General features: G+C 42.6%; 6 protein-coding genes across 20 annotated transcripts; 2 read left to right on the top strand and 4 right to left on the bottom strand.

Moving 5' to 3' along the window:
• Positions 1 to 65773: 65773 nt before the first annotated feature.
• On the top strand, positions 65774 to 99022 carry DELE1 (DAP3 binding cell death enhancer 1). Of its 2 annotated transcripts, XM_061585881.1 has the most exons (12): positions 65786 to 65940; positions 66043 to 66172; positions 83824 to 83908; positions 84086 to 84221; positions 84449 to 84580; positions 85958 to 86019; positions 91827 to 91917; positions 94256 to 94398; positions 95767 to 95925; positions 96771 to 96857; positions 97533 to 97668; positions 97793 to 99022. In XM_061585881.1, exons 1-12 carry the CDS (start codon positions 65904 to 65906, stop codon positions 98044 to 98046), a joined length of 1452 nt encoding a protein of 483 aa, XP_061441865.1. In that variant the 5' UTR covers positions 65786 to 65903; the 3' UTR covers positions 98047 to 99022. The 2 variants fall into 2 exon arrangements, with proteins under 2 accessions (XP_061441874.1, XP_061441865.1); XM_061585890.1 differs by lacking the exons at positions 96771 to 96857; positions 97533 to 97668; positions 97793 to 99022 and adding an exon at positions 96321 to 96745 and having other exon boundaries at positions 65774 to 65940.
• On the bottom strand, positions 98972 to 108933 carry PCDH12 (protocadherin 12). Of its 3 annotated transcripts, XM_061585753.1 has the most exons (4): positions 105964 to 108928; positions 104234 to 104331; positions 100382 to 100494; positions 98972 to 99808 (listed from the first exon to the last, which is right to left on the bottom strand). In XM_061585753.1, exons 1-4 carry the CDS (start codon positions 108679 to 108681, stop codon positions 99390 to 99392), a joined length of 3348 nt encoding a protein of 1115 aa, XP_061441737.1. In that variant the 5' UTR covers positions 108682 to 108928; the 3' UTR covers positions 98972 to 99389. The 3 variants fall into 3 exon arrangements, with proteins under 3 accessions (XP_061441737.1, XP_061441747.1, XP_061441756.1); XM_061585763.1 differs by lacking the exons at positions 98972 to 99808; positions 100382 to 100494 and adding an exon at positions 101068 to 101197 and having other exon boundaries at positions 105964 to 108933; XM_061585772.1 differs by lacking the exons at positions 98972 to 99808; positions 100382 to 100494 and adding an exon at positions 101650 to 101677 and having other exon boundaries at positions 105964 to 108930.
• Positions 108934 to 109803: 870 nt separating this feature from the next.
• On the bottom strand, positions 109804 to 145955 carry POLR3F (RNA polymerase III subunit F). 2 transcript variants are annotated; one of them, XM_061585903.1, is made up of 10 exons: positions 145881 to 145897; positions 145527 to 145793; positions 142765 to 142882; positions 134251 to 134318; positions 133925 to 133992; positions 131948 to 132060; positions 131337 to 131480; positions 124473 to 124580; positions 119082 to 119273; positions 109804 to 115838 (listed from the first exon to the last, which is right to left on the bottom strand). In XM_061585903.1, the coding sequence occupies exons 2-10, from the start codon at positions 145568 to 145570 to the stop codon at positions 115761 to 115763; spliced, it is 933 nt and encodes a 310-aa protein (XP_061441887.1). In that variant the 5' UTR covers positions 145571 to 145793; positions 145881 to 145897; the 3' UTR covers positions 109804 to 115760. The 2 variants fall into 2 exon arrangements, with proteins under 2 accessions (XP_061441887.1, XP_061441897.1); XM_061585913.1 differs by having other exon boundaries at positions 115748 to 115838; positions 119032 to 119273; positions 145881 to 145955.
• Positions 145559 to 218234, top strand: DZANK1 (double zinc ribbon and ankyrin repeat domains 1). Of its 9 annotated transcripts, none has more exons than XR_009758041.1 (20): positions 145559 to 145814; positions 148588 to 148710; positions 149670 to 149823; positions 152498 to 152606; positions 154816 to 154912; positions 159405 to 159529; positions 164035 to 164117; positions 164896 to 165013; positions 174121 to 174234; positions 178405 to 178497; positions 190961 to 191180; positions 193471 to 193574; positions 203339 to 203413; positions 205983 to 206079; positions 207807 to 207901; positions 209158 to 209238; positions 210644 to 210771; positions 211875 to 211949; positions 214321 to 214433; positions 215065 to 215121. XR_009758041.1 is itself a non-coding variant. In XM_061585821.1 (20 exons), the coding sequence occupies exons 3-20, from the start codon at positions 148602 to 148604 to the stop codon at positions 215204 to 215206; spliced, it is 2019 nt and encodes a 672-aa protein (XP_061441805.1). In that variant the 5' UTR covers positions 145559 to 145814; positions 145894 to 145985; positions 148588 to 148601; the 3' UTR covers positions 215207 to 218234. The 9 variants fall into 9 exon arrangements, 7 of the variants coding, with proteins under 7 accessions (XP_061441805.1, XP_061441795.1, XP_061441817.1 ...); XM_061585821.1 differs by lacking the exon at positions 214321 to 214433 and adding an exon at positions 145894 to 145985 and having other exon boundaries at positions 215065 to 218234; XM_061585811.1 differs by lacking the exon at positions 214321 to 214433 and having other exon boundaries at positions 215065 to 218234.
• An 811-nt stretch (positions 218235 to 219045) lies between these two features.
• Positions 219046 to 271473, bottom strand: KAT14 (lysine acetyltransferase 14). 2 transcript variants are annotated; one of them, XM_061585787.1, is made up of 10 exons: positions 271205 to 271473; positions 267767 to 267885; positions 266464 to 266585; positions 265704 to 265885; positions 264249 to 264668; positions 249498 to 250057; positions 248223 to 248359; positions 242018 to 242193; positions 223650 to 223840; positions 219046 to 219738 (listed from the first exon to the last, which is right to left on the bottom strand). In XM_061585787.1, exons 1-10 carry the CDS (start codon positions 271458 to 271460, stop codon positions 219565 to 219567), a joined length of 2337 nt encoding a protein of 778 aa, XP_061441771.1. In that variant the 5' UTR covers positions 271461 to 271473; the 3' UTR covers positions 219046 to 219564. The 2 variants fall into 2 exon arrangements, with proteins under 2 accessions (XP_061441771.1, XP_061441782.1); XM_061585798.1 differs by having other exon boundaries at positions 264249 to 264665.
• Positions 271474 to 271581: 108 nt separating this feature from the next.
• LOC133364908 (protein PET117 homolog, mitochondrial) lies at positions 271582 to 278916 on the bottom strand. Of its 2 annotated transcripts, XM_061585928.1 has the most exons (3): positions 278303 to 278916; positions 275639 to 275761; positions 271582 to 271737 (listed from the first exon to the last, which is right to left on the bottom strand). In XM_061585928.1, exons 1-3 carry the CDS (start codon positions 278396 to 278398, stop codon positions 271591 to 271593), a joined length of 366 nt encoding a protein of 121 aa, XP_061441912.1. In that variant the 5' UTR covers positions 278399 to 278916; the 3' UTR covers positions 271582 to 271590. The 2 variants fall into 2 exon arrangements, with proteins under 2 accessions (XP_061441912.1, XP_061441921.1); XM_061585937.1 differs by lacking the exon at positions 275639 to 275761 and having other exon boundaries at positions 278303 to 278525.
• Between the last annotated feature and the right edge of the window lie 9442 nt (positions 278917 to 288358).

Raw genomic sequence — 288358 nt, 5'->3', positions numbered from 1 at the left:
CTTCCTTCTACCCAGGTCCAGTGCCAGCAGGCGGCCAGCTTGGGCTCTGGCCAAGGGCCCTGTGGCCCAGAAGAGCCCCCGAAGGGTCCCTCTTTAGGCCACACGCACATACCTCACATCACCCAAGATGGCAGTGCGGGTGTCCCTAAGGGGTTGACACTCTCGCTGCCATCTTGGGTGATGGCAAGCATGTTGGCACAGCACACAGGGTGTACACGTTGACGGAGGAGGTAGGTGAGGCGGGTGGGCCTATTTAAACCCTGTGCTGCCTGCATTGGGAGGGGTGTTGGCTAGTATGACGCTGCAGGCCCAGTCATGTCTGGTGCCAGCCTGGCTTCTGCCCTTGGCCTAAATTCTGGCCAGCACTACCACAATTGCCAGTTCATCACTTCATCGATTGCCAGTTCATCGCTTCTGTATTACTCGAGGGGGGGAGGCATCTGGAATAGGGGTGTTTCCCTCACTGTTATGGGGGGCACTCTTGGACCCTGTGTTGATCATGGCAGGAATGCCACCCTACTCAGCCCCTTCACATTTGTCCCTGTTCACCAGCCATTCAGGGACCAGCTGTAACAGCATCTTAATACACAATGGAATCTCTTCAGGCAGATGGCTTTTGTTATGATGCATTCTTGGCTATGCAAGACATTCACAGTAGGCAACACCCCAGAGGCACAAAAATAGCTTGGAATGTTCCCCTCATCTCAGCTCTAACCTGTTCTTGAGTTGTGCAACCCCAGTGCCAGTTCATCATAGCCCTGTTTCTTTGTTGTTGTTGTTATGTGCCTCCAAGTAGATTACGACTTATGGCGACCCTATGAATCAGTGACCACCAAGAGCATCTGTCATGAACTACCCTGTTCAGATCTTGTAAGTTCAGGTCTGTGGCTTCCTTTATGGAATCAATCCATCTCTTGTTTGGCCTTCCTCTTTTTCTACTCCCTGCTGTTTTCCCCAGCATTATTGTCTTTTCTAATGAATCATGTCTTCTCATTATGTGTCCAAAGTACGACAACCTCAGTTTCATAATTTTAGCTGATAGTTCTGGTTTCATTTGTTCTAACACCCAATTATTTGTCTTTTTTGCAGTCCATGGTATCCGCAAAGCTCTTCTCCAACACCACATTTCAAACGAGTTGATTTTTCTCTTATCCGCTTTTTTCACTGTCCAACTTTCACATCCATACATAGAGATTGGCAATACCATGGTCTGAATGATCCTGACTTTAGTGTTCAGTGATACATCTTTGCATTTGAGGACCTTTTCTAGTTCTCTCATAGCTGCCCTTCCCATTCCTAGCCTTCTTCTGATTTCTTGACTATTGTCTCCATTTTGGTTAATGACTGTGCCGAGGTATTGATAATCCTTTACAAGTTCAATGTCCTCATTGTCAACTTTAAAGTTGCATAAATCTTCTGTTGTCATTGCTTTAGTCTTTTTGATGTTCAGCTGTAGTCCTGCTTTTGTGCTTTCCTCTTGAACTTTCATCAGCCTTTGTTTCAAATCATTACTGGTTTCTGCTATTTCTAGGCTACTTCAAAACACCCCTTTCCACTTTTACAACTCTCTCATGGGGCTGCAGAGGTGGAGAGGCGAGGCTCCTTCTGCTTTTCTTTCACTGGGATTCTGAACGTCTAAAGACCTTCAGTGAAAAGAGACTTTTAATTTTTTGTTAAACAGTTTTGTCACTGTGGCAATGTGCTGGCACTCCCATCACTCTGGGGCCATCTCACCCCACAATACCTCACTGTTCTGTTGGTTCCAGTGAGTCTCCACCTCTCTCTTCTGAAAACTGGGGCACACAATGGTAGTCAAACCCCACCAATTCTGCCGTAAAACCTGGTGGGAGCAGCTTGAGTGGATTTTTTAAAATTCAGCTTCGGCAGATCAACCTGTTCCCCCTCCAGGTGTGGCTAATGGAAATGCTTTGCCCTGGCCATGAGTGTGTTTACAGCCTATGTGTTGTCAGATAGTCTCCTTCCTCACTGCAAAATGGCCTAAGAGAGCAGTAGGAACACTGCCACCATTTTGCCAGTGGCAAAATCTGTTTCACAAGAAGAAGAAGCCTCTGCATTTTACATTTCATCAAAGTGCTGCTCCCCAAAAGTCTTTACAACATTGGAAGTCCTGGAAGTCCCCCTTTTTTGCTTCCCTTCATATCCTGCAAAAGTGCTGTAAAAGCTCCCAGTTTTGTCTCCCCTAAGCCCATCTTTCCTTTAATAACATTTTACTGGTATCCCAGCACAAAGTTTGTGGATGAAGATATATGAGAGTTTGTGTAGGAATAGCAGGGTTTATTAGGTTTGAGCTGAAAGCTCTAAAGAGCTGAGTTCACAATTAAGCTCCCAAAGGCATCACATAAAGCATTTTGACACGGGGGATCTGGGCCTGATTATGAGCATTCTTCATCATTAAATATTAATGTTGAGGTTGCTTAGAAGCTGGCAAAAGAATTATAGAATTTAATATCTATCCAGCTTTGTCAATAGACTGGGAGAAATAGACCTCCCCCAAACACACACTGTTTGTATTGCTTCTGTGTAAACTGGAAGAATGGCAACATTAACAAGCAAGACTCTTGTGGAGGAGCCGCTGGGAACTGCAGAGGAGGAAACACCAGGGATCAGAGGTGTTTAATATGCTGGTGAATTAGCTCATTAAACTGTGGTGGGGAATCTGTACAGCGAAATTAAAATGCAACAGAGAAATCCATCTGAAGCAAGGGGGCTGAACTGCAGCCACTGCTGTTTGTTGCATATCCATGCATTTTGTGGTTCTTTGCATCAGGCTAGTTGGCCTACCTGTGGACTGCTCAACATTCCTAAATCCTGAATACTGTATCAGCGTCTGTGACTTAAAACCCAATGTATGCTAGATGATTAAGGGGGAAGTAATCCACAGACCATCCATTAAGCACAGTTACAATTCAGAGATCTCCTTCTTAACTCATTTAATGCTGCACTTTGCAGCATGAAAACTCTATGAGCACTACAGATTTACAGTGGTTTAATGGTTATTTCCTTCTCCTAGGAATGCTAGGAACTGTAATTCTGTATAGTTATAGGAATTATAGTTCTGTATCATGGGATCTCTAACACAAAATCCTTAACACTCTCACCAGATTCCTGTTCCCAGGATTATCTGGGAAAGCATGTTAATAAACTGATATAAAATCAATATAGGTTTATGGTGGGCTTCTCCAACACGGTGCCCATAGGTGTCACTAGAGGACTATAGGAGTGTCCCTTGAGTAGAAAATGAAAATGCAATGATGTGTTTCAAAGATTCTGTAGCTGAATTTTGCCATAAGGCTGGTTCACAGGGAAGAGTGATTGCTTCATAATGAATGAAAAACTGAAACAAGTAGGGCCCAATTGTTTCCTTTGACACTAGCAAAGAAACAAATTCCAGAGTAACAAATGAATTCTGAATGTTCAATCAGTTCAGTTCTCAAGGCTGGTGTGAGCATCTGATGCTCTTGGGCAGTTGCCAGTACCCCAGCAGAGCCCACTACTGCTGCTTACCTTGGCACCCCATGCAATTTTTTTTCTGACCTGCCTTTCCAAACTGTACTATGCAACTTAGTGCAGCCCCAATTTTAATTTCCCACATTGTCTCTGATGTAGTGCCACTATGAAGAATTGTGGGAAACTAAAATGGCAGCTAGATCCAACTCCCTGGCACTGCTTGGAATACTGCTGCCCACTGCCATTGTCTGGTAGGCTCAGTGGGGCCTATGGACAGGAGGAGGGGACCCACTAAATGGCACTTTGCTCAGGGTCCACTCATACACCTGGAGCCAGTGTAACTCTTTAAGATTTTACTATGCTTTTATATGTCAACATTCTTTAATCAGGGTCTCTGGAGGGACTCACAGCAAAGGACTTACGCAGAGGTAAATAACATAAAACTCTCAACATCAAATTATAACAGAATTCTATCCTAATTATATATGTATGTAACTATATAAAGATATTACATAAATGAAACAATGTACATAAATGACATAAAAGAATAAACAGAACACCGTCCTCCCAATCTCCTGTTTTTCAGGCTGGCACCAGGGAACCTCTCCACTTGGTCACTATATACACACGTTGCTCTTCCTGAAGTTTGGTCTTGCTGCAGGCCACAGACAGAAAATAGTTTCTGTTCATTGGCCTCAGCTCCATTGGCCTCCATTTCTCAAAATAGCTGCCAGTGCCAATAGCTCAGGAAAATAAATTTGCAGGCCCTATATAACATAAAATAACATAAACAGTCAAGTAACTTGTAGTTTGGGGGAATTTCATGACACATTATAAATTTTTAAAGGAAACCTCATTACTACTTGTTCTTAAGGGTCAGGGCCTTACAGAGAGGAGATAGCTAGGCATCGTCCTAACTTCACTGAGATAAGTAATCTCCCTTTCTTCTAATAGGCTAACTGCCTATAATGGTATCTTCTCTCTCCTTCAGCTTTCTTACAAAGTAGGTACACAAATATCCCCTGCTCCAGAAGTCTTAAAGGAAGATACACCAGTGGGTTACACCAGCACTGTCAGTCAGTCCTTATCTGAAATACATTCATTTCCCTCTAGTAGCCAGACTAAGTCACACAGAGATAACAGGGGTAGGGGCAGAGAGCAAGGAAAGAGAGTGACAGTCCTTGGCCAAGCTCAGCAATAGGCTATAAGATCCAAGGCACCTGTGGGTTCAGATCTGTCACAGGTAGTCAAGGACCCAGAGAGCCAGAGGTACATAAGATGATGTGGTCAAATATGGGCCAGGGGCCAGGTTCTGGAGCAGAAAGACAAGGCAGTAAGGTGTGCAGCTTCTCTCAGGGATGTTGGTCACACTGAGGAACCAAGACTGGGGCAATAGTTACAGCGGGTCACCCAGCTGTAATTGGTTCCACAGGTAAACAAGTCTGGATAGGCTGAAGAGCAACTATACCATTGCAGCACAGCAGATCATACTAAGAGCTCCCTTTGCCTGGGTACTTCAGGGAGCAAAGTACATAGGCCTTGCTGCTAAAATCCTGACTCAAGATTCCTGGCATCTTAGAGGGAGAGTGACACTGTAAACTGTAAGCTCTTCAACTCAAAAATATTCTGTTCAATATTCTGACAGGTCTTTTTTTACCTTACAACTACAATAGCAAGGGAAGACACTTGTGGAAGTCTTATAAAAGAGGGAGACAATTATTGTTTTGTCTATGTGGGTTCTTTCTCCTTGGAGACTGAATGTTTGCTGGTTCCTGTTAGTCTTTTCTTCATTTTTATGCACAAACTATTCCTATTTTACAGTTTCCTTGAGCATTTTCAGTTTGATCCACACACAAGGTTTTCCTGCCATTAACATTTCCTTATTAATTTTTAATTGTTTTGTGGCACATTGTTTAGAGAGATATGTTAGATAATAACCTCAGCTCTGTGAGTTGGATCCAGGCATAGTCCTGCTAGAGTAAACCTGTTGAAATCAATGAGACTTAAGTTAGTCATGACTAACTTCAGTCCCATTGATTTGCTAGGAGTTGGCAGACAGCTAGGGATCTCTTTCAATATAATGGGCAACCCCTTTGGAATTGTCACTTTGGGGTGGAATAAGGGTGAGGGCACCACCCCTTTTATCTCCTCCACTAGCTTCTAGTGACAGTTCTGGTTTAATGTGTTCTAACACCCAGATATTTGTCTTTTTCGCAGTACATGGTATGCGCAAAGCTCTCCTCCAACACCACATTTCTTAAATGCGTTGATTCTTCTCTTATCCGCTTTTTTCACTGTCCAACTTTCACATCCATACATAGAGATCAGGAATGCCATGGTCTGAATGATCCTGACTTTAGTGTTCAGTGATATATCTTTGCATTTGAGGACCTTTCCTAGTTCTCTCATACCTGCCCTCCCCGTCCTAGCATTCTTCTCATTTTTTGACTGTTGTCTCCATTTTAGTTAAGGACTGTGCCGAGGTATTGATAATCCTTGACAAGTTCAATGTCCTCGCTGTCAACTTTAAAATTACATAAATTTTCTGTTGTCATTACTTTAGTCCTCTTGATGTTCAGCTCTAGTGCTTTTGTGCTTTCCTCTTTAACTTTCAACAGCATTCGTTTCTTCTAGTAGTATGGTATTGTCAGCATATCTTAAATTATTGATATTTCTCCCTCCAACTTTCACACCTCCTTCATCTTGGTCCAATCGTGCTTTCCATATGATATATTCTGCGTATAGATTAAATACGTAGGGTGATAAAATACACCCCTGTCTCACACCCTTTCCGATTGGGAACCAATCGGTTTCTCCTTATTCTGTCCTTACAGTAGCCTCTTGTCCAGAATATAGGTTGTGCATCAGGACCATTATTTATTTATTTTATTTATTTATTTTGTTCAATTTACAGCATAGGATAAAATACAATAACATCACAAGAACAATAGAACATAAATATAAACAATAAATAACCTCATATACATTAAAAGCTTAAAAGGTAGATTAAAATGCCTGGGAGAATAAAAAGGTTTTCACCTGGCGCCGAAAAGATAGAAGTGTAGGCGCCAGGCGGACCTCATCAGGGAGACTGTTCCATAATTCGGGGGCAGCCACTGAAAAGGCCCTAGATCTTGTTACGACCCTCCGAGCCTCTCTGTGATTCGGAACTCAGAGGAGGGCCTTAGATGTTGAACGTAGTGAGCGGGTAGGTTCGTATCGGGAGAGGCGTTCCGCCAGGTACTGTGGTCCCACACCGTGTAAGGCTTTATAAGTCAAAACTAGCACTTTGAATCTAGCCCGGAAACAAATAGGCAGCCAGTGCAAATGCGCCAGAACAGGTGTAATATGCGCGGACCGCCTGGTCTTCGTCAGCAGTCTGGCTGCAGCGTTTTGCACTAACTGAAGTTTCCGGACTGTCTTCAAAGGCAGCCCCACGTAGAGCACATTGCAGTAATCCAGTCTAGAGGTTACCAGAGCATGCATAACTGAGGCGAGGTCGTCGCTTTCCAGATAGGGACGTAGCTGGGCTACCAACCGAAGGTGGTAGAACGCATTCCGTGCCACCGAGGCCACCTGCGCCTCGAGAGACAGGAATGGATCGAAAAGAACCCCCAAGCTACGAACCTGTTCCTGTAGGGGGAGTGTAACCCCATCTAGAACAGGTTGAACATCCACCATCTGGTCAGAGAAGGCACTCACCAACAGTGTCTCGGTCTTGTCAGGATTGAGCCTCAGTTTATTAGCTCTCATCCAGTCCATTATCACAGCCAGGCAGCGGTTCAGCACATCAACAGCCTCACCTGAAGAAGATGAAAAGGAGAAATAGAGTTGCGTGTCATCAGCATACTGGTGACAACGCACTCCAAAACTCCTGATGACCGCACCCAGTGGCTTCATGTAGATGTTAAAAAGCATAGGGGACAAGACCGATCCCTGTGGGACTCCACAATGGAGAGTCCAGGGTATCGATGCATGCTCCCCAAGCCCTACCCTCTGGAGACGATCCACCAAGTATGAGCGGAGCTACCGCCAAGCAGTACCTCCAACTCCCAACTCTGTGAGCCTCTCCAGAAGGATACCATGGTCAATGGTATCAAAAGCAGCTGAGAGATCAAAGAGAATCAACAGCGTAACACTCCCTCTGTCCCTCTCCCGACATAGGTCATCATACAGGGCGACCAAGGCTGTTTCAGTGCCAAAACCGGGCCTAAAACCGGATTGAAACGGATCTAGATAATCAGTGTCATCCAAGAGCACCTGGAGCTGGCTGGCAACCACCCGTTCTAAGACCTTGCCCAGGAATGGAACATTCGCTACCGGTCTATAGTTGTTCAAATTATCTGGGTCCAGGGAAGGTTTCTTCAGGAGTGGTCTCACTACTGCCTCTTTTAAGCAACTAGGGACCACTCCGTCTCTCAAGGAGGCATTTATCACTTCCCTGGCCCAGCCGGCTGTTCCATCCCTGCCAGCTTTCACTAGCCAAGAGGGGCAAGGATCCAGTACAGAGGTGGTTGCACGCACCAGTCCAAGCACCTTGTCAACGTCCTCAAGCTGTACCAACTGAAACTCATCCAATAAATGAGGACAATACCGTGTTCCGGATACCTCATTAGATTCAACTGCCATAATACTGGAGTCTAAGTCCCGGCGGATGGAAGAGATTTTATCTTGGAAGTGCCCAGCGAACTCGTTACAGTGGGATTCAGAAGGTACTATAATATCCTGAGGGCTAGAATGTAAAAGCCCTTGGACAATTTTAAAGAGCTCCGCTGGGCGGTTGAGAGCTGATTTAATAGTGGCAGCGAAATGTCGCTTTTTCGCTGCCCTCACCGCTTCTGTATAGAGTTTGGTGGAGGCACTCACCAAGGCGTAATTGCATCCGTCGGGAGTACGCCTCCATCTGCACTCAAGCCTTCTTCTCTCTTGCTTCATCGCTCTCAGCTCTGGGGTATACCACGGGGCTGCATGAGCTCTGCATGGGATAGGGCGCGCAGGAGCGATCGTGTCCACGGCCCGGGTCATTTCCGTATTCCACAGTTCGACCAGGGCTTCAACAGGAGCACCTGTCTTATCAGCCGGAAAATCCCCCAGAGCCCTTTGGAAACCCAAAGGATCCATTAGTCTCCGAGGTCGGACCAACTTAATGGGTCCTCCACCCTTGCGGAGGGAAAGGGTGGCTGTAAGCCTAAACTTCAACAAGCGGTGATCTGTCCATGACAATGGGGTCGATAAAAAACTCCCCACCTCCAGATCACCATCTCAATGTCCAGTGGCAAAGATCAAATCAAGAGTGTGCCCCGACACATGTGTAGGACCAGTGGCAAATTGAGACAGCCCCATGGTTGCCATGGAGGCCATGAAGTCCTGAGCTGCCCCAGATAAAGCAGCCTCGGCATGGATGTTGAAGTCTCCCAGTACTAATAGTCTGGGGGACCTCAACAGTACCTCCGAGACTACCTCTGACAGCTCAGTTAGGGAAGCTGTTGGGCAGCAGGGTGGACGGTACACCAACAAAATTCCCAGTCTGTCTCTTTGACCCAGCACAAGGTGGAGACATTCCAGGCCAGTCGTCACCTGGACAGGGTGCCTGATGAGCGAGAGAGAACTCCTATAGGCCACAGCCACCCCACCTCCCCGACCCTCGGATCTGCCACAGTGCTGAACCGTATGCTGTGGCACCCCCATTTCTTTTAAAGCATTCCATAGTTTTTCATGATCTACACAGTCAAAGGCTTAAAGCACAGGGTGACTTCCTTCTGAAATTCCTTGGTCTGTTCCATTATCCAACATATGTTTGTGATATGATCTCTGGTACATCTTCCCTTTCTAAATCCAGCTTGGACATCTGGTACTTCTCACTCCATATGTGGTAAGAGCCTTTGTTGTAGAATCTTGAGCATTATTTTACTTGCACTGGATATTAAGGCAATAGTTCGATAATTACTGCATTCCCTGGGATCCCCTTTCTTTGGAATTGGGATATATATGGAACACTTCCAGTCTGTGCACCATTGTTTTCTTTTCCATATTTGTTGACAAATTTTCATCAAAATTTGGATAGATCCAGGCTCAGTAGCTTGTAGCAACTCTATTGGTATGCCATCTGTTCCTAGTGATTTGTTTCTTCCAAGTATTTTAAGAGCAGCTTTCACCTCACATTCTAAAATTTCTGGTTCATCATCATACGGTTCCTCCATGAATGAATCTGTCATCCTGGCATCTCTTTTATAGAGTTCTTCAGTGTATTGCTTCCATCTTCCTTTTATTTTATCTCAGTCAATCAGTGTGCTCCCTGTTGATTATTATTCAACATCCCTACTCTTGGTTTGAATTTCCCTTTAATTTCTCTAATCTTTTAGAATAGGGCTCTTGTTCTATCCTTTTTGTTGTCCTCTTCTATTTCTATACAATAACTATTGTAATAGTTATTTTTGTCCCTACGTCCTAGTCGCTGTGTAGTTGTATTTAGGGTTCTAACCGTGTTTCTCTCTCCTTTTGCTTTTGCTTCCCTTCTCTCTTTAACCATTTTAAGGGTTTCTTCAGTCATCCACTGAGGTCTTTCTCTCTTTTTAACTAGAGGTATTGCCTTTTTGCATTCTTCCCTGATAATGTCTCTGACTTCACTCCATAGTTCTTTTGGTTCTCTGTCCACTAAGTTTAAAGCCTCAAATGTGTTCCTTATTTGATCTTTATATTCTTCTGGGATAGGGTTGCCAGGTCGGAACCATCCAAAAACCTGAGAAAATGGGGGCGGGCCCTGGTGATGTCACGGGGGTGGGCCCTGGTGATGTCACGGGGTGGGCCCTAGTGACATCACAGGGTGGGCCCTAGTGACATCACAGGGCGGGCCCTAGTGACATCATTAAACATGATACATTGTATCAACCACAGTTGCTTGGAGCATACCATTCAAAAAAAAATTCTCTGGAGATTAAAATAGAAATCTTACCTAAAATAGGGTGTTCCTAGGTCCATCTGAAGTGACAAGGTCATTCTTTCTCACAAGCTTAGGGTGATGCAAAATGGAAATGGACTGCCTTCAAGTTGATCCCAGATAGGGTCTTCATGGTAAGCAGTATTCAGACAGAGGTGGTTTACTATTGCCTTCCTCTGAGTCTGAGAGGCAGTGACTGGCCCAAGGTCACCCAGTGAGCTTCATGGCTGTGTGGGGATTCGAACCCTGGTCTGCCAGGTCACAGTTCAACGCCTTTAGGGAACATTTAATCTAGCTTACTTGCTTCTGGCAAGAAGGGTTTACATACCCTCAGGCCAGGCCATTATTGGAAGAAAGGAGCTTAGTGTTGCAGAGATGTTAGATGGGAGCACAGATGGATGCCCCTGAAGGCAGCAACTGTAAGCATGTTTATTAAGGAACTAAGACCCATAGAACTCAATAGGAGTTACTTCTGAGTAGATATGGTTGCAGCCATGTTAAGGACAAGGGAGGGCATTCTAGGCAAAACAGACGAATAATTGGGTGTCAGAACAAATTAAACCAGAACTATCACTAGAAGCTAAAATGATGAAACTGGGGTTATCATACTTTGGACACATCATGAGAAGACATGATTCACTAGAAAAGACAATAATGCTGGGAAAAACTAAGAGATGGATTGATTCCATAAAGGAAGCCACAGACCTGAACTTAGAAGATCTGAATAGGGTAGTTCATGACAGATGCTGTTGGTCACTAATTCATAGGGTCGCCGTAAGTCATAATTGACTTGAAGGCACATAACAATTTCTTTTAATATAAAACTACCTATGCCTGTGACTGGACCCTGTTGGTCATTTTAATGACAGCAGCATACTCTCATGGGTGGTGGTGGTTGGTATTTATGTGGAATCAATCAGTCAGCTTTATAACTGTTATTCCGACGCTACTGAACAGTGTGCAACTCATTCCTGATGAAGTAAAACCTACTGTAGCAAATTGGGCCTGAGGAATAAGGAAGTAAGGACTACTTCCAAAGTAAGACAGAAAAGGGGTGAAGAGGGGGATGAACAAGGTAGCATAGTGACTAAGTGTGAGGAGTAAAGTTCCTGGCTAAAATATCACCTCAGTGTTTCTGCATTCACTCTTTCCAGTATGAGAACAAATCTATCTTAACAGTCTGTTGTAAGGACACCCTAGAATTTGCCAGCTTAATACTGGTGTGGGCATACAAGTTTGATGCACACCAGTTGAAGCTGATAAGACTATCTGCCCTTCCCCCTCTCCAAATCCAACCTAGAACATGTTAGATGCTCTTGGAGACATCTGCCCATCCACCTCCCTCTTCACATATCCCTCTGCTGCTTGTAGTGCAGCAGGTAGCAAATGAAGAAAGCTTTTTGTGCAGTGGTGGTTCCCTGCCTTTGGAAAGTCCACTTTAGGAAGGCCTGCCTTCTGCCACCTTTTAGGTGAAACATCCCCCCAAATTTTAAAAACTAATTTTGATCCTTTAGTTTTATTTGGATTTCTTTTTCTGCTTTGTACATTTAAAACATTTGAATAGTGCATCCAAACAGCTTAGAGAACTGGGGGCTCATTGTCCAATGGAAACTAAGCCACATCCAAGAGTACATTGGCGTTTCAGCACCAGGAAAAACCACACCTCTTTGCTCAGGCTTTTATGAGTATGTGACGTTTACTGCTGTTTTGTCTGTTCTCATTGCTGGATATGTTTTAATTGGTCTTAATGGATTTTAAGATTTGGTTGCTGCTTAGAGGTCTGTGATGAGTGGGATACAATACACATAAATAAAATAAATTGTATTTTCAAGTTTAATGCAGCAAAAATACTTCAGCCTGCAACTCTACACCCACTTACTGGGAATAAGCACCACTGTACAAAGTTGGCCTTGTTCTCTTTACATGACTATGCAGTTTGACTTCTTAAAAAAGGTGACCCAACTAGATGAGCAGATTAAGAGATTTAATGCAAGTACCTAAAAACTGAAGATGACAAGTGCAGTCTTTAGAGACATTCCCCTTTTCTTACCATGAACTATTATTTACTTAATTTATACCCTGCCCTTCCTTCCGCAGGAGCCCAGGGAGACAATTAAGGGACTGGCTGCCTACTCCAACACATATGCTTCCCCTAAAAAGGAGTCTTCTTGCTTCAGAAAGTTTTTTACCCATATGCAAAATCTGATGGGGTGGTGAGTAGGGCTGTAAGCTCAGCAAGAGCACGTTTTAAATGCAGAAGGGCCCAGGTTCAGTTTCCAGTATCTCTCAGTACAGCTAAGAACCTATTTGAAACACTGGAAAACTACCATCAACTACTTGTTGGGTCTGAAGCCTTGAGTCTGCAGATGTTGTTGGACTACAAGTCCCATCATCCATACCCATTAGCAAGTTGGCTGGGGATGATGAGAGTTGTAGTCCTACAACATCTGGCGGGCTCCTGCTTGGAGGAAGGGGGGGATATAAATCAAATAATAAATAAACAAACATCTGAGGACCCAAGGTTGAAGAACACTGCTGTAGACAGGAGTTAGATGGACAAATGGCAGCTTCCTAGGAACTATGATTAAATTAAGATTTCCAATATGTTTGCAGCCCTACCTATAAAGAAACTTGTACACTTTCAAAAGGCACTGGTAAAAAACAAATAAACCACCTTATTGGAGATCAGTGTTAAAATATTTTTGCACATTTAAAACTATACCCCTTCACACAAACCCTTCCCAAGCCTCATTCAGGAATCCATACTATAGATTAATGACTCCACTGTTAGGTATGAGAGGTCAACTAAAATGTTTTGAGGGGTAATTAAACACAACATGAGATTTCTGGTGTCTTTTCAAAGTATGATTATGGCTGGGAGTGAAAATTCTAGTTTGTGTCAGACCATTTGGTTTTGGTAGGCGAATAACAGGTATAAAGGGCTTTTTATTTAACAGTAAATGCAGAATACAGAAAATAGTATATAAAGCTACCTTTATTTAGACTTTTACAGAACAGGCCAATGAATACACTTAAAGGAAGTTTAAAAACAGCAAGTCACCTTTTTACACCAACTATATTGCCATCAACTTGCTTTAGATGTTACAGAAATGCCAAGTTTTGGGATCAGCTTCCCCATTCAACAGGTATTCAACACAAAATCTTAATCCCAAATTATTATATTATACTGCGTTTTTATTGGCATTTGAAGGTTTAGTCTGTGGCCAACAATAATCTAGTTTAGAAGTTACCTATAGCCTTCCTCCAATACACTGCAAAGCACAGAAATGAATGGAAATGCAGGTTTAAAAAAATATTCTAAGCATTACTCTAGAACTAGGAGAGAGGAAAGGCTTATGGCAATACTTACAGGACGTCTCTAAACAGATTTTAGATGGCCAAGTCATTAGAACTAGCCTGATGTACCTACTTTACTCCCATCTATGGACAGTTAGTCTCTCTTTCTCTCCAGCCTCTCTCTTTCTCTCTCTCTCTCCAGCCTGCCACCCATAGCTGCAGTGGATGCCGGACGGGGCCAGCTCCTTCTTAGCCCCGAGGATGCCTGGCCACTTCACCCCTCCTGCTGTGGGCGCCGCTGGGTGGCCGTGGCCGCGATGGGTCCCCCCAGCCAGAGGGAGGAGGGGTGAAGCCTCCGGCCATCCTTTCCAGAGCAGGAGCTCCGGGGCTAAGAAGGAGCCGGCCCGGCCTGCCCTCCATGGCTCCTGCTGAGGCTGCCCGGCCACGTGGGCCCTGTCTCGGCAGCGGTTGCTAGGAGACGGGGCCCACGTGGCCGGGCAGCCTCAGCAGGAGTGGAGGCCGGCCAGGGCCGGCTCCTTCTTAGCCCCGGAGCCGGTTCCTCTGCTCAGGAAAGGACGGCCGGTGGCTTCACCCCTCCTGCTGTGGGTGCCACTGGGTGGCAGCGGCCGCGATGGGTCCCCCCCCAGCCAGAGACTGCTGAGCCCCAGGGGAACTGGCTCCGGACCGGGGCTAAGAAGGAGCCGGCCCAGCCTGGCCTCCACTGCCACCGCTCGCCTCCACCCATCACCCTCACCTGTACTTCTGTGGGTGGCGGAAGTGGGCAGGGACTGCTGCTGGAGGGGTCCCTGCAGGGGCGGCGGCTGCTCAGTCCTCGTCTCTAGTCCCTGCCTGCGGCTGCCTGACTGAGAAAGGGCGGGAAAGTGGCCAGCCACAGCCCAACGTATGCATGTGTCAATCACGCATGCGTGGCTGAGGGGGCCAATGAAAAGCCGGAGATTCTCCAGTTTAAAGAAAGTATTGCCGGAGGCCGGAGACGGCCCCCTTTTGCCGGAGACTCCGGCAGAAAACCGGAGACCTGGCAACCCTATTCTGGGATGTTATTTAAATTGTATTTTGGCATTATGATTGCTTTGTTCTTCTTCTTTAGCTTTACTCTGATTTTTGATATTACTTGTTCATGATCTGTACTGCATTCTGCTCCTGGTCTTGTTTTTGCAGAAAGTATGGAACTTCTCTATCTTCTGCTACCAGTTATATAATCAATTTGATTCCTATATTGACCATTTGGTGATGTCCACGTGTACATTTATTTTTGGTTGCTCAAAAAATGTGTTTGTAAGAAACAAATTATTGACTTCATAGAATTCAATAAATCTTTCTCTTGCTTCATTTCTATCTCCTAAGTCCCATTTTCCCACAATTCCTAGTTCTTCTTTGTTCCCTGCTTTTGCATTCCAGTCCCCCATGATTATCAGCAAATCTTGTTTTGGTGTGTGACCAATTTCTTCCTGTACTTCTGCGTAAAATGTTTCCAGTTCCTCTTTTTCTGCGTTTGCTGTTGGAGCATAGATTTGGATGATGGTTATGTTAATAGGTTTCCCGCTAAATCTCATTGATATAACTTGCTCAGACCTTGCATTACAGCTCCTAATTGCTCTTGCTACATCACTTCTCACTATTAAAGCAACCCCGTTTCTTCTTGATTTCTCATTTCCTGCATAAAATATTTTGTAGTTGCCTGATTAAAAATGTGCCATTCCCATCCATTTTAATTCACTCATGCCAAGTATTGTAATGTTGATACATTCCATTTCTTGCTTGACAATTTCTAACTTTCCCTGGTTCATGCTTCTCACATTCCATGTTTCTGTTGTGTGCGTCGTACAACTCCGGACTCTCCTTTCGCATCTGTGAGTATCAGCCTCTGGGCTTCCTTTCGGCTTTGACCCAACTGCATCATTAGTCACAGCTCTTCTCGTACTTGTCTGTTCTTCCCCAGTAGCTCGGTGAGTGCCTTCTGACCTGGGGGTCTCATCTTCCAGCACTATCTTGTGTTGCATTTTGGATACTTTGTTCATAGGGTTTTCGTGGTAAGAGCTATTCCATGGTGGTTTACCATTGCCTTCCTCTGAGTCTGGACACATCTTAGTTTGGTGTCTCAGCTTTGACCATTCTGCCTTGGGTGCCCCTGCTAGGAGATTAGCCTTTTGGTCTAGACTCCTGACGGCATTGCTCTCAGCTTCTTCGATGCTCTCAAACACACTCACTGCATTAAGGTGTGCATTCTAGAGGGGGTAACTGTCAATACATATCTTCATTTATTGATATCCCCCTACAGTATATACTAACCTGTATATAAACTGTTTAATTTCTTTAGTCTGACAAAATCAGGATCAAAAAGATCCCAACTTTAACCAATTATTTTTACAGCATTCCTTCAGGTAATTCCAATCTCAGAGCAGTACTTCTATTTAGAAAACAAGGCCGATGCTGTTTAATTCGCTTCTGAGACAATTTAAAAGCTTACACTGCAGCTGTGTGACTAATATGAACATGTGATAGACTGATCCTGCTGTAGAGATGGGCAAGAATTTCAAGTCAGTTCAGATTTCAAGTCGAATCTCTCATATCTGCACTTTCTGAAACAATATGAGAACTGAAACACAGCCATCCTTTGAAATTCACACTTATTCGAATATGGTGATGCAGTTCACCAACCAAACAATGTTTACAAAAATGCATATATTAGGGGAAAGTGTGCATAAAAATGAATATATGAGTGAAAATAACATGCAAAAATGATGAGAAATGCCTTGCAAAAATGTGCAAAACTGCCTATAAAAATGTGTTTATTAGGAGAAATCTACACTACAATGCTGGAGAATTTTCATGAGGATAAAAATCGCAAATTGCTGCAGAAATGTGGATAAGTGATTTTAAGACTGGAAGAATGAGAACCTGAGAAAACTGAAACTGACAGATCTTTTTATCCCTACCCTGCTGCCCCTTACCGAGTAGCAACCCCAATGTAAAGGTTATAGTAGCAATGTAACATTAGTTGCCCCCCTTATATTGCATATATGCCCCTGTCACAATATTTCTGATATGACTCATCTCGTAAACAATATTCTGTTGACTTATAACCAGAGAAATCTAGGTCTTCCTTAAGTCTGTTAGATGCCAGACTTTTCAAAGAAATTATCCAGAACAATTCCCTTTTGTTTAACAACCTTTTATCACCACTAACCTTTTCAATGGCCAAAAATAGTATATCATTCTGTCTGCGTTGTTTATTCACAAAATGCTTTACCAATGCCCCCCCGATGCCTTAAGTTGCAAAGGGGTTCACCAACTCTTATTTTTAGAGATCTGAATGTCTTCCCTACATAGATCTTGTTGCAGGGAGATGTGATCATATAAATAACTCCTACACATGTAAAAAAAATCAGAAATCTGGATTTGATTGCCACTGCTAGGATGCTCAAGAAATTTCATCCTTCTGGTGAACTTAAAATATGTGCAGTGGCTACATGGGTGACGTCCTTGTGGCCTAGGTATATGAAACACTATAGACCGAAAGCCTGTGTTCTTATGCCTTATGTATTCTGTATGTATCAGCCAATCTTTCAGATTTTTAGGTCTTTTAAATTAGGTCCTTTACCAGCCAGAAGACAAGACATCATACATGCACATTACATATGATCCTACATCTGAAATCTGCTCACAGATCAATAATGTTTTGGAAGAAGGCCACACCATGGGGTGGATTAGTTTATCACTAATTTTTTGCTTAAGAAAAATCCTAGGTTCCCTTTATTTTTTATTTTATCAAAGATCCATAAGGGTATTATCCCCCCAGCCTAGGCCGTCCCATAGTTTCAGGGAATGATTCTATTTGAGAACCATTACATACTTTGGACACATAATGAGAAGACTTGATTCACTAGAAAAGACAATAATGCTGGGAAAAACAGAAGGGAGTAGAAAAAGATTAAGACCAAACAAGAGATGGATTGATTCCATAAAAGAAGCCACAGACCTGAACTTACAAGATCTGAACAGCATAGTTTATAACAGATGCTATTGGAGGTTGCTGATTCATAAGGTCACCATAAGTTGTAAGCGACTTCAAGGGACATAACATATACACACACTGCAATTTGTTTATTGGTTCTTCAACCCTTTTATTCCATCCATGCAATCATATGTCCAAGATTCTATGAATTTTTTTACAAATAATAGATTCCATTAAGATACAGCCAGAAGATGTTTTGGTCACCATGGATGTTAAATCATTATGTGCTAGTATACCACAAGATCAAGCATTGGAAATCATTTTTGATACTTCATAAAAACACTAAGAAACGAAAGCTGACAACCCATTTTTTTACTTCCCTGGCAGATATAGATTTACAGAATAATTATTTTTCATTCAGTAAAACCTTTTTTTGGCAGTTTAAGGGGATAGCCATGGGATGTCCATGGCTCCAGAAATTGCCAACCTACGCATGCCAGTTCTTGAGGAGCAGTTCATTTTTCCCAATAATCTATTTGGCTGCAAATTGATTATAAGGTTAAGGTATATAGTTTGTCTTTTTGATTTGGAGAAGTCCACAATACTGCCTGGAGGAATTTGTTAAATGAGAACATTAGAGATCCCAATGTCAGTTTTGAGACAGCTTGTAATATCAAATTGGAAATTCTGGTTAAGAAATGTGCACATAACCTGATAACTAGAATATTTTAAAAAACTACCAATAATTTTTCTCTCAAATATAATAGTTACCATCTGCTACATCATAAAAATAATTTACCTATTGTATATTCTTGTAGATTAAACACAATTGTTCCAAAATCAATATTATATTCAAGAATCCCAGGCTCTAGCACAACATTTTAATAATAGAGGTTATCTAATAAGGATTATAAAATCACCTATGAATAGGGCCAATATCTGCAGACATGACACTTTTATGTCTTCGAAAAATAATAGTAAAAAGGATATCATGTACTCTTCCATTGAACCTGGTCACCAAAAGATTACCCTCACCCACCTGAGCCAGCCATACCTCCATTCACTATCTTCCCTTGCCAGGCCCCCAGATGCTTTTCAAATAGTGGATGGCAGTGCTGCTTTTGAATGGGAGCTCAACTCAGCTCTCATATGCACTGGCCTCCTGCCATCTTAGGTTTTTCCAAAATGCACTACACTGCCCCATAGATCTGTTCCTAGATCTGTGGGCCAGGACATCGCATTTGGCATAACTTAAGATGGCAGGTGGTCACCATGGATGGGAGCCAAACTTAGCTTCCATTCAAAAGTGGCCATTGGCTGTCCAACACTGAAGTGTGTCCAGGAGCCTTGTGCACCACCACTATAACAGCAGCAGCAGCAGATAAAGTGTATGGTGGCAGCTGTTGCCACAAGCATGGCAATTTCCTGCCCTAGTGGGGTGGGGGTTGGCAGCCTACTGTCAGCCCCTGCCTAGGGTCCCCCAAAGTCTCATGCTAGCACTAGATGATTTGCAAGAGTAATGCTAGCAGCTCCCCTCCCTCCCACCACCCTGAGGCTGTTGCTAATGGGAGCCAATTGATTTCCACATGCATCAGAGGAAAGGTGGTATTGGATGGCTAGCCCTTCAGCATGATTGAGTCCATTGAGTTCAGGCACCTAATGGACCTCTTGGCTTTCTATTACTGTTACATGCTGCCACTCTCTGCCATCTTTAGCAGAAGGGTTTGCACCACTTTAAGCAGTCAGGGAGAAAGTGCTGGTGGAGCTGCAGAGCGGAGAGTCATAGATGGTACACTTTACCTCTGACATCTAGAGCACCCAGGCCACACACTCATGTGGATACTTGTGGGAACCTGTGAGGACAAGAGCAGCCAACACTGGTGGGGCATGGAAAGCAAGGTATAAGTAACCCCTTGTTCATTCAGAGGTGATGGATGTGCTGCATGTGGCAGCAGATATCAAACAGCCCATGATCTACATGGTGGCTGGCTGGGCACCAGCTGAGTCAACATGCTTAAGGCACACCTCTCCCCTCAGTGTGCAAATATAAAGCAGAAATGCTGAGAGGGAGGCATGGGCTTGATCAGGAATTGGAAAGAAAAGATGAGAGAAGCAAGAGAATGGAACGAAGGAGCGAAACTGTCGGAATGCATTCCATCCTGCTTACAGAGGGAGAAGTGTAGGGGAGGAGAGATAAGAGAGCGATGCCCTGTAAAGCAGTGACCAAAGAAAGGTGAAAGGGGACTGGAGGGGGGCGTCCTCACAATTAAAGACAATAATAAAGGAACAACCAATAGAGACTTGGGAGTCAGGGTCTGGAACAGAGAGTTCCAGTGGCAAGTCTATTACAGTAGGGCCCCGCTTTAGGGTGCTTCGCTTTAGGGCGCTTCGCTAATGCAGCGGTCTCAATTAGACACAATTAGACTAAAGCCCCACTCATACGGCGCTTGTTCAGCTTTTACGGCGGTGTTCAGGCGTCGCGTGCCATTATTCAATGAGTTCCGCTTTTCAGTGGTTTTTGCTTTTCAGCGGGGGTCTGGAATGTAACCCGCTGTATGAGTGGGGCCCTACTGCATAGGAATTGGGTGGAACATGAGGAAAGCAGGGGTGGGAAGCTGGATAAAGGACAAGCCCAGGGGAGACGTACCGAGTACCTGAACTCTTGTAGCACCAGCCTCACCAGGTATACTCTGAAGTAAGAATATATTGACGCTTTGGGGATTGGGATTGGGAGGTAGTGGATAGACACCGAGTGACAATAACAGGGGAAAAAATGAAAAATGGAGGTGGGAGAACGTTTGACACCTAACAGTTTACAGCATGCTTGATGCATGACTGGCCAGCTGACTGGAACTCAGGACATGACCATCCCTGAACAAGGGATGAGGATATAAACCAACATTTTGTTGCAGGCCTATTTGTATGTTTTTAAGTATAAACTTTAATTCTGACTACCGGCATCTTATACAGCTTATTTTAAGTTGCCTCGTGCAGATTTGTCAATATTTGGCCAAACGTAAATTTAAAAGTTTTCAAACATTGCAATATCAGACTTGCAGATTTGTCCTGATGAATTCTAAAGAGTTTGTGAATTCATTTCAGAGTTAATCTGTTCCTAAGGCCAATCCTATGCATATTTACTCACTTCCTCCTTTCTCTTGATTACTTGTTCCACCCCATGATAAAGAGCCCTGATGGCCATCTGACCCCGGTCTTGTGTCCCCCCTCTGACCCTTCATCTATCAGTCTCCTGACCTCCCCCCAAACAGCCTTGTCACTACTAACATATGCCATTCAATTTAACCCAAATAGGGTTGCCAGGTGTCCAGTTTTCACCTGGAGACTCTGGATTTTGAGGTCCTCTCTGGGTCTCTGGGTAAGTCAGTTTAATCTCTGGACTCTCAGCTTTCATTTAAAAAAATAAATAAATTCTAGGTGGTTTGGTTCACGAGATATACACCAAAACGTCAGCCCCCCCCCCACAACTTCTGTGAAATGATCTCTTAGCTGGCTATTCTAACCCCACACTTTCAGGTTTGTAGCCAATAAGTGAAGTCAGGGTTGTGATTGACAAGGGATTTCTGGGCCTTCAGGCAGTACCTAAAACCCATTGCAAAGGTAGAAACTTGTTTTTTCCTGTTTATCTGAAAATCTCATAAATTGAGTAAGTATATAGCTTTCAGCAGCACCAAAAGTCTTTTTTTCCTCGTGTGCAGGAGTCAAACAAGTTTAAATTTTCCTGGGCTGTTGAAGAGGGCAATGTTTTGAGAACCTTCCCAATATGAAGCTTTAATCCAATACTTGGTTTTTTGGGAGTAAAGCTGCAATGCTAAGCCCACATACCCAGAGTAAACCCCACTGAATTCAGTAGGACTTACTTTTGAGGAGACATGGTTAGGATTGTGCTGTAAATTAATGGGACTTTTGAGTGAACATAGCAAATGATTGTGCTTGTGTTATAAATCTTTCTCTCCCCTTCCAATCCTATTTTTAAAGCAATTAGACAGGGCTTACATAGGTATCACTGCTTTTATTATGTAGGAAACTCGTACTGATTTTATTTGTTTTAAAAATGTTCTGCAATGACCAACTGATTTTGACAATAAACTATTATATGGGGTCTATGTATTTTTACATCTCCAGTGTGTGTGCGTGTATGGAGTCTTCCCAACAACCCTGTGATTGCCAAATGGAAACCAAGGCAGCACACAAGAAGAAATAAATCCCTTTAAAATCCCAAACCATAAAAAGTATAAACAGTTGCAAAACAGCTTAAAGTGGCATGATTCTGAATTTTGGGTTGGGTGCGTGAAGTTCCTTATCACTTGAGGCTGCAGTTCTGTGCATCCTTCCCTGTTTGAGTAAGTCTCATTGAATACACTGGGACTTGCTTCTGAGTAAACAATCATAGGATTGCACTACAAATATATTTACAGATGGGTAAATAATAAACATCTCTGACAGTCATGCTTATACAAATATTTCTTCATACTGTGTCCCAATAATTATTTGATTTCACACTATGATTGTACATTATTACTTCTTCTACAGTTTAAGTGTGCCCTTCTTCCTTGGTATAGTCATGGTTCCCCTCTTATGTTTTCATCTTGAGGGGCAGATTCCTCCCTGCTGGGAGGAAGGGTGGGATATAAATCAAATAATAAATAAACAAAATAAATAAATTAGGCTGAGAGATGGTGAGAAGCCCATGGTCACCCAGTAAACTTTATAGCTCATTTCCATTTAAAAAAATTAAAATGATGTACATGCAAGCAAAGTTTATTAAGTAGATCCACACAATACATTTAAAGCACATCCAACTTGCATTTAAAGTGCATGACTTCCCCTAAAGAATCCTGGGAAGTATAGTTTCCCCCTCACAGTTATTGTTCCCTTAACAAACTACAATTCCCATGATTCTGTAGTGGGATTCATGTGCTTCAAATGTGTGTTTAATGTGCTTTAAATGAGTGGTGTGGATCTGCCCTAGGTATGCTGTGCATTCATTAGTGAATTGAAAAGAACAATTTTAAAAGATACTTATTTAAACAGTGAAAGGGCTGTAGCTCAGTGGCAGGGCACATGCTTTGCATGCAAAAGTCCAAAATTCAGTTTCTAGAAAAGTCTATTGCCTGGAATCCTGGACAGCCAATGCTAGTCCATGTGATCGCTACTGAGCTAGATGGCCCTGAGTTGGTATAAGATAGATTCCTTTGTTCTTAAAAGTGGAAAGAGACCCAAGGGCCACAGTGACTCCAAAATGTATTTATATATTTTATTTACAACTGCTTTATTGTAAAAAATCTCAAAGCAGTTTACAGGAGGAATTAAAACAACAAAATTATTGGCAAAACAGTTAAAGACAGGTATTTGAAAACATTCAAAATAATAAAACTAGCAATGAGTTAAAAATAGGTAAAAAAACACAATAGCTTCTACCTGCCTGGGTAGGCTTGCCTAAACAAAAATGTTTTTAGCAGGTGCTGAAAAGAGTACAATAAAAGTAAGCAGGGAGTTCCAAAGCGTGGATACTACATAAAAGGATTGATTTCTTACAAGAGCAGAACAAGTACTCTGTGACAACCTTAACATGGAAAGTACACCTTGAACTTGGCCTGGTAGCAAATCAGCAACCAGAGCAGATTTCAGAGCAGAGGTATTCTGTACCGATAGAGTCTCACTCAGGTCAGCAATTGTGCCACAGCATTCTGCACTAACTGCAGCCCCCAAGTCAGGTTGTGCTGCATGGGGATATCTGTGACCTTGACTGACTGGCTGCCAGGATTTTCTTAGTTTTGGTTAGGAATCCTGACTGGTTGTGGGATGCTGAGTTTTCTGCCTTTCTCATAGGAATTTTGTTGTGGTTGGCATGGTACTGCATTTTGGAAATCACCACTGTCTTTTGTTTTTGTTTTTCTGTTTGCATTTCATTTTCCTTTAACCTAATTCCCTTATATCCATGCAAGAAACAACAGTGATTCCATGCACTCAGCTCAACCCCCTTAAACCCACTGATGATGCACCTTGTTGGTTGCATGACGGTTTGTTTCTTGTCCAATAGTGGTAAAAGAGAATTCACATACCGGGAACTGTGGCTGCAATTGTTGTTGTTCCCAAGCTGCTGTCTGTGAAGGCAGATCAAACCATGTGTGTTTTCTCTCTGTCAGTTATTACTCAATAGAATTGGGTTGGCTGTCAAAGTGAGTTTATAGCAGCCCACAAGGTAGACAGAAAAGGGTAGAGAATTTTCTTAACTCTTACTCATTTCTCAGACTTCTTTCTGAAGTGAAGGGTCAAATCTGTAGAGGTTTGAAGCAGCCATGTTAAAAGGTACAGTCAGGGTATTCCAGGCAGAGGGGTTGCCAACCCCGCTTGGATATGGATATCTTTGCAGAGAATCTCTAGTCAAGCTTTACAATGAGCACAATCCAAACCATATCTACTCAGAAGTAAGTCCCATTGAGTTCTATGGAGCTTAGTAAGTGTGTTTAGAATTGCAGCCTTCAGGGCCATCCATCTTTACTCCTGAGTGCTCCTAGCAAACATCTCCACAACGCTAGGCTCCTTTCTTCCTACAATGGCCTTCTGGTGACTGGGCTGGCCTGTCACATTAAATGAAGCAAGTAGGCTAGATTAAATGTTCTCTACCCAGGCTCTGTCTTTTAGCTAAGATTTCTGTCTTAATTTCCAATCAGAGACTGTTTTTTGTTTGAATTATATGCTCCAAGCAACTGTGGTTGATGCTTAATGTATAATGCTTAATGACATCACTTGGGCCCACCCCTGTGACATCACTAGAGCCCATTCCCGTGACACCACTAGGGCCCGCCCCTGAAATCTCAGGGTTTGGGATGCTTCTGACCTGGCGACCCTAAACCCAAATGAAAGAAAGCCTGCAGAGGAAGTAAAGGATCTGTGTGCAGTTGGGTAGCCACTGCGCTCATCATATCTCAGCTTCAGTGTTCTTCCAGTTCATAAAGAAAGATGATCAGGGCTGAAAGACCTAAAGTGTGAGCAAAGACAGGCAGTTGTAAGTTAGCACAGTATGTGAGGCATTAAAACATGTTTACTTCTTATATAGTATAGAAGTTAAGGCTGGGTGTCTTAACTTGCAGTTTCTATGGTTTTTGGCATCTTAACTTTTTTCTTAAATATGAAAAAACCAAATACTGACAGTATCAGACAGCTGTCTCACAATAGCATTTCATGAATTTTACACTACTGATTTGATTCAGTTATTTAGCCCGTCAGCAAAAACTCCTCTAAATGCATAAAACAGCCAAATTTCAAACTCTTGATTCAAATGTTAAGTGTTAAGTCAATATTCAACAATGAAATCCCAATTGTAAAATATGAACATTTATCAAATTTTCAGTTCTTCTCCCCAAACTCTTTGCCTTTTATTCCCCTTCCACAAAATTTCTGAGGACAGAATCACATGCATCTCACATTCTATGTCTCCTGACAAGAAAAAAGTTCGTAAGTATTTTGTTGGATTGGCAGAATACGGTGTAATCTAATCCTACTAGCGACAGCTCAGAGCACTGATGGAATCCATATGGATGGGGGGAAATTTGATTCAGTTCGCATTTAAAAGTGAACATACCTAATTCATTTTTTCTGAAAAAATACATGAACCAAAAAACAGCCACCCTTCAAATTTTCCACTTCTTCAAATTTTGCCGTGTATTTCTCCAGCCAAATAATGTGTTCAAAATGTATATATTAGGGTAAAGCATGCATAAAAATGCATATATTAGTGAAAATAACATTAATATGCATTATATTAGGAAAAATGGCTTCGCAAAAATGTGTATATTAGGTAAAATTGCATACAAACGGGCCTAGTAGGAGAAATTTGCATTCAGATACTGCTGTATTTTTATGAGGATTTTTTTTTAAAAGCAAACTGATGTGGAAATGTGGCTAACTGAACTTAAGACTGGAAAAATGAGAAACTGAGAGAAACAGTAATTGACAGCTTCGCTCATCCCTAGCTGGCACTACAATTACAATGTCCGTTGGACAAAAGCATGGCAATATTTTACTTGCTTCATTCACTCTTAAATCTCCACTAGTCTGGTTTATGAATGGCATATTTACATTGACGGTCCTTGGAAAACAGCAGGCAAGCCTAGTAAGAAATCTCCCAACGCTTGCTTTCCAGGTGTGTTGAACAGTTGCCATGGCTACTAGCACTTTCCACTTTCCTAAGAATTTGCGGTTTGGTCTAGGTGTCACAGCAATAAGCTGTTAGTATATCCTCTCTAGGGTGTTGTCTGGTTTTGCTTTGAATTACTTGTCTGATATAGCCTGTCCTCCTACCCTTGAGAAGAGATAATTGTAGAACCTGATACATGAACCAGCAGAGATCTACCCCCTGATACACATCTTCTGTCTCTCAAATTTATTTCAGTAGCTCATACCTTATCTTATTGTATGGATTATCTTCATTCTTAGCTCTTTATTGTTAGCTGCCCCTAAGAGCACACCAGCTCAGGGAGCTTTGTACAGCCTCAGTTTTGCCAAACCAAAACATGGCAGAAGATCCAAAAAGCTGGAATTATGGGGTATATGATCATACCTTCTAACATTTCACAAATCAAAGGAGGCAGGTTTTTAACATGCCTATTACTCTTTACATCCCTATTACTAAGGATCAGTGCCTGATTCCCACCTCCATCTCCATTTACATGTTGCTGATTTCTCTATAGCTGCTATGTGCTATATTCATTTCCTTTGCAACAGCTTGAACTGCCCTGTAGTAAAAACCCAAGACAACATTTGTCCTTATGGTTAATCTTCTTTGAGAAAAATATAGTTCTCCCACAATCCGTTATCATCAGTTCAAAACTAACCTCACCAGGATGTGAAATGGCAAGTTGTGTACTGCATAATGCCTTATTGCTATGTGTGTGCATTTACAACAGAGATTTTTGGCCCACTAGGTATTATTCAGCAGCAGGGCTGCAAAACATTGTGCAAATGGGCTCACAGAGGCAACCATATTTCCCCTGAGGAATGCCCCTGGGAACATCATCATATAGTGTTATTCCTAGGAGTATTCTACTCCTCATTTGCAAATTATTACACATCCAGCTTTATATTGATATTAATTTCTATGGTGCATTACAGCCAAAGGTCTCCAAAGCAATGTACAAATAATTTAAATACACAACTGACTTCAGCATAATTAAAATTAAAATCAAGCATGTCAAGAAAAGTAAGAAAACAGCAACAATATCATAAGTGTGTTAGGTCCAAACCCAACACGCAAGTCGCCCTGTCAACCCCAACTCACTTATTACACCCGGGAAGAGTGCGGAGTTGAGTGCAAATGAACCCACTATCAGAGATCAAGTAACACGAGACAAAAACCTTTGCAAAGGGGACCCAATACTTACAAGCCGAAGCAGGCCAGCATGGGAACCTCGTTTATTGGTGTCCAAGGGTTTATATAGGCTTACCCCGAAGTTTACAATATCGGGTTCACGTCATAAAATACAAAAGAAGCAATTTCTAACTGTTATAGCTTTGGGGCATATGTAAGGAGGTAAGGGGGTACAGGGGGAAGGACAAAAGAGGAAACATCAAGACTATCTCTCAGACTCTATGTCTGCATACTTCGCATGTCCTTGAGATAAGCACTATGCAAGAACAGACAAAGGCAACTATTGAGGGGAGGCCCAGCTGCAACCGGGCGCCCCTTAAACTGGAGACAGACATGATATTACTTTGCTTACATATCAAAGGAGTTTTACAGTCAAGGTTTGTGGGACATTGGAACAGCGTTTGACATATCTATGCAAGGAACATTTGTAACAATAAGCAAGGCCATAAGCATAAATGTGATACAGAAATGCATAGTAGGGAAGTTTCCAGCTTAAACCGGCTTTTATTATGTGAGCCACTGGAATGTAGGTAAGGGTCAGGTCACCAGGAAATAAACCGACATTTTATATCAAAAGTCAAATAAAGGCCACTTTGGTTCTATTTCCCGTGAAGCCCAAGCTGGTTTAGGTAGGACAAGTGAACTATAGTTTTACAAGCACTGGGGGTTTCAATTTATCCCTAACAAGTGCACAGAGAAACGGAAAGAAAACAAGCAGAAAGAAATGGGAAGAAACACCAAAGGCCCAATGGAAAACAATGGCTGAAAGCAGAAGAGGAAGCCATAGTCACTTTCTAAAGGAGTTCCACACTCTAGATGCTGCTGTTCAGAAGTCCCAGTCCTGCATTTGCACTAATCTGAACTTAGACAAGGAGTGGGGAAGTGAATCCAACCAGCAGGCCAGATCCTTATGTCTCCCACCACCCACATGCCAAGTTTCATAGATGGGCAGAGCTGCCTGCCCCTGCCAATCACCTAATGTTACAATGACCTCAGGTGACCCACTTTCACTCACAGGGTTTGAAATTAAACCATGCTAGCACAAGCCCCAACAATTAACTGATTGTTGGGGCTTGCAAACCCACTTTGACAGTGCTTTTCAAGCCCGATGATCAGTTGCCAGGGCTTGCAAAGGGCTATGCACAGGGCTTTGCAGGTGCCACTGATCAGTTGATCAGCAATATCTGCAAAGCCAGACCCAGCTGCATCTTTACCTGCAGGCAGGAGGGCATGGCTTGGCAAAATGGCTTGCAGGCCAAATGGGGAGGCCTGGTTGGGCCAGAGATTCCCCACTGCTATTGTAGACAATGACTGAATGTGGATTATAGGTCCTTGTTATGATCTTAACAGGCTGGAAAAATTATGCAAGGACAAGTGGTCCTTCAGATACATTAGACCCAAACCATATAAAGCTTTAACTTAGAATTGGGCTTGTAAATGACTGAGAGCCAATGAAGATCATCAGAGTAATATACTATGGATAACTACACTCTTGATACCACCCTGAAAGCAGCATTTTGTACCAGTGGAGGAGGATGGAGGTCAACAGGTCCAAGGGCAAAGTGTCTATTCATCCAAAGTATACAACTAAAAATAAATAAATGGGAGGCTAGTCTTGCCACTTGTTTTTCAGGTAATACACCTGAAGCCTTCCTTTGTGGAGCTCTTGGAAAAAATCTCAGAAGAGTCTTATGTTTCTGATTTCCTCCTTCACCAATATTTGGTGGATGAATCTGCTTAGTATATGCTTACTGTTTTAGGCTATGGGCAGAGAGCCAATGAGACACTATAAGGGTGTCACTCTGGCTGGCTTTGATGCCCTTGCTAAGCCTCAGAGCAACCGAGTATCTGTCTTTTCATCTATCAGTGTGAAAATATGCTGAGCCATTTCAAGCTGAAGAGAAAGCACTACACAATTAAGATTATTTTAAACACTGTCAGTATATTACATATTTGATGCCCACTAGCAACAGCTCTGAAATAAAGAGTCAAGACATGAATTAATGCATAAACTAGGGCCATAACTTTATTGAAAATGAGAAAAACAAGATGTGCACCAAACAACGAACTTCTGCAGGGCACTACTCAATTGCAGGACCTCCTGGCACCTACCAAGAGTTTCAGAGAGCCTGATCCAGCTCTGGGTTGGGGTTACTATGATCTATCACTTCCCATGGCTGCACCCCTAGGGGTGCTGAGGAAAGCCTTCCTGAGTCACTCCTTCCCATTCCCTACAACTCTGAGAGGGTGAGGCAGGTTGACCTCAATTAGAGATCCCTACCCTGCTCCATGGGTCCCATAGCCCTGCATGTCTGGTTTCAGAAATTCACCTTAAAGAGTACCTGTCAGTATACTTAATTTTATTTTTTTAAACTAGTTGTGGTTACTTCCTTCCCCCCTGCCCATTTTGACCAGCCTAACCTGTCTGAACAACAACTAAACCACCCAAAGCTTATCTGTAGGTAACTAGCTAAACCCACACTGTGCTTAAAGGGAGGGTGGGTGATTGCTGTGTGGCAGTGCTAAGAGGGCTTACGGAGTCTGGCATGGCTTTTATGGGCCACCAAGCCCCACTCCCAGCAGTACTGATGCAGTGTGTGGAATGGATGCACGCAAATGTGCCCTGCCTCCATCCAGGGCTGCTGCAAACACTGCCCCCACCTGTATCTTGCTGAGTCAAATGGGAAAGCAGATTTTTCACTCTCATCTAGTTTGTGCCCAGGAGTGATGCCTTTATTACACCATCCTCCTAATTAAACTACTTGATTCTTGGATGCAATTTTCCTTTTGCTGTTATTTGTTATTGTAGGAAGGGGGCAGCTTTGTGCTGGAGGGAACTAGCTTAAAACAACTGCTTTTGGGTTCCATATTTATTTTTTATATATACAAAACCAGCACCTTCATTATTCATCCCCCTTCAGGGGAACCATCTCATAATAATAAAAATGTCAAAAGGAATACATAGATACATATATTCACCAATAGAGAAGGCTCTGCAAATACGCCTGGGGAGACTGTGATTTATGACCTATGAGAAACGGAGGTGGGATGAGGATCCTGCTGCTGTGCCAGCTTCCTTGAGGTGGTGGAATATAACTCCTTCTTGACTAACTGCGTTGGTTGCTGGAAGCAGTCATCTCACAGTTAGGGCAGTGCTCACAACACCTATATAAGAATGTTAGGTATTTAGAAATGTGATACACAAAGCCAGATGTGCAGTGTGAATACACACTTGTAGCTCATGGCTATGCCAGTCTCTCTGCATTAATCAAAACCCCTCTCCTATCTAGCAATGGGAGGATTTCATTCACACCAGTATTTGGAGTGAAATTCCCTGGTTTGCTAACTATTGGATAAGAACATACACATGTGGATTAGACTGCATTTTTATGAACCTTTCCAGAGCACAGTTCACTGACTACTTGCTTTTTACAAAGTGGTACAAGGGCTGCTTTAAGATTTTTCTCCTTTTGCAACAGCTTCTTGGAGCAGCTAAAAAATGCAGTGCCTGCCCACGCTAATTGGAAATGACCCTAAAGATGCCCTGGAAGCTGTAGTGACATCCCATCACTTAAGGGCAATTGTTCAGATAAAAAAGATGGCTGCCCCATATATCTAAGGGTGGCAGCCATATTTTTTCCATGCAATGTGTCTTTGAGCTACTAGGGGCAATGTATAGAGGGGGAAATGGTTGCTTCCCCCTTCCATCTTTTTTTCCATACTGTTACCCAGGAAGGAACAGCCTAACATCACCACCTCCATTTTTAAACAAGTTTAAGTATTTACAAGGTGGTCCAAAGGCTGCCCTTTTTCTTTTCTTCTTTAAAAAAATGGTTTCTAGCCACGTATGGTATCTAGGAAGTGTGCTGTTAGCTGCACTAACTGAAAATGCATCTAAAATGAAAATTTCAGTTAATTCCATAGATTTTCTCTATATCAAGCTCCATCACGTCATTCCAGTCCAGAAGATTATCCAAGCCATTGATAACTTTATCTCTAATATCTTCATTAATTTCTTCAGAGATAACGTTAAATTCCAAACAGTAGATTTTATTTCTAATATCCATAAACTCCAGATCTTTTTCCAATTCCACATTTGTTCCAATCTCCAGGGCTTGTATCTTCCCTTTATTTTTTCTTTTCTCATCTCTGATCTCATTCTCCTCTCTCACAGGATCCCCTATTTCTTTAAGCTCCTGCGTCATTTTGCTCAGTTCAATTTTCAGCTCCTTACTGCCCTGTCGCAGGGTTTGTTTCGTTATCTCAATCTCATCCATTATTTTCTGAAACATAATTACTTCCAGATTCTCAGCCACTTTCTTGATTGCCATTTTTAAAACCACGAAAACAAAACAAAACAAAAATAAAGAACCACTTCTTATTTCAGCAACAATTGAGTTAATATTCCAGGCTTGATGACATCACAGTATAAACAGAGCAGCCTGCCTTATCTCTCTATGTTCAAGAATACAAAACAAATTTAGTTCCCAGCATCAAAACAGTTAGTGGCGTCGTGAAGAAGCAGATTCGTCAAAATAAAATAGACCAAAAAGAGAATAGTCCCAGACAATATAATGTTCCTCAGAATAGAAATCCCTCTTCTGTTTATATCTTTAGAATGCACTTCCAGGACAGCTTTTTGCAATAGAAACAGAGATAAGCTGTTAATTTCGTGAATAACAGAGAAGAGTTATAGCTCACCCAGAAGTTCTTTAAAGCTGATTCATTTGACAAATCTCTTTTTGCTGCAACAATTTAAACCAAGTAAAAAAAATAATAGAAAGAAGGGTGCTTGCCTGTTAGTCCGTTTTCTCTTTGAAGAAAAGATAAACGTATCGCATTAATCAGATAGAGCTTGTTCGGAAGTCCGTCCGGCATTGCTGGCTGGACCTTTTCTCATAAATTAATGAAATCCAGTCCTCCCAACAAAAACAGGCTTTTGAGGTTGATCTCTACGTTTCTCCCTGCCCGGGAGAAATTTCATCAGTCAAAAAAAAAAATGTTCTGACTGATTTATATCTGAATAAGCTTCTTTTGAGGCGGGAGCCCGTCTCAAAAGCAGGCACAAGTGAAGTCACCCTTCCCGGAAGTCCTTTTTGTGGAAAGAATAAAGTAATGTTTATGAGATTTGATGATTAATTAAGATAACTACTGGAGGAAAGTGATCTTATAATATAATTTAAGAGACAGGATTGTTATATATTGTAGACCTATAACTGATTTGATCTGCGACAAATGGGAAGTCAACATTTTATTTTTTTGTTTAATCATTTTTGTTTTGTTTTGTTTTTTGTCTTTGAATGTTTTATGATTTTGTTTTGTATGTTTTATGAAAATTTGAATAAAAATTATTGTAAAAAAAAAATAAAATGAAAATTTGATTAAAAGCATGTATGGTTTTTTCAGGAAATGAGACAGGAGAGACTTTCCAGTCAACACATTCAAAAGAAACACATAGTGGAGGCCAGACCTGGCAACCAAGAGGTCTTCTGTATCTTTAAAAGTTGTGTAGGAGGAAGGGAGAATTCCACCTTGTGGTTTTTCCCATTACAGTGGTGCAAGAACACCTGCACTTGGCTGACTTTCTCATCTCCTAAAGATACAGTATCAGTCTCAGGCCCTGAACCTGGCAACCCTGTTCTGAAGTGAAGGGTCAAGTCTGTAAAGAAGTTTGGAGCAGCAATGTTAAAAGGCAGGGACCAGGCATTCCAGGCAGGGGATTGCCAAGGATCCCTCATCAAGCTTTAGCAACAGCACAATCCAAACAACATCTACTCCGAAGTAAGTCCTATTGAGTTCTTTGGGCTCTAAGGGACTTAGTAAGTGTGTTTAGAATGTCAGATCTTAGTGCTGTTATTCTTCCTAAGCTTCTGTTTAGTATCTGGCTCTTGAAAATTCCCCTTTTCTATTTCCCATACCACTTCTCTCCCTTGAATCTTTGAGTAACACTCCTTCATCCTGGGCATCTCTGCTTTTGACATTAATCCCATTATCTCTCTAGCCTCCATCTTTTTTATTACCTCTCTTGTTTATAACCATATCCTGGCTGCCAATGAAATCATAAATCTCTTTTATGCCTCTTGTGAGTGAGGCTGGGGAAATCCTCAGAAAGAAAACTCATGTCACTATAATATGGCTTGCTCTGTGAAGCTCAAGGGCCCTGGTGTCTGATTACTCTGTTTGTGTATGCATATTTAAGTGAAAGAACTTATAAAACTGTGCCCCTGTTTTATGGGGATATAACCTCACAGTGAGTGGCTCAGGGGTTACGTGCCCTGCCACCTGTGCAGCCCTGGTCAGGCTGCATAGTCCCAAGAAGCCCAGTTGCCCCCCAGCTGGCAGTTGCGGACAAGAAAGGGGCTGGCTTGTGTAGCTGTGGCAGGCCCTAGCCAGCTGGGGAGGACTAGCCTCAGAGGGAGGCAATGGTAAATCCCCTCTGAATACCGCTTACCATTAAATCCCTATTCATAGGGTCACCATAAGTCGGGATCGACTTGAAGGCAGTCCATTTCCATTTTCCAACCTGACCTCCAGCCAGGGCTGGCCCTACGATGGGGCAGAGTGAGGCAGCTGCCTCAAGCAGCAGATCTGAGTGTTGTGAAAGAGCAGCAAATTATTACTTATTATTGTTGTTATTTTTACTGTGGGGGAGGGGTAGTTCTTGTGAGATTTTCTGCTCTGCATGACAAAATAACTTGACCATGCACCTTGACTTGGGGTAGGAAATGCCATTTGCTGTTCCACCTCAGACAGGAAAATATCTTGGGCCAACCCCATCTCTAGCAAGACCAGAAGTAGTGATGGAGGGGGTCAATTAAGTCCCTGTTTAAAACTGTGTCTCTTTTTGTCTCAAAAAAACACTCAGCTTTACTTAATTATTATCAGCCTGAGGATGTTAACCCCGTTGCTCATTTTGCTATATATACCTAAGACGAGTTTAGTATCACATAAGCTCATCTCCAGCATTTTGACCACTAGCTGCTTCAGTGAAGCATTTCATTCTTTAGGGCCATTGTGGCTACCAAGAGCATATATGAACTGCAAAATACTATTGGTTAACTGTCAGGAAGTCCCCCCCCCAAAAAAATCTGTATTGCTAAAGATACTGACATGAAGCCCCTACACCTCCCTTACAGAATTCCACAAGGTCCTTTGGGAGATAGAATGACTATTAAGCCAGTTTAGAAAACCAGCTGGGATGGGGGAGTGATGTGTAATGGCTGCATAAGATAAGTGCTCCACATTGTTCCAGGAAGAAAATGGCAAATGATGACCAGAGAAAGAGCCCAAACTGCATCAAAATGGGGGGAATGAATGGTAACATCTTGTTTTAAAGTGGTTCCAGATGTAAAGCCAGAAAGCCCCAATAGATAAAAACAAAATGCCATCTAGCTCCATTGAGATACAGGGGAAATGGCAGGTGCAATGAGCATCATCCTCTCAGATGAAGCAACTCCAACAGCAAGACTTGGCAGAAGGGTGAGCTAGGGTCCTAAAACCCCTAGAGACACAATTTGCATCTTTGACACATGGGTGTCAGGCACGAGAAAAGGATCCAGTCTATTATATCAGCTAACAAGGAATCCAGCTAAAGGCGGTGGACCTGGAGGGCTATGGCAGCAGAAGGCATATTAGGGTTTGGGGGGGTTCCAGAATTCTCAGAGGGGGGTGATATTGTGGGCTTCATAATCAAATGGTGGAAAAGAGTGTTCCCTGTCCTAGCTGTACAGACATTGGATATTGAAAGAGCCCATAGAGCTCTGACATCTAAACCCCCATCTGAAACTCATCTGCAAGACATAATATGCTTTGAGCATTACCAGGTAAAAGAACTCATGAAAGAAGAGCCCCACAGAACCTGACTTAGAACGAAAAACAAGTGTTTTTCCTCCAGGATTTGAATAGAGATATAATGTGCAGACATGAACACTTGAGACTGTCTACGTTGAAACTGCAGGTCGAGGCTTCCTTTTTGCTTCATCATGTTGAGGGCATAAACCATTGTTGGCAGGCTGGCCATGAGCCTATTAAACCTGAGAGACACTCTATCCTAACATGGCCCAAATGATTTTTAAAATGGCTTTAGTTTGCAAACAAACTGCTAGAGACCTGATGGGAAAAGTAGCTGAAAGAGTTAAGGTGGTCATCGCAACCAAGAAGATGTTACCAGTCATATACATACATGGTCGTTGGCAATCCAAAAATCCCAAAAGCAATTGTAAAAGCTTGGCCCTCAAGAGAGGAGCCCATCTTTCAAATCTGTATCTTATCAAGCTAGCTAAAAAGTGAATACCACTACCATGACCATACTACTCATAAATAGGTATGGAAATTAAGGAAGAACACCTGCCTGATCCAATCAATTCTGCATTCTCCTTTGAGGCTTTTGTCCAGAAAGGTATAAAAACTGGACTCCAAGAGTCATTTTCTGTTCTAGGTTCTGGGCCCTGGTTGCCCAGTTCCACTATGAAATCACCTGCTGGATCACTATTCTGGGTCCTGGTTACCTAGTTCTACTCTGCCAAATATCACTCTGCCTGAAATCACTTGCTGAATCACTTAGGCAGCCAGAACCAAGAGATCTGACTCCCCTGCTTTTCCTTCACTATCTCTGGACCCCTGCCTGCTGAAACAGAGGTTCCTGCTTGCTGAAATGGCTTCAAAGGCCCTGTTCAGGGCTCCACTATTTTTCCTGCTTCCCCTGGACCAGAGATCCAAGAAGCCATTTCAGCACCTGCCTGCATTTGCTGTTTCCCTGGCTGACCCAGGAGTTTCAACAAGCTCCGGTTCTACTTGCAGATTGCCCACGAGGTCTGAGAAAGGTGTACAGTAGGGCCCCACTTCCCGGCGCTCCGCTTCCCGGCGTTCCGCTAATGCGGTGGCCAGGGCCGGTTCCAAAGGGAGGCCAGGTTGGGCACTGGCCCGAGGGCCCCGCAGCTCTAGGAGCCCCTGGGGGGGCCCTGAGGGGCCCTGCGCTCCCCTTCCATGAACCCGCGGATCGCAAGATGAGATTCCGAGCCGCCCGCCATCCCCCATGCTTCGCTACCTTTCTCTGCTGTTCACACAGGGTTGCCATCAATAAAGATGGCGGCTGAGGTTTCTGTAAGGGACTGAAGCCTCTGCCGCCATCTTGGTTGATGGCAGCAATGCGCGCGCTGCATGCCATCAACCAAGATGGTGGCAAAGGCTTCAGTCCCTTACGGAAACCTTGGCCGCCATCTTTATTGATGGCAACCCTGAGCGAACAGCAGAGAAAGGTAGGTGAAGCACTGGGGATGGCGGGGGGTTCGGAAGCTCGTCTTGCGATCCACAGGATCGCGGAAGGGAAGCAGAGGAGCCCGGGGCAGGTTAATGCCCAAGGGCCCCCGCATTCCTGGAGCCAGCCCTGGCGGTGGCTTTCCTCCCCTCTTTCAAAGCTGCTTTTGCTGCTTTTGCGGCATTTTGCAGCATTTTTGTGTCATTTTTGCACAACATGCCCCATTAAAGTCAATGGGGTTTTGCTTTATGGCGATTTCTGCTTTACGGCGGGGGTCCGGAATGGAACCCACTGTATAAGCGGGGCCCTACTGTATCCTGCTCTCTATCCTGTCTTCTGGAGGTCCTTTCCCTACAAATTGTAGCCTCCACATCTGCTCCCTCTGTCTATCTTTGACTGTTTGTGACTGTATCTCAGAAGCCACACTATGGTCCTCCCTGTCCGGCTGCACATGACTGAGGCCTAGTCTGCAAAGTGACCCCAGAGAGAGAGAGAGAGAGAAAGGGCAGGTTGGTGTGCCTTCCTCAGTTGTGCTGAACTCAACCCCCCGATTTTCTTATGCCTTTTGTGTTTGCTCCTTCATGTGTTTGTATGTTAAGTGTATGTATTAATTTAGTTATGATAAGTTTATTTAGCTAATTCCCTCATGCATATCGTTACTGAGCTATCCCCATCGATGTCAATAGATATGCATTGTTACGGAACTATTCCTCGTTGAAGTGTTAAATGTTTATCCTTTCATTCTGTGTGTATATGCTCAATAAATATTCCCATGTTTAAGACCTGTGTAAATGTAAGTTACTGGATAAATCTGCCAAGACACACTATTGCCAATGTCTAAAGATCCTAATTCACAAAACTCATATAACGTGTGAATGTGAAACATGTCTACAGAGGAGTCTTGCTAATACCGTTCAGCTACCATATGCAAAGAAACCTCACACCTACTTTATTTAATCTGAAACAACCCTGGTCTCTTGAAGAACCAGAGGACGCTGTATGTAAGGTACTGGCAGAGTGGTACATCAGGTAGGGCCATGTTCCAGCAAAGAACAGACCCTGAGAGCCTAAATCTACCACCATCCCAGGATCTCAAGATTTTTGTGATTCCTCTTTGCTTTATAATTGTTTCATTAGCAAGTCTATGGGCAACACAATGAAGGAGGCTTGAGAAGGAGATTTATGCGTCACCATAGATCATGTGCTTTGGGAGAAAGTATGAACTAGGCTGTCTCTCAAAACCACTTCAGCAAGGAGCCTAAGGATGTTAACCCCATTGCTTATTTTGTTATATATACCTAATAGATATTGCCGCCTTGGGTTCCCCTTGTAAGGAAGGGCAGGATATAAATTTAAATAATAAATATTTCAGTGGCCTGGAATGCCTGCCAGGCATCAGCAGAGCTCTTTTCCCCCACTGCTGGTGGTGTCCTTTAAATATTTATGGTGGGACTCTGGCCCTATTCAAATTTTTGGAAGTTACTGTATTGAAAACAGTATTAAAAAGTAAGTCAACATTTGTTTCCTGACCTGGTATTGGCATTTTTGTCACTGGAGAGCAATTGTAATCCCAAGGTGATTCACAGGGACTTAGTGGCCTTCCTGTTACCTGCTGCGTGGAGATTTCTCTACAGTGGAAAACGGAGTGGCCTCACTCTTATGAACTGACTGGAGAGGGTATGGGAAATCGCTCTGTCAGAATACCGAACAACACAGCCATGTGATTAGGGATCAGTCTAAGGCCACATTCACACCATATATGTATTCCACTATTATTCCATTTTAAGCAGCCATGTCTTCCCCCAAGGAATCCTGGGAAGGGTCATTTGTTAAGGATACTGAGATTTGTTAGGAGACAACAGCAGCAAAGAGAAGTGAAGGTGGAAGAGCAACTGCATGTGGTAGCAGAAGAGGAGACTGCTTTGGAGAGGAACAACGAAGTGGAGGAAATTCCTTGGGAAAGGGTGACAGGAGCAGAAGAGCTGGAAGACACCCTTCACCAGTGGAACTATGGAACCACTTTCAACCACTCGAGGATGAGACTGGAGGACAGCCTGTGGTGGAAGAATTACAGGAGACCCCGTGCAACAATGAGCAAGAGGCTGAAGCTCAATCAAGCAGGGGCAATGAAACCACGCCCCACAACAAGAAGAGTACTAGTAGTAGGAGACTCTCTACTGCGTGGGATCGAAGCCCAAGTATGCCAAGCAGATCCACAGACTCGCCAGATATGCTGTCTACCATGAGGATGGATTAGAGATGTGCCGGAAGGGTTGCCATCACTTATCAAGCCCACCAACAGGTATCCCTTTCTCCTCATCCATGTGGGAACAAATGATACTGCCAAACGGAGCTATGAAGAAATCACATCAGACTTTGAAGCTCTGGGAAGGAAACTCAAGGATTTTGGGGCCCAGATAGTTTTTCATCCATCCTTCCAGTACTTAGGAGTAGAAAGGGAAAGAAAAATACTCTGTAGTATACTCTGTAGTAGGTGGTGCCAACGTGAAAGATTTGGATTCTGGGATCACGGACTATGGTTCCTGGAAGATGGACTCCTGGTAAGTGATGGGTTGCATTTCACAAGGACTGGGAAGAATGTGTTTGGCCACAGCATGGAGAAGTTCATCAGGAGAGCTTTAAATTGAATCCTAAGGGGGAGGGAGACGTAAACTTGGTGGTAACGACTAACAAAGGCTCGTGCACAGTAACGGGAACAGAGATATCGGCTCTAATAGGGCCCAGTAACAGTCCTCAGAAAAATGTAGTAAGGAAGCCAAGCCACAAATCACATGTCTGTATACTAATGCGCAGAGCATGGGAAACAAGCTGGACAAACTTGAACTCTTAATACAGGAGGATAATTATGACAATGAGACCTCTATTCCCCTCACAGAGCTAAAATTCTCAGACTGGTTTAACAATCAATCTCTCTTCCCAAGGAACTCTAGGAATTGCATCTCTGTGAGGAGAATAGAGGTTTTGACAGGAAGTAGGTCTGTCTTACTACTTATGCAGGCTCAGAGAAGGCAATGGTCCTCTGGGTTATGGCAAATCCTGCCCATTCCCTTTCCCCTGAGTAAACCTGACTGTATCTCTGATTATAGCTTCCAGTATTTTCCATTGGAACAGCTGGAGCTTGGGGTTCGGCACTCATCTACCCACAATCTTTTTTTTTTCATTCATATCCTGAATTTCTTCCAAAGAGCTCAGGAAAATATACATGGTTGTCCCTCCCCCCACTTATCCTCACGCAATCAGATATAGGTTAGACCAAGAGACTATGTTTGGCCCAAGGTTTCATGACTCGGTAGATACTTGAACCTGGGTTTCACCAGTCCTATTCTGATACTGTATCCTCTGTAGTACAGATGAGGGGAATCTGATGGGGAGTATACCTCAACACCTCCCTAAAATTTTAGCTGCCTTTTTATTAGCAAATGTTTAAACACACGAAGATGTAAAAACCTGAAATATTTTTCCATTCTCTGCTTATCGTTTTAGTTACAAGTGTTTTGTATGCTCACAGGTACATCTGATCACATGTATCATCCCATATGCTCACAGACATGGTGTGTTGCCATAGCAACTCTTTTGCCAAGAACCCAACTTGGAGTTGATTGCAGTGTCACTTTAATAATATCTATCTGAAGTGTTGATGATTGCCAGTCAGTGATTGATTTAAATTGTATGTTACCAGGAGAAATGGTTTTCTCACATCTCACCCAACTATTCTCTCTTAGTGACTTACCTGTGTTTGTTGACACTGTAAGTAAATCAGCTACAAGTCTGCAACAGTTTATTTCCTTGGTTAACCCCCAGTGAATTGAGATAACTGTGGAAACCAAACAGTAACAGCTCTATTTTGTTTCATATATGCAATTTGTATTTCACATATCCATATTCCAACACTAGGATCCTGCTGGCAGGAAGGGTGGGATACAAATTAAATAATAAATAAATAAATAAATTATAACTGCTCTGTTGGCTTGCATACGTCAATAAGCCATCACAATACACTGTGCCCTCAAGCGTTTATGTAAAGTTTGTTCAGGGGACCTTCCTGATGAATTTTGTCTTTATATTTCTCTCCTGTACAATCCGCAACCCCCCTGGTGAGTTAGAGCAACATTTTCTCTCTCTTCTGCCCTTGATTGATGAGATATATGGTCAAAAGGGGCCCTTTTATATAACTTGAAATATCACAATGGTCAGAAGTATGGAAGAAAGTGGCCTCTAATATACAGGGCTCTTGTGTTCACATATGTTATGCACCAAAGTGAGTGGCATGTGTGCATAGCAGTGGATGTAGAAATAGTACTATACAAAGACACAGCCACAAATTCACAGATCTCCATTTGTTTTCAAATATTTAAGAAATCTAAATAGTATGTCATCCATGAAGTTGTGTATATGGACTTTTCCTTACACTGATTTATAGAGCTGAAACAAATAAAACATTTTCAGTTCTTTAATAACATTCATAATGTTGTAAGATTGGGGGTTTGTACAGAAGAGGGTTAAGGAACCAGAGGTATTGCCAGAGATCCATTTTAATGGCCCTGACCAAGTATCTCTTTTGTTATGGTGACAACTAAGTGGACTAGGGAAATCTTGAAGGGGGATCCCCTTCTAATTCCCAGTTGAGGTAAACTAGGTTTCTCTGTGTGAAAAGAATACACTTCAGATTGGGATGAAAAGGAAGAGATAGACTTGCCATATTGCCTGGCTAGCCAGGTTTTCCCCAGATTCTCTCCATGCCACCAGATGTCCATTTAGACCAGTAGCTCACTCGGATTCCTAATTTTCCTTTAAATTTTCAAAAAGCAAGCTTCTATCCCTTGTGGAAGCAGCGATAACAGCCAAAATATCCAAGGATTATTCTTTCCATTAATTTCATGAGAAAGGAGTCTATTCCCACCTTTCAGTATTTTTAGCCAATGACTGAAGCAAAAACCATAATTGACATTTAGGGTCACACATTCTTCCTGTTGGAAGTCAGCAAAGTTACACTACAGTTGCAACGAGTCAGTTTGTTAAGACCATTGGGAAAGGAGAGAAAGAAAGTTAAATGTTTGTTTATTTCTAGCATATCTAGCCATCTCTTTTAGTGGGAGATCAGGATGTCTCATCCTTCTACATGGAGAGAGAACAAAGGAGAGATGCCGTCTGAGAAGGAGGAAGAGAGGCTAAACAAACAGATAAACAGTTATAAGAGTAAAGACACTCAGTGAGAGGAACACCAGAACCATCCCCCCACAATGATTCAGGTAACTGACTACAAACATTGTTGCTTCATTCCAATACACCTTCTCAACCACACTTGATCATGTCCACCAGGCTCTTCCTCTCTTGTAGAAGCTGAAACTGGTCTCTAGAAAGAGGCTTAGTGACAATGCCTGTGATCATGTCTTTCATTGAGCAGTACTGCATCTCAGTAAGTCCTTCTTCATACATGTCTCTTATTATGTGATGTTTTGAACAGAGCTTGGAAAAGTTACTTTTTTGAACTACATCTCCCATCAGCCCAATCCAGTGGCCATGCTGGCTGGGGCTGATGGGAGTTGTAGTTTTAAAAAAGTAACTTTTCCAAGCTCTGGTGAATCAGTGTACTTGGTGCGTGCACTGATTTTCTTCATTTGAGCAATCTTAATGCAGATTTAGTTATCTTTCAGGATCCACATTGGCTTTGGTTCATCTATTCTAAAGTCCTTTAATAACTCAGATAGCCATTTCATTTCTTGGCATGGTGGGGCAGCTGAAATGTACTCTGCTTCCATTGATCAGGCCACCACTGTTGGTTGCTTTTTGCTAATCCAGCCAATTGCTGCATCTCCATAGAAAAACAGGTTTCCACTAGTAGATTTGCAACTTAAAATGTTCCCAGCCCAGTCTGCATCTGTGTAAGCAACTAGTGGGACTGTTGGTGTCCTGCAACCTTAGTTTCAGATGTGCAGCCCTCTTTAGATATCTGGCTACTCTTTTCACAGCACTCCAGTCTCTCTTTGTAGGTGAATTGATGCTTCTACACAGTATTCCTAGTGCTTGCTCTCTTTTCTGGTGTCATCTTATGACATGCAGTGACAGCCATTTATTACAAAGGGGGAAAATAAGTAAATGTAATAAGCAGATTGAAAGAGTTGCAGAGCAGCCCAGAGTCAGCAGTCAGCAGCACTATTGTTCTCTATGTGACAGTAATAGCCAGTATCTAATTAAACAGCTATAGATAGTTTTGAGAGGCAGTGGTTGTATTTACATTACATTCTTGTGGAGAAAAACACTAGTTTTATATTGGAAATGGCCCTGCCAACTGTATACAAGGCAGTGTTGAAAACTCTTTTTATTCAGCAGCAGCTGGGTTGTAGATTGGGACATCCCATTGACACCATATAACACCTCTGAGGGAGCTGCACTGGCTGCTTATATGTTACCTGGCATAGTTCAAAGTTTTGCTTTTAGCATTTAAAGCCCTAAACAACTTGGGATCAGGTTACTTAAGGGACCCAATATATTCCTGCGTGGCAACTGCACTCCTTAGAGGGGGTACTGCTAAGTATACTGCATGCCTCAGAAGTGCACTTAGAATGCACTAGAAATTGGGCTTTTAGTGTTGCAGGTCCAGCCCTCTGGAATCAGTTAACGAAATTACTTAGCCAATCAGTAAAATAATTGTATCTGTCTGGCTGGCAAGCAGGCTTAGCTCTCTAGTATAACTGAGAATTCCTGGCCCTGCTAGTATTTTGCTTCTGGTAATGTAACAGAGGCCTCAAAGACCCAATGGGTAAGAGACTCAAATGCAGCAGTGATAGAAAGGGTGGGGTATAGAGCTTCCTCCCCAACACCTGCTGTTTGTAATCCTCCAGGAATGAACTGTGAAAAAGAGAGCAATCCAACAAAGGCATGCAGATAGAAACGAAACACATAAAGGCAGATGGAAAGCAAATTTGGTGGATGAAAAAGAAAGAGTAACTACTTCAAGAGATACGTTTGGGCAGGCCATTTAGAATACAAATTGTCAACTGGAGGCCCACAGACCACAGCATACTTCAGAGGTAACTTTTGTGGTCCCTAGCTCTACAAAATTTTAATGTCTTCAGTCTCCAGTGATGATTACCATCTGTGAATTGGGCGTAACAGATCAAACAACACATACAGAACTTTCATATTGCCTTAAATACAGTTTATAGTTAATTCAATTGACAGTCATTAAAGGGGTAGTTCACTTATCTATGATAAATGTTTGGTGACTGCACTATTTAGTGAGAATGGGTATGAGAGAATGGGCCGTCAAGTTCTTATAAAACTTTCATGTGATCTCAGTTAAAATGCTTTTAAGTGGGGTTTTTCACACATTCATTAACCACACAGTTTTCAAGTTACTGTTGTAAATAGTTGTGAAGACAGCATCCAAAAACTCTACAAAGTGGGCTGCTTGCCACTTTTTTCTTAACCAATGCCACCACCTTCTGTTCACTCTGGCTTTGGGGTAGAAGGGAACCCCAAAGGCAGTGTGAACTTGTATGGATAAGAAATATCTCTTGGCAAACTGTCTTCATTGCTATGAGACAGAGCCCAATTTTTTGATCCCATACCGCCTTTTAGCTCAAAACCTGCAGCCTCCCTTGACCAAGATATTTAGCAAGCGGGAGAATACTCCTTGAGTGTTCAAAGTAGGCAGTCAGACTTTAGATCCCACTTAAGAAACTTCATTAAGATTAAAGAGAAGGGAGAAAACACATGGGTAGTGCTGAAAAGAAGTTATTATTCTCTAAATACCCCTAGACTAGACAAACCTAGAGAGATTTGGCAGACTTACTTGGCAAGGGTCCCTGCCAGATGTTTAATGGGAGACAACCTGAACAGGAAAACCAATCCATTTTTATCTCCCTTTGTCCATAACAGTGATTAGTGCTATTTCACTATTTTAAAAAGCAAAGAAAAAATAATTAGAGGAATTAAGTAGCCAAACACCTCCACCACCTCTGATAAACAAAATGATGTGGAGCAATTTAGAGAGGCTTTTCAAGTGGAAATTTCCTTCTGACAAGCTAGTATCAACAACAAGAATAAAATCTATCTGCAAAAAGGAAGTGTTTAATTTAAATCACAGGAACCTTGGTCAGGATGGTCATGCAGAAAACACTAGAAGTCAATGAAGAACTGACATGTCTTAAATAAAATAAACAGATATGTCAATTGATCATCAGTCATACAAGTTCATAAAATAACAGTTGCTCTGGTTACTCTCAGTATGTTTTTTACAGGGCACTCATGAACATGTAGGGGTTCTAAACAGTTTTACAACTTTGAAACTTAGCTTTGTGATTTCTCTGTGATATTGGCTGCATATATACAACATTTTATTGTAGAATCAATGGAGACTACTTTTTTTTCCTGTGTAGTCCACACTCTATCTAGATCTATTGCAAATTTGCCCTTCAAATGCACTTCTTCAGAAACTGGTTTCATTCTGAAAAGAAAAGCTCATTGCCGTTTGATTCTACATTATTATTCTAATAATAATAAAAATAATAATTTATTTGTTAGTCGCCTATCTGTCTGAATTAACGGACACTCTAGGCGACGTACAGCAGCATAATAAAATACAATTCACAAGTCAAACACATTTCATCAATTAAACTAACATCAAAAACATCAATTAATACATCAAAAACTAATCCACCTCGAAGTTCCTGTAGGCCTGCCTGAACAGCCAGGTCTTTAAAGCTCAGCGAAAACTCATCAGGGAGGAGGCATGTCGGAGATCGTAGGGGAGAGAATTCCAGAGGGTGGGAGCCACAACCGAGAATGCCCTCTCTCTGGTCCGCACCAGCCAAGCTGTTTTGACTGGTGGGACCGAGAGGAGGTCCTGCGTGGCTGATCTTGTAAGGCGGCCTAATTGGTGATACTGGAGGCGGTCCTTTAGATAAACCGGGCCGAAACCGTATATAACCATATGAAAACAGATGTAGGTGGTCATGGCAATGGGGGGTGTATCCACACCTGCCCGATGACATTGATTGTGGGTGGGTGTATACTAAGAGCAATCACCCCTTCCATGGATTACCTAATCAAGGAGAGATTTCAAATGTATATCGAGTAATATACAAGAAAGACAGACCCAAGCAGAAGTAGCAGGAGTAAGCAACGGACCACATGGCATGCTCTGCTAAAGCACACGCAAACATGTTGAAAGGATGGCTGGTTTACATTCACTTCTGGAAAAAAACATTTTTACCTTTAACACCACCGTCACCCTATGTAAGAAACACATACAACTAGGCAGCAGGAACAAGCATGGGAATTCTATAAGGTGCTCTGCTCAAAGGATGGCTGGTTTGAATCTACACGGGGGTGTTTCTTACATGATTTATTGACGCAGGCACAATACACTGGTAAGCAAGACGCAGGTCCCCACGTTGCCAGGGGATCTGCTCTGTGTCCTGTGTGGGTGTGGGAGCAGGGCCCCAGTTGAGCCTGGCATGGATGGGGGGTCACAAAGGTAACATCACCCAATTATGTGGTGGTCTGGGCAGGCCTCGCACCCTGGGAGTCAGTAGGATGCACCAGCTGGCTCCTTGGGCAGAGCACCTCTGTAGCCATCTTGCCTTGTTAGGTGCAGCAGCCACATTTCTAGGTGGGGCATTTAAAGGAGAGAGGCTCATTGTGCCAGCCAATCCTCCCCAATTGGTGGAGAGGACATGAGGGCCAGGCCAGGGAAAGGCAGTGACCTTCCCCTTACTCCTCCTCTGTCCAGAGAGTGTGCTTAAGTTACATGAATAAAGTTTAATCTGTTGAATTGTCTCGCCCATTTTTTGAGAGATTCCCAGGAATATCAAACTCAGAAAGCTTGGCTTTGCATCTAGCTACAGCCCTCTTCCACCTAAGGTCTGTCCCTGTGATCTGATTCTTCATGAACTGAACTTCCTTGGTAATTACAGTGAGCTCCTGAGCTTGGCTTTGATACTGCATTAGCTATCTCAGTTTACAATCCCACCTGAAAAACAAACTTCCCTACAAGTTTAGGGAAGGGCAGAGAGAAAACAAATACTTTAGCGTGTGTTTGTTCACTCCTCCTTGAGAGTCCCTTCTTCTAGTCTTGTTCCTGACTTTTACATTTTCCTTCCTGTTGGACAATCAAGGAAAACTTTTTAACTGGCTGCCACATAAAGGGCTAACTAAGCAACTGGAAATCAATTGTGGAACTCCTACTCGCTTTGCTTGACAACACCATCTACACCCCCTCCTACAGCACCCTCAAGGCCTCCTCCCACACCCTCTGCAGGGCACCCCGTAGCCATCTCTCCATCCCCTCTGCTGTGTCCCCTCCTACCACTCCCCCACCACCTCTGTCAGGTGCCCCTAGCCATCCTCCCACAGCCTCACCAATCCCACCACACATGGGTAGCCAGAGCTCCCCTGTGTGCACTGGTTGCCGAAGCTCTCCTCCTGCTCCTCCAAGGGTCCCCACGCCCCACAGGTCTCCAAAATTACCCCACCCCATGGGTCTCCAAAATTACCCCACTCCCTCCACAAATCTCCAAACCTCCCCCCCTCTTTCCAAGGGTCTCCAAACCTCTCCCTTTCCCTCCAAGGGTCTCCAAACCTACCCTGTCTACAAATGTCCAACTTCTCCCCTCCCCTCCAAGGGTCTCCAAGACTCCCCTGCCTCCCCACAGGTCTCCAAACCTCTCCCACCCGGGGTCTCCAAACCTATCCAATATACGAGTCTCCAAACCTCTCTCCTCTATGGGTCTCCAAACCTTCCCTTCCTCTCCAAGTGTCTCCAAACCTCCCCCTGCCCCCCATGGGTCTCCAAAACTTTCCCCACCCCCTCCACAGGTCTCCAAACCTCTCCCCTCCCTCTCCATGGGTCTCCAAACTTCCCCCTGCCCTCCCATGGGTCACCAAACCTCTCCTGACCCCCATGGGTATTCAAACCTCCCCTGACCCCCACAGGTCTCCAAACGTTCCCTCACCCCTACAAGTCTCCAAACCTCCCCCCACCCCTCATGAGTCTTCAAACCTTCCCCCACCACTCCCCCTTACCTCATGGCCTTGCTGCTGCTGCTGCTTACTCGCTAGCTCACTCATCCGCTAGGCCCCAGCTGAGCTAGCTAGGCCCCCTCTGCTAGACCCCCCCTGCTGCCCCTCTCATCATCATTGCTGTCTTCTCCTTGTCATGCCATCATAGCCAAGGTTTGCCTCTCCTTGCCCACATCACGCTACCTGTGGACACTTCAGCTTACAAAAATATAGTAAGATAGAATAATAAAATAGTAGCATTGGAAGGGGCCTATAAGGCCATCGAGTCCAACCCTCTGCTCAATGCAGGAATCCAACTTATAGCATACCCAACAGGGGGTGTCCAGCTGCCTCTTGAATGCCTCCAGTGTTGGAGAGCCCACCACCTCCCTAGGTAATTGGTTCCATTGTTGTACCACTCCAACATGAAGTTTTTTCTAATATTCAGCTGAAATCTGGTTTCTTGTAACTTGAGCTCATTATTTCATGTCCTGCAATTTGGGATGATCAAGAAGAGATCTTGGCACACTTCAGTGTGGCAACCTTTCAAGTACCTCAAGAGTGCTTTCATATTTCCCCTCAGCCTTCTCTTCTCAAGATGAAACATGCCCAGTTCTTTCAATCTCTCCTCACAGGTTTTTGCTTCCAGTCCTCTGATCACATATCAAGGACTAACTAAGCAACTGGAAACTAATTGTGGCAAGTGATTAGAATTTTATTTACTGGTTGCTGGGTTGATTTTTCTGTACAGAAACCTGAAAAGGCTGCACGCTGAGCTACACATATTGGGAAAATCAGAAATTAGGTCTGAGTTACAGCCTAGGTGGCCAGCCAACTAGCTAGCTAACTGTAGTGCATACAGCAATATTTCTATTCCTCTAGGTTGTTTCCATCCTTTGCCATAAAGTACTCAAGAAAAAGAAGAAAAAAATAGCCATTATGATTGTGAGTACAGGGAGCGCTTTAAAAGAGTAAAGGATAATTTAGGGTAGCCATTTTTTCAGATCACTGTAAGTTATCTCTTTATTTCACCCTTTAGGAATAAGCATCCAATCCTGTTCTACTCATTATAATAACTGCAGAATAAACAAACTCTAACTTCTTACTGTAGTCAAATTAATATGCTTCTTTACTGCTGGCTGGACAGAGAACACAACTGAAACTGAAACTGCAAAACAGAGCAAAGGATACTCTTCAAGGGTCATACAGGATTTTTTTTCAGGATCACTTTATCACTGTGATCATGAAAAATCCACCCTTAGTCAGGGAAAGTCTTCAGTAACCAGACTTTTGGGGACCCTTCCAGCTGTTGTGCCTTCACCCTGCCTTATTCACTATATTTTTCAGAAGGTCCTCATCTTAAATTACTCCTGTTCTTAAAACAAGCTATCGTTCTTTAAATGGAGGTTGTCATTGCCTGTCATTTCACAGATTAAAAACACAACCCCCCCCCCAAAATGGGAGGGAAGCACAGCTCTGGGGGGCGTGTGCCCCCATTTGCCTGGAGTAGAGCCTAGACTCCTAGAGAGTGGACTAGAGGGAAGGCCTTTCCCCTCTTGTCCACTTCTGGACCATAAATAAAGTCACTTATTTTCCCACTCATCTATCCTTGTATTAAGTTCTACTATATTTTGCATTGCTGAGGATGGAGGTCAGCCGCTCATTGATGAAGCATGTATGAATGAGCTCACAGATTCATTACCACAAAATTTCCCTATTGCTGTTATTTTAGCTATATGCTACTTGTAGGATTTGAGGCAGCCTGCTTTTGCATGCCTGTTGCTAGGGAACAACAGTGAAAGAAGGCTATGCTTGTGGGCTTCCCAGAGGCCACTCTGAGAAACAGGATGCTGGCCACAGTAGATAGGCCTTTGATCTAACCCAATAAGACTCTTCCTACATTTTTAAGTTTATACCTGCCCACCCCTACCTTCTGCATGTTCAGCTGAACCGCTGGACAGAGCTTACAATGTGTATTTGTATAGGCCCTTCATACAGTGTTTGGAGTACAGCTGCAGATCACAAAGAGCCTATACATGTACACGTAGGCTCTGTTCAGAGATTTGACTAAATGTACCGGATTCATCTTGGAACAGGGCCTGCATGTGTAATACAGATTCATCATGCGAATAGGGCTCAAGTGTAGAGCAACAACTATAGACGAATCAAGTCATATGCATGTTTGTGTGAAACAATTCCTGTATTTAAGGATGTCTTAATGATTTTTTTCAGTTTTGCTGTGCTGATATTTAAGGAGATCCTCTGGATGGACAATGGCTTTTAGGCCAAGGCTCAGTTAAGCAGAATCCCCATATGACTGAGGGTTGATTACCCTTTCAGCAGGATGAGTCTTTTGAGATTAAATGTGTTCTATCATGTAATAAAACTAACAGAAGATTGGACAAAGATGTAGAGAAATTTATTTTTTTAAGGATTTGGGGCAATGGAAGTGCAGTAAGTTAAGTTCAAGCTTTCAAATCAGCTTAGACTGCTTTAATTGCTGCACTGTAAACCTTTTGAACATTTAAAGACTAAGGTGATCTTTGGAACAGTTTAAAACTCTCATAGGACTTAACATTAAACTCGTGTTAACTAAACTAGCTCTAGGGGCTTAAAGCAGAAGAAGAAACAAGGTCTCATAAATTTAATTCCCACAGGGTGTAAGAAGCAGTGTGCTCCAAAGGTACAGTTCCATCTTGATAGGGTTGTCTACAGGAATATTTGTGTCAGTGGAATTCATAGAGTGGAGGAAGTACTATTCAAATGTTCTGAGAGTACCAGGAAATGATTTTACAATATGTTTAACAAGATGCAGCTACAGCCATTTCAATGGCATTTTTTGTGTGTGCCCACAATAGGAATAGAATGATCTGTCAATTTCAGTTCTCTGTTTCTCATTTTTCTAATCTTCAGTTCTCCACATTTCTGCAGCAATTTGCAATTTTTTATTTTAAAAATCCTCATGAAAATTCTTCAGCATTTTAGTGTGAATTTCACCTAATAAATACATTTTTGTACACAGTTTTGACTGACATACACATATTTACAAGCAGTTTGTTCTAATGTGATACATTTTTGTATGTTATTTGCACCAGTATATTCATTTTGGGCAAACTTTCCCCTAATATATGCATGTTTGTAAACGTTGCTTGTTTAGAGAACTGCATTGCAGAATTTGGATAACTGAGAATTTTGGATGGCTGTGTTTTGGTTCTCATATTGTTTCAAAAAGTGCAAATCTGATAAATTCAACTTGAAATGTGAGCTAAATCAAATTTCTCCCCCATCCCTAGTCCACAATGTGAAGTAGGGACAGATAAGGCCAGAAATGGGGGCAACTTCACTCAACCTTTTTTTATTTTTTTGTTGCTGGACTACAACTCCCATCAGCCCCAGTCAGCATGGCCAATGGTCAGGAATTATGGGAACTGTAGTCCAGCAACAAAAAAATAAAAAAAGGTTGAGAAACACTGTCATAGAACTTACAGTACTTGCTTTATAGGACATAGTCGGTCCTGAGTGACCTATGAAGTCAAAGGACAATATCCAGGTTGGTAGTGATTCCTAGTTTGTGTTCTTCAACTACAGTACTCTGTCGACCAGATTTGCAGGGAAGTCAGAATGTAGTTGGAATCCTCATATTTGAGAAATGAGGCTATGGCAGAATACAAGCGAAAGTGGGGAAGGTAATTGCCCTGAGCACATACCCAGGATGGCCCTAATCCCCCAGAAGCCCCACAGCATGAAGTAATCATTTCAGCAGTCAGGCGAGTTAAGCATTTGTGTGACTACAGCAACAGGGAAAGGTCAAGGTCATCAACCCTCCCCCATGAGCTTTCATAACTCATCTTTCCAAATAAAGAAGCTCAACAATACCAGTTATAAAGGTAGAAAGTCAGCAGTATATTACACAGTGTCACATGTCTGGCAATTTGCCTGCACAGCAGAAGCAATGTGTGTGCTTGGTGCAATGGCCTCCTGTCCCTCAAGGAAATAAGTTTGTTCACGTTAAAAGTAGGAATGTGCTAGAATTCTGCGCAATTCAGATTTGGTACCAAATTTTCCATTAATTCACTTATTGCTCTTGTTGTGGATCTGATTTTTATGTAGTTATTTTCTGTAGCTGGTTTTTTTTAAAAAATCCATGTTTAAAATACTGATATTCATATCAAGATTTTTATTATTTCCTTTACTTTATCAATATTTCCTTCAATTTATTGAAATTTCCTTTAAAAATATCAATATTTCCTTTAAAAATATCAATATTTCCTTTAAAAATATCAATATTACTATCAATATTTTTCCCGGGGGGGGGGGAACGGATCAGTAAAAGAATGACTTGCGGACAAAGAATAAACTCAAATCAATACCTGCCTTTAGGTTGACAGAATGTTTTCAAACCAGCACCGGCCAACAGATCCTATCCCTAGTTTAGACCAAGGCAGTTCTCTTGGAAAAGTTGAGAGTAGCAGAGAGATTGTGGATAATGCCTTCAGAAACATAATAGAGGTATCCCAGGGTGAGAACTCCTCACCAGAAATACAACAGGATGGGTTTTTTTAAAAAAGCAAAGGTATTGATCCATTAGGAAAAATTCCAGAATCAACAGTTGGGCAATACATTTATTAGGACGACCAAAAAGTCACAAATTGAGACAAGCCTTTGAGTTCTCCAGAAGTCTTAACTAAGGGGATGTAGTTCGCTGTTCTGTGCCTGTTTGTATTTCATTCAGGTTATTGTTACTCAGACCCGGTCCATTGCCATTCTTATTGCATGAGCTCGGCCCAGTATAGTGATCTAAGAAAATGTTATTGTTTTTTATTCTCCTGACAGTGGTGAGGTGTTTACTGTGAGTGAGTGTGTATGGGAATGCCTGAAAGGATGAAGCTGTGGGGAGGGAGATAAAACTCTGCTTCTTAGATGTTAGGGAATTAATTACTTGCACAGTGGCCAGGAATGTCTGCAGTTTTTTGCCACAACCATCTCAATCACCTTCCCCAGAGAGGAAGTATTCGTGACCAGACAATAGTTATTACAATCCAGTGGGTCCAGGGTCAGCTTTTTCAGTGAGGCCTGAAGTGGGAAAGGGAGGAGGCTTAGTGAGGTCTACACAGGGGAAAGGGGAAGGTCTAGACACACACTCAACACACACTAAAAACACAAACCTCTCATAGCCGCCAGAAAGGTGGGGGAGGCTCTCCTGAAGAGTTTCAATGACAAAAGGGTCTTCCTGGCCCATTCACCGGTTGCTGGGCATCTGATAGGCCCATTCACAACCTGGCCACTTTATTAGCTTAAGAAAAGAAACTCATCTGAACAGCAGAGCCAGCCCCTCACCCCAAAGCACAGGATTCCAAATCAAAGGCTGGAAGGGGACTCACAAGGATCATCCATTCCAACCCCCAAACTCACAACAATAGTATGTTTGAGATTCTTTGCCCTACGTTTCAAAATGTAAATGATTAGACATGATTTTAAAAGGTCTGCCACATTTTGAGATTCTACACTCCTTTATTAGCATTACTTTAGATGTAAAAAAATTACATTTATCAGAACATGTTCCCCATTCTCAGCCCTGGCTAAGCACCAGCATCTGGTGCAGCTGTCATTTTCTCTTTAAGACAAATGTTGAAATCAGCACACTTTTAGGCTCCCAATTGTGCACTGGCAGCTGTGTTTCCACCTGCCCCTCACCTGAGGTCACACATGACATCAGGTTTGGGGTAGGTGGGCATGATTTAGGGAAAGCAGCCTTACAGGCCAAACTGGGACCTGAGCCAGGCTGAATTAGGCTTCCTTTTTGTACTGATGGTTCTTCTACCTCCCATGTTAAAAAACACATTAATACTTGCTTCTTTATAAGAGTTATGCTCTTTTAATCAGTTGCCTTTCCACCTGCTCTCTCTCAACCACTCTGTACTGGATCAAGTGAAACTCCCCCCCCCAAAAAAATCCTCCCCCCTCCAAATAACCTACAAAGCTTTCAGTAAACATTTGGAGAACATGCCTTTCACTGAAATCAGTAAGATATTATTATTATGCTGGATTCAGTTGGAAATGGGGTAGTGTGACCACTAACAAAAAACACAAATTATACAGTACTACTAGAGGATTCTTCAGAAACTCCGAAACTGGTCTCTTTTGTGTTTAATCCAGGAATTGTAGTGGGACTGTTCTCTGTGACAGTGTAGCAAGGACCTCTTCTGAGTCATTTTGTCTATTTATTTAGTTCAAGAAAGAGGAGGGTCAGTGTGTTCTTTCGAGAGCAGCTCCTCTTCCATTCCATTCCTCTTCTTTCCTCCTCCCTTTTTCAGTTTCAGAATGCTGTTGGCAGCAGAAGTGATATGGGTCCATCAACCTAAAAGGCAGAGCAATGGGAAGCTGCCACATAAATCACAGATCTGCTGTTGGAATTATGAGAGCGCCACAGGTTCTTACTGTCAGTCACCAGCTTCAGTTTGCTGCTTCCATAAGCTTCCAGCCAGCAGAATCTCCCTCACCAGCCCCTACCAATTAAAGCCCCAGCACTTCCAACTAATGCCAATTAAGCTCACAGCTTCATTATTATAGTTAAACAAAACAAGCTGACCCCTCCCTTTCCCCCAACATTGGATCATGTTTTTCACACACATTGGCTGCTACAACATAGCAAAGCAGCTTAGATTCATGGTACCTTAAGGAAGAAGTGAAGTCTATTAGCATAATTCTGGATTTCTTTCTCTTTGCTCTCAGAGCACGAGAACAGGAGAAGGATGCTCTTGAATTTTTGCTGACAGGCCAATGCAGCTGTTCAAAATGTTTTTTGAATAGCCAGTTATTTTAATGATTGTGTTGGATTGCTTTTAAATGTTTTTATGCTGTTGTACACTGCCCTGATGTTTTGCGAGAGGACGGTATTTAAATACTTTTATAAATAAATGTATATCATACTATTTTTAGAAGGGATATTCCCCAAACCATGATCAAATCACAGAGACATATCTGCCCAGAGATCGTACTACAGAAAGCAGAAATTTCGTGCTTCTCAGTGTCATCATCGTGCAAAAAATATGAATTCAAGGTATGGATCCTCATGATTCTTAAGCATGATTTTCAAACATTTTTAAACACCAGAGCCACTGTCAAAGTACACAGATGAAACCATTAAAATCAGGAATATTATTTTATGGCATTGTGTATGCGATGTGCCTTCAAGTTGATTACAACTTATGGCAACCCTAGGAATCAGTGACCTCCAAGAGCATCTGTCATGAACCACCCTGTTCAGATCTTGTAAGTTCAGGTCTGTGGCTTCCTTTATGGAATCAATCCATCACTTGTTTGGCCTTCTTCTTTTTCTACTCCCTTCTGTTTTTCCCAGCATTATTGTCTTTTCTAGTGAATCAGGTCTTCTCATTATGCACCTGAAGTATGATAACCTGAGTTTCATCATTTTAGCTTCTAGTGATAGTTCTGGTTTAATTGGTTCTAACACCCAATTATTTGTCTCTTTCATGGTCCATGGTGTCCACAAAATTCTCCTCCAGTACCACATTTCAAATGAGTTTATTTTTCTCTTGTCCACATTTTTCATTGTCCAACTTTCACATCCATACATAGAGATTGGGAATACCATGGTCTGAATGATCCTGACTTTGGTGTTCAGTGATACATCTTTGCATTTGAGGATCTTTTCTTGTTCTCTCATAGCTGCCCTCCCCAGTCCTAGCCTTCTTCTGATTTTTTGACTATTGTCTCTATTTTGGTTAATGACTGTGCCAAGGTATTGATAATCCTTGACAAGTTCAATGTCCTCGTTGTCAACTTTAAAGTTACATAAATCTTCTGTTGTCATTACTTTAGTCTTCTTGACATTCAGCTGTAGTTGTGCTTTTGTGCTTTCCTCTAACTTTCATCAGCATTCGTTTCAGATCATTACTGGTTTCTGCTAGTAGTATGGTATCATCTGCATATCTTAAATTATTGATATTTCTCCCTCCAATATTCACACTTCCTTCAACTTGGTCCAATCCCGCTTTCCATATGATATGTTCTGCGTATAGATTAAACAAATTGGGTGATAAAATACACCACTATCTCACACCTGGTCTGATGGGGAACCAGTTGGTTTCTCCATATTCTGTCCTTACAGTAGACTCTTGTCCAGAGTATAGGTTGCACATCAGAACAATCAGATGCTGTGGCACCCCCATTTCTTTTAAAGCATTCCATAGGTTTTTTTTGTGATCTACACAATCAAAGGCTTTCCTGTAATCTATAAACACAGGGTGATTTTCTTCTGAAATTCTTTGGTCCGTTCCCTTATCCAACGTATGTTTGTGATATGATCTCTGGTGCCTCTTCCCTTTCTAAATCCAGCTTGGACATCTGACATTTCTCACCGCATATGTGGTAAGAACCTTTGTTGTAGAATCTTGAGCATTACATTACTTGCATGGGATATTAAGGCAATAGTTCAATTATTACTGCATTCCCTGTGATCCCCCTTCTTTGGAATTGGGATTATATTGAATGCTTTCAGTCTGAGGGTCATTGTTTTATTTTTCATATTTGTTGACAAATCTTTGTCAAAATTTGGACAGATTCAGTCTTCGTACCTTGTAGCAACTCAATTAGTATGCCATCTATTCCTGGTGATTTGTTTCTTCCAAGTATTTTAAGTGAAGCTCTCACCTCACATTCTAAAATTTCTGGTTCTTTCTCATACGGTTCCTCCGTGAATGAATCTGTCATCCTTGCATCTCTTTTATATAATTCTTCAGTGTATTGCTTCCATCTTTCTTTTATTTTATCTCGGTCAGTCAGTGTGTTTCCCTGTTGATTATTCAACATCCCCACTCTTGGTTTGAATTTCCCTTTGATTTCTCTAATCTTTTGAAATAGGGCTCTTGTTCTACCTTTTTTATTACCCTCTTCTATTTCCGTACAATAATTACTGTAGTAGTTTTCTTTGTCCCTACATACAAGTTGTTGCATTATTGCATTTAGGGTTCTAACTGTGTTTCTCTCTCCTTTTGCTTTTTGCTATCCTTCTCTTTAACCATTTTAAGAGTTTCATCAGTCATCCATTGAGGTCTTTCTCTCTTTTCAATTAGAGGTATTGTCTTTTTGCATTCTTCCCTGATAATGTTACTGACTTCACTCAATAGTTCTTCTGGTTCTCTATCAGCTAGGTTTAACGCCTCAAATCTGTTCCTTATTTGATCTTTAAATTCTTCTGGGATGTTATTAAAATTGTATTTTGGCATTATGATTGCTTTGTTGTTCTTTTTTAGCTTTACTCCGATTTTCAATATTACCAGTTCATGATCTGTACCGCAGTCTGCTCCTGGTCTTTTTTCACAGAAAGTATGTAACTTCTCCATCTTCTGCTACCAGTTATATGATCAATTTGATTCCTATATTGACCATTTGGTAATGTCCATGTGTACATTCATCTTTTCGGTTGCATTGTGTTTGCAAGAAATAAATTATTGGCTTCACTTCATTCAATAAGTCTTTCTCCTGCTTCATTTCTATTTCCTAAGCCCCATTTCCCCATAATTTCTAGTTCTTCTTTGTTCCCTACTTCTGCATTCCTGTCCCCCATGATTATCAGAGCATCCAGTTTTGGTGTGTGATCAATTTCTTCCTGTACTTCCACATAAAATCTCTCCATTTCCTCTTTTTTGTGTTTGCTGTTGGAGCATAGACTTGGATGGTGGTTATGTTGATAGGCATTACCAGGGCACACACAAAAAAGCATCTGACCCATGAATTTGCATGATTTGTAACAGAAACAGAGAGTCAGGATTGATTGCTGCTCCTTATCAAGTAGTGCATTAACGTTTTCTTGCCCTACAAAAGGAGCTTCCATTTTTCTCCCTTACCTTATCATTGTGGAGTGACCAAGGATGGTGTAGGTCCCTGGCTCTCTCTGTTTCCTGATCTGAATGACCTACCCCCACCACATGGAAGGAGTTACCTCATTACATCTTTTCCCTGATGGTGTCAATCCCTACTGGTGATGGTGATAAGAGTAAGCGACAGCAGAATGGCTCCTTGCCTGACCACTTCTAAGCCCAAAAGGAGATCAATGATAGCATAAGGCTGTAGGGACGAGGTCTGTGGGTTGCTTCACAGGCTGCTATACCCACCACACTATTTGGCTCCAGGGGACCCTTCTGCTTGTTGGGCTCCTCTGCTGCTGCCACCTTAAGATGAAATAAGTCAGCTAAGGAGAAAGTGAGGTTTGTTCCATTTTTTTGTTCCACTGGTTGAATGATTCCAGATTAAAACGTAACTAGTATGTTTATAAGATTTATAAGTGATCACTAAAATACAAAAAAACACCCCATAATATAAAAGAAGAAAACTGAATCATTCTAGCTCAGTTTCACTTGGAACTGGGCCAGCCCTGCAGCATCAGCATGCCAGGAAAAGCTTCAAATGCCCACAGATTGCTCTTAAAAGGCACAGGGGGACGGCTAGTATAAAACTTGGTAACTATAGTAGACACTCAGGGAATGGTACAAGACAAAGGTAAATAAAGCAGCATTTCCTCCAAATAGAGGCTTCACCTCCTCTTAAAACTGTTTACAAAGCCTGTTGTGCCACTTAGGGATGAAACTGTCTGAAAATCTCACTGTGAAGCTTATCCACACAGATTTTTTTTCCTAATTCATGTCTCTTTCCTTGATCTCAATGCGAACTTTTTTTACCCACTCCACTAAAAATACATACAATTCTTACATATTAAATGCATTATTATACATGTAATATACACATATGCACTCCAGGTTGATGTGGGCAAAACTCGAATGGGTCAGTATTACCAAATTCTGTGTATAAATCCATTTAAAACAGATTCTTCCTCCATCCCTAGTGTCAGTGTTGTCATTGGCCCTGTACAGAAAGACACCTGGCCGTGTCCCAGTTTCAATTTCTGGCATCTCCATGTAGGATCAGAAATGTCTCATCTGAAATCCTGGAGAGCTGCTGCCAGTTAGTGTGGATGATGGTTTGACTCTGTATAAGGCAGCTTCCTATGCTCTGATGGGCATGAATGCAATGACCAGGGTGAATGGAAACACCTGGATCCAGACATGAATTGTGTGTGTTCTCCAACTCAGGGTGAGTAGAGTACAGCAAGAAGAAGCTTGCTACTGCTTTGCATTGCTCAGCACAAAAGACCCTTTTACTAAGGTGCACATCCTCGCGGTCATCCTGAGCATGCCTCTTATCAGGCTAGCACTAGAGACTGAGCACTGGCGAAGAGCATCAGGGCTCAGAAAAGCCCCTCACTGGTCTGACTCTGCTGCCCACTCACTCACCACCTCCACTGCTGAGCCTCCAACCAGATGCATTTTATTGGTGGGGTGTGCAGCCACCATTTTTGAATGACAGCCAAGCTCCACAGCAGCTCTGTTCACCTCCATCTCCCTACCTCACCTTGGTCAGGTTCTGAGAGGAGTCCTTCTTCAGAGCCAGGCATTCTGGGCAAGGTGGCCAGGGGAATGTTAACTACAGCAGCTAGAAAGGTTTTATAAACTTAGAATTTTTAAAGCTTTTTTTTAAGTTAGGGGAAGAGGATGGCCTTGTTGCTGCCACACAGAGGAGGATAGGGCAGGGCAGAGGGAAGAGGAGGATGGGGTCAGCAATGGCTGCAGCAACAAGCAGGGCAGGGGGCCTCTCCTGATTTGAGGGGCTCCATCAGCAGCATGTGTAGAAAATGGGTGGCAGGGGATTCATTAGTGGCACCAATCCAAGGGACCCCTGAAGTCTGGTTTTAACAAGCTTGACAAATGAAAAACACCATGATGTTTTTCATCTACCTTTCCTAAGAGAAGTTAGACTTGCTCTCATTACCATGAGATGCAAGGACACTGGATAGATGCAAATGAATTACTTTGCCCCTGGTTCTTTTGCACACTGCCAACATAGCCCTGATAAGAACAAATGCATCTTTCCAACAAGCAGTCTCTGCCAGTAAATTAATCAAGTTATTTGTATCTCTTACATGGACCCCTTTTTGCACCCAGTACTTTTGCGATAGGCACTCAATGACAAGTACATCAAAATTTGCACATGGAATTCACCTTTACCCCGCAAACTAGCCACTAAGTGCCCCAGGGTGGGAAATTTAAAGCACCTTGACTTCTTTCGTGTATGCACCATTTTGTCTGGAAAGCCTCTCCTTCTTTCAGCCAAATCCTAACTCTTTTAAGGTCTTGTCTCCAAGGGACTATGTTGTTCCTTCTGCCCTGACTTCATGGGATCATGCAGGACAGGTTGCTTCTACCCTAGGTAGTTTCCCCTTCCTGCATCCTCTCCCTTTTTTTCTCTGTTGCATAATGTCTTCAGACTCTAAAGGGAACATGAAATCTTATGTTTTCCCTTAAGCCATTGTTCTACTTTCTGAATACCAGTCATAGAATCATAGAGTTAGAAGGCCATTGCATCCCACCCGCTGCTCAATGCAGGAATCCAAATTAAAGCATACCCAGCAGGTGGCTGTCCAGCTACCTCTTGAATGCCTCCACCTCCCTAGGAAATTGGTTCCACCCTAACAGTTAGGAAGTTTTTCCTGATGTTCAGTTGAAATCTGGCCTCCTGCAACTTGAGCCCATTATTCTGGGGTGATCGAGAAGAGATCCTGGTCCTCCTCTGTGTGACAACCTTTCAAGTACTTGAACAGTGCTATCAAATCTCCCCTCAGTCTTCTCTTCTGCAGGCTAAACATGCCCAGTTCTTTCAGTCTCTCATAGGGCTTTGTTTCCAGTCCCCTGATCATCCTTGTTGCCTTTCTCTGAACTTGTTCTGGTTTGTCTGCATTCTTCTTAAAGTGTGATGTCCAGAACTGGACACAGTACTCAAGATGAGGCCTAACCAGTGTTGAATAGAGGGGAACGGTGGAACAATGGTGGAAGAAAGCTATTGCTTTCATGCCCTGCTTGAAAGCTTCTTACAAACATGTGAGGAATAGGATGCTCGACTCTCACACATATGTTTGGTGGCAAACTCAGTTTGCTGTCTGTAAGATACCTTTTATTAATTTAGTTTCTGTGACTAGAGACAGACAGTTCTTTGGAGAGTTGAAGATGGTAGTCAATGTATTCTAGTGTAGCTAAGCAGCCAGGATGTGAATCAGGAAGCTCATGATAAAAATGAACTCACTAGATGGACCTAGAGAAGGAACTATTTCTCATCCTCTGTCTTCCCATTTGCAGTATGGAGATCATTATAATGACCAATCTTACAAAGATATTGATCAGATTAGCAAAATAATGAAGTGTTTTGAACAGTCTAAAGCACAACGTAAATGCTAAGTATTGGGATAGAGACCCTTGGTGTGCACATTCTTCCCACTAATTTTAAAAATGAATAAACTATCTTTCATCTGGAGATGCCAGGAACTGAAGCTGGGAACTTTATATATGCTGACATGTGTCCTTCCTCTGAGACAGAGCTCACAATCCCTGCTTGCTCTCCTGAGAAGCAGGCAGGCAGTGTGCTTTCAGTTCACCGGAGCCTCTTGGAAAACTTCCTAAAAGGAGGTAATGCAGTTACAACTGCTGCTGCCAGTAGTCTGGCATCAGCCCCTTGCAGAAATAGCAGGTGGAAGAGGAGCCATTGTGCAGCAGCTCTGACACTATTACATTTTCCCAATGAGTTATTACTGGGTTAAAGGGCTGTGATCGTGCCAATATCCAAAGCTGGCTTATTGTGTTATTTATGCACTATTGTCACTGGATATTAGCACTATGATCAATCCCAGTGATGGGAGCTGCTTAGCCTGTCACACTTTGTTTTATCTTCCATCCTTAGGATTCTACTAACTCAGAAATTTCTAATCCAATCTCTCTATAACCAACTTAAGGGAGAGCCAGCCCCACTGTTTCAGAGTTGTTTGGAGGCAGGTTCTTGGTCTCCAGCATAGCACAGAAGAGGAAGTCTTCAGTCTCTTGATGTGAGCTGCTGCTGTTGAGCCATCTGTTGTCTGTCTGCCCATCTATTAGCAAAATTCCCATAATTATGATTGATGGTATGTGTGTAGAGAAAGTGTTTTTTGCCTGTATATCCTTGTTAGGGACATTCCTGTATAAGGACAGAGAGCACAACTAATATCTACATGGGGTGAAAAATGACAAACATTCACTTAAATAGGAGAAAACAAAAAGATGCCTTTAGACAAATAATTGGAGCAGCAGCTAAACCTGCTTGCTACCCAGCCAGTGAGAATCAATGCATTAGAATCTGTTTCAGAAAAAAGAATCCTTCATTTCCTCCCATTCCTACTGGGAAATCAAAAAAATGCTATACATTTTTTTTCCTTTTGACAGAAGTGGATGAAATCTGCAGGCATGAAATTCACTCCAGCATGGATAAATCCTGCCATGTTCAGGCGGGTTGTACGAGCCACCTGTGAATTTTAATTTATTTATTTTTGAAGGAAACATCTAACTTTTAATTTCTTGCACTGGATGAAGCTTGCAGGCATGTTTGCTGCTTCCAAGAGGATGAATCATGCCAAATAGTAGAAGGTAGCTGTGGTGGTTTACAAAGACAGCTTTGGGATGGGTAAAAAAAGGATTCACTCAATCTCTCCTGGTGTTTTGTGGACAATTGTTCTGAAACTAATAGACAGGACAGAGGTGCTCCTAAGCAAGAAACCTGCAAGATTACAGACAAAAAGGTCCAGGAGGTTTTATGCTACACCCTCTCCTAATCTGTTGGGAGTAAAGTACTCTTGTAACAAGTCACCTGAACCAATGGAGGGAGGGGAGATAGACAGAAAGGCAACCTATTATTCTCTCACCGATTCCTTACTTAGTAACCACTTATTGATTGTTTTTCTCAGGCTTTTTTAGTTCCTTCATTTTTGTTAGTGTTAGGGTTAATCTCATGACTCCATAATGGTCACATGTATGTCGGTACTCAGAATGGCTTTATTTCACAAGATTAATAAACCTCAAATTTCCTTATTCTTCCAACTACTAATCTCACCAGACTATTCATTTCTGCACTCCACCAAACTCCAATATAATCTCTTCTTAATTACCATACACTGTTCATTTCCATAACAAAAATCTTCATTCCCAGAGAGCTAAGCTAACTTAAATTCTCCTTTCAAATTTCTGTTCACTGGAATTTGGTGGGTCCAGTAGTTGAGCCATACCTCATGTTCTTCAAAGACTGACTCCCTAATCTAATTGTCTGCAGCAGTTGCAGCAGCAGCAGAGGAAGCCTAGCCAGGGCTATAATATTTAGGGCAGGTGTAGGGATCCTTTGGCCCTCCAAAAGTTACTGAACTACAGCTCCCATTGTCCCTAGCCAGTAGCAATGCTTGCTGGGCTGATGGGTGTTATAGTTCAGCAACATCTGGAGGTCCAAGGGCTCCCTACACTTGATTTAGGGCAACCTAGTGAGGGAGCCAGTCAAAGATAAATAAAAAATCACTTGTGCACAAAGTGATTCTTACTACACAGTTAGTGCTTATGGTAAGCACTAATGTACATAGGGCAAACAGGCGCACAAAGACAGTAAGCTGTTATTATATGTATGCTTTTTATGTAGGTATGGTTGGATTCCTACATTGAGCCGCGGGTTGGACTTGATGACCTTATAGGCCCCTTCCAACTCTACTATTCTATGATTCTATGTTGATTAATAATAATTATCACTTAGCACACATACAAAACAAGAATAATAAAAGGCTGAGTGATACATAAAAGAAAATCATTTAGACTCATTAAAAAAGACTGCATATAGTCACAAAGAAGCAAAGTCTTCAAACATTGAGCTATGTGAGGAAAGAGGATAAAATTACACTCTATTAAACAAAATAAGCATACCTGAAGCAGCAGTAATTAAAAACAAAATGGAATGAAAGGACTGTTAATGACTGGAAATAATTTTTTTAAATGGTTGGTCAAAATGGAATGAAAGGACTGAAGATGTAAGCTGGATTATTGAAAAGTGGAGGGTAATGGAAGGACAGCTCCAAAGCCCACCAGAACTCTTATCTATTTATTAGAATAGAACTTCCAAAAGAGCAAGAGACAGTAGAGATAAAGCATGTATTACTTCAGTATGCTGTCAGCATTCCTCCTCCAAAGGACTGGGATTGGAGTACACTGGTAAAATAATTCCTTCTGATTGCAAGCCAGGTCTGTCAATCATGAAGAAGTTCCCCACTCTGCAACCCTAGCATTTTCTTTAAGATGGAGACATAAATATTGATTTTGAACCCCCCCCCCCCTTTGCCTTATTTGTTAAGCTTAGAGGAACAGTTTTGCTTTTTGTAGACACATGCCTCATCCTTTTTATATCAGTTGCCAAGGTGCCATGAGGCACTTCAGGGGGATGTCCGCTTCAACTTGGGACACCTTTTAGAGGTCCTGTTTTCCCTCAGAGAAGCCAAGAATCTCTTAGCGCACGCTTTTAGCAGCAAATAGTGTAAAAACATTCCTATATTCAACATTCCTACATTTTATGTTGTCATGCAAATAAACTAAAAAGTATAATATGTATGGCATTACTTAATGTTTGTTTTAAAAAATTCAGTTACCATTCCAATGATAGTTTGCACATTAAATTTGATTGTGGTTGTTATTTTTTAAAAACTTGAGTTCTTTGCATGGTTTAGAATGTAGAATGTGAAAAATCCCCGCTGGGTATACAGCCACTCTCGTGGCTGTATAATCAAAATGTGTTTGAGTTGAAAGGGGTGCTGTGGTGTTTTTTGCAGCACAACACCGGCATGCCTTCAAGTGCCGCAGTAGAAAACCTGTTCAGTACTGGTGGCAACATAATGACTGTAAGAAGACATTCCTTGTCTGACGTGCTCTTTGAGCAAAGATGAGACATAACAGAAGTATATTGTAAAAGCAGCATTTCAAGTGTAAAATTTGATACTGAGGGGAAAAGTATATGAATGTTGGGGTATCACCACCGCTGGGGTGGGGGGGTGGATGTGAGATTCTGTTATGCCGTTCTGTTAAGCTTATGGATAAAAACATTTATTCTACTACCCTCTGTGTGTGTTTATTTTTAATGTTTTAGGCTACTTAGATGTGCAGCAGCCAAGGCCAGCACCTTATAGGCACTCCATCTTTTTTTAAAAAGTAACAAGTGTAATTGTAGTGATTACTTTTGAGTAATGGTAAAGCAATCAGTTACTTTCAGAGCAATTGTAAAGGTAATTTATTACTTTTTGGGGCCATGTAACAGTAATTGTAATTTATTACTTTTTTAAAGTAATCTTCCAAGCTCTGGAGAAGAGGTGTGAGAGGGGAAGGACTCCTCAGAGGAAAAATAATTTCATTGGCTACATATGACATTTGACCTACCTACTGTAAACATCAACGAGTGTACTTACTGATGTTTACAATGTTTTTAATGAAATAAAAATGTTTAATCTTTAAAAAAGGAGTTATTTGAAAATGTCATTCAGGGCAGAAGTGAAGCCCATAGGAATCAATGGAAAAAAACAAAATTTTATCGTAGTTACTGAATGGACGCCACTTGTGTAACAAATGGGATCAGTAAAGAAGAAATCAAGTGCTCAGTTGCAGGCAAAAGCCTCGTGCTCCATGAAGCAAGCTCAAGATTTGCATGAAAATAGGTAGGATAAACTAAAAAAAAAGTTTCACACAAAGTATGATCTGAATTAAGCAAGGGTATAGACATTTCTCTTTGCTGGTGTCTTGCGAATTTTCTTCCGGGAGGGGGGTCTGCAACATAAAAATCCAGGGCTTCTCCATTGCCCCATGGGTAGTTCTCACTTCCGCTTCGGGGAGAAAAATAATATAAAGTTGAAAAAAGGACATGCTGAGTGGCTGAGTCTATACTTTAACAAGTCTATGGCTGTTCCTTTAATTAAGAGTATTTCCTCTCCCCCCCCTTTCCCTTAGCTATTTTGGAGGTACACAAGCTACTGAAGCGGGACTCTGATATTGTTGTGGGCGTTGGGTTCCCTAACGTCTTCGTTGGTAGCTGAGTACCACAGAGATACGAATAATAGACTCAAACGAGGATGGAACTTCCTGCTTCCCTCTGTTACCATTTCTCCACACACACGAGCGCGGCCTTTTATGGGAAATCCGGGGTTTTCGTGCAGCGACTGAGCACTTGGGAACAAAAACGAACAAGCGCTCGCAGTCTTTCCAATTCAGTTATTTGTTGCTGTTTTTAAATTGGCATGCCAATGCCAATGCCAATCCATTAAACCCAGATTACGGGTGGAAACTCGCTGGCAGAGTGGCTTATGACACTCCTGCAATGAGGTCCACATTGTAACTGTAATTTGGAACGTTTATAAGCAAACAGATAAAATCCACACAAAATAAGTCATGCGCTAGAACGAACATGAACTCCCGCCTTTGTCGCTTACTTCTACTGAAGAGCAGAGTCACCCCTAACACTTTCGACTTCTCTGTACTTTCCCTCATTTCCGGCCGGAAGTCAGTCGCTTGCGTAAGCCTATCAGAGCTGAGTGGACGCATTTGGTCGCTTTGCCGGACAAGCGTGGTGTCTCACTCTATGGTGCCGAGGTCCTGGCCGCCGGAGGAAGATGTTATGGCGTTTGCTGTGGAGCCTCAGCCGGGGAGGTTCGTTCACTTTGGGGCGGAAGGTGGCATTTTTCTGCAGGTGTTTCTCACTCTTCACGCCCCCCAACTCAGCCTGATATGTGTCTCTTTTTCCGTATTCAGTGAGACCTCCCGCTGGCGGAGGGGGAGCCGCTGGCGGAGGCCTTTCCCGTCACCGTCCTGTGCACCCGGTCCGACCCTGTGAGGGGGAGCCCGTGCCTCTCGGCCAGGAGTCCACGCAGACCGATGGAAGGTGAGGCGCGGCAGGAGAGCAGTTCTCCATTCCGCTCGCTCGTTCGCACACACACACAATCCCGTGTCATCTGCTATAGCTTGAACTTCGGGTATTACATATGGACAAGTGCAGCTTCCAGGTTCACAATGTCGGTGGAGTAAAACACAGCAGGTCTGCATGAGAATAAATAAAGCACATTACATGTCCATCTAATTAGACTCCGTCCCTGTGTGGATAAATTTTGAAAAAGCAATGGGAGTAGACATTTGACTAGATTTGTCTTTGCTTGCAATCTGAGGCATGTTTTATGTTGGATCTTTTGTGGGGCATCTAAAGCAGCCATGTACAGAAAGTGACTGGGAGAGTGGTGGTGCGACTTCCACAAGTAGCAGTTTGAAACCTACTTAACTCCATTTGGTACAAAAGGGTTGGCTGCATTAATTATCTTGATTACAAATTCTTTCATAATTTTATTCCTCCTGCCAGGAGGAAGGGCAGGATATAAATCAAGTAATAAATAAATAATTTTAGCAGCGAGAGGACTCTGGGTTTTTTTTAAGAGAAACATTCAAATTAGATGTCAGTATGGTGTCAGGCAATACACTGATACTATCATCATGTTGTTAGGCAATATAGTTGCAGCAACAGTAGTCAACATGATCAGTACTTGTTTTGCTATTCTTTTGAACTTTGGAATAAATTCAGTTGAAGCATTGCTATGAGAATGGTGACCTGTGATGTATTTCGCCAATAAAGATCAAGAAGATGGTTCTTACAGCTCAAAAAAACTCAGAGATAGCAAGTTGCAATCTCAACCCCATTCTAAAATGCAATTGTGATTTTGGTGATTGTGCCTCCCCCTTTCATCTGCAACATGGGGACAAAAACATTATACTGAAGGGCTGTAATAAGCCACGTGACATGGAGATAACTGTGGACTTTGTACTGGCAAGGCATTTAAAGAAATTTTTAAAAATTCAAATCTTCATGTAAGAGTTGAAATGAGCATGAACAGCTGTCTGTTGACGGGGACATGCACACAGCTGACCAATCACAGTTACATAAGAGCCATAGGCTGCAATCCAATACATGTCTAGTGAGACGTAAGCTCCATTGGATTCAATGGGACTTACTCCTAAGTAGGTGTATATTGGATTGCAGCTTTAGATTGCTCCATTGTTTCCTGCGAGCAGCTATTACCTTAATGCTGCTGACAAGGGGGGGGGAGGTGTCAAAAGTGACCAGAAAGTTCTATCCAGCCAGTGAAAGTGTAAACCTAGAGCTGTTAACTCTGTGGGACAGTTAGCAATAGAAAATGAGAGTTTACTCACAGTCTGAGTTCCCAATACAAATTGAAACCTATCATGACTCATAGTCATAAACAAGTTCTACACTGACAATTCTTTTGTCTGGTGATGGGACTTTTAGGATCTTTTTGACACTTCAGTAATAATTAGAGGAGAGAAGAAGCCCAGGTCTCTTACTGTACGATCTGACAGCGTGACTGTCTCTTCCCCCACCCCTGAAAGCATAGAAACAAAGACTGGAGCTTACGTTCTTTGAGACTCAGGTGTTGTGTAATTTCTATAAGCTTTACATATTGCACTGTAAAAGCAAATTCAGTCCAAAGAGTCCATCCACATATTATAGGAAGTCGTCACAGCCTCCCTCTATCATAGTCTTTACATGTCAGATGGGGGCTTGAGGTTAATAATTTATTTCAACGTTTTTAAATAAATTTCATGAAGAAAAACATTGTTTTTTATTGGTGAAATATCACATTACAGATACAGGTCTCCGCTTCAGTATTGCACATGTGCTATCAAAATGCTGAATTCATGTAGAACAATTTAAAAATATACAGCAATTTCAAGTGGATTAATTTCTCCAACAGTGTCCAAGTCATCCAATATCACTATATATTTGTATTGAAAACAGTACAGCAAAAGAGTTTCCACAGCACATATCCCTGAGGTTAAACTGTGACCTCTAGTGCTCCCTCAAAGACCTTCATCCCATAGCCAGAGAGCACTCAACTGAATACAGATGCATAGTGCTTGTTCTACTCTAACAATATAAAATGATGGTCCCAAATAAAAAGGATTGCAAGGGCTATGTTTTAATCTAATATTTTTCTGTTCCTATTGGCTGTGATTGTCTATGGGCACAAGAGTGGCATGGGTTTATTTTTGTCAAGAAACCCCCACATATACTTTAAATGGCACATAATAAGACTTCATCCATGATTTGATTGTGGATGAGGGTGCCAGTTGGGCATGTATTACTGAGACCTGGATGGGTGAGCTGGGAGAAGTCTATCTGACCAAGCTGTGCCTGCCCAGATATTTGATGCAGCATCAGCACATGCTGTAGGGGTCAGGGACGGACGGATGACTGGCTGTGGTCCATGGGCTTCAGTCCCTATCACCAGGGAACCTCTCCGTCTTGGAGCTGGCTGTGAGGGCCTGCACCTGGTATCAAGGAGGCCAAGGAGACCATAGATGAGGGTTGCTGTTGATGTACATCCACCCTACTGCCTAGCAGCTTCTCTCACTGAGCTGGTAGAGGCAATCTTGGGTATGGTGTTGGAGGAACTCAGAAAATATGCTGAGGCTGCCTCTACTGGGCCTGGGAGGAAGAGTAGGTTATACGTAGAGCATACCCCTAATTTGGTCTTTGCACCAGATAGAGGAAAGGGTGGTCTGGAAATAAGGGGGGGATGGATAGCATCTCATTGTCATGGGTGGACCACTTCCTGGTGAAATTTGGATTTGCAGCTCCACTCTCCTCCTGCAGGAGTGGTGTACTGATTTGGATGGTCCCCTCCCAGAGACTAATGGGCCAACAAAATGAATTTGAATCCTGGCAAGATGGAACTGCTGTGGGTGAGCGGTTCTTAAGTCTGGATAATTGGTCAATTGCATGCTTTGGATGGGGTTGTATTCTGCTTGAAGGAGCAGATTTATAGTCTGGGGGTGCTGCTGGATCTTGGCTGCTAACAGCCCAGGTGATCTCAGTGGCTAGGAGTGCCTTTTACCAATGGTTAGGAGTTTCTTTTGGTAAGACAGCTATGGCCATTTCTGAACCTAGATAGCCTGATCACTGTTGTCCATATGCTGGTAACCTCCAGACTGGATTACTGCAATGCACTCTATGTGGAGTTGCCTTTGAGGCTAGTGCAAAACATGGCAGTTTGAGTGCTCACTGGGGCAGAATGTAACCCATCATATTACACCACTGCTGAAAGAATTGTACTGGCTGCCAATTAGCTACCGGGCTAAGTGCAAGGTGCTGATACTGCAACCAAGATACCTAAAAGACACATCCTCCATATATCCAATCAGTCACTGTGTTCTCTTCAGGGGAGGGCATTGTGCACAAGCCTTTTTATCAGGAGGTCTATTCTACACGATGTCGTTATTGGACCTTTAGTGTGGCAGTATCTACTCTTTGGAAATCCCTTCCATTATATATCAGACAAGCACCATCTCTTTCCTCTTCCAACTAGCCTTGTAAGTGGAGGTTGTTATTCCAGTTAGTACATTGTTTTTTAATAGTTTTTTATGTAATTGATTTTTGTTTCACCTTGTTTTTATATATGCAATAGCTTTAACTTTTTATATATGTAATATGTAATTGTTTTATATGTTTTTACTGTAAATCACTTTGAGATGCCTCAAAGGAATAAATTCTTAAATGAAATTATTATTATTATTTACAACAACAACAATAATACAATGTTACTCTGCCCATGAAGGGCAGGTGACCCACAGGAAAAGTCAGGTAGGGCCAGAACTGGTGAGCCTATGTAGAGTGGGGAGAGCCGAAGCAGCTAGCGTTTTTAACATTGTATTACTCCAACTGAGTAAAAGCGTGGGGCCATGGTTGTCTGTGTCTTGACTAACATGCAAAAGCAGAGCTTTGACTAACTATATTGCAAGTTTTAAGAACAACCTTGAGAATTTTAAGTGTGTGGTTTTGTGTAGGCAAAATGCAAGTGCATTTTGTTCACTTGTGGGATGGGTAGAAAAAAGCCCCGAAGAGCTTCTTTTTTGTGTAAGTGATTCCTTAAATGTAGGAATGGTTCATAATATCCTGGAAATGTGGGGCAGGAAAGAAGCAGAGGAAACTGGTACAATTAAATAATTTTGGATGGAGAGATGCTGAGTTGCAGTGGAGGGGATCTAATACTAAGATTAAAAATGTAAATAATCTTTTTAGAAATAAAATACTAATGTGAAAAGTAAAACTAACAATTCTGGTTTTTTTCACCCAACACCATTCCAATATAGTTAACTCCTGTTGCAGCAAACATCCAAAATGAAACCTTTTGTATTAACCAGAACCAATTTCCTATATAGTCAGAAACTGTCAGTGAGGCAAAATTCTAAGGAGGAAGAAACTTTCCCCAAGTGTACTGCTCAAGGCTAATCAAATGAAATGAAAAGAGGACTTTTTAACCTAAAGTTTCCTGAAGTGATACAGCTTACAGAAAAGCAATAGATAGTACAAAAATATGTAGCAAAATACAAGCAATTGAAAGAAATCATTCTTCCATGTGCATTCACAGTAGAGGGAGGAAATCCAATATGGTGTAGTGGCTAGAGCAGCCTTTCCCAACCAGTGTGCCTCCAGATGTTGTTGGACCACAACTCCCATCAGCCTCAGCTAGCATTGCCAATGGTCAGAAAGATGGGAGTTGTAGTCCAACAACATCTGGAGGCACACTGGTTGGGAAAGGCTGGGCTAGGGTGTTGCATCTGAGAGAGAAGAACAGTTGTTAATATTCTAAATGCAAACAAAGTGGTGGAAATCCATATTTTTGCAATGTTTCTTTATCAATAGAACCTCAGCTGTGGCCTTAATCAAAATTTGACTAGAAACCATAGCATGAAAGTATTGTTATTTGCACTAAATGTAAATCTACTGCCTTCAAGTCGATTCCTACTTATGGCGACCCTATGAATAGGGTTTTCATGAGACTGAAAGGCAGTGACTGGCCCAAGGTCACCCAGTGCGCTTCATGGCTATGTGGGGATTAACCTTAACCACTACATCACACTGGCTGGCTGTTGTTTGCACTAGTGAAACCAAAATTATGAGGAGAGAGCTTAACCACAAGCCTAGGTTTGGACAACTTGCTAAGCCAACTGTTGGCTTACCTCAGTGTGGTAGTACAAAGGATCAGGAAGGAGTTGCGTAGCTGCAAGCTCCTCCCTGGGAACCCACACATTTGCATGGCCCAGTAAGTTTCGCTTGCCATTTTATACACAGGAGGCCACTGTCATCATCTTAGCAGAAGCATTTAAAAAAATGGACAAATCCAGAGTACTAAATATAGTAAGGACTGTGTAGCTGCATGTTCTAGCCAGAAACAAAGGATAGCAGCAAGGACAGGAATTCCCATAAAAGAGAAATGGCTAGAGGCTTAAGAAAAGCAAGCTGGGAATCCAAGGCAGCTACTGGCCTAAGCATACATATCATGGCAAATCTGGAATCTGGGCAAAACCAGGCCATAGGGCAAAGATGGGAAATCACAGGTATGGGGGCCAAAAATGGCCCTGTAGGCCTCTATATCTGGTCCTTGGGACTTTCCCCAGGCCAAGCTCCCTCCCTAACCATGCTCCTTTCCAGGCCAAACCCTTCACTTGCCTCACTTTGCACTCTCCTTGAGGGTGTTTGCCTGGCTCGAATGCGTCTTGCTTGCCAGGATGGAGGATAGACTGGGATTCCGGTGTATGTGTCAAAGCAAGCCTCCTATACAATGGTAAAGTCAACATTTGTTGTTCCACCTAATTTTGCTTCTGGCCCCACCCACCATTGGCATTTGGCCCCCAGAACGCTGCCTAGGAAGGAATTCATTCTTCAGGCTGAAAATGGTTCCCCACCCCTGCCATAGGGCAACCCTGTCCTGGGGTCTGTCTATTCAGCATTAGTTCTGTCCTGAGATAGTCATGATGGGGGGCAGCTCAAGCAGCTGTCCAGAAGCAGATTTCTTGTTTGCCTAAGGCTATATTCGAGTGTTTGCTTAAAAGCATATAAGTGCATTTTATATTCTCAGCATGTGATTGTAATGATCAAAGCCAATTTTCCTCTGGAACAAGGCTTTCAAGCTAAAGTTCATTTCTCAAAGGTTGTTTACTTCTGTTGCAAAACTGTTCAAATAAAAGGCATTAGAAACAGTGCAAGGTTTTTTGACTCTGCATCTGAAAACAAGAGGGAAATCCCAACTATTTCAGATGGAGGGCTTTTCAGATGAGGACTCTTCCTCAGAACATTTGCTGCCTTTGTCTTAGTGCTAGCCAAAGTATATTAACTGTAAATTTATCAGGAAATATGACCCGCTGCAGACACATAGATGATCAATATAGCTGGAGCAATGAGAGCCAGTGGGGCGTAGCGGTTAGAGTGTTGGACTATGACCTGGGAGACCAGGGTTCAAATCACCACATAGCCATGAAGCTCACTGGGTGACCTTGGGCCAGTCACTGCCTCTCAGCCTCAGAGGAAGGCAATGGTAAACCCCCTCTGAATACAGCTTACCATGAAAACCCTGTTCATAGGGTCACCATAAGGCGGAATCGACTTGAAGACAGTCCATTTCCATTTCATAGCTGTAGCAAAGAATGTAGCAAAGCGTCAAGGCCCCAGCTGACAAAGCGTCAAGGCCCCAGCTGACAAAGCGTCAAGGCGAGTTAAGCAGCAGAGCGAGGAGGCCAGGGCCCCCCACTCTGCCCGTCTGTTCCCTGACCTCAACTAAATCACAGTTTCCAACCCATTAACGTAATAAACCTTAAAACTATGCAGGTAAGAAGCCAGCAGGGGTGTGGGGGGCTTTCCAGTGTTTTGCACCGCCTGCAGCATGTACGACTGTCTGCCTGTGGGACAGAAGTCGTGGGTGTGCTCTCGGTGCAATGAGCTCCTGGCTCTCCGGGAATGACTTCATTTCCTTGAGGCCAAGGTGGCTGACCTGGAAAAGCTGAGAGAGGGAGAGAGGTGTGTGGAGGAGGCCTTCAGGGACGTTATAGCTGTGTCCCACTCCAAGGATGATAGCTCTTCTGCTATCATGGAGAACAATGGTGTCAGGGAAGGAGAGCATCCAGCTGAGGGAGAAGAAAACGATCCCTTAGAAGGGACCCATTCCTTGGGGGATGAGCAGCTATCCTCTCGTGCTGAGGATATATCTCCGGGGGGTGGAAGGATCCTAGTAGTGGGTGATTCGATCATTAGGAACATAGACAGTGGGGTGTGTGATGGGTGTGCAGACCGCAAGGTGATTTGCCTGCCTGGTGCGAAGGTTGCGGATATCGCCCGTCGTTTAGATAGTTTGATAGACAGTGCTGGGGAGGAGTCAGTGATCATGGTGCACGTTGGCACCAATGACATGGGGAAATGCAGCCGTGAGGTGCTGGATGCAAAATTTAGGTTGCTAGGTAGGATGCTGAAAGTGGCTTTCTCTGAAATGCTACTGGTTCCACGCGCAGGACCAGCCAGACAGGCACAGCTTTGCAGTCTCAATGCGTGGATGAGGCGATGGTGTCGGGTGGAAGGGTTTGGATTTGTTAGGCACTGGGGAACATTTTGGGACAAGCCGGGCCTGTACAAAAGGGACGGGCTCCACTTGAACCAGAATGGAACCAGACTGCTGGCACTTAAAATTAAAAAGGTGGCAGAGCAGCTTTTAAACTGACTGAGGGGGAAACCCGACAGGAGCTGAGGAAGGTCCGGTTCGGAATAAACCTCCCCCCTGGGATAAAGACCAAAGAAATGATGAAATTTTAAAAGGGGTAGGCCTAGAAGTAGGCATTGTGAGAGCAGGGGCACAGGATATAAATTCAGAAGGGCAAAATTACCACAGGCCAAACCACAAGTGCCAAAGACACTTGAAGAGAGACACTGCTTACAAGTGCCTGTACGCTAATGCTAGGAGCCTCCGAACCAAGATGGGAGAACTGGAGTGCTTGGTCTTAGAGAAGAGCATTGATATAGTGAGCATAACCGAGACCTGGTGGAATGGAGAAAACCAGTGGGATACGGTTATCCCTGGATATAAACTATATCGGAAGGACAGGGAAGGACGTATTGGTGGCGGAGTCGCTCTATATGTGAAAGAAGGCATTGAATCCAGCAAGCTCGAAACCCCAAAAGAGGCAGACTCCTCCACAGAATCGTTGTGGGTGGTGATACCGTGCCCCAGGAGGGACTTAATACTGGGAACGATCTATCGTCCCCCTGATCAAAATGCTCAGGGAGACCTTGAGATGAGATATGAAATTGAGGAAGCATCCAAACTAGGAAATGTGGTAGTAATGGGTGACTTCAACTACCCGGACATAGACTGGCCGCATATGTGTTCCAGTCATGACAAAGAAGCAAAGTTTCTAGATATTCTAAATGACTATTCCCTAGACCAGTTGGTCATGGAACCGACCAGAGGGACGGCAACACTGGACTTAGTCCTCAGTGGGGACCGGGACCTGGTGCGAGATGTAAGTGTTGTTGAACCGATTGGGAGCAGTGACCATAGTGCTATTAAATTCAACATACATGTAACTGGCCAATTGCCAAGAAAATCCAACACAGTCACATTTGACTTCAAAAGAGGAAACTTCACAAAAATGAGGGGATTGGTAAAAAGAAAGCTGAAAAACAAAGTCCAGAGGGTCACATCACTCGAAAATGCTTGGAAGTTGTTTAAAAACACTATATTAGAAGCTCAACTGGAGTGCATACCGCAGATCAGAAAAGGTACCGCCAGGGCCAAGAAGATGCCAGCATGGTTAACGGGCAAAGTCAAGGAAGCTCTTAGAGGCAAAAAGTCTTCCTTCAGAAAATGGAAGTCTTGTCCAAATGAAGAAAATAAAAAAGAACACAAACTCTGGCAAAAGAAATGCAAGAAGACAATAAGGGATGCTAAAAAAGAATTTGAGGAGCACATTGCTAAGAACATAAAAACCAACAACAAAAAATTCTATAAATACATTCAAAGCAGGAGACCATCTAGGGAGGCGATTGGACCCTTGGATGATAAGGGAGTTAAAGCTGTACTAAAGAACAATAAGGAGATTGCAGAGAAGCTAAATGAATTCCTTGCATCTGTCTTCACAGTGGAAGATACAGGGCAGATCCCTGAACCTGAACTAACATTTGCAGGAAGGGATTCTGAGGAACTGAGACAAATAGTGGTAACGAGAGAGGAAGTTCTAGGCTTAATGGACAATATAAAAACTGACAAATCACCGGGCCCGGATGGCATCCACCCAAGAGTTCTCAAAGAACTGAAATGTGAAATTGCTGATCTGCTAACTAAAATATGTAACTTGTCCCTCGGGTCCTCCTCCGTGCCTGAGGACTGGAAAGTGGCAAATGTAACACCAATCTTCAAAAAGGGATCCAGAGGGGATCCCGGAAATTACAGGCCAGTTAGCTTAACTTCTGTCCCTAGAAAACTGGTAGAAAGTATTATTAAAGCTAGATTAACTAAGCACATAGAAGAACAAGCCTTGCTGAAGCAGAGCCAGCATGGCTTCTGCAAGGGAAAGTCCTGTCTCAGTAACCTATTAGAATTCTTTGAGAGTGTCAACAAGCATATAGATAGAGGTGATCCAGTGGACATAGTGTACTTCGACTTTCAAAAAGCGTTTGACAAGGTACCTCACCAAAGGCTTCTGAGGAAGCTTAGCAGTCATGGAATAAGAGGAGAGGTCCTCTTGTGGATAAGGAATTGGTTAAGAAGCAGAGAGTAGAAATAAACGGACAGTTCTCCCAATGGAGGGCTGTAGAAAGTGGAGTCCCTCAAGGATCGGTATTGGGACCTGTACTTTTCAACTTGTTCATTAATGACCTAGAATTAGGAGTGAGCAGTGAAGTGGCCAAGTTTGCTGATGACACTAAATTGTTCAGGGTTGTTAAAACAAAAAGGGATTGCGAAGAGCTCCAAAAAGACCTCTCCAAACTGAGTGAATGGGCGGAAAAATGGCAAATGCCATTCAATATAAACAAGTGTAAAATTATGCATATTGGAGCAAAAAATCTGAATTTCACATATACGCTCATGGGGTCTGAACTGGCGGTGACCGACCAGGAGAGAGGCCTCGGGGTTGTAGTGGACAGCACGATGAAAATGTCGACCCAGTGTGCGGCAGCTGTGAAAAAGGCAAATTCCATGCTAGGGATAATTAGGAAAGGTATTGAAAATAAAACAGCCGATATCATAATGCCATTGTATAAATCTATGGTGCGGCCGCATTTGGAATACTGTGTACAGTTCTGGTCGCCTCATCTCAAAAAGGATATTCTAGAGTTGGAAAAGGTTCAGAAGAGGGCAACCAGAATGATCAAGGGGATGGAGCGACTCCCTTACGAGGAAAGGTTGCAGCATTTGGGGCTTTTTAGTTTAGAGAAAAGGCGGGTGAGAGGAGACATGATAGAAGTGTATAAAATTATGCATGGCATTGAGAAAGTGGATAGAGAAAAGTTCTTCTCCCTCTCTCATAATACTAGAACTCGTGGACATTCAAAGAAGCTGAATGTTGGAAGATTCAGGACAGACAAAAAGAAGTACTTCTTTACTCAACACATAGTTAAACTATGGAATTTGCTCCCACAAGATGCAGTAATGGCCACCAGCTTGGACGGCTTTAAAAGAAGATAAGACAAATTCATGGAGGACAGGGCTATCAATGGCTACTAGCCGTGATGGCTGTGCTCTGCCACCCTAGTCAGAGGCAGCATGCTTCTGAAAACCAGTTGCCGGAAGCCTCAGGAGGAGGGAGTGTTCTTGCACTCGGGTCCTGCTTGCGGGCTTCCCCCAGGCACCTGGTTGGCCACTGTGAGAACAGGATGCTGGACTAGATGGGCCACTGGCCTGATCCAGCAGGCTCTTCTTATGTTCTTAATATCTTTGGGAGGCTTATGAAAATAAACGTTTTTACCTTATTGGGTTTCTTGTCAGCCCTGCTTTTATGCCTTCTGCGCAGCTCCACATTTCAAGCATTTCAGAGATGAGTTTGAACATGGCTCAGAGTGGATTGTGGGAGCAAATGTTCTTAGGAAGAGGGCCAAGGTCTCTTCATCATCTTACTTCAAGCCTCTACCTTGCTGTGTTGTGTCAGTTTTAAGCTGATAGAATTGTGCCTGTCAGCCTTTCTCAGAAAACAGTGCCCACTGCTGCCAATCCACTCTTTTCCTTATTTTCCATCAGTGGCTGAGGAGCTTGTCGTGTCATTGTAGAGAACAACAACCAAATCTCTTTGAAATCTTGGTTCTTTTTCCAATCTTGGTCCTTTTCCTATGGGCTGATGTGTCCACTTAACAAGGAACTACAGCTATACCTGTTGGCTACATCTACTTTAAGGCACCTGTTTGTCACATTCATGCTTTACTTTTTTAGATATAGTTTCCCTCTTTTTTAAGGAAAGTGGCCATGACAGTGATGGGAAAGGGGGTCATGCCAGTATTTTGCCCTACAGTCTAAAACATAAGATTATACAGCTACGAGAGTGGCTGTATACTGTAGCCAGCATGGATTTTTCGCATTCTGCCATGTTAAATTGAAAATACTCCCATGCCATTCTGCTGCTTCCCGTAAGCTTATTTCAGAGCAAAATCTTACAAAATTTATAGTCCTGAACGCAGAAACACTTGCTTAATAACCTTCTAGTTTTCATGGTGATACACAAAACAGAAAGGAGAGTTCAAAGTGTAAAATGAGAAAAAAATCCAGACCCCTGTTGGACTTTTTTCTGTAAGTGGTCTCATAATTTGTTTCAATCAGCCATGTTTGCAGAGTACTTGTAACCCTATTACTGACCTTGCCCCATATTCTGATATGAAGATATGATCATCTTCAGCAGTTTAAAAGTCCAAACAAAGCCTGTCTGATTTTTAGTTAATTTAAGAAAATTAACACTGGAGTCTATGATAGCGCAGGCACGCTCAATAAGAACTGTCAATGTTCTAAAAGCCAGACCAACAGTTGCTTGGCTTGACTAATTGGGGCCACACCCATGCCAGACATTTATTCTACTTTAAACAGTCATTGTTTCGGCCAAAGAATCCTGGGAAGTGTATTTTGTGAAGGGTGCTAAGAGTTGATAGGCAACTTCTGTTCCCCTAACAGAGCTCCAGTGGCCAGAGTGGTTTAACAGTCAGCCCCTCTTCTGGTGATTGCAGCTCTGTGAAGGGAATAGGATGTCTTCTAACAACTTTCAGCATCCTTCACAAACTATACTTCCCAGGATTCTTTGGAGGAAGCCATGATTGTTGAAAGTGGAATAAATGTCTGGTGTGGATGTGGCCAGAGATCGCTTTGATTTAAATTTGGGTAGAAGACCACACATGTCAGCTGTAGAATAAAAAGGTGGGGGGAAATAAAAAAAAATGATACTGTTAACCAGGGCTGTGGAGTCGGTATGTCAGACCTTCGGCTCCGACTCCTCTATTTTTCTACTGTCCGACTCCGACTCCTCTATTTTTCTACTGTCTGACTCCAACTCTGACTCCTTCATAAATGGCAAATGTATATTAATGTATTAATATTAATACATTAATATTATTAAAATATTAATTTTATTTTGAAGTTGGAGTCAGTACATTTCTACCTACTCCGACTCCAACACCACCCAAAATTGCTTCCAACTCCACCCAAAATTGCTTCCGACTCCACAGCCCTGCTGTTAACAATGTTTTCCTTTTGGAAAGGAAAGGGGCTTCCCTCTGCCCAGTGCCCACCCACCCAATCTCCTCCCCTCTACCTTCTTCCTCCCCTCCCCTTTCCCCTCCCCTCCTGCAGGTCAGTTTCACCTATCCTGAGCATGATTGTACAGGAGTAAATCCTACTGAACTCAATAAGCATGCAAATGATCAAATCTCCCCTCCCCTCCTCCTCCTTCCTATTCCCTCCCTCCTGCCCCTCCCCCTTCCTTCCCCCCTGCCACCCCCTCCACTTCCAATCCCCTCTTCTCCCTTCCTTCCTTCCTCCTCCTTTCCTCCCCCTTCCTCCTCCCCTGTGGTCTGTTTCACCTATCCTAAGCATGATTGCATGGGAGTATATCCCACTGAACTCAATAAGCATGCCAGTGATCAGACCTGTCTTTTCCGTCCCTCTCCCCCCTCTCCTTCTTCCTCTCTCTTTCACCTCCTCCCCCTTTCCTGTCCCTTTGTCCTCCATTCTTCCTCTCCTACCCCTTTTCCTTCTTCCTCCTCCCCTGCCTATTCCAGCCCTCCCTCCCTCTCTCCCCTGTGGTCAGTTTCACCTATCCTAAGCATGATTACAGGGGAGTAAATCCCATTGAACTCCATGAAATGATCAATCCATTCTCAGCAAACTTGCACAGGATCCCATTTCTTACTTCCTGGATTAAAAAGCAGAGAAATTCATTAATAGGCAAAAAATCCTTGCAGTTTAAGAACGTACCTATAGCCCACAGATATTTCTACCAAACTTTAAAAAGCAGGGAAATTGGGCAGCTATAGTGAATGCCCCAGGGGAGCAGGAGACCTGACCTCCTTCTGAGATATTGTACTGCCTTACAAATTTGTCAAAATGCAAACACAATTTGGGTTGGTCTTTCACAGTCCAATCCACTTGCTGTGCAGTTTGGAAGAATTTGGTAACGTGTCTTTGAGCATGTGGTGAGTCGTGGCAACACCTACAATAAGGACTGCATCTCCAAAGATGGAGAATTACATTTTTTGTATATTTGTTGGTGTTCTTCTTATTTTGTTTCTTTGTGTTCCTACATTTTCTACAGAGAATCTAAGCTAGGAAATTGTGGGTCCGCTCGCTATTCATGCTAGAAATCTGTGCCAAATTTATTTTCATTAATGTTAAATTCTTTATATTGGTCAATGGCATACGATGATGAAGACAGCCTTTTGTGTTTCAAACTGGAGGTTATATTCTATTTCTGTTTCAGGTGCATTAACATTTGAATCTGAAACTGTAGCTTTGAGGTAACATTAGACTGATTACAATATGTTGCTACTTAAACAATGAATCCAGCTGTTGGAGGATCGCTCCGTCTGTGCTGCCTCTGAGACGGGCTCCCGTCTTGGATGAAACTTTTTCAGTATTAAAACCAGTCAGAAGGGCTTTTTGACTGGGGATAATTTCTTCCGGATAAGGAAGAAACGTAGAGATTTCCCACACAGCTTTGTTGTGTTTGTTGGAGACTGGAATTCATTAGAATTGTCTGTGAAAGAAGGTCTTCCAGCAGCTCGGACGGAGCTAGGATTTCTAGCTAGCTCAGCTGATTAAGTGAGCCGTTTTTTTTTTTCTTCAAAGAAAAACGGATTAACAGGCAAGCATTCTCCTGTCTATGCTCATTATTTTGTTATCTATACAGCTAAAGAGATTTGTCAAAGAACCAGCAATTAAGAAACCCTGGGTGAGTCATAACCTTCTCTTTTATTCACGGAACTAAGGGGAAGAAAATAAAAATAGCCTATCTTTTTTTTTTATTGCAAAAAGCTGGCATGGAAATCAGCATTATAAAGATTACAAACAGATGAGGGGTTTCTAATTGGAAGAGAAATTTTTTTTTTGATTTATAAGACTTTTGAGTAATATATGTCTGGGACTATTTTTTCCAGTCTACTTTTTTCTTTCTTTTTTTTTTTTTTGACGAATCTGCTCATTCTTTCTGCTACTAGTTATTCGGATGCTGTGAACTAAAGCTGTTTTTGCACTTCTGGACATATAAGAGATAAGGAAGTCCGTGCTGTCTAGAGTGTGACGTCAGTTGGTTTGAAAGATTAACTCCTTTGTAACTGGATAAAGAAATAAATTGCTCTTTGCTTGGGACATTGAAAATTGAAGGAGTTTTGTTCCTTTGGTTTTAAGAATGACAATTAAGAAGATGGTTGAGACCATGGATGTACAAGAAGGGACTTTATCTTTAGATATGTTTCAGAAAATAATGAATGGGATTAAGCTAACAAAACAAGAACTGAGAAATAACAGACAAGCGTTGAAAATTGAATTTGGCGAAATGAGACAGGAGCTGAAAGAAATTCAGGATTCTATGAGAAAGGAGAATAAAGATAGATCTGGAAAACCAAAAAAGGAGGAAAGAAAAATAAAAGGCAAGGTTCAAACTATGGAGATTGGATTGAATATGGACTTGGAAAAAGATTTGGATTTCCTGGCTGTGATGGATCCTGGAGACAAATATTACGGTTTGGAACTCAGCGCTGTCCCTGAAGGAATTGATGAAGAGATTGGAGATAAAGATATTATCGGTTCGAAAAAATTCTTGGACTGGAAGGATTTGATGGAACTTGAAATGGAGAAAGTTTACAGAATTAATCCCTGTTTTGTGTCAATGGAAAAACCTTCAAGAGACGTGCTAGTGTATTCTGTAAAAAAGAGGAACAGAGATGCGGCTTTGCAACAATACTTCAGTGATACGTTCGGAATTAATGGCAAGGAAATATCTGTGATAAAGGAAATTCCTATCAGACTCTTATTATATGACTATGACAGCAAGATTATTGGGTGCGTAAAGATGGAAGATGGAAGATGGAACCAACACGGATAATGGAAGAAGAGCGATTTGAAATTACTGGACTTAGTAGACTTGATGAGTTGGATTAATTGACATGTCTATCTAGAAAAAAATTGATGGACATGTATCTCAAGGATTGGAAACTTCTCTTTGACTTTTTGTGGAAGAATAAAATGATATGATGTTAATGAGATTTGATACCAACTAAGATAACCGCTGGAGGAAGGTAATTTTATAATCTATTAAGAGACAGGCTTGTTATATATTATAGACTTATAGCTGAACTACGACAAATCGGAAGTCAATAGTTTTTTTTCTTTTTTTATTGTATTAGTTATTAATTTGTGTTTTTTCTTTTTGTATTGTTTTGGTTTTGAAAATTTGAATAAAAATTAATTGAAAAAAAAAAACAATGAATCCAGCTGTTGGAAAAAACAAACTTGGCCTGCCCAAGATGCATGTGTTCAGTGTGCTATGCTTAAACCACTCCACTTAAAGAAAGGTGGGTATGGACAGTTAAAAACACAGAGCACACCTAGAAATTTATTAGAATATGTTTCACTTCCCACTGTTTTATCTTGTGCAAACTAAGACACTCCTCATGTCCAGTGGAGACTATTCTGCAGAATAGTCCGTGCCATTATTCCCCAATTGTTTTTGGAGTTTTTTTAGTGTAAATTATGCAAAGTGTTGCTCTACTTCATATATTCACAAAAATAGAAGCAAAAGAAAATAATTTACTATAGGAAATGTCACTAAAATTGCAAAGTAAATCAAACATATTTAAAGTGACTATCTGAACTATGCTTCCTCCCTTGTAAAACAAGATGAGCACAGCACATGTCTTGTTTCTGTTATTTGGGCTGATTGCAGGTGTTGCCACCATATAAGAGGCACATTTTACCAAAATGTTCAAAGCTACACAGGAAGTGGATTGGACAACCCAAATGATGTTTACATTTTGACAAATTTGTAGGGCAGGACAACATCTCAGAGAGGAGGTCTGGTCTCCTGCTCCCCTAGTGCATTCACTATAGCTGCCCAATTTCCCTGCTTTTTAAAGTTTGATAGAAATACCTGTTGGCTATAGGTACATTCTTAAACCACAAGGGTTTGTTGCTATTGAATTATTATTCAGATGAGGATGGTGATGCTTGTTCTCAGATTGGCTTTCCATGCTCAAAACACAGCCTAAGTCACATCTCCCTGAATCCCTGAGGCACTTGTGACAGCCATAACTGATACAGATTTAATAACACACCAGTCACTGGTTGTTAAACAGAGAAGTCTGTGGCAGTAGGAATTAGGTTTCAAGGCTTTAATTATACAACCTACAATTATAAAATAATGATCAAAATAATAGAACACTGTCAGATGTAGACAATAAGATAAGCTATAATACTAAGATTTCTCAGTTAAACAGAACCTTCCCCTTATCCCTTGAGAGTTACAGTGGAACTTTGTGCATGCAGGGACAACTTGTTCAGGCCTTCTCATGAGAGTCCGACCCGTAGTGGCAACCTGATTGTGTGCTGATTTGCATCATGAAGATGGCTAGTGGGAATTTTTTGTTTTGTTTTTCTCTCCATTGGGTTTTTTATTATTTATTTAAAGTGTACCTCATGTTATGCTGGTGTACGGGGGCTTCTCAGCGAGCAGATTGTGAGTATAGAGTTGCACTCTAAAATCCTGAAGATTTTTCCTCATCCTCTACATATATACGTGTTTCCATATCCAAATACATACATGGCAGAGAGGCAGAACACAACTAGTAACAGGATTAAACAGGTTCACAGATGGACCCATGTCCTGGATTCACCAAACACTGTACACACTAGACACTTGCCCAGAGCTTCCAGTGCTATTGTTCAAGTTTTCCCTAACACTAAACTTAAGCCAAATGTATTTGGGGTGAACAGAGGTAAAAGGAAAGCAGTTCAATTAACCTTTCTAATCCTCATTACATACAGTAGAAACATTGGTGAATATTAATATGACAACTGAGTGGCAGGTAACCATGGCCACAAGAAAAGGTGGTGTCTGAGTGCACATTTGGAGCAGGCCACATGTAGCCTTGTTTTCCAGGCTTTGGTGCAGGCTGGATTGGATGCACATTTATTATCTAATTTTCATGATGTTTTTTTCTTGTCCTTCCTGCAGCTGGCATGGCAGACATCAGCAGCACAAAGGCTGTGGATGCAGGAACCTGTTGCACCATTACATGCCCTTGGATGCCTTCACCTTGGTAAGCTTGCACATGATGATTCCATGGAGAGGAGAGGAGATGATTCCATGGAGAGGAGAGTAGTCATTTTGGTGGCAGATATAAGGGTGTATGGATGCTTTATAATGGGAATAAAGCTGTGTAAAGGCTCCATCAGTACTGCTTTGATAGTCTCCAATCCTTGTTCTCTTTTGTTAGAGTGCATTGGCTGTTCTTGCTCTGGAGTTAGTGAAGCAAGTACGGTGGCTGAGTTCTCTGCAAGCAGGTGGAAGAGATGTTGGATTTTGCCAGCTGGAGGGTCATCGTGCTGTTTTGCCACAACATCAGCACTCAGGTAGGCGTGTTAGGAGCTGGCATAACTTGGCCCAGAGCATCATGCACTGGAAAGAATGTACTGCACAACCCACTCCAGCTGTATGTACTGTACATGCAACACCAGCCATAAAATTGAATCAGAAGTGTGAGGAGTCCCAGATGTATGAAGATCTTCACTGTTAAATGGAGATCCTAAAACTCCTGTGTACTGTTAATATGCTTGCCCTCCTTCAATCCCTCCCACAGCCCCTTCTGCTTGCTCCAGTGGGGAAGAGAAACAACATTTTTTCGTGGGAGAAGACTCTGGCTATGCACTAAAGGGTACATCTCCTAGCAAAACCTTACAGCCAAAACAATATCAATTCCTTTCAGATACAGGTACAAGTCTTATTTATTTTATTTATTTTTTCAATTTATGTGCTGCTATCCCTCCCAAAGGAGCACAGGGTGGCAAATACGTCAATAACAAAACTGTCTTGATCTTGGAAAGCAGAGACTCAATGCATCAGAAGCTATGGAGTAATGGCCAGATGCAAAAGAAGACAGGACTCCTGCACCTTTAATAGCTGCATAAAAAGAGGGAAATCAACAGGTTTAGCTAGTCATGCAAGGAGAGAAAAAATCCCAGAGAGAATATACCTTGGCTTGCTGTGTGGGGCAAGGCTATCTGAGCTGTCTCTGGTAAAGCTGGAGATTCCAATCAAGCACCTTCTATTTCAAAGGCACTTAATTTCATCAAGTTGTTAAGTAAAATAATTAACAAGATGTTTCAATGACCTTGTCGCTCTTATTTTCATAATTTGAAGAGGTCCTAAATGAAAGGAGAAAGTGGGACTTACTATATGTAACAAATGAGATGAGGTTGAAAACTTTGTTGCAGAAAATTGATGAGGAATATAGTGATCAACAAACTATTATTAACTCAATGGCTGCAATTTAAGAAGAAGAAAATTGTTTACCTTAACTGGCCATAAGTGAATGGAAATATTAACATATATTTGGGGGTCTTGTAATCTTAGTAACAGGTATTTCGGCCATTACAAAATCTGTACAGCCAGCTATTGGAAGTGGGTTTAGCCGTACATTATCTTTGTGGCAAGCACAATAGAAGTCCTGTCTATATGGACCTTTGAAGTAGCCATGTTGATTCAACCATTGGCTTCTTTAGCCCAGTACTCCCTCTTCAGCTAAGCAGCAGCTTTCCAATGTTTTTGCAAAGGTCCTTCCGTGCTCCAGAGATTGAACCTGGGACTGCTACATGCAAAGTACATGCTGTTACACTACAATGATGCCCTCACCGTAAAATAGCATATGAGTGTGCCCATCTAATCCACACCTGTTAATAAGCAAACCCCTGTGACTTGGCATAGGCTTCTCTCTAGTCTGATGAGCTTTTATAAAGGCAGGCATTATAGGCCTGATTGTGCTGTGCCTGACTGGGCATGTCACAAATTCTTGCTTCTTATCCCATTTTTGTAATCTGTGCCCCAGGTTGCTAACCATGCGGTACAGTGAGCTACTCTGGCCAAATTAGTTATTTGACTGTATTCTCAATGATTAGGATGACTGATGAGTGTAGGACATGAAGCGTGGAAAAAGAAGAGTAAAAAATGAGACTTGCCCGCTGTAAGGAATATCACAAAATATTGCTAATTTAATAGAAGAGGAGTAGGAGGAAAAGCTACAGCAAATGCTATGGCAAAGAGGGCAACTCTATTGAGACCCAGTCCCTCACTGCCTTACTTTTTATTGCAGGGGACGTCCTCTTCCCGCTTAGCACAGGCGCTGAACCAGACTCATGTCTATTGCACTTGCAGGTACTGTCTCTGAACTTTTTGTGGGACTTGGGCTGTAGCATGAATTAGTCTCAAAGTTTCTGATGTATGGGGCAATGAGCTAGGGAGGAGTCTTTAATTTTTGGAAAGCATGCTGCATATATTCTGCACAAGCTTGATACCTCTAGTCACATTACTGTAGTGTGGGATCTTTATGTCATTCATGCAGATAGGCACACTTCAGGGGCATTCTCCATGGCTTTGGGACCAATTAAATACAGGGTAGTAGCAGAGGTGCATATCCAAATATTTGCTTTGGACCTCCGATCTTGAATTGATGGCTTAAGAAGATCAAGAAATGGATATACCTACATATAGATTGAACTATGAGGCTCCACTAGAGAGTACTGTCTTGGGCCACGATCACTAGAACTATCCCAGTTGAGGTATTGTGGTTTGGTTTCCTGAAGCAGGTATTGTTCATGTTTCCTTCTGTTACCCAGAATCTGAAAGTATAGTCTCTTGAAATCTGCCAACAGAGGTTCCAGCAACAGAGTTCACTTAAGCAGCTGATGTGCTCTCACAAAATATTTCTGCATGTTCCAACTGTTCAGGGAACAAAGTATTAGTAACAGAATGTCCTTACTCCAATCTATGTGAGGGAAGGAAAGGTTACCAAGTTTGATTGGGATTAAAATTCCTAAGACTGCCTTCCCCAACCTGGTGACCTCCAGATGGTATGGATTACAACATCTATCAAGTCAGCATGGACAATGATACAGGTTTTATTCTAAAACCTCTGAAGGCATCAGATTGGGGAAGGTTGCCTGGGAACAGTGGATAGTTCAGTGGGAAGAAGTTCAAAATGGAAGCCAAGCAGCAGACGCTCAGAAGGGGGCAGAGTAGTTAGTGCAATAAATATAGGAACCCAAAGAAAGGAGAGGTAGAGGAGACAGAAGCGTGAAGAAAAGCAGGCCAGAGTTGAGTAAAAAAGTACTGTCTAATAATAAGGGGAGTGGGCTGGGGGAGAAGCTCACAAAGGTCTAAGAATAGGAAAGGCTATATGCACTTAGCAGAAGGAGGTTTTGGCCAAGCATGGAGGAGAGCTAACAGAGAGTGATGATGGTTCAACTAAGTGGTGTCAAGTAGATATGAGCTGAAAAACAGACTTAAGGGAATGATGGAAGTCTGGACTGATGAACGAAGAGGCAAAGAGAGGTGGGCGGGGGTGGGGATGTGAGAGCTCATAGGGTGCTGTTGGTATGTATTTTAATTCTGGTAATTGTTTCATTTATAAACTGCTTTCTACAACATTTCGCACTCAAAATGCCTTACAAAAGTAGACAAATAAGACGTTTGCGGTTGGAAAGTTCCTAGGTCCAAGCCCAGGAGAGCATCTTTCATGCCAGAGAGCCACATCCACATATTTGTAGTTTCACTGCTCTCAAGCAGGGCTTTATAGCTGCTGATACAAAAGCACTTTTAGGTTTGTGTGAGGAGGGACTGACCCATTTGGCTTTCCGGTAACAGTCCTATGAGTAGGCAATTTTTTGCTTAGGTATATTATTAAATAAACCTCAAATCTTGACAGATGAAAAGTAACCTGTAATATATACTTCTACCACTGGATGGCAGCAAACCATTCCAGTACTGACATTGCTGATTCCTTTGATTTGCTAAAGTTTCACTGAAAAATAAAATACTTTAAATTATCTGGCTTCAGTAAAATTAGCATGTGATATTTCTTAGAACTTTCTGAAATTTTCTTTAAAAGTGTTGACTTTCCTGTCAAGAAATAAGGGATCTATTGAATTAAAGAGGGCAAAAAAACCCTCAAAACGTGTCAGGAAGAGAAATTTGTCTCAGTTGGTTATGTTGTGTCTCAGGATGTGCACTGCTGGCTGGGAGAAAACACCAGATTGAGACAAGATGAACCCTTTGTCTGATCTAGCAGAGCTATTCTTACGTTATCTTGTTGTGGCTATATGTAAACTCATTAGTTCCAGTAAGTCATGATTGCCACAACTGTCAGACTGAAGGTGAAGGGAACATGGCTGCAGGTGAACCATTCCTGGACCTTTGCCCCATGAACTACCCATCTGATTTGCCAGGGCTTGGGTGGAGGTTCCCCCACTCATATTTCTGTGACATTTGCCAAGTCTCCACTTGGTAGATCCAGGGCATGCCGTGGACATAGTATAATCAGTGGCTTTTCATACACATGGAGAAAAGTGACAAGTAGGGTGCCACAGAGTGTTCAAACACCTTTTTAAAGGATTTGAACTAGAGTGGAGGGAACTCTCATTTGCAGATGACACCAGAAATGATGTTGATGCACTGGGGAATCATTATGTAGCAAAGAGTTCTGAATATTCTGGTGCCCCTCTTCCCAATGCTGTTCCACTTGAAAAAGTGTTCTCTTCATTTGAGGGTGCACAACTCAAACTACACTAAGGACCACTTTCACTAAGTTAAGAAAGCTAATCACTCTGTTAGCCACAGAGCACCCTTTCTTTCTGTTCTAACTTAAGTGCTTCCTTTTTAACCCAATTCTGTCAACCCCCTTTTCTTTTATGCACTCTTTTCCCCTGCCAAATCCCTCTCTCAACCCTCTCTCCTTGTCTCTTTCCACTCTATCTTGCATGCTCTGTTCTCAGTCCCTGTACTCCATCCCTCAGTTACCCACCACTCTTCAGGCCCATCACTATACCATCCTTTCTTCCTGAACCACAGAGCCCTGTCTCTTCTCTTTCTGTACCATCACAGACCTCTCTGCACCCCTATGCCTGTTACTCTTCTTTGCCTCTTTCTATGCGCCATATGTCTCTCAGCTACCTTCCTCGCTTCATTGTTTCCTTTGTTTCTGACCCATTCTCTCTAGTCCTTGTTGAGTTCAGCATTCAGCAGAGGCAACACAAGAGTTTCATTCTTTCAGTAGTTCACATGCCGTGTCAAGTGTGCTGTCTGACATGATTGGCTGGCTGCAGCAGGCTGGAAAAGCTGGTGCCTCTGAATTCAAGAGGAGGAGAAATGGTGATGCAGGAGACCTTCCAGCCCCACTTGTAGTGCACCTTGCATTAGGGATGGGCAGGCTCCGCTAATTCAAATGGGACAGGCTGGGAAACAAGTCAAACCACTTCCCTCCAAAGGTGGGGAATAGCTCGACTTATTTCCACATCAATCTGAATTTAGATTTGAATCCACACACCCCTTCTCTCCCATCCCATATACTGGGCTGGCACTACAAAATGGACAAAGGAAAGGAACTGAGCAGGCGCCTTCTGTTTTAACTTTTAAGCGTCTGCTGAAAACCTTTCTCTTCTGCCAGGCCTATCAGACAATTAAGAAGATGCTTTTTTTGCAACAGTTGACCTTCATTTTTATTGTATTTTGAATGTTTTTTATTCTGCGGTGGTTGTTTTTAATGTGTTGTAGGCCACTTTGATGTTTAACGAAATAGAGGTATACAAATATTTTTATAAATTAATAAACTCTCCTCCCCCTTCCTGCTGTTTCGTACCTAGCATGCTACTGCACAGTGTGCCAAGCCACAAGTAGCTCCCGGGAAATGTAATTGTCCCAAGGTACCAGAAAGGCCTCCCTCCATTTTTCTTCTAGCTAGCAGAATACAGGGCTGAACAGTGGGGTGAGAGAGAAGGGGAGAGGGACCTTGAGGATAAAAGGGATGAAGGGGGGCTGGAGGGGGAGTTGAGAGTGCAGCTCTGAATAAATTTGAATAAATCTTAACACGGGTACCAGGGTAAAGAAGCGATCTATTCTGAAGAGAGGCAGAAGCAATTGATTCCAGTATCTCAGTATGGTTTAACATGTATCCTTCTCGGCTTTTGCAAGTAGTCTTCAAAACTGTGGCCATAAAGTCAAAGTAGTAGCCTTTAATAGCTGGGTGGATGGTCTGCCATGAGATATACCTGAATGCATCTAAATTTCCAGTTAAAGGAAAGTATAATGGCAGCTTCAGTTATTTTGAGCTGGACATCTGTATTATTCTATTTTTTGTTGCCTGTTCTGAGTTTCCTCTTTCCAGCTGGGGCCTATTCAGATGGAGATGGTATATTAGATGGTTTGCAAAGGATAACATTGACAGCCAGGATAGCATATTTCACATCAACAAGGTCTCTAGCCAGACAGAAGCACAGTGAAAATGCCAAGACAGCCACTCGTGCCATTCGTCAACTCACACCTCTGAACAGAAGGGTCACTGCTGTGGCAATGTTCTAATCAGCAGTTTTCCAAACCTAGTAACAAGGCTGCATTTCAGGAAATGACTCCATCTGTCCATTCCTGTTAGAGGATGCAATTCTCAATGTATTAATCTTAATATTTTCAGCAGCTTCAGGAGATCAGTACGTTTGGTGTTGAGTACAAGCAGAAGAGTGCAGTACTTTTTATTTCACCATTCACAAATTATCACAGATTCTAATCTTTTCTTGATCCTTAGATTGTGAACCTTTAGGAAAGAAAAATGTTTTCATTCTCTCCCTAAGTCTCCAGCGATTTTGCACTACCACACAGTATGATCCATAGTTCCTTCTGTTGGAAGGGTCAAAACATGCACTGCATGGTAAGGGCATCAGACTATGAGCAAGCTTCGGAAATACTGTTTTTTGAAAGCTCAGTTGCCTTGGAGCTGATTGTGCATTCATTCCTTTTGGACTACCTAGTTTGTGTAGGAACATAGAAACCTGGGAAGCTGCCTTACATTGAGCCAGACCATTGGTTGATACAGCTCAGTACTGTCTACACGGACTGGCCGTAGCTCTCCAGGGTTTCAGGCAGCCGACCAGGAGATGCTGAGGATTGACCTGGGACCTTCTGCATGCAAAGCGGACGTTTTACCACTAAGCTACAGCCCTTCCCCCTTAGCATATAACTGTCTCGGCCACTAGATTGTGAAGGAAGTGGGCAGTGGTTGTTATTTATTCATGTAAGCACTTCCCAATTAAAAGATAGTCCCTTCTGAGGCTAATAGTCTAAGGATCAACAAAGGAAGAGGGGAAAACAGAGGTGAACTGAAACAAATATTAAAATATGCAGATTTGTTACATTCAGTTCTGTAACTTCCCCCCTGTAGAGAGTCCAATACCTGAAAATAAGAGATGAGAAAGTTAGGATAATCAAGTTTGCTTGCAGCATTGCAGAACCGAGGGCTCTTTATGTTACTTCAGTTGCCTGCTGTTTTTTTGTCTGTGTGCCATAATGCTGAAGGTTGTGGGTCTATCTTCAACGTGCTGTCTTAATCTGGGAATATTTTTCCCCAGAGTAAAGTTGTGACTGGCTAGCTACAGTAGACTCTCCTATATTACAAGGCGGCACAATGGGTCAACACCAGCTGCATGGTTTCCTGTCATTATAGTTTGACAAAGGAAGATGTGGCAGTATTATCTTTATCTCATGGTAAATAGTAAGTGTCAGAGGAATGTAGGAGTGCTGATTGTTTGGATTGTGTCTCGCCTTCCACAGCCCGGTGCCCTCCAGATGATTTGGACTACAGTTCCCATCCGTCCCAGCCAGCAGGTTTGGGAAGGCTAGTGTAGCCTCAAGAGCTGGCTAGTCTGTTTGGAACTAGTGTGGATTCCACAATTCTCTTTGGGGCAGAGTAGCTGGCCTCTTGATTTCTTGGGATGGAACTGTGCACACCTTTAGAAATTCTAAAGAGGCAACTGCTTCTGAGCAAGAATTGCTAGAAAAAAGGATGGTTTCTCTGTGGGGAGAAGGGGCCGAAAGATTCCTAAACTGCCTTTGCTATAATGTGAAAGCTAGTACAAAGGGTGTATTGTCCACAGATGCATGGTGTTATAACCTACATGATGTCTGCCTCTTTTGTGCAGGGCAATCCGGAAGAGGAGTCAGTCAGTGAAGCTGCTTCTCAAGTGCAACGGGTGTTCCAAGCCAGCATTTCCATGGCATCCAACATCCTTGGTAATAGTTTCTAGAATTGGTTATCCTCTTTTAATCAGATAGAGGCTTGGATGTGCCTCCTATAACGTCATAGGACCTGGTAGAGATGCCAAAGGTTTAGGCCACTCACTTACAGAATCGTGGAAGTGTTAATACTAATTAAAAGGACATTAAAAGCTTGCTGTAAGTCAGGCCCAGGGAAATCACAGACATTCCTCTAGCATAATGTTCTGCAGTTCCCTGTCTTTACAGTTTTATTTAATTTACTCAGTCTCCTTCCAAGTATGCTGCCCTGACTTCTCTGTAAGCTGCCTGTATATATCCCCTAACTAAGAGAGCAGACCTGTCTGTTCTGGAATGCAGCATTGACTAGCTCTTTGCTGCCTTTCTATATAGCTAAACCCTTTCTTGCTCTTCCAATCAAATCGCCTTAGTTTGACCCCAGTCTGAAATTGCATAAACCCGAGTAGCTGGCATATTTGGAACAACTTCTGCTGTATTATTTGCTGCCATGATTATGTTTGGATATTTTAGTTATAAAGAGGGGAGGAGTATCTCAAGGATCATCCATGAGCCTTTGCCACACAGTCGTGATGGAAGAAAGAAGTTCGGCTTAGCTTCACCCATCGCTACCTCTGAGTGCTGTAGGAAGGGGGATGCCTCTGTGGCACAGATGCTTAACCTGTAGACTGTGGATCACACCCAGCCCCCCAACAGTTTTTCTGTGTCTCCCGAAGGCATCCCCTGCCCATGTTTTAGCAAATGTTTTGGATTTATATATTTATTAAACTGTTCCAAAGCAAAGTGTTCCTGAACTATCCACTTTGCTGTATTCATTGCGTCCCCCCAAATCATATTTTTTCCCCATGTTGCTTCTGCAGTCCTCCACATAGTAGCCCATGCTGTATCCTGAGCATTTGTGCAATGCTTGGGAGCCTTTGTTAACTTTCAGAAACCCACTTCCTGCTGATGGCTGCTAAAAAGAGACTTTCATGAGGGTTCTCGAGAATACTAGAAGTGCCTGTTGCCCTGGATCATCTCTCTTTGGCAGCCATCAGTGACAGCTGATTGTGGCACATTGGAGTCAGCAAACGGAGCATCACAGCAGCAAAAAGCAACTTTAAAAAGTGGTGAGCCTTAAAATACTGTAAAAAAAATAAAACGCAGTTAATACACTGTGCAGGAGGGGGATGGATGAATTAATACTGTGATTTTTAATTTTTACAGTTTACACACTCCATTGTGTGGGGAAGAGCTGGGGGGAGAGGAGAGGGGTGATTTAGTAACGTGATTTGTGCTGTCTTGAGGGGGGAAATGAATTAATTGGATGAAATGATTTAATTGCATTGTCTTGAGGGGTGTATTAATTTATGAGAGTGGATGGATGAATTATTAGTCATTCATACCCTGTCTTGAGGGTGAAAATGATTTATGCACTTAGGGTTCAGTCATGGCCAGTTTTGTCTGCAGTTCCCAGAGGGTTAGCCATTGCTCAGTGTGGCCCTCATCCCAAAAAAGTTTAGCCATCGTTGCTGTGTGTCTTGTGAAGTGGTGAAGCACATGTGTTACACACACAGGAGGTCTCAGGCGCAGTTCCCAGCAATCTCCATTTAAAAGGATCTCAAGACGCCTAGGAGAAAAACATTCTCTGAAGATCTTAGAAAGCTGCTGCTATTCAGAGTAGATGCTGAACTACATGGACCAATGGTGTGACTCCATAAAAAGCATCTTCATATGAGGCAGTAACTTTGTATTTGAAGTTATTTCCATGTGTGCTTGGTTACATGAAGAATGACACATGAAATATTTTCCGTTTAAGTAAGAAACAGACAACTTACCTGAGGGAAAGACTGGTCCTGTGATGAAAGTAGGTGCGAGTGTGATGCATGTGAACATTTCACTGGAGTGCTTTTTTGCAACATCATCCTCTTTCACCATATTCATGTCCTGCCCAATTAAATGCTCCTACATACGTTGAAAGGAAGACTTGGCAAGAGTTACATGCCCGTGTTTGCTGCATATCTGCAACTGAATAACCGTGTCCAAATTGTTACTCTGTGCCCTCTTATCTATATGTTTTTATTTGTAAAACTGATACAGTAGGTCTTCATATATTCCTGGTAGCGTAGTGGGAGCTTGCTTCAATTAATTTGAAAGTGCAACCAGAATGAGTACACTTTATATTTAATTGCCACCTTCTCCATCTTCACTGCAAGAGAGCCTCTGCATTAATGGTCTGAATGTCTTCCTGAGGGCGTTTCCCCTCTGCTAACCAAAGAGGGTGGTTGCACCTTTTTCACAGAATGGATTTGTACCAGTGCCCCCTTGAAACTTCTGTTGTTGTATTTTGTTTTCCCAGGGCTTGAGAAAATGCGTAATGGGCAGTGCAAAACAGCCTTTTCCTGCTTCAAACTGGCTGCAGATCAGAACTACAGCAAAGCCCAGTTCAATGTGGGATTGTGCTATGAACACGGAAGAGGCACCAAGAGGAATGTGGCCAAGGTCCTCCAGTCTCATTTGTTGCTTGGCCTGTGTGTTGCTACTATATGCAGAATACTTGGGAAAAAGAGTATTGGGCAGCTACAGTGTGCATCATATGGTTTAGGAGACATGGGCATGCCAAAGAATTCCAAGCCATGTGTATTTCCCTCACCTTCTCCACTGAAGCACACCTGCTTTTCCTGGCAAGTGCCCTTAACAGTCTGCAAAACAGAAATATAGGCATTGACATAGGTGTGTGCACATGCAACATAGCAGATTATGCAGGGAGAGAGGAAGAACTCTGTGATGTAAGCTAGCCTTTTACTCATGCCCACAGAAACTCTGTCTGTACTAGTATGTGCTCACACATAATGTTCCTCTTGCTGAGCCACAGGTTTGAACCCAGAAACTGACAGTGGGATATTTGCTACAGTTGGCTACACACACTGGATTTGTTTGCAAAAGTTCCCAGGTTCAATCCCTGGTATTTTCAGATAGGGTTGGGAATGTCCTCTGTCTGAAACCTGGAGAGGTGCTCTCAGCGAGTGTAGGCAATATTGAGGTGGATGGACTAATGGTCTGACAGGTATAAGGCAGCATCCTATGTTCCTTTTTCAGATTATCCCAGCCACCCTTCACCCACAGATCTTGAGACAACATAGCTATCCCTGTAATACTCACTGTTGGGAAAAACCAGCAACAAAACAGGATATACAACAGCAGGCTAGAGAAGAGCATTTGCCATAACCATTGAGGTAGGGGGTGGCTATTACAATTTCTATGGTGACTCAGTTCATCTCTCTTGGCTGGCTAAGCTGCTCCTTCCTTGGGTCTTGATCAAAGGGAGTTGGGCTTGCCTTAAGTGCTCTCGGCAGGAAAGATTTGACCTTCAATGTATTCATCAGATAACACCTTTTCCTAGTGCTTCAGTACACAAGAAATCCTGTTTTTTCAGCTGGGAAGAATCCTCATACTGAAGCAGAAAAAGAAAAAAACGCAATCAGAAGTACTGAATGCCCACATAGAAAAACTTGTCTGAGGATCCCCAAATTACATCATGTGTGTCTTTGCAGCTTAGTCAAAAGCTATTCTGCAATGGGCAGCATTTTTCTTTGAAAGAATGGCAAACATTCAGAGAGATACATGTCAAGGTTGTCTGCAAGAGACTCTGACTACCACTGCCCCTCCCCTTGGGAGTTTTTTCCCCCAGTTTGTGGTAGTCTTTTTTTCTTTATGAGGGTGGGGCAAGAATCCTGGCCGCTTTCATCTGAATTGTGTCTGGGACTGAAGCTGGGAAGTTATTTGTTGTCTGGCGGGAGCAGAGTTTGTTTGTTATTTATTTATTTCTATCATGTGCAGCACACCTCTGATGCTGTTCTCTGTTCCTAGGCAGTCCTCTACTACCAGCGGGCAGCTCACCAGGGACACACCATGGCCCAATATCGCTATGCTAAGTGTCTTCTCCACCACTGTCCCAGAGCAGACAGTGATTATATGCAGGAAGCAGTGGGCTTGTTGGACCAAGCAGCAACTGCAGGGCTGGCACAGGTGAGCAGTCAGCTGGGAGAGTTGTGATATACTGTTGAAAAGTAGAAGCAGGCCTCAGTAGGTGACATGAGAATTCCTTCCTTTCCTCTTCAGAGTTTAGCTTTGGGTGTGCCATCATTGGATGAAGAGGTGTGGTGGTGCTGATTCTAGCGTAGGCTGTGCAACTATCTCTTCTCTTGCTTTCTATTTGACCACAAACACTGTTGTGCCTGTTTTTCCTAGGCTTTATTCTTTCCCTGCAATGTATACTTCAGATCACTAAAGCAAATAATAGACTTGCATCTCCCATGTTCTAGGAACTTTTAAAATGAAAGTAAGCCCTACTAGGTAGTTTTTTCATTTTTATTGTGCATAGTCATAGATCTGGCTTCCAAGTACTTGCTCTTTTTTACTAGGCCATTCTTGCGGACACAATTCAGGAGGAGGGACGACAGCATTTACAGCTACATCTGCTGTGGATGGGATGGTTATCTCTTTGGGGCCAGCAGGCCATGTTCTCGCTGCATCTCACAGCTGTTAGGAGTTCTTTGTCTTTTATAGTTTCCTGCTTCACTGCAACGAGTAGTCATCATAGACTTCTACATCTCTCCATGCGTCAATGGAGGATTTTTAAAAGTATGTGCTTCACTCTTCAATTAAAATAATGGAGCTTAATTCTGAGAACACAGGCCTGAAATCACAGCAGGTCCTATTGAGTTTAGTGGATGAATGTGCTTAGGATTGCATCCTAATTTTTTTTTATCTTTGACTGGATCATAACCCTTTTCCTCCACATAAATGCCTGGTGTGAACAGCTAACCAAAAGCTATCAAACACTTTTCTTTATGTCTGCTGCTCTGATGCAGGCCAAAGCCAATCTCAGGCTTCTCTATCTGAAGGGTGTGGTCCCTGGGAAGAAGAATGTGCAGAAGCATATGGCAGCCAGGAGTGCGGTAAGGCTTTTTCTAGAATAAGCCTGTTTTCCAGTTTGGGTAGGAACGTGCAACATAAATTCAGCAGTTAGCCCACTGTCAGGGCTCACTCAGCCGAGTGTTGCTTGAAATGATTCACTTATGATACTCTCAAACATGGACAGTTATTTTTCCTTTTGAGAATGATCAGTGCCTGTGCAGAATCACAGAAGCTCACCTGTAGATGAATTTTAATGTATGTGGCTTGTTTCTACTGATAATGAGAGAAGACCCTGTTTATACTTAATTGCCAACTAGAAAATATTGTCTGAATTCTCTGTCCATTATCAAATTCTAGATATTCATGGTGTAGTCAAATACCTGTTGCCTTAGACATCAGTCTTCACTGGCAACTTTTGCTCCTGTCAGGTCAGGGATTCAGGCACATTATTCACATTCTAGCAACATGGAAACCCAAGCAGTGCAGCTTCTTCACATGCTTACAGGAGACCACATGGAGGAGCCTGTGCTTTCGCTCTTTCAAATACCAGAACCATCATCCCAAAACTAGATTAGTCAAGCAGATGCCAGTTTGTGTGCACACTGCTAGACACTACAATTCTAGCGTTGGCAATACATTATACTGCATCATACGTCCATATAATCACTGATTAATACTCTTTATACCTAGGCTCTTAAACATGTATTTGTATGTAGGGTTCTTCAAGCCGCTTTCATTTGGTTGGTTGCTGTGAAAAGGGCTTTGGAGTGTCTCAGAACTTACTGACAACTAGAATGCATTACCAGCAAGCAGCGGCTGCTGCCTTCAGGCCCACACAGGAGGAGATACCAGGTACTGAGTTGGGGAGATCTGGCATTGGTGAAAAAGAAGTGTGTGTGTGTGTAAATGGCACTTCCTAGAGCATAAATTAAATGTTGGTTATTGCTGTTACAATGATTATGTGATATTCTCTCAGATATGCAGATCTGGCACCAATCACCATTGGCAGCAAGAGCCTTTTCGTCCAGCCCCTGTCTTCAAAGCCTGGATCCGCCACCGGCTTCTCACTTGGGTCAGCCAGCTCTTGGCCTGCTTCATTCCTGGAGCACAGGAAGTCTCAGGGATGTGGCAAATAGCTCTGAAAACTGCATGCCTAGTACCTCTTTCCCAAAAGACTTGTCCCTAACACTACAGTCTTTAGCCTGGCCTCATGGAATAGCAATTGGCTAACAGAGCCTACTGAGAAACTTCTTGCTCTAGCTCCTAGTAGACGATGGCACAGTCACCCTTTTAAGAATCAAGATCACATGGATATGAGGCATATGTTTCCATCTCTTCCTAAATGTATACCTTATTTTACAGTTCTCCAAACAAAAAAAGCTAGGGATATATAAATAGATGCTATAGCCAAATAAAGCAGCTCATCTTTTTACCTCACCTAGTTCATGTACCATCCACTACCCTGTGAAAAGCAAAAATGTTAAGATGCCTTATTGCAGGATCTGCTACCAAACTCTGGCTTTTACACCCTTAGCAACATAAAGACAAATACACTGGAATAGATCCATCTAAGCAACATCTGATCATGAAGAGAATCCGGCCACTGGGCTCCTTAGTCAGCAGTAATCACATCATGGAAGCAAATACTGCATCTATAATATGAATGTGTGGGGCTTGTAGAAACGTAATTAAGTCAGATTCCCTCACTAGACCAATCTAAGTGTTTGATACCACTGTGATTCTGAGGGCCAAGTCTTAAAACACTCGGTGCTGAAGTTAAGCAAAAGTGGACTTGCAAATTCCATGCAAGAGGGATACCACTATAACAAATAAATAATTCTGACCATGAGGCCGCTGTAGACTTACACTACAGTCAGGAATGTGTTGCAGAAATTAAGAAATGAGTCTGCTCTAGTTTTCTTTCTCTGACTAGAACTATTGAATTTGCTCTTGGAGAAGGTTTCTACAATTTTGTAAAAACTGGTTCTCCCCTCTATTCCTGAAAGGAAAGCCATCTCTAGTAGTTGTCCAAGTCATGAGCCCGAAGGTGTAGATTTCTAGCCACTGGCTTCAAAACCTTCTTTCTAACAGGAAGGAAATGTTAATGTAATAGAATAAAAATGAAGTGGAGTAGACCGAAGAATACAAAACAGAATTTTGGTTCCTGAGAGTTTTATCTTAATTTTAAATAAATAAAATAACTCAAGCAACAGCTTCTACGTTTCATTGTTGTATACAAGTTGGATAATAAATGAGCAGCACCTGCTTAAGAATCAGTGTTCGACCAAGAAGCAGTGTTTCCTTACCTTGGGGTACAGCTCTTGCTTCTGCTCCCACTCATATCTTAATCCATGCAAAATAATTCAACAATGAGAAAAAAGTGCCTTACTCCCCAGCTTGCCATTCATTGTCCCATAGAAGAGGTATGCTGATTTCCTGCAGCAGTGAGGGGAAGATCGTTGGTAAGGACAAAGGGACTGGCTGCTGAGAGCCAGTAAGGAAGAGGTGAGGGGTGCCTAAGACGTTCTTAAGAGGGAGCTGTTGGGAGTATCATTTCCAAACATGCAGTACCTTTACACATGCTTGCTACTGCAATTGCTAGTTCTACTGCCCAAAGCACTGTCAGTTTCAGCTCCTACAGGACCTGCAAGCAGATCTAGGGGGTTGCCACATACTGAGAGTTGCTGCAAGAGCCCCAACGATGAGTCTGTCTGGGGGCTGACTTTCTGAGCCAAGATCATCTCAAAGAGCGTGTTCATCTCGGAGAGGAAAGTGCTGGCCAGTTTGGGCTCTACAATGTTTGGTTTGTACCCAGATGCTTTGCCAAAAGTTGCAAAAGTGTGAGGTTCATCTCTGCCTGTGGTTTCCTGGCTCACTGGGAACTGTAGAGCACCTGATGATACAATATTGTCCTTGTAGTCAGTTGAGAGGGGCAAGGATAGCCTGGCCATCCATGCTGGATCTTCCACAGTCAGCTGATCAAGATCCATCCCTACAGGGTGGGGAAGAATAAATTAAGATTTCTTGATAAGCTCAGGGCTGCATGTGATTCCATGCAAGTATTGATTGCAGAATTCAGCATCGTGATAATCTCAATACTCACTTTTAAAGTAAAATAAAAGCAAATTTCTATCCCTTACAGCCTGGTGATATCTCCAAAGCTGGGGTACAGTGAGGAAGATACCAAACTAAGATTTTTGTTGGGGGAAGAAGAGGCATCACTGGCTGACCTAACTCCTGCCCCCTCTGTTTCTAGCAGAAGCAGGGTAAATTATATACTCAGGATTTTACTGTCTACCTTAGTCACTAAGCAAAGTTCCCAGTAATGCACCTTTTCCTAGGTATGGGCATATGGGTACATCATGATTAGAGACAGAAACATGGATACAGCCAGTAGAGAAAAGTGCCTAAGAAGCCTGGCTGGCTCATATATTTGTATGTGTCTCTCTCCTCCTCCCCCCCCCCAAATATTCCACGGGCACAAGAAAAGACCAGCCCAGCCAGGACACAGCTTCAGAAACACCACACCACTGAAATGGAAGAGACATGAATGACCACATCTCACCAGATGGGCAGTCTAAAAGGTTCCCTAGCTCCTTTCCCAGGTGCTCCCAGTCATGGTGTTCACTGCCACTGCCCTCCTTCATGATGAGATCCTCAACATTTGGATTGGGGTTCCTGTGAAGAAGGAGGAGCATCATACAGTGGAGTTGACTGGGCCTTCACCACCCAACAAGAAACTAGACATGCACACGCACCCCACAACCAAATTATCCTGCTTAGTCTCCCCTTTGCAGAGGTCCCATGGTGACAACCCTAAAAGTATATATGCTCAACAGCAGCTATAGATTCCCTTAAAGGAGAACAAGCATTATCAAACACGAATACATCCCTATGCCTTATGAAACCTACATTAGCCCAGGCTTTTCTCTTGTTTGGACTGAGGTGTTCTACTGCCTGTGTATCACATGACGACTCCCAAACAAATGTAGGAACTGACTGCATCTCTGTCAGCAGGCATCAGCAGCATAGCTGGAACCTGCTCAGGATTTTGTACAAGCAAGATGCAGGTGGGCACTGCCAACTATAAGCACCAGTGGGGAGAATGCTGCTGCCCATTGCCATCTCAGTTATATGCATATATGTATAAGGAACTTCACAAGACCAGTGAATAAGGAATGGAGAGTGGCAGCAGCATTTTTTTAAAAAAAATGGAAAGGTTCATTTCTAAGCCAGCCCAGCTCTACAGGAGTAGCAGGAGTCAGCTCACTCACCCTCTCCAGCCATGGAGAGAAAGGGAAGAGCCCCTGCTCGCTTCTGTGGGAGGAACAGCATCCACCACTTGTTCAGCCTCTTCAGCAGGGGGAGTGGCCCACCCCCTCTAGTTTTGGGGGGAGGAATAGCATTAGCTGCTGTTGCTAATAATAGAAGGGGGTTCAACAAAACCTGGAACTAGTCTTGTGTTTAGGCGAACAGGTGAAATTAAAGTTACAGTGCCTTGCAAAAGTAATCAGACCCCTGACCAGAGTTATTATATTACTGAATTACAAATGGTACATTGCAATTTCGTTCTGTATGATATTTTATTTTGAAACACAAACTCAAAATCAATTATTGTAACATGACAATGGTTTTATGCTGGGAAATGTTCGTAAGAAACATAAAAAACTGAAACATGTTGCTTGCATAAGTATTCAAGCTGTGTGCTGTGGAAGTTCCCAGTTTACACAGATGAAAGAAACTGCCCTATGGAGGACACAATTACCTTATCATTGGCCTCCACCTGTGAACCATTAAAGCTGCTGTCACATTGTCAGGATAAAACCCCCACTGTTGAAGGATCATTGGTCAGGCTGTGGATCTGAAGGAAAATGAAGAGCAAAGAGCGTTCTACAGAAGTGAGGGATAATGTAATAGAAATGCATAGATTAGGAAAAGGGTACAAAATATCGAAGTGTTTGGATATCCCAGTGAGCACAGCTGGATCATTAATCAGGAAGTGGAAGCTGCATCACACCACCCAGGCACTGCCAAGAAAAGGCTGTCCCTCAAAACTCAGCACTCGAACAAGGAGAGACTTGTGAGAGAACAATCCCTTTGAAGGAGCTACAGAGTTCAGTGGCTGGGAGTGGAGTTATGGTGCACCAGTCAACCACATGAAGAGCTCTGCTTAACACCGGCCTGTATGGGAGGGTGGCAAGAAAGAAGCTGTTACTCAAAAAGTACCATCTGAAAGCATGTCTGGAGTTTGCCAGAAAGGCATGAGAGTGCCCCAGCCGCCATGTGGGAAAAGGTTTTGTGGTCAGATGAGACCCAGATAGAGCTTTTTGGCCCAAACTCAAAGCGCTATGTGTGGCACAAACCTAACACTGCCCATGCCTCAAGACACACCATCCCTACAGTGAAGTTTGGTGATGGTAGCATTATGTTATAGGGATGCTTCTCATCAGCAGGGACTGGGCATCTTGCTAAAACTGAAGGAAGAATGGATGGAGCAAAATACAGGGAAATACTGCAAGAGAACCTGCTTCAGTCCTAAAAAACTGATGCTTAGGAGAAAATTCACTTTTCAGCAGGACAATGATCCCAAGCACAATGCCAAAACAACATCGGAGTAGCTCAAGAACAAAAAGGTGAATGTCCTACAGTGGCCCAGTCAAAGTCCTAATCTCAATCCCATTGAGAATCTGTGGCGCTCTTTGAAAATTGCAGTCCACAAGCAACGTCCAACCAACCTGAACGACCTGGAGCAAATCTGCCAAGAAGAACGGGCCAAAATCCCTCTGACACTGTGTGCAAAGCTGATACCCCAAAAGACTTAAGCGCTCTTATTGCAGCAAAAGGTATCTCTACCAAATATTAATGTGTGGGGGTTAAATACTTATGTAAGCAACATGTTTCAGTTTTTTATGTTTCTTACAAACGTTTCCCAACACAAAACGAATGCCACCTTACAATAATTGATTTTGAGTTTCAGTTTTTCAAAATAAAATACCATACAGAACGAAATTACAATGTACCATTTGTAATTCAGTAATATGAGAGCATTGGTCAGGGGTCTGAGTACTTTTGCAAGGCACCGTATGTCTATGGTGATCTATCTGATGGTTCATTGACATGTCAGTAGGAGGAGTGTGATCAGCGTCTTGATACTGCCCCTCCATCTCAGCTTCAAACCCTCCTCAGTGGGCATCGATGCCCACTGAGTTCATCTCTGCAGGCCAAACTAGACAAAACATGGAATATTTAATGTTTCTTGTATTTACTTTAAAAATAAAAGACATGAGGGCACTCGGGAGGGGGATTACAGCACACAAGGTTTTAACCAGTGCACCACAGTCCCAACAAAAATCATGCCCCAGCTATGAACTTGTTAGCAGCGTTGCCAGCCTCCCTCTCAGGGCAAATTAAAGTTTTATGGGTGCAGTTTTTCCTCAGAACAATGAGGGTTAAAAACAACAACTCCCTTCATCCTGTGATTGTGAGCTCTCTGTTTTTAAAGTAAAAATAAGAAAGATGAAATGCATGTTTGTGTAAATGCATACACATACCATCTAATTTGGCACTGCCTTTCCTATGCCAAGTTACCAGCCTCTCTTGCTGTGCCCTTTAAAAAGTTTGCTCAGTTCCAACTGGTTACTAACATTTACATAGCTGGCAAAAACCAAGAATTAGACTAGGAGAAAGTTTATCATTAGGGCAATGCTATTATTAAAGCAAAGTTGAGAACAATATTCATACTTACCACTTATAGAGTAACATGCTTTGCAAATACTCTTAGTAAGGTAGGACAGTATTATCCCCACACTGTAGGGACAGCGGTTGAATTTGGGAGATGCTTACCTGTGGCTACTTAGTTCACGGCAGAGGTGAGGCTTGAACCAGGGAGTTCCTGGTTCACTCTCACTATGCTATAATCATCTGCCAGGGAACTACATGGTGGAAGAAATAGCTGAATCTCAGTGTGTCAAACTCTTAATGCATAGGACCTATTTAAAAAGTGGCAAACCTAACACATGCAAAGGAAGGAAGGCAAGCTTATAGAGAACATGTGAATAGGCTGACCATTCCAGTGCAGGAAAGGCTTGAACACCACTGCCAGCTCTAATTACAGGGAACAAGCTGTTTTCCCATGCTGGGGCATGTGGTACTATTTATTTAAGGAATTTATATACTGCTTTTCAGGTCTATAAACAAAGCAGTTCACATTACAACATATATAAACAGAATAAAACTGTATACAAATTTATAATCAGAAATCAATTAGCTAACTAACTATTGAAGAAAGGTCTCAATTGCCTGCATAAGCCTTGTGACAAGAGGAATTTTCCAGTGATGGGAGGGAAGTCCTATGGACTATAGCAATACCTCCCCCTCCCCCTCCCCTCCTGTCTGGATTTGTATGCACAAAACTCACCTACAACAGGCATGTTTAGCAGTGTATTTGTTCCCTTTGTGGTTGGGCTTTGGTTGCACTTGGCCCTGGTGCAGTAGAGACAACAACTGTGATATTTGCTGAAAGACAGGAAGAGCGAATGACTGCAAACAATTCCTATTAAAGCTGTTTCCTAACAGGATATCCCCACTCCCCTTTGCACCGCTTGGGCTATTTGTAATGTCTAATGTTCTTCCCCACTCCGCGATCTCCAATCCAGGGGGGAAGGCAAGTCAGCACCAAAAGATTTCTTAAGCCATCCACAAGCCATGTGTGCCCATCTACACCTCCTTGTTTACTCACAGCAATCACACAAAGCTGTAGATTTAATCATCGTTGCAAAGTTACAACGGTTTGTATGGGTGAACTTGCTAAACTGAACATTTTCTTCTTTGTAATTTCAACTGCACTCTATGGTTTCAGTCCTATGCACACTTGACTGAGAGCAAACCCTATAAAACATAGCGGAGCTTGCTTCTGAGTAAACATGCATAGGATAGTATTTCTGGAAGCTGCCTTGAGTTCCCGTTTGGAAAAAGGGCGGGGTATAAATAAAGATAAAGATAATAATAGTAGTAGTAGTAGTATTTAGAAAACTGGCAGCCCTGAACAGAAGTGAAATGCAAATCTAGTAACTAAATCTTTCCTGGTACCCACTACTGGCAGCTTGAAGATGTACCTACGCAGTGCGATAGCGAAGTGTTTTGAGGCCTGGGCTCCAAATTCTTTCTTCCCACTTGTGTCTAGGATCTGTCACTAGAAATTCAAAGGACAATAGGGAAAGGAGAAGAAAGTTCTATGACAGAAGCTGCCCCTGGACTGAGTCTTGTGCAAAGTAATTTGTAAAACCTGGGAAACATATTTGAGGCTGTAGCCCTACATTCCCACAATACAGGGTGAGCCCTATTGGATATACTGAGTAAATATGCATAGGACTGTACTGTAAGTGAGATAAAAAAGGGTAGAAAATTGTAAGTTTTTACTCTTCAGATCGATTGTTCACTTAGCAAGCAGCGGAAACAAACTCAGAAATTGGTGGGGGGGAAAAACCCTGCAGGAACCCACTGACTAGTCATCATGGCTTGCCAGGGCATAGTGACCTGTCTCCAGTTCTTTCTAATCATCCACATCCAAGAGATGAGCATACTTTACAGTTTAGGAGAAAAGTCAAAGTACAGCAAAATCTACTGCCCTCAACTAAGCTTATCAGTTTGAGGGTATCTTGACTTTTGTCTACCACTTTGCCAATCTAATTATTTGAAAGTGAAAAGCATGACATAATTGAACTTTGCTTCAATAGCCAAACATACTACATCACCTTAAGAGATTAAAAGGTAAAGGTGTCCCCACACTTGTAGTGCGAGTCGTTTCCGACTCTTAGGGTGACGTCTTGCAACGTTTACTAGGCAGACCATATATATGGGGTGGGATTGCCAGTTCCTTCCCTGGCCTTTCTTTACCCCCCAGCATATGCAGGGTACTCATTTTACCGACCACGGATAGATGGAAGGCTGAGTGGACCTCGACCCCTTTTACTGGAGATTCGACTTCCTCCTTCCGTTGGAATCGAACTCTGGCCGTGAGCAGAGCTTCGGCTGTGTTACCGCCGCTTACCACTCTGCGCCACGGAGGATCCTCCTTAAGAGATTAATTATCTATTAATATATTATTATAAATTTCCCACATTCCACCATATCCCCGCCATTTCTTACCTGTACGGGGGTCGATTCCACGGTCAGTTGTCCTGCAGGGCCTTGCTCAGCAAGAGCTGCCAGAGAAAGCCTCACTAGGCTTCTTAGGATGTGCTGGCGGCTACGAACCTCCTCTGGGCCTGCCTTGGCCATTTCTGACAAATGGTCTTTAGGCCAGGAGTTGGAATCTAGCTTTTGATCAGTGGGCTGCACATCCTGAGCACTGGGATTCCTGAACTTTTGGGCACAGAAAGGAATGTGTTGCATAGCAGGGAGACCAAGTATTTCACTGTGCTCAGCAAGACTGCTCTGATTTTGCTGGTTCCTGAGGGTCCTGTACAGAGTTGGAGTCATATGGCATGGCATCCCCAAGGCCTGAACCCAGGCAGCTTCTGATGAATTCTCTATCCCATCCTGAGGCTGTGGAGTGTCCTCCTGCCATGCCACAGGCACCACGTGGATGTCTGCTTTCTGGATGGGTTTGGGGGGCTTCTTCAGCTGTTGCTGGCTGTAGGCATGCTCTGCTTCCCGACAGTTATATGCCATGTTGCCAAGCTTCTCTCTTTTACACAGGGACATGGCCAGCCCCAAACTTACCAGAGAGATGGCAAGTATCCCTACAAGGCAGATTCCCATCACCACTGAGGGGCTGAGGGGCTGGGACACAGGGAAAGAATCAGGCATGGACTCGCCATGTCTGCTAAATGTTATTTTCACCAAGATCCTGGTGCTGAGTGGCACCAACCCTCGGTCACTCACAGATATCTCTAGGTCCCATTCACTGCCGACAAGACTACTAGCATTGCTGCTGTTCAGATAAAGCTGCCCAGACTGGGGATCAAGGACACAGATGCCAACTTCATTACCACTCAGGATGTTGTAGAGCAATGCCCCATTCAGGCCAGAGTCTGCATCAGTTGCATATATACTAAGCAGCAAGGGAGCATTAACTGAGGGGGTTAGTTCAGACCTCTCTTCTTCCTTGGGCACCAACACATACCCCGTGTCAGGATCCACAAGAGCAGTGACACTTGCCCAATCACCTTCCAGCTCTGGATTTATTACCACTGGGGAATTGTCATTCACATCAAGAACAGTGACTTTCACAGAAACATTGGATGATAGCCTAGGCTGACCCATATCCTCTGCTATTACAATGAAATCAAAGCTGGTAATCTTTTCAGCATCAAAAGCTGTATGAGCCCAGATTTCCCCAGTGCTAGCATCAATAGTGAGCCACTCTGAAATCAGAGGATCTGGGATTCTGTACACAACTTCCCCATTAAGGCCTGTATCTGCGTCTTGGGCCCTGACCACAAACAAAAGACAAGGAGATTCACTATTCTCAGCAATGGAAACATGGTAATGATTGGTTTCAAAGTAGGGTGTGTTGTCATTAACATCACTGACATGAACAGTGAAGTGTCTGGTTACAGCCAATAATGGGGTCCCTCGGTCCTGGACTAACAAGGTCAGGTTGTGCTGTGTCCAACTCTCCCTGTCCAAGGGGGCATTTGTCAGCAGCATGTAGCTGCCAGGTGAGATCCTTTTCAAGGTAAAATGTTCATCACCTTGCCTGATATAACAATCCACCTGCCCATTATTGCCTGAATCAGGGTCAAATGCTGTTACTAGAGCAACAAAGCTGCCCTTGGGTTGAGCTTCTGATATCACAGCTGCTTGCCTTGCCCAGATGACCTGAATATCAGGCATATTGTCATTGACATCCAGAACACGAATGAAGAGCTTGCAATGGGCTGGAATAGAATTGGCACCGTGGTCTCTGGCTTGCACATCCACCTCATAGGCAGAGTTCTTCTCATAATCCAGTGGCTGCTGCAAGAGGACACCACCTGTCTGACCCTCAACAGTAAACATTCTTAGCACCTCTTCGGAAATATGTTTGCTGAGAAAGTATTCAATCTCTCCATTAGGCCCTTGGTCAGGATCAGTGGCAGTGAGATTGATCAAGAGTGTCCCTGGTAAAGCATCTTCCCTGATCGCCACTGACACAGAACTCTGGGCAAACACTGGACTGTTATCATTGGAGTCAAGCACATTCACAGTAACAAAAGCAGATCCAGTTCTAGGGGGCACTCCATGATCAACTGCAGTCAAGATCAACTCAAACGACGAGTAGAGCTCTCGGTCCACTTCTTTCACTACCACCAGCTCTGCCCACGGAATTCCATCAGAACCAGCTGTTACCTCCAAGGCAAAGTGCTCACTGGGTGACAAGAAGTAGGAACAGAGGGCATTAGAGCCAGAATCAGAGTCCAGGGCTCGGTCCAAAGGGATTCGTGTCTGTAACGATACACTTTCCGATATCTCCAGTTCCAATGATGTTTGAGGAAACTGAGGCTCATTATCATTGATGTCCAAGACATAAATCTCCACATGTATCAGGGTGAAATATTTGGCAGAGAGAACACTGAATGAGATAACACAGGGGTCTCTGTGGTGGCAGAGCTGCTCCCTGTTCAGCCTTTCCCTGGTGCGTAGCAAACCATCTCGAGAGTCCATCTGTATAGGAAACACTGCAGAAGACTGAAGCAGCTGAAAGGTTCCCCTTGTCCAATTGCCCTCTGTCCAGCCAAGTCGTTCAGACAACCTTCCCAAAATAGTCCCAGGCTGTACTTCCTCCAGAATCTGATACTGCATGGTGAACGTAGAAACTTCCTTACAATCCATCAACAACAAAAAAGACCACACTACAGAAACACATAATGCTAAGTACATTCTTCTAAATGACGGCCTAGTGAAATTAAATCCCTCTGTACATGCAGGTGGTCTGAAAATTTGCTAACCAAAGACAGGCTTTAAAAACTCCAAGATGTCACTGAGGCCTTCCCTTGAGGCAAGACCCATTTCCACCTTCCTTGTTGCAGGAAGAACAAAATCTCCAGATAAGGTCAGTGATTGTCCAAGGGCTTCTCTTGATAGTGCTCAAAATCCACAGTGCTGGAGACTTAGTAAGAGCAGAGAGTGCGCAGTCTGGCCCCTCAAAATGCAGACTTTGCCCAGCTTCCTGCCAAGGCCATTTCCTAGGGAAACCCCACCTACAGGAAAGGGGAGGCAGACCAGCTGCACAATGGCTGGCCTAGATAGACTTGGAAGGAATCTGGGAAAAGTGAATGACCTTGTCTGCATCCTAGAGCAGAAGTACTACACAGCTGTATGGTGCCGTGATGAGCCTATACTTAACCTAAATATACCAAAACAAACAAAACCAATCTGATGTGCTTGGCACAGATTCTGCTCCCTCCCCCTGCCCTGTTCCTATGCACTTAACAGTAGGTTGATCTGCCAAAATCAACAGGATGAATTTTCAGGGCATGGAGGTTGCCCTGCTAAATGTGATACCAAGGACAACTCTGTGTCTCCTTCCCCATGCATACACTCTTCATGGGTGCCCCTATTTCCACACAGCCCCCATTGTCTCTACAACGTCTGCCACGCTGCCTGTATAATGCCTCCAGTCATGTCTTCATCCACAATGAAAACTGAACTTACAAATTGTAAGCCCCCCCCCCATTTTTTAAAAATACACAACAGCAATCAATATAAGGAATTCCTCCTGTCAGCAATTATGCTGGGGGTGAAAGCTATACTACCCTTGGGGAAACAAAGAATTTCACAGATCTTTTTGAAGATTCAAGCTCGGAGGAAGCAACAGCGCTGTCTGTACTTCCAGTTTTTGTTATTTGTGTATAGAGTACTATCAATGTACGTGGCATTTTACAGAGAAAACAGGCAACAAAAAAGGAAATGTCCCTGCCCCTGTCCAATGGGGGAGTCAACAAAAGGAATGGAGGACACATGTTGAGCAGGGGCTAATGTGAACAAATGCAGATACATGCATTTATTTATTTATTTATTTATTATTAATACCCCACCCTTCCTTCCAGCAGGAGCTCAGGGCGGCAAACAGAAACACTAAAAACACTTTAAAACATCATAAAAAGACCTGAAAATACATTAAAACAAAACAATGTTAAAAACATTAAAAAAAACTTTAAAAACATATTTTACAAAAGGGTTAAAGATATTAAAAGACATATTAAAAGCAATTCTCACACAGACGCAGACTGGGATAGGCATCATTTCGGTCAGAAATCAGAATTAAGGGGTTGAAACACTTCATCATTCTCAATAATGGCTTTGAATATAGAATTTTAACATTATCCAACAAGTTTGAGAAAAATTCCATTGTTGAGAAAAAACCTTAATATGAATCCAATTTTTTTTTTTTACAGATTGGGCAGTAGAGGGTGCTCTAGCATCACTCAAATAAATCACTGACTGTGGATCTCCCTCATACTTTGAACAAAATGGTTCCAGAGGTGTTTTGGGGAAACCAAAAAACACCATTTCCTCCCCACAAATGTATTAGAACTTTTTAATGCATACTGCCTCGAAGTTTTTAAAAGTAGGTTTAAATACTGAACCACATGTTGGGATACAAATTCCAAAATAAAACAAATTGTCTCTTCTAGTGCTCAGTTGTAACTCAAATTTGCTTCCTTCCCCTCCAAAGTTCCTAGTCTGCCAAGAAAAGAGCAGTTTCTGAGAAAGCTACTTGACATAGTGAAAATAATCTTGACGTTGGAGAAATAATCTTCAGAATGGAAGGGGTTAAATGAGAAGTTAATGCTGGACTAAGTTTCATGTAGGCTGCTTCGTTTGTTGAAGCTAATCTCATACTCGTAAATTCAATTTAAAAAGATCATGGGAAAGTTGCCCTAGGATTCTATACAGCAGACTTAGTGCCTTCTTAAATTGTTATATTCTCTTCCCAAGGAATCCTGAGTAATCTATTTCAGTAGGTTGGGAAGTGTTGGAGTCTAGAAGGTTGGAAACATCAGGGGTACATAACTAGGGTCTTTGGGGAACTCTGGTTTGACATGAGTGGAGTTCATAAAACTCACCCCCTTAGTAAGATTTGTAAGAGAGTGCCATTGTCAGGAAAAATGGTCACAAAACTGCATGGCATCTTCTGCTCAACACAGAAACAGGAAACTGACACAGTACAGTACAACCACAACAACAGGGAACTAACACCGATTGTCAGTGTGTGGCAAGATCAAGGTGAATGTGAGTTTTACTCCCATCTATTGGTGTCAATGGTGTACAATTTGAATAATAAACGTTTCTAGGTTTTCATGTATTAAAGAGAGGTCTCCAGAAGGGTGAAAAGCTTGAGATATATTAGAAGCTTAAGTGTGATTTAGTTAAGTGTGATCTATTCCATTTAAATAGGAAAGGAGTTGGGTGATATAAGATTGTAGTTTAAATATTTTAGAGGGTGGGTTCAGAGATTGTGGGTGCTTATAAATAAAGCATAAGGAAGAGATCTAAGGTAATTAAAAGAGATTGTGAAGACCATAGAACATTTAATAAAGACCCACAGAAGAGAAATATTAACTGTCTCTGTACCATTGGAAGATTGCAAAGAACATCTTGTTGTTGTCCCTAGCAATCTGAAATGAATGATAGGGGCTAATAAAATGCCAAAACTAAATATAATATAAGATATAGTTTACATAAAATAATTGATATAAGGTTTATATAGGTATAGATTGTAAGGAATCATAGTAAGAGAATAGATAAAGCATCAGATAAGGCTTTAATAAAGGTCACCTTGGGGCAGCAATGATTGACAGTATGGTCAGAAAAAGCCCCTTCTCCCCGAACAGGAGAAATGAGAGAAGGTAAAAACCCACAGGATTCACCACAAAAAGGGGAAGGTTGGTACAGTTTGGGATAGACAATCTAGACAGGGGCAGATCCTTCTTGGAAGAGGTGTATGTTCTAAGGAGAGCAAGACCCAATCAACATAGGAACATTGTCATAAAAATAATAGTTAATTAGTGGGGCAGGGGTTTACTGGAAATGGAGGGGGAAGAGTAATTAAGTGGGAACCCAGGGCAGCTCAGGGCCATTAGCCTACTCTGAAACCCAGAGACATGTAGGATCCTCGTTGTCTTTTAGTGTTTGTATTAAGTTTACTTTGCTTGCTGAAGAGTATAGAGAATTTGTTTGTTTCTATTTCCTGTTGTCAATAAAAGCCTTATTTCAAATGATTAGCCTTGTTTTGGATTCCTGCTTTTGCTGGATTTTAAGGAGGAAGGATATTTGAGCATGGAGTGGATACAGGGGTGGTAGCAGGAGTGTAAGGGGACCCTCGGAATGACTAGGAATCACCACCAGAGTATTGTCCGCCCAATACCACAAAACCCAGTAAAGCCATGGTTATTAAAACTGGTATACAAATGTAAGTTGATCATGTAAATATATCAAGGCAAAGCAAGTTATGAAATGTCCTGTAAACTGGAGCCCTAATCTGGCTCAGTAATTTTGCCACAAGATGTGGTGATGGCCACTAGTTTAGATGGCTTTGAAGAGGGTCAGACGATTTCATGAAAGAAAGATCTAGCAATAGCTAGTGGCCATTATGGTGATATCAAGCCATATCCAGAGGCAGTATACCTCTCAGTACCAGTTGCTAGGGAGCAACAACTGGAGAGGGCAGTTGCCCTCATGTCCTGCTTGTGGACTTTTCCACGAAGCATGCGGTTGGCCACTGTGGGACACACAATACAACACGAGACAAGCCTTTGGGTTTGATCCAGCAGGGCTCTCATGTTCTTAGAGAAAATATATCTATTGCCTATATACAAGCATGCCGTCCAAGTTCACTGCTAAGTTATCACTGAAAATGCAGAAAGGGGCAAATAATTATTTCAGTTCTATTGAAATAAAGAATTAAAATATGCTGATACAAGGGTTTTTATGGTTTAAAGTATATTTTAAGTTTTAGTACATGTTAGATTTTGTTCTTAGTTTCCCAGTAAGCTAAAGATGTATTCAATTAAAATGGAGAAATGCTTAATATTTAGTGCTCTGGCAGTAAACTTTCTTCCTACAACATTCTGTTTTGCTACGGAGGTGAATAGATCAGGCTTCATTTATAGGTACCACTGCTATCCATGACTTGGCAGCCTCCATGATATATTATTGCAATATGCTTATATGGGACACCCCCTGAAGGCTTTTAGAAGGTTCATATGGTACAGATTTTGGTGAGTACACATTTGAAGGTTGTATGCCAAGTACAAATCTTTTTCAGCTGCACTGGCTGCTAGTGGTAGAGCACATACTTTGCATGCAGAAGGTCCTGGCATCTCCAAAGGATCAGATGGGAGAGCCTTCTCTCAGCCCAAGACATTGCAGAGATGCTACCAGGAAAAGCAGCGCTCAATTGGCCTAGATGGACAATTAGTTTGACTCAGTAGAAAGCAGCTTTATATGCCAATAGCATTAAATGAAAATACCATCAGCTGGCCCCCACCCCCATTTTTCCTCACTGGTAAGTATTTCCTTGATTCCTTCTCTCTATATTGTCTTACTTCTCATTCATTACTTATTGTCTGTCTGGAGCAGGATGAATTGTTAGCATGTGGGGTGCAAGGTGGGCTAAGAACATAAGAAGAGTCCTTCTGGGTCAGACCAAAGGCCTGTCCAGCATCCTGCTCCCCACAGTGGCCAACCAAATCCCAATGGGAAGCAGGGCATGTGCAATAGCTATCTACCTTACATCTGTTCAGTGGGCAAAGGAGCTGATAACTGCTGAATTACTGTGGTAACCGGCAGCTGCAGATAGTTATCAAGCTCAGTGATGTTGAGCTAGGGGCTGGAATCCCAATGTTTGCAGCTGCTAGAGATGGTTCCAAATGCTGGTGAGAAGGGTGGGAAACTGGAGGCTGATGCTAGTGCTGCACTGCTGGTCATCTGAACTGTCTGTCCCCTAAGAGATGGGTGGCTGCATTGGAGGGAGGCTTGTCCAGATCCCATCTACATTCAGGATCTCTCCCAAGAGCTGTTGCCTGGATTGCAGCACACAATCACTACTGAAGCGACAGGAACAGCACAGTGGAGCAGCTCTGGAAGTGGCTGTGACTGGTGTGACCTTTGAAGGAGTAGGCAAGTGGCCAGGCATTCAAGGATGTGTGGGGATCTGGAACCACCTGAGTGTGTCAGGAAGGTAAAGAGACCTTCACTTTCTTTACTTTCCTAACTGCATCTATAACAGTGGGGAGGGGGGCAAGAGAAGAGAAAATGAAGGAAGAGCCAAAGATAAAGAGGGGCTTGTGATGTCTCTGTATTTTAATATCTGTAAATATGGTAAGTGTGGGTTTATTAAGTAATATATGGTAAGTGACTGAGTAAGAGGGGGGAGAACATGGGCTAGAATGCTGGAGAATCCTGTATGATGATTGGCTGAGTGTTTGAATGGCTGAAGGTATAAATGAGAGGATGAGAGTTGAGTCAGGAAGGTTAGTTGTTGAGAGGGGCAGTTGGTTGATGAGAGGGATTTTGGAGGAGTTGGTTGGCAGAGTTCTGAGGGAGGCTTGGATTGTATTTGGTTGATATTTAGGCAATATATATATATGACCAGAAACATAAAGAGTGACACTATATGAAACCATATGCTTGTTAAACATACCTTACATAATCTTGTTATTTCCTGGTGTTTATAAATAAATATTCTATTGGTTTACCAAAGGCCTGATCCTTGGCTGGGGCTTTCACAGACCAGAAGGGTGGGCAGGGTATTTACCAAGGCGGAGAAACAGTATCAAATGGTGGCAGAGGCAAAGAGATAGTGTATCATCAGGTATCCAGGGCAACCCAGGGCTGTATGCTTTATTGGCACAAAGATACAGGGGGGTTGTGGCCTGCAAGTGCACCCAGACACAAAGTAACAATAAGCCAAAAGGGAGACAAAGGCAAAGTCTCTAGCAGTATTGTTTACAGGGAGTGACTGGTGGTGCTGCCTAGCAGTGGGATCTTGTGAGATCTGTGCTAGGGTGAGCTAGAGAAAAATAAAAACTACGTTTCTCCCTGGTGGGAGCCGCGGGTGGGAGCCTGACAGGTGGTGCCAGTGGGAGGAACATTACAGGGCTCTTTTTTCTTTTCTTGTTTTTTGGACAATAGAGAAGAAAAGCAAATCTAAGGGAAGAGGTCACAGTTAGAACGGGAAAAGGTTGTAGGAAAAACGTCAACAGAGATGAAAGAACACTGTAGAGCTCTGAGGAAGACAGGAAATGAAACTCAAAGTCCTGCACAGGGCAAGGTTATAAGCAAAAAGAAATTGCTGATCCAATTTCCTGCCTTCCAACTACAAGGGGGGACCAGAATCCACTCGGACAACACTCGCACTCAACTTAGAAACTATTGTTTTGGCTAAACACATGCAGGACTGGATTCTACATCTTAAGATAAATACTTGCAAGATATTTGTCAGAACCAGAGATTGACCCACCCATTGAACACACTAGTGTTTTTACGAACCTCCCTGTTATCTTAATGAGGTTTGCACAAGTGAACATCTGGGTGGATTGTGCCAGACCGGTATCATAAAACAGGGCTGCTTCTTGTTCTAGTGGTCACTGCTAAATTATGATCCTAAAGGGGACTCAGTTGCAATTTGTTTAATTATTTATTTTATTTACCATAGCAACAAACACAATCTTTCTAATTGTCAAAACATAGCTTGTACCTGTAAAGTTGATGCAGAACTCTGTACCTGCACACATCTCAATCAGGAAATAATGTTACAGTCTTATGTCTGCAGCATAATCCCTTTCCATGGGTCCAGTCAGTGTTTGGAAAGAAATTTGAGTCTTTTCAGAAATACTCAACTTCATGCCATAGCATTCTTCTCCAAGAAAAAAAAGGGTCCATAATTAAAAAGTAAATTGGTTCATCAACTTGCTTGCAATAAGCTCTCATAGCTGGTGGCTCTCACTTGACCACTAAAATTCTAGCCACTCTATCATATAAATACAGTTTGATGGAGATATCTCCCCACCTTCATGGCAGTCATCAAAAACCTAGGAAGAGAATCGGGTACAAATGCAATTAGTTGACCCATTTGTTAGAAGATCAATTCAGTTATATGTGTATGCAGTAAAGCCTCATTTAGCCACAAGAGTTCCATGTTAGTGTATCAAAGACAACAACAATAACCTGCTTGGAGGAGGGGGAAATAATCAGATTGCTTGAATAAGTCTCATCCTGCCTCATTGTTCTGGCTGTTGCTACATGCACACAGTTCTGGCTCTTGTCAATCAGGGAAACACAAGCAGCAACTGTTTATGATATTTGTTGCATTTTATTATTCTTTATAAGAGAGCCAATGCGGTGTAGTGGTTAAGGTGTTGGACTACGACCTGGGAGACCAGGGTTCGAATCCCCACACAGCCATGAAGCTGGCTGGGTGGCCTTGGGCCAGTCACTGCCTCTCAGCCTCAGAGGAAGGCAATGGGAAACCCCCTCTGAATACTGCTTACCATGAAAACCCTCTTCGCCAAGGCAGTCTGTTTCATTATTTATTATTTATTGGGGGTTTTTTTACACCACAATAGGCCACTGAGCTACAGGGTCCCATCTTGTCCTCCATGTTCTTTAATATCTGTATGAAGCCCCCACATGAGGTTGTCTGAGGGTTGAAGTTGGGTGCCCACAACCCTCAGCTCTATTTCTCCTTTATATCAGACCAAGGTAAGGCAATGGAAGTGCTTTGCTTGGAATCAGTAATTAACTGGATAAGCTTCGACATATTGAAGCTCAATCCTGGCAGGATGGAGGTACTCTTGGTGGCTGGTTTGTCTATGGAAGAGTCTCCAACCTGTTCTGTATAGGGTTATAATCCTCATAAAGGTCCAGGTTCACAGTACAGGGAGCTCATTGATCCAGCTGTGACACTATTGTTTATTTTTATTGACTGAATTATATGAAGGGCAGGATATAAATTCCTATAATGATTTCCCAGAGAGGCTTACAATACTGAATAAAAAGTAAAATACAATTACAAAGAACTGCCACAGACTAAAAGCAGCAAGATTTGAAATTGAAAATAGGGGCATATGAACTTCACAGTAAGAAAACTGTTTAGATTAAAACCTCAGGAAAATAAATGGGAAGATCATCAAAGGCACCAAGCAGGGTTTCCTAGAGAGAATATTTCACAATTAAAATCAATACTTTGAACTGAACTCAGAAAAAAACACAGGAACTGTAGTATGATAACGCCCAGTTGCAATTAGCAATCTTCAGCTCTGTTTTGAACTACCTGCAGTTTCTGAACTGTCTTCAAAGGCAGCGCCATGTACACCACTTACAGTAGTCTAATCTGGATGTTACCAGACCATGGATAACTGAGAAAGGGTCTTTATCCAGGTAGGATCACAGCTGACACACCAGGGTAAGCTGGTAAAAGGTGCTCTATGCCACAAAGGCAATCTACACCAGTGATAGGTCACTGAATCACACCCAGTCTCCAAAACCTGTTCTCTCAGGGGAGTGCAACTCCATCCAGAACAGGCTGAACACCACTCCTCCAGGCAGATGGACCATTCAACAGCAGTACTTTCATCTTGTCTGGACTATTTTCGAGTTTATCCTCATCCAATCTATTACCATACCCAAGCACTTCCACTGCCTAACCAGAGTAAGATGAAAAAAGTTGGGTGTCATGCACATATTAAGGGAAATGAACTCCTCCTGGCTCTTTCACCCAGGTCACACGGTTGGTCCCTCATCCATGATCAAGTCATGGATAGTAGAGATCTTATTATGGACCAACCTGGCATATCAAAACAGCATCAAAAGACCAAGGGCAGGATAGCAGAGCAACTAGGGACACTGTGTCTGGACTAGGGATGGGGGGACTGGAAGCAAGCAGAGGCACTAAGTGCTTGACATCCACTTCCCCTCCCTTTAGTACTGACTCCGAAAATAAATCTCCTATTGTTTGCATTCACCGTTAATTGCTAGAGCACCATGTGACCTCTGTGGCACAGATAACTTTTTGCCAGCAAAGACTCATGCAACAACTGCAAGCCCCCACCTGCTTCACCCCCTGGGATAAAGGTGGTCTGGCCATGCTCTGGTAATTTCTAATTAGTTTACTGCAATGCATTGTATATGGGGCTGCCTTTGGAAGACTGCTCAAAAGCTGTAGTTACTTCAAATTATAGCCATTACAGATCAAATAGGGACCAATAGTTGGGAATCTATTTCATCAGTATTTCAAGAGCTTCTAATCTGTTTCTGAGTAAAATGCTGGTATTTTATCTTTAAAGCACCACGCAGCATGGGATACAGCTGCCTGAGGAAAAACCTCCCATGTGAACCTACCCATTTCCTAAGATCTTCAGAGGTCTTCTCCGAGTGCCTCTGCCACCCAAGGAGAAGCAAGCAGTTGAAGATAAGCAGGCTGAAGGTAAGTGTCTGTGGAGGGGAGGAAGAGGCAGCTTGCCATGCACTGCTTGTTGAATCGTCTCCCCAAGAAGGTTTGCTTGGCAACTTTGCAGGCCACGCGAAGACATTTTTATTTTCTGAGGCATCTAATCACTGATGTTTTTCATTTCTGATGAGTTGCTTTAGCACTACCTTTAACTACTGTGTATCTGTTTATAGTTATACTTGATTTCGTTTGTAAATGTAAAAAGGTAAAGGTGTCCCCGCACTTATAGTGCGAGTCATTTCCGACTCTTAGGGTGATGTCTTGCGACGTTTACAAAGCAGACCATATATATGGGGTGGGATGGCCAGTTCCTTCCCCGGCCTTTCTTTACCCCCCAGCATATGCAGGGTACTCATTTTACCGACCACGGATGGATGGAAGGCTGAGTGGACCTCGACCCCTTTTACCAGAGATTTGACTTCCTCCTTCCGTTGGAATCGAACTCCAGCCGTGAGCAGAGCTTTGGCTGCGTTACCGCCGCTTACCACTCTGCGCCACGGAGGGTCTTGTAAATGTAGTGGTTGTTTAAAAGTTATCTTTTACATATATAGAAACACAAACTACTCACCAGCTTATAGCATAAGACCAATCTCTAAAAGAACCATAAAATCTTGCCAAAAGGACTGAGAGGGGGTCAAAATGCCATCATGACAAGAACAGGCTTGGTTGAATGTTGCTCTAAATCCTACTTAAATCTTTTACCAGCTTGTAGGATTTATTATGCATGTTCTCTGCAGTCTTATCTGAACAGCTAGCCAAATGAGAAATAAGCTTACATAAGTCACATTAGCTGAATATCACACATTATTCCTGAGGAGTAACTCACTGGACAGAGTCCACAGGGTGTCCGAACTAAACCAGTGGGCTGTATGATCGGGTTGACAGCTCTGTACAGTTTCATATACCCATCCACACTGCCAGCGGTTGCTTCTTTTGCAGCAATGATGGTCATTTCTACCTTTCCATCATATATTAACGTGTTTAAAATGGTTTCTATGTCTTCCATTGACAATTCCACCTAAAAAAGAGTATGTAAAAATAAAATAGATTTTTCTAACAAAGGAAGAGACACACACTGACACTGTTAAAAGTAGAATGTAATTAACATCAGACCAAACTTGAAATTAATGTAGCAAAAATTAGAAGTATTAGGAATTAATAGGAAAGCTCAAAAAAGCTGAGGAAGTAGGAACGTAAGGCAGCATGGGAAAAAACCTCACATATTTAATTATGCAGGTGTTCTAATACAGCAAAACACAAAACAATTCCAATTATTGGGGTGGGGGGAATCAAATAAAATTTTAAGGAAATGAAGGCAAGGGATAAAATGTTCATGAACAGGCAGAACCTCCAATAAAAAATAAAGGTGCAAAACACAGTCAAAGTTAAGAACTTGGTTAAATCTCTGCTACCAAAATGGGAAGGAAATGTGCTTCACTTCAGCCATTTCTGTATCAGACCCTGAGAACATGTCGTCCAGCATCCCATTTTGAACAGTGCACAATCAAGGCTTCCGGAGTTACACAATCAGGGGTGAGCAGCACTTCCCCGGACTTTCTCCTGAAATTTTTTAGAGATATACCTGTAGAAGTATACTACCTCTGAAAACAGGGGTTCTATTTAAATACATGTATAAGTATATCACATAGCTGGTAACATTTTGTCTAGTACTTTCCAGTATTAAAACCAGCGGCAAATCACCACATGCTGTCACAGAAATTTTCATACCATTATACACTGGCCTGATTCTGATGCAATGCTGAACCAAAGTCCCAGATTCAAGCACTCTTCCTTCCTCCAACACGAGCCAGAGAAGGAAATTGGAATAATCTGTCTATCGGTTTAAACTTCTTTATTTTATTTATTTATTAGTTTTATATCCTGCCCTTCCTCCCAGTAGGACCCCAGAGTGGCAAACAGAAGCACTAAAAACACTCTAAAACATAATAAAAACAAACTTCAAAATATAAACAAACAAAACATCCTTAAAAACATATTAAAACAAAACATCTTTAAAAACATTTTTTAAAGTTTTAAAAACGTCTTAAAAAGCAATTCCAAAACAGATGCAGACTGGGATAAGGTCTCTACTTAAAAGGGTTGTTGAAAGAGGAAGGTCTTCAGTAGGTGCCGAAAAGATAACAGAGATGGTGCCTGTCTAATATTTAAGGGAAGGGAATTCCAAAGTGCAGGTGCCACTACAATAAAGGTCCCCTTCCTATATTGTGCATAACAGACCTTCTGATAAGATGATATCTGGAGGAGGCCCTTACCTGCAGGGTGCAGTGATCAACTGGGTATATAAGGGGCAAGACGGTCATTCAGGAATCCTGGTCCCAAGCTACATAGGGCTTTGTAGACCAAAACCAGCACCCTGATCTTAACCCAGTAGCTAAAAGGTAGCCAGTGCAATTGATTCAGCACTGGGGTGACATGCTGGCGATACCCTGCCCCAGTAAGCAGTTTCGACGCTGCATTTTGCACTAGCTGCAGCTTCCGGACCAACCTTAAGGGCAGAGCCACATAGAGCGCATTACTGTAATGCAGCATGGAGTTTACCAGTGCATGGACAAAGTGGTCAGGCTATCCCAGTCCAGAAACAGCCGCAGATGTCTTACCAGCCGAAGTGTACTTGCAGTTGCTGCGCCACAATCATCTTCCCTAAAAAGGGAGTATTTGCAACTAGGCAGTTCTTATCATAAACTAATGGGTCCAGGGTGGGCTTTTTCAGGAGTGGTTGGATCACCACCTCTTTCAGGGTGTCTGGAACCACTCTGTCCCACAATGACACATTTACCACCCCCTGGATCCACTCAGTCAAACCGCCTTGGCAAGCTTTAAAAAGCCAAGAAGGGCAAGAGTCAAGAGGACACATTGCTGACCGCATAGTTGCAAGCACACTGTCCATGTCATCAGGCCGCATCAACTGAAACTGATCCCAAGTAGTTGCAGCAGATGTTGCACTGGACACTTCGCTGGGGATTACAGTAGAGGTGAATGGAGCGGGAAAGCAAGGAGGGAAGCACCCAAAAACACTCGAACCATGAAGAGGGGGACCCTCAAGTTGCCACACCAGCAAATGGCAGGAAAATTCATTCAAGCCCAACACGTTTCAGGTGATAACACGACCCTTTGTCAAGGGCAATCTGCAAAAATATATATAAACATCACAATCGGTTACAGAGTGAATTCTAAAATATAAAAAACCTTGATACATATATCTGCTCAAAGTCATTCTCATTGAAATTAGCACCAAATTCCTTTTAGAATCTAGAAACCATCTTACTTTCAGTAAGTGGCTACACCTATAAGAGTGGTTGTGCTCTTCAGTTAACATCTTTTAAGAGCCAGCTGCTCTTTTGAATTTAGTTAGATACAAGTATGAGAAACCAGTTTGATACTTGTACAAGGTATTCTGAGTCATCTATTTTAATCATTTTTTAATTTTTCTGATGTGTTATTGTTTACCCTACCTGAGTTAATAGTTCTCTTTACATTTTGTTTGTTTAGCTTGTGTGCAACCAGTTTTAGCTTTTGGAAGGTTTTCTGTGCTTATGTTTAAATCACATTTCATTTTGGTTGTCCCTTCCTTACTAATTTTAACATTTGGTCAGCATTATGCAAGGTGTTATGTTATAAATGATTCATATTCACTTTGAGCAGATATATGTATCAAGGGTTTTTTTCATATTTTAGAATCCACTCTGTAACTGATTGTGATGTTGTCTATATACATTTTTGCAGATTGCCCTTCACAAAGGGGTCATGTTATCACCCAAAACGTGTTGGGTTCCAATAAATAATTTTTCCTATTTTTAACCTCTTGCACAAAAGCATGACTACAGCTGAATGTCAAGAAGACAAAAGTAATAACAGAAGATTTAAGTAACTTTAAAGTTGACAACGAGGACATTGAATTTGTCAAGGATTATCAATACCTAGGCAGTCATTAAACAAAATGGAGACAACAGTCAAGAAATCAGAAGATGGCTAGGACTGGGGAGGGCAGCTGTGAGAGAACTAGAAAAGGTCCTCAAATGCAAAGATGTATCACTGAACACTAAAGTCAGGATCATTCAGACCACGGTATTCTCAATCTCCATGTATGGATGTGAAAGTTGGACGGTGAAAAAAGCGGGTAAGAGAAAAATCAACATTTGAAATGCGGTGTTGGAGGAGAGCTTTGCACATACCATGGACTGCGAAAAAGACAAATAATTGGGTGTTAGAACAAATTAAACCAGAACTATCACTAGAAGCTAAAATGCTGAAGCTGAAGTTGTCATACTTGGAACACATAAGAAGACATGATTCACTAGAAAAGACAATAATGCTGGAAAAAACAGAATGGAGTAGAAAAAGAGGAAGACCAAACAAGAGATGGATTGATTCCATAAAGGAAGCCACAGACCTGAACTTTCAAGATCTAAACATGGTGGTTCACGACAGATGCTATTGGAGGTCGCTGATTCAAAGGGTCACCATAAGCCGTAATCGACTTGAAGGCAAGTAACAACAACAAACCTGCCATTTGCTGGTGTGGTGCCTTGTGGGTCCCCCTCTATTTGGTTTGAGCTCTTCCTCTTTTCCCCCCTACATCCCACCCCCAAGGAGTTGGAGGATTCTCTCGAGCAGACTGGAGTGGGCATGGGGCAGAAGTGGAAGCCTTATGGCATTCAATGTTGCAACTTGGACCTCATCCAATACACATGCAATTAACTATGCTCTCCTTCCCACCCATTTGCTTCCCACTCACTCTTTTGTCAGCAAGGCTCTTTAGCTAGGCTACTGGCAGCCAGCCCAGCAGTCACCTAGGATGTCCAGGAGGACAGAGCAGCAACACACCAGCAAATATATTGATTTTAAAATTTTCTTGCATTTACGTCCTGGGCATTGCCCAGAAAAGTGACCTAGAAATATTTTTAACTGAAAAATCAAAATTCTGCCTTTCTTCCCAGAGCAAGCCACATGATTTCCAAATTTTTATTCTAATAGACCTTTGAGGTAGGACAGGTTAAGAAATAGCGACTGGCTAAAGGTCATCCACTGAGGAATGGGGAGGGTGGGAGTGTCACAATTTGCTGACCCGCCTCAGGCAGCAAAATATCTTTGACCAGCCCTGTTTTTGATTACTGGATTGTAACCCTTTTTACTGAATTGAACTGAGTATTTTAAGATTTGGAAGCAATACTGGTTGCATATAATAAAGTAAGGACATAATGAAAGCTAGTTCTATTCCTTTATATAATCAGGCAATGGACAAGGCAGAACAAAACCTTTGTCATTTTATTATTTAATAGATGTTAACCTACCTTTCAACATACTTACAAGGCAGTTATCATACAAACTCCATAATCATGTAATAATTCATGCAGTGGCCATGCTATTGGCTGGGGTTGCTTTCAGAACTCCTGTTCTAAAACAGTCTCATTGGCTGCCAGTTCATTTCCAGGCCCAGTTCAAGATGCTCACATTTTAAAGCCCTAAACGACTCCGGCCCCAAATATCTGAGAGACTGCCTCCTTCCCTACAGACCTTTTTGGGTGTTAAGATTAGCAGACGGGGCCTTCTATGTAATTGTGCTGCCTTCACAAGTTCAGGGGATGGTGGCCCAAAACAGGACTTTCTCTGTGGAAGCCCCTAAGTTGTTGAATTCCTTCCCTACAGAGGTGCATCTAGGCATAGGCACCTTCGCTATACAGTTTTTGGCAAATGCTAAAGAAGCGCCTTTTTACCCTGGCCTTCAGCACTTGAGATGTATGTTTCAGGACCCACCCTATTCCTGCGAATGTAAAGTGTTTTCATTGTTTTCAGCACTATATTTTAAATTTCTGTAACCAGCCCAGCCCTGAGACCTACTGGTCAAGAGCAGGCAATAACAACATTCCAATATTTCAACTAATTAAAACATTAGAAGATAGCAGCAGCAGATAAACAGCTAAAAAGTAAAAACCTGGCACAGTACATTTACCCACATACAGGCTGTAGTAAAAAAAAAAAAGCCTTTAATACTCTCCTAAACATCAACAAAGTAGTTTTTCCCTGGGAAGGATATTTCAAAAATGTGGGATCACCACATAAAGCTGAAGTTCAGCTGAAGCCAGAAAATCCAGTTAGCTATAGTTACAGTGAAGGACACACGGCAGCCATTATGTTGCAAAACACGCAGTACTTCTGTGCAGAAAATGAAAGGAAAGAAATATAAAGACTGTCTCACCTTACTGATGCCTAACTCACTGATGTATTTCCACACCTCATGAGAGGATGCAAATGAGCTGTTTCTCTGTATCATAGGGTTCTGCTTGCTTTCTCGAGCTGCTTCGGCCTATAATAAAATAAAAAGAGATAGAGACATCTGCAAAGGAGGAAATATTCCTAGGTTATAATCATTTTAGAGACATTATTGGATTTGGCACCCAGAAAGTATTTTAAGCAATGTTCCTCACACCAAATTAAGGCTATACTTGCTTAACTGAGAGTAAGCCCCACTGAATTAAATATGATTTATTTCCGAGTAGACAAGAATAGGATTGCATTACAATTTCAGAACCTCCCTACCCCCACATATTCCCTTTTTTAAAACTTTAGACCTTGAAACAAGTTTCAAAACTGGGTTCACAGAATGTAGGTATCCTGTAGGTATCCTCAAGGCCTAAGAGGCTGTAATTTCTGGAGATGTCATTCATTATTGTCATTCATTATTCTGAACTAGTGAAATGCCTATCAATACTGTAAATGGGAGGCCAGAGCCCTGTGCCCCCGTGCGTGCATGGGCATGAACACACAATGCATCCCCAAAGGACTATCAGTGGAGGCTGAGTCACTCTCACATTGGGGGGGGGGCAGATATCTTCCCCCATACAAGATATAGAAAAGGGATGCATTTGGAAACACCAGCAAGGTGAGAGTAAACCTGCTCCATGGCCCTGGTGTTCCAGTGTTGTGGAAAAGTGCCCTTCAGCCATTAACTGAGAGAGGAGTTTATTATAGGAACACAAGTACGCTCCTACTCGTAAGCCAAGTAGCAAAAACAAGCCTCAAAATTCTATAGTGTATAAAAATGACCTCTGTTGGGCTAATAAATTGAAACTTGACAGTTGGCATACACAACCTGCAGGATGTGGTCTACAAAAGTGCCAAATTTCAAACCTATCCAAAAAGGAGTGCCACAAATGTCCCCTTTCCCCCACGTTATTAAGAAAGCATATTTCTTTTCAGTTTTGGTGAAAGCTACTGATGTGCCTTATTAAGGCTTGTTGTGGAACAGACCCTTTAACTGGTTTGGTAAAGTACTGATCAGTAGTTCAAAACCTATTACAGTTTCCTTGTCCCATTAAAGACCATGGAAAGCAAATACTGGCAAAATAGTGTTGTGCATGACTGAAAGCAAAAGTGGAACAATTTTTTTTCTGGAATGAAAGTTTTGCAGAGGAACCACCTAATGGATGCTACATGCAATCAGTATTCTATTAGTTATGTAATAATGCCTATTCCAGGTGTGGAGAATCTTTGACCCTCCAGATGTTGCTTAACTACAATTCCCATCAGCCCCAGCAAGCATGGCAAAAGCCAGGGATGAGGGTAGTTGTAGCTCATCAACATATGGAGGCCAAAGGTTCCCCACACCTGGCCTATTCCTTTAGTTCTGAAATAGCATAGTGCGGTACAGTGGTTAGATGAGGGGTCACTAAACCTTTTCGGTCTGTGAGTACATTTGAAAACCTGAGAATCTTTCATTGCGGAGCACACACACCACAGCCAGGAATGCACTCACTCCAATGCAACCCCATATACATCCCACTCTACAGTAAACACTGCACACACATTGCCCAACACTTAAACTACCTTTACAAACACCCCACCCTACCCCACACTGACTCCCACCCCAGGAGTTCTGCCAGGAAGTCAACGGTGATTCTTTTCCAGTATTTAATCTCACAACAACCCTGTCAGGTAAGCTATTGGAAGACAGAATGGCTGCTGCAACGTATCCTTGCTAGACACAGGCTATGTGTTTAATCAGTCAAACCACAACCACACCTACACTGAAAACCCTTAATCCCACCCCATAAGCCCCCAAACACCAAGTCCCACACTGAAGCACCCACACAAACACTGCTACACACTGAACCCCCCACATCCCACCCTACACTGAAACCTCCTATACACTTACAGCCCCACAGTGAATGCCCCTCCCTCAGAAGGGTTGCTAAGTGTATAGAGATGATTCTCTTCCAATATTTAACCTCACATTCACTGCCTGCTGACTTTCCACTGTAGCACCACAGTGCTTTGGTCCACAATGGAGAAGCAGTGTGGCCTAGCGCTTTGACTACTGAACTAGTTATAACACATGGGATGTGGTTTGCAGAAATACATTGCCACAGTTGCTATCTCTGGAAAAGAAAGGGTCCTGATGATCCTGGAGAAATACGTTTTCTGGTAGAGAGGAAATGAATAGTTAAACGGAAACTGACTGGAGAGGAATGCAGATGGACCCTTCTTAGTAGTCATTTTGTGTTGTTGTCTATGACAACCATTTCCAAATGTGCCCATGGACTCAAAACGATTAGCTTCTACCAAGGGCTAGGGCAGGTGTGGGGAACCTTTGGCCCTCCAGATGTTTGTTTATTTTCATCCCACTTTTTGACTACACTCCTCAAAGAGGCTAACAGCTTTCATTAAACACAACAGATATGCGAAGAACCACATTATTAAAATAATGAAACAAAATAACCAGTCTTGCTGGAGCAGGAGCTGGCATTACATGTTCCTTCCCCAAGGGCAGGTGCAATAAGGCCAACTGGTGCAGGCCCAGATATTGCTTCTGCCCACCTCACTTGCTCATCTTCCTCTCCACAGGGAAGTTGGTGTCAGTTGGTCCTATGTGGGTGGGAAGGGACAGTCTGACTGGCCTAGGCCGATATTGTCCTTGCCTGTTTTTCTCCATCTCTTCTTCCTTTCCATATGCATGCTGGTGTCAGTTGTGTCCGTGTGGGTGGGATAATTTGACTGTTGTAGGCCCTGATGTTATCTTTCTCTGTCTGCCTCACTCTGTTCTTCCTTTCCATGTTGCTGAACTACAACTGGATCCCTTCACCTGGTCTATAAGTTAGGACAGTTAGAGAGCTGGGAAAGTTTTTGTGAATAGCCAAGTAACTAACCTAATTTTCATTGAGATTCCCTCAAGTGTTCACATAAGAGTGAAGTGACAAATGAAGTAAAAATGAGGTGATTTTTGAGGCCTAAGGGAGTCAGTCTGCCAAAAAGAGAGATCACTGACAGAGAGGAAAGGGAGCTACAAGAATAAACTGTAAGTGCAATCCTATGCAGGCTTACTCAGAAGTAAGCCTTTCCAAACATAAAGCGTTTTATCTATTCATTTGCACATTTACGCAGGTAATGACATGTTTTGTGTGTTATTTTTTCAAGAGCCATAAGCTGGAAATATTGTAGGATTGTTCTATCAGTTCCATGCTACACCTAGTATATATTCACTAATACGCAGAAAACCTTGCGGTTTAAGAATGTACCTATAGCCCACAGATATTTCTACCAAACTTTCCGTTTCAGATTCAGCTGTTAATGCACCCAAAATAGAAATAGAACATAACATCCAATATAAACACAAAAGGGTGTCTTCACCATCACATGACAATGACCAATAAAAAGGCTTTGAAATTAATAAAAATACATTTGACAGAGATTTCTAGGATGAATAAGGAGGGGGGAAATTTTCTGGTTTAGATTCTCTGTAGAAACATTAGTAACACAGGAAAGAAGCAAAGTAAGAAGAACACCAACAAACATACAAAAATATAATTCTCCATCTTTGGAGATGGCAGGTGTTGCCACCACTCACCATATGCTCAGAGGCACATGTTACCCAATTCTTCCAAGCTACACAGCAAGTGGATTGGACTGTGAAAGACCAACCCAAATTGTGTTTGCATTTTAACAACTTTGTAGGGCAGTACAATATCTCAGAGAGGAGGTCAGGTCTCCTGCTCCCCTGGTGCATTCACTATAGCTGCCCAATTTCCCTGCTTTTTAAAGTTTGGTAGAAATATCTGTGGGCTATAGGTACATTCTTAAACTGCAAGGTTTTTTGCCTATTAGTGAATTTCCTTGCTTTTTAATCCGGGAGGTAAGAAATGGGATCCTGTGCAAGTTTGCTGAGAATGGATTGATCATTTGCATGCTTATTGAGTTAAGTGGGATTTACACACACACACAGGGCAATCATGCTTAGGATAGATGAAACTGACCACAGGGGATGGGGAAGGGAGGAGGGGGAGGGGAGGAGGGGGAGGGGAGGAGGGGGAGGAGGGGGGTGGAAAGGTAGAGGGGAGGACTGGGATGGGAGCAGGCAGGAGGGGGAGGGGAGAAGAAGGACAGATGTGGTCATTGCATGTTTATTGAGTTCAGTGGGATTTACTCCCGTGCAATCATGCTTAGGATAGGTAAAACTGACTGGGGGGGAGGGATGGAGGGATGGAGTGGGAAGGGGAGGCGGAAGAAGGAAGAGGGCAGGCGAGGAGAAAGGAAGAGGAAAGGGGAAGGAGGGAAAAGGCAGGTCTGATCATTTGTATGATTATTGAGTTGAATCGGATATACTCCCGTGCAATCATGATTAGGATAGGTAAAACTGACCAGGCTGGGCCTGGCAACCAAGATGTCTTCTGTATCTTTCAAAGGGCAGGGGGAAGGGAGAATTCTACCTTGTGGTTTTTCCCATTACATTGTTGCAAGAACACCTGCACTTGGCTGACTTTCTCTTCTCCTAAAGATACAGGATCAGTCTCAGGCCCTGAACCTGGCAACCCTACCTCTCACCCAAATTTAAAACAAAGCTGGCCCTGGCCACATCCACACCAGGCCTCTTATTACAATTTGGACAATCATTATTTATTTATCTATTTATTTAGTGTATTTATATACCGCCCCATAGCCGAAGCTCTCTGGGTGGTTTACAATAACTAAAACCATTAAAAACAAATATACAAATTTAAAAACACATCTTTTAAAAACAATTTAAAAGAATTTATCATGGCTTCTCTCAAAGCCATGGCTCAAAGCCAATCATGGCTTCTCTCAAAGAATCCTGGGAAGTGTAGTTAGTGAAGGGTGCTGAGAGTTGCTAGGAGACCCCCTGTTCCTCTCACAGACCTTCAATCAGAGTGGCTGACTGTTAACCATTCTCTCAGGGGAATAGGAGTCTCCTCTCAGCACCCTTCACTAACTACACTTCCCAGGATTCTTTGAGGGAAGCCATGACTGTCTCAAGTGAAATCAAGTCTGGTGTGGGTGTGGCCCTCTTATTAGCCAAGCCCAGCAGCTGTGAGGCTTTTAGAACACTGACAGTTGGTCCTTACTGAGCATGCCCCGCGCTATCATAGGCTTCCAGCCAAAATTTCTTAAATTAATTAAAACTCAACCAGGCATTTTTTTAACCTTTAAACTGCAGTAGATGAAGGTCAGAGTATGGGGCAAGGTCAGTATTAGGATTACAGGTACTCTGTGAACATGGCTGATTTTAAATGAATTTCAACAGATTATGAGAACTCTGGCAGAAAAAAGTCCAAAAGGGCTCTGAGTTTTTCTCTCTCTTTTTACACTTTGAACTCTCGATTCTCTCTGACTGTTTTGTGTATCGCCATGAAAATTGACAGGGTTGTTAAGCCAGCGTTTCTGAGTTCAGGACTATAAGTTTTGTACGGTTTTGTTTTGAAATGAGCTTATGGGAAGCATCAGAATGGCATGCGGGGGTATTTTCCATTTAACATTGCGGAATGTGAAAAATCCATGCTAGCTATAGTATACAGCCCCTCTTGTGGCTGTATAATAAAGATCCTCAGTACTAATAGCAAATATGGGGTAGAGGGGTCTTGTTTTTGTTACCTACTGAGAGCGAGAGAACGCACATGCACAGGCAAGCCGGAGGACAATATGCTACTTTCAATTATTGGCCCTTACTCCCAGATCTGGACCAGACTTGTCTATGCCAGTGTAATAAACATGATTTTTAGATGGGGAGGCTGGGGGCAATCGTAAGCAAGCACAATTTGTGATGTGATCAGCAATGATGTTGTGCAACAAGAAATGTCTGTTGAGGTATCAACATGTTTCCTACTTTAGCTTCCAATTTCCTGGGTTTGTGCAGCTTGAACCAACACGAGAGCTTTAACTCTGATCTTAAACTAGCATGTGTTATATCGTTAAATTCCCCTTTTCAAAAAATTAAAACACTAGGGGCTGTTAAACATGAAAGCAGTTATTTAGTAGCTATTAACTGTTGAATATAATGGGTAGTTCTCAATTATACATACATTTCCATTCACACTCCAAACTCTACTTTGCACAGAATACAGATTGAAATGCAGTTCACACTGCTACTGCATGAAGTTGAACAAAGTTTGGTCCAGAACTTAACAATGTTTATTTTAAATGCCTAACTGCATGACACCTAGTTTTAAAAGCTATACAAGAGGCACTTTAAATTGCATTGCAATCATAAATAAAAATCTAAAATTCACAAAACCTTTAAAAATATACATAATAATAATCATTAACACAGATATACCGTCAGTAAAACTTTTAAAACAAATGTAACTAAATTATATACCTAAAATCAGCCTGAGCTTCCAGTTTCATGACTTTGAGGTGCTTGACCAAAGACATTAAACCGTCAAGGTTTTCGTCCAAGGTATCTGCAGAGCCCCATCCTATATTCTGTTTCTGGATCACCCTAGAGTATGACAGAACCCTTCAAGCTAACAATATCAGGGGTTTTACCACTACCATTGCCACCAAAAACCACCCCCAAAATATGGCCAGCACAGGTGACAAATAATATAAGAACATTGCTGTATTTGGGGTTGCCATAGAAAAGAGATACCACAGACTTTGTGAATTCCTCTTGCTCAGTAGGTGCCCCTGACTGTTTCTCAGGTGGCCAGCTGAATACTATCAGTGAAAATTGGAAGGGTCCCCAAAGTAAAGATCTTTAGATTCTTGGGTTTATAGTCTGACATGTCACAAAGAATCATGCACAAAACAAGGACACAGATAGCTCACTCACCTTGGTTTGTAAGAATTTAAAACACTGTTGGTTTAGCACCTCTACAAATTCAGATTCAAAGTCCTGGTCGCTATACCAAGCTCCTCCTGTCACAGAACGATCTGGCTGAAGGTTGTATAACATATACACTTTCTTCTTGGAAGCCTAGTAAAGGAATGGTACATTTTGTTCCCACGTCCGCTTTCATTAAGTAAAAAAACTGAAGTCACAAAACACATGCATATTCTGGAAAATGTCATAAGCATGTAGAGCTCACTTAGGGTGGCATCAATCCCATTTTTGTGGGGTTTTTTAGGGGGTCATGGGTTGGCTTCTTGTTTTGCAAAATGAAAGAGACAGGATACAGAACAGACCCTCTGTTCTTTTAACATGTAGGTGACAGAACTTCACCAAACAAAGTGTTTCTCACCCTTGCATGACCTTCAGACTTACCAAGAATTACCATCGGTCAAATGAAAGATTGTACATTCATCTTATAGCACTTTATGCATTTTTCAGACACTCAGCATCTATAACAAGCCAGAACCAATCCCTTTGCTCCTGCTCAACTATTATAAGACAGACATTATAGACAATATGGTTTAGCTACTTCAGCGTTATGAGCTACTCACTGCTACAGACTTCACAGCTTTAATGAGTTTCTTGCTTTCCAAGTTCTTCAGGATCTTGTTGATCTCAGTTAATGGAAGATTACTTTTATATCTAATATCCCTGCTCCAAATACCTGTTTTTTAAAAAGTAGAAAATTAATTCAATTAAGTATGAACTGTATTCCTGATACAATGTTAAATAAACCATGGTTTAGCATTATGTGTGAACCCAGCCCAGTGCCTTAACTATTATTTTTTAATTATGGTTTGTTAGCAAAAAATAAGTCGTGGTTTGTTGTTGACTTACTGATCTTATTTATTATTTAGCAAAATTTATATACTACTTTATTGTGGAAAAAACCTCTAACCTGTTTGCAAGAAACTTTAAAATTAATTAAAATGGTTCAAAAAGTTTTTAAAAGATAACTATTAAAAAGTGTAAAAGCTTGTTGTTAGCATTTTACAGATCATGACTGTGCATGTGGGACTTTTAAAAAAGTTTTTTAAAAGAAAGAAAAATACCTCAGCTGAGACAGTCACCACCTTAAGTTAATTAAGAAACGCCAACCCCAACAAATCCCACCCATACAGCCTTTTGGAAGATTCTCTCTCTCTCCTCTTTATTCCAGAACACTATTTTTCTTTTCCTTCCCTTCCCTATCTGCATTTACAGTACAATACAAAAATACAGAGTTAAAAACAGCAACCATCAATATGATGACAAAAGAACAACCTCAAGAATCACAGCAACAGGTCAGCAGTATATGGGTCATATATCACAATCCACCAAATGCCTAGACAAAGAAGAAATCTTAACCTGGCACTAAAAAAGATGTTTCAGGAAGAGCATAATTCCATAGCTTAGGGACTAAAATGGAAAAGGCCCCTTCCCATGTTGTCACCCTCCAAACCTCTCCCAGAGGGAGAACGCAGAAAGTGATCTCAGGTGGCAGGACTAGGATATGAGAAGATTCATGTCAGGAGACACATTCAGACATGTATTTGGGCCATGAGCCAATTCACCTGTTTTCCTCTGTGTTTCTGAATGGGGCTATTTACCTAATTTTACAAAGGACTAAATTCTGTCCTAAAATCATCATAGCCAATAGCCATATACAATCTATAACAAAGGAAAGCAAGTGGTGGCCACATCTGGCCCACCATGACTTTCTAGATTATTTGAAAAACTCTTCGTCCTAGGAACACCCTGTCAGCTGAAAGAGTTGGGGAGGGGACCCCACCAAAACACATGGGCAACACTATCTATGTGAAATCTCCACTCCATTTCAGGAGAAGGCAGAACACTAATAACTTGAAAGAAATGACTTGGATCCTCACAACTGTGCTCTGCTTTTGGAATAATGGCCACTTTACCACCACTCCCATAAAGAACAGAGTTCTTCTTCCTGACTGCGCATTACAGGTTATGGCTGTGGTGGATTGATGCCATTTCATGCAAAATTTAAGTAGCAAGAGACCTCATTGCAAAGTTGATGGAAGGAGTAAAGCGGAGGAACCACAGATACAAGCTAGTCCAGTCACAGTGCCATTTTCAAGAGCATGAAAACTAGTCAGCCTCTGTCTTGAAGTGATTTTAAACAGGTATTACAAATTAGAGAGCCTTCAAATCAAGAGAAAGTAAGATTAGTTATGCTAGGGGTAGGGAACCCTCCAGATTTTGCTGAACTACAACAACAAGTATGGCCAATGGACAGGGATGATGTAAGTTGTAGTTCATCAACAGCTGAAGGACCAACGGCTGCCCACACCTGAGCCATGCATTTCACTGAGCAAAACTGTGGTCCTGGATGTTTCTTACATTTCATCAAACACAAAGCACCCAGGGCAGATTCTTTCCAATGCCATTTCTCCAAGTAAAATAAAACCTTAGAAGTACCTTTGTAACTCCACTGCATTCAAGAATTCAGAGGTTACAGTACGGTTCTTCACAAGCTAAAGTGAAGTAGGCCACAGAGGGGAAAAACACAAACACACTACCTTTGTTTCCTGCATCCTCTATAATCTGATACACCAGTTTTTCTTGATTGTCAGATCCCTTCATTTTACTGTAGAAAGACAAAATAAGAGGTGAACAGTGTTTAGTCTTTGAAAACCTCAGTGAATTTTATTAATGTGAAGTTAAATACTAGATTTTGAGATGTCAAAAAGGAACTAGAACTAATGAAGAATACAGAGATGAGATCTTTTGGTTATTTAGAAATGTTCCATCTCTTAAGGTGATTTTCCAAACTACAGAATCATGTTTATCAATTCCTCAGTGACACAAGTAGAAAAAGTGTGGATCTTTCAACAGCAGAGCTTACCCAGCATTCTGAGATTCCTTGATTCTATAGAGGAGGCCAGTACTGCTCCTCAGAAGATCCAGCTGTCCCTAAGAGTACACACACTATTTTATTATTTTGTCACATTTCTACAATAATTAACATCAGAATGCAACATGAAAGGTACTTTTCAGTAATACACTTAATTTGTATTCATTTAATATTGCATATTCCTCTACAAGATTAATTTTGATTCTTAATAGAATCAGAAAAAACATGTGGTCATATATACCAAATATACCTTTATTCTTTATTTCTCTGAAGGGCATTTAATGGATTACATTTTTGCAGGTGTGTTGCAAACAGATATATTTGTCAGGGAAATTTGGCTGCAGTTCTCTGTCAAACATATATTCAAGAGTAAACCTTGATTTGCTGTTGTGCAATCTGTGAAATAGTTCTAAGCACCAAAGCTTAACAAATAGATGTAAGATATTAGCAGTGATACGGTAAGAATCTTGGCAGGGTTAAGGAATTCCAATGTCAAGAGCAGCCTTAAATCCGTGATGTTGCTTGCTGGAGGGGCTTGGGATATGGTTGAGCTAGAGGGAGCCCCAGCTGACGAAGCATCAAGGCCCCAGCTGACAAAGCATCAAGGCGAGTTAAGCAGCAGAGCGAAAAGAGGATAAGTAGCTCCCATTTATTCCATTATTTAATTGAAGTAAAACAGCTCAGAGCAATAAGTAATAAGGGCAGCCCAAGGTCACCCTGAGCTAGGAGCCAAATCCTGAAAGAACCTATATCTTAGGAGACAGATCCTAGGAGAAGGAAGCCCATAGAAAGCTAGTTTTCAACACCACCCTAGCAGGAAAGCTTCAGGGGACACTGTAAACAAGGCTAAATTCCAGTCGGAGAGAAGGGGGAAAAGGAAACTCCACCAACACATACAGGGAGAGAGTCAGCTCAGTCCTTGCTAAAAAGGGCAGCTTCAGCCTTCCTGAAACACAACCACAAGCTCTGTTTCCCTAGGTTAAAGAAAGGTCAGGCTGTTCTAGGTGGGAAAACAACAAACAAAAAAGACTTGCCTGGAAGGCGCAGCCCCTTGATTAGATTAAAAGCAGCCAAAAGCTTAAACAGCCCCGCCCCTCGCTCAGGAAGGAAGGAAGCCTAAGAGAATACTAAAGTGTTAAGCCCCAGCTGATAGCCATCAGCCTTAAGTAACACATCATTGGCTAGCAGCAGTAGCTGGGAGGAACCAGCCACACATATAAAGTCAGAGCACCCTAGCGAGGGAGCCTGCTCCACGAGCTAGAGGGAGCCCCAGCTGACAAAGCGTCAAGGCGAGTTAAGCAGCAGAGCGAGTTCGGCAGCAGGGCGAGGAGGCCAGGGCCCCCCACTCTGCCCGGCTGTTCCCTGACCTCAACTAAACCGCAGTCTCCAACCCATTGACGTAATAAACCTTAAACAAAACTATGCACGTAAGAAGCCAGCAGGGGTGTGGGGGCTTTCCAGTGTTTTGCACTGCCTGCAGCATGTACGACTATCAGCCTGTCGGACAGAAGTTGTGGGTGTGCTCTCGGTGCAATGAGCTCCTGGCTCTCCGGGAACGACTTCATTTCCTTGAGGCCAAGGTGGCGGACCTGGAAAAGCTGAGAGAGGCAGAGAGGTGTGTGGAGGAGCCCTTCAGGGACGTTATAGCTGTGTCCCACTCCAACGATGATAGCTCTCCTGCTATCATGGACAACGATGGTCTCGGGGAAGGAGAGCATCCAGCTGAGGAAGAGGGAAACGATCCCTTAGAAGGGACCCATTTCTTGGGGGATGAGCAGCTATCCTCTCGTGCCGAGGATATATCTCCAGGGGCTGGAGGGATCCTTGTAGTGGGTGATTCGATCATTAGGAACATAGACAGTGGCGTGTGTGATGGGCGTGTAGACCGCAAGGTGTTTTGCCTGCCTGGTGCGAAGGTTGCGGATATCGCCCGTCATTTAGATAGTTTGGTAGACAGTGCTGGGAAGGAGTCAGTGGTCGTGGTGCACGTTGGCACCAACGACATGGGGAAACGCGGCCGTGAGGTCCTGGAAGCAAAATTTAGGTTGCTAGGTAGGATGCTGAAAGCCAGGACCTCCAAGGTGGCTTTCTCTGAAATGCTACCGGTTCCACGCACAGGACCAGCCAGACAGGCCCAGCTTCGCAGTCTCAATGCGTGGATGAGGCGATGGTGTCGGGTGGAAGGGTTCGGATTTGTTAGGCACTGGGGAACATTTTGGGACAAGCCGGGCCTGTACAAAAGGGACGGGCTCCACTTGAACCAGAATGGAACCAGACTGCTGGCACTTAAAATTAAAAAGGTAGCAGAGCAGCTTTTAAACTGACTGAGGGGGGAAACCCGACAGGAGCTGAGAAAGGTCCGGTTCGGAATAAACCTCCCCCCTGGGATAAAAACCAAAGAAATGATGAAATTTTAAAAGGGGTAGGCCTAGAAGTAGGCATTGTGAGAGCAGGGGCACAGCATATAAATTCAGAAGAGCAAAATTACCACAGGCCTAACCACAAGTGCCAAAGACACTTGAAGAGAGACACTGCTTACAAGTGCCTGTACGCTAATGCTAGGAGCCTCCGAACCAAGATGGGAGAACTGGAGTGCTTGGTCTTAGAGAAGAGCATTGATATAGTGAGCATAACCGAGACCTGGTGGAATGGAGAAAACCAGTGGGATACGGTTATCCCTGGATATAAACTATATCGGAAGGACAGGGAAGGACGTATTGGTGGCGGAGTCGCTCTATATGTGAAAGAAGGCATTGAATCCAGCAAGCTCAAAACCCCAAAAGAGGCAGACTCCTCCACAGAATCGTTGTGGGTGGTGATACCGTGCCCCAGGAGGGACTTAATACTGGGAACGATCTATCGTCCCCCTGATCAAAATGCTCAGGGAGACCTTGAGATGAGATATGAAATTGAGGAAGCATCCAAACTAGGAAATGTGGTAGTAATGGGTGACTTCAACTACTCGGACATAGACTGGCTGCATATGTGTTCCAGTCATGACAAAGAAGCAAAGTTTCTAGATATTCTAAATGACTATTCCCTAGATCAGTTGGTCATGGAACCGACCAGAGGGACGGCAACACTGGACTTAATCCTCAGTGGGGACCGGGACCTGGTGCGAGATGTAAGTGTTGTTGAACCGATTGGGAGCAGTGACCACAGTGCTATTAAATTAAACATACATGTAACTGGCCAATTGCCAAGAAAATCCAACACGGTCACATTTGACTTCAAAAGAGGAAACTTCACAAAAATGAGGGGATTGGTAAAAAGAACGCTGAAAAACAAAGTCCAGAGGGTCACATCACTCGAAAATGCTTGGAAGTTGTTTAAAAACACTATATTAGAAGCTCAACTGGAGTGCATACCGCAGATCAGAAAAGGTACCACCAGGGCCAAGAAGATGCCAGCATGGTTAACGAGCAAAGTCAAGGAAGCTCTTAGAGGCAAAAAGTCTTCCTTCAGAAAATGGAAGTCTTGTCCGAATGAAGAAAATAAAAAAGAACACGAACTCCGGCAAAAGAAATGCAAGATGACAATAAGGGATGCTAAAAAAGAATTTGAGGAGCACATTGCTAAGAACATAAAAACCAACAACAAAAAATTCTATAAATACATTCAAAGCAGGAGACCATCTAGGGAGACAATTGGACCCTTGGATGATAAGGGAGTCAAAGGTGTACTAAAGAACGATAAGGAGATTGCAGAGAAGCTAAATGAATTCTTTGCATCTGTCTTCACAGTGGAAGATATAGGGCAGATCCCTGAACCTGAACTAACATTTGCAGGAAGGGATTCTGAGGAACTGAGACAAATAGTGGTAACGAGAGAGGAAGTTCTAAGCTTAATGGACAATATAAAAACTGACAAATCACCGGGCCCGGATGGCATCCACCCGAGAGTTCTCAAAGAACTCAAAGGTGAAATTGCTGATCTGCTAACTAAAATATGTAACTTGTCCCTCGGGTCCTCCTCCGTGCCTGAGGACTGGAAAGTGGCAAATGTAACGCCAATCTTCAAAAAGGGATCCAGAGGGGATCCTGGAAATTACAGGCCAGTTAGCTTAACTTCTGTCCCTGGAAAACTGGTAGAAAGTATTATTAAAGCTAGATTAACCAAGCACATAGAAGAACAAGCCTTGCTGAAGCAGAGCCAGCATGGCTTCTGCAAGGGAAAGTCCTGTCTCAGTAACCTATTAGAATTCTTTGAGAGTGTCAACAAGCATATAGATAGAGGTGATCCAGTGGACATAGTGTACTTAGACTTTCAAAAAGCGTTTGACAAGGGACCTCACCAAAGGCTTCTGAGGAAGCTTAGCAGTCATGGAATAAGAGGAGAGGTCCTCTTGCGGATAAGGAATTGGTTAAGAAGCAGAAAGCAGAGAGTAGGAATAAACGGACAGTTCTCCCAATGGAGGGCTGTAGAAAGTGGAGTCCCTCAAGGATCGGTATTGGGACCTGTACTTTTCAACTTGTTCATTAATGACCCAGAATTAGGAGTGAGCAGTGAAGTGGCCAAGTTTGCTGACGACACAAAATTGTTCAGGGTTGTTAAAACAAAAAGGGATTGCAAAGAGCTCCAAAAAGACCTCTCCAAACTGAGTGAATGGGCGGAAAAATGGCAAATGCAATTCAATATAAACAAGTGTAAAATTATGCATATTGGAGCAAAAAATCTGAATTTCACATATACGCTCATGGGGTCTGAACTGGCGGTGACCAACCAGGACAGAGACCTCGGGGTTGTAGTGGACAGCACGATGAAAATGTCGACCCAGTGTGCGGCAGCTGTGAAAAAGGCAAATTCCATGCTAGCAATAATTAGGAAAGGTATTGAAAATAAAACAGCCGATATCATAATGCCGTTGTATAAATCTATGGTGCGGCCGCATTTGGAATACTGTGTACAGTTCTGGTCGCCTCATCTCAAAAAGGATATTCTAGAGTTGGAAAAGGTTCAGAAGAGGGCAACCAGAATGATCAAGGGGATGGAGCGACTCCAACGAGGAAAGGTTGCAGCATTTGGGGCTTTTTAGTTTAGAGAAAAGGCGGGTCAGAGGAGACATGATAGAAGTGTATAAAATTATGCATGGCATTGAGAAAGTGGATAGAGAAAAGTTCTTCTCCCTCTCTCATAATACTAGAACTCGTGGACATTCAAAGAAGCTGAATGTTGGAAGATTCAGGACAGACAAAAGGAAGTACTTCTTTACTCAGCGCATAGTTAAACTATGGAATTTGCTCCCACAAGATGCAGTAATGGCCACCAGCTTGGACGGCTTTAAAAGATTAGACAAATTCATGGAGGACAGGGCTATCAATGGCTACTAGCCGTGATGGCTGTGCTGTGCCACCCTAGTCAGAGGCAGCATGCTTCTGAAAACCAGTTGCCGGAAGCCTCAGGAGGGGAGAGTGTTCTTGCACTCGGGTCCTGCTTGCGGGCTTCCCCCAGGCACCTGGTTGGCCGCTGTGAGAACAGGATGCTGGACTAGATGGGCCACTGGCCTGATCCAGCAGGCTCTTCTTATGTTCTTATGTTCTTATGAGGTACCCATCTGACAACAGAGGTGGGGAGAAAGCAAATGCTGGTGGTGTTTCTGCCTGCAGTAGCAAGAACTAAGATCCCAAAACAGGGCATTGTAGAGTGGGGCAGACACCAATGAAGCCAAAGCTGCTCCACTCCCATGAAAGGGACCCAATCTGGGCTCCTCAATTACACTAGCTTGGAGCCGTTGCTTTTAAGGTGGAAATGAAGGGTATTTACATGAAAAGATCCATCAGGCTGAAACGCTTTGCAAAACTGTCCCCCTCACCTTCTACCCTGGCCAGCTAAACTGGATGTCATAGCTGATCTGCCATGTTGCTCTCCCACATGCCCACTTAGAAGTGGACTATTCAATAAGCAGTCACATGTGGTCATATATAATTGGTTCAGCATACTACGAAACCATAAGAAATCATTACTTTCAAAGACAACATGGTTTTATTTCAGCTACTGCTCTGGGACCCCTCTACTGTAAGTAGAGCAGTAAATGTGCATAACAACCAACCATTATGCACATTCATCTAGCCTCACAGAGAATACACACATCAGAGACAGATTATGTGCAAGAGGGAGTCATGCACATTTTCCAGTCAATATACATAATCAACAAAAGGCCTTGAGGAATGTGCATATATTGACCACATTCTCTGGGAATATGCTCATTTTCTAGTCAGTATGCATAGTCTCCATGCCTTCCCTCCCCATCTCTAGTCCAGAAGTGTACTATCCTTGCCCCCCCCGGGCTGTTTCTGGTGAACTGCCTAATCTTACATGGCCCACAACATACCCTCTCACTGATCAGCCAATCAGCAGGAAGAAGGGGTGGGGCACCAGACAAAGGTTTATTTTTTCCTGCAAGCCAGCCTCCTTTTCCCCTACCATCAGCTGACCCCTAGTCAGCTGAGCAGCACAGGGTGGAATCATAGGGAGAGGAGTTTTAAACGTTCCTCTCCCTCCAATGATCCTGATGAACTACCACCACCCTGGCTGCTATTAAGCTTGGAAAAGAGCTTAATAGCAGCATGTGTTCAATCATCATCAGGACTGCAGAAGAGAAAAGAGTCAACCAGCTCAGGAAGGGTTACCCAGCAGAGAAAAGAGGCCTGGGAGAGAAGGAGTGTCTATGACCTCTTGGTCCAACCAACTGCTAACAGATTGCCTCAAGAGAATTCTGCTCTTGGTGGGAAAACAGGTTGCCCACCACTGCTCTCATTGCTGTATCTTTTCAGGCTTCTAGGACTGGGTGTTGGCAGGTCAGACACAAAGGCTATTATGTATAGTTCCTGAAGCGATACCTAAGCATGTGAATTCATCTTCTAGTCAATGTGACAATATTTCTAAAGTCTCACAAACTTCCATTTCAAAAGAGGGAATTTAAAAATGGGTAAAACATTAGTTTGATTTTTCACATTCTATTATAAAAAACTGCAACAGACACTGTAACCAACAGGGGGTTTCCTCAGATATGAGTGGTTTCAGCACATTATCTGATCACCTCACTGCATCAGGTGTGGAACAATTTGAGGGATATAAGTACTTTAACCTCTTGAGAATGAAGCCAGAGAAACAATTTGTCTATATGATGATATTCATTGTTTCAAGAAAAAAAATATTTTGAAGGTCTGAACAATTCTGCATTTAGTCTGTATTTTTCAATTGGTAAAATATTTTTTGTTTCAATGTATTATAAATATGACCACACATTCATGCTCAAGCTGATGTCCTTCAATATTTGTCTCCCACTGAAAAAGACTATGTAGGCAAAATGTGTCTTAGACACAGCTATCCTGCTGAGAGGTCTTGAAATCACACCAAGAGTAGGCTACCCTCTCTTTGTATTACCACTAGCACCTGCGGAGTGTATTTTCGCTAAGTGATTTTAAGTTTATACAATTTCTTGTATTTTATTGCAAGATTTTAATATGTGCTAATTGTTTGTCCGCTTATTTGTCTGTTTGCATTCCGACGGCCTACGGCTATGCAATAAAATTTCTACTTCTACTAGTCTTAGACATTGGCTGCAGAAAAGACTATTCATACAATTTGCATTAGTTTTTTTTAACTTATTGATGTTTAGCATATCATTTTATATTATTTTACTGGCCATTTGGCTATGAGATTGTCTTTATAAAGTTTCATTTTAAGTTGTTTCAAATGTTATAGATTTGCATTGTCATCACAACTTTGTTTTTGTGTTTATTAGTATTGCTGAGGGAATACTTTCTTCTGTTTATTTTAGGGTATGGTGTGGATTAGGCAGCAATCCAAAAACCAGCCCAGATAGCACAGATTGCATGCTTTTGAACTAGAGACAGAAAAAGTATATGTTTCTTGGAGACTATGCATACTGTTCAGTCAGTATGCAGTCTCCAAGAAACTTACCCTTATCCAGTTTGCATACTGCTCAAAGAATGTATGGAACACAGTCGAGATATGCATATTCTCCAAACCCTGTTGGTGTGTATGCATGGAGAACATACAAAATGCAGTTGAGATTTTTTTAATGTATAAATGTATTTATATACTGTCCTCTCGCAAAACATCAGGGCAGTATACAGCAAAAGAAAAACATACGCACATTCTCTAAGGCTCTTGGAGATAATGCATAATGACTAGCATATTGACTGGAAAATGTGCACGATGCCTAGAGAATGTGCAAAATACAGCTGAGATAGTCACATTCCCCAAGGCTTGTTTGGGATTATGCATATTGGTCACGTGATGTACAAAATTCATTTGATTTATGCTCATTTTTCCCAAGGCCTATCGGAGATTATGTATGCTGACTAGGAAACATGCACAATTCCCCCTTCATAGGTAGATTATGTGCACATTCTCCATGAGGCTTGGTGAATATGCACAATGGGTGGTGGTTATGAAAGCTGAGCAGTTAATGTGCATTACTCCTAACATACAGCACCCATAATATAAATAGTCCCATATAATTAGGGTAGTTCTTACCATAGAGAGCAATCTGTTAATGGCCATAGCCCGTTGCTGAGCCTCCATGTGGGGCATGTCATTTTGAATCACCTGGTCTGTGATGCCCTGAGGAAACTGATGGCACAGTTCAATGATCCTGGGAAAAGTAGAAATAGCAAGTAAAAGACCACTACGTAGAGAGCAAATCCCCAACTAATATTTATTTAAAGCATTTGCAATCTCCCTTTCCTTAAGAAATCCAAAATGACTAATATAAACTATAATCAAAACCAAGAACTATGTGAAAAAACAGTAGCAGATAAAAAGCCAGCAGATAAAAACATGTAAAAACAAATTGCTACAATAGAAATATTAAGAACTACCATGCAACCAATTTACTCTACAAGGGAGATTATACAATTTTCACTAAAACCAATTTAAGAACACCCTGGAGAGTCAAACCATAAAAGTGAGGTAATTCAATCAAACCTCTGCAGGCCTTCCAGAAAATACAGAAGGCTATCAAGGAAGAGACACGGCAGGACTTCCTTAGCCAGTAGTTCCAGAGCCTAGGAGCAGCCACAGAGGAGGCAGTCTCCCTCATCTGAACAACACATGGGCTTAAAACACACAACAGAGTCTCTGTTGAAGGTAGAAATCAATACTAGTTTAGACTTGACCCCTTTTGGCCATCAACATTCATTACAGTAAAGCCTTCTTCCTTCCACAGTGTTGAACTTCACAACCCATAGCTTTGTAGACTATTTTGGTGGTGCTGTAAGTTCAAAACTGGGATGTTCATAATGGCAAAGTTAAAAGTACCATCCTCAAACTAACTTCAGCATTCTTTGCCCAGAGAGTAGCGGAGATCTTGTAGAGAGACCTCCTGTGGCCAGTTAAGTGTTTTGCATAAAGCAGACAGCAGGGCTCGGGGCATATTGGAGGACAACATGCTGGGCCCCACCACATGACCAATTGTTCATCTGAAATGCAACAGGATCTGAACTTCAAAATGGGCCTAAAAATTATTTATTTCCCTTTTAAAAAGAACCCTCATATTACTAATCCTGTTCCACATCATGGCAATGGGGATGGGTGGCTTATCACTAGCAGACTACTTCCTATACTTCGTTGTTGTTGTTTTTTTATAATAATTTTTTTTATTATTCAAATTTTTATAAAAACAAATACAACAAAAACAATACAACAGAAAAAAAATAAAATAAAAAGAAAAACTTGACTTCCGATTTGTTACAGATCAGCTATAAGTATATAATATATATCAAACCTGTCTCCTAGAACATACGAAATTCACTTTTTTCCAAAGTCTATCTTAATTAATCGTCAAATCCCATTATCATCATTTCATTTTTTTCTTTCAACAAAAAGTCCAAAAGAGGCTTCCATTCCTTAAGAAATGTATCTGTCGTTTTTTCTCTAATAAGACATGTCAATTTGTCCATCTCAACTAAGTCCATTAATTTCAATAGCCATTCTTCCATTGTTGGTATCGATTCCATTTTCCACTTTTGTGCATATAGTAATCTTGCTGCCGTGATCATATATAATATTATTCTTCCATATTTCTTTTCCTTTTGTTTATCCATAAAACCAATTTAAAAAATTCTGGTTTTGACTGAATATTTATCTTTAAGATTTTTTGCATCATCCTACCTATCTGTGCCCGACATCTCAACTCTCCCTTTCAGCACCACTGTCTCATTCACACAACAAGATGCTACAGTTTTATTTGTCCAGCTGATCCCTTGTGTGGAACATGCAACATTCTTGAAGACCCTGCTTTGAGGGGCCTCCACTGCACAACTGCACTTTCTACAAAGGTTGCTGCAAAGGGCAGTGGGGTGAATTATTGCTAAAGGCACCTGAACTATTACAAAAGCCATTTAGTAAAGAGAAGCCCAGACAACATTGTATTCATAGTACTGTACTGAAAGCAAGTAGGCATAGTTAGATACTGAGTTGTGCCATTAGGAATACACCTATAAATTTTAAAAATTTAACATTTGGACCATATTTTCCAAATGCTGTTAGGGAGATGCATTTAATTTTCAGCACCAGGTGAAAACCTTGTTATTTATCTGGGCATTTTAGTTCATTCATTGTATGCTCAACTTTTATAACCTCTTATGATCTGTTTTATGGTTTGTTACTGTAAGCCACTCAAAGAGTTTCAGCCAAAGGGCAGCTTCTGCACTACAGTGTGATCTCCTCAACAGAGCCTTGAGAACATAAGAACACCAGAAGAGCAATTTTGGATCAGACCCTCTAGCCCAGCATCCTTTTCCCAACAGTGGCCTACCAAATCCCTTCAGGAGATCTACCAGGCAGGGCATGAAAATTATTGCCTTATCACACTGTCTGTTCCACAACAATTTGTAGACTGCCTTAAAACACGGGAATTCCATTTACCTATCATGGCTAAAAACCACTAACTAATATCACAGCTAATCATGTGGCTACCATGGTTAATAGCCACATGGCCAATAGCCGGTATGTTATCTTACAAAACACAGTCCAATATGCCCAAAGATGCACAGAAGATCTTAGCATAACCCTGCCTCGTTTTTCCCTTGTCTATGAAATTTCCCACATGAAAAAAAGCTGTGCGATTAAACTCATGACTTTTTAGGATATGCAGAGCTCCTTCCCCCTGCTGTGGCTTAGAATATCCCACAATGCTCTGAGCCCTGCCACAGCTGCAGGTACTATTCTCTCTCCCTTTGCTAAACAGTCGTCAACCTCTGTTCTCACCATCGCCTGCCCCCAACACACAGAGCTACCTGTTCTCGATTTCCAGAGGTTCTGGAGTCTTTGCTTCCGCCATAGCAAACAGCTCTCTGCGGAGGCTGCAGAGATAGCAGCCGAGAAGAAGTAGACTCCAGCTCGCCAATAGGGGCGCGAGAGTGACGTCATAGCACGCGCCTAGCGGACCAGCAGGAAGCTGCAATTGTCATGGAGACGGGGATGGTTGCTACAATCTTTTTGTAGCCTCGCCTGTCTAGGAGCGAAGTCGGTGGTGAGTCAGGTTAAAGAGCGACTCTTCTAGTCTGGGAAAAGGGGAGAAAAAAGTAGGTATAAAGAAAAAGAACGCCTTTTTAAGATTAATTAAGCGCTTTGATCTTGAAATAATTTACCTTTATTTCTCAGATTTGTCTTCCTCCAAGGAGGGTGGTGGTGTTAATCCTACTTTATCCTCACAGCAATCCTGTGACGAGGCTAAATCTAGTTTTGACTGCCTTGTAAGTATCGTAAGTAATGTGGTTATTAGTTACGATGGCTATATGCTACTCGCAGGATCAGAGGCAGCGTGTCTGCTTCCCACAGGCTTCTGGTTGGCAACTGCGGAAAACAAGATGCTGGAAGAGACAGGCCTTTGGTCTGATCCAGCAGGCTCTTCTTATATTTTTAATATGGTTTTAAATCCCATGTTTTTGAGGTCAAGGATACTGGGCTGCCAGATATATTGTAATTAATCAGCAAATAATTAGTTAATTAAAAATTAAGATCATAAGAAGAGCTTGCTGGATAAGGCCAGTGGCCCATCTAGTCCAGCATCCTATTCTCACAGTGACCAACCAGATGCTGATGGGAAACCCACAACCAAGAACTGAGCACAACAGCACTCTGCCCTCCTGCAGTTTTCAGCAACTGCTATTTGGAATCATACCACCTCTGAATTAAAAATTAATGATGGGGTTTTACATTTTATTTCTACCTTTCATACATAACTAAAATGCAGATACAAATACACTATATGGCCCTGTATGAGGCCTCCAAAGTCGCTCAGAACATAATAAAACAATGGTACAATCAGTTTAAAAACAAGTTAACTTACTGAAAACAGCATAATCATAAATTGAATTATGACTATCAGACAGCATAAAAATCACATCTAAACCATATTAACAAATAAAGTTTTAACAATATTTTTGTAGTCTGAGACAGAAGGGGCTAAATGAGCCTCCTGAAGGAGGGAGTTCTAGAGCCTTGATGCCACTTCCAAGATGACCTGTCTCATGTACTAGCCAAGCACATCTCAGACAGTGGAGACATGCCAAGGTTCCCTGAAAGATCTTAACAGGCAAACAGAATCATGTAGGAGTAGGCAGTCTTTCAAATAACCCAAGAGAGTGCTATTATTCTCATGAGGGCAGTAGGCTGAGAGAGTAGTTTGTGACAAACTTGAGATGTAGTCTAATGTTACCCAGGATTGTAATGCATTTAGGAATATGCTGCAGCCATCATTTTGTACCATAATCAGGATTGTTAAATAGTGTTATAAAATGTGGTAGTGAAAGTATCCCCCAACCAAAAGTGAGGCCACTTTGTTTTGGTAGCTATTTTAGATTTTTGGCAAGAAATACCTCACACAAAAAAGACTGCAGATTGTAACAAAAATATTTCCTGTTAAATTGTTACCTCCATCATCCCTCAAACCTTGGTCTAATGAAGGCCAACAATCAGATGAATGCAGATGTACATTTTGCTACATTCAGTTTCATGCAAACATGCTATTTTTCCTTTCTCACTCTGTAAAATGGACTTTCAAAATTAAACAGGAAACAAGAGATTGTATTCAACTAAGTCCTTTGCAGAGTAGACCCATTGAAATTAGTGAATCTGTGTTAGTCATGTCTATTCACCTCAATGGGTCTACTCTGACTAGCACTGAATACCACCCATGGAGGGGCATGGGTCACTTTTTCTTTATAACTGGACTCCATTCCCAGGCCTATCTCTTGACCCATGTCAGGCCTCTCTCTGTGACCCTAATGGGCAGAGGTAGCAACATTTGTTTTTTTGTAAGTATGTCATATTAATGTTTAAAGTAGAGCAGTGGAAGTTGGTTTTTTTAACCATAAACCCCTCTACCTTGCCCTGCCTTATCTTGCTGTGCTCTGTTGTTTGAAATGCGTTTCTCCCCAGCACAGCTCTCTTTTTAGAACCTTTTTAGGACCTACTGTATGGTAGTAATCGTGGGAAAAAATTAACCCTCTGACATCTCTCCTGACATTGTGTCACTGATTACTTGGTGTCGGTGCTGGCTGCAAGTGCAGGATTGCATCTGGGGACTGTGATAGCAGTTTACTTGGGGTGATGGTATGCCCACCTGTGTTTGTTTACAGTGTTGCATGTAGGTAAGCTTGTTGTGCATGTTGGTGATACATGTGCGCCTGAGGGTGATGGCAGTGGTTGTGTTCTTCACTGGGCTCACTGCTTTTTACGTGCCATAGCCACTCCCAGCCACCTGCTGAGTAGAGTTTGGATGCAGCAGTTTTTGCACCAATGAATTGCTGGCAGCCACATAAAATGACAATAAAAATCCTATATTTTAGATTGCTCTTCCAAATAAATTCTTAGTTTTCCTATTGAAATCATTCATGTTCTTAATGTTGGCTGGATTATGCCTGTGCATATTTTTCTAGTTCCTGTATCTGCATCCTGTTAATAATTTCAGGCTTCATTTTGAGGTTGAAAAAATTGCTAGGTAATGGCATTATTTTTTAAAGGTTGCATACGTTAAATTTTAAAAGCACACTTTATGATAAAGATACAGGTCTTAGATTGTTGCATGAGGTTTTATTGGCCCAAGCGAATGAAGGCTAGGACAACCAGAAGAACAATGTTCAGGGAACTGATAGGATTTTTATTTTCTTGTGGATTAATAGCATGCACAATTGCAGTATTACACCTTTCCATTTAGAAATACACCCCAGTGACTACAGTGGACCTACTCTTACGTAAGAGTGTATAGGATTGCAGCCTCAGTCTTTGAGTGGATTTATATGTGTTACTGCACTCCTATGTTCAAAACAATCATGTTTTGCTTTGTTTTAATAGATCTTTAGGAAAAAATGACTGCTGGCTCCATCTTAGTTCCTCAAGTTATACCACTTCGAATCTCAACACCAGGCAAAGCTAAACATGAAATAGATACAAATACACTTATAGAAATAAAATCAGGTATATGCAACAGCTCAGCATGGTATGCTATAAATTTCATCTTATATGTACAATTTTGTATTCCTTTTCTGTGCACTGCCACTCCTGCTCTTTCCATTTCACTATCACTTCTCATAAGTGCCTTCATCTTGTAAATGTATTTCAGATTGGAAGGAAGATGCTTTAAAACACAGGGGTGAGGAACCTCAGCCCAGGGACCAAATAAAAGCTCTCCAGTCCTCTCTAACTGGGCCTTGGGGCTCTGCCAAGACTACACCCTCTCTCTAGGTCCCACCTCTCTCCTACTAAAGTATTTTTTGCATATTCTAGAATTGTGATAGTGCCTCTTCCTTGTCTGGATGGAGAGATGTGTGCATGGGAGTGTCAATGAATGAATGCAGCCTACTGTACAAAGGTGAGAATCACACCTGTTGCTTCTTGCCCAATCCACCACAGACATGGCTCCCAGAAGGGTCGCTATGAGGGCACGAAGTCCCTGGGCTGAAAAAGTTTCCTCACCCCTGCTTTAAAAACAGGAACTGCATTAATAGGGAGGAGGGTGGGGTATAAATTTAATAATAAATAAATAAATTTACTTGATTGCTTTTTCATGCTTCAAACTTAGTGAGAAAAAGTCCTCCAAGCTTTTCTACCTTGTTCCCCAAGAGTTAATCTCTTTTCCTGTCATCTACACATATCTATAATTAGGTATTTTTCTCTGTTTCTAGTCATCTCCTCTCTGCTGGGCTATACAATTTGTATTAAGATTCAGCTTTTGTATGATCCATATGGAATTGATGTACGCCTACTACCTTCCTGTTAAAGACCTTGCCAAGTTTTTCTCTGGATATGGAAGTGCACACAGGAATTCTGTTCTTGCTATTTAAACTTGTGCTTTAAAAACAACAGGAAGCTTTTTGTAAGGAAATGCTTGTTGTTTGGGGGGAGGAGGAGTAACTTCCTTCTTTTTGCATCTTCAGATACCCCTGATGTCACCATATATTACACTATTGATGGAAGTAAACCACAACTCTTTAGGAGACTTGGTTATAGAGATCATAATACTTACAAGTATAAGGGACCAATCACATTACCAGATGGGAAAATAGCAATCAAAGCACTGGCAGTCACAAAGTAAGTACCATTGCCATGTAATTTGCTTTTTGAATAAAGGCAGAATTGAACTTTTCTTTGTGCAGAATGTTCTAACTTGCCACCAAAGTGAGATTTTGGTACACATAGCCCTGTGTATCTTCTCTATCTACTGAGGAGGAATCAACATAGGCAATTAATTTTTATTGGTGTCCACTCTGGTATGTTCCATATCAATCGGTTGCTGCAAAAACAGTCTTGTGGGTCCTTAAAAGGCTAACATAACAGTTGGTACTTTAAATTTTATAATCTTGAAGTTGCCACAAGACACATGGCTCCCTTTAACATGAAAGCTGTGCAAACTGGTCAAGTCTATCAGAGTTAACTGCACAGTTAGAACATAAATATTGGAAATAACGGGTGGATGACTTCTTTACCAGGGTTTCCAGCTATTTGCTTGGTAGCCAGTTGTTGTGTCTGGTAGCCAGCAAGATTCAGCCTTCTCACTTCCTGCTCTACAGAGCACAGTAAATGCATCATGCTCAGTGAGGGTTGTTTTTTTCAGGAGAGGACAGATGTGTGTGTTTGTAGCATCTGTTCCCCTGCTACATTCCTCTGATGCTGCATTCCAGCACGATACTGTTTGACTCCATTTTAACAGAGGTACTCTCTGCCTCATTGTGCTGCCACACAGGGTTGTGTTGCCAATTTGTTACTTCTGTGGCTTTCTCTGCTGGTCTCCAGGATTGAATATTCTGGTTGAATGTATTTGTAGACACCTTTTATGAAAGTAGTATTTTTCTGGATTCTGTACTAAAATGATAAATGTTCTGGGAAATGTCATAAATGGAATCACAGAACATGAATATTTCTATGTGTCGTATTTTTCCACCAATTTTCAATCTTTTTGATGATATACTTTTTGTACCTTCTTTGGCTTAACGTTGCCTACAAATACATGTAATATGCTGCTCAGTGTTGTAGTTTAGGGCTAAATTAGACATGATGGTTAATTGCATTAATACAATTAAAGTATAATTTTTTTGTTATGTGAATAGAAAACAGTGGAAGTCTGAGCAGCCTGGGGTTGGGGACATTTAATTTTTCCCTGCCACTATCTCAACGCCAGTCCCTCTCAGAAGCTACTGTTTGCATTTTAAGACAGTCCTTCATTGGCACTGTTGCAATGGTCACTCTGCAGAAACCCTGCCTGTCTTTTACAAATTTTCTTAGACCAAAGATTCCATTGCCGTAAGACTGGATAGGCACATATCAAGCATCACCTCCCCCGATACACACACAATAGTATTTTCTCTTTGGCTGACAAGAGCTCAAGAATAGATCCTTCCAATTCGCACCTCTTCCCTTACTTAGACAAAGGAATAATTGCCCCACACACATATCTTTGAAGGTTTTCTGTACACACATATATTTGAAGGTTTTCTCATGCTGTTCCAGGTCCCTTCCACATTATTTCAACCCCCTTATCCATCCCTCACCATGCAAAATATGTGATATTAGCTTTAGTGGATTTTGTCATCAGAACATCTTGGAAAAAATCATATGTATTCCAAGCATGCGCATTAAACTTCATAGCTTGCTCAGGTGTTAGGCTACCTGATGCTAAGTTTGTGTTTTATTTTATCCTCTGCATATCTCTTTTCTGCTTCCTAACTTATAACAACAACAAAACATCTCTGCTGTCCTCCATGGAGCTCAAGGCAGCTTACATGTTTCTCATGCCTTCCATTTTATCCTCACAACAATCCTGTGGTTAGGCTGAGGGATAATGACTGGCCTAAGGGCACCCAGTGATCTTCATGGCTGAGTGGGGATTTGAAGCTGGGTCTCCCCAGTCCTAGGCTGACATTCTAATACTGAAAGTTTGCTGGCTGCTTTAGATCACTCTGACTTTTTTCTCTCATGAGGTTGCTCCAGCAATACATTTCAAGGTTTAGGCAAACAGGGAGTCAGAAGAGGTTGGGCTGACTCTTCATTCCAGTGGTAACTGTAGAGAATCTACTGGCAGTTTTCCAATCCCCAGAATAACAGACTGAAGGCTGTAGGTGTCCTTGCAATCCACTATCTTAGAAATTCATCAGCAGGGCAGTGACAGTACAATCGAAAGAATGGAGTCATAGCTGGCACTTTAGGATGATACCCATTGGGTGGAGGATTACTTTCAAATGCAAATAGCAGCTTAAGAGAGCAGATTTTTGTTGGGACCATGACAGGGAGCAAAAGAGTTAAACTTCTATGGGGTTGAATGACACCTCTCTGCCCAAATATCTAGTGTTGTTTCTGTTTTGTATTGACTGGATTTTGTTTTATTGTTTATTTTATGGAGGTTTGGGTTTGTTTTAACTTTGATTTTTGTTAGCTGCGTTGAGGAGTCTCTTTTTTGGACTGTAAGGCAAAATATAAATATTTTTTTAAAAATAAAGAAATAGGTGAAATACCTTTAAAACATATTGACCTATGATATTTCTACTGTTATAGAACTCACTTGCCCAACTCACGACCCACCAAGCCAAATTCAACCCATAAGCAATATATGGTGGCATGCCAGCTACTTAGCACATAATACCCCTTCTACATTTTTTGCAATCCCAGAGAGGCAGCAAAAACAAGAGACATGTGCCCTTGGTGGACTTCCTTTATATGGATCACAAGTTGTGCAGGTCTGTTCTAGAGTTTCTTGATTTTTAACTTACAGAGATGGCAGAGAGAGCACCATTGTAACGAAAGTATTTATAGTAGAATATGTAACTCCAAACACACATGAAGATAATGATGAAAATTTCCTGGAAGACCCCTTCAGTCAGGCAAGTAATAAAAAAGTAAAGTCTACTTGAAAAGTGTTAAGAATCATTATAATAAAAATTAAATATGAAAGGCTTACAACATCAAATTTTTAAAAATCTTCCTGAGGCACTGGAACAAAGTAACTAAGGTGAATACTTGGAAAAGATCTATTTAAATAAGTTATCAGAACTTTTATGGAGCAAGTTCAGGGTCAAATCTGACTTGTTATCTTCTTGCTGTCACTTATGGAATAGCAGCAACAACCCACAAGTGGATGAATGATCCATGTTTTTCTGCCTGGCTGGGGCCCCACAAAGGAGGGGGGAGACATCAAGCACCTGCGCAAGTTATGATTCCCCCCCATGTATGCCAGGTGGTCTCCATTCAAATTGGAGGGGTCACAAGCTGTGTTGGTCCACCTAGCTCAGTATTGTCAACACTGACTACCTCATATCGCCATGAGGAAACAACTGAATTATCAAATGGGATTGAGGAGACTTCATAGATGTTTCAACTCATTCCTGTGAATGGGAACATTTTACATACCCAGGAAACAAAGGCTGACGTAATAAATTATTCTACCTTTTGTACAAAGCATTCCTGGTGTAGAGCTATGACCCAGTACTAATGCTGTTGTTACCATGATTGCTCAGGTCAACTGTCTCTAAACATGTATACAGATTACTTCACTGTGTTCAGGGAATAACACACATAGAACACACATGGAAATTTAGAACACACATGGAAATTTAGCTTTAAGGTGTGCTAAGGGAACTGCTTCCACTGTGACCCTGGCTGTGTTCTACAAGCTGTCTGTGTAGTAGAACTGGCCCCAAACTGGCACAGTTTAACCAAAACTTAAAGGGGGCCAAACATGTGTAACCAGAACCATTTAGAGAAAGCACCAGAGTTCTATGCAAGGTCTCAAGGGAGCAACAGAAACAATTTTTTCAGAAATAAAGTTTTGTTGAGAAAATGCAACAAAAGTAATTAAATGACTAACTATTGAAAGCTTCCCAGGAATTCGAGAGACAAGAAGGAGGGTGGATGTGGAGCAGGACTTTGGTTGTTGAGGAGGAGAAAAGGGGGAAGAAGCATTTGCAGGAAGACCTAGAAAAACAGGGAAAGGAGATTTACAGGAAGAAAGAGAATTACTACCCATCCTTCCATTTTGGACACCAGAGAAAGGGGCAATGATCCAAGGTGGACACTCCGCCAAGAGCTGATATACTTCAGGAACAGCAAGGGAGAGGAGAGGCATAGGAAAAAGGAGAAACAAGAATCCAAAGAGGTTTTCTGGAAGACAGAGACCTGGAGCCTCCAAAGGAAAAAAAGAACTCAGAAAAATTCTGGCATGCTAGAACAATTTCTGGGTGAACACAAAAGAAACAATTGCTAAACAAAGAGAGGTATTGAGACTTTCACTGTAGTGTTAAATACTTCTGAACAAACCCACCCTGAAATTTCAGGTTTCTTATGGCCGGGCCATACAGTGAGGCCTAGTAGTTCAGAAGTGGGGGGATGATTTTGGCATTTAACTATCTCTGGTAGGTCCATTTCTTTGTCCATGACAATCATGACAATAGAGGATTTTCAGCAGGAAACTTGGAGCAATTTGCCCTATGCAGCTATTTCTTGGCTTCATTCAGATGAAACAGAACCTTTTAAAACCAAGATACTCATGAGAGGGGCATACAAATTGGCAGTGAGTTTTTGCTCTGGGGCAGCCTTGTCCTAAGCCAGATATGCAGGAGGCCTGAAAGAATTGCCCTATAAACCATAAATACAATTTAAACTATACATCTTTATTAGCCTGTGGGGGGTCACATCCCTAATCAAATTATGACTCTGAAATAAAAATGGATGAAATCCTATATTTTTCTGGAGTATAGATTGTAACCGGATCATACAAAGGTTAAGTGGGACATATCTTTATGTACAGGAGATGTTGTAACAATCTATTCCAACAGATGTAGGCACTGTGTTGTTTCTAGATAGAAATATAGCCCAACAGTTTATATATGGTGTGCAGAGATGCATACATATTTTGTAACTTACTTACAACTTTGTCCTATTACTAATGCCACCCTTCATTCCAACCACAAAGCGCATATATATAAGCATGCTTATAAGGGTACTACTCAGGATGGCTAGAACATGTGCAGGAGACTGAAATCAGTCGACAGGAAATATACATATGAGATTATTCATCAGAATTTTTGTTCTTAGGAGATGGAAGATGAATTGTGTGACTTCAGACTCGGAAAGAAAGAAGCAAATGCTGAAAGCAAGTTCAATTATAATGGTGTTGCACTGGAATTACAAGGTACTGTATGTTAAAGCCAGAACTAAGAGAACTCTAAAAAAGTTACTGTTTAAAAGGACGTGAACTGGTAGCGCAGTTCATTGTGGTTTCCTTATGGGAACAGATTTCAAACATTACACACTATGAGGTTTATGATAACTTCCTGAACACATTATTTTCTGGACTCCTCAAAGTTATTCCCTTGGACATTCCCACTTTAATTTTGTATCAAAACTACTAGTGTAATTGGCAGTGTTATAAACTTTAACTTTGTGTTATCAAGTTATTATTTATTTTATTTAACAAAAATTATATACCACTTGATAGTAAGCAGTTTACAAGAAATATTAAAATTACCAATTAAAACAGTTAAAAACAAGTAATTAAAAACATTTAAAAGACAAACTCAGTAGTAAACTAAAAAAAGGTTAAAGCACACCAACATATATATGTCTGGATACGCTTGCCTAAATAGAAATATTTTAAGCAGGCACCGAAAAGTATAAAGTGAAAGCGGCTGCCTGATGCCCTTAGGCAGAAAGTTGCAAGGTGTAGGTACTGCCTCATTAAAAGAACTATTTCTTACAAATGCAGTACTATGTGGCACATGTAACAGTGCTAGTTTCACAGACTGAAGCAGTTGAGTGGGCACTTATGGTGTAGGGCAGCCTTTCCCAACTAGTGGGCCACCAGATGTTGTTGGACCACAACTCCCATCAGCCTCAGCCAACTTTGCCAATGGTCAGGAAAGATGGGAATTGTGGTCCAACAACATCTGGTGGCCCACTAGTTGGGAAACCCTGGTATAAGGCAATCCCACAAGTAAGCTGGTCCCAAGCCGTTAAGGGCTTTGTATACCAATAGTAACACCTTGATCTTGACTTGGTAACAAACTAGCAACCAGTGTGGATCTCTGAGCAGAGGTGTTATATGCTGACAGGGTTTTTCTCCTGTTAGCAACCATGCCGCAGCATTCTGCACTAACTTATTACTGGCTGGACCCTTATGTAATGGATGCATAGGGAAGAGGGTTCTACATATTCTTTCTAGATTTATGTCTCCAGAGTCTTATATGTCAAACAACTAAGTGAGTCCTGTTATCAGCCAGTGCAGAAATTGTGCATACATGAGTATAGGATATATGTGGCTTTAGCTAGTAAGCCAATAGCTAAACAGTGAAACAATCATATATTACTGGCCGTAGCTAGGGCATAATATTTAAACAAGCTCTATCCTGTATCACATGGGTTAGATAGGCATATAGCAGGCATTAAAGTAACAAAATGATTAAAGCAGCACATAGCTGGCTTTAACAGGTTTCTAACAATTCACTAGTGCTTATATTTATGAGGCAATTATACAGTGCCTTATACATGGAAGCATTTATTAAGAACAGCCTTATATGCTTCTTATAAACAGCCTTGTCCATTTCTTATTTGCAAGAAGCAGGAGCAAGGTTGCACACCGCTTGTCCTGCTCTCTGTAAAGGTCATTGATGAGGGCGACCAAGGCCAACTCAGTCCCATGGCTAGGCCTGAACCCAGATTGGAATGGTTCTGAATAATCCCTGTCACCCAAGACTGCTTGCAACTGCTCCACCACTTTCCTAAGAAGGGGGTATCTGTGACTGGTGGATAGTTATTCCAATCCAGGGGTTCCAGGGCCAGTTTCTTTAGGGGTGGCCACACCACCGCCTCTTTATCACTCTAGTTTTTAGGAAGCTTTAGGCCACCAGTTTACCACCTATAGCTGATTGTTGTTGTTATTTATTTCGACTTATGGCAACCCTATGAATCAGCAACCTCCAATAGCATCTGTTATAAACCACCCTGTTCAGATCTTTAAGTTCAGGTCTGTGGCTCTCTTTATGGAATCAATCCATCTCTTGTTTGGCCTTCCTCTTTTTCTACTCCCTGCTGTTTTTCCCAACATTATTGTCTTTTCTAGTGAATCATGTCTTCTCATGATAACCTCAGTTTCATCTTTTTAGCTTCTAGTGATAGTTCTGGTTTAACGTGTTCTAACACCCAATTATTTGTCTTTTTCGCAGTCCATGGTATACGCAAAGCTTTACTCCAACATCACATTTCAAATGAGTTTATTTTTCTCTTATCCACTTTTTTCACTGTCCAACTTTCACATCCATACATAGAGATTGGAAATACCATGGTCTGAATGATCCTGACTTTAGTGTTCAGTGATACATCTTTGCATTTGGGGACCTTTTCTAGTTCTCTCATAGCTGCCCTCCCCAGTCCTAGCCTTCTTCTGATTTCTTGACTATTGTCTCCATTTTGGTTAATGATTGCTTTGACAAGTTCAATGTCCTCATTGTCAACTTGAAAGTTACATAAATCTTCTGTTATTAGTTTAGTTTTCTTGACTTTCAGCTGTAGTCCTGCTTTTGTGCTTTTCTCTTTAACTTTCATCAGCATTCATTTCAAATCATTACTGGTTTCTGCTAGTAGTATGGTATCGTCTGCATATCTTAAATTATTGATATTTCTCTCTCCAATTTTCACACCTCCTTCATCTTGGTTCAATCCCTCTTTCCGTATGATACGTTCTGCATATAGATTTAACAAATAGGGTGATAAAATACACCCCTGTCTCACACCCTTTCCGATGGGGAACCAATCAGTTTCTCCATATTCTGTCCTTACAGTAGCCTTTTGTCTAGAGTATAGGTTGCGCATCAGGACAATCAGATGCTGTGACACCCCCATTTCTTTTAAAGCATTCCATAATTTTTCATGATCTACACAGTCAAAGGCTTTGCTGTAATCTATAAAGCACAGGGTGATTTCCTTCTGAAATTCCTCGGTCCGTTCCATTGTCCAATGTACGTTTGCGATATGATCTCTGGTACCTCTTCCCTTTCTAAATCCAGCTTGGACATCTGGCATTTCTCACTCCATATATGGTAAGAGCCTTTGTTGTAGCAGCTTGAGCATTACTTTACTTGCATGGGATATTAAGGCAATAGTTCGATAATTACTGCATTCCCTGGGATCCCCTTTCTTTAGAATTGGGATGTGTATTGAATGCTTCCAGTCTGTGAGCCATTGTTTCATTTTCCATATTTGTTAAAACATGTTTCATATAATAAACACAGACATATCAAAATGTAAAACATGACCACACAGAGAAATCCTAAGTGGCACAAGGGAGCAGAGGGGCTGAGCCAATGCCATGCTGCTTGCGCTGACCAAGGAGAATTCTTTCTTGCTGCTTCAGGTACAGGCTGGCACAACAGAGGGGCCTACATTGGACCTCACTCTGGGGCAGGGGGTGGAGCAGCTTTGAATCCAATGGATCCATAACTAGCTCCGTTTCATCCCTGCCCTGTTTCAGGAACTGCGCTTAGCTACTGCTGATGATAGCTTTCCAACTGCACACACTTTGGCAGATTGCAGTAGGGTCTCCACAGTGAAGGGCCCCACCAGCAGAATGTGGCAGAGGAACACCTCTACCTAGTTGCTCTACTTTTGAGCAATCTATTTACTCATGAGTAGGAGCCACTTGTGAGAATCACAGCTATTGTAGATACACGGATTGACAACTGATCCCACATATAAGACCTCAGCCAAACTTCGTTTAGTAAGCAACAGTGGGTTATACATCTCAATATACTCACTCCTTGCCTGTGATTTTTTAAAAATCATTTTTGGATTTCAGATTTGAATCTGAATTTCTTTATATAATAGAAACTTTTCTAAAATTTAAATAAGAAATGTATATTGCAATCTTTTATATTTCTAGGTTGAAAAATTACCAAGCGCATGTAGAATTACAAGCATATTATTTATACTGTATACATATTATAATATCATCAAATGGATGATAGCGTTTTATGAAATTAAAAGGAAAACCATAGTCCTATAATAAAGAAAAAATTGAGGCATTAAGGAGATTTATGGCTTCCATCCTTGAATAATTATCCAATTTAATTCTGAAAAAGCATGAAACAAGATATAACTGTTGAGATCTCATCATTTATTATCTGCGTTTTTTGAGAACTTAATTGTTGTTTTATATAGTGGCTACAGCATGGAGAACTTTTTTTGTTACTAGTTTTTAATTTATTACATACATACATACAGTACATGTATAGTTGCACATGTTTAAACAATCATCTTTGTCTCATTGTTGCTTGGGTTCCTGTGACTTTATCTTATGTTGGTTATAATAGGGGACCACCTGTTCTGGTTGTTTTGTTTTTGCATCACACACAAACACACCAGAGGGACAATATGAATGGACTAATATGTTGTTATATGTTAGATAATATAATATAAATAGAGGTGACAACAATAGCCACCTAAATTACAGGGCAGGTTCCCTAACTTGTGCTTTCCATGTATTTTGGTATATGTAAATTTGTCAGTAATTTCTCTTCTCTTGAACTTAATTTATTTTAGAAGAATATCCTTTATACAATGTAGTCAAAGATCACATTCTTTTGAAATAAATTATTGAAAAGTAATGAGATGAAATGTATTTGTAATTTTAGGCATGTCAAAAGAGAAAACAACTGTGCCCTCACATCTCATTGGACCACATCTGTTGAACAATTACTTGAATATGTCAAATGATAGAGAAGAGTCAAATTCTGCCACACTGATGCCTCAGTCTCAGGTAACCAAAGCAGCTAGTTGGTTCAAATGCTAGAAAAAAAGGTTATGTACACCGTCCTCCATAAAGTAGCAGTGTTTGAAAAGATTTACAGATCTGGACTTTTTCTTGGTGTTGCATCCAGATTTGCCCCAACCAGGGCTCCAGAATTTCCATTCCCAGCTCACCAGTGGCAAGAGCTGTCTTCCTCAGGCAAACTCCCTGCTGTACCTGAATTCTCCATGAATTTATATGATTGTAGAGAGGAGGTATCGGTCTCCCTTTACACGGAGTCCACAAAGACAATCACTACTTCACCAGGAATGAACATTACACCTATGGTTCTGTGCTTAGTAGGCCTGCTCAGGAGCAGTTTCCTAGTATTTTAATAGGCAAATGTGCAGAAAAAGAAATGTCAGAATGGAGCTGTTATATCACTGACATGGCAATTTAGTCTTTGCCATAGGGCTTTTCTGAGGCTTGCCTGTTAAGCAGAATTAGCTGTTGTACCTAAGGACCAAACAAAGAATATTAGTTGCGGTGGGAGCTGGATTGAGATTGTGGGGGGCCAACCTTTTCCCACATGGTTGCAAGTTTCTGGATTGTTAGCCAGGCTGTTTTTAGGGATAGTTTTTCTCGTGATCATTATATTTTTCTTTGCTGATCAACATCCTGTAATTGGGTGGATTTCACTTTACTTGAGGGATGTTTGAATGGCTTGCTTAATAGTGTGAGTGAAAGATTAACCCATGCAAGCATACCTTCCATCCATTGAAGAGAATTAACATCATATTAAGACTAACCTTTTGTTCTAGGGTATGGTTGCTTAGAAACTCTAGATATTTTAGCTCTTTGTTATGACCAGGACATGCATTTACCCAGTCTATGTGAAGGTAATTGAAGTACTCATTATGCAACACATGCTTTTTATATGCCTCCTAATTTCATTCGCCATCTCATGTTCACCCTGGACATTTTGGTCAGGGGGGCTACACTATGTTCCCAGTCAGGAGCGGTTGGTGCAAAGGGGTGGCACCATACAACTGGCCTCCTGGCATTGGAGTCACTGCTACTTACTGGGTGGGCTGGGGAGACGGGAAGGTCATCGCTGTGTGGGCCAATTGGCAGAGCCAATCCAGTAGTCCCAGTAATGCACCCACAGAGCAGCAACCTCCCCCACTACCTCACTTCTCCTTTCCAGCAAGTGGCAGCAACTCCACCGCCAGGAGAGCAGGTGTGAAGTGTTGCCCCTCCTCACCAGTCACCCCTGTCCTGAGTACTATATTCCTTTTGGGGTGTGGTATTGAACATCCATAGCTCTGTGGAGGAGTCTGCCCCTTTGGAGATTTCTAGTTTGTTTCACTCTGACCCCTTTGAGCAACACTACCTCAGGTACTCCTTTCCATAACAATCCTGACTCCTCCAAGCCTATCTAAAATATTATGTCATCCACAGTCTTTGTACTAAGCAGGCAAGTCATCATGTGGGTTGCATGACTGTCACAAAACCCATCTCTTCATGAATATGAAAGCCATATTAGTCTACTGTAATAAAGAGGGGAAAATGCAGTTTTCGTTATAAAATGTCATAAGCTTTTATAGGTGGCAACTATGGGGGAGGGGGAGAGAGAAAGAAGTGAGAAAGAAGCCTGAATTTTACAGGCATAGCTGTACAGGAGAGCATCGGGGCAGATTTTGGCACAGTGGTAGGCCCTACCAGAGTTTTAGGGGCCTGGGAATTGTCCAAAGATGCTGTGTGCTGATGCTGGTCCTGAATGGAGATTTTGAGCTGACAGAGAACTAACTGATACCTTAAATAGTAGCAATAGTAGCCTTTTCTCTGAGCTATTATAGCTATTAAAAGTCCAAAAGTCAATCTTCCAGTGAGCATATCTGTAAAACCTAAGCCTGTGCTCATTTACACTATGCATCTAGTGAGAGTAGTGCTAGAAAGGTTTTTTCAGATAGGTGGAAGTGTGCTGAACAGGATCATATAAATACTCTGTTTCTGTGGAAGGGCCAGGCTACTAAGTGTTGGGGTATTGCCAATATAGAGAAATTCTGGCCTCTTCAAATCCAATAATCTACCACATCAGTTTATGGACTGCAGAGATTTTCATCCTGCCATACTGATAACACTGATACACGATGATACATGATGATGTACAGGTAATGAACACTGATGACTTTTTCTGGACTTTCAACTTGGGCATGTTGCTCAGGCTATACTTCTAGGTTTGTTTGGCAATATATGCATGGAAATCAATATGATCCATTTTACCCTGTTTAGATCATTCATATATTAAGGGTAGCTATCTTTGATGTCAGTATTGGAAATTTTAGTTAGTACAAAATGTGACATTCCATTTTCTGATCATGGTATGTCATGCAGCAACATAATACAGCAGCATTCCAGTATATGAAGGGCTCCATAGCAGCTTGACTGGAAGAGTCGTGGCCTGATAGCTGCTGGCTGAAGGGGCGTGGCCTGATAGCTGCTGAGTGCAACTAGGAGCAGCTGTGGGGGCTGAGAGTTTTCATTCTGTTTCCTCACTCCTAACTGAGCAGAACAGAGGGAGCTGTGTCAGCTGGTCCAGCGGAGATACAAGCGAGCCAGTTCTCAGAGAGCAAGCAAACAGGGAGAGCTAACAGGAGTTTGGCGGGGGAGGTCCCTACATTTCCCCCCCTTCTACGACACACCACATACCAGTAGGACTCTCCTATTTACCCTGAAGGAGGACAGGACAAAGCACAGGCCATTCCAATACGTAGAAAGAAAGAAACAAAAGGCAGTATCGATTATGGACAGGAACAGAAGAGCGAAAAGACATCTATCACCGGTGGAACTACAGAACCACTTCCAGGCACTTGAGGATGAGACTAGAGGACAGTCTGCAGGGGAAGAATTACAGTAAAATAAGAAAAGCTACTTTATTTAGAGAAATACATAGTAGATAGAAAAGGCATACCTAGTTCTAACTAACTAGCTAAGTTGGAGGCATAACTCCCACAGATCATACAAAATTGGGAGGGAAAGCTACTACCTTGGAAGACAGAAACAAAATTCAAAAGGATCTTGATAGGCTGGAGCATTGGGCTGAAACAACGGAATGAAATTTAACAGAGTTAAGTGCAAAGTTCTACACCTAGAAAAAAGAAGCCAAATGCACAGTTATAACATGTGGGATACCTGGCTCAGCAATACTACATGTGAGAAGAATCCTTGGATTGTTTTGATCACAAGCTGAATATGAGCCAACAGTGGGATGTGGCTGCAAAAAAGGCAGATGCTATATTAGGCTGCATTAACAGAAGTATAGTTTCCAAATTGCGTGAAGTATTGGTTCCCCTCTATTCGGCACTGGTTATCTTGCGTACTGTGTCCAGTTCTGGACACCTCACTTTAGAAGGATGCAGACAAACTGGAATGGGTTCAGAGGAGGCCAACAAAGATGATCAGGGGACTAGAAACAAAGCCCTCTGAGGAGAGACTGAAAGAACTGAGCATGTTTAGCCTGGAGAAGAGAAGACTGAGGGGAGATATGATAGCACTTTTCAAGTACTTGAAAGGTAGTCACACAGAGGAGGGCCAGGATCTCTTCTTGATCATCTGAGAGTGCAGAACACAGAATAGGGGGCTCAAGTTGCATGAAGCCAGATTTCAACTGAACATCAGGAAAATCTTCCTAACTGTTAGGGCAGTACAAGAATGGAACCAATTACCTAGGGAGGTTGTGAGCTTTCCAATCCTGGAGGCCTTCAGGAGGCAGCTAGACAGCCATCTGTTGGGTATGCTGTAAGTTGGATTCCTGCATTGAGCAGGGGTTTGGACTTGATGGCCTTACAGGCCCCCTCCAACTCTATGATTCTATGATCAGTAGTAACTTCCTGTCTGGAATCTGGTGGTATATGAAAAAGTGACATAGAATTTAAAAGTCTTGAAAGGATCTGAAGATGCGGAACATTTCTACACCATTTGGTGAGAATTCATCGCTTATGCTACTGCAAATGATCTACAAGTTCTTTGCCTGTACCAATGCATGAAATTTGGATCTTGTAACTGTTATTTGTAAAAATTATGCTCCTCTATTTATCTTTTTCAGTGGTTAATACTAGAAGAGTGGCTCTGTAATGTGATAATGAAAACAACTGTTCTAATTGTATTTGTTATTTTCTCTATAATTCAATAAATCTTAAACAAACAAACAAAAAGATGAGTAACTTCCAACTGACTTGCAGATTAATTCAAAGGGTTGGGATAATTATTTTGGTCCAACATTGTGTAGATATCACCTCCTTCCTTGTATCATGTCACAATTTCTAAAGATTGACTAAAAACTCTCCTAACAATACCATTGATGTGCCAAGACCAGATAACAAGGACATTGAGAGATGCATTGTTGGTGGCTACCCCACAACAGTAGACTGGTAAGCTTTCCAAACCTTGTATTTGGGTTGCTGGTGTTAAGATGGTGTAAGGGACGTTTTTAATTTATATAAGATTTAAGTTTGTTTTCTCATTTTTCCCAGTTTGCTAGTTCTGTTGTGGATAATAGAAGACATCTCACAAGCATCGAGGCACTGAGAACTCGGAAAAAAACAGATTTCCTCAAGTAAGTGTTTTCCTTTTTCCTACTTTGGTGTTGTAGTCATACCATAATATCTTGTAAGGTGCCATGAAGGAGGGGGTGTTGTGGTCCACACCCTCCAGCAGCCAGCCTTCAGCTTTTTACTTCCTGCTCCACCCACTCTGAAGTCCCTCAGCCAGTTAGCTATACTAGGCTGCATATGTCAAGGGCACCCTCTAGGCTGCGGTACTAATCCAAGTACTATCAGCTTACCCCATAATATGGAGATATGGTCAATGCCTCCTTAAGGAGGCTGTAGTTCCATCCAGCCTTAAGATGGCTGTAATAACACCTCTATTGAGAAACCTGTCATTGCATCCTGCTATGTTGGGGATCCATTCTCAAATCTGCCATTTTTTAGCAAGTCAAGCCCTTGGTTTGTGCGTACCTGATCTTGTGCTTACTTTTAGTCTGTTTGACCATATATCAAGCCTCTGAGCCATTTGACATGCATGTACCCCAGATGGAGCCAGTTGCAAAGTTCAGTTCTTGACCTGACAGTTTAAGGCATACTAGCTTAATATGAACCTGTAGTACAACTATCTGATGGTGGCATTTTTCACTTAATCCAGTATAGTTACATCAGACCCCTCATTCCGGCAAGTACCATGTATGGGCTCCTCTGCCTGTATTGCTCCTGGTGGTAGAGGTACTGCTTTCATGAGAATATTAACTCTAGATCCCATTATATAACTCTGCTTGGTTTTGGGAGTAATTTGCATTAGCTGAAATCATTCTTAATTGATTTTCTGTTATATTCTAGGTGTGCACAATGCTTAGCTCCTCATACATCTGGACCATTTTCTCGCTTCTGTCAAAATTGTGGTTCTCTGGTCCCATCGGTGCCTAAACACAGCATCCTACTCACTGCACAAGCTCAGGTCAGCCACAGATATACCAAAACACTGTACTTTTTTTTAAAAAAAAATCAGCCTTAGTAAATTGTTAGTCTAACTTAAAATCCAACAACAAGCAGGTAGCAAACGGGGGGAAATAGTCTTCTACCTCTTGAGTCAAACAAGAATTCCATATAGTATATTCTAATATCAGGGGTAAACCTTGAATTTTATTTGCGACATGTTAGCTGATATTAACAAGACTGTGTTTCAGTATTTTTATTTTTGAGTTTTCTAAACACATAATTTGTAACAACAAATACTATATATATTGAGCATTTAACAAATTTCATTAATCACAATATATTGGGGGGAGCACAGCTACAGAGCATCAAGATGGCTATGTGAAAATATAAATCTTCTTGAGGTCATCAGAAAAAATTCTCCAACTTGAACAGAGTCAAGATGGTTACAGAACAGCTACCATAGAGCTAGAAAATGTTACTGGGCTCTGCGAAGACCAAAAAGTGGGACCTGACCTACTTCTTTAAACCACAGAATCAAGAGACAGAAGAGGCCCAAAGGAGCTACCTAACACAAAATAAAATGGCACCGACACCCCTGACAGCCAAAGGGTGACTTTAACCTAAAAGAAGAATTTGCAACACAGTGAACATGGTTGGGAACAGGTCTTACGGTGATGTGGAAATAACTGATGTATCCCCCAAGAAGGGAAAGTAGCAGATCTCGGAACCCACCTAGATGCCATAACTGAGATGGCCTTGACGATAATGGGTCTGGTGATAGCACACAGTAAAATCCTCAAACACCTTAAAAGAAAATGGAAGTAGTTTGAAACAAACTTGAAGAGATGGACAACCACAGCTGTCACACAAACATCCACTTGCATAAGATCCAGGAGGTAAAGGAAAAAGACAACATCGTGGGGTTCTTAAATCCCTTCTCCCCATCCTGGATGTCTGTACAAAGGGCTTTGAAGAGGCTCATACCCTTTCACCAAGGCCAAGTGACTCATCATTGCTGAGGATACCATCATTTGTTTTGTGTATTATGTTTAAAAGGTAGAGATTTGGCAATTGCTTCAAACCATCAAAATGTTGCATATAAGAACTAACCTGTAATGGTTTTATAAGACTTCTGCCCTAAAACTCTCTGATAACACAGTGAGTTATGCCCATTTATTAATTGCAGGAAATAGGAATCAGATATTGGTGGGTCTTGTATTTAGACTAATTGTGGTCATAGGGTACACCACATTTCCAGCAATTAATAAAAAAGAAGTGGCTGCATTGCTTATTTCTTTAGAACTAGACTTACCAGAAAGAGCCCAAAATCAGGACCGTGTTATGGAGTAGGACGATAACATGCTGTCTGAAAGTGGCTGAGAAAGCAAGGAAGGCAGTCACCATCTGAGGAAACAGCAGCAGCGGTGGCATAGGTCAGGAAAGTTTTTTCCAACAGACAAGCAATGATGACTACGGATGAAACCTGTATAAGCACAATTCACCAGGTGAAGCAACCACAGTTTTTACAGTTGATTTATTTTACTTACTTTATTGCAAAAATGCAAGCTGTAACCAGCCTAGTAAATAGCAGACAGCATGAGCATTAATGAACACTAATGACCCCTAGTTAAAATCCGTTAAAAAAGGAAGGGCCCTGCAGGTTGTATCTCACAGCAAGATGCCTCTCATATTAGCCAACCTTCTCCTTAAAAAGTTGGAGATACTGCGCTGCAGGCATGTATCATCACATGGCACTTTGGAAAAAGATATTCCTTGAAAAATACAAAGCAGGATATTTGCAAAACACCCAATTTAGCTCCATTACGTTTGCAGAAGAAAACAGGGATTTAAAAATTAAGACTGAATCACCTTGATTGATGAGCTCTATTTGAAGCAAGATGGGAGGAATGCAACCCTGTTGATCTCTCAGTGGCTTTTTTTTTTTTTCAATAATTTTTATTCAGATTTTCATAAAACATACAAGACAAAATCATAAAACATTCAAAGACAAAAAACAAAATCAAAAATAGTTAAACAAAAAGAAAAAAAGAAAAAAAAACAAAAATAAAAAATAAAGAGTAAAATATTGACTTCCCATTTGTCAAAGATCAAATCAGTTATAAGTCTATAATATATAACAATCCTGTCTCTTAAGTCATATTATAAAATCACTTTCCTCCAGTAGTTATCTTACTTAATCATCAAATCTCATAAACATTACTTTATTCTTTCCACAAAAAGTCAAAGAGAGGTTTCAATTCTTTAAGAAATATATCTATCAATTTTTTTTTCCAGATAAGCATATCGATTAATCCATCTCATTACTAATTATGATAATCTTATTGTCATAACCATAGTCAAAATAAACATTTCAATTAATCCATCACATCAGAATCTGTTAGGTTCAATAATTTCAGTAGCCATTGTTCTATTATCTCTATTAGTTCCATTTTCCATCTTCCATCTTCAGTAGTCTTGTTAAGTCCAGTAATTTCAATATCCAATCTTCCATTATCAGTATTCCATAATAATCTTGCTGTCAAAGCCATAGTCATATAGTAAGAGTCTGATGGGGATTACCTCTATCCCAAATATTTTCTTGCCATCCATTCTGAATAGGTTGCTGAAATACTGCTGTAAAATCATATCTCTGTTCTTTTTTTCAAAATACACTGGGTCATCTCTTAAAAGTTTTTCCATTGTCACATGGCTGCAGTTAATTCCATAGATTTTCTCTATATTGGGCTCCATCACATCATTCCAGTCCAGAAGATTATCCATGCCATTGATAACTTTATCTCTAGAATCTTCATTCATTTCTTCAGAGATAACATTGAGTTCCAAACAATAGATTTTATTTCTAGAGTCCATAGACTCCAAATCTTGTTCCTGTTCCACGTTGGTTCCAATCTCCGGGATCTCCTCTCTCACAGGGACCCCTATTCCAGTCTCCAGGGTCACCTCTCTCACAGGGACCCCTGTTCCAATCTCCGGGGTCTCCTCTCTCACAGGGACCCCTTCCAGGGTCACCTCTCTCACAGGGACCCTTATATCTTTAATCTCCTGCTTCATTTTACTCAATTCAATTTTCATTATCTCAATCTCATCCATTATTTTCTGAAACATAGTTATTTCCAGATTTTCAGCCACTTTCTTAATTGCCATTTTAAAAGAAAAATATAGGAAAACCACTTCTTATTTCAGCAACAATTGGGTTAATACTCCAAACTTGGTGACATCACAGTATAAACAGAGCAGACAGCCTTATCTCTCCAATAGTTAAGTAAACAAAATGCAGTTCCCAGGATCGAAACAATTAATGGCAATCGTCAAGAAACAGATTCGTCAAAATAAAATAGACCAAAAAGAGAGTAGTCTCAAAACAGTATAATATTTTTCAAAATAAAAATCTGGAATAGAAATCCCTCTTCTGTGTATATCTTTAGAATGCAAATCCAGGACAGCTTTTTGCAACAAAAACAGAGATAAGCTATTAATTAGTGCGTAGCAGAGAGAAGTTACGGCTCCCCAGTGAGATGTCAAAAACTGATCAATCTGGCAAATCTCTTTTAAACAGCAACAATTTAAGTCAAGTAAAAGAAAAATATAGAAAGAAGGGTGCTTGCCTGTTAGTGCGTTCTCTCTTAGAAGATAAGGTGAACGTTCGCTTTATCAGATAGAGCTTGCTGTTAAAAATCCGTCCCACCTTCGTCGGCTGGACCTCGTCCCATAAATTAATGAGATCTGGTCGTCCCAACAAAAATAGGCTTTGAGGTTAATCTCTTCGTTTCTCCCTACCCGGGAGAAGTTTAATCAGTCAAAAAAAAAAAGAAAAAACTGACTGATATATCTGAATAAGCTTCTTTTGAGGCAGGAGCCCATCTCAAAAGCAGGCACAGGCTAAGTCACCCTTCCCGGAAGTCGATCTCTCAGTGGCTTTTGACACTTATAACCATTGTGTCCTTCTGGAATGACTTGGGAGGTGAGATTTAGAGGCACTGTATTGCAGTGGTTCTATTCCTACCTGAAGGTTATTACCAGAAGGTAGTATTAGGGGACTATTGCTTTCACCCCATGGCTTTTGAGCTGTGGAGTGCTGCAAGGGTCCCTTCTGTCTCCTGTGCTGTTCAACATTTATATGGGAACTGTCATCTGGGGATTTGGAATATGGTGTCATCAGTATGCTGATGAAATGTAGCTCTCTCTCCATTCCATCAGGAGAGGCTATGAAGGTGCTGAATTTGTGCCTGGAAACAGTGATGGGCTAGATGGGCCAATAAACTGAGGATGAATCCTGATAAGATGGAAATGTTGTGGGTGGGTGGTTCTCATGTCCAGGAAGTAGGTGGATAACCTGTTCTGAGAAAGTTTGCACTCCTGCTCAAGGGACAAATTTATGGAAGTGGTTTGTGTGTCTAGTAGTGCTTAAGCCCAGCTTAAACTGGTTCACTGGCTATACCTGCTCCTGGACCAGGATAGTCCAGGACGTTCATGCTCCAACGACTGCTTCAGTGTGTTCTATATGGGGCAGCTAATGCAGAATGCAACAGCTAGGTTAATAAGTGGAGCAGCCTGGTGGGACTCTGTCACCAGTCTTGAAAGTACTGCAGTGGCTGCCTGTGAGCTACCAGCCCCAGTTCAAGGTATTAGTCCTAGCATATGAAGCCCTAAACAGATTGAACTCCAAATACCTAAAAGAGCACCTCTCTCAATATTTTACCATCTTGGGCCCTAAAATCAGCAAGGGGATCCCTGTTGATGGTTCTGCCACTGAGTGCTTCCTGGTTGGCATTGACCCATTGCAAGGCCTCTTCAGTGACAGTTCACCCAGGCATTTGATGTCTGAAAGAGGCTGTTCCTGGTAGCCTTGAAATTATTAGCCATGAGGATATGTGACTGTTTTTAAAAATGTTTTAAAGATACATTTATTTTGTTAATTGTTTTATTGCTGGGTTATGTGCTGCCCTGAGAAAGAAATTTAATAAATAAATTCATAAATAATTGAAGTCATCTACTTATTGCAGCAAGGGCAGTTTTGGCTAAGACATGGAAAGAGCTAAAGGGAGCCACCTTGGAAAGCTCAGAAATGAAGGGTATGAGGGAACAAAGTAAAGACACATTTATAGCCACAAGTTATGTTTGGCATACATAATAAAATCAGAGAGAGTATGGTAGAACCCAACAACTTATGTAGAAGTGTAATATTTCCATATGCACTCCTGACATGATCTAACATGATTAACATCTGAACAATCCAATACCTGTGAAGAAGAAAATGAAACAACAACAATATACCACTCTGGGTTCTTGGCCACCTGGGGAAAGGAGATCCAGCTACAAGAGAGTGTACTCCTCTGTTTCATCCTCACCCTCCCAGTTTGAGGTTCTCGTCACCATCAGGAAAACAATTACAAAGTTTATGGAGACCACCCCTTATCAGACAGCCTCCACATTTTCCTGGGATCCCTCTGAAGCCTCTTGAGTAGGGTAGCAGGTTCAGGGCCTGAGAGTGATCCTGTATCTTTACGAGAAGAGAAAGTCAGCCAAGTACAGGTGTTCTTGCAACACTGTAATCATGGGAAAAACCACAAGGTGGAATTCTCCCTTCCCCCTGCACAACTTTTAAAGATACAGAAGACCTCTTGGTTGCCGGGCCCGAAATAAATGTGAAATAACATTAAAGCAGTGCAAAAATATTATAAACAGCACAAATCTGCAATAATTAAGGCATAACCACAAATGCATCACATAATATCAGATGCCTGGGGAAGGGGGATAGTTTTAATGTGTTGAAGAGATATTTATGTTGGCACCAGAAAGACCTCACTGGGAAGAATGCTGCCAAAGTGGGGAGCCACAACAGAAAAGGCCCTCCCCTTTGTCACTATTCTCTGGACCTCTCTTGGAGAGGGCACTTGCAGAAGGGCCTCATGATGGTCTTACATTTGCAGTGATCTTAGGTGAGGTTCATGTCAAGGGAGGCATTCCACTAGGTATTGGGGTCCTGAGCTGTACAACACTTTACAGCAGGTATAGGGAACCTTTTTTAGCTCTAGGGCCACATTTCCTTCTGGACAGCCTTTCATGGGCCACATGCCCCTGGTGGATGGTGCCAGAAGCAAAAGTGGGCAGAGCAACAAATGTTAATTTTACTTTTGTACAATGGGATACACACACTCCCCTCCTCCATTCTCCATCCAGCCAAGCAAGAAACATCAAAGTTGAAAGACGCATTCCAGCCAGATGAAAACAATCAAGGAGGGTGCAAAGCAGAGCCAGTAGATGGTGAGGGGGTGTGGCCCGGAAAGAGTACTGCCTGGAAGGCGACATTCAGCCCCCAGCCTGAGGTTTCCCACCCCTCTCTATGGTTAAAACCAACACTTTGAATTGGGCTCAGAAATGTATAGGCAGCCAGTGCAGCTGTGCTAGAATGGGTGCTATATGATCAGATCACTGATTCCCCATCAGCAATTTGAATGCTCATTCTGCACCAGCCACTGTTTCCAAACTGTCTTCAAAGGCTACCACACTTGCAGTACACTGCAGTAATCTAACCCAGAGGTTACCAGGCCAATTGAAGCCAGGTTATCCCTGTCCAACCAGTAGTGGCACTCCATGCCACTGAGGCCACTTGTGCCTAAACTGACAGTAGTAAATCCAGGAGAGCCCTTAGACTATGAACCTGCTTCTTTGGGGGGAAAGGCAACCCCATCTAGAATAGGCTGAATGAAGCCCATTCATCTGATCAGAGGATCCACCCACTAACAACGTCTCAGTCTTGTCTCAACTGAGTTTCAGTTAATTGGCCCTCATCCATTCCATTAATGTGTCCAGATACTGGTTCAGTACCTCCAGCACCCCATCTGCAGAAGGTGAAAAGGAAAAATAGAGACGCATGTCAGCAGCACACTCCAGAAGTCTGAATGACCCCACTCAGCTGTTTCATATAGATGTTAAATAGCATGGGGGACAAAACCGACCCCTGCAGAGCCCCAAACTGAGAATACACGGGGCTGAGCAATATTCCTCAAGTGCCACTTTTTGCAGTAAGCCATCCAAGTAGGAACAAAGCTTCCACAATTCAGTGCCTCCTATTCCTAACTCAGATAGCCATTCCATGGTGAGTGGTATCAAAAGCCACTGAGAGATTAAAGAGAAACAACAGGGTTGCACTCTTTCCTGCTTCTCTCCCAACACAGGTAATTGTATCAGTCAAACAACACGGTTTCCATGCCAAACCTCAGCCTGATCCCAATGGAAATGTATGCCAAAAATCAATTTTGTCCAAGGTATCTGGATCTGCTTGGCTTCTGGACCTTGCCCAGGCAGGGAATATTTGCCCCTGGTCTAAAGTTGCTGAGATCTTCTGGGTCTAGGGCAGGTTTCTTCAGGAATGGTTTTACCACCACCTTTTAGGTTCCACAGAGGCATATACCACCTCTCTGGTCCAACCAGCTTTTCCTTTCCTACCTCTTTTTATCAGCCAAGAGGGGCAAGGAGGAAACACAAGTGGCTCTATGAACCCGCCATGCACCTTGTCCTCAGGCCACATAAGCTAAAACTCATAAAATAACGCTGGACAGAATTCCTCAGATTCACTTGTTATACTGGAGGAATCCTCAACATGCCTAGCAAACATGTCACAGCAGGCTTCAGCTGGTTCCACCACCTCCCTTGGCCCAGCATGTAATAGGCTCTGAACCATCCAAAACTCCGCTGGATGCCATACAGAGGATGCTGTGGAGGCAGAGAAGAAAGATATCTTCACCACCTTCACTACCATGGAATAGGCACAAACTGTTCAACTGCATTTGCTGGGAATTTTTCTCCAGCTGTGCTCAAGGCATCTCCCAGCTTGCTTCATCACCCTCGGGGATATACCATGGAGCTTTCTGAGCTCTGCTAAGTGGAAGAGGACACTCAGGAGCAATTGTGCCAACTACCCAGATCATCTCTGAGTTCCATAGATCAACCAGGGCTTCAGCATTAAGAGACAATCATATCAGTTGCTCCACCACCATGCCCAAAGATCTCTGGAGGCCATTTGTTAGCCTCTAGGGGTAGATCCCCATCCCTGCAGTTGGGAAAGGCAGCTATTAGCCCAAAATTCACCAGGAGGTGACAAAGGGACCAATGCAAAGTCTCCCTCCTTTAGACCACCCCTTTCCCTGCCCAGCTGAGAAAACCAAACCCAGGGTGTGCACTGCTACATGTGTTGGGTCAATTACATGTTGAGATAGTTCCATGGCTGTTAACGGTGACCAAGACATTCTAAGCCATCCCAGTCTGAGGGTCTGAGACCAACTCCATCAGCTTTGGTAGGAAGACTTCTGGGTAGCAGAGTAGGTGGCACACAAGCAGAATCCTCAGTCCGTCCTGCTGGCCCAGTGCAAGATGCAAACTCCTCTAGATTAGCACTCAGATGAACAGGGAATGTGAAGAGAGATGGTATTTCTAGAGACCACAATCCTCCGTAGCCCTTGACTCTGCAGTGATGCTGGGCTAAGTGCCTAGGTGGGCACAGCTGGGAAAGTCCAACACCCCCTTCTGCTTCTCCATCCGTATGTCACCTCATCCCTGGGCTCCTGGTGGGAGGAAGGGCAGGATATAAATAAATGGATGGATGGACGGACCTGGCATTTGGAAGCAGCATCTGGAGACCCAAGGGCTAACTGATAGGACAACTTTCAAACAGGAAAGCTTAGTGATGGATCTGTATAAAATGTTGCCAGTATCATATCCTTCTTCTATCCTATTATCTTTCTGCCTAAATAATTTACCAAGTTACTTCACCACAAACTGCTCAGGACAGATTTCACAGAGGGTGAAAGGAAAAACATATTTGAAAAAATGTGGAGTGGCTATTGAAATAACTTTGGGTGGGCAGTGATGTCCATATCAAATCAAACCATTGCATTGCTTTGGCGAGCAGCCTTCCAATTCGTTCAGTTTGAACTGACTTTGCAGTATATGACTTAGTAACTTCTTTTTGTCTTTGTTAATGGTTGATGCCCAGCAGGCTTTTGAAGTCCATGCTGGAGAAGAGCTATTAGGGTCTTCTTTTATTGTCCTGTCAAGTAAATCAAATGTGTCAATTATTTTTGACAACTGTTACCTTTCCTGCAGATGGGGTTGTGCATCAAATGCCAGACTATGGTGCCAATGAATTCACCAACTTGTGTAGTATGTGATGCCCCGATGGCTATACAGCTGCAACCAAAAGCCAACACCCACCAAAAGGTAGCTCAGAATTAATATAAAAATGTCCAGTGAAGGAATCCAAAGCACTGGTCTGGTGTGATGGGTGATGACATGGATAAGTTGTTTCCAGAGGTTCGGCCTGCCACTTGCCTTGCACCTTCCTGGCACATAAGAGCAAGCCAAAGGGGATTCACCAGGAGCATCCTAGAGGCTAGGCTCCTGCTGGGAGGAAGGGTGGATATAAATCAAATAATAAATAAATAAATAACGGGGGGATTACCACCAGCCTTGAAAGAGGCAGTGGTGCACCCCTTCTCAAGAAGACCTCCCTGGACCTAGAGACAAATACTGCCTTGTCACAAATATTTCCTTTTGAGGCAAGTTGCTGAAGAAGGTGGTGGTAGGGCAGCTTCAGCCAGGCTTAGATGAAACTGACTATCCAGACCCATTTCAATCTGGGTTCAGGCCTGGTTTTCGAGTGAAATTGCTTTGGTTGCCTTGGTTGATTGCTTTTGTTTGGAGATGAACACAGGGAGTCTGACCCCACTGATTCTCCTTTCATCGACCTTTGATACCATTGCCCATGGTATCTTTCTGGACTTCCCGAGGGTTCTATCTCCAAGGACCATTCCAAAGAATAGCATTGGGTGACTTCTGCTCAACACCATGAGAATTTTCTTGCAGGGTCCCAGAGCTTTCAGACTTGTCACCCGTGCCCTCGGGATCAGCCATTAGCGAATTTGGAGTAAAATGTCATCAATATACTGATGACACTCAGTTCTATCACTTCTATCTGTACCACGAGAATCTATGAAGTCTGAAGGTGGTATCGGGTTGGATGTGGGCCAATAAATTGAAGCTGAATTCACCAAAGGTGGAGGTGCTGTGGGCGGGCAGTTCCCATGGCTGGGAGTAGGTAGAACAGCCTGTTCTTGACTGGCACTCCCCTTGAAGGAGAAGGTACGTAGTTTGAGGTGCTCCTTGAACCATCATTGTCACATGATGCCAAGGTGGCCTCAGTGACTAGCAGTGCCTAATGCCCCAGTTTTGACTGGTGCACCAACTACAGCCTGTCGTGTATAGCCTGTCTACTCTAGTAACCTCCACCTTGGACTACTTTTAGCACACTTTATGTGGGGCTGCCCTTGAAGAAGGCCAGAATGCTTAGAAGAGTGGCAGGCCAAGCACATATAATAGCTCCCATTTTAAGACAACTTCACTAAGTGCTGAACAGCCTGGGGACCAATAGCTAAGAGAACTGTTGGGTAGTCAGTGGAGGAGACCTTACTGGCGGTCCCTGCACAAGATGAAGTGTGTAGCACCTGGGCCATTACAGTGCCTTTTCAGTACTGGCTCCACATCTATGGGATGCTCTCCGCACTGTGGTTGTCCCATCCAGAGCTGGAACCATGAGATGGAGATGCGGGTGCAATTAAATCTTGCTTTATTAGAGTAATGGATACATCTAGGACATTGCACTTCATATAGAAACCTGCCTTACTCACTAGAAACCCCTAACTACACTCTAGACATGCTCTGCGGCACGTGAAGGAAGTTGACTCAGCGACTCCCCTCTTTTTAGAGGCCAGCTTATGTAGGGAACGTTTTTGATCGTAATCTCTGACTCCTTCGTAAGTCCTGTCTCTGCCCTGTCCGTTTCTGACGGCGGTGGGTGCGAGGAGAGGGGGGGCGTGTTTCCAACGGCTCATCGGAAGACACCTGCTCTTGGGCTGCAGGCTCGAGGTCAGGAGGTGGCATCACGCTGGAAGCATCCTGGGAACTGCTTGGCAAGGGAGGAGCTGGTACAACCTCTGGGGCGTCCCCTGACAGGCCCTCGGGAATGACTGGGGGCGGCACACTCTCTTCTACGGAGCTCGCGCTACCCATGGGAATTGACTGGAGTTCAAGTTCACTGCTCCCCCCAAGGCCCCGAGCAGACTCAACAACTCCTGGGTCTTCTGCGTCTTCTGGCAGGTGAGGCGCCTGAAACTCATGCCTCTCCCTTCCTGCTCCTTCAGGGAGAGCTGAGGCTCAACAGTGGTGCACCTAGCCACATCATTGCTTTATTTTAGGAAACAGATGAAGACATACCTCTTCTGGCAGGGTTTTAGATTAAGGGAACCGTGACTGATGTCATTTATGAAAAGTTTGGTGCTGCTGCTTTTTATTATGAGTTCTATGGAGATAATTGTTTTTAATCTTGTGTTGTATGGTTATTATGTTGTTTATGATGTGGCCTGTTGGCAAAGGGTGATATATAAATTCCTTAATAAACAAAAAATATTTTTATTTAAAGATTTTACTTCTTGGTTTTGTGTAACTAAATTGAGGTAGTTTTCAGTTTTAGGAGGAGGATTCAAATATTTCTTAAATAATAACCATAAATTTAAGTTAGCATTCTGTGAGGGTGAAATATGAACACATGACCAGATACCCACTTGTTGCACCTTAAAATATGTGATCTATCTGGACAATATGTTTGTTTAATACATTTGTATACTGGCCTTCAACCAAATGGTTTCCAATGTGATTCATAGTAAATTAATATACAAATCAAATCAAATTCAAACACAAACAATTATAATTAAAACAAGGGAACTTTAAAAGCTAGAATAAAAAAGTCTTTGTTTGGCATCGAAAAATAATAAAGGAACTCACCTCTGTTCTGTTCTAGTTCTGACTAAGCATGACTTCACGACTCTAAGATGGTTGACACAGCAACTGGGTTCCCCCCCCCCAAGTCAGCTTAAGTAGGCTTGGACCGCGCACACAAACGAAGACTCTGCCTCAGCTCCAACTGTTGAACTAACCCCCTCAAGCGCCTCTGAGCGTGGGGTGAAGGTGGTTGGGTCTCAGTTTCCCCCTCTGTCAGAAGGGGGCTGCTAACAGTCAGTTCAGGCATGAGAAGCTGGGCAGCACTCAGCTAGGAAATGTCTGATATGTGCGGTTGAGCCTCTGGCGTGGGCGGCGGGGGGTGTCCAATTGAAGAGTGTCATACTGGCCAGGTGGAGCTTCCACAGGGGGGTCAGGAGCTGAGCTGTCAAAGATGGGGGCTCAGGAGTCCTGGGAGCCCACCCCACTGTCTGCTCCTTCCCCGGGTTCCCAGTCCAAGTCATCATCTCTTTCGCCCTTGTCTATCTGCCCCCTTCCTGCAAGGCTCACAACAAATCCAGCAACATCTGGAGGACGGCAGGTTTCCCACTCTTGACTTAAAACATACAGCCAAAAGATAAAAGAAGACAATGCTGAGGAACATCTGGCATTGTTCATCTTTTGTTCCCTGTTTCTTCTTCTTTTTCTCTCTCCTTTGTTATCTTCTCTTTCTGTTCTGCCACTCTTACTTGATTTTTGCTGCATATATGGAGGTATGGATGGGTGTGATTCTGGCTATGCTGGCACATAATGCTAAGTTGCACAAGTTTAGGACAGTCCCTGCTCCCCCAGTGCAGCCATAAAGAGGAAACTGGAAGTATTTGCTTTGTTTTCAACAAACTGCACCTTATAGTTATGTCAGAACCTGGACAAACTGTGGGTGCTTTAACTGTGGTTTATATGAACAAACGAATTTCAAACTGTAGTTAATGATCCTGGTTTGTTTAGATAAACCACACTTAACTCTATCTGCAGTTCCCAATTCAGAGATGACATTTAAAAATGCAGTTAGCTAAAATGGAAACAAAATCTTCCAATCTCCTCATTGCAATCACATTGGAGGAGAGGGAGGGAGCATTCAGAGCAAAGGCTTGTGCATGTAACACTAAACTGCAGGTTAGTTAGATGTGAAGCAGACCTTTCAAAATTGCAGGAACAATGTTGAAGGGAAGGGGAAAGTTGGGGAATTAAATAGGAATGCACATGAAATCATTTCCAGCAATTGCTTATTGATGTTTGTGTTAACAATATAACATACTATTGTTAAAAGAAGCTACTGTTAAAGACACGGGAACAGTGGCAGAGGAAAAATGTATCAGTGCTAACACCACATAGTTGTAGGCCACAAGCCATTTCTGTAGATATTTTAATTTAAGGGAAGGCCCTGGAACCTCTTTTAAGTGTTGAGCCTCGACCCTGGGAGGTAACAATTAAGCAATAAAGAAACATTTCCTCTGAGCAAGGAGATTCTCTGCTGTAGAAAAACATAATGCTTGGGATATTCCTACATTGCTTGTTCTATATTTTACTAAAATGTGCTTGTTCTATATTTTAAAGGACAACGTACTCTGCTATGTGTGTGGAGTGGGAAATCCAATTTGCCTTGCACATTGTGTGGTCTGTGAGAGCCAACTTCCGGAAGCGCAGAGGGTAAGGAGAGTTTCTGCACAAAATAATCACGCACAAACAATGTGAGAGCACTGTTTCTCTTTGAGACCCAGAGCCAACTGACCTGTTTCTCAGTCAACCCAGTTCAAATGAGACCTCAATAAGTATTTTACAGATTACTCACATGATAGAATGAAAGCTATCCCTTATCAACAGGACAGGGAAGTCACAAAAGCACAATCCTAGTTCCACTGCGTTCATTGGGGCCTAGACCCAGGTAAATGGATATAGGATTGTAGCTGTAGATTTCTTGGAAGGAGAGGTGCCCCCTCTGTAGCTGCAAATAGTTTGCTGGTTATGCAGGAACTAGGGATGGAAGAATCTGTAAGAACATAAGAACATAAGAAGAGCCTGCTGGATCAGGCCAGTGGCCCATCTAGTCCAGCATCCTGTTCTCACAGCGGCCAACCAGGTGCCTGGGGGAAGCCCGCAAGCAGGACCCGAGTGCAAGAACACTCTCCCCTCCTGAGGCTTCCGGCAACTGGTTTTCAGAAGCATGCTGCCTCTGACTAGGGTGGCAGAGCACAGCCATCATGGCTAGTAGCCATTGATAGCCCTGTCCTCCATGAATTTGTCTAATCTTCTTTTAAAGGCATCCAAGCTGGTGGCCATTACTGCATCTTGTGGGAGCAAATTCCATAGTTTAACTATGCGCTGAGTAAAGAAGTACTTCCTTTTGTTTGTCCTGAATCTTCCAACATTCAGCTTCTTTGAATGTCCACGAGTTCTAGTATTATGAGAGAGGGAGAAGAACTTTTCTCTATCCACTTTCTCAATGCCATGCATAATTTTATACACTTCTATCATGTCTCCTCTGACCCGCCTTTTCTCTAAACTAAAAAGCCCCAAATGCTGCAACCTTTCCTCGTAAGGGAGTCGCTCCATCCCCTTCATCATTCTGGTTGCCCTCTTCTGAACCTTTTCCAACTCTAGAATATCCTTTTTGAGATGAGGCGACCAGAACTGTACACAGTATTCCAAATGCGGCCGCACCATAGATTTATACAACGGCATTATGATATCGGCTGTTTTATTTTCAATACCTTTCCTAATTATTGCTAGCATGGAATTTGCCTTTTTCACAGCTGCCGCACACTGGGTCGACATTTTCATCGTGCTGTCCACTACAACCCCGAGGTCTCTCTCCTGGTCGGTCACCGCCAGTTCAGACCCCATGAGCGTACATGTGAAATTAAGATTTTTTGCTCCAATATGCATAATTTTACACTTGTTTATATTGAATTGCATTTGCCATTTTTCCGCCCATTCACTCAGTTTGGAGAGGTCTTTTTGGAGCTCTTTGCAATCCCTTTTTGTTTTAACAACCCTGAACAATTTAGTGTCGTCAGCAAACTTGGCCACCTCACTGCTCACTCCTAATTCTGGGTCATTAATGAACAAGTTGAAAAGTACAGGTCCCAATACCGATCCTTGAGGGACTCCACTTTCTACAGCCCTCCATTGGGAGAACTGTCCGTTTATTCCTACTCTCTGCTTTCTGCTTCTTAACCAATTCCTTATCCACAAGAGGACCTCTCCTCTTATTCCATGACTGCTAAGCTTCCTCAGAAGCCTTTGGTGAGGTACCTTGTCAAACGCTTTTTGAAAGCCTAAGTACACTATGTCCACTGGATCACCTCTATCTATATGCTTGTTGACACTCTCAAAGAATTCTAATAGGTTACTGAGACAGGACTTTCCCTTGCAGAAGCCATGCTGGCTCTGCTTCAGCAAGGCTTGTTCTTCTATGTGCTTAGTTAATCTAGCTTTAATAATACTTTCTACCATTTTTCCAGGGACAGAAGTTAAGCTAACTGGCCTGTAATTTCCAGGATCCCCTCTGGATCCCTTTTTGAAGATTGGTGTTACATTTGCCACTTTCCAGTCCTCAGGCACGGAGGAGGACCCGAGGGACAAGTTACATATTTTAGTTAGCAGATCAGCAATTTCACCTTTGAGTTCTTTGAGAACTCTCGGGTGGATGCCATCCGGGCCCAGTGATTTGTCAGTTTTTATATTGTCCATTAAGCTTAGAACTTCCTCTCTCGTTACCACTATTTGTCTTAGTTCCTCAGAATCCCTTCCTGCAAATGTTAGTTCAGGTTCAGGGATCTGCCCTATATCTTCCACTGTGAAGACAGATGCAAAGAATTCATTTAGCTTCTCTGCAATCTCCTTATCGTTCTTTAGTACACCTTTGACTCCCTTATCATCCAAGGGTCCAATTGTCTCCCTAGATGGTCTCCTGCTTTGAATGTATTTATAGAATTTTTTGTTGTTGGTTTTTATGTTCTTAGCAATGTGCTCCTCAAATTCTTTTTTAGCATCCCTTATTGTCTTCTTGCATTTCTTTTGCCAGAGTTTGTGTTCTTTTTTATTTTCTTCATTTGGACAAGACTTCCATTTTCTGAAGGAAGACTTTTTGCCTCTAAGAGCTTCCTTGACTTTGCTCGTTAACCATGCTGGCATCTTCTTGGCCCTGGCGGTACCTTTTCTGATCTGCGGTATGCACTCCAGTTGAGCTTCTAACATAGTGTTTTTAAACAACTTCCAAGCATTTTCGAGTGATGTGACCCTCTGGTCACATTGTGTCAATTTTGGTTCTCTCAGTTTCTCATGTTTCCAGTCTCAGATTCAATTATCCAGGTTTCTGTAGCAATTTGTAATAAAAAAAACCTCATGAAAATTATTCAGCATTTTGGTGCAAATTTCTAATAAACACAATTTTGTCTGTAGTTTTGACTAATATACACATTTTTCAAGCAATTTATTCTAAAATAATGGATTTTTGTATGTTATTTTCACTAATATATTCATTTTATTCACATTTTCCCAAATATATGCATTTTTCTAAACATTGGTTGGTTGGAGAACTGCATCACAAAATTCAGATGTGTGAATTTTGAAGGATGGCTGTGTTTTCTCATATTATTTCGGAAAATGTGGATTTGATAAATTTGGCTTTACCCCATCCCTAGCAGGAACTGAGGGTGCTGTGTAGCTTACTCCCACTAAGACCTTTTCCAAAGCGTGAGAGAGAGGACTTGAGGAGTGTAGCAGCAGCCCTAGTGGAAATGTCCACAGGGCACAGTATGTTGCCTCTCTACAAAAGGCATGTTATAAGTGTGGTTTCTTTGAGATCCATTGCAACTGCATAAATTATTGGGCCTTTTAATAATCCTGTGAATAAAATTCAAGCTAGTCAGGATGTGTGGTACTCCTCCCAATTTTAGCCAAAGACTTTACCCCTTGGAAATAAATTTAATGTGTAACTGATATAAGAGAAGGCATGATTTTCATATATTATTTTAAAATTTGTAATCTAGAGTAAAAACATCCTCAGAATTATTTGCTGTACAGAAGATTTATAATTGTGAGGGATTTTAAGTCAAGTTAATCATTAAGTCAAGGGGCATATTAACAATGAGTTATTTTTCCTTCCTGTTTGTTGCATCTCCTCTTAGAGTACTACAGCCATACATTTTAATTTACATATTTATAATATTCAGGTTGTTTATAAGTAGCATTATTATTATCATCATCATTACACCTGTTTTGGAGGGGGTGATTTCTTTCCCTCATCATGAGAGGCTTATACCTCTCACTGAGCATAGTTTAATCACTGAAGTTTAATATGAGGTATATCCGTATTTGCATTTATTGTCCATATTTGCTTTCAGTCCAGTGATGCACCCCCACTTCCCTTTTCAGCAGTGACACAAGCTGGAGTTCAATCTGCATGAGCTAGCAGCTGGAGTCCTATGCACCTGGAGGATTCTATATTATAGCCCTTGACTCCTATCCTCAAACTGCTCCATAAGTGCAAATCTTGTTCACTTTGTAAGAAATTTATGCCTACTGGAATGCTTTTGGGATGTATGTTAAGCCCCTAAAAATTCATAACTTTGCCTTTTATCACTTAAGGCTGTCTTGTGAAATGAGATAATAAAGATTAAAAAGGAATTCTCCTATGTGGTTTAGGATGAAAGTGAAAAAGAGTCTGCTTTAAAGTAAGCCAGAATGTACTCTGTGTCTTACACTTTGTTATGACCTATGAGCAAAACAAATAAAAGTGAACAGAATTGAGCCACTTATGATGCACATCTATCTAGAATACAGTACATTTGTATGCACTTTCTTCTGGATATGGACGGTGTGTGTGATGTATACTGTATATGTATGTATGTGTGTGTGTCATACACACACACACAGATGCATAGATAGTTAATAGACTGTAAACCAGATCTCTGATTATATGACTCTTACTGTTCTATTGCTTACCTTATGTTTAAACTTGAACATTATCTCCTGATTTTATGCTTGGTAACTGTTAACAAGTTGCTTGGTTCAGCTGCCATTCTGCATAATCTCTGGAACTACTCAGATTTGCTCTACAGGTAAATGTGCACTGAGTACAGCACTGTTTGCAAACGCAACACGGAACAAATCTTGGCTTAAGCTGGCTGCCTTTCCTAACACAATATGCATTTTATTATTATTATTATTATTTATTTAATTTATTAGTCGCCCATCTGGCTGGTTGTCCAGCCACTCTGGGCGACGTACAAGATAAAAATACAATACATTAAAACGTTAAAATTTAAAACCATAACAATAAAAACCTAACCCACCCCAAAAGCCTGCCTGAAGAGCCAGGTCTTCAAGGCCCGGCGGAAGCTCATCATAGAAGGGGCATGGCGGAGATCATTTGGAAGAGAGTTCCACAGGGTGGGGGCCACTATTGAAAAAGCCCTCTGTCTAGTCCTCACCAGTCTAGCTGTTTTAACCGGTGGGATCGAGAGAAGGTCTTCTGAGGCTGATCTTGTTGAGCGGCATCCCTGACGATGCTGGAGGCGCTCCTTCAGATAGACTGGGCTAAAACCGTATAGGGTTTTAAAGGTCAAAACCAACACCTTGAATTGGGCCCGGTAAACAACCGGTAGCCAGTGCAACTCCTTCAGCACTGGAGTGATGTGATCTTGCCGGCGGCTGCCTTTAATCAGACGAGCCGCCGCATTCTGTACCAGTTGCACCTTCCGGACCGTTTTCAAGGGTAACCCCACGTAGAGCGCATTACAGTAGTCTAGGCGAGAGGTGACCAGGGCATGTACTACTGGTGGGAGCAGATGGTTGGGAAGGTAGGGGCGCAGCCTCCGTATCAGATGGAGTTGATACAGCACCGCCCGGCTCACAGCCGAGACTTGAGCCTCCATGGTCAGCTGGGAGTCAAGAATGACCCCCAGGCTGCGGACCTGGTCTTTCAGGGGCAAACGTACCCCATTGAGCACCAGGTCCACATCCCCCAGCCTTCCCTTGTCTCCCACAAACAGTACCTCGGTTTTGTCAGGGTTCAGCCTCAGCTTATTCCTTCCCATCCAGCCACTCACTGACTCCAGGCACTTGGACAGGGTTTCTACAGCCAACCTCGGTGAAGATTTAAATGAGAGATAGAGCTGCGTGTCATCCGCATACTGATGACATTGCATCCCACATCTCCTGATGATTGCCCCCAGCGGCTTTATATAGATGTTGAACAGCATCGGGGAGAGGATGGAACCCTGTGGCACCCCACAAGTGAGAGGCCAAGGATCCGAGACCTCATCCTCCAATGCCACTGTTTGGTACCTACCAGAGAGGAAGGAATGGAACCACTGCAATACAGTGCCCCCCATGCCTAACCTCTTCATGTGGTCTAGGAGGATAACGTGGTCAACGGTATCGAAAGCCGCTGAGAGATCAAGGAGGACGAGGAAGGTGCATTCGCCCCTATCCCACGCCCTTCTCATATCATCTACCAAGGCGACCAAGGCTGTTTCAGTCCCATGTCCAGGCCTGAAGCCGGATTGAAATGGATCCAGATAATCCGCTTCCTCCAAGTGCGCTTGCAACTGTTTTGCCACCACCCGCTCAATCGCCTTGCCTAAGAATGGCACATTTGAGACTGGGCGAAAGTTGTTCAGATCTTGGGGATCCAAGGAGGGCTTCTTTAAGATTGGTTTTATTACTGCCTCCTTGAGCGATGATGGCATTACTCCCTCTTCGAGAGATGTATTTACCAGCATCTTGATCCCCTCACCCAGTCTATCTTTGCAGCTCATAATGAGCCATGATGGGCAAGGATCGAGTAAGCAAGTGGTTGGCTTTAAGGTTGAAAGCACCTTGTCCACTTCATCAGATGGAAGAAGCTGGAACTGATCCCACACCACCAGAGCACCACTGGTCACCTCTGGCTCGCTCACTGTGTCCACAGCGCACGGAATAGCACTCTTAATATGATCAATTTTCTCCGCAAAGTGTTTAGCAAACTCGTCACAGGAGGCCTTAGCATGTTCCATTGCTTCTGGAGCAACTGGACCGACCAGGCTCCGGACCACTTGGAACAGTCTCCTGGGACAGCACTCTGCAGATGCAATAGAGGCAGCATAAAAATCTTTTTTTGCTGCCCTTATTGCCACATGATAGGCTGCCGCAGCCGCTCTAACATGTGTCTGATCGTCGTCAGAGCGAGATTTCCGCCACCTGCGCTCTAGCCGTCTCACCTCCCGCCTCAGAGTTCGCAATCGTGGGGTGAACCACGGTGCCGTCTGAGTTCTATTCAGGGGGAGAGGGCGTTTCGGAGGCACCCGGTCTAATGCCCTGGCGATTGCGGCATTCCACCCCTCCACCAGGGTCTCAGCCGAGTGGCTGTGTGCATGCTCCAGAGAATCCCCAAGCGCATTTAGGAATCCATCAGGATCCATCAAACGCCTGGGGCGGACCATTTTAATAGGTCCTCCACCCCCACGGAGGGTTTGTGGCACCGAAAGGTCCAACCTCACCAAGTAGTAGTCTGACCATGACAAGGGGGTGATGGATGTACCCCCAATTTTCAGATCACTCCCCTCCTCTCCCGAGACAAACACAAGGTCGAGTGCATGACCAGCTACATGGGTGGGCCTCATTGTAATAAGGTGCAGCTCCCAGGAAGCCATGGTTTCCAAGAAGTCCCGAGGCGCCCCAGTAAGGATGGCCTCTAAATGTACATTGAAGTCCCCCAATACCAGCAGGTTTGGGGACTGTACACGCACAGCCGAGAGCACCTCGGCCAGGGAGTCCGTCGTGCAGCGGGGTGGACAGTACACGAGCAGAATCCCTAGACTGCCCTTTGGGCCCAATCTCCAGTACATGCAATCTGCCACCTTGGTCTCACAGAGAGGAGGTCTGGTGAGAACCAGGGACCTTCGGTAAATAACCGCCACTCCCCCTCCCCGACTACCGACCCTCGGCTGCTGTGCATACAAGAACCCAGCTGGACACATGGCCGCAAGAATAGGAGCAGCAGCCTCATCCAGCCAGGTTTCTGTAATACATGCCAGGTCCGCGCCCTCATCCAATATCATATCATGGATGAGGGATGTTTTTTGGGCAACAGACCTGGCATTGCACAGCAGCAGTCGAAGGCCAGAGTGTGGAGTCAAGCATCCCCCAGCTGTCTGTTGGCTCTGGACAGGCCCGGAACAGGGGACAGATATTATGTATCTCTCCCTAGTTCCTCTTACCTGACGTGACCTGCCCCTAGCTTTCCACCAGCATCTGCCGCCCAGCCTCGGTATGCATTGGCCTCCCACCCTTCCCCCATCACTCCCCTGTGATTGACACATGCCCCGATGTAAGCTTCCACCACTCAGGCAGGCACCCAACCTTAAAACAACACCCCCAAAAGAAAAGAAAAGAAAAGAAAAGAAAACAAAAACAAAACAAAAACAGACACAGCACACAAAAACCCCAGGCCACCTCAGCCAGCCGGCTTATGTATCCCTCCAAAGAGGGACAGGTGATGGGAATCAGTCACAGCTGGCTGGGTACCTGGGGCCTGGTCCTGCAGATGTACGTCTGCCAGGCAGAAGTCCACATGAGACTGAGAGGAACAAAGACTCTGAAGGTCCACTAATACTTAATTATGCACCTGCTCCATATGCCGTTGCTAAGATAAGCATACATCTCCACTTGGTCATTAGATAGTCCAAAAAGACAGAAGCCTCCTTCTAACTAGCACTGCTTAGCCATCAGTAATCTACTCAGTAGCTATTTGCATTGACTTAAAGTAAATCACCTCCGTTCCACACATGGGATGTCACCTAAGGAACTTGTCTCAACTGGCTCCTTGTCAGAACTGCCCAGTCAGTTTAGGCAGGAAGCTTATCTTGTTGTGCCTGTCATGACTCAGGACCTATTGTAATGTCTGTTCTTGTTTTCTGGTTTCATCTTCAACTGAATAATCTTTTGTCTCCAGTCTTCACTAGAAGCCTCCTGTCCCCTCTCTGCCTCTGTGCCTGTTATTTTCTTCCAGGTTAGTTAGGACCATTAAAAGAACACAAGCCTTGTGTTCTCCCTTGGGAAAGCTTTTCTGTTTTAGAAACCTATTAGCATGGTTCTAAAAAACCCATAGGTTCATCTGTTCATAGGGTTTTTGTGGTAAGAGGTATTCAGAGGTGGTTTACCATTGCCTTCCTCTGAGTTTGGATGCATCTTAGTCTGGTGTCTCAGCTTTGACCATTCCGCCATGGGTGCCCCTGCTAGGAGTCTAGCCTCTTGGTCTAGACTCCTGACGGCATTGCTCTCAGCCTCTTCAACACTCTCAAACCCCCTCACCACGTTAAGGTGTACCTCGGCAGTCATTAACCAAAATGGAGACAATAGTCAAGAAATCAGAAGAAGACTAGGACTGGGTAGGGTAGCTGTGAGAGAACTAGAAAAGGTCCTCAAATGCAATGATGTATCACTGAACACCAAAGTCAGGATCATTCAGACCATGGTATTTCCGATCTCAATGTGTGGATGTGAAAGTTGGACAGTGAAAAAGGCAGATAAGAGAAAAACCAACATTTGAAATGTGGTGCTGGAGGGGAGCTTTGCGCATACTATGGACTGCGAAAAAGACAAATAATTGGGTGTTAGAACAAATTAAACCAGAACTGTCACTAGAAGCTAAAATGATGAAACTGAGGTTATACTTTGGACACATCATGAGAAGACATGATTCACTAGAAAAGACAATGCTGGGGAAAACAGCAGGGAGTAGAAAAAGAGGAAGGCCAAACAAGAGATGGGTTGATTCCATAAAGGAAGCCACAGACCTGAACTTACAAGATCTGAACAGGGTGGTTCATGACAGATGCTCTTGGAGGTTGCTGATTCATAGGGTCGCCATAAGTCGTAGTCGACTTGAAGGCAAGTAACAACAACAAAAAACCCAAGTTGCTGACTTGTGGGCCACATAGTGTGAGGTTCAAGAACAACCTATGAAGGCATACCTATCTTTGACTACCCTATCATAGCCTTCTTTCCTAGATGTATATATAGACAGCCAGAACCTCGCTATCAATGACTCCAAAACAGACTAGCCACCAAAGTAGTAGTGCTTAATTGCTGCTAGAACCCTAGCGTACAGCTGTATTTTGTTTCTAAATGCTGCTTTTGTTTCTAAAAGCCTTGACTAAAAGAGGAGGATCTGGGGGAGGAGGAGGACAAAATGGTCCTGTGTGGTTAAAAACAGCAGATCTGCCAAGATGAGAACTTTTCCAAAGCCAAAACTGTAAAAAAAAAAAAAAAAAAGGCTCAAGACTCATTTCATTGGACTATGTTGTTTGAATGAGTCTGAATGTTTTGAGAAGGGAGATAACAGTGTGCTCATAGTTCCTTTGCACGGAGGATAGGGGAGTACTTAGAGTATTTTAGAATGATGCCATCAGTGTGTGAAATAGGGGGTGAAACAATTCAATCCCTTTTGTTCCTGATTATGGCTTGGTAGCTTGTTTTTTATTGTCTTGCTTTTTGAGTTTGCTAGTGAATTTCTAAAATGAAAAATTTTAGATCAAAGCCTGTCTGGGTATTACACTGACTGATTCCCCATCCTTCCCTAAACCCAGAAGACTGGGGATAGAGACACACTTACTGTTCTGCCAGTTCCAGTGCGTCTCCCTCTCTCTTTTCTGAAAACGGGTGCATGGTGCTAGTCAAACTCTACCCCTTGTTATTGTAAAACTTCATGGGATCAGCTTGAGTGCATTTTTTAAAAATTCGCTTCAAAAAGATTTCTCAACTGCTTGGCAGATCAACCCGTTCCCTCTCCTGATGTGGCCAATGGAAATTCTTTCCTGTAGGTGACAAGTATGCGTACAGCCTTTCTCCCTAATCTCAGACACAACAGAGTCTGATTATGATTACTCACTGGTGTGATATATTCTACACATGAGGAGAGATTATTACTTCACATTTACAGAACTGAGCCATCTATTGCAAATATGTTCTGATGTGCCCTGGCTCAAATGAAACAATCTCTTTTTTTTTAATCTATTGGTTGGAGTATGTTGTTTTTCAGTTTAGAGACAAAAGTGTTTTGGATAATGAAATGTTAAATTGTTTTTTGGGGTAAGGAAAACTGCATACAACTGGAAGCAAGCATTCCTCACATTTTAAAAGTGTTTCTGTGTCTGTTTAGTTGCTTGGCAATGGATCTTTAGGTGTAAATAATATATGAATTCAAACATTTATGTTATGTGGTATATAGCTTAATTTCTGAAGAGGTATGGAGTCAATCTTACCTGAAAATCATACTTGGACCCTCTTAAATAGAAGCTCTTCTCCTGTCCATAGATGTGCAGAGAATAATTTATGTTTTTATTGAGAAAACACTATGCACATGTGTAATGGCATACTTTCTTAAATAAGTGCTACATAAATCCTATTGTGATGAAAATAGCAGCCCTACCAAGTCAAAATGTCACCAGCCACGCTGGGGAGAGTACTGTTGAACTCAGGTACTGCTAGTAGACTTCCCATGGGCATCTGGTTGGCCACTGTGAGAACAGGATGCTGGACTTAGATTGGCCTTTGGCCTGATCCAGCAGGCTGCTCTTATGTTGTTGAGTGCTAGAGATGGCTTTGTGATTTCTGAAGTAAATTTTCCCATGTGAAAGTACTATCTTAAATTAAGGTGTCAGGGAAAATGTACATCTGCTGCTGCAGATAGTAAGATCATGCTTTTTATTTAAAACATTTATATGCCACTGGTATACATAAATACAAACATATGTATGTGGTGTACATAAAAACAAGCTATACATAAAATAAACAATAAAACAATATAATCATAATAAAACCAAATACTGCTTTAAAATGTGGGCTGGAACAAGAAAGGCTTAGTCATGCATGTGACATTCAACAAGGAGGGTTGCCTGCCTAATCGCAGTAGGAAGGAGTTACACTGGCTTGAGCCCACTACACTGAAAGCACGTGCTAAACCTGCGTGCATTTGGTGTTTCAAGTGTTCATTTCTGTAAAAGAGCACATTGCTACCCTTTGTGGCTACAGAGGAAACATTGAAAATACATGCGCTATCTTTGCTAATTATTTGGAAACAATAGGATATGTGTAGCATTGAGAGTAAGCAAGGGGAGATAATTCTTCACACTTTCATATGGCTGGCCCATCCAATTGCCTAGTTTGGTCTGTTTGGTGCTTCTTCATACCCTGCAGTGTCACATGCCTTCAGTTTCTTGTTTTCTTCCATACCAATTGTCTCTAACAAAAATGTGATTAAAAATTCCTCCCCTGCCAAACTCTATTTTACAGCTAGAATGAGCAAAGCAAGTTGTCGACATGCAAACTGGCTTGTTTTCTGAGGTATAGGCTAAACTTATGAGTCAGAGTCCCTGATTCACATTTTGCCTCAATCATGAACTTACCAGGCTGTTTTTGATAAGCTGTTGTATGTCAGCCTCAACCCATCATCTCCAAATAGCAGGGTAACAGTATAGGACTGTTGTAAAGATTACTGAGATATTTTACATTATTTATTAAATTCCAAATATGAAACTTCCCATAAAATAGCTCAAAGCAATGTCACAAAACATCAGCAATAAAACAATTACATACATTTTTAAAACGTTTTATTAGTTTTGGCCAATGGTCTATTTAGTTCTAATGATACAGATTTGTAAATATGCATTTTATGACTGTGACCTAAATGTTTATACTTGCTGGTCTTCGACCAAAATAAACTTATTCATTCATTCATATTTAAAAAACAATTTAACAATAAAAATTGAAACACTTTCATATATGAAAACAATTTCCAATCCAATACAGAATGCAGACTGGGATAAAGATCTCCACATAAAAGTCTTGTTGAAAAAAAGTAGAGAGGGCATCTGTTCCCGAGGGTGCCATCACGCTAACGTCCTGATTCCTATGTTATATGGAATGGAACTCCTGTGAGATGGTATCTGCGGGAGACACTCCTGCATTTTGAACTCTCAAAAAGTTAATATAAATGTTTGTTCAGGCTATTTGATCAAATGGAGAACATCTGAATTTCCTCAGAAAATATGTTAATTTTATTAGAACAAATGTATCGATGGGATTTGGCAGCATCTTTATGTGTAGCATGAACTGTCTTTAACAGAATAACAGCTTGCAGACCTGGGAGCAATCAGCTATTCCATTACCAACATCAAGACCTAATTTACTAGAGAAAAAAGAGCAAGGAACTCAAACCATTGGCTTGTTCTATCCATCCATGAAATTTCTCAAGAAAAAAGAATGTGAGCTTGTTTCTCAAAAGGAAAAACTGAATGAGACAAATGATCACAAACCTCTGCTCACAGCCATCAGTCCTGGAAGAGGTAAAAAAATGCTGATGATTTATTTGTTTCAAAATGAATCCTTCATAAAACAACCCTTAGGTTTCTCAGTTTTATGCATTCTATCAATTTTTTAACTCCTACGCCTAGACAAGTGGTTGCAGATGAAGATGAAGATCTTGAGCTATCATGCTTAAAACCACTTAGCATGAGTGATCTGCTAAATAAACCCCTTTATGTTCCTAGTTTTAGATGGACCTCAGCAGTTTTTCAAAAATCTTATTTTATTGTAGGTGTATGGGTTTTTTATGCTGGTTCTTAGATTGTCATGCTGATGTGTTTTTTATATGTGGTTAGTTGTGGTTTCCCTTGATTTTATTTATTTATTTACTGTCCAATTAACCATGACCTCTGGGGGATTCACACTTTGAAAGACAAACAAGATGATTTGTTAGCCACAGTGGAGAAAATATTTTTAAAGATGGGAAAATAAATGTTTAATATATATAATAAGCATCAAGGGTTTCAATTCTGCTGCTTAGGGAAACGTGGGTGAGTGGGGGAACAGCTTGTCCAAACAGTTCCTACAAGATGGAGATAGGATTCCCATCTCTGTTTATAGGGATCCAATGGAATAGGATTTTTCCATTGGAAGGTAGAACTGAGGAACTGCCTCTAGTCTTTTTGTAAATAGGGCAAAGCAGGCAAGATGTAGGATACATGCTGATTTTTGTAAGCACCACTCTGAGATCCTTTTTCGCTAAAGGTTGGGGAATACTTGTTAATAATTATGTTGCTGCCACATTACCTTTTAACCAATGGGCAATAAGCTGGAGATCTTTATCACTTCTCTATCACTGGGGAGAAAGCTTTCAGTCCCCTGTATCAGACATGACAGGTTCCTTTGGGGGCTGTCTTGGCTGTGGCTAGCTCATAACTATCTTAGATCATAAGAGCAAACCAGATTCTTACAATGCCCCAAAGACAACAATCTTAAGACAGCTAAGGCATCAAAATTGGGTCATTAAAGAAGAAATTACTATATCTTTAAACAGGACTTTTCTTTAGAATGTTAACTGGGGCTGATTACAGGGACCATACAACTCCCCTGTTAAAAAAGCTCCACTGGCTGCCAGTTTGTTTCCGGACACAATTCAAAGTGCTGGTGTTGACCTACAAAGCCCTACACGGCTTGGGTCCAGGCTGTGTGTCAGACCGCATCGCCCTCTATGTGCCTGCCCGGACCCTGAGATCCTCAGGAGAGGCCCTTCTTTCAATACCTTCATCCGCACAAGTACAACTAGTGAGGATACGAGAGAGGGCCTTCTCGGTGGCTGCCCCTAGGCTTTGGAATTTCCTTCCTAAGGAGATAAGAATGGCCTCTTCCCTGCAGTCCTTTCGTCGACAGGTAAAAACTTTCTTATTTCAGCAAGCCTTTGATTCCGAAGGCGGCTAAGGATAGGCCCAAAAGGAGGTCATATTGCTCTTGCTTGTTTATTTTTTAATTATTCTGATTTTATGAGTATAGTTTTTAATATCAGAAACAGTTTAATGCTATTTTAAATTAGAGTTCATTTTTTAATTATATCTGTCTATATTTATTTACTTATGTATTATATGCTTTTAACTTTGGTAGGTTTTAATTGTATCTGTTTTTTATCTGGAAGCCGCCGTGAGTTCCAATTTGGAAAAACGGCGGGGTATAAATAAAGTTAATAATAATAATAATAATAATAATAATAATAATAATAATAATAATAATAATAATAATAATAATAATAATACATCTCCATACTGCAAAGCATTAGCTAAAATATATACAGTAGTGGCTTACTTAAGTGAGAGTTCCTGGCAAAGGTGAGAGCTGAATCAGAGTGTTTCTAGTTCATAGCCACTTAGGGTTCCTCCAGATGTCCTTTTTATTGTGCACTCATGATTATCTGTGCTGAGCAAAGCAGTTATGTACAATCCCACTTTCAATACTGTTTACAACTGCAAATGTTTCAGGGTGGTCATACTGCTTTGTTTCCAGTCAAGTCTATGCCCCACAGCTTCCTGCTAAAATCCTATAACTTTTCATACCACAAACGTTCGGGGGGGGGAGGATGCTGCACTTTTGTTGCACTATGGTGCAAGAGTGCCCCACCAGATGGCAATAATGCAGTAAATTGGAGAAGCATCACAGAACAACTAATAAAGTGGAATGATGTGTGGACACTTCTTTATGGATCTCTAATGCACCATTATTGCATCGATGACATGTACCACTGTCTCTTAGCCACTCTATTACACTGATGACTTTGATATGATCAGTCTAATTTCCTCTGTTCAGGTTACTGGAGGAAGCAACTAGATCATGTCTGTGCACACCTCAGAAGCTACACACAGAACAATCTGGAGTTCAGGACTTTGATTGGAGAGCCTCAAATGGGGAAGGTAAGAGAGAATTCCTGGTGCAGTGACCTTTTATGGCTCTAGTCTTCTGTGATGCTGATGCACAAAAGGAAGCGGGGTAGAGATTTAAGGCAAAAGATAAGATGACTCTTAGTATTTTCTATTACTTTTTGTAGATTTATAAATTTTCCACAGGTAGCCTGCCATCACTCTGGGGTATCAATGCCATCTAGCGTCCGAGGCAAGAATGCACTGTAGATAAAACCTGGGCGTCCAGCCCCTCCCACTCCAGTTTTCATTCTTGCCTCGTCTGAGACGTTTGGATACCTACAGAGCGTGGATAAGTTCTCTTCTTCTTTTGCCTTCTTAGATAGTTTTGTTTGTTTTCCTTTTTGGTGGAGCGGCGGCTGCTGCTCTTCCATTGCTGGGAGTCTGTGGCTGCGACTCCTCCCCCCCCCCCTCAGTTTTTGGAGTGGGTGATGGTTTGTTTGTTCGTTCTTGCCCCCGTTTTTTCTTTTCCCCCTGCTTGTTTGTTTTTTCCCCTTGCTTGGGTAGAGGCGGTCGCCTCTCCCTCGTTGGAGGCCGCGGCTGCGGCCTCTCCTCCCCCGACCTGACTTTCTCTGTGGCCTTGCCTCGTTCCCCTGTGGCTTCGGCGGCGGCCTACCGTTTGCAGCTGGGAGCCTGCGGCTGCAGCCCTCTGTTTGGGGAGCGGTTGGCCTTGGCAGCGCTTGGTTCCACCTCGGAGGGGGTGGCGAGTAGGACCCCCCCCGCCAGATCGCTCCTGCGATCTTTTTCTCCCCCCTGTGGTTTTTGGCACACGGAGCGTCTCTCCGTTTCCTAACGGCGGCGGCTCTCACTTTTGTCTTGCCCTTTGGAACTGCGGCCGTCCTCTTTGAGGCTTTTCTTTTGCCGGCCATCATTTTAGCCGCTGCCTGATTTTTGAGTCATTTTCTACTCTGACTCACTGCGGCCTTTTTTCCCTTTATGAAGGTTTTTCTTATGCTGACTGAACCAGGCTGCCTGTTAGAATTGTAAGACTGAGCACCCCTCGATACCGCACCTTCCCCATTGTGTGCTGGTATTGGGCCTTGTGTGTAGGCCATATTGATGCAATATTTCCTCCTCAGTGCATATTAGCGGTTCCGCACCTTCCCCATTGAGTGCGTGTATTCAGCTTGGAGCCACACTGCGTAAAAATAAAATATAAAAAGCTTCTTTGCCTAGCGCTCAGCAGTGTACTATAGCGGTCTCGCACCTTCCCCATTGTATGCGTGTACTTAGCTTGTGGCTCATATTGCATCACTAATCATTAATCCTTTGGGCAATTTCTCCTGTGGGCATGCCCACACCTTTTTTCCTGGGCCATAGTGAACCTAACCTTTCTCTTGCTTGGCCACCTAGCCTGCACGACGCTCCCTGTTTACTCACAGGGCTGATACCGCACCTTCCCCATTGTGTGGGTGTATCTGGACCCTGACATGGCAGACCAGCAACCAGAGGCAGCGCAAACGTCAGGAGCCAGTCAGCAGTGCAAAGCTCCAGGGCAACGTAAGGCCCCTAAGCATAAGCACACTAAAGCTCTTGCCAAGACGAAACTCTGTCTGCCCATAGTGCCTCCAAGCGGGCCCGGTATGTTTCAGCCCCGACCTTAGAGGAGCCTGCCGGACAAGCATTACCTGCTCTCTTCCAATCCCCTGCTGGGTCCTCAGATGACGAGTTTGAAGGTTTTCCCAGTCAGACACCTCGATACTTGGATCCTCCCTCTGCCGCGCTGCCTCCTCCGGTGCAACCACATCTGCCCCCACAGGAGCCCCCTGTACCTCCTGAACCACCATCAGGACTACAGGTGACACCGGAATTTATCGGGTTTCTCTCCCAAGCTCAGCCTCAGTCTCAGGCATGCCTCTCGCCTCAACTTCCATCCCCGCGGCAGTCTACCTTGATTCGACAGCCTGGTGATCGGGACGACATCCCTCCTTCTCCTAACCCGTTTGATATCTCCAGAGGCAGACTTGGTGCCCTCAGGGATGGATGACCTCGTATCCCTCATGCACCCAGTCCTTGACGAATGGAGTGAAGAATCTGATCTGGATGAGGATTCATCCTACCGCCTCTTCAAATCAGCCGATTACCTCCCCCTCTGCCGTAGAGTGTTGGACACCCTGGGCATCCAACCTGCACAAACACAGCAGGTGGGTCCACCTGTGAAAGGCGCCAGGGTCCTCAAATCACCCCAGTCAGCGGACCATTCAATTCCAGTACCAGATCCCATCAATAAGCTGGCCAGAGAGGAATGGACCCGTCCTCTACGTCCATGTCGCTTTTCACCGTTAGCCAACAAACTTTATTCTTTGGCCCCGGAATTTATGTCCTTCCTGAATGTCCCTGGCGTCGACCAACCGATTTCGGACTTGATTTCTAGGTCCCTCCTTCCGAAAAAAGGGGATTCGCATCTCAAGAATCCCTCTGAAAGATGACTTGACCTCGCACTCCGCAAGAACCATGAGGCATCTGCCTTCTCCATCCGGGCCTCAGCTGCCGCCTCAATTTTCTCCAGGGCCTCCATGATGTGGCTTGATAACCTATTGGACGATCCCAACCCGGATCCAGCCACACTGAGAAAGGGGCTAGTCAAGCTGCATAAGTCAGCTGCATTCGTGGCAGATGCCGCCTTGGATGCCACCCACCAAGCAGCAAGGGCCCTGGCCGCCGAAGTAGTAGCTCGAAGGACCTTGTGGCTACAACACTGGGATGCCGACTCTACGGCCTGAACCAATTTGTCCATGGCTCCCTACTCGGGGTCACTGCTCTTCGGGGAAGACGCCCTTAAAGTGGTCCTGGTTGACCCCAAGGACAATCGAAAGCCTACCCTAGCCATGGCCAAGAGGGATGACCGCAGGCAGTTTCGCCAGTTTGCCCCATATTGCCCCTTCCAGCCCTTTTGGGGGGTGCGGCCTGGGGGCCGAGGCTGAGATACATGAGTCCCCGAGTTCCGATCATCCAGGCCATCCTGGCCCAGACAGCGCTACCAGGGCAGATTCCAGTATCAAGGCCGACAAGCCCCTTCGTCTTCGTACGGCAGAGGAGCTTGGCAGCACGAGCAGTTCTGACGCCATTCCTATCGGGGGCCGGCTCTCTCTCTTCGCCAGTGCCTGGCTCCCTCTGTCAAGGGTCCCCTGGATCAGAAGCATCTTCCTCTGCGGATACAACATAGAGTTTTGGCTGCCACCCCCGGACAGATACTGCCCATCACCAGTCTCCAATTCATGCAGGAGGGTCATGCAGGATGCCCTACGCCATCTACTCGACATAGCAGCAATAGAACCCGTACCACTAGCAGAAAGGTCGCAGGGCGTCTACTCCCTCCTGTTTGCGGTCCCGAAGCGAGATTCGTCATGGAGGGCAGTTCTGGACCTCAAATTTGTAAACTGCTTTGTCAAGCATCACAGGTTCAAAATGGAGTCACTGGTGTCCATTGTGGAAGCACTGCAACAGGGAGATTTTTTAGCATCTATAGACCTCAAAGACGCTTACCTCCACATTCCAATCTGTCCCGCCCACAGGCGATTCTTAAGATTCACGCTGGGCCAAGACCATTTTCAGTACTGGGCCATGCCATTTGGACTTGCGTCAGCCCCAAGAATGTTTACCAAGGTAATGGCCTCTCTCCATTGGACTCTCCATTGGACTCTCCATTGTGGAGTCCCTCAGGGGTCGGTTCTGTCCCCCATGCTTTTTAACATCTACATGCAGCCTCTGGGTGCCGTCATCAGGAGTTTTGGAGTGCGTTGCCACCAGTATGCTGATGACACGCAGCTCTATTTCTCCTTTTCATCTTCTACAGGTGAGACTGTGGATGTGCTGAATCACTGCCTGACCACGATAATGGACTGGATGAGAGCTAATAAACTGAGACTCAATCCAGACAAGACTGAGACACTGTTGGTGAATGCCTTCCCTGCCCAGATGGTGGATGTTTACCCTGTTCTAGATGGGGTTACACTCCCCTTGAAGGAACAGGTTCGTAGTCTTGGGGTTCTTTTCGATCCTTCCTTGTCTCTTGAGGCGCAAGTGGCCTCGGTGGCAAGGAATGCGTTCTACCACCTTCGGTTGGTAGCCCAGCTACGCCCCTATGTGGACAGGGATGACCTCGCCTCAATTGTTCATGCTCTGGTAACTTCTAGGTTGGATTACTGTAATGCGCTCTACGTAGGGCTGCCCTTGAAGACAGTTCGGAAGCTTCAGCTAGTGCAAAATGCAGCAGCCAGACTGCTGACGAGGACCAGCCGGTCAGCGCATATAACACCTGTTCTGGCCCGTTTGCACTGGCTACCCATTTGTTTCCGAGCCAGATTCAAGGTGCTGGTTTTGACCTATAAAGCCTTACACGGCGTGGGACTGCAGTATCTTGTGGAACGCCTCTCCCGCTATGAACCGACCCGGTCACTTCGCTCAGCGTCTAAGGCCCTCCTCCGGGTACCAACTCATCAGGAATCCCGGAGGACAGTTACTCGATCTAGGGCCTTTTCTGTAGTGGCCCCTGAACTGTGGAACAGCCTCCCCGAAGAAGTACGCCTGGCGCCGATGCTTCTATCTTTTCGGTGCCAGGTTAAGACCTGGCTATGCTCCCAGGCATTTTAAGCGTTTAATGTTATAATTTTAAATCTTTTTTTTGTTTGCTGTTTATGTTTACTGTTGGTAGGTTGATTTTATTGTGATATTCTGTATTTTAATCTTTTTGTACACTGCCCAGAGAGCCACTCGCTATGGGCGGTTTAAAAATGAAACAAATAAATAAAATAAAATAAATGGCCACCCTGGTGGCCGCACTCCGACTTCAGGAGGTCCATATCTAACCTTATCTCGATGACCTTCTTCTTCGGGCGAGTTCCAAGGACCAAGCCGACAGACAACTCTACTACACTCTAGAGGCTCGCAGGTCCCACAGCTGGCTAGTCAACACCGAGAAGAGCCATCTCAAGCCAACTCAGCAGCACCAGCATCTGGGAGCAGTACTGGACACGTCCCAGGCCATGGTGTTTCTGTCCCCAGAGCGCATCTCCACTATCCGAAGCATGGCAACATCATTGGTTCGACGTTCGAAGGCGGACGTCATGTTCCTGGCAAAGGTCCTCGGGATGTTGGTCTCCACTATTCACATTGTCCCGTGGTCCCGACATCACACTCGGCCTCTCCAGTGGGCCTTGCTACCCTTCCAGGCCGACATTGCCATCTCCTCACATCGCGTGATCCGTCTGAAGCCATCGCTCAGAGCGTCATTTCGTTGGTGGACACTGCAGTCACACCTCAGCAGGGGCACTCCCTTTCGGGAACCAAACAGGATCACTATCACCACAGATGCCAGCCTGACCGGATGGGGGGCACACTGCAATTCCAGCTTTGCCCAGGGCACATGGTCCAGAGCGGAGCAACGTCAGTCGTGAATTGGCTGGAACTCAGAGCTGTCCATCTGGTCCTCTGACACTTCCAGCCACTATTCTCCCTTCAGCACGTACTAATTCGCACAGACAACACCTGCGTCAAATCACATTTGAACAGGCAAGGGGGCACCAGGTCCCGAGCTCTTCAGGCAGAGGCGACTCTAATCTTCAACTGGGCCGAAAGCCACCTATTGTCATTATGGGCAGAACATCTCAGTGGGGTGCTGAACATGACCACCGATTGGCTCAGCAGGCAGAATGTCTCCCCAGGAGAAAGGAAGCTCCATTCGACGGTGCTCGATATGCTGCAGCAACACTTCGGCACCCTCTCGGTGGATCTATTCGCCTCGAGCCAAAACCACCAGCTGCCCCGTTACTTCTCATGGTACCTGGACCCGTCCGCGGAAGCAGTGGATGCCTTGACAGCACCTTGGCCAGAGAGTCTCCTGTATGCCTTCCCACCGATATCCCTCCTAGGCAAGGCATTGAAGAAACTACGGCACGAGAGGGCCCAACTACTCCTGATAGCCCCACATTGGCCGCGTCGACCGTGGTTCTCAGACCTCCTTGCACTGTCAGTCATGGACCCCTGGACACTACCGGTCAGGCCGGACCTGCCCTCTCAGGGACCGATCTGGCACCCGGACCCAGCCTGGCTGAGTCTGACAGCCTGGCGTTTGAGCGGAGGCATTTGAGTGCTGCGGGCTTACCCCCAGGAGTTGTGGATACCATTTTGGCTTCTCGAAGACCATCAACGGCGCATATATACCAGAGCACTTGGCAGGCGTTTTCCACCTGGTGCACCTCCAAGGGCACCCTGCCTTCTCAGGTCACTGTGCAGCAGGTATTACAGTTTCTCTATAGAGGGCTCAGAAGGGGTCTGAAGCCGAACACTCTACGCCGTCATGCCGCCACTATTTCATCTATCCTGTCTGCCTCTTCCTCGACCGTCCCTGTGGGTTCCCACCCCCTCGTCAAACGCTTCCTGAAAGGGGCCTCACGTCTCCACCCGTGCGCCACTACTTCCCATCATGGAGCCTCTCAAAGGTCCTGCAAGCCCTACAGCACCGCCCATTCGAACCCCTCGCGTCTGTCTCTCTCCGGCTGTTGTCTTTTAAGGTTCTGTTCCTGGTCGCTATTACATTGGCAAGAAGAGTCTCAGAGCTAGGAGCGTTGTCTTCGGCACGCCATCTCTGCATCTTTCATAAGGACTCTATAGTGTTACGGCCAGATCCATCATTCTGTCCTAAAGTTTCTTCAGCATTCCACTGTAAGCAGGACATCATTCTCCCATCCTTCTGTCCCAGGCCAGTCCACCCATTAGAGAAGTCCTGGCATTCCCTGGATGTTCACAGAGCCCTCAAAACCTACCTCTCACGCACCCAAGATATCAGGCTCTCTGAGGCACTATTTGTATCCTTTCACCCTAGAACCTTGGGAAAAAAGGTGTCCCGGCCCACTTTGTCCTGCTAGTTGCGGGCCTGCATCACTCTGGCATATGAGTCCATGAATCTTCCTGTGCCAACTCATATCACGGCCCATTCCACTAGATCAGCAGCCACTTCGGCCGCCTTCGCGACCAACGCGCCCGTTGCAGATATCTGTCGGGCTGCGGTTTGGTCTACGCCGAACTCCTTTGTGAAATATTATAAGATTGACCGGTACGCTTCCTCTGACGCTGCTTTTGGGAGGCGTGTCTTGCAACATGTCCTTCATGATAAATAGTTCCTTGGTGGTCCCTCCCTATGAGGGGCTGCTTTGGTACGTCCCAGAGTGATGGCAGGCTACCTGTGGAAAATGGTCCATTGGACTCACCCGAAGGGTGATTTTCACAGGTATGCCTGCCATCACGGCCCTCCCTGTTGGAGGAGTTCTGGCTGTTATGCTTCACCTTATACCCTGCTCGTAGGTAGTTTATGCTGCACTGTTGGGTTAAGCTAAAATCTCTAGGTTTCCATTATAATGCATTTGGTTATATGTTGTTGTCAAGCTGGTTGCTTCTATTTTCCTTGCTCCTGGGCCTATGGGCCTTTCCGTTCCTCTCAGATACGCCACTTCGGACTCGTTCGAATGAAACTGGAGTGGGTGGGGCTGGACGCCCAGGTTTTATCTACAGTGCATTCTTGCCTCGGATGCTAGATGGCAGTGATACCCCAGAGTGATGGCAGGCGTACCTGTGAAAATCACCCTTCAGGTGAGTCCAATGGACCATTCTGTGAGTCTTGTACATTTATAAATTAGCTGGTCTGTTTTAAGTCTCTTGCTGTCTCAACAATCTGCATTACTGTGCTCTATATGTATATTCAGAGGGCAGGAGGAGGAGACAGAGAGGGCTTGAAGCTCCAGTTGGTTATGTTGGCAGATGGACAAGCAAGGTGAAAGAAGAGTTACACAATTAGTTTGCTTCTCTCTTTCTGGTTTTCTTCCAAGCTCTGCAGCTTTTCACTGTCTTATCCACCTGTTCTCTCTATATAGCTGCTGCTGGTTAATGCCAGGTGTGTCTCCAGTTAAACATTTGTACTCCAGGATAGAGATGTAAGAAAGCTGCCATTTCAGTCACTCCATTCTTTGCAACCCTCCCATCCAGTTGTCAGTCCCCCCCATCTCTCCACTTCCCATGCTATTGAGTTCTTATGGAGCTGTTTGGTTGGGGGGGGGAGAGTTTGACCCTTTACGTTCTTTTCTGCAGATTTTTGGTATTCTGCAAGCTTCAGCCTTCGAATCTGCTAATACCTGTCACTTTTGCATGTGTGCACAACAGGACTTAAAAGTTATTTTATAAAAGAGGAGCATAAAATCAAATAATAAATTTAACATTATTATTAACATTTCAAAATCCTGTTAGTTATCTCAATGGTTTTTCTATGCATACTTTATTGACTTTTGTATTTTCTTTACTAGTAAAAGCAATGAAAAACAATTTTTAAAAAGTCAGCAACCAATCATAGCAAGTGCCATTGGGCAGTGCCAGCCCCAGACATGCCAGGGCCCTTGGGCACAGCATTGGGCAGAACACTAGAAAGTGGGAGTAGGTTTATTTTTACTGTGCAGTTAGGAAAATATTAACTGTATGCCTTTCCTTACTATTTCACCTGTAAAAGTAAAAAGTAAAAATAAAATCATTTTTTAAATGAAAGCATATCACTCTGCTTTCCACAGTCCTCATCCCCAGTGGCTACAGACCTAAGATAACCCCTCTTAGGAATCAATCTCCTATGTATGCTAACCTAGGAGTAAGCTCAAGTGAACACAAGTGGGACATGCATCTAAATAATACACAGTAATCAGGCCAGATTAAAATTGGTTGAAGTCTTGGAGGTTTACAAATTAGTGGGGAAGAGGGGGATAAATGTGGCCCTTTATAGTACAAAGATGCATTACTCTGATTAAAGGAATCAAAATTTGATGCCTATGACACAAACACTCAGTCTGCTTTTTTCCAACCATTTTATACTTTCTCTATATCTTCACAAGTGCCATGTGAGAAAGGTTAAGCTGAGAGTTGGTGACTGGCCAAGAAAGGAAGTGAGCAAAAACACGGATAAGTAAGTGAGTTTAAAGCGTGAAACCACACATGCTCAGAGTATTTTTGTTGTTTACAAGGTTAGCAAACTGCCTTTTGTTAGTATTTCACTGTAAACATTTGCTGACATTCAGTTTCTCAGACTTCTTACTTGTATGTGACCCCTGATTTATTTTTAGGCCCACTACTCACACCTGCAAAAGAGAGTACACAAATATGCATATGACATAAAAGTATATGTGGATTTTATGCAAATTTGTCTTTTGCAAGTGTAGCAAAGGGCCCAATCCATATACTGTGTACCAGGCCCAGAAAATCCTGTAAGCACCGCTGCAGCCAGTTTCTGCACCCAATTCAAGGCCCTGGTTTTGACCTTCCTAGCCCTACAAGACCAGGGTCCTGATAATCTATCTGAGTTAATCTTCCCTTCCCCTCTTCTCCTCCCCCCTGGCCATTTGAACCTGCACAAGAATAAAGATCTACAAGTGGAGTCCTTCAGATTCCATTTTGTGTAAGCCTACATTGGCCTCTGCAAGAAGCAGAGGCTTTTCCATTGCAGCTCTTCCTTGCAAGAGGTGTGATACCCTTTGGTATCTTGGTATTTCTTTGCCATCTGGACTCATCTCAAAATGCTTTGCACTGTTGATTTATCTTCTATTTTGTTTTCCTTTTCAAGTCAGATTTTAACTGGTGTTATATATTTTAACTTAGTTATATTGCACACAGCTTTGAAAACCTTTTTGAAAACCAATATGTATCTATCTGTATGTAAAATAAATCACAGCTATTTTTCCTTTTTAGAGGTAGTAAAGAAAAGCTAATCACAGTTTTTTCTTCTACAGCTTATTTCTGCTACAGTCCACAAGGATAGCTGTCAAGTCAGTCTCCAGATAAATTATGCACTTCCTGTTAATAAGGTCAGTGTGGAAATCAAAGCTGATCATGATGGGAAAGTTGCAGTACCGTGATGAGAAATTGATAGTCAGGGGGAGTTAGTTAATTGTAGCTGGATTAATCTAGGCTCATTTCAGTTATTTTAAACCAGCGGTGTTCAAAATGTCTACCTTTAGAGAAATCTTTCTCGATCATTGAGGAATCTTTGTGCAGCTGCGCCAGACCTTTTTAGAGTAGAAGTGGGGAAAGTGAGACCCTGCAGATGTTGTTAAACCGCACCTTCCATCAGCCCCACCTAGCACAGCCAGTCATCAGGGATGTAATCCAGCAAGATCTGGAGAGCTGCTTTGGAGGAGTGGGGGCCCATTTACAATTCAAGTAGGGTTCTTGCCATGTCTGTTGGCCCTCACTGTTTCCTGCTCATTATCTATATTTATGGATTGTTAGTGATATCCAACATTAGCCATACTTACAGTAGGCCCAGTGAAATCAATGGGCTGAAGCAACTTTAGTCCATTTATTTAAATGGATCTACTCTAAGTATGACTTAATTGGGTTCTACTCAATAATTCTTTTATATCTGGAAACAACCTACTAGTCACTGGCACTTTGTCCATAAGAATTATAAGTTCTGGTAGATAAAAATAATATTATATAGCAGGTGGGCCCAGCCATTCTGGAGCCTGGGGCACATTTGGAAGTCTAAGAAATTGTTGTGGGCACCACAAATTTGATTGAAGGAAAGCTGGTAATGTTCTGACCCCTCCCCCCGCAAATAAGCAGACAAAACATCCCCACCCCAACAAACAAGCAAACACAAAAAGCATACATATTAAAAGGTGTCCAGGAAAATACTCTCTGCCTCCCAAAAAAACTCAGGCAAAATTGGTTCCCCACCACGAGACCATCCCTCAAACTTACCACGGGAGCAGCAGGGACTCTTTCCTTTCCTTTTCTGAAGGGTTTCAGCAGGAGGCTGGAAGCAAAGTCCTGACCACCAATTTGTCCTACCTTCTTCCTCTTCTTTCCAGTTAGGCAGAGGCATTCTGGGGAAAGGAAAGAAGGGAGGATACCTGCAAGGCAGCCCAATACCACCCATGGTGGAAAAAAAATCCAGAAACTTTTTTTTAAAAGGGAGGGCAGGGAGGCTGGACAAGTGCCATAGGTTGTATTCAACACTAGTCTTACTCAAAGTAGACCCATTAACATTAATGGACATGACTATCTTAGTTCATTAATTTCAGTGGGTCTACTCTGAGTAGAACTCAGTTGACTACAACCTGATGAGAGGTCACTGAAGGTGCCAGGATGCCCATAGATGCTACATTTGGGACTCAATTCATATAGCATGCTCTTTGCTATTTATTCTCATTCCTTTAATACTTTCATTCTTCCTAACCTGTTGTGCCATTGTTAAACAGGAAGGGGGGTTAACAAATGTTAAATAGGAAAGGGAATGAAGGGCATCTGTGTCACCTAGTTGTAAATTAATTATTGGAGACAAGCTACCACTTATCAGTATTCTAGCCTACCCATTTATAAAGATTATTTAATAATGGTAAAAAAATTCACTGAGGCAAAAGCTTTTTCTGCATCAACATCATTAAAAAATGTTTGTTTCTGCTTATCCTTGTAGTTGATCAAATATAACTTTTTAAATATACCGTTGTCCTAAAATAAATCCCATCAGATCTTCTTTAAATGTCTCCCTAAATAGCATTTACCCTGCCTGCTAATATTGCCACCACCAAAATCATAGTCAGCCTTTTGAGGATTTTTCCCACATTTGCGTACAATTAATATATCCACTTTCCCCAAGATTAGGCATTCTTTTCATTGTGATCACTTCACTGAATATTTCTGTTAATCTAGGTGCCATTAATTCATTAAGTTTCTGGTAGAATTCCCCATTTATTCCATTGAGACCTGGATAGTTGTCCTTTTTTATTTCTGTAGTGGTTTTTTCCACCTGTTGGATTAAAATGGAAACATATAATTTATCTCTGTATTGTCTTGAGATCTTCGGGATTTAAATCCTGTTCACGTAACTTGTTTTATCTATTTCCAAGGGCTCTTTGGGTTTATATAAATTCCAGTAATGAACCATATGTTGATTGTTGTCATGCTCAAACTCCACATGTCATATTAAAAAATTGTTTAAAACAAACTGTAGATTAATGCTTGTGGATTCTGCTTGAAAGTTCGAGAAATTTCTCCCCTGCTCCTGCACCATGAGTAAAACAAACCAGGGTATGGTTTGTCAAGTAGTCCAAACCCAAGTTCATGGTTTGTTTCCTCCAAACAAACCATTAGTAGTAACTAAGGTTTGTTGTTAGCTTACCACTCATAACAAACCATGAGCCTGGGTTTGGATGACACAACAAATCAAACTGGGCCTAAGATTATTCTCAACACTCCCCTGCACATTATAGGGAAAGATGAGCAGTTGCATGCAAACTGTCTTTCAGAGAAGCTTGTCTGCCCTTACAGATCTTCTCACTGAGCACGAAAAGCACTATCTTGAAAAACAGGTTATGTTGATATGGCAAAGGCTACCATATAATTAAGTATCTACTATTTATGGTTCTCCAGGACATTTTGACCAATAAATCGATGACATTTGGCTATCATGAACTGAGCTCCAGCAAAGCAGGAAAAGCTGGATTATATGACAGTCAAGCCAGTTTGGGTGAGCATTCTGGTGATTTGGTGCAAAGGATTGCAGTCTTTGTATTGTGCATGTTCAGACATTGAAATCTATCCTGAAAAATATGTACTGCTTTTAAAACATTTGAAAATTAAACCTTAAAGTAGATCCCAAATGGGATATGGTTATTCCCAAGTACCATTAACTGCATTTCATTCATGGAGATTGGTGATCACAACAGACCTAAAATAGGGTGAGCTCTTGACAAGATAAGAAGGGGAGAGAATACCTACTTTTGGAAATACATGCTATATTATTTTTAAATTTTCATGTCAAAACATTTTCAATATTATTATTATCTCAACCATTTATTTAGATACTGGTTTTTGGCCAGAGTTCCCCGAAAGATGAACAACACATTAACAAAATACACTAGAGTACAATAAAATGTCATAATTCAGTCAGCAAAAAAATAGTATAACACCGCAAAATCCCAACATAAAAGAACCAAAAGAAAGCCTTCCCAAGCTACCAAATTAAAGGGTGTTCTCATCAGTCCTTCATCTTGCCCATTAAGGGGCTCACCACCAGAAATCTGAAGAGACAATGTGCAATATTAACAAAAGCTTGGCCCAAAGTAGAAGAATTAGCACCACCTCCATTTTAACTATTCAGGATGAATAAGTAATCTATGTAATTAACTGACAAAGAACATTTGTTAAACAAAAGTAAAATTAGGAATACTTGCAATAATAATAGTTCCTGCAAAAAGAGAGCTGAATGCCCTAATCCAGGCTTTCTAACAAATAGTTTCCCAAACATACAAGGTAACTTATGCCAACCCAGCAATGACCCAAAGGTGCCTTTCATGAGGTGGCATTCAATACTATTCCTACTCATAGTAGACCAATTGACGTTAATGGACATGACTAACAGAGCAATCCAAATGGTTGGAAGCCGGCAGAGGAAGAGCCGGCGGGAAGCTCCGCAGCATCCACATCCGCTTGGGAGCCACCAGCCCCACTGAGCACCAGCTCCATTTGCAGCAGAACACAGGAGCAGGAAGGAAGAAGACAGCTCCCACAAACCAGCCTTCTTGGGAGTAAGTACTCCCCGTAGATGCCCATGACATTTTTTTTTTACTCCGCCAGCCTTTTGCCTGGTGGAGATTTCGGTTGGATCGGGACCCAGAGGAGGGCTCCAGATGCGAGGAGGATCTCGCAAGTCCCCCACCCCCGTGGCTCCTTCCCTACCACGCCCCCAGAATGCCCCATGTGGGGGCTTCTACTGGCTCTCCATTTGCCAGGCTGACTCCTGGTGGCAGCGCAGGGGACTTGCGGGCAGAGCCCAGCAGCACTGGGAGCCTGCCAGCTCAGCTGGGGCTCCATTGCATCCAACTCCCCTCAGCCTGGCTGAAATAGGAGTTGGATTGTGGCCTAACTTAGGTTGAATAAAACCCATTGTAATCCCCCTGATACCTGCAGTTACCATCATCAGTAAGTAGCAAGTCAGAAAACCCCTCATCTTTAAAAATAAGAAAGAAAAAACCATACTAAGCATCTCAGTAGAAAATCTAGAACACATTCTTGGGGCGGGAAACTCTAGGAATTGTTATAAATGTGAACAAATGAAGAAAATATTAAACTGCATTTGAAATTACTATTTTTTTTTTAAAAAAAAACACATTTGTTAATCAAGGGCCATGATGTTCAGCTTATCTTGCTATACTATGAATATCACTTGAATTTCAACATAATGTTCTGTTTTAGAAAGCAAAGAGAGTCAAGGAATGTTAAGCCCCAGCAGGAAAATCAAAAGACAGATGAAAACAAGGAAGTGTCTAGAAAAAGAAGACAAGCTTACTGTATGTATGTGCTCTTAATTTGAAGATTAAGACCTGTGTAGATACGCTGCAACATAAACAGTATTGCTTTAAAGTTGGTTTAAAAAACGTATCTTTTCTGGAAAGTACTGGGGGGGGGAAGCATAGAGAATAGTATTACTTCTACAGTAGTACCTCAGTTAACAAATAGATGCATTCCTAGACATCACTTCTTTAACACAAACTTTGATACCAGAGGTAGGAATAGCATGGAAAGTATAGGGATGGGTTCCTATACCCTCTCATAAATGGTATAGATGGTGGGGGCAGCTTCAACAGGGGCTTTAAAGGGTGCCTACTTGGCACCCCCTGCCCTTGCATCCTATTGCAACCTTCCCTCCCCAGGCCTGGGAGAAAGCAAGAGATCACTTTAAGGCAAAGCAAACACACAGGCTGGTCAGTTTCACCTTAAAGCAAAGGCAAAGGCTTTAAAGCAAAGCTGGCCAGCCTAGAAAGGTGCTTGTTCCTGGAAGATTCATTCATGGAGATATTAGTGCATTTGCTTTTCTCTTCCTCCACCTTCTACTTGACAGAAGGTTTCCCTTTCAGACCCCTTCTGTTTTGAGGGTTCCTTGGCATGACCAGTAACAGTCCTCCTTTCTTAAGGCTACCATATGTCCTTTGGGTTCCCTTATTCATTCCATTTATATTAATTATCATTTATATGCTGACCTACAAAAACCCATGTAGTACAACTATCTCTATAGTCTGAAACAAACAATGTTTATTGCAGAGAGGTGAAAGAGAGCCTACATGTACCAGTCATGTGTGGGGGAACAGAGGGCTGGCCTTCCTCTTCCACTTTACCCAACAAGTTGCCTGACTCAGCATTTCCCCCCCCATGTGATCCTGCTAAGGATCATGATCCAAGTCCTCAGGGGTTCAGGCAGGATCCTCTCCTCACTTCACTTCTGTTGGCCTCTGACCAGTATGACTTTGTGCCCTGCTCTCAGGGAGGGAGGGACTGATGGTGCTTATGTTGTGGCATGCACCAGCCATGTCCATAGCCCATCTGTGACATGCTTTGTTTATAGCCATAATTTAGTCAGTGGGGTATTCCCACAGATAGAGCATTCCTGCAAGTAGCCCAGGGGGATGCATGCAGGCACCTCTTCCTGTACATGCAGCACCCTGAACTGACTCTTTCTCAAAAATGCATTTGCATGTTGGATATCATGTATTTGTTTAAAGAAACAATTTGACCTGTGGCATTTATCAGTTAAATTGCATTTTTCTAGACTGAATCTAGGCAGTTACTGAAAGAAGTGGGTCCAAAAGGCCAAGGGCAACCTTTTTTAGTAGAACAACTAATTGATGAGGTAAGTTTCCTCCTTTGAGGAGCTTTTTGGTTGGGTTGGTTTTGTTGGTGACCTTGCTAGAAAGAGAGAGCAAGCAAACAACAGTGAGTGTCTCTCTAGAATAAATATCCTTTTTTTACTTAATCATTTTGCATTCATTTTTGTGAATTAGGGAATTGGGAGGAGAAATAGTGTATGTGTTGCAACAAACTCTATATTAATAATTTCTCTGCATTCACTTACTAAAACCTGCAGTAGCGGCTGGGTGGAGCAGGGCAGCTTGATCTGAGCTACATGCAATTACAGAGTATTTTCCAGCATATTTCCAGAAGAGGTGTGTAGATCTGCTTCCAACAAGCTGCTTGCCTAGCTTTAGTTCTTGGATGCAGAGGAATGGAGGAAATGCTTGCGCTATTATTTTTAGCTTGCTTTTTGTGAGTTTTGCAGGTGATTTCTTTAAATTAAACGTTTAGGCTCTGTGCCTTCCTGGATATCACAATGACTAACTCCATATCCTTCCCCAAACGTGGGAGATACTTTCCCTAATCTCATATATAACAGAGGCTGATTATGATTGCACTTATATGATGTACTCTGCACATAAGCAGAAATTATTACTTCACATTTTCAGGAACATAGCGCAAATATGTTCTGCTGTGCTCTGATTTATTCTGCCTGAAAGGAAACAATCATGTTTTGGCTATTAGTTGGAATACCTTATTTTTTTAATGCAGAGAAAAAAGTATATTGGATAATGAAACGTTAAATTGATTTTGGGGGGAAGGAACACTGCATGCAGCTGGAAGCAAGTATTCCTCACATTTTAAAAGTTTTGTGCGTGCATGTTTATGTTTTTGGCAATGGATGCATATGTGTAATCAATGCATGAATTCAAAAACTTATGTCATGTGGTATGACTTAATTTCTAAATAAGAGGTAGGCATGGACTTAGTCATGTCCAAAACTTCCTTTAATATGTCAGTGCAAGGGAAGAAAGACATGCTCCTCCCAGACTCCAAGCATGTGGGAAATTGAAGCAAATGTTTTCCTATTCTCCATCACTGGGGGTGTCGCTCCTTTCAGTGCATAGCACTATCAGGCAGCTTTGGCAGGGAATGGGGAACTTTCCAGGGTTCTGAGCAGTGTTGCAGCAGAAGGCAGAAGGTTGGTAACTGTGTGTGTGGACCACTGGGTTATTTATCTAATTATTAAATCATAACATTAGGAGGCCTGAATTGGCCCTGTGCTAGTTGCTGATCAATATACATGTTAACTGGATAAACGTCTAAGAGTTATAATTCCTCCTAACATTAACTAGATCCTCCCATAATTAAAATATCATTTGAATAATGGTACTGTGCAATACATTAAAAGAAGGAAGGTGGGGAAGGTATGCTTGATTGTCTCCTTTTCCCATGTACTCCAGGGAGCTGACCCCAACTGCACCAACAATGATGATCGATCTGCTTTAACACTTGCAGTCTTGAACAAGCATCATGAGGTTGTTCCCGTTCTTGTGCAGAAAGGAGCAGACGTGGACCATCACTCGGGACTGTACATCTACGTTCTTCAATTGTTTCATTCTCATCCATTGAGCTGATCTTTTATATTTTATAATTGGAAATGGAAGCTGTTAATATACAAAATGAACATTAAAAAATAGGGGGAAATCTACATGACACTTGTACATTAGCGTTTGAACCCGCCCCTGTAGTTCTCAAGGCTTGCACTGCTGTCTGAAGCAATCAGCAGGTTGTTTAATATGGCACCATGCTAATATGCAATCCAACATCCTTCTCCCAGTGCACATTTCTTGAAAAGGGAGGGGGCAAGACATTTTTAATCTCATGGAAGTGTTGTATAGTTTATATGGAAGCAGCACGACCACACTCGATGCTGCAGGTTTTGTGTATGGAACAACCAAAATTTCAATTCCAAACCCTTGCTGGGGGCAAGGATGGGGCACACGGAGAGACCATTTCTGCCACCACAATGCAACCAGAAAAACCGAGCCTCCTATATCCTGAGCCTAACATGGCTTGTTGTCTGTTAGTGAAAATATTTTCCTCTCTTCAAGCTTGAACTGACACATTTATTGATACTTTTTGATAGAGATGCAGGCCAAACTAACTTCAAGTCAGCATGCTTTTATAGGCATGCTTTGTGTCAAATTTTCAATGGTAGCCACTGGAATATTTTGCAGCCACAACTGTAAAATTTCATTCCCAAATACAGGGTTTTCAAACAGTTTTGTTCAGTTAAATATTTAGTAGTCAGAAATTTTCTTTGAATTTGCTGCTTTCCAAAACTTCCATGATCCATTGATGACAATTGTCATTACTTACAAAAGGAAAACATCTCACAGGGAAATACACTTAAGGAGCAGTTGTTTGCTTGGCCTTTCCTAGTCCTCTGTCATTCTTGAGTGCATTGTTCTTCAATTGATGTATTGCACTCAACAGACAAGTGCATGTTAAATTAAAAATGTGTTCTATTGCATATGTTGTCATTTAAAGGTGGGTCCCAGGACTCAAAAAGGTTACTCGTGCTTTAATTTGTGATACCTATAAAGAAACATGCCTCTTTTTTCCTATCTTACAACTGATAACCTATGTTTATTACACTGTGTTACCTTTCTTCCCTTTACTTTCACACAGACTTAACAATACAGCTCTTCACGAAGCACTCTTGCTTGGACTGGAAGGATGGGAATGCATGAATGCATTGCTAGGGTAAGTTGGGCAGTTGCATGGAAAAACCTGTTTAGAAGGGGCAGAGACTGAATTCAGTATCTGCTGCTTCTTGGCATAAGTTCTCATATTCAACATTGTATCACTAAAATAAGGGACCATGTCCCTAGATCAGCCTTTCCCAACTAGTGGGCCACCAGATGTTGTTGGACCACAATTCCCATCTTTCCTGACCATTGGCAATGCTGGCTGAGGCTGTTGGGAGTTGTGGTCCAACAACGTCTGGTGGCCCACTAGTTGGGAAAGGCTGCCCTAGAAAATCTCTCCCTTTGCTTTAGTTCTAGTAACCAGGCCCTTTTCCTCTAGAAATTTTAATAGTGTGTCCGCTGTCTACCCACCATGAGGTCATGTCCTGCTCTCACACTGGTAGCACTAGTTATGAGAGTAAGTGGCAGAGTACACTCAGGAATCACTGAGTAGTCGGCACATCCCATCTACATGATCTGTCTGTGTTACAGGAAGAAGCTGACCATGGGAAGGTTCCAGAGATTACACCAGCAGCAGCCTTAGAATACACCTGCATACATGGGTCTTGCTTGGGCAAGAGGTCAGAGTCAAAGAAGTTAGACAGGAAGGGCAAGTGGTATACAGGACAGAGGAAGAGAGAAGTCCCCCACTCTCAACTCCCCACAAGAAGTAGGAGCAGCTTTGGCAGGCAACTGTGGATAATTTGGAGGGGAAAATACGGGTTCAGGAGATGGAAGATTGTGTATGCACAACATTTTATTCTAGAATCAATGGAGACTTCCTTTTTTATATGTAGTCCACACAATCTAGATTTATTGCATTTTTTGCACCCGAAAAGTGTTGCTTGAGAAACTGGTTTAATTCCAAAAATAAAAACTCATTACAGATTGATTCTGCATTACGTCACATTTGAAAACAGAGGCAGGTGGTCCCAGCAAGGGGGGATGTATTCACACTTAATCAGTGATGTTATGGGTGGGTGGGTATACCAAGATGGCAGTCACCATTTCCTTTTTCATTCACCTGGGACATGTGCAGGAAGGAAAAGGCATGCACAACCTACTCAAGAAGAGGGGTTTAAATGTATATCAACTATACTTGCCCTTGCAGATGGCAGGAAATCAATCTAGATTGAAAGCTGTTGAAAATTAACATGAATGAGAAAAACTACATTTTTGCACTTCAAATGGGTTAGTGTGTATGCAGCCAAAGTTTCCAACACCCACACCAGCTTACTTCTAAAATCAAAACATTTTGCTTGCTGCTGTGTCCATTACCACCTAACACCATTGAAGCAGTGCTATAGAGAGGAAGCTAATCCCTTTTAGTTCTTCTTCCCCGCCTCACCCCAAAATCGTCTGCCACCGAGCAGGTAGTTGCCACTGGGTGATAGTTGTTTAACACTTCTCTATCCAGGGAAGTCCTCTTAATGCACCACCACCTCCTTCAAGGCATATGGTACCTCCCCTTCCAAAACATCACTCCCTGAACCCACCCAGTCAATTCCCTACTGCTAGCTTTTAAGAATCCAAGATGGGTCAAGGTCAAGGGGACAGGTGGTTAGCTGCACTTTGTCATGCAGCTTGTCTACCTCCTCAGGCTGCAATCATCAATATCGATCCAGTACAGATGGGACAGTGCACTGGATGCTTCCATTGGACTTGGTCTAACTGTGGCATCCAACCCTGTCTCCATCTGAGCAATTTTGCCCCTAAAGTGCCTCACAAAGTTGCCAGAGCAGGCTGCCAAGGGTGTCAAAACAATGCTGTCTTGGTGAGATGACCAAAGCCCATTCACCACTCAGAAAAGCTCTGCCAGGTGGCTACTTGCAGATGCAACGTTGGTGGAGAGGTAAGCTTTCTTTGCCGCCACTGCCCCGGGTAGGTGCAGTAATGCACCTCACGTTTTGTCAAATTCAGACTGAGAGTTATGCCACCTGCACTCGAACTGTTGACTCTCCTGTTTCATTTCATGCAGGTCACTGTAGTACCAACATGGTCTACACGCTCCACAGCAAAAACATTCAGTAGTGATTGTGTAGATGCCTGTACAAATTGCACCATTCCACAGTGTGATGAAAGCCTCCACAGGAGCACCAGCCATGTCAGCTAGAAAATTCTCCAAAGTATTCAGGAATCCATTAGGTTCAATAAGACTCTGAGGGTGGACCATCTTAATTGGTCCCCCACCTCTGCAGCATAAAGTAGCCACATTCACCCTAAACCTCACCAGAGAATGATCCCTCTATGACAACAGATCCACAATTAGTGCTCCCCACAATCAACAATATTACCAATATGCTCTGTGGCAAAGATCAGGTTAAGGGCACGTCCAGCCACATGTGTTGCACTAGTGATGTACTGAGACAGCCCTATGGTTGTTACAGAGACTATGAAGTCTTGAGCCTGCCATTTCAGGCAGCTCAGCATGGATATTGACGTCTCCCAACACTACTGTGAAGGGATTCTCCAACACTGCATCTAAGACTACCTCCAACAGGTCAGTTTTATTCTGCAAAAGACCTGGCACTGAGCAGCAACGTCGCCAGACTAGAGGGCAACTGACTGGTATCCCGAGATTCTGACATGCCATGGACAAAGCCGAGGGGGCAAGAGCTTTGATGTAACTAGCCCTCCCCCCATATAACTTCTGATTATAAGTTCTGATTTCCCTGTAGTGAATTGGGAAGAGAAAGGAATAAAGCTTTGTTTTTTCCCTGGATTCTGCTGTGGACCTTGAGCTGAATCAGACAGCCTCAGATGTGCTTCAGACCAAGGCAGGCTGTTTTCTGAAGCACCAAATAGGGCTCCAAACTTAAGCTTGTCTGTACGCGTCCCTAATATTAACACATTATTGCATAGCTTGGTTATAACTGCCGCTGTAAGTGTTCAACTACCCATATTGTTTGAAGGAAGGGTGGCAGCTTCGTTTTCCTGGCCCAGCAGTCCACGCCCTCTTTGTGCCAGGTACTGAGGGGTGTTGGAATTGGGCGGAGGGGTTCTTCTGCCAGTCCCCCTCAGCCTCTTGCTGGCTGCAGAGCTCCCCCATCCGCTTGCCAAGCAGGCAGGGGGCAGAAGTGGAGCTTTCGTTCAGAAGTTGTCGTTTTCAAATAAGATTTCTTTCTTCACAGATGTAATGCAGACATTAAGAAGAAAAATGCCAGAGGGGTATCAGCCTATGATTTGGCCCTGAAGAGTGGCAATGAAAAAATAGTTTCCTTGTTTGCTAGTAAGCTAGGACAGAGGATGTTGGACAAAACGTCCAGTACATGAGCAGAGTCCGGCTAACGACCAACTGAGAGATTCTCCCAGAAGCTATTTTGTTTGGCAGAAGCATTTGTAAAATTGTGTCACTTTTCTTCCTGGTTTAAATGAAATTGGTTATATGCCTGTATTTGACAAGGAGACAGGGCTCCTCATAACATTTTGGCTCCTGAGGGGGAAATAATAATGAACCATTGTCACTCCTCAACAGTGCCTAAAATCTGCTCCCTAGCCACCTTACTTAGCCTAATGGCAAGACCCGCTGAACTTAATGGATGAATCTATTGACAGAATGTTTTTAAAAAATGTGGGGCTGCTTGTCAAAAGAAGCACAGGGACACCTGTGCAGATCCGACTGTTTATTTTCTTATTTAGAAGAGGTGTGCTCTGACTCAAATGAGCCCTTGGGTCATGGAGGATAAGGCTATTAATGGCTACTAGCTCTGATGCATGCTCTGCCTCCATGGTCGGAGGCAGGATGCTTCTGAATACCAGTTGCACTCCTATCTTCTTGTGGACTTCTCATAAGCACATGGTTGGCCACTGTGAGAACAGAAAGCTAGACAAGATAGGACTGATCCAGCAGGCTCTTCTTATATTAAGGTAGTTTAGCAGATTATAAACAACCCAGTAGCCGGTGATCCTCTGGCTAGGCGCTCCTTTTTTGATTGATGGCTGGGACTAGGCTTTGCTCAGAGACTCGACAGCTCTTATATTCCATCTAAAATGTCTCTGAGTTCACAGCTGACCAGCTCAAGATGGTGCTATGTGCCATCTGCAGTATTTATAGCATCATGCACACCTACTCAAGCATAAGTACTTATAACATACAAGTTCCTGGCTTGGTTCAGTGTGCCAGTTGTTCCACTGTACCACACACAGCCTTAGAGAATATTTTGCTGTTGGATAGCCACTAGTCAAGGTAAAACTGAAAATGTGGCCCTACACCAGAGTTGCAATCTCTGCCTTGAGCAAAAGGAGGTAGCTTAGCGAGACTAGAAAATTGTAAAAAAAAAAAGTATGTAAAATATCAGAAAATATTATACAAACTAAAGAAATGTGCAGTTTCACTTCATTTGTTGTGACTACTAAGTTTTGGTTTGTTTTTAATATTAACATCTATACTGTTTACAATACAAATCTATATATATTACAATAATGTGACAAAAGCATACAAAATTGACTAAAGCTGTTCTGTATAATTCTCTGCTCAATTTAATATCAAATACGTTGCTAAAATATTTATACTATGCATAAAAACTAAATAACTAGACAAAATATTAATTAGCCCTTCCAAATGTTAGACACATACATGAACACTCGCTGTTTTGGATGTTATGATTCTATAAATACATGTTATCTATTCCTTGACGTGAGATTCTTTGTTCCTTCTTCACATACCTCCATCTATCAATTTCTTCTTTGGCCTAATTCTTTATATAAAGCTATTAGTTGGGCAATATTAGGTTGCACCCATAATTTCCTTAAAAGATCCAATCTCATTCCCATTAAATTTTAAAATGAAGGTCTTCGTAAGAGTTCTTCAAACTTTACAGTATTTTATAAATTCTTAAGAACATTGTAGATTTATTTTCCATTAATAGTGTTTTAACCTGTCTTATTATTTTAAATTGTGTGACTCCTGTGTAATCTATTTAAATAAGTTTTGATCTGTATAAATTGGAAACATGGGAGGTGGCATTATGCATTCTGGTAGAGTTCCAGCCTTAACCATTACTTGATTGCCAATTGCCTAATGCCCTTCCCAATTAAATTTCTTGTCTTCTGTCACTGAAGCTAAAGGTGGTATTTCTAGTCCCAATATTTTTGTAATGTTTTCAAACGTCTAAGCATATACACATTAATGGTTAAGCTCTGACCTAGAGACAGATGGAAGTGAAATGGAATTAGAAACCCCTCCTAACACCTGCACAAATGGTTAAAAGTCCTAACTAGCACTAATCAACTATGACATCGCACTGAGGTTAATCCAACAGAAAATACTATATTGAGCCTAGTAGACTCCAGCAGTGGAAACACGAGTATGGCATGATTGATCACCTTCAGTCTTTTTTTCTTTCTTTCAAAAAAGCAAACTTTAACGGTGGTTTGCATGAAATCTTCTGGAGCTATCCATCTGAAATTTGGCAGGGTTAATTTCCAGGTCCCCAATTACATGTCCCTAAGTGCATATTACCTCCATGGTGCTACCAGCCCATGCTTGCCTAACACTACCCACTTGTGTCTAGTATTAGAAGCCTTAGTTTAAAAAAAACCCTCAATGTATTCAAAAATTTGAAGAAAGGGACAGGGAAACACAGGAAAATGAGAATTAGCATGACTGAACACTCACTGTCTCTTAATTTTTTTTTAAAAAAAGTGAACTTCATGAAAAATCATGGAACACCCACCTGAAATCTGGCAAGGTTAATTCCCTCTGCAGGGGCTACTATGCCTCTAAATTTCATGTCCCTGTGTGAAAAAAGAGAACCTTTATGCCCATTTTAATTTTAAAACATTTTAAATTTTAAATGTGGCTATCATGAAAGGAGCTGTCCATCTGCAACTTGGCAGGTTTAATGCCCTGTACAGCAGCTACCGTGTGTCCATATTTCATACCTAGATATTTTGAACAAAGAGCTGAGCTTCAGAACAAACATAGGAAGTGCATTTTCCTAACACTAGTTAGAATCTTTGCTGAAGGAAGTGCAGTAGGTGCCAGTCACAAAATGGCTACTGTGGGGTGCGTGGCATAACACAAAATGGCTGCTGTTGGGAGTGCATAAGAGAGGCTGAGCCACTGCAGACAGGAACTGACTTGAAACAATACTTACTGGCTGCGTCATTGGAAATTTGGAACTCATAATTCTGCAAAAAACATTTTAGATAACAGTAGGTGTCATGTAATGTAACATGATCCCTTTTGCTTTATTTATGGTGACTGGGTCTGCCATGTTTTTTCTATTATAGCCAGGTGTCATAATAGTTATGATACATACCTTCATACACTGTCTCACTATATATGTACTTTATAACTATGAGAATTTTTGTTTTGCTTTTGTACAGTTTGTTTAAGTTTGAAAAATCATTAAAAATATTTTTAAAAACTTTTAACAACCAATCACTGCCAGAAAGACAGTATTTGTAGTCTTTGTTTTTATTTTGATTTTTTAAGCCTAACTGGAGAATAAAAGGTGAAGCTTTTTCAGTTTAGCAACTAGGAATCTTTTGGATACCAGAGACTTCATCTCTCTGTCCCGGAACTCTCCTCTGTACTCACCTGTTTTTCTTCCCTCCTCTATTATTTTTCTGTACCCTCCACTCCAACACATCAAGCAGCTGCTTCACAGAAATAAGGAGAGGTACAAACCTCCCCCTTCCTCTCTGGCAAGCCCATCAGCTGGCAAAAACCTCACTTTCTCCCCTTCCTTGGCTTTAAGCCTGATCAGGTCCTTGTTTTGGGGGGAGACCTCCTCTCTGTCTTTCCTTTGCTTCTTTCAGCCCATCCTCTGGCCATGTTCCAAACTCTTCCAACTGTTTCCTTCCTATTCTTTCCCTATAACCTTTCCCAAAGCCCCACAAATCACTACCGAAACCACCTCCTTCCTCTGACAACCTCCCCTTCTGTTCTAAAAGCCAATATTGTGCTGTTTATTGATTCTGTTGAATATCTTTAGTAAGTATTCTGGTTCCCTTTTTGATATAATAACTTTACTTTTTATTTATTTATTTTGTTGTTAACCCTTCAATTACCAAATTCTGGAGTGAGGTCAGGTCTGAGTGTCAAAATTCCCCCCAAAGCGGTGTCAGGGCTGCATGTGAAAACTGTGGTCTTGCATACAAACAGAACACTTCATAACACTTTATTAGTATTGAATTAACACATTAGGGATCCTACAAAATCATGCTATTCTGTGAGTCCCTACAAATTTGCACACAGTCTTTTTATTTTGACATATATACGCCATCTGAATTTTGACAGATTAGATATTTCTAATAAAAGTCACAACATCTAGAGGGATTAATCCAAACTTTTTATAACTTTCCCCAAAGAACAGTTGGAAGATAACTGTGTTCTCATTTAGTATAGAACTCTTGGAGAATCATCAACTGGTTTGTCAAAATGATACTTCTTCAAAGAAAAGGAGGACCAATTCCATCCTTAGAGGGGGGGGAAAGAGTTTTTGTATTGTTGTCTTGGACCTCCTCTTGGCATTCCTGTTGTAGTCAAAGAACTACTAATTTCAGAAATGCTCACAAAGCAGATAACCAATTCATTAGCAATAAAGGCAGCACAGCACCTCAGCAAGAGCTCTGAGAAAAACCTTCTTGCAGTGACCAGCTTTCCCTTGCAGTAAATCTAGGTATCATCGTCGCAACCTCAGAAAGAATGCATGTTTGCATTCCTTACTGTCCAAAGGGTAGTATTTGTCATAGAAATCTAAAATGTACTCCTCGGTTTTAAATCCAAACTTCTGGTACAGCAGCATTGCAGAATTACTTGCAGAGACATGAAGGGTTGCATCTTTGCCCATGCAAGTCTGTCAAAAGAAAACGAAGAGTTGTGTTATACGTGAGGAAGGAAATTAAGAGATAAAGAACAAACTATGGGAGCAAAAGGGCCAGCTCATACATTACAGCAACACAATGCAAGAAGTGGAGTAACTCCCACATCTACTGTAATGTGGTGAGTCAGACCAGGTAGTTTTATTAAGATAAAATATACCGTATATTCCGGCGTATAAGACGACTGGGCGTATAAGACGACCCCCAACTTTTCCAGTTAAAACATAGAGTTTGCCCAAGTTCTCCCCAGGAGCCTTTTGTGGCTTCTCCCTCCTGTATCTGGCCGTTTCGAGTCAATTCATCTCAGGCTCTGCCGAGGCTTCCCTCCTCACGGCAGTAACTCCGTTTCGAGTCAATTTCATCTCAGGCTCTGCCATAACTTCTTGAGCCTCGCTGCGTTGCCTTCCTCGCAGCGACGGTCTCTCTGGACGGCGGCTGCGACTGCTTCCACTCCCGCTGCAGCTTTTTTTTTACTTCATTTTCCCGCTCTTTTTCAGCACCCGGCGTATAAGACGACCCCCGACTTTTGAAAAGATTTTCCTGGGTTAAAAAGTCGTCTTATACGCCGGAATATACGGTAAGTGCAAAAATGTAGCAGCAAAATAATTCCTTAAACCAAACACCCCTAGGGTTAAGTAAAGCACAAAAGGCAAAGAGTTCAAGTCACAGGTAAAAATAACAAAGCTGTCTAGCCTAATCTATACTCACACAATATAGGTAAGCCTAACTTCATGGTTCCACATCTCCCCAGAGATGTATAACCTGGATAGCAGATGGAACCCCAACATCAGGTAGCACCAAGGAATATTGGGGAACAAAAACCCAGAATCACAGATCTATTTTTATGGGGAAAACCCAGCAACAGCCAGGAATTAATTAGCCAATCAGGAGGCTTTCTGATGATGAAATCATCTGGAGCTTTCACGCCTCACACTTTTCCAACTTTCCCAGGCCTTGAGATACCAGTCTCAGACCTGATAAGCAGGTGTTCTTGCTTACTGCTTAATTACCTGAGTTCAGCTGTGAGAGCCAACAGTCTCATGGCCTCCCAGAGGCCCTAATTCAGGCAAGGTGTTCCCCCCACAATTCCTTGCCACAGAACCACTTTAGCTGACCTTACAAACCAGGCATTCTTGACAAAGACAACGCACAAGACAAAATAGACACAACAACTGTCCTTTACTCTGTCAACTGCAAATCACCATGTACTAGTGTAGGTTCTTGCACTATTACTGTCATGATACTATTACTTGCACAGTTTCAAAGAACTGAAATTTAAAAAGATATCCCTATTCACTCATTATAGAAAAGATATCATATAATTCAACTCTACTATCTGTTCTCCGAGTTTTCCATGTTTTAACTACATCTTTCACTATCAACCATTTTTTAAAAAAATGTGTTGTATCCAACATCAGTCATACTCCCATTGAAATTAATGGGAATGAGTAACTTCGGTCCATTAATTTCAGTGGGTTTTAATATAATGAGTATAATTTAGTTGGGTATGATTCAAATGTGTTTCAAACAGTGTGAAAGGTGTCATGAAGAATGAATAACCTTGAGAAAGGTGAGCTCATGACAGAAATATGCAGTGAAGTAGAGGTCTTCATATGTAGAATTTACATCTATGATACAACAGCATATGTTGTACTGCAGAAATTTTGTTCAACATTTTGTTCAAATTTCTTTTTCCTAAAAGTGATGTCGTGTTGTTTCTTGTTATGAAATGTTTCCTGACAAAAGTTACTATAAAATATAAATGAGCATCAGGTAGACGGACATCAGATATCCAATAATGCTTTCAGTGAACATATGAAGATGCCTTTATGAACATATGAAGCAAGCCACACATCTAGCCTACACTTAACTGGCAACAATTCTCTGGAATTTGAAGCAGGGGGCTTTCCCAGCCCTGCTGACCTAAGATCTTTTAGATGATGATGGCAGGGACTAAACTTGGGACCTTCTGCAAAGAATGTGCTCTTCCACAGGATAACACAGCAATAATAGAGGACAATAATCTCTACATTTATACCTGTGCACAAGGCAAAACTAGTCACAACCGCATGTGCCTGCACAACTAGACATAAATCATCATGGCATAGTTTCAGAATGTTTAAAACATGTACTTCTTCATGAAAGTGGAAACACTTTTAAGACAGACATTTTAATGATGGTGACCATGATAAAGAGTAAGACAATGAGTGACCATTCAACAGTGTATTGACCGCATTAGAAGGATCCTGGGAACTTGTGAATAACATTAATTGCTGTTTTTTAATTAACAATAGGCTGTTTTGCATACAGCATTTACTTGGTTATGGATATAAAGTCATCATAAGTGAAAATCACAAGATCAGGCAGTAACTTCAACTTAATCTTCTTTCAAATGACAAAGCATTTTTTGAAATGTTCCTGAAAGCAGGAACAGAACATGATGGACATTTTGGATTCAGTCTGACAGCCAGTTACCACTGCAGTATTCCCAAACATGAAAAGCATACTGGGATGGTAGATCCCAACATCGTATCTCTGTAGCCTGCAGTGGTCTTTTCTTCTCAGCAAAAACCCACTGCCACTTTGGGGGTTTTTGTTTTGCTTTTTAGAGTTTTCAGTGGAAGGGATGGAAAATAAAGCCAGACATAATAACAGTTTGGAGTCAGTATACCCTATAGTAGCTTATTTTATTTAGAATATTTCTATACTGACCTTCATTATAAGAAATCCAGGATGATGGAACACACACACGCTTGTCCACTTCTACTCAAAAGTGCCTCAAGAAGTTATTTAAGCATGTCTGCAATTCCTGAACTGACTACAACTAATAAAAAAGGAACAGCTGAAGTGAGCTTACTCCCCTTCCCTCCACCCCCACTGCCAGAAAGAACACTCAACTCTATGTTGCCCTGAGATCGCAAGAGAAGATATTCTGACTCCATCCATCAGGCAAAAAGGAAAAAGACTGCACTCACTCCCCCCCCCACCTCGGCAATTCAACCAAGAATACCAGGAAAGGAACACTAGCCTGGCTCAAATTGGATGCAAATGCTTGCAGCTCACCAATTTGATCTGGCACTGAAGAACTCATTTCCCTCCTCTACCTTTCCCTTTTGTGTCTTATTTAATATGCAAGTCAAATGGGAGGATCTCTCTTTTTTTTTATTGCAGAGAGCCACTTTGGGAGACAATTGTCTACAAAGCAGGATAAAAATATAGTATAAATATACGAATGAAATAAGTTGGTCCATGGCTATAATTCTACTTTGCCTTCACATGAAGGCAGATGTGGCATCCATGCCTCTTGTCTCAATACTTATACAGGTGACAGAAGTAAAGGTTTTGAGAACCGTCAGTGGAAAAGAGAAACAGATTTTATGATCTTCAAGTTGTACTGGACTTGGCCTAACAATCTAGAGTTCACATGTCTGATGTTCTAAACAATCAGACCAGTTCCAAGTCCTGGTTCTGGCTGTAAAGGAAGTACAGCCGGTGGGGGCTTGTTTCACAGGACTGACTGAATTACGATGGCTGGGAGCTCTGGTGCAGTTCCCAAAACAGGTGCCCTTTCCCCTCAAAAGAAACATGAAATAAGGTACTACAAAGTCAGTCTTGTGGTATCTTAAAGACTAACCAAGTTATTTATGGCATAAGCTTTTGTGGACTATAAAAAAAATAGTTGGAGCCTGTGAAGTTTCACAACTCTGAGCAAAACACAAAGTTCTTTTTTTGTGTGTGCAAAACTTGATAAACAAAAAGGAAATATTCTCAGCATGTGCAGTTTCACATTTTCTTGAGTAAATCTGCCCTGATTGCATTTGTATTAAAAGTAAAAAAGTACAGAGTATGCCTAGCAACAGAATACAATTATAAATCATAAAACTACCTGAATAAGGTGATAAATCATAAAGGTTGCAATTCCTGATCGTCTCCATTCAGGGTGAACAAACAGAAAAGAGATGTATGCTTCATTGTATTTAACATCTGGCACCATAAAACCAAAAGCAATTATGACTTTTTTGTAAAGGACAACAACACTGAAGTCTGGATACTGCAGGCATTCTGACAGGTCAATTCCTGTGGGATGAGAAAAGCATATCATGAATGAATGATCACAGGATGATGATGAAAAAGCAACATCATATAAAATATCTATTTAAAACTGAATGAAAAAGCACTGTTCCACGTGGGGCTCTCTCATTTTCACAGTTTAACATTAGTATGAGGACTAGTTCATAACATCTAAATGGATTCAAAATCAAATTACAGGCTTGGTAATATTCCTGTAAAAAGTACACTGAAATGTTAGGGACATTTCCACATTAGAGGAAAAACATACTGTTACATATTATAAGCAAGTAAATAAAGTGATCTCAATAGCACAATCTTATGCATGCTTACTTGGAAGGATGCCCCACCATCCAAAAGGAAGAATCTGCACAAGAAAGATCCCCAGAAAAAGTTTGCAGATCATTCAACTTTTCCACATATGCTTTCAAAAGCTATTTATTCAATGTCATAATTAAAAATAGCTTTGAAAGTTGCAGGATTGTGTGGGAGCCAGCACTGTAGTGTTAGAAAACAGGGAAAATAGGTGCTTGCTCTAACAGGAAGAGGCCACTTCAGCTAATATAAAACTATGGTTGAAAATTGTGGTGCAAATGTAGGTTTATATCTATCATTTTAACATTGTCTTTATGCTCAGCTGGACATTCAAGGCCTATGAACCAAAATTCATTTCTACCCCAAAAGCTGCTGTGTGCAATGGCATTTTCTTTTTACTCAATCTCATTCTCCATACTATTTTGAATAAAACACAAAGAGCAAAATTCAACAAAATTTAATTGTAGATAACTCCTATTAAAATAAATGGAACTTGCCATGACTAAATCATGTCATTCATCTCAACTTTGACCAGACTGTGTCCAAAGAGTTTACCAGATCCCAAGAGGAACAGGAAGAAAATGTTAATTAATTTGGCTTGCACTGGAAATTCAAATATTCACAGAAAAAATTGAGACATTTAAGGGAGAATGTACCATTGGTATCACCTGAAGGGTGATTTTCTCAGGTAGTCCGACATCATGTGGGAAACACTGGCATCTAGCATTCGAAGGCATTGAGCCCCTCCCACTCCAGTTCATTCGTGACGACACCGAAGTGAGATATCTGTGAAGACAAAAAAGGCCAGCAGGCCTACCAGCAAGGAAAACCTTGTCCCAAATAAGAACCCAGAGACTACATGCAGTTTAATAGTTCCAAAACGGGTCTTGACTTAACTAAATAGTTTAAATAATCTCCGAAGAGTTAGAACCCAGATAGCCTCCAACAGGGAGGACCATGATGTCGGACTACCTGAGAAAATCACCCTTCAGGTGATACCAATGGTACATTTTCCTCAGGTAGTCCAACATCATGTGGGATGTACCAAAGCAGCCCCTAATAGGGAGGGACCGCCCCTTGATTACTTGTTATAAAGAACCTGTTGTAACACACGCCTCCCAAAGGAGTCATCAGCAGAAGCGTAATGGTCTATCTTATAATGTCTTATGAAGGAATTTGGGGTAGACCATACAGCCGCTCTGCAAATCTCTGCCAGAGGAGCGTTGGTTGTGAAAGCGGCCGTAGTTGCTGCTGACCTAGTTGAGTGCACCATTATATTACGAGGCACTGGCAGCTGAAGGGACTCATAGGCCAATGCAATGCAGGCACACAACCAAGAAGATAATCTACATTATCTGGCCACCTTTTTCCCCAGAGTACGAGAGTGAAAGGATACAAGCAGTGAATCCGTTGATCGTATGTCCTGGGTTCAAGACAGGTAGGTCTTGAGGACCCTCCGGACATCCAGCGAGTGCCAGGCCTTCTCCAGTGGATGCATGGGGTTCGGACAGAACAAGGGAAGAACAATGTCCTGGTTGCAGTGGAACGCCGAATCGACCTTCGGGCGGAAGGAGGCGTCTAGACGCAAAACCACTGAGTCCTTATGGAAAATACAGATGGCGGGCCGAGGACAGTGCCCCCAACTCTGAAACTCTTCTCGCCAAGGTGACAGTCACTAGGAACAGGACCTTGAAGGACAAAAGCCATAGTGGCACAGATCGAAGAGGCTCAAAGGGAGGACGCTGCAGGGCTTGCAGGACCTTTGATAAACTCCATGAAGGAAAACGGTGATAAACTGCCGGCGATAGTAGGGCAGCTCCCTTCAGAAAACGTTTGATGAGAGGGTGTGAGCCCATAGGAACACTAGGAGATGTAATGGAGAGAACAGACAATATGGTGGAGGTGTGGCGATGCAAGGTGTTAGGTTTAAGTCCCATCTTCAGACCTCTATGCAGAAATTGCAGCACCTGTTGAACATTAGCTTGGGATGGTTGGATGTTCTGAGAGTCACACCATTTAGAGAAGGTAAACTAAGTGCTCTGATAGATGCGAGAGGTTGACTGCTTCCAAGAAGCGAGGATTGTATCCACAACCCCCTGAGAAAGTCCTGAACAAATCAAGTGTCCCCATTCAAACGCCACGCTGTCAGACTGAGCCATTTGGGATCTGGATGCTATATCGGACCCTGAGAGAGAAGATCTGGTCTGACTGGTAATCTCCAAGAATCCATCACAGACAGGGAGAGCAGGTCTGAGAACCACGGCCAGCGAGGCCAGTATGGGGCTATTAGAACCAGACGGGCCCTTTCATGTCGTAGCTTCCTCACGGGTCTGCCCAGTAGCGATATCGAGGCATACAGGAGGCCTTCCGGCCATGGTGTCGATAGGGCATCTACAGATTCTGAGTTGGCGTCGAGATATCTGGAGAAGTAGTGAGGTAGCTGGCAATTGTGACTGGTGGTAAACAGGTCCACCAAGAGGATGCCGAACCGCTGTTGGAGAAGGCTGAACACCGTAGGGTGGAGCTTCCATTCTCCCGGGATCACCTGTTGTCTGCTGAGCCAATCAGCCGTAACATTCAAGACACCACTGAGATGCTCTGCCTTTAGCAAAATGAGATGTATTTCGGCCCAATGCAACTAGAGAAACTGTGATCTGGTTCCCCCCTGCCTGTTCAGATGAGATTTCACACAGGTATTGTCTGTTCGAATCAGTACATGGCCCAGACGAAAGAAAGACTGAAAGTGTCGAAGGGCCAGATGGGCTGCTCTCAGTTCTAGCCAACTGATGTTCTGATTCGCTTCTGTGCTGGACCACACTCCTTGAACAAATTGAAAATTGCACTGGGGCCCCCATCTGGATAGACTGGCATCTGTTGTTATTACAGTTCTGTCTGGTTCCCAGAACGGGGTTCCCTTGCTAAGGTTTTTGTCTATCACCCACCAATGGAAGGAAGCACGCAGTGAGGGATCCAGGTGGATTGTGCGATGGTTGGACATGGCAATGTCCTGTTGGAAAGGTAGTAAGGCCCACTGAAGGGGTCGAGTGTGATGCCGAGCCCATGGTATGATGTGGATGGTTGAGACAAACATCCCCAGAGCCCTTGCCAGAATCATTACGTCTGCACTTGAATGACATGCCAGGTCCAGGGCCATCTCTCTGATGGCCGCAATTTGATCTGGTGATAAAAAAGTCATGGCCCGTGTGGTGTCTAAGATCGCTCCCAGATGTTGCAGTTGTTGGGTTGGATGAAGGAGGCTTTTGTCGATGTTGATGAGCCAACCATGGGTGTGCAGAACTGTGAGAGCACAGTGAACATGAGAGAGGGCCAGATCCTTGGAAGCAGCCCAAATCAGCAGATCTTCCAAATAAGGGTAAATGTGAATGCCCTGGAGGCGGAGGTAAGCCACCAGGGTGATCAGCACTTTGGTGAAGACTCTTGGGGCCGACGAGAATCCGAAAGGCATTGCCCGATACTGAAAGTGATGGGGGCCGAAGGCAACCCACAGGAAACGTCTGTGAGCAGGGCAGATAGGCGCATGGAGGTATGCTTCTTTCAGGTCTATGGAAGCCAGAAAGTCCCCTTCATGATGAGCCTCTATAATTGATGCCTGGGACTCCATTTTGAATCGTCGATACTTCACAAAGCAGTTGACAAATCTGAGGTCTAACACTGCCCTCCATGGCAGATCTCGCTTGGGAACTGCAAAAAGGACAGAATAAACCCCTTTCGCTCTCTCCGCCGATGGTACTGGTTCTATTGCAGCTATGTCGAGAAGATGAGCAATGGCTTCCCGCACGATCTGGTGTCTGTCTCGGACTCTGGGCAGGAGGGAGGGGATGAATCTGTCTGGAGGGGTCAGCCAAAATTCCAGCTCATAACCGTGAGTGAAGAGATCTCTGACCCAAGCGACCTGTGTCAGACGCAACCAGTGACTTGCAAACAGTAGCAATCTGCCCCCTACAGGGAAAGCATCAGTACTGTCTGCGCTGATGAGCTCCCCTGCCACATGCTGAAGTTGAGGCCCCTTGACTTCCCCGGTTCTGGACTCTGCCCTGGAAGCGTTGTCTGTTCCAGGTTCCTCTGGAGGAACGGAAATCAGAAGATCGATAATCGCAGCCCCATCCCGCAGGCCGCGCTCCTCGAAAGGGCTGAAAGGAGCGGTATGGGGTGAAACGTCTAAACGGCCTACGATCCTCTCTCTTGGATGTGGCCAATACTGGTCTTCAGCTGTCCTTATGGTCTACCAAGACCGCCTTGAGGGCTTGCTCTCCGAAAAGTAATGAGCCAGAGAAAGGCGCCCTTGACAAGTTGCCCTTGGCCGTAGAATCGGCGTCCCAGTGCCTGAGCCAAAGCGTACGCCGAGCTACCACCTGTGAAGCTAGGGCTTGCGCTCCCAGCTGTGCGGCATCTAATGTGGCATCGGCCACGAATGCTGCAGTCTTATATAACTTTACCAGGCCCTTTCTGAGCTTTACAGGGTCTGGACTGGGATCATCCAAGAGTTCGTCCAGCCACATCATAGATACTCTTGAAAAGATGGAAGCTGCAGCGGATGCCTGAATAGTGAAGGTGGTAGCTTCGTGATTTTTACTCAGAGCATAGTCCATGCGGCTTTCTTTCTTTTTTTTCATTAATTTTTATTCAAATTTTTAAAGACAAAAAACAAAACAAAACAAAAATTATTAAACAATAAAATGAAATGTTGACTTCCGATTTATCGCAGATCAGCTATAAGTCTATAATATATAACAATCCTGTCTCCTAAATTATGTTATAAAATCACTTTCCTCCAGTAGCTATCTTAACTATTCATCAAATCTCATAAACATTACTTTATTCTTCCCACAAAAAGTCAAAGAGTGATTTCAATTCCTTGAAAGATATATCTTTCAATTTTTCTCCAGATAAACATGTCGACCAATCCATCTCATTCAAATCCACTAGATCCAATAATTTCAATAGCCATTTTTCCATTATCAATATTAATTCCATCTTCCATCTTCAATAATCCTGTTAAGTCCAATAATTTCAGTAACCATTCTTCCATTATCGATAATCCTATTAAGTCCAATAATTTCAATAGCCATTCTTCCATTATCAGTATCCCGTAATAATCTTGTTATCATAGCCATAGTCCAAATAAACATATAGATTAATCCATCTTGTCAAACCAGTTTGATCCAGTGATTTCAATAGCCATTCTTCCAATATCAATATTGATTCCATCTTCCATCTTCAATAGTCTTGTTCAGTCCAGTATTTTCAGTATCCATTCTTCCATTATCAGTATCCCATATTAATCTTGCTGTCATAGCCATAGTCATATAATAAGAGTCTGATGGGAATCTCCCTCATCACAAATCTTTTCTTGCCATCAATTCTGAATATGTTGTTGAGATATTGTTGTAAAGTCACATCTCTGCTCTTCTTTTTTACAAAATGCACTGGCTCATCTCTTAAGAATTTTTCCATTGTCCCATATCTGTAGCCAATTCCATAGATTTTTTCTATGTCAAACTCCATCACATCATTCCAGTCCAAAAAAATTATCCAAGACATTGATAACTTTATCTCTATTATCTTCATTAATTTCTTCAGAGACAACATTAAGTTCCAAGCAGTAAGCTTTGTTTCTTGTATCCATAGACTCCAGATCTTTTTCCAATACTACATTTGTTCCAGTCTCCAGAGCCTCCTCTCTCACAGAATCCACTATTTCTTTAAACTCCTGCGTCATTTTGCTAAATTCATTTTTCATCTTCTGTCTACCCTGTCTCCAGATTTGTTTCGTTATCTCAATCTCATCCATTATTTTCTGAAACATGATTTCTTCCATGGTCTCAGCCCCTTTCCTGATTGCCATTCTTAGAACCACAAAAACAAAAATTATTTCAGTCACAATTGGGTTAATATTCCAGGCTCGATGAAGTCACAATGTAGACAGTACAGCCTGCCTTATCTCTCATGTTCAGGAATACAAAACAAATCCAGTTCCCAGCTTCAAAAGGGTTAGTGGCGTCGTGAACAAGTAGATTCGTCAAAAAGAAATAGACCAAAAAGAAAATAATCCCAAACGTATAATGCTCCAAAGTTCATAAATCAAATTTATTTATTTATTTTTTCCCTCCTCAAAATAGAAATCCCTCCTCCGTTTATATCTTCAAAATGCACCTCCAGGCCAGCTTTTTGCAATAAAAACTAAGATAGGCTTTTTTCAATTTTTCTCCTCCTTAGTTTCGTGAATAAAGGAGAAAATTTTTAACTCACCCAGAAGATCTTTATAGCTGATTCATTGAGAAATCTCTGTTTTCAGCAACAATTAACCAAATGAAAAAAAAATGTAGAAAGAAGGGTGCTTGCTTGTTTAAGTCCGTTCTTCTTTAAAGAAAAGATAAACGTGTCATTTATTCAGCTAGAGCGTGATGGACGTCCTCCGGCATTGCTGGCTGAACCTTCTCTCATAAATTAATGAGATCCAGTCCTCCCAAACAAAAACAGGCTTTTATGGTTAATCTCTATGTTTCCCCCTTCCCGAGAGAAAATCTTCATCAGTCAAAAAGAATGTTCTGACTGATTTACGCTGAAAAAACTTCTTCTGAGACGAGAGCTCGTCTCGAAAAGCAGGCACAAGCGAAGTCACCCTTCCCGGAAGTCTCAATGCGGCTTTCATAAGAACATAAGAACATAAGAAGAGCCTGCTGGATCAGGCCAGTGGCCCATCTAGTCCAGCATCCTGTTCTCACAGTGGCCAACCAGGTGCCTGGTTCAAAGGGGTCCTTTAGTTGTGAGTCCCCTTGTTTCGGTAGGAGGAACCTCAAAATCAAACTAGAGACCGGCTCGACGATGCCTGGGACATTCAGGCGATTCATGAAGTCCGGGGCCAATGCACAGAGCCTTTTAGCCATAACAGAAAAATGGCGTGCCTGCAGCGGGTGGTCCAATTCTTCCTTGGCCAGTTTGCCGATGGGGTCTGGCACAGGAAGGTAGTGGTCCGTTGATCTGGGAGATTTTAGGACTTTGGCCCCTTTCGTCAGAGGAGTGGTAGATTCAGGTTGTGGAGTTTGAAGGCCTAACGTGCCCAGAACTCTACGAGCGAGGGGAAGATAGTCGGCTGTATCAAAAAGTTCTGCATCATCACTCCACTCATCTTCCTCGCCTTGAAGAGAATATGCTGGATCCTCCAAACCAGGAATCTCATCTCCAATCCTGCCTCTGACAACATCGAATGGGTTAGGTGAGGAAGGAGGGACCACATCAGTAAAGCCACACGGAGCCGGAGCACAGGAAAGTCGTTGCTCACTGTGCTGAAGTAATGGAGCCGTTTGGACTCTCGACTGCTCTTGTGATAAGAAGCTCAACATATCCTTTAACTGCACAAGGAATTCAGGCGACAACTGCAGTCCCTGTAAAGAAGCAGGCAGTTGCCCTTGTTGAGGCACAGCTGCAGGGGGCTCTCTGGACTGGTGAGACATATGAGTCGCAGGTGATAAAATGGATTGAGAGAGACAGTCCACAGGCTGGTTAGGAAAACCCTTGAAGTCATCCTCAGATGATCCAGCTGGCGAGTGAAAGAGGGCTGTTAATCTTTCTTGGCCAGCAGCATCAGAAGGCAGAACAGAAATATAACATGGTCACTTGATGGCACTGTGGCTAGACAGGTGTTTGGCTTTAGCCACAGCCTTGGAGTGAAATCTGGGTTGTTTTTGCTTAGCAGACTTGTGATGCGAGGTCTTGCAGGGCTGCTTTGTCCCAGACAAATGTGCCTCTTGTTGTTGGTCCGCCATTGTACACGCACAGAGATGCGGTATATATATCACCAACAGACACACAAAGATGGGGGGGTGCGGTGTGGCAAGGGACTATCACCGACACACGCACAGAGGTGGGGGTGCGGTGTGGCAAGGGACTTCAGTACACGCCCTCAGGTGGGGGAGAATGTAAAGTCCCAAATGCAAAATGGAGCAGTTGTTGTGCAGCTATTGTGCAGTTATGCCTTGTGATGCTCTTTATTATTGCACTTAAAAATAAAAAACGGTCCAAATAACTCTGAACTGTATCACACAGCAGGGGAGCTCAACAGTCCCACACACTCAATCACCAACTTAGCTAACTCTATAAAGTAAATGTACCATTGGTCTCACCTGAAAGGTGATTTTCATAGGAGTGGGCCATCACTGTGGGGAATAGTTCCACCTATCGTGCGAAGGCAAGAATGTTTTTGAAGTCAAGACTAGGGACGTCATGCCCCTCCCACTCTCCAGTTCATTCGTAGCGAGTCTAAAAAGAGATATCTAAAAATACAAGAACAAGGCCAACAGGCCCGCCAGGAAAATAACATAATAGTCACATGCATAACAACATGACTCTAACATAACTACATAACATAACAGAACTAAAAGTCTTGACTTCACTCTTACATTTAAATATAATAGCGTAACAATAACATGTAACCCATTGATAAAATCTCTAGTCATCCTCCAACTGGGAGGGTCGTGATGGCCCACTCCTATGAAAATCACCTTTCAGGTGAGACCAATGGTACATTTTCCATAGGAGGTGGGCCATCACTGTGGGATGTACCAAAGCAACCCATATAGGGAGGGACCACCCACATGTTAATCCTCATTAAGAACCTGTTGCAACACTCGTCTGCCAAAAGATGCATCAGCAGAGGCATAACGATCAATTTTATAATGCCTTATAAACGAGTGTGGGGTAGACCAGACTGCAGCCCTACAAATATCGGCAACAGGAGCATTAGTGGCAAAAGCAGCCGAGGTGGCAGCTGACCTGGTAGAATGAGCCGTTATACTAGCTGGAACTGACAGCTTCAGGGACTCATATGCTAAAGTAATGCATGCCCTTAACCAACGGGATAAGGTAGAATTGGATACTTTATGCCCCATAGACCTTGGATGAAAGGATACAAACAGAGACTCCGTTCGTCGAATCTCTTGGGTCCTAGACAGGTAGGTCTTGAGAGCCCTCTGGACATCTAACGAATGCCAAGCCTTTTCAAGAGGATGGGTAGGATCCGGGCAAAAGGAAGGCAACACAATGTCCTGGTTGCAATGAAAAACTGAATCGACCTTGGGACGAAAGGAAGGGTCAGTCTTCAGCACAACAGAGTCCTTATGGAAGACGCAGAGGTGTCGAGCAGAAGACAGTGCGCCCAACTCCAAAACGCGTCTGGCAGATGTGATTGCGATCAGAAACAGGACCTTGAAGGACAGTATACGTAGGGGCACAGTCCTGATGGGTTCAAATGGAGGGCGTTGCAAAGCCTGCAGAACTTTTGGCAAACTCCATGAGGGGAACCGATGGACAACAGCCGGAGAGCGTAGGGCGACTCCCCTCAAAAAACGTTTGATGAACGGATGTGAGGAAATATGATCTCCAGGAGAGGACACTGAGAGAATGGATGACAGAGTAGACGCATGTCGACGTAGAGTGTTGGGTCGAAGTCCCATCATAAAGCCACTATGGAGAAATTGGAGCACCTGGTGCACATTGGCCTGGGATGGATCGTGGTGGTGGGACTGACACCACTTGGAGAAAGCCACCCAGGTATGTTGATAAATGCGAGTGGTAGATGGTCTTCTCGAGGCCAAAATAATATCAATCACAGCGTCAGACAGTCCAGCTGACCTCAAATGTCTCCGTTCAAACGCCACGCTGTTAGATTGAGCCAAGTAGGGTCCTGGTGCAGTACTGGACCCTGGGATAGGAGGTCTGGCGTTACTGGAAGTGTCCAAGGATCCATCATTGACATTGCCAGAAGATCTGAGAACCACGGTCGGCGTGGCCAAAATGGTGCTATCAGAATCAGCTGTGCCCTTTCGGTTCGCGCCTTCCTCAAGGTTTTGGCTAACAATGGTATGGGAGGAAAGGCGTACAATAGACCATCTAGCCACGGTGTTGTCAGAGCATCCACTGCTTCTGCTGTTGAGTCCAGGTATCAGGCAAAGTACCTTGGAAGCTGGCAATTGTGACTGGAAGCAAACAGGTCGACTGAGAGGGCACCGAACCGACACTGGAGACGATGGAAAATGGCTGGATGAAGTTTCCATTCTCCCGGAAAGACCTGTTGTCTGCTGAGCCAGTCTGCTGTCACATTCCAAATCCCTCTGAGGTGCTCTGCTTTCAGGGATTGTAGATGTTGTTCTGCCCAGACAAAGATGAGGGAGGCTAAGTCCTGCAGAGGACGAGACCTGGTGCCCCCCTGTCTGTTCAAATGTGATTTTACACACGTGTTGTCTGTTCGAATGAGCACATGATGCAAAGGGAACAGAGACTGAAAATGACATAGAGCCAAGTGGACAGCCTTTAGTTCCAGCCAGTTGATGCTTCGAGATTGCTCTGCGTTGGGCCAAACCCCCTGAACGTACTGGGAGTTGCAGTGGGCTCCCCAACCTATGAGGCTGGCATCTGTGGTCACGACGGTTCTGCGGGGTTCTCTGAACGACGTGCCCTTGGAGAGGTGTTGAACCTTGGTCCACCAGCGGAAGGAGAGGCGCAGAGCGGGGCTCAAACGAACTTTGCGATGGTTGGAGCTGGCAATGTCTTTTTGAAAAGGCAACAGAGTCCACTGAAGGGGCCGAGTGTGGGCTCAAGCCCAGGGCACAATGTGGATTGTGGAGATAAACATCCCGAGCGCTCTGGCGAGAAGCATGACGTCTGCGGATGTTTGTTGCATCAGGGACCTTGCGATGCTTGTGATGGCAGTGATGCGATCTGGAGCCAGGAAGACCATTGCCTGCAGGGTGTCCAACATTGCCCCAAGATGTAGTAGGCGTTGGGTTGGTTGGAGATGGCTTTTGTCGAAGTTGACAAGCCAGCCGTAGGTCTGCAAAACATTGAGGGTGATCATTAAATGATGATGAGCCAGCTCTTCAGACTTGGACCGTATTAGCAGATCATCCAAATATGGGTAGATGTGAACCCCTTGGGTCCGAAGGTAAGCCACTAGGATGAGTAGCACCTTGGTAAATACTCTTGGAGCAGAGGAGAGGCCAAATGGCATCGCTCTATATTGAAAATGTTGGTGGCCAAAGGCAAACCGAAGAAACTTTCTGTGGGCTATGCAAATGGGCACATGGAGATACGCTTCCTTAAGGTCAATAGAAGCCAGGAAGTCTCCTTCATGCAGACTCTCGGTAATGGAATGGAGAGATTCCATTTTGAACCTGCGGTATGTTACAAAACGGTTGACAAACTTGAGGTCCAATACCGCCCTCCAAGATAAATCTCGTTTTGGCACAGCAAATAGGAGGGAGTACACCCCTTCCGACCTCTCAGTTGTGGGAACTGGCTCTATTGCCGCTATGTCCAAGAGGTGATGTATAGCTGTCTGCATGATGTTGTGCCTGGCTGGTGCCCTTGGGCAAGGAGACGGATGGAATCTGTCTGATGGGATTGCCCAGAACTCTATGGTATAGCCATAAGTGAAAAGGTCCCTGATCCAGGAGACCGTAGTAAGGCGCAGCCATCGATCTCCAAAATTAAGTAATCTGCCACCTATGGGGAGGGCGTTAATACTACTTGTGTAGGCGAGGGCCTCCCCTATATGAGGACGATGAGTTGCCCCTGCGCCCTTGGTACTGACCTCTGCCCTGGAAGCGTCGGTTCCAGGAGCCCCTGAATGCGTTGGGGTCATAGGGTCTGAAGTCGCGACCTCGTCCTCCTGGCCGCGTTCCTCGAAAGGACTGGTTAGAACGAAAGGAGGGAAATCGCCTGAAGGGCCTGTGGTCGATGTTCTTGACTGTGGCCAGAACCGGTTTTTGGGCGTCTTTTGGATCAACCAGAACTGCCTTTAGAGCTTCCTCGCCGAAGAGTAGAGATCCGGAGTAAGGAGCCTTGGACAGGTTCAGTCTGGCCGCTGAATCAGCTTGCCAGTGGCGAAGCCAGAGGGTACAACGAGCGACTATTTGAGTCGTCATGGCTCGTGCCCCTAATTGAGTGGCATCAAAAGTGGCATCGGCCACAAAAGCTGCTGTCTTACGTAATTTTGATAGTGCTCTTCTGAAGGCGACAGGATCAGGGTTAGCATCCTCTAGAAGGTCATCCATCCACATCATAGAGGCTCTGGAGAATATGGAGGCTGAAGCAGAGGCACGCATGGCTAAGGCAGTGGCCTCGTGATTCTTGCGGAGGGCGAAGTCTATTCGTCGCTCAGTAGTATCTTTTAGGTGGGATTCCCCTTCCCTGGGCAAAAGAGATCTTGAAACGAGGCGAGCGATTGGTTCATCTATGCCAGGGACATCTAACTTAGTGGCAAAGTCTGGGGCTAGGGCGTACAATCTGTCAGCCAGGTTCTTGAAGCGTCGGGCTTTGAGTGGATGAGCCCATTCTTCGGAGGCTAATTTGGCAATTGGGTCCGGCACCGGGATGTAGTGTTCAGTAGGTGCAGAGGATTTGAGGACCTTGGCCCCTTTGATAGCTGGGGCGGACGAAGTTGAAGGCGCAGTCTGGAGACCAAGGGTATGAAGTACCCTACGTGCTAGCGGCTGATAGTCTGAGGTATCAAACAGGCGATACGATGTATCCTCCTCATGATCTGAATAGTCGCTCCAGTCGTCTTCTTCAACATGGTCAGTGAAAGTTGACTCCTCCGCATACGAGGCTTCGTCCATACATCTGCCTCTGACTACATCAAAGGGATCTGGTGAACAGGAAGGATGAGCTTCATGGCACGCACGTTGGTCCATGTTGAGTGGGGGTATGGCAGGAACTTGTGGTAGTGACTGCATTCGTGTGAAAAAAGCCAGCATGGCTTGGAGTTGGGAGAGGAAATCAGGAGACAGCTGCAGACCAGATGTGGGAGATGTATGTGCCTGGTGAACTATTGGAACAGATGTTTGAGGCGGTAAGCCAGAGGTAGGTTTGTTAGGCGAACAGTGAGCGGGGAAGCCAACAAACTCTTCCTCGTCAGAGGCAGTAGTAGGAGAATGGAAAATGTCACTTATGTGTTTCTGTGCTGTAGCGGTGGTTGGCACAGAGACATAACGAGGGCGCTTTGGTTTACTATGGCTGGAAAGATGTTTTGTCTTAGCCAGTGCTTTGGCATGTCTGGTCTTAGACGTGTTAGGATGTTGTAGCTTGGCTGATTGTGGCATGTCTGGCTGATCTGGCACCATGTGTGTTGATGGTGACATGCCTGGCTGTTCTGCCATCTTATATTAACCTGGGTGCAGTACACTGCCACGGAGGGAGCAGAATGTAAAGACCCGAACTGGCACAGCGTACTACCACGGAGGGGGTAGGATACATTGGCAGATGGCGAAGTGCACTGCCACAGAGGGGGCAGAATGCACTGAGGTATCAGCGTTAATATAATATAGGCTGTTTTAGAGTTGGCACACTCAGATTAGTGCTGTAGGCTGGGTTTTTTGGCTTGTTCACGGCCCCAGAGGGGGCAGGATATACAATGTAAATCAGATTTAATACAAGTCAGCTACTGATATTAAAGCTCCAGCCTTGATAATGTAATCCAGCCACTAGGATTAAAGCTCCAGCCTTGATAATACAATCCAGCCCACTAGGATTGGAGCTCCAGCCTTGATAATATAATTCAGCCACTAGGATTACAGCCACAGTAAATGTGTGTAAATCAGCCGTGTGTAAATTTGTCAGCAGCACACATACACAAACGTACGGATAGATAGCCTGCAGGGGAGGTATCCGATAAAAGGAGAACAAAAAGGGCGGGAAATTCAAAATCAAAAAGAAAAAATGGCGCCCGGAAAAAAAAGAGCGGGAAAAAATGGCGGAGAGGGAAGAAGCAATGGCGGCCGTCGGAAGCGAACTGGAGGAAGGGCTGCCCAGCACGGTCTCGCCGAAAACCGCAGTAGCGGCTCTAGAAAATCCCCGGAAGGAAGCAGGTAGGGGAAAAACGGCAGCCGCCGCAGAGAGAGCCGCCGTCGCGGTCTGTAAAGCCCTTCGCAGTGGGATTTAAGCCATGTAGCGAGGGCGATCTGAGGCAAAGGAGTAACGGCGGGAGCCGCAGCTGCAAGCTCCAGCTGAGATCGGATAAGCCGCAGCCGCGGCAACAGATCAGGGGGGGGAGGGAGGGTCAAAAGCGATCAAGGCAATCAAAAAAGGGAACCGCAGCCGCGGTCACTGAGGGAGCCCCCTGGCTACGGATACGACAGAGCCGGGGGGGAGGGGGCTTGAAACTGCCAAAACAAAGAGAGCCGCAGCCGCGGTCTCAGAGGGAGCCCCCAGTCAAGGAAATAAAATAAATTGAATAGCTCTGAGGAAAGAGCGAAGAGAGCCGCAGCCGCGGTCTCTAAGGGGACCCTCAGTATGCTAGACACAAAAACGGAAAAAAGGCTTTAAAGACAAATAGACAAATACGAGACTTAGCTAAATGCTATGTGAAATTCCAATCTTGTTCGTACGAAGGCAAGAATGAACTGGAGAGTGGGAGGGGCATGACGTCCCTAGTCTTGACTTCAAAAACATTCTTGCCTTCGCACGATAGGTGGAACTATTCCCCACAGTGATGGCCCACCTCCTATGGAAAATCCAAACGCCTCGAACGAAGGCAAGAATGTACTGGAGTGGGAGGGGCTCAATGCCCCAGGTCTTGACTTCAATCCATTCTTGTCTTCGAATGCTAGATGGCAGTGTTTCCCACACAATGTCGGACTACCTGAGGAAAATGGGATTATACCCAGCTATTTTTAAGGTTTCATACTCTCCAAGAGGTTTTGTGAAGACAACCATGGTAGTGCAATGGATACCTGAAATGGATAAGCAATGGTAGATGTGGCTCCAGCTCAACTCACTGCTTAGAGACTTTTAACACTGCTTAAAATATCACCACTTAGAGATTTTTACTATTGTGATTTATAAATGCTTTTTAAATAAAATAATCATCAAAAGTGCAAATATTTACAGTAATAGTCCACTTATCATAACATTCGTATGACAGAACATTGGTGGCAATGTCATCAAAACAGAGGTTCAAAATGTGGTCAGAGCTCTCTTTCACTGTCTCTGTGTACAGAGTCAGAAGCAATCTTTACGCTCAGTTTACACCAAGGGTGGGGATCCTCAGATCCAGAAGCCAAATGCAGCCCTCCAAACCTCTCCTCCTGGCCCCCAGGACTCTCTTCAGACCACACTACCTCCCGAAGGCTGCTCAGCGCCCTTGTATAGTGGTGTTGCCTGGCTGCAACACAGTAACTCTTCTTCATAGCCTCGAAGGAGAGGCCACGTGTAGAAAACTGACTTTGGTGCGGCTGGAATGTAGCCTACTGCACAAAGGTAAGAGTCACACACATACCTAAGTGCCCATCACTGACATGCAACCTCCCCAGAAGAACTGCACAGGGACGTGGGATCGCTGCTCAGTCCCAGGTCTTAACAGAAATAAGGTGAAGCACCTGCTAACCTAAATGCTAAATTGCAAAAGGTCTCTCCTATGGTGTGGTGGTCTAGTGTGGGGGAGAGCCTGGAAAGCTTTTGCATTCAAAACAAGTGCTCCATCAAGAAGTAAAAGCCCCGGGCCGTAGCTGACCAGCTCATCCCATCAGTGCAAGGATTTCTGCTTCTGCAATGGAACTTTCTCCTCCCTCTCCCCTCCCTGCATCCTCCACAAAAGTGCTCAGATACCTACCTTAAAACAAAACAACTGAGGGGTGGGGGCAGGGGATAACAAGACCAACCATGTGGAGGCTTAGATTGTGACAAGCACCTCAGTTTCTTCCTTTTCTCCTTTCATGGTCTTCCTTCAGGCCTGCTCTTTAAACCAAGCACATAACCTACTTCCCAAATCTGTAAAGGCAGGAGAAGACTGGCTTTGGGAAGGAAGTGGGAGGCATCTCCCTGCTCAGCTTCTCTGCCTTGTCTCCTTCAATTTAGAAGACTATGTCTTCTGCTGGGTGGACAGAGAGCACTCATTGTCTGGTTCACTGGATGACAGCAAGTGCAGAGAACATTTTTTTCTGAATAATGTAGATAATTCGAACTTTTTACTCAGACTATGTTGGGTCTTAATCCATATCTGGCCTCACTAAACTAGGGTAACAGGAACTGTCACAGCACACCAGCTTCCCTGGGTCCTGTGCTGCAATGGGGATGGAATTTCAGCCACAACTGAGTGTGCGCATCTGTTTGCCCATCCTCCCCATTAAGAACTAGCTGCCATCAGGTGAAAGTCTTCATTTTCCCCCCAGTTGCCTTTTACCCAAACAGCCTTAGAATTCCCTTTGTTTCTCCTCTAGAACAACTCCAAGTAGCTTGTCATTTGGCTTATAGATGTGGAGTGGTATATAAACACAGAAGACACGGTTTGTATAAAACAAAGAGTTTCTAAAAGATTAACAAACGGTTCTTAAGAAAAAAAGAAGTCTTAACAAGGAAATGTAACTAGCATACAAGTGACTTCTCCATGGAGCAAAGGCTCAGTCAAAATAAATGTAGACATGATCACAATCCGCTTTCCGATCACTAGTAACAACCCTAAAGACATTGACTTCTATTAGCTGTATTTACAGTCTGCATATCCTGTGTATCCTGAGATCATGCCTTGATCTGCTCACTCTTTGCGTAAGATGTTCTGTTTTAACATGTTTTTAAAAATGTTTTGTTTTAATATATTTTAAAGTCTGTTTTATGATGGTTTAGAGAGTTTTTAATGTTTTTGTTTGCCACCCTGGGCTCCTACTGGGAGGAAGGGCAGGATATAAATATAATAAATAAAATTATAATAAAATTAAGATCCTCCCCGATCTGCCAGCCAAAGCAAGTTAATGATCAGATATAGCCTCTGGCCACTGACTCGCAAGCCACAAGTTAGAGGGTCATAATTCTCAGCCACGGTTCTCAGCCTATGTGCCAAGCCCTGTATCTACAATGAAATTCCTGGACAGGTCAGGTTAACCTCTTAATCCCCAAACACATTTACATACACCGGAATTACATTTCTAGCTAACACAAAACAGTTTATTATAATGCCAAGCAATGCATTTTCTTCACAGGAACCAATAATTATTTCCTAAGGGACATGGCTGAAACTGGTGCCACTTTGAACCTTACACCAAAAGTGGCACCAGTTTCAGCCATGTTTCTTAAGGTATTTAAAAAGTCAAACTTTCTATTTCTCATGAAACAAATACTTTGGCATAGGCTCTTGAACTATAAAACAAAGGAAACAGGATTCTTCTCAAATCATTCTAAAGCTGTGTATGAAATAGATTCCAGGTGGATACTAGATTTAAGACACAATCCTCACCCATACACAGGCTATATTAGTAGCAGGAGGAGGAGTATATTTCATATACATTAGGTTTTTTCACAAAAGTGATTTTATTATCATAATAATAAAACCTAAAATGCTTATTCATAATATATATGTATAAGAAGGCAGCTCCAATTCAACCCACCCCACCAAAAAAAAAAGAAAAGAAAAAAGGCAAAAGAGGCCACACGTATACCTAAGTGCCCTCCAATTAAAGGGCCAAAAGCCTGGACAAATAAATAAAAAGTTTGCCTGGCCCCTAAAAAGAGAAGTGATGGCGTCAGGATATGCATTATGCACAAATTATTTTCTTGTAAAGAAAAACAGCTTCATTAGGTTTCTCCTTTTTTTCCACTTTTCTTTTCCAATTGTCCCAACTGCTGCTTTTCCCTCCTCAAAATGCATGTATGCCCTGGGGGACACTTTGGAGTGGAAAAGCTGTGGCCTTAAATACACACACATCTCCACTAACTCCCCCCCCAACAGCTGATTTTCTTTTCGTTTTAAAAAATGAGGAGGAGCTGGCAGCCTCAGCATTAGAGCTCTAATATATCTACTAGAATGGAATGAGGAGTCAGCCACATTCTTTCCCTTGTCCATCTAGCTCATCTAGTAAGCCCTACCTGGCCAGAAGAACTCATGGCACATTGAGTTAATAGTGGGAATATGGTTAGGGCGCACATAGCAATAATCAATGGGTGCATCTGGCTCAGCAGTCCAGCTAGGATCACTCTTGTGTGAATGGGCACGAATCTCAGTCAGCAGCCGAAGTTTTGGAGGCTTGGTTTCATAATCACGCCTGGAGAGGAAACAACAACATTTGTCATTTTAGAGCACAAAAGTAGTCAGATCAGATCAGGCCTGTAATTCAGACATGGGCATGGTGCATACAGACGAGGAGTGGATAGTTTTTTGTTGTTGCCAGAGTCTAGTTGCCAAAACCAGTCACAAAATGGCAGTTTAAGGAAAAGAGCTACCACAATTACCTGGTGCACCCATGACTCGCATATTTTAATATCTTCCTGTATGAATTCAAATAGAGATTACTGCAGAGGTTCGACGTCAAATGCTACACAAAATTATAAAAAAGATGACAGGGAGCCTCTTTGTATCCCAGAATGCCAGGACAGAACAGCTACTTCCCCCATGTGCTCATACAGTCTCCTACTCATGCTTCTCTGGTAATTTCTGGAGCTCCATGAGGTCCCAAGGTCTGCCTACTCTTCAGACCAGCACTTGCAAGACCATGGGACAACAAGCAAACCTCAAGTTAGTAGTGTACAAGTCTTGAGGATCAAAGCAGCACAACCTGAGGGTGTAATTCTATCCACAAGGTGTAACCTGAGCTCCCTACAGCAGGTTCCTGTCTCTGTGCCTGCTTTTGGGGGCTGCCTTTTAGGATTAGTTGTCACCACCCCATCTCTTGCTCTTCCCCTCCCTTTCTGCTGCAGTTGCACCATCCTTCTTCACTCTTTTCTGCTCCTACAGGTTCCACAGGCCATCTAGGTAGCCCCCTCTCCAGCCCTGTCCCTCTCTCAACCACACCTGGGACTCTTGTCAGCAGATGGATGTGTCCCATATATGACTGCATCAGTAGGTGCTGGTGGTCATAGCTAGCCCACCTAGACCTCCAACACAAATGGAAGCTAGGGGGACAGGGCAGTGAGCCCTGAACGGCTGTTACATTCAATTTATCAAGAAGCTCGATTCAGGTTTAAATAATGATAGTGGGATTTTTTTAACCCCAGTACAGGTATTAACATAGTAAACCTAGAACATCCATGTTATGACCTGTTACTACTGTTATGAATGGTCATTGTGTTTGTTTTGCGTACTTTGAATAGTCTCAAACTGTACTTTCCATTGACATTTGATCCCACCCTACACGACTGGGAGGAAGGGAGGGGTATAAATATAATTTTAAAAAAAATCTTTTCTTTTACAATCATGTCTCTTTTTTGCACACATATATATACAACTACATATAAATACGCTTGTTTACATCTATATTACACACAAACACTTTCCTGCAAACAGAGATGCAGACCATGCATTTAATATAAGCAGACTAGAATAAAAACGTAAGTTTAGCTAGGCTCCATATTTTGAAAGAAGAGACTCAACCTAGCGAAGAAAGCCTAAAGAATGACAACCACTTGAAATCTTTATATATATATATACACACAATGAAGAACCAGATTATAATTTAGAGACTGCAGTGTGGCCAAACATTTGGACATATTAACTCATATATATTTAACCAATTTTGAAGAGATTTTGATATTTGTGATGGATTTATTAGAATCAAAATATAATTGAAGATTAGGGGTCTCCCATTCTCCAGTGTGTGATTTTTAAAATAAACTGTATTCCAATGTAGACCTTTTTAGATTAAAAACATGTAAAGCAGTTTGCCAGGATTTTATTGTTTTGATACTAGTATATTTAGGCAAAACTGGAATAAACAGAAGAGCTTCGGAATATTTTAATGGACGCTATTGTCTCTAGTATGGAGTCTTTTTTGTGCCATGCCGAAACTCCCCCCCCCCGTTTTCTTATTATTGGGTTGTACTTTTGTTTCCAAATTTTGTGTAAATTCTTGGAGATATTCACTCCAAGGTACTTTACTGCTTTATAACATGTCTTGGTTTTGTGTTTTCTGGAATTTTCTGAAATTGTGTTTTCTGACCTATGTTTATGTACAAGGAATCTGACTTCCCATATTTAATTCTAAACCCTGCTCCTTTCCTTCACCATAGTTTCTGATTATGGACATAATCCGGGGAGGTCTTCAGCAGGGTGTAATTGTAATAGAGCAACACTGTCAACAAACACGGTAACCAGAAGTTGTTTAACCTCAAAGCTTCCTGATCCCAGCCTCTGCCCAAGATATGAGCACCCGTTTGGTGCCATGAGATAGCTGAAAAGGTCAAAAGTCTAAATTGATATTTCGTAAGATGTTGAATATAATTTTCAAACCACCTCCACTTTTATTTTTTGGGCCAACCTGATATTTCTGCAAAACTAGTTGAGAAGAAAGCTTACTTCCCAAGTCAACGGCCAGGAACACATCAAGGGTGAAAATGGCCAAGGGTTTTTTAGATGGGCTCCTCCTGGGAGAAAGGGTGGTATATAAATCTAATTTAATTACTTAATTTTACTGTGAAAAATGAGGCCTCACTGGATCAGAAATCTGCCAGCCTTTTATGAGGGCTGTTTAGTGCAGGCTAATGTAATTGAAAATAATGTCATTCAATCAGGAGGCCACCCTAGGATGGAAAATCTGAAACTGTACTGATGCCGGTGCACAGTCAGACATTCCAACTCAGCCTGTATCTGCAGAAAGTGCCATTCCTGCCAGCATAGCTGTGATTATGATATATTTATTCTGGAGTATGAGCAGCAGCAAGCAGAACAGAAAGAAAAGTTGAGGATTCAAAGGCCCTTCAAATGTTTCTCAGGTTATATCATGATACAAAGGTAGAAAATGTGTGTCTGGGCTTAGAGAGGACTGTGAGGCGTCCTTCCCTGGCTCTCCCTGTCAGGTTCCTACCTGCTCGTGGTTACTGCCTGTCTCTAGGCACCACCAGGGACTCCACCAGTCCGGACCGCTCTCTCTTATGATTTCTCTCCCCGCTCTAGCACAGATCTCAACAGATCCCCCTGCTAGGCAACCACCAGTAACGTCCCAATACTAGTATTCCCAGAGACTCTGAATACTGGTATTGTTATTCTCTTCACCGCTGCCACCATTTGTTACAGTTCCCCTTCAGCCTTGGTCATTACCTTACCCTCCCTTCTGGTCTGTGAAACCCCAGCCAAGGATCAGGCCTTTGGTAAACCAAATTAAGTATTTATTACAGATAACAAAACTAATACGATTAACAGGATTTCTTCTTAAGGCACATAAGCATATGGTTTTACTCAATACTAATCCGAACTCCACCTCCCTCCTTCTTCACTCTCTCCTGACAAACAACTCTCTCAAACCCCACCAAGCAATCCACTCTTTCTCTTCTCCCCCCAGATTCCACAATTTACCACCTCACATTCACCCAGATTTACCTGTCATCCTTTCATTTATACTGTCAGCCATTTTAAACATTCAGCCAATCATCAAGCATTCTATTGCCCATTCACTCCCCCTCCTCTTTCACTACTTACCATGTATACTCTAAACAACCAGCACTTACCATATATACACTAATATATAGGAACATCACAAGGACATTTTCCCTTTTTTGTCTAGCAACCTATAGAAAACTGTGTTCAGATGGCTCCCCACTATCCAGTCCCCGTCACCAAAGCATTCCAATTTATTAAAACCAGTATGAGGAAGTTCCATTGCCTAGAGTTGGGGCTGTATAAAACAAATATGAAGTCTATCTCCTTAAGTATCTTTAACAAAGATAAATCTATCCTCTGGGTCCCACAGAACCCTTGTACTGCTATTAATAATAAATATTACTACTATTAATAATGTTAATAATAATATTAATGCCACCTGCCACACTTGAAGCCCAGGGCTGAAAAACAGTGCCCAAAATATTCATCTCTCAGCAGCCTCCCACATCTGTGTGATGCGTTTCCTAGAAGTATGTAACAATGGGTTTTTGATATTTGAAATAATTAGATATCATTTTCCTTTTGATGGGATCACCCACACCCTCCACATTCCAAGAAAGCACCTTTAAGTCCCCTTGGTATTGCATCAATGGTGCCAGTGTACCCGTGGCACTAAAGTAAGGGCTGACAATTTTCCCCTCCCATACCCAACCTCACATGTTGACCAGTGGCTATACGTAAGTAGAACAAAGACAGAATATGAACAAGTAACAATATAGAACCTGTCAGGTCATCATGCCCCATTTTGCTATGAAGTTACCTACTTGGAGGCCCTGCAATCAGACCTAAAGGTAGTCTCACTGGTTCTTGGAGACACAGCGATAGTGGGTGGAGGGAGGTGAGTGTGTAGGCAGTCATCTGTGCCATCTGCTGAGTTTGAATATATATTTGAGTGTATCTAGTTTGAGTATATGTTCTGTATATTTGCTGCACTGAGTCTAGCCTGGGTCAGGTCAAAGCAAGCAGATTTGTAAATTTCTTCAAATCTCTGTGCACCTTGCTTCTGGTGAAAATCTCAAAAGGAGCCCATTATGAGTTCACAGTGGGTTGTGATCTTGCTTGTGTTCTTTCTCCTTTTGGTAGACCAGCCCTATTGGGCAGGAAAGGATGGTTCGTCTGGATGCCTTCCAGGTTGTAACCGAGTGGATCATGCCAACTGCTCGTATTAAGAGCTGGAAAGCTCTCTACTTGATAATGGGAGCTTGCAGATTTCTCTGTTGCTAGTCTCAGGTGGTTGTGCCTTCAGAGGGTGGTATATCTAATACAGACCCACTGAAATCAATGAACCTAAGTTAGTCGTGTCTATTAACTTTAATGGGACTACTCTAAGTAGGATTTAGTTGAATACAACCTAGAGTGTTCTACCGCTTAGGTCTTGCAGTATCAGTAGTAGAGTGCCTTCAAAACTGAATTTTTGTAGGGTTCTTGCCTGCTTCATCAAGGCATCTTTTCTTTGGTAATGCTGAAAATCATCAATTACATCTCTGTGTTCACTATCAGGGAAGGGGGCATTAGTGCCCATATGCCCTTTCAATGTCCATATGCAGAATATTTAAATCTGGAAATATATCATTCGATCAGGCCACCAGAAAGCTAATCATAACAGCTCCTTGAGAGCAACTCAGGACTACATGAACCTAAATATTTTGCTTTCTCATTGGTACTAAAGGTCCACCATCTTAATTTACAATACTTTCTGCATCAACGAAAAGGCTTGAATTCCCCCCTTCCTTTTTATACATGCCTCAAAAGTCTGTTCCACTGCTTGGACTTGAATATTAAAGCTTTACTTTTTCTTCCTACTTTTTTTTAATTCGCCCCAGTGCTAAGGATCCTTGCTTCCTTTCCCTTTCATGTGTTTTCAGACATACCCTGCAGCAAGGTATAACTTCTCTCTCTCCCTCATCAGTTTTCTAGCTTCCGCTACTCCTGTTCGTTTTTCTAACCTCCTTGGGTTTGCCAGTTATTTCTCACTCCCTCTAAACCCCTCCATTCTCTGTGACAGCCTTCAGTTGTTACCTTATAAATTGCCTTTTACTTTATCTATTAATACATCGTCCTTTTCCCTGAGAGCATTCTGCCACCTGAATAAAATTCCTAAAGTTACACGTGCTGTGATCCTGTATATCTGGTAAATGTGCTGGTTTTTGTTCCAGATCTACCACACTAACAGGTGCTTGTCCTCTGGCATAACAGAGCCAGGCCTGCAGAGGGAAGGGCTTCTCCTAGCACAAGAGCCAAATCCTTCAGTTATTCAGTATTGCGTCTTATGCATAAGTATCACAAGAGGAAATGCAAACAAGTAAATTTTCCTCTTTCCATGCTTTTGGTATAAAGCACAAAGGGAGAAGTTGCCTATCTGCTCTGCAGGGACACTCCACATTGGGTGCTCATCCATCTCCCCATGGCTATGGATTCACTTGGTAGCAAAATCACCTCTGCCAATTTCAGTTCTCCATCTGTAAAATGGGGATTACAGTGATTTCACAAAGGTGTTATGAGTAGACTTAATAGACTGCATTTATATAATTTTTATCCTATCTTTCAGTCTCAAGTCAAGGCTCTAAGAGCTCTTTGCCAAATGAGAGTGCTGAACAATTACCAATAATCATTAGTATGTTTATCTGTCCAGAAAGTTATCTGTAGGGAAAAAAGGAAAAGGAACAGCCTGTTCCAAAATGATAATAGCTAAGTAATCTGTACCTGATGTAGGGTTTCAAAACACGGGAAGTGTAGGGACTGATAATGCTGTGGTCAGTTAACGCATCTTCTGAGCCTACAAGTCGGCACAGAAATTTTGTTGGCATTTGTCGAAACCCCTTCACAGCAGACAGCTTAGTCTGTAAAACAAAGACAAAACCAATGAGGAAATCAGCCTAGAACAGACAGCAATGGTAGGGCAGTGCTCTGTGATTAACAAGATATAAATAACATCTGCATCTGATCCTTGCAACTTGATAAGAAAATATAGATAACCAGTTGCATGCTGCAGCTAACTTGCCATTTTATAAATAGTCATTTGCACCAACTACCAGGTTGCTATTATTATTATTATGTCCAATTTTCAAAAAAAAGGTGGAAGTTTCTTTTCAAGATGCTGATGTTACCTAGTTCCCCTTAGGAATTTGCACAGTATTACCTTATTAAAATGAACATTAGACTTACTGTGACTGTCTGTTCTCATCAATGGATGAAGAATTTATCCATAAGTTGGCTCTTTCCCATCCACACTTGCTTCAGGGGCAGAGCTATGCAAGACTTTGTGAGGGAGGGAGGGCTTCTCCCACTGAAAAAGGCCAAGCACAGTTTCAGGGTACAATATACTCCATTAAAAACAGGTCTTGGTTTCCAAGAAACCATTAACTTCTGCAAAAATAAATTATAAATGAGTTGGTACATTAATACCCAAGAATGTCATTCCCAGGATCCGAACAATTTTAACTACTGAATCTGGGAGTCATATGATTGCAGTAAGGAGACAATCTTGGGTGTATGTGGATAATCTCCATCCACTGAAGAGTGTAGCCACAGATCCCTCACTAGAAGGATTCTTAGAGCATCCACAACTTCTTAAGCTTTTTTTTTTTTAAGAAGAAAAATCTATATAGGTTGGCAGTCTCTTGTATTGACCTTGAAAACACTTCAAGCTTGCAAGCATCATTTAAGTTGACTTACAGCAAACAGATACAAAGTAAATGAAATCAGCCACCACACATACCTTCCACAAAAATAATAAAACATCACCCTCTTGAAAGGAGAGAGGTTAGAGCAGCCTGTCCCAAGCAGTAACATTGCTCCATTTCATTTAGAGGAATTTCACAATGGATGTGATCATGGACAGGGATACACAAAGAATTACCTAACAAACAGTGCCTAAAAGTGTGCTGTATGGACTAGAAGGCCTGCATCCCCTTTGCCCACTATTCCATCCAGAGCATGGGAGTTATTGGAAAAACAGTTGCGCTTGGAAACATTAACCTGGTATCGATCCAAGATTCTGAAATCCTGGCTGGTAGTTCTGTACATTGCATAACCTGCTGCTGAACAGGAAACTCTTCCTTCCTTGGCTCCATAAATCCGATCAACTAGGAGAAGAGCAGCATTCACAGTGCTGTCCAAGTCAAAGAGGGGTAGGCCTCTCTCTCGTTTGGCCTGTCGGACTATCAACTTGCGTCTCAGTCTCCGAGCCTCAGGGGTCATAGCTGTAGCATGAGGACAACCCTCCAAGTTCCTCAGAAGAAGCTTTTCTTCATAGATACTAATAGGTGTAAACTTGGGTATATTGGATTTAGCATCCTTACGTTCTGGCTGTATCTTCCGTTTGTCTCGACCCTGGTCCTGAAGGGATGTGTGTGTATTATCAGAGTTTTCAGCATCACGTTCCAGTCTCTCTGCTTTTTCTTCTTCACTCTCCAGCTCTTGTTTAATCTGCTCAGGTGTCTTCACCTTCTTCTGGATCATTCTCACTGGCCCACTTGGAGGTGGGATATACTCTATTCCTGGGTCTATAACACCATCACCTTCCATCTCTTCATCATCTATAAACAGAACAAAACATTTCACAAATATTATGATAGTATAAATAATACAACTGGGTGCTCCTCCTAACAGATCACTAAGGATGGTCCTTAATGTGAAAGGATGTAATATTCCATTGGGACTGCCCTTTCCAAAATAGTATTCTCTACATATGGTACTTAGATTCAGAATGATGAAAATCAGACCACTAAAGAAAAGTAGATCCAGTGGTGTTCTGAATAGGGTGCTCAATTCAGGAAGGTAGGCCATAAAAGCCTAACAGCTGAAAAGTTTGTTTATTTATTTATTTATTTATTTAATTTAATTTATATACCGCCCTAAGCCAAAAAGGCTCTCTGGGCGGTGTACATAAAAGATAAACAAGCAAAATATATAAATACAGTAAATATAACAGAATCAAAAGTCAAAACAACAAACAACAACCACCAAGCGACATCAAAATATAACAATAATAAGATACTGTTTAAAATACACGATAAAAACAATTATTAAGATACATTCTAAAATGCCTGGGAGTATAAAAAGGTTTTCACCTGGCGCCGAAAAGATAGCAGCGTCGGCGCCAGACGTACCTCATCGGGGAGACTATTCCACAATAGTTAGGCCCTTCTGCAGTACAAAAGTATCTTAAAAGCATATCAATTTGGTGGACAAGGACAAAAAATCAACAGATGTATACTGAAGGGGCGTGTCCTGATAACTGCTGAGTGTAACCAGCAGCAGCTGTGTATGCTGGGAGTTTCATTCTGTTCCCTGACTCCTAACTGTGCAGAGCAGAGGGAGCTGCCTTAGCTTGTCTAGATCATATACAAGGGAGCCAGTGAACAGCACAAGCAACCAGGGAGTTTGTCAGTGAAGTTTGGCAGGGGAGGTCCCTAACACAAAAAAATATTTTAGTGCATATCATATACCAGTGGAACTCTCCTGTTAACCTTCAAGGAGGACAGGACACAGCACAGGGTATTCCAATCCAAGTAGAAAGAAATAGTAAGAGACCATGGATAGAAAGGACACTCCAGTGGTGGTGACCTGCAAGGTGTGTGCACTATTGGTCTTCTTGCCTGAGAACAACATGGTGTATACATGCAGCAAGTGCAAGCTGGTGGTGCTGTTGGAGGAAAAACTGAGAGATTTAGAGCCATGCTCAGGAGTAAAAGAGAAGACGAAGACTTCTTAAACAGAATGCTGAAACAACAACAGCAAAGAGAAGTACAGGAGGTGGAAAAACAACAGCAAGTTGAAGCAGAAGAGGAGAGTGTTGAGGAGAGAAATAACAAAGTGGAGGAAGCTCTGTGAAAAAGGATGACAGGAGCAGAAAATCTAGAAGACACCCTGAACCAGTGGAACTATGGAGTCACTTTCAGGTACTTGAGAAAGAGACTGGAGAACAGCCTGCAGAGGAGGAATTGCAGGAGACCCTGTGGGACAGCAAGACAGGCTGAAGCTCAGTCAAGCAGAGGCAGTGAAACCACACCCCACAACAACATGAAGAGTAGTAATAGTGGGAGACTCCCTACTTCATGGGATAGAAACCCAAGTATGCCAAGACCACCCATAGATTCACCAGGTATGCTGTCTCCCTGGAGGATGGATCAGAGATGTGACTGAAGGGTTGCCAATACTCAAAGCCCACCGACATGTATCCCTTTCTTCTCATCCATGAGAGAACGAATGCTAGTGCCAAGCGGAGCTATGAAGAAATCACATCAGACTTTGAAGTTCTGGAAAGGAAACTCAAGGACTTTGAAGCCCAGATAGTTTTCTCATCTGTCCTTCTGGTACTGTGAATGCTGCTCTTCTCCTGGTTGATCGGATTTATGGAGCCAAAGAAGGAAGAGGGTAAATATGATTTCATAGGTATGACTGATACTTAGTTGAATGATTCCCGTGACTTGAATACAGCAAATGAAGGTTATGTTTAAAACAGAACACAAGGAATATAAAGAAAGGTAGGATCGCACTATATATGAAAAACATATCCCTGCACAGATGTATAGGAGGATGAGCTTTGTAGCTCCACCATCTGGATTAAAATTAATGGGGAAGGAATGAAAGGAACATGGTGGCTGGAGTCTACAATTGACTACCCAATCAAAAAGACAAGGAACCGTCCCCCCAATCAAAGAGAAGAAGAGAATGAAAATTTGAGAGGCAAATTGCCAATGTCTCAAGGAGGCAAGGAGGCTATCCTTGACTTGATCCTAACCAACAGCAATAACTTAGTGGATAAAGTGGCAGTTATGGGAACTCCGGGGGAAAGTGACCACGCTATACTAGAGTTCTTGATTTTAAAGGAAGCAAAAGCTGAGAATAGCCATAAGTGCACCTTTGACTTCAGGAAAGTTGGTTTTAATAAATTCAGAACAATGGTACATAAGGTTCCATGGCAAAGAACCCTAAAGAGAAAAGGAATCCAAGATGGGTGGGAGCTTTTTAAAAAGGAAATTCTATAGGCACAATTGCAAACAATTTCAACAAGGAAAAAAAGGTGGCTTCTTCTGCTGTCTTCCAATGTGGCTTTACAAAAAAGCTTAGAGATTACCTGAAAACAAAAAGGACATATAAAAGAAATGGAAGAAAGGCCAGGCCACAAAGGAAGAATACAAACAAGTAGCACAGAATTGCAGGGATGGTGTCACAAAGGCTAAAGCTAAGAATGAGTTGAGATTAGCAAAGGATGCTAAAAGGAACAAAAAACTTTTTTCAGGTACATCCAAAGTTAAAAGACAGAGAAAAGAAATGGTGGCACAGGTACTCAATGAGGATGGCAATAGGATAATAGATGACAAAGAAAAGGCAGAAGTGCTCAATTCCTACTTTGGCTCAGTCTTCTTTTCTCCCAAAAGAGGGTCTATGTCTCTCCTGGCAAATGCAAAGCACAAGTTGAAGGGGCAGGATTGGAGCTTGAGATTGATAGACAAATGGTCAAGGAATACCTAATTGCTTTGAACGAGTTCAAATCCCCAGGGCCCGATGAACTGCATCCTAGAGTATTGAGCTCTCGGAACCTCTGTCTATTATCTTTGTGAAATCGTGGAGGATGCGTGAAGTGCCAAATGATTGGAGAAAGCTAATGTCCCTACCTTCAAAAAGGGCAACAAGGAGGAGCCTGGGAACTACAGACCACTCAGCCTGACATCAATCCCTGGGAAAGTTCTGGAGCAGATTATAAAGCAGTCAGCCTGTAAGCACCTTGAAAACAATGCAGTGATTACTAGAAACTCACATGAATTGTCAAGAACAAATCCTGTCAAACCAATATTATCTCATTTTTTGATCAGGTAACCTCCCTGGTAGACTGTAGGAATGCTGTGGACATAATATCTTGACTTCAGCAAAGCTTTGACAAAGTGTTCCATGATATTCAGAGTAGCAAGCTAGCTAAATGTGGGCTGGATGGAACAACTATCAGGTGGATCCACAGTTGGCTCCAGAAATGTACTCAAAGAGTGTTTATCAATGGTTCCTTATCAAACTTGGGGGAGATAAGGAGTGGGATACCACAGGGCTTGCTCCAGGGCCCAGTGTTCTTCTTTTATTAATGACGTGGATGAGGAGGTACAGGTAATGCTTATCAAATTTGCAGATGATACAAAATTGGGAGGGACAGCTAATATTCTGCAGGACAGAAACAAAATTCAAAGTGATCTTGATAGGCTGGAGCATTGGGCTGAAAACAAATTTCATTTTGTTAACAGGGATAGGTGCAAAGTTCTACACCTAAGAAAAAGAAACCAAATGCAGTTATAAGATGAGGGATGCTAGGTACAGCAATACTACACGTGAGAACCATCTTGGAACTGTTGTTGATCACAAGCTGCAAATGAGCCAACAGTGCGATGTTGCTGCAAAAAAGGCAAATACTATTCAGGCTGCATTAACAAAAGTATAGTTTCCAGATCGCGTGATATACTAGTTCCCCTCTATTTGGCACTAGTTAGGCCTCATCTTGAGTACTGCACCCAGTTCTGGACACCACACTTTAAGAAGGATGCAGACAAACTGGAACAGGTTCACAGGAGGGCAACAAGGATCATCAGGGGAGTCAAAACAAAGCCCTATGAGAAGACACTGAACGAACTGGACATGTATAGCCTTGAGAAGAGAAGACTGTTCAAGTACATGAAAGGTTGTCACACATAGGAGGATTAAGACTGTGGCCAGTTGGACAGAGCACAATGTTAGACTTATTGTGAGGTTCCATTCTAGTCAGCAGGCAGCAAAGGATTAATTCCTCCTCCAGAAGAAGGCAGGAACAGCAAACTTGATGTCCCTTCCAAACAAGGTAACCCCTCCCAGTTTGAGGGCTTACTTGAGGGCTAGGTTACTGGATGACTTTGGGCCAGGCACAGTCATTCAACCTAACCTACGGTTGAAGCAAGGATAAAAATGATCAATTTGAAGGAAAGCCAAGATAAAAATGTACTATTATCAAGCAGAAGGTAAAAGCAGAGTTCAAACATAATTGTAGGGAGGGGGGAAGCTTCAGAACTACCATCCTAGAAGGGCAACCAAAATTACAACAGCAGCAAACAAACAGAAAAGTCAAAACAGAAAGGGCAGTACATACTGGAATCCTAAGAAGTCCATAGCTAATGATGATTCTGGGAAAGATGGTGAAACATAGCCTTCTGTGAACACCACACCCTCATAACTTTGAAATCCCAGCTAGGAAACTTACAGATGGTCAGAGAATTTACAAGAGAAGCCTATCTCAGAAACTGGTTGATGAAAGAATGGTACAATAGGGAGGGAGGGCCAGCCAAACATACCCAAGATAGTTGCCTTCATAGTGTGCTTTGTTCAGCTCTGACTGCAGGAAAGGCTGAATGAAGGCTGAGGTGGAGGAGATGTCCTTACATTTGGGCTACTTATGGAAATCTCTCCACATCATATGGTAGAATTCTTGGGGGTGAGTAAACACTGGGTGGCCAGATTTGTCTTGAACACCTCTACTGAAAAGCTTTTATTTGCTGTTGTGGCTGCTCAAGTCTCTTGGCATGCAGTTGTAGCCAGGCTGGATCCAGATGAAACACTGGCCCATGGAACAGCAAGACCATTTGACTGGGAATAGTCACGATTCCACTATTGTCAGTTTCACCAAGTCCAAGTCTGACCAGGAGGAAGCAATAAAAATGTTCTTTTACCTCCACCCACAGGGTTCTTGCCATATCGTGTGCAGTACTGTTACTAAGAAGAGAGAAAGTATATAGCAAGCCACAAGTCCACCTCAGACACAGGTATCTAATCTCTACTTCCTTCCCTGGAACTGCTAGAAGAAATTAGCTTTCTTAACGCTGTTGCTGGTTGCAAATAGGTCACCACAAACACACTTCACTTGTGGGAGAGAATCTAAAAAAATGTCCTGGTGAAGAGTGTCCTCTCCTTATTGATGGTCTGACCATCCAGCCAGTCTGCCTGGATGTTCTGGGCGCCTTCTGCACTGAACACTAAAGTCAGGATCATTCAGACCATGGTATTCCTGATGTCTATGCATGGACGTGAAAGTTGGGACAATGAAAAAAGTAGATAAAAGAGAAAAATCAACTCATTTGAAATGTGGTGTTGGAGGAGAGCTTTGTGCATACCATGGACTGCAAAAAAGACAAATAATTGGGTGTTAGAACAAATTAAACCAGAACTATCACTAGAAACGAAAATGACGAAAGTGGAGTTATCATACTTTGGACACATAATGAGAAGACACGATTCACTAGAAAAGATAATAATGCTTGGAAAAACAGAAGGGAGTAGAAAAAGAGGAAGGCCAAACAAGAGATGGATTGATTCCATAAAAGAAGCCACAGACCTGAACTTGCAAGATCTAAACAGGATGATTTATAACAGATGCTATTGGAGGTCACTGATTCATAAGGTCGCCATAAGTTGTAATTGACTTGAAGGCACCTAACAGCAACAACATGCTCTTCTTGTTGTGTATGTTCCATGTTAAGTATCTAGGGGGCTTCTGCTGCCTCTGTGTACATGCGTTTAAAACAAAGGAAGCAAGCACATCAGCTGTTAATAACTACAGCTGCAGTACTGCAGTAACACAGATGTAACAGTGGTGATTAAGGTGAGATGGACTCATAATACATTTACAACAGCATTATCAGGAAACGGAAGTGCAAATGACCTAGCTGGCATGTTGTAGGCCCAGAGGCCTTGTTAGAAGGATTAAGTCTAAGCAGAGGCATCAAGAAGAAGAGTTAGCGGAACATGTGAGGTGGCCAAGTAACATACGGATGTTATATGGATGTTATGGGCACCTTCTGCACTTAGTGTGTTTTCTTTAATAATATGTTTCTAACCCTTAAAAAAAAGGGGGGGAAAGATGTTCTTAAAGCTTTTTTAATGTTTTCAACATTGTTTTGTTTTAATGTATTTTAAGGTCTTTTTATGATGTTTTAAAGTGTTTTTAGCGTTTCTGTTTGCTGCCCTGGGCTCCTGCTGGGAGGAAGGGCAGGATATAAATCAAATAATAAACAAATAAAATAAATAAATAAATAACAAGTTCATAAAGATTAAATGTTAAAAATGAGATCCCAGAGACAGTATAGGAACCCTTCTGATAATACTGTGAAGTCTGGTTCACACATCCTGAATGCCTCAAGAGTATTTTGCACTTCATGATACCCCACGTAAAAATAAAGTCCTTGCATTACATTATTGGGGGGAGATCAGACATACCACTTAGTTTGGCACACCCACAGAAAGCCATGCTCCAAATTTTTTGCTGAGATCATGTCTCTACTATAAGAATATTGTGTACCTAAATTGGAGGTAGAGCCAGTGTGGTGTAGTGGTTAAGTTGTTGGACTATGATCTGGGAGACCAGGGTTCGAATCCCCACACAGCCATGAAGCTCACTGGGTGATCTTGGGCCAGTCACTGCCTCTCAGCCTCAGAGGAAGGCAATGGGAAACCCCCTCTGAATACCACTTACCATGAAAACCCTATTCATAGGGTCGCCCATAAGTCGGAATCGACTTAAAGGCAATCCATCCATCCATCCAAATTGGAGGTTGCAGAGAGATTTCATTTTCACAAGTGTATTTAGCAGGAATGGGTAAGGTAAAGCTTATGGACCTGCATTCCAAAGGCTGGCAGAGTACTGCAATTTAGGGGACAATGACTCTTGAGGGACCAACTTGGCTGGAGATGAAGCTATTCAAAAACACATTGTATCAACATCTACTCACACCTTTTTAAAAGCCATGGAAATAACTACATTGATGGAAGGTATCACCAGGGAGTCACAGGAATGTTAAGCCATGGGTAGCAGGAAACCCCACTCACAAGTTACATTATACTCCTACTCAAATAAACAGAGCAAACTCAAAAGGAAAATAGCAAAGCACGACAGCAGTGGATTGCTCTCTCTAAAATATTACTTCCTGGCAACATGTAGGTCTGCCACAAAGAATAGAATGAAAAGTGATAAAAAGAAAAGGATGGAAGAACACCTTAAAGTATATGTGGTAAAAATAGATGCAGAGCATAGTAAAAGCTTACTTACATTAAACACTGCTTGAGTACGAATGTCTTATGTAAGAGATGAACAGTTTATGTGGATAACGCCCAAAGTAGAGAGGAAAATGTCGAGGTGGAACTCAACAGCACTGCTGTGAGTTTATCAATAAAATTCAGCAATACGCAGTTGAATAAAATGTTGAAAACATACAAGAGAAAAGATGATTCCCATTGGGAGCATGTACAGAATGCACAAGGGGGCAGTACTGCATGATGGCCAGAGTTATAAACTAGATCTGTATATTGTATCCACAAAAAGGACCAACACTGTTTGATTGAAGGTGGTTAAAAGAATATTCATTTGGACTAGAAATCTATGAAGGCTCTTCAAGTACACCAAAAGACAAGCTCACAAGAACAGGTGACAAACCTGTTGAATTCCAGTCCCATTTTTGAACACTGTACTGGACAGCTGAGGAATATTAAGACCAGCATAAATTTGATTGAAAGAACAAAGCCTAAATTCTTGAATGCCCAACAGGTTCAACTTGCTATCAGAGAAGCAGTGGCTAAGAAACTTGGCAGATAAGAAGGAATGGGCATAGTAACTAAAGTTGCTTGGAGTGAGTGAGCAAACCTATTGTTCCTGTTATGGATTGGTAAGGTTTTGTTGTGACCATACTGACCATTAACTCAGTGCTGAGAACAGACCTTGCCTCGAATTCAGGATATTTTCTTATTGTCAGCCAGAAGAAAAAAACTTAGCAAACAGGATCTGGCACAGGATTATCTCCAAATGGGAGCAAAGAAAGAGCATAGAAAATTTCTTGCTATCAACATTTAAAAAGGATTGTTCCAGTACAATCAATTGGTATTTGCAGCTGAGAGCCATGGATCAGGTACTACAAAGTACATACTGTGGTAAGTACTACCTAGATAAGAATGTTATACATGAGAATCATCTGAAAAATCTAGCACAAGTTTCCAAGTTACTGGAAAAATAAGGACTAAGGGAAAACTGATAAATGTGAGTTTATCAAATAATCAGTTGCATACTGTACTGTGGACATACTATAAATACCAAAAGCACTACAAAGGGTTGTCTGTACAAACAGTAACAGATAATGCCCCTCAATCTGTATCAATGGAATTCCAAATCTTTATGAAATAAAATGGCATAAAACATGTGACATCTGCACCATATCACCCAGTGATGAATGGCTTGGCAAAACACTGTATCCAAATCGTGAAATGAGCTTTGAGAGTTGCAGAAGAACACCCAGGCTCGTCTTGTAAACTTTCTTTTGGCATATAGGAATACTGCACATATGTCAATCAATCAAACACCTCCCAGCTTCCAATCTTAGATCTCACTTGGTTCTGTTAAAATCTGACCCTTATAAGGATGTTCTCAACATGAAACCTGATTAAGTGAAGAGCATTTCCAGTGCTTTACTTGGAAAGCTACAAATAGGTCAATCTGTTCTTGTTCAAACAAAGGAAATAAAAATAGATTCCAGGCATGAGTGAAGCTTCAAAACCATATTCTTATGAAGTCACTATCACGTCTGATGTAACCTGGCATTACCACATTGAGCATAGACAAGAATTCTCTTCCTCACAATTTTTCAATACTACCCACACCAGATTTGGTAGATGAACTACTAGACACTATGGAAACAGCATGTTTTTGGGTACATCTCACAAATGAACAGGAGCCAGAACTGGCTCTAACATGTCTCCAACACCATCATCTGAAATACAACTGCTGAATCTACTCCAGAACCAAAAGACATTATCCTGTTCATGCGATGCAACCACCAGACAGACTAAACCTGTAACTGACCTAAGAGGTCAATTAACAAATGTGATCTAACACATTAGTTTCTTAGTTATAATTATTAAAAGTTACTATGTTAAATGGTCTGTTGGGAAGTTCTTAATTAAAAGCAGGGAGGACTACTGTGGAGGTTTCTGCTGTCTCTGCTGTTTAGAACAAAGCAACCAGGCAAGCAAGCACCATGTCTTTCTAATAAAGAAGCAGTGTACTGTGTCCAACAGTCATTAATGACATAACACAGCCCTAATGTGAGCCTTAGAAGTATTATTATCCATATGGATCAGGACATGTTCATGAAGGAATCTAAGAACATCTGTTGAACAAGAACAAGCCTGGCAGATCTCAGCCACAGTCAACTGATTACACAGCTTATCAATGGCCTTTGTCACACTCCTATCACAGTGGATCCCTACTGCTTCAATAGTGACCTATATGTGAAGTGTTATCTTTTTCAGGAGCAATCCTCTGGCTAGATGTTTGGGTTTGATCCACCAGTGGGGAGTAGTCCTGACAACTTGGGGAATTCCAATCTAAAAACCAACTATCTGAAAGTAATATGGCATCGACAAGGCAGTAAGAGCCACCGAGGAGGCCTTGAACGGAACCTTATCCGGGAGAGTAGTATCTCTTCCCACAGATGGACTAAATGTACACTTGGCAGGATCTTGTCTCTCTTGTGTAGGAACAAGAAGATTCTCTTTACATCTGTGTTCAGTATAATAAAGGTGTAGGAGTCTCTGTACTGGCTAAAGGACACTCTTTGTTCCATTAGGGAGAGTATAATCACTATGTCTTTTTTGCCCTGTTTACTGAAGGTGATCCATTCAGAAGGCTGTGGATATGGAGCCCTCTTGGCCTAAGATGTGATACTAAGGTCATTATATCCAGGAATTGACAAGAGTCAATGTACTCAATGAACCACTCAATGTAGACAGGATTATAAATTCCAAAATAAAATAAAAATATATGTCTGATATGAACAAACCTCAGAAAGCAAAGATGAGCCAAAATATCAGGGTGTAAAGATACAGTTGGTTCAGATCAATACCATTATATTCCTTGGATGCCATGCTATCTGGAATTTTCACAACTTTTTATAAAATAATTCAGAAATGTATGATCCAAAATTGCTTTTCAGCTCTCATTCTTTCTAGGAGCTACAAAAAATCAATAAAAATACCAGAGGATCTTTCTGGCAGCAGAATTGCTTTTATGGTATCCACAAAGAGCAGATGGTTCACAGAAGTCAGATAATGCCAATGTTTGTCCAAGTTCAAGGAGATAGAAGAATGGAAGAAGTGGCCCCCAGGAGAAAGGACAGTTTGTAGGAGTAGACATTGTTACGTTTCCAGTACTTCCTCTCTTATACACAGTGTTAAGGTCCAAGACAAGCTGGACCCACTACAGGCGACTGCCCACCAAACAATTATTTGAGTCAGACTGAGGGAGATTTCCTTAGCTATTTGCCTCCTGTGATCTATTTGGATGATGTGGGCTTCCTATAGCAAGTGCCTGACAGCACAGGTCAGATATGACTATCTTGATACTCCTGTGAAGTATCCTGTGAAGATAATTTCTTTTTTTCATTTGATTGCCTTCTTTTGGGTGATGATAGCAGGGGTATTTTTTCTCCTTAGTTGCCACCAGTAGCAAGGTAAGTGACCCACCAAGCAGGTGTCCCCAAATGTTGACATAGCATAGTGGAGAGAGACATAATGGACTCTCCTAGTATTTTAGCTACAGGTTTCTGTGAACCATTATTCCCAAGGCTATGCCTGGCCCTGGCCAAAAACTGGAGGAAGCTCATGGAAGAATCTGTCTTGAACCTGGCTATCCTTGTTAATTTCTTCAGCCCTGCCTCTAGTTGTTTTGTTCCTGTGGTGGGCACAGATCCTCTTGCCAGTATTAAACTGACAGACTATTCTGATGAATAAGGAAGAAGATTTGTAAACCCTTATACAAGATACAGTGATTTTTATCCTGATGGGCTACCCAGATTCCCTGCACTTCATGGGCATCACAGACTTATAAATGATTGCTGCATCCACTGAGAGGATATTTAGGCTGCTAGAGGGAGTCTACAGAATATTTTGGTTATAATATTAGTCGCTATGGGCCTAGCTGGGCCATCCATTCATTCTTCAGAATGTCATGGAAAAAACATGGAAAAGGTACAGTGGAACTGGACCAGTTGCCTATGGAACTGGACCAGCAGCACTAAGACTTTATTCCTGAAAGGTCATTCTGTTGCACCCATAATTGCATTACTCAGTATAACTGGCAAGAGGTCTAGTTTAAAAAGTCTGAGAGGGGGTGGGGGGAGAACATCCCCAGACAGCTCTCCTCCCTCCCTCCCAGATTCTGAGTGGGAATCAGGTCCTCAGCTTCCTTCTCCTTCCACTGACCACATCATCTTAGGAGGGAACAAATCAGTTGGGGCTGAATTGCCAAGGGCCATAGCTTTGCTGGAAATATAAGCATACCTGGAGACTGATTCCCAAGAGTGTTTTTCAAAGGAAGAGGATAAACCCATGAAAGGTCTCAGTAAATATCCTTGCACTGGCATATGTACTGCATTGAATATGCCCACATTTCATTGGATGGCAGGATTAGACACCCACCCACCTTCCCTTCTATTCTGAAGAGGTGCAAAGAACTTCTTTCTGTGAAGCATGGTAGTGGCTGATGTAGGTATCTTTTTTCATTGATGGGGGCTGCTGGGGGTTACTGATGGGGTATTCCTGGACCATTTTGTGGTCCTGACTCTTTTAGATGTGGCAGCCATTTTGTGTTATGTGTTTTGTGTGATGCCACATTCCCATAGCAGCCATTTTGTGACTGGTGTCTATGTCACTTTCTCAACATTCCAAATGGACACACTGGTCCAAAAAGGGTATCCCTGGTCTCAGTAATCTTTCTCTCCCTACATTTCATACCTTGCTCCACTATTTCCTATTGGAGAGACATCACGTCCCATTCTTTTATTAATCCACACGCTAATGACCAAGGGGTGGAGGGAGAGAGATGGTATGGAAAGGCTGAGAAATTCTCTGCATCTAGGTTAAGTACAGGACCAGCAGCTCCCATGCATAGGCTTTCTTCTCCACTGAGAAGTCCTTTAGGATGCCATCTGGTCACACGGCCATCATTTCCCTAGGCTGAGGTCCAAACAAATACAGAGAAGTGTTGGCTGTTTTCTCCTCCCCCAGGGAGTCAGTGAGAAGTAGAGCAGTGACACTGGCATTTTATTGTCCGACAGGTTTGGGAACATTGCTAGTGCCAATATTTCTCATCTAAAGAGCTTAGGAAGGGACAGAAAGTAAAAGCTGTCTTGGTTCCTGGAGCTAAGGAGCAGCAAATAACCCCCATTCTCTTGCCAAAGGTAGAGCCTGATAATGATACGAGCTTATTCTTGTGAGAGAGGACATAATTTGCTTGCCTTTCCTTCCTTTAGACTAGAGTCTAGAGGAAGTGTTAACCCTTTGCCGCCTGCTAGCTGACTGAGAGCACGCTGAAAGCTGAAGTGGTGGGCTGCTATCCCTTTACAAAGACATTGCACCAATAAAAGTGGAGCGCTCTTCTCAGCCAGAACTGCCAACTTTCAACTACTCAGACTATAACATTTTTAGAAATAGGTCAAAGCTTCTAGCCCTTCACTTTGCACATCGGTTTTGCATGTCTATAATACTTTACATATTGCTAGAGGCCTTGGGTTGCACTCAATGTAATGCTAAACATGTTATTCCATCAGCGCACATCCCCTACATCCGTTCTATTTCCCCAACCCTTCAGAGCAGATTTGGGGCTGGCACAGGGCCCAAGTGGAGGAAGGAAGGGGGGAAGTCCTGTTGCACTAGTGCTAACCCTTGCAGTTGTTTGTTGTTATGTGTCTCCAAGTCAACCACGACTTATGGTGACCCTATGAATCAGTGACCTCCAAGAGCATCTGTTGCAGTAGTGCAACTTTTTAGCTGAATACTTCCCATTAAGACTGTCACCCAGCTTGATCTACCAAATAATGAACATGACGGTCCAGACAACACAGACACTAATTCGCTATCAGCATACAAATTCAGAGAGCTTTTCTGGGAATATTTCTTCATTGTTGAAAAACAGCTCTAATTCCATCCGATTAAATGCAATCTATCACTGCCATTCTAATACATCTCCTTATGGGAGGAACTATTGGAGCACAGTGGTAGAGCACATGCTTCGCATGCAAAATATTGCAGGTTCAATCACTGGCATCTCCAGAAAGGCTGGGGAAAAACTCCTACTTGAAACTTTTAAAAGAGTAGACAGCACTGAGCTAGGTGAACCAGTTGCTTGATTCTGTGTAAGACATTTTCCTATATTCTAGGGCTGTGGTTGCACGGTTTTTAGTTTTGGCTATAGTTAGGAAAATAAGTTACTTTTAATCAAGTATTTCTTATCACATGACCGACTACTATAATAATGTCCTTTATACAAGTCCAAGTTCACACGGCAGTAAGAAAACAGCACGTGTAGTACTCTCGTCTTCTTTACCCTTGGATGTGCTTCCAGAGGAGTAAATAAGATGAGTTAACATTCACCAAGCATCTAGTAATACAACATGTAATTGTCAGAAGCAATGGTTGGGTATGCAATTTGTTAGATGAATTAAATCTACAGAAGGTATAATATCACTGGTAACTGCTTCAATATCTAATATTATTCATATTAAAAAAAAGTTTCCCAGATACTTCAGTTACTATAATAATTGAGAATAAGTACTTGGTCTTGTACACACGCCTGGTACATGCTAAATATCAACAGCAATACAACTATAGTCAAGAAATAGTTGTGGAAATGAGATCCAATAGAGATTGACAATAAAATATTAAGGAAGCTTTTACCATGAAACAGGGCTTGGGGTGGCATTATATCCGGAATAAGGTCTGCTTCTGAGAGCAGGCTGGGTGTGGCTGAGTGGGAAGCCGGTGTTCCAGGAGCAGAAAAATCCGGAGAAGGAGACGGAGATGGGCTTGTCAAAGGAGTCCGATCAGAGGAGCTTAGGGAAGAAAAGTCAACCACTTCTCCCTTCTCAAGTATAATGTCAGAACGCCGGCTTCGACTGATGAATTTGACTGGTGTGGAGGATGTACTCCTGTCCAGGAAGCCAGCTGCCTCCTTCTGAGCTCTCCTAATGTCCTTGGCTTCCTGAGTGCGAGATCTCTTCTCCTTCAGCTCCATGGCAGATTCTACTGGATTGCGGCTCACTCTCTTTCTAAGTCCCTCCACTGTAATGATTGGCTCCAATGATGGCTTTGAACCTGCTAGAGAACAAGCAGTGTGTTTGTTCTAACACGCACAGAGAATATCACTTTAAAACGTCACTCCAAAACAAGGGCAACATCTACTTCTGCAGAAGGTCTCCAACATAAACAAATTTTTAAAAGAAAAATACAAGAAAAAAAGACACTTTCCAGATACAGGAAAACAATACAAAGCAGGTGCTTGCATACTTTAAATCCAGACTGCATATAACCCTAATGTCAGTGAGAGAAGAGACAGGCAAGAAGCAGTGAGAATGAGAATTGTCTGGGCTGCCTTCAAGTCGACCCCGACTTATGGCTACCCTATGAACAGGGTGTTCATGGTAAGCGGTATTCAGAGGGGGTTTCCCATTGCCTCCCTCTGAGGCTAGTCCTCACCAGCTGGCTAGGGCCTGCTCAGCTTGCCACAGCTGCACAAGCCAGCCCCTTCCTTGTCTGCAACTGCCAACTGGGCTCCTTGGGACTATGCAGCTTTCCCAAGGCTGCACAGGTGGCAGGGCACGTAACCCCTGAGCCACTCACTGTGGGGGTGATCTTTAGCTGGCCCTTGACACCCAGGAGACACGAGCAAGGATTTTAACTCACAGACTCCGGACTCCCACCCAGGCTCTCCTCCCCACTGTGCTATACCAGCTGTGAGAATGAGAACTATGAAGAAGTAAAAGAGGCTGGGGGAGAAAATAGTGAGTGGAGGTGCTGAAAGGCTGGCAAGGAAGTGTAAGGTGCAAGAACCTGCCCTCCCTACCCAACATCTACCCACCCCCTGCAGAAATTTCATAGCTAGTAGATATTAAAAAATGGAGGATACTTGCATTATGGCATATTCCTCACACATTTCTACATTTGAAATAAATAGTTTTTATCTTGATTGAAATCCATAGTACAGAAGAGCACAACCAAATCTCAGTCTCTCCCTCATCTCCCACAAAAATCCCCACACCATATCTTTGAAGAGTCTGAAGCCTTGAAAACCATATCTTTGAAGACAAGCTTTATCTTGTATTGTCAAATGATGTACTGTTTACAGATCATTACCTTTTGTTTTTAGGGCAGATGCAGAAAGTTTCTCTCCTTCAGGCTTCATTGTAGGGGGCCTATTGTGGACAAGTTTCCACCATCCTGGTTCTCCAAATTCCTGAGCCCCTGAGCGAAAATACAGAGGGCTCCCCACAGAAAGACAACCAGCAACAGTGCTCCACCAAGTAGAAGTCTTCTTTCTAAATAAAAGGGAAAAAAGGTATCTGAAAGAGAGCTATGATTAGTAGACTGCTAGATAGATTGCTAGTAGATTAAAGCTTCTGAAAAGGAACTAGCTTTGAAATTAAAGGGATGAGTGCAGTAGTAAGAACTGGTAGTAGGAATCAATTTCGACAATCAACTATAGCTGAAATGTACACATATTATTTCAAATTTTATTCTGGATTCTCAAAATCTCAGGACAAATTACAACCTGTCAAGAGATGAACAGGGGCTAATAGAGATTAAGGGTCACTTTCAGCAAACTGTAATCTGTCCTAAGATTTGAGAGGCCAGAATAAAATTTGAAATAAAATGGCCATTTATTTTGGTCCTTGCTGAGTGCAGAAAGCTGCCCATCATTTTGCACATAGAAAGACAAGCAATGGGAAGCCATACTATGAAAAACTATACAGAACTACCTACTGAACTATTTCTACTACACACACTGATTCTCATTTACTGTCAAGAAAAAATGAATTTATTACATTTTAACTGTATGTGGATATTTGTTCTGTTTTGTTCTTTATCTTTAGTTTTAAGACAACAATGACATTACCGGTTTCCTAGTAGGAAATTCCAGTGTTTTTCAATGAAAGCACAAATATCCTCCTTCCACCTGAAGTAACCTTGGCGGCCAGTTCCTTCCAGGGATAGATTGTACATTGCTAGCATGACAACCTAGAATACAAATAGGAATTTTTCATTTACAAATAACAGCTAAAGACTTTTCTAGGAGAAGATGATTTCCTTCTCCTAACAGGTTTTTATATATAGAATTTTTTTTTAAATTATCAATAGATTGGGGGGAAGAGTTAATCTGCTTGGATTAAGATTATCTATGATAACCAAAATGCATCTATTTCAGTTAAAGGTTCAGATACATTTTATTCTAAAAGAGGAACACAGGTGAGGCAATAAGAATACACCCATTGCTGAGACAATAAGCATATATAAGGAAATATAATAAGGAACTAAGATAGCCAACCACAAATATGTGTCATATTCTGATCTTGTCTTAAAGATAATGATTTTTGGTCACTCAAAATAAATGAAATCAAAGTTATAAAAGGTTATGAATTGCTATTCAATCCTTTAGTTATACTGTTTTACATAAACATTCAGTTTTAAACAGAATACATTGAAATCTTAAATCTATTAACAGCAGTTTGTATGATAAGCTGTAACTGGGGGGAAACCAAGAACACCCTCATCACATAAGTGGATCTTAGACTGGAATTCAAATTGATTCATGCATAGAAACAGAAGAAGCCCCTTTGGGAATACAACTTGGGGATGTAGAGGAAACAATGTCTGTTCCAGTATGCCCACAGATATAATGCCCGCATTGAGTTTCCACGTAGTCCACAATACTGCCAACAGAGTTTCCCATCTATCCACAAGAGAATTTGAGAAGTTGGACCAACACAAATTGTATTATCTACCTCGCCAACCTCCTGGTTTTTCTTGGAGGGGAGGTTATCAATGGACACATTCCATATTTCTCAGCTGTGTGTTGAGCACAGTGATTAAATGTGCAACTATTATTTTAAAATGCCGCCTTGGGCTCCTTCTTGGAGGAAGGGTGGGATAGAAATTTAGGAAATAATGATAATAATAATTTCCTTTTTGTTTTTGCATAACAGATTCAGAACACTCAAATAAAAAAATGTAAATTAGGCTGTTTGCAATGAGTTTTTAAGCCCCAAAATAGTCATGTAAGTAAGGGCATTGCGAGTAAAAATCCTTAAATTCACACTTAGAAACTCACAAGCAAACAAAAAGCCCTGCACAATATCATAATATACAGAAATGTGAAATTCAGTTATTGTGCAATTACTAAGGGTTTACTTGTTACTTACCTGCTGCCACGTTAGCCTCAGCCGTTCAAACTGTTCCTTCCCATCTTCTGAACAATCAGAGCAAGTAAACCTGAAAAAGTTATCACCCTTGAGATAGCTGATCTGTTCTCTCACCTGACCTGTAAACAAGCACACAAAATGCCAGACCTTAATTCTTTTACAACAATGGATGGTGCACATCACACCACTACATTAGTGTATTCCATGGTCAGATGATTAAGGGCAAGATCCAACATAGCACAAATGTGTGTACGCTCACAGAACAGGACTTCTTCCTTTCCTCCTCCTGCACTCTCTGTGACCCCAAAATCTGCTCTGGAAGGTTGGAGGACCCTCCACAGCAGATTTTGGGGATGTGCGGAGGGTTGGAGTAGATAGGAGAGAAAACAAAGTCCATTTATGTAGACGGATTTCCAGTGCTCTAATCCTGCAATCCAATACCCGCTTACCTAGGACTAAGCTCCAATGAACTCAGTGGAATTTTAATTCTCAGTCAATATGTATAGGATTACACTTTGTGGGCAGGCTTTCTGGATATGATGACAAACAATAACATAAAGTTACAAATTGCAAAAGCAACAACAACTTTATATTCCTACTAAAGGGTGCCCAGGGTGGCAAACAATAAGTAATAAAACAATAAAAACATATTAAAAACAATTCCAATACTGATGCAGACTGGGATAAGTTATTTACTTGTTGGAAGAGAAATGTCTTAAGTGGACACTGAAAAGACAATATTTGTCTATTTGAGGGAAGGGAATTCCAAAGGGTAGGTGCCACAACATTAAAGGTCCGCCTTCCTATGTAGTGCAGAAAGGACCTCCTAATAAGATAGTATCTGCTGGAGACCCTTCCCTGAAGAGCGTAGTGATTGACTGGGTAGACTGAGGAGAGGAAGGGGTGAGACTATCTTTCAGGTATTCTGGTCCCAAACCATATAGGGCTTTATATACAAAAACAAGCACTTGAACTTAGCACAGTAGCTAATTAACCAGTACTTTTAAAAAACTTTTTAAAAAGTATAAAAATAAGTAGCAATAATTTAAAATATAATTTGTAGAAGCAGTTCCAGATCATGCTCCACGAACTCAGAGACTTCACTGTTTCTTCAGTTATGTTACATAAGGGAGATTCTGACCCAAAAACTTTTTGAAAACTGATTTCACTCTAGTAATTTCTGAAAATACATGCTAATGTGTGTGGGGGGGTTCTCTGTGATACCAACCTGCTACTGTTTATACAATGATCAGCCGCCACTTCTGAGGAACAGCAGCTATTTGGAAAGGAAAGGCTTAACTCTGTTTGTGTATGTATGCATGCATGAATGGTGGGGAGAAGAAGCATTACTAACAGGGTTTCTTGCCTGGCACTGAAATGAGTTGCATTGTACTCACATAGCACCAGACATGAAGCATACTCAGTGGCACGGATATGAGGATCAATGAGGTTGCTTCTGCACATACACATTATATTTTCAGGCTCCCCTCTCCCAACATTTGCTGCCTTGGGGTCCTGCAGGGAGGAAGGGTGGGATATAAATCAAAGAAACATTTCCTGAGAAGCCACTCATGAGGATGAGAGAAATCTCCAGTGCAGGATCCAACATAGATGTGGAACAAATGAAAGCAAAAGCTGGCAAGTCCCCATGTGTAGACTGAAGCACTTTAGGTGTGAACATAGAGCTCTCTGAAGCTTGGCTAGTGACTTCCGTTATTAAGACTGCCATCAGAACTCTATAGAAGTTAAATCTAGTGATGAGAACTCAAGTGATTTACCTGTTTGTGTGAACTGGCTCTAAATGATGTTATTACAGAGTATTTGATCCAATCACATACCAAATATATACAGAATGGATGACCTTTAAGGACAGGGAGAGTACTATCCTGTTGCTTCTGCTCAATCTCTCAGTGGATTTTGATACTATCAACCATGGTATCCTTCTGGACCATTCAATGCATGTTAGAAGCACTATTTATAGGCATTCTGCTCCTACCTACAGACCTGGCTTCACAGAGTAGCACTGGATGACCTGCTTTGGCCCCCAGGTAATTATGCTGTGGGGTGCCACAGGATGCCATCTTCCAAACAATGCTGTTTGGCAGCAGTCATTAGGGGAATTAGAGAACAGTGCCATTCAGTATGCTGATGACGCACAGCTCTACTTCTCTGTAACATCTGAATCAGGTGAGCCCCATGCAAGCTCTAGATCAGTGCCTAGATGCAGTGATGGGCTGGATGAGGCCAATAAACTGAGACTGAATCCTAGCAAGTCTGAGACCCTGTGGGTAAACAGTAACTGGATCTGGATGATGGGTCAGCCACCTGCTTTGGACACGGGGTGGCACTCTGTGTGAAGGGGATACTTTACACATAGTCTAGGGATACTTCTTGATCCATCATTGCCGCTCTGAGGCTCAATCAACCTCACTGGCCGGAAGTGTCTTCTCCAGCTTTGGCTAATAAGCCAGCTATGGCCATTCCTGGACAGGGATAGCTGGGCACATGGTCCAGACATTAGCAACCTCAAGACTGAATTACTGCAACATGCTCTATGTAAAGCTGCCCTTAAACTGTCCAGAAGCTGCAGCTGGTACAGAATGCAGCACACAGGTTGCTTATCAGAGCGACCTGCCACCAACATATAATACCCCTGCTGAAAGAGCTGCAAGGGCTGCCAATATGCTACAGGCCAAGGTTTTGTTGTTGGTATACAAAGCCCTACACAACTTAAGAACAGGCTATCGCAAAGACTACCTTCTTCCTTATAGACCTGCCAGGTCATTGTGGTCATCTGATGAGGCCCTCCGAGTAGTGCCGCACACACCTGAAGTCCACTCTGCAGTAACACAGAGCAGGGCTTTTAGTGTTGCGACACCCACTCTGTGGAATATGCTCCCTGTTACATCACACACGCGTTGTCAACCTTGAGTATGATGCATGATATGGACTTTCTCTAGCATTCCTATGTTAGTGACCTAGCCACATTTTATCAGTCACTTTGTTAGAGTAATCTTGAACTGCATTTATAATATTTTTGTTTGTATTGCTGGTTACATATTGCTTTGAAGTTTTCATAGATTAGGCTGTCTATAAATACTGCAAATAAATACAAAAATAATAAATAGGAATATAGGAAGCTGTCTTATACTGAGTCAGACCATTGGGCCATCTAGCTCAGTACTGTCCCATCAATGACTGACTGTGGCTCTTCAGGGTTTCAAGCAAAAGTGTCTCCCAGCGCTACCTAGAGATCCCAGGGATTGAACTTGGGACCTTCCCCATGCAAGACAGATGCTCTACCACTGAGCTATGGCCCTTCCCATAGATCTCAAACCATTGTGGAAAAACTACACATTATTTTCGTTGAATATATAAAAATCTAAGCTCAAACACACAGAGGACACAGAAAAAATATCAAGCATTAGGGAGTCTTACTTGCTGATATCCATTTCTGACATCTTTCACAGTAATAAGACATCTCTTCTGTCCAGGATGCATCCCCTTCATCACTATTTATAGAGTCCCCACTCTGATCGTGACTCAAATCCACTGATGCCTGATCTTCAGATTCTACTATGAGGAGAGTTTCTCCTTCCACTTCCCCTTCTTCCAGCCCTTCTGAAGGTGATGTCCTTGTTGCTTCATCATCATGACGGCTCATCATCTTGCTCATGTACATACTATTAGCCATTGTGGCTTGATAGTTGCTTGTATTATGTCCTCTCTTCCAATTTAAAGCACCAGTAAAATAAAGACTATCCCAACAAATATGAAGACATTAAAGTTACTGAAATGAAAAGGAAGATGCCAACTCTTCCCCTTTACTGCTGGGATTCTTTTCCTATTAGCATTTTGCTTCTTTCCATTTCAAGTTGTTTGGTCAAAGCAACCTGTTCCTCCAAAAGGCGAAGATTTTCTTGTTTACGGTTCTGCCTCTCAAGGTCTCTCAATACTCCTTCGTGCAGCCTCTGAAAAAGACATGTATCATCATATTATGTTATCTGTCTCTGATATTCTAATGTTGAAAAACTAGAGAAAATGCAGGGGTATTGCTACAGGAAATTAAGGCCAACCATGAAACAACTTACAAAGCAATCATAATGTGCAAAAATTACTCTGGAGTTTTTGCTAACTGCAAGAATTATATGCCCTCATTTAAATACCATCAAGAATAAGCCATCTGTAAATCATACAGAAAAAGATAATTATCCAAGGTTCATTATCTCAGAGGCATTCAACTTAGAATTGAATTGAAACTTTATTTTTACCCCGCCCTTTTTCCAAACTGGAACTCAGGGCAGCTTACACATAGAACTACATGTAGTTAAAAACATAGAAAAACATACAATTAAAATACAATTAAACTATGCACAACCTTAAAACCGTAAAAGGCACTTAAAAATCTAAAAACAATTTAAAATAATACAAATAATAATATAAAACAATAAAGCAAGCCTTGTAAAGCCCAATCCTAAACACCTTCTATCCCAAAAGCCTGTTGGAATAAAAAAGTCTTTACTTGCCGACGGAAGGGTGGCAAGGAGGGGGCCATTCGTGCCTCCCTAGGAAGGGAGTTCCAGAACCTAGAAGCAGCCACCGAGAAGGCCCTATCTCGCGTCCCCACCAATCGCACTTGCGAGGGTGTTGGGACTGAGAGAAGGGCCTCTCCTGAAGATCCCAGGGCCCGGGTAGGCTCGTATAGGGAGATACGGTCTGACAAATAGCCTGGATCAGGGCCGTATAGGGCTTTAAAGGTCAAAACCAGCACTTTGAATTGTGACCGGAAACAAACTGGCAGCCAGTGGAGCTGTTGTAACAAGGGAGTTGTATGGTCCCTGTAACCAGCCCCTGTTAATACTCTGGCTGACAGTTTAAGTTTCCGAACAGTCTTCAAAGGCAGCCCCACGTAGAGCGTGTTACAGTAGTCTAAACGGGATGTAACTAAGGCATGCATCACCATAGTCAAATCAGGCATTTTCAGGAACGGGTGCAGCTGGCGCACTAGTCTTAACTGGGCAAAGGCACTCCTGGGCCACGGCCAAGACCTGGGCCTCCAAGTTCAGAGCTGAGTCCAGGAGCACACCCAAACTGCGAACCTGTGTCTTCAGGGGGAGCGTAACCCCATCCAGCACAGGCTGAATCCCTATTCCCTGATCTGCCCTTCGACTGACCAGGAGCACCTCTGTCTTGTCTGGATTTAGTTTCAATTTGTTCGCCCTCATCCAGTCCATCACTACTATGGCAACATGCAACTATATGAAAAATTGAAGCGTAAAATGCTGGGGAATATTATTGTTACAATATGAAGAGGGGACCCAGAAGAAGGAATGGCTGAAATAGGGGAGGGACAATGTAGCAGCAGATGCCATCCCTCTTCCTGTGCAAGACATCGCATACCTCTGTTCATTTTTGCCCCTTTTCCTTTCTGTCTATCTTTTCCAGCTCCTATAACCTTTTTGAGATGAACGTATCAAGCTGCTTCATACCAAGTCAGTTCAGTGATCCATCTAGCTCAGTGCAGGCAGCAGCTCTCCAAGATCTTTCTCAGGGGTCATATCATGCTTTTTACAAGCACTTCTACTGAAAAATGCTGGGGATTGAAACGGAGACCTTATGCTCAAAAAGGCTGCACTCTACCACTGAGGTATGGCCACTCAGTTGGAGGTGGCCAAAGCAGGCAGACATTGCTCAAAGTATAAAACAGGGATGGAGAACATGAGGCTCTCCAGATGTTGTTTGATTCCAACTCCCTTCAATCCTAGCCAGCATGGTCAATGGTCAGGGATGATGGGAGCTGGAGTCCAACAATAACTGGAGGGGGCCAGGTTCCTTACCCCTGATGCAAACACTTGATTTATTCTGGATTATTGTAACATTCTATTTATTAATATAACAATTATAAATAAACTAACAGTGTGGTCACCTGCTGAATAATAATGATTCATTCACCACCACAGTTTGGGGTGAGCTGGACTTGATTTATTTACCAGGAGCAGAAGCTGCTATTTGCATGTCACAAGCTGCAGTTTGTTCAATTCACTTCTAAAAAGCTTTGCATATAGTTCTTGGCACTTGTGGAGAGTGACTCAAATAAGAATTCCAGGTCACAAACTGGACAATCTCTTTGTCTCTTTAACAGCTTTTTCCACCATGCTCCTACCAATCCCTGTCCCCTCCTGCTTGCTGAAGGAAATTTAACTCTCTTATTGCTTCATAGCAAGTACTAGGGTGGGCAGGAGAAGGAATGGATGCATTCTCTTTTGCAGGACTCTGCAGGAAGGCTCTCTGAGCAACCACTGATTCAATTTTTTCCACGGTATCATTTACTGTAGTCAAAAGCAAATTTCTAAATACTAGCAGAGCAGCCATGTGAATCAAACCTAACAGCTGAGGTCAGCATGGGTGAAACTCATATGACTGCTTGCCACATTGTGGCCACTTTAAAACTCACCTCATGCAGACTCTTAATTTTGGATGACTACAGGTTACAGGTTTACCAAGTCTTATTATACCATGGTGTGTGCATAACATCTGGCTAAGTGGCAAGGAGAATTTCCTACCTCCACCTTTCCATACTTCTGATCTGAAATCTGGGGGAAATTCTCCTGATTTCTCAACAATATGCTACACACAGCCAGCTTACTCATTAGTTACATAAACACAATTGCAAAATTCCTCTTCAGTAAAATGGTCATCTGTATTCACCCTGATAATACAGTCCCTGGCACAGACACTCCGCTCCAATAGCAAAGTCAAAACCAATTTAGTTAACCACTTGCACCATAACAAATGCACATGACAGAACAATAAAAACTTGGGTGGACATCCCCATTTGCTGTATGGAATCTGGCAGGAAGCCATCTTGTTAAATAGCCACAATTACGCTGTCTAAGTGTTACCCTAAAAATATAAACTGGGTATGTAATCATAGCTTTTTGAAGAATACTAGATTATCCATTTCACAAAGAGTACAGGAAACCCATTTATTTCCGGTTGAACATAACTTCAGCATTTTACCACCCAGCAGTATGTCTCCTTTCATTCAAAGAATATCGATATGATGCTTACATATAGTTTTGAGATAAACATTTTGTTCACACAAGAAGCTGACAAATACCATTATGAAGGTGAAGTTACCAATATTTGCTAACTGCTAAAGCAAAACAGGATGAGAAGAAAAAAACTAACTACATACTCTGCCCTGAAAAGAAAACATTTTCACTGCTGAAAGGCTTCTGCACATCGCAAAGAAAAAAATTAACAACTCTTCTTCCATGTATCACATTTTCGGATGCAGATGGCTAAGCTAATAAATCAGCCATCAATTCTATGGGAACTGGAGATGGATCTACATTTTTCTGAATGTAATTTATATCTGAACAATAGCACTAAAACTGTGGTTTTTGTGGATTTCATACTTCAACTGAGTCAAGTCCAATACAATACAAAAGTATTTGAAACTTTGGTAGAGTTTCAATAAATGCTACTAACTTTTAGACTTTACAAAGCATCAACTTGATGCCTGACAGCTATCTGGAGAAATCTCTGAAGGAAGAGAAAATGAAAAGAGAAAACTGGTCAACCCATTGAGCTTGTAAAACTAGATGGAGAAAGTCCTTTACCTGTTCAAATGGATAGGTTTGGGCATTTCTCAAGAAATTAAGTTACTACAGATGGGGATACTTGGCTCAGCCATACTACATATGAGAAGGATCTTGGAATTGTCGTTGATCACAAGCTGAATATGAGCCAACAGTGTGATGTGGTTGCAAAAAAGGCAAATGCTGTAATAGGCTGCATTAACAGAAGTATAGTTTCCAAATTACGTGAAGTACTTGTTCCCTCTATTCCGCGCTGGTTAGGCCTCACCTTGATTACTGTATTCAGTTCTGGACACCACACTTTAAGAAGGATGCAGACAAACTGGAACAGGTTCAGAGGAAGGCAACAAGGATGATCAGGGGACTGGAAATGAAGCCCTGTGAAGAGAGACTGAAAGAACTGGGCATGTATAGCCTTAAGAAGAGAAGGCTGAGGGGAGATATGATAGTACTCTTCAAATACTTCAAATACAAAGGTTGTCACACAGAGGAGAACCAGGATCTCTTCTTGATCATCCCAGAGTGCAAGACACAGAATAATGGGCTCAAGGTACAGGAAGCCAGATTTCGGTTGAACATCAGAAACAACATCCTAACTGTTAGAGCAGTACAACAATAGAACCAATCATCTAGAGAGGTGGTGGGCTCTTGTTCACTAGAGGAATTCAAGAGGCAGCTGGACAGCCACCTGTCAGGTATGCTTTAAGTTGGATTCCTACATTAAGCAGGGAATTGAACTCGATGGCCTTATAGGCCCCTTCCAACTCTACTATTCTGATTCTATGTCACCCAAAGAACACTTTTGTGTCCAAGCAAGAGATTTAAATTTAAACACTGAGTTAAGTACAATTGTAAGTGAAGGTCGTGAGAACAAAGTACCTACCATAATTACTAATCATGACATTTGAGAATTTAGTCACCTGACTTGTCCCTACAGAAAAAGAAGATAGCCATCTGATCATCCACCTACTTGATGCAGTATTATCAGGTTTCATATATGCCAGGTGTTGTGATACAGATGTGTTTGTCCTCTGATACTTGTTTCCCCCATTTGGGGGGAAAATTACTCTGAGGTTGGGATGAAGGTTTAGGTTTTTAAAAAGGCATGATTTGTTCCCCTATATACTGTAAATAGGAAACTGCAATATCTCAAAACAAGTCCACATCCTAACAGGATGTGACAACACCAGCAATGACAGGATCAAACTGGCTGCACTGACAGCATCAGAGAAATTATTTGCCAGCTTTGTTGAAGATTATCTGAGTGAATTTTACGGGGGAAAAGCAGAGGACTACCTCATAAAAATCCTGCATTCAGGACTGCCTCCAGTGGGGATAGCTTGCTGTACGGTCAGACAGGATATGACACCTCACCTCAAAAAGGATATTGTAGAGTTGGAAAAGGTTCAGAAAAGGACAACCAAAATGATCAACGGGATGGGGCGACTCCCCTATGAGGAAAATTTGCAGGATTTGAGGCTTTTTAGTTTAGAGAGAAAGCGAGTAAGAGGTGACATGATAGAAGTGTATAAAATTATTCATGAAATGAAGCAAGTGGATAGAGAAAAGTTTTTCTCCCTATCTCACAACACTAGAACTCATGGACATCCAATGAAGCTGAATGTTGGAAGATTCAGGATAGACAAAAGAAAGTACTTCTTCACATAGAGCGTAATTGTGTGAATTCACTCCCACAAAAGGCAGTGATGGCCACCACCTCGGATGGTTTTAAAGGAGGATTAGACAAATTCATGGAGGATAAGGCTATCAACGGCTACTAGCCATGATGGCTATGCTCTGTCTCCGTAGTCTGTATGTTTCCAGATACCAGTGCTGGAAACTGCAGGAGGGGAGAGTGCTCTTGCACTCAGGTTCTGTTTGCAGGTTTCCCATGGGTAACTGGTTGGCCACTGTGAGAACAGAATGCTAGACTACATAGGCCATTGGCCTGATCCAGCAGGCATGATGTAGGTAGTTAATCCTGTGTGTGAGAGAGAGAGTGTAAAGTACTTTCTTCTTTCATTGCTCCTGCCCACTTACCAACTATTAACATTAATGCTATAAGGTAAAGGCCCTCCTGATTGGAATCTGACATATTTTCTATGGGAGTTTCCATCCCCCACACCCCCAGAAATCCAATCTAGTGAGGAAGAGAGAGGGCAAGGCTTCATTTCTCTGCAGCATATTGAAGCATTGCTCATCAACAACTGAGTCTCAGATTACATGTGGAGGTTTATTAAGGGAAATTCACGGATGTGTTCAGTTTATCACAGCAACACCGTGGGGGGTGGAGAGAATGGAAGGATTAATCTTTTCCTTGTTGGCTGTTTTTGCAATGAAAATTGCCTCCCCAACTATTTTCTCACCCACAGGGGGAAAACAAGTGGCCTCCTATTGGCAGGAACAGGTTAGCCTCTCTCACGCATTCAAAATTACAATACAGGGCTGTCCTAATTTACGCTAAACCTCTAGTGATGCATACAACCGCAATGTAGGTAGAAGTAGGGCTGCGATTGGTTCAGATTTCCAGCAAGAACAAAAAAGCAGCCTACACAAAGATACTCATCAGGCTGCAATAAAGATAAAGTAAATCTATTTGAAATTGCATCTCAAGGACCCTCCCAGCCTAAAGCCTTGTGATTCAATAGCTAGCACGCAGACAAGTTGCACGGTTAGATTTAAAGGCTCAAAAACGACTTTTTCAGCACACAAAAAGTCCATAAACTCCCCTCTTTACCGGTGCCTTTTGCCGACCAGGTAGGGTTGAACGAGCCGCAGCCTCATAATTTTAGTTACACCTGAATTCTGAATTTCTCCATTGTTTTCATGGGTACCTGCCACTTCCGTCCCAGAGGACGGGAAAAAATGGCTTCCAAAGTTAACCCGGAAGCCAGGCACCGTGCTTATTAGAAGTCTAACGAACTACAATTACCTCTCCGAGTCGTTTTTGCTGGATGTGGACACCAGCGACGATTCCGCCCGAGAACAGAACGGAGACTCCTAGAACCACCTTAGAGGTCGTCGACATATCACAACAGCAATTTAGCCTCCTAAGGGAGAGCGCTGCAGAGCACTGCCAACAAGTCTAAGAGAGCGTGCGCGTCCGTGCTCGCTCCTCTTCTGCGCATGCTTAATAATTTAGCTCGCTGTTGTCCCGATTTCCTATTTTTTTTGGAATCTGTGTTTTACACTACTAGAGAAATAAAAATGCCTCGCATCTAATTTGACTAAAATGGCTAGAATTTAGGAATTAGGGTTAATTAGAATTACTTTTGCAGTAATCTGTGGTTTGCTTTCTACGGGATAATTTTTGCTGGAAATCGAAAATAGCTACTGACTGCTGGTTGGAGAAAGCGATATAACGTCCACTGCAACATTTAGACACCCTGGTTGTTGTTCAAAAGGCTGACGTATTAGAAATGTCTAAGTATTTATTAAAACTAGATTGCTCCGCTGGGGCTTCTTAAACTAGTGCCTGCCCTCTTTTTCCATGCCACGCCACCTCACCGCGGCGATATGAAGATAGTTAAGAAGAACTATTTGCATTTGCAGGACAATGTTTAAATATTTAAAAAATTAAAATAACATTTTCCCTCTAAAATTTAGCCGTGAGTGTGAGATTGGGAGTTCTTTGCTTAATCCATTGCGGGAGCCGATCAAATATGCGCTAAAATTGGGTTCCTCTGAGCAATTTTCACTCTTACTCTGATGAGAGAGAAATGACATCAAAAGACGGGCATGAATAATCTAGTTTTTGAAAAAAGAACTATATAGGTATAGACTGACTTCACACTTTCCAGCTTCTTTCATTTGGAATTACGTTTCACTTTACTAGAAGCAAAAGTACTATATATTTGTATAGTCCCCCAAAGACTCCTGGGAACTGTAGTTTATCCCTCACAGAGGATTCTTTGGGGAAAATGTGCTTTGAATGTATTTTAATTGTATGGTGAGTACACAGCCTGGAAGGGCCCTTCCAGACATCCTTTTTATTGCACATTCATAATGATTTGTGCTCATTATGCTGTTGGGGCAGACACACTGCTTCATTTCCAGTCAGTGCAATCCCATACTTTTAATACCACAAATGTTCTAGTTTGGTTCCCCCCCTACTTTTAGCCCCTCCGGACAGCAATAATGTAGTAGCATTAGGGCAGCATCCAGAACAAACTAAAACAGAATCAATCCACCACTAATGCACTGTTATTGCACCAAGAATATGTTGCAGAATACACCTACAGTAAAACATCCATCTGACAGGGTCCTAGAATACAAGGAACCTTCTCCAACACTGTTTGCATAAATGCCATTTGTTGGGAGTTTGGTGTATGGAACCTATCCTTTATATTTGACCTTCCACTGTTCCTTTTAAATATATGTATGTGCACACACACACCATCTTCATCTCATTCTGTATGAATAATGTTAATATTTAGTTGTTCGCTTACCATCACTGCAATTCCCCGTGCTTTAGAGGTGCCTGCTGCTAGAAATGTTTTGCAATCCAGGGTTCTGGCAGTAATGGCTGCAATTCTTTAGACTTTTTTTGTGAACTGCCAGTAAAAAGACGTATGTGTAAAGGAATACATATGTTGTTGTTGTTATGTGCCTTCAAGTCGATTACGACTTATGGCGACCCTATGAATCAGCGACCTCCAAGAGCATCTGTCATGAACCACTCTGTTCAGATCTTGTAAGTTCAGGTCTGTGGCTTCCTTTATGGGATCAATCCATCTCTTATTTGGCCTTCCTCTTTTTCTACTCCCTTCTGTTTTTCCCAGCATTATTGTCTTATCTAATGATACAATGATGTCTTCTCATGATGTGTCCAAAGTATGATAACCTCAGTTTCATCATTTTAGCTTCAAGTGATAGTTCTGGTTTAATTTGATATAACACCCAATTATTTGTCTTTTTCGCAGTCCATGGTATGCGCAAAGCTCTCCTCCAGCACCACATTTCAAATGAGTTGATTTTTCTCTTATCTGCCTTTTTCACTGTCCAACTTTCACATCCATACATAGAGATTGGGAATACCATGGTCTGAATGATCCTGACTTTGGTGTTCAGTGATACATCTTTGCATTTGAGGATCTTTTCCAGTTCTCTCACAGCTGCCCTACCCAGTCCTAGCCTTCTTCTGATTTCTTGACTATTGTCTCCATTTGGGTTAATGACTGTGCCAAGGTATTGATAATCCTTGACAAGTTCAATGTCCTCATGGTCAACTGTAAAGTTACATAAATCTTCTGTTGTCATTACTTTGGTCTTCTTGACGTTCAGCTGTAGTCCTGCTTTTATGCTTTCCTCTTTAACTTTCATCAGCATTCGTTTCAAATCATTACTGGTTTCTGCTAAGAGTATGGTATCGTCTGCATATCTTAAATTATTGATGTTTCTCCCTCCAATTTTCACACCTCCTTCATCTTGGTCCAATCCCGCTTTCCGTATGATATGTTCTGCGTACAGATTAAACAAATAGGGTGATAAAATACACCCCTGTCTCACACCTTTTCCGATGGGGAACCAATCGATTTTCCATGTTCTGTCCTTACAGTAGCCTCTTGTCCAGAGTATAGGTTGCGCATCAGGACAATCAGATGCTGTGGCACCCCCATTCCTTTTAAGGCATTCCATAGTTTTTCATGATCTACACAGTCAAAGACTTTGCTGTAGTCTATAAAACACAGGGTGATTTTCTTCTGAAATTCCTTGCTCCGTTCCATTATCCAACATATGTTTGCAATATGATCTCTGGTGCCTCTTCCCTTTCTAAATCCAGCTTGAACGTCTGGCATTTCTCGCTCCATATATGGTAAGAGCCTTTGTTGTAGAATCTTGAGCATTACTTTCCTTGCATGGGATATTAAGGCAATAGTTCGGTAATTACTGCATTCTCTGGGATCCCCTTTCTTTGGAAGTGGGATATATATCGAACGCTTCCAGTCTGTGGGCCATTGTTTAGTTTTCCATATTTCTTGACAAATTCTTGTCAAAATTTGGACAGATTCAGTCTCAGTAGCTTGTAGCAACTCTATTGGTATGCCGTCTATTCCTGGTGATTTGTTTCTTCCAAGAATTTTAAGAGCAGCTTTCACCTCACATTCTAAAATTTCTGGTTCTTCATCATATGGTTCCTCCATGAATGAATCTGTCATCCTGGCATCTCTTTTATAGAGTTCTTCAGCGTATTGCTTCCATCTTCCTTTTATTTCATCTCAGTCAGTCAGTGTGTTCCCCTGTTGATTATTCAGCATCCCTACTTGTGGTTTAAATTTCCCTTTCATTTCTCTAATCTTTTGGAATAGGGCTCTTGTTCTTCCCATTTTGTTGTCCTTTTCTATTTCTATACAATAACTATTGTAATAGTTTTCTTACGTATTAGGGTTAGAATAGGCTTCTACAATTTTCTTCTTCTATTTCTATCCAGTAACCATTGTTATAGTTCTCTTCGTCCCTACGTACTAGTCGCTGTATTGTTGCATTTAGGGTTCTAACCGTGTTTCTGTCTCCTTTTGCTTTTGTTTTCCTTCTCTCTTTAACCATTTTAGAGTTTCTTCAGTCATCCATTGAGGTCTTGCTCTCTTTTTAACAAGAGGTATTGTCTTTTTGCATTCTTCCCTGATCATGAGTCTGACTTCAGTCCATAGTTCTTCTGGTTCTCTGTCAACTAAGTTTAAAGCCTCAACCCGTTCCTTATTTGATCTTTATATGCTTCTGGGATGTTATTTAAATTGTATTTTGGCATTATGAGTGCTTTGTTGTTCTTCTTTAGCTTTACTCTGATTTTCGATACAATCAGTTCATGATCTGTACCGCAGTCTGCTCCTGGTCTTGTTTTTGCAGAAAGTATGGAACTTCTCCATCTTCTGTTTCCAATTATATAATCAATTTGATTCCTATATTGATCATCTTGTGATGTCCACGTGTACAGTCGTCTTTTTGGTTGCTCAAAAACTGTGTTGGCAAGAAACAAATCATTGGCTTCACAGAATTTAATAAGTCATTCTCCTGCTTCATTTCTATCTCCTAAGCCCCATTTCCCCACAATTCCTAGTTCTTCTCTGTTCCCTACTTTTGCATTCCAGTCCCCCATGATTATCATCATATCTTGTTTTGGTGTGTGATCAATTTCCTCCTGTACTTCTGCGTAAAATCTCTCCAATTCCTCTTCTTCTGCGTTTGATGTTGGAGCGTAGACTTGGATGATGGTTATGTTAATAGGTTTCCCATTTAATCTCATTGATATCACTCGCTCAGACCTTGCATTGTAGCTCCTAATTGCTTTTGCTACATCACTTCTCGCTATTAAAGCAACCCCATTTCTTCTTGATTTCTCATTTCCTACATAAAATATTTTGTAGTTGCCTGATTGAAAATCTCCCATTCCAGTCCATTTTAATTCACTCACGCCAAGTATTTTAATGTTGATATGCTCCATTTCATGCTTGACAATTTCTAACTTTCCCTGGTTCATGCTTCTCACATTCCATGTTCCTACTGTGTGCGTCGTACAACTCCGGATTCTCCTTTCCCATCTGTGCACATCAGCCTGTGGACTTCCTTTCGGCTTTGACCCAGCTGCGTCATTAGTCACAGCGCTACTCGTACTTGTCCTTTGTTCTTCCCCAGTAGCTCGGTGAGTGCCTTCTGACCTGGGGGTCTCATCTTCCAGCACTATCTCGTGTTGCATTTTGGATACTCTGTTCATAGGGTTTTCGTGGTAAGAGGTATTCAGAGGTGGTTTACCATTGCCTTCCTCTGAGTTTGGATGCATCTTAGTCTGGTGTCTCATCTTTGACCATTCCGCCATGGGTGCCCCTGCTAGGAGTCTAGCCTTTTGGTCTAGACTCCTGACGGCATTGCTGTCAGCTTCTTCAACACTCTCAAACCCCCTCACCACGTTAAGGTGTGCATCCTAAAGGGGGAAAGGAATACATATAACATATAACTATATGTAATTAGACCAAAATACCAGTCAATTAGAAGAATGAAAATATGTATTAGAAATGTGTTTATTATGCTTTAGTTCTATTAGTACCCTTTTACACTTAATTGGAGTACTTAATTCCTCGACATTTAATGATACAATTTTAATTGCCAAAGATGGCATAAAAATTTAATAACTTATGAAGGTCCATAGGGGATCACTTCAGGCCAAAGGGCTCCTAACAGCATGGTCCCTTTAAGTAGGTCCCAGTCAGGGCCGGCACCAGAGGGCAGCCGGGTCAGGCCCTAGCCGAGGGCCCCTGTGGCCCAGAGGGACCCCTGAAGGGTCCCTCCTTAGGGTAGGAGGATAGCACTTCCATTCAGTGATCTGTGGCAGCGTCGGCTCCTGACCCTGCAGTGGATCACAGAGACCTCCCAGGCACCCCCCCATACAGACCACACAGGCCCACAATGCCCACACGCACACCCTGCCTACCTCTCCCATTGTGGTGAATGCTGTGTGCGCTGTGCATGCATACCTGCCATGAACCAAGATGGCAGCCGAGGCTTCCCTAAGAGGCTAATGCCCCTGTCGCCATCTTGGTTCATGGCAGACATGTGCATGTAAATGTAAACCAACAAAGCAGCATATCATCAGAAAAATCTGGGAACAAAGTGAGCTTGATTAAATTGTCAGTAATGTTGTTGTTGTTGTTATGTGCCTCCAAGTTGACTACGACATATGGCGACCCTATGAATCAGTGACCTCCAAGAGCATCTGTCATGAAACACCCTGTTCAGATCTTGTAAGTTCAGGTCTGTGGCTTCCTTTATGGAATCAATCCATCTCTTGTTTGGCCTTCCTCTTTTTCTACTTCCTTCTGTTTTTCCCAGCATTATTGTCTTATCTAATGATACAATGATGTCTTCTCATTATGTGTCCAAAGTATGATAACCTCAGTTTCATCATTTTCGCTTCTAGTGATAGTTCTGGTTTAATTTGATCTAACACCCAATTATTTGTATTTTTTGCAGTCCATGGTATCCGCAAAGCTCTCCTCCAGCACCACATTTCAAATGCGTTGATTTTTCTCTTATCAGCTTTTTTCACTGTCCATCATCTTTGCATTTGAGGACCTTTTCTAGTTCTCTCACAGCTGCCCTCCCCAGTCCTAGCCTTCTTCTGCTTTCTTGACTATTGTCTCCATTTTGGTTAATGATTGGGCCAAGATATTGATAATCCTTGAGAAGTTCAGTGTCCTCATTGTCAACTGTAAGGTTGCATAAATCTTCTGTAGTCATTACTTTAGTCTTTTTGACATTAATTGATGCTTCATGTGTTGGGGAAGAGCTGTAGCTCAGTGGTAGAACATCTGCCTTGCATGCAGAGGGTCCCAAGTTTATTATTATTATTTATTAGACTTTTATACCGCCTGACTAGCAATAGCTCTCTGGGCGGTGAACACAAGAAATACAATAAAATACACAATATGATACAACAAAGACATATAAAAATAAAACAATCTAAAATAAATTACAACAAATTTAAAATTAAGTTAGCTTAAATTAAAATTAAATTAAAATTAAAATTAAAATGAGAATGCCTCGGAAAAGAGGAAGGTTTTAACTTGACGCCGAAAGGATAACAATGTTGGCGCCAAGCACACCTCCTCGGAGAGACTGTTCCAGAGTTCGGGGGCCACCACTGAGAAGGCCCTAGCTCTTGTCATCACCCTCCGGGCCTCTCTGTGAGTCGGAACCCGGAGGAGGGCCTTCGTAGTAGAACGTAGTGAACGGGCCGGTTCGTATCGGGAGAGGCGTTCTGACAGGTATCATGGTCCCGCGCCGTATAGGGCTTTATAGGTTAATACCAACACTTTGAATCTGGCCCGGAAGCATATTGGTAGCCAGTGCAGGCGCACCAGAACAGGTGTTATGTGCTCGGACCGCTTGGTCCTTGTTAACAATCTGGCCGCCGCATTTTGCACTAGCTGTAGCTTCCGAACTGTCTTCAAAGGCAGCCCTACGTAGAGCGCATTGCAGTAATCCAAACGCGAGGCTACCAGAGCATGTACAACTGATGTAAGGTCCTCCTTGCTCAAATAGGGACGTAGCTGGGCTACCAACCGAAGTTGGTAGAACGCATTCTGGGCCACCGAGGCTACTTGAGCCTCAAGTGAAAGGGAAGAGTCTAAGAAGACTCCCAGACTACGAACCTGCTCCTTTAGGGGGAGTGTAACCCCATCCAGGACAGGGTATATATCCACCATCCGATCAGAGAAACCATCCACCAACAGCAGTCTTGTCAGGATTCAGCCTCAGTTTGTTAGCTCTCATCCAGTCCATTATCGCGGCCAGGCAACGGTTCAACACATCGACAGCTTCACCTGAAGAGGATGAAAAGGAGAAGTAGAGCTGCGTGTCATCAGCATACTGATGACAATGCACTCCAAAACTCCTGATGACCGCACCGAATGGCTTCATGTAGATGTTGAAAAGCATGGGAGACAAAACCGACCCCTGCGGGACCCCACATTGGAGAGCCCACGGTGTCGAACAATGTTCCCCAAGCACTACCTTCTGGAGACGGCCCGCCAAGTAGGAGCGGAACCACTGCCAAGCAGTACCTCCAACTCCCAACTCTGCGAGCCTCTCCAGAAGGATACCATGGTCGATGGTATCAAAAGCCGCTGAGAGATCAAGGAGAATCAACAGAGTTACACTCCCTCTGTCCCTCTCCCAACATAGGTCATCAAACAGGGCGACCAAGGCCGTCTCAGTGCCAAAACCGGGCCTAAAACCCGATTGAAATGGATCTAGATAATCAGTTTCATCCAAGAGCGCCTGGAGCTGGCCAGCAACCACTCGTTCCAAGATCTTGCCCAGGAATGGAACATTCGCTACCGGTCTGTAGCTGTTGAAATTTTCTGGGTCCAAGGAAGGTTTTTTCAGAAGTGGTCTCACCACTGCCTTTTTCAGACAGCCAGGGACCACTCCCTCTCGTAAAGAGGCATTTATCACTTCCTTGGCCCAGTTCAATCCTCAGGTAGGGCTGGGAGAGATTCCCTCCCTGAAATCCTGGAGAGCTGCTGCTGGTCAGTGTAGACAATACTGAGCTCGATAGACAATTGCTCTGATTCAGTATAAGGCAGTATCCTATGTTCCTATGGTGGTATGGACTACGTTGTGCTGTGAAGAACATGATTTAGCTGAAAAAAAAAGTATAGCTAGGGATGGAAAATAGAAGGAAAAAATGTTATTACTATATGAAATTAATTTATTTCATTATATATGTGAGATTATGTATGTGAGATTAATTTATTTCATTATAGAAAATATTATTTTCCTTCTTTTACTAGTTAATAATTTTTTTTCATTTCCATTTAAAAAAAAAAAGGCCTAGCCAACTCTGGACCAAATTGCCTGAAAGACTGGCTTTCCCTCCAAGGGCATTAAAATCAACAAATGGAACCCAATTAGTCTTGATGATTACCAGCTTATTGTAATGTGGAGGCTGGCTTTTTCACGGGCAGCACTAGCTTTATAGAATGCACTCTCTACCTGGAATATGCCCTACTGGCATTCTGCTGGTTTTTTGAAAATGCTCCTGTTTACACAGGAATTCCCTTGATCTCTCAACCTTACTGCCCAGTGGTAATTACTATATTGTTTTAATGTATATTCTAATTATGGGTATTTATGTATTAATATTTATGTAACTGTTTTCTATATTAATGTAAGCCACTTAGAAGCCTATTTTGACATTAAGCAGAATATGAATTAATTTATAATGATACTATTAACGTGTGATGGGGGGTCACATGAATTTTATTTTATGCATTCTTAATGGCCAGAACAAAAATGTTGTGTCTTCATGATGTGCCAGAAACTTGCTGGTACGCTCAGGATCATCATTTTATGTATGCCAGCATGAATTCTGGCTAGGAAGCTGGGCCAGCGCCAGAGGGAGGTCAGGAAGGCCATGGCTGAGGGCCCCTGGTTCTCAAGGGACCCCTAAAGGGCACCTTCCTTAGGGTGGGTGGGTAGTGCTCCCTTTCGCGAACTGCAGCAGCATCGGCTCCCAACCCTACCGTGGATCGTAAGAGGGAGCTCCCAAGCACCCCTCTTACTGCCCCGCAGGCCCGCAATGCCCGGCTGCATGCCCCACCTACATCTTCCTTGACGTAAATGCTGGTTGCGCTGCAGCCACAACCCTGCCATCAACCAAGATGGCAGCTGAGGTTTCCCTAAGGCGCTGACGCTGATGCCATATTGGTTGATGGCAGGGATGCACACACAGTGTGGGCAGCATTCACCAGGGGAAAGGTAGGTGGGGCGTGCGTGAGGCTGGTGCCCAAGGGCCCTGGCATGCCTGGTGCCGGCCCTGCTAGGAAGCATGGTGTCTGTTTAAATCATATTTGAGATGATGGCATAGATTGGCAGTTGGATGGGAGACACATTGTATCAACAGTATTTTTACCTGAGGGACCGCTTGCACCCATATGTTCCTGCCCTGGATTTAAGATCATCTGCCTCTTGTCTCCTTAGCGTGCCTGGAGTGAAAGGTGTTAGACTGACAGGCACACGCAAGAGAGCCTTTTCAGTTGTGGCTCCTAGGCCTTGGAATTCCTTGCCTAAGAAGCCCGTTCAGCTCCCTTCCTGATGGTTTTCTGGAAACTTGTAAAAACTATTTTGTTCTGGAGAGCCTTTCAGAGGGTCTGATGGGTGAGCCTGACACTGTCCCTGCATTCTCTATTTTTAATTTTCTATTTTTAATTTTTATCTTGTTGTCTTTTTATTATCTTTTCCTCATATATGTAAGCATATATATACATGTGTGTGTGTCTGTATCTCTATATATATGCATATTGTATTTTATGTATTTTAATTGTATTTTACTGTTTTGTCTTGTGTTTTTATTCTGTACAATTTTATTATGTATGTGTGAATCTTATTGTACCCTGAGTGCCTTACTGTGGAGTAGAAGGATGAGATAGAAATATTTTAAATAAATAAATAAATTTACATTTTTCCAGCTCTAGGCATTGTTTGTTTTTCA

The sequence above is a fragment of the Rhineura floridana genome, chromosome 1, assembly GCF_030035675.1.
Source record: "Rhineura floridana isolate rRhiFlo1 chromosome 1, rRhiFlo1.hap2, whole genome shotgun sequence".
NCBI classification, from domain to species: Eukaryota; Metazoa; Chordata; class Lepidosauria; order Squamata; family Rhineuridae; genus Rhineura; species Rhineura floridana.
The sequence above is the reverse complement of the archived record's forward strand: the minus strand, read 5'-3'. Positions and strand labels throughout refer to the sequence as shown.

Coding starts and splice junctions, on each gene's coding strand:
- DELE1 (XM_061585881.1), top strand. CDS start 65,904: ATGTTATGGCGTTTGCTGTGGAGCCTCAGCCGGGGAG. Junction 84,581..85,957: donor TCAATTCCTTTCAGATACAG/GTACAAGTCTTA, acceptor TTTTTATTGCAG/GGGACGTCCTCTTCCCGCTT. Junction 95,926..96,770: donor CAACTGCAGGGCTGGCACAG/GTGAGCAGTCAG, acceptor GCTCTGATGCAG/GCCAAAGCCAATCTCAGGCT.
- PCDH12 (XM_061585753.1), bottom strand. CDS start 108,681: ATGTACTTAGCATTATGTGTTTCTGTAGTGTGGTCTTTTTTGTTGTTG. Junction 104,332..105,963: donor TGGAATCGACCCCCGTACAG/GTAAGAAATGGC, acceptor CCTGTCTTTCAG/CAAATATCACAGTTGTTGTC. Junction 99,809..100,381: donor CCTTTTAGACTGCCCATCTG/GTGAGATGTGGT, acceptor CCCACCCTGTAG/GGATGGATCTTGATCAGCTG.
- POLR3F (XM_061585903.1), bottom strand. CDS start 145,570: ATGGCGGAAGCAAAGACTCCAGAACCTCTGGAAATCGAGAACAG. Junction 132,061..133,924: donor AGAGGATGCAGGAAACAAAG/GTAGTGTGTTTG, acceptor TTTAAAAAACAG/GTATTTGGAGCAGGGATATT. Junction 119,274..124,472: donor GTGAGTTAGGCATCAGTAAG/GTGAGACAGTCT, acceptor ACTCTTTTTTAG/GTGGAATTGTCAATGGAAGA.
- DZANK1 (XM_061585811.1), top strand. CDS start 148,602: ATGACTGCTGGCTCCATCTTAGTTCCTCAAGTTATACCACTTCGAATC. Junction 159,530..164,034: donor CACTGATGCCTCAGTCTCAG/GTAACCAAAGCA, acceptor CATTTTTCCCAG/TTTGCTAGTTCTGTTGTGGA. Junction 203,414..205,982: donor ATGCACTTCCTGTTAATAAG/GTCAGTGTGGAA, acceptor ATGGTTCTCCAG/GACATTTTGACCAATAAATC.
- KAT14 (XM_061585787.1), bottom strand. CDS start 271,460: ATGGCTAATAGTATGTACATGAGCAAGATGATGAGCCGTCATGATGAT. Junction 264,669..265,703: donor ATCTGCCCTAAAAACAAAAG/GTAATGATCTGT, acceptor CTTGTTCTCTAG/CAGGTTCAAAGCCATCATTG. Junction 248,360..249,497: donor GAATCTTGGATCGATACCAG/GTTAATGTTTCC, acceptor TTTGTTTTACAG/ACTAAGCTGTCTGCTGTGAA.
- LOC133364908 (XM_061585928.1), bottom strand. CDS start 278,398: ATGTCGACGACCTCTAAGGTGGTTCTAGGAGTCTCCGTTCTGTTCTCG. Junction 275,762..278,302: donor AGCAAAAACGACTCGGAGAG/GTAATTGTAGTT, acceptor CAGTTCTTTCAG/TCTCTCTTCACAGGGCTTCA. Junction 271,738..275,638: donor AACTGAATACAGTAATCAAG/GTGAGGCCTAAC, acceptor TGTCTTTTTCAG/AGGCTGCACGAAGGAGTATT.